The following is a 279,384-nucleotide window of genomic DNA, read 5'->3' as shown; positions in this document are numbered from 1 at the left end:
CAGCCCCCCTTCTTCCTCCCGTGCCCCCCACCCAGCACGCCCTGGTAGCAGCTGGTAGCCCCCAGCAGCATTGCGAGGAGGGAGGTCAGAGATGACCCGGCTCTGGCACAGCCCTGTCTGCGATGCTGTACATAGGAAGCCCCCGAAGCCATGGCTTCCCCAGGCATACCGGGGTAGGAGGGGAAGAGGAAAAAGGGCTGATCTGCTTATTACAAGCCCCGGACTGTGCAGCCCATCCTCCTGCCTTGCCTGTGTTGTTGACACCAGCCCCACGCTACTGCCTGCACAGCTTGGGCCTCCCCAGCAGGCGCCCTGCCAGGGGCCATGCAGCAAACCTCGCCACCCCGCTGCCCACCTGGCCTGTGCAGGGTCCCACAACCACAGCATGCCGGGGGGGAAGGTGTCAGGTGTGGCACAGCCCAGCAAAAAACCTGTGGTGTTGCCACAAGCATCGTGACTGGCTGCGGTAGGGAGGGGAGCAGAGCTGGTCCCTGGCCACACTCCCTGCCTCTGGCGGGTTAGGGATGCCCAGCCCCAGGGAGGATGGGCAGACTGAACCCTCAGCAGAGTTTTCATCCACAAATCTCTCTGCAGAGCAAGCATTTCACACCCACAGGCCCTGTGGGGTGGAGTCCCATAACTGAACTCCATGTTATTACCTCCCTTGGTTAGCCATGACCTATCCCGCAGGTCTCCTGCCAGCCCAGGCTGTGAACTTCAGGCCTGTCCTTGTTTCATAGGCCACTGTATCATCTCAGACAGTCCCAGGTGTATCGTCCCCAGATCCTAGCTGCCCTTCTCCGGCCAGGTTTCAGGGAACTGGGGACAGAGCAGAGGTGGCTGTGATGCTGAAGGGACCCCCTGCAACACCAGGGCCACCCAGTAACCTTGAACCCCAGAATGTGTGGCAGGCAGGGGATCCCTGAGCCCCTTCCTGGCATGGAGCTGGCTTTTCTGGAGATCCCCAGCCAGAGAGGAACCCCAAGGCAGGGCCTCCAGCATCCACCAAAAGAAATCCCAGACCAGTTTGCAGGCAGGAGCGGGCGCTCCGGAGCCACGCTCGGCACTGGCAGCTGCTGCCCTGCGGCGTGCGGGAGGGCCTGGATCACTAATTGGAAGGCAGCTCATTATATAATGAGAGGACAGAGGCTGGGAAGCTGTGAGAGAGCAGTGTGTTGGCACCCTGTGCAACCAAAAGCTGCTTTTCCAGCCCAGACTAACCCACATTCAAGGAAACCCTTGACTCCTTCACCTTCCCCTTTCAAAGGTGCCTGCGCTTTGTGCTCTCCTGCCTGGCCCGACAGGCATGCTCAGGGCGAGCCCCAGCCGCCCCTCGACGCACCTTCCCCACAGCCGGCTGGCTGGACCCAGCAGGGGGGTGCAAAGCCCAGCCAGACACAACCTGGTATGGGTCAGGAGTGGGAAAGGAGCCGAACTCTGCCGGTGTGTGAGCCAGCCGCTCCGCAGGAGGTCAGGCAAGGACGCGCACTGGGACTGCACAGTTTCAGCAGAGCCGGTTATTAATACCCTGCCTGGCCTTTGCGAAGAATCCTGGGCATTTTGAACGAGGGACACTTTGTTAAAATCCTTCCCTTGCTGACATTTCAGAACAATAACAACATGAAAGACAATAAGCTGCCGGCGAGACATGTACCTGTGGCACTGCCACGGCCCTCTGTGCGCCTGGCCTTGGCTGCCAGCCGCCACCTGGCTCGTGCCAACCCTTGGGACAACCTGAGACTGTCCCCTGCCTCCAAACTGCCTGGAGCAGATCTGCTCCATGCCATGGGGGGATCACAGGGATGGTTTCACTTGAGGCCACGGGGGTGTCTTGTCCTGCCCCATGGCATCAGCCACCCCGCTGCCCACCCAGGCAGGGCTGCGATCCCCAGGGGAGTCGCAGGCAGGGCGTGGTGAGGACTGGCTCACACCTAACCCCTGGGCCAGGGGGTCAGCAGGGCAGGGAGTGGCCCAGGGCTTCTGCTCTGCCATTGGAGTCATTCTGCAGCAAAAGCCCCTCAAATCTATCTCTCTCTCTCTAAGCACACAGAGGGGATGATGAACTCCTGTCCTGAAGCCAGTAATGTGCGGCACCTGGATAAATATAACTTGGAGCTCATCAGCGAAGCATGGCTTCAGGACAGGTTGCGGCCTTTAACGTCTCTCCAGCCCTCACCCTGCCCCACCACACAGCCCGGGGTATCCTCTGCCTTCTGCAAATGGGGTCTCCGTCACTTCCCAAGGGCAGGAACCGTCCGGACCCTCTCTCCCCTTGGCAGCCACCTTACAGTGCGTATACACACACCACTGTCACATCCCCTGTGCACACATGCATCTGCCAGTTTCTGCCGATAAGTGCCCTGAACCCCTCTCTCCCACACAGGTCATGGTGCTCCCCCAAAATACAGGGTCAGCTTTAACCCTCTCTGTGCTGGGAGGCACTGGGTCCCAGCACAGAGGAGCACACCAGGGGCACAGCACGCCTGCAAAGACATTGCGCACAGCACCTGTGTCTGCCGTGTGCCCCGGTGGGAGCGGAGATGCCGGCCAGGCTGTAAAAGGCTTCCCCTGCGTGCAGTCCCAGCCCCAACTCACAGATGAGCTCAGCATTAGTGGCCTCAACACCATCCAGAATAGGGCCATGCGGCCCCAGGGAAGGGGGGAGCACAATGCTGGGACCAGGGCAGACCCTTGTAGCCTGCTCCAACTCCAACCTTTTCCACACCTAAAGTTCAAAGCTTGAAACAAAACCTGGCCAGCATTTTCCCCACGGGGCAGCGCTGCCCATCCCTGCCCGCCCTTGGGACACGTACACCCTGCCTGCTCGGAGCAGGGCACATGCCCTGGCACACAGGCAGTGCTGCAGCATCCACAGGAGGCCAAGGTGATGGGTTTCTGCATAGCTGGTGTTATCATCGTTAGACTTCAGCTCAGCTGTGCCAGGCCCCCTTGGCCACAGACATGTGGCCAGGGGCAAATGGTTTAATCCTTCGTGCTGGAGGTGCTGAGCAGGACTCTCCTGTGTTCCAGGGCATGCTGGGACTTCTCCTTGCTGGAGGGAGCTGGGTCTCACAGAATCAGGCAGGGGCAGGTATGGTGCATGGTGCCAAGTGTGGTGTGCCACGGCTGAGCCCAGTGCTGCTGGGCTTCCCCAGCCAGGAGCCCCGGCAAGCCTGGCCTGCAGGGACATCGCCCTGAAGCCTGCTGGGTCACAGGGTGGGGTCCCAGGGTGGCAGGATGCCTGTGATGGAAACCAAGGCGGGCACAGCAGACTGGCTGCCTGGCACCCACCAGGCAGTGGGAGGATTTGGGCACGCCAAGGTCAGCTAGTCCCCGGAGCCAAGGCTCTTGCTACAAAAGCAAAAGCTCCCCAGCATCTTGCCAGTCTGCAAACTACGCTACAAGACACGGGTCAGGCCACGTGCAACGCTGTCCCACGAGAGCATAGCAAACAAATACCCGGTGCACCAGTCCCGGGTGGGAAGGGTGGCTCTCACAGCCACCTCCCCGGGCAGACCTGCCCCGCAGGGCTGGGGAGGGCAGAGCGGCCGGCGGGATGGCTCTCCAGTCTCACACCCACACCTCTCTCACGCTCACACGTGCTCCCGCGCGGCCCCTCTCCCTGTCAATGCCTCCTTGTTGCTCCAGCCCACTCGGTCAGCAGGAATGTGCTCCCCGGCCCCACCGCCCCGGGATGTCCTTTAAGCCCTGGCTCCATCTCCTCCTCCTGCATCGCTGCCACAAAGTGACACCCGATGGATGGGAACAAATGGTGCCATGCCACAAATGCCACCCTGGCACAGCTGCCTGGGCATCTCTTGCTCACTGGCCTGACCTTATGGTGGGAAAGGCAGTGTTGCCCAGCTTCTCCCGCCCTGATTCATCCTTCCCCCAGCCTCTTGGTGCAGCACAGTGCTCCCCCACCTCCTTGCAATTTCCTTGGCTTGTGCAGGACCCGGGGGAAGGTGGTCCCCATTCCCTTTCACAGCTCAGACCCAAGGATGGGTCATTGCTCACCCTGTTCGGTGGAGCAGAAGGTCCTGCAGTGCCCTGAAAGAGTCTGGCTGGGCAGAGATATCCCATTGCTGCCTGGAACGGGACGGGGCACAGGCTGACCAGGCTGCCAAATCTTATCCAGGAGAGCCTGGGCAAGGAGAGCTGGCACGGGCTGGTTGATGTGGGCGAGCGGTTTGACACGTATCTCCTCTCCCCACCTCAGAGCCAGGCGGGGCCCTGCTTGAATCACATGCCAGTATGCAGCTGGGAGGTGCTCTCCCCCTGCAGCACTGACCCCCTCCCATGTCACCAGCTCCCCTTAGCCCCCCCAGCCCCAGGAGAGGTGCCACACAGTCATGGGGCTGCTCTCCCCAGCTCACGCTTGGTCAGGCTCACACCCGAGTCTTGGATGAGCAATCTTGGGGTAACACTGGCATTGTGGAGGGATGGTGGAGACGTTTCTGCCCACAGTGCTGGCATCTGTGTGGAGATGCATCACCCAGCCTGCATGGAGGTAACTGGCCTCCCTCTCCCTGGTGTTTCCGTGCAAGCTTGGCCCCTTGGAGCTGTCCAGGTCTCCTTGGAGAGCAGTTCCTGATGCCCAATGTGAGGGCACAGAGAGGAGAAGCCCTTTTTAAATAGGATCCCGAGCAGGAAGGTTTTCTGCAGGAGTGTCAGCCTGGAGAAAATTGGTCCAGAGCATCCCTACCTTGTGCATCCCTCACAGTATCCCTGCAGTGAGCAAAGAGCACGGAGACCCTGGCAGGGACCACCCAGCCAGGGGAAACCCCCAGAGACAGGCTGGAAATGCTGAATGTAGGTTATCTAAGACCCCCAGCACTAATCTGACCCTGACTTGCAGAGACCAGGGCTTGATCCATCATGGGATGAACTGTCTCCAACAGCCCCAGAGCCAGACCTGGATTCCAGATGCAGCTGCTTGGTCCTCCTGTGCCATGCTGGACTTCAGCCACACACAAGTGTGCGCATCCACACAACCTCTCCCTCTTCCCATGCCAGTATAGGAGCACATCATCTAGAACAAGGGGCACAAACCTGCTCAGGTTCCCTGGTGCCAGCTGCAAGGGTGCCCTTATCAGGCCTGTTATCGGGGTGTACTCTGGCACCCACAATCCCCTGCTTTGTATGCTATCATTTCTTGGGTATCTTGGCTCATTCCCCAGGAGGAGAAAGTTCAGGCTGGAGCAAAACAACAGCAAACACGGGTGTAGGCACACCTGCCTCCAGTGCCCGGGGCTGTGCCCCTCGGCTCCCACGCGCCGTGCCACCCAAGGGCAAAGGGGGATCACCCAAGGAGTCTCCAGAACAGGCTGGCAGCTGGGTGCCTGGAAGCAGGGTGTGATGGAGGGACACCAGGGCTTCGCACCACACTGTGGCACAGCCTGTCATAAACAGGTATGCTCGGAGCCTCTCGGGACACAACTCACACCAGTGCACGGAGGAGAGGCTTGGGCACTGCAGCAAGGGGCACTAAGGGGCACAGAGAGGGAGAAACCGAGGTCCCCCGGCACCTCTGCTCGCTCCCTACCTCAGCAGGGTGGACCGATGCTTGCCAGGAGCACTGTGGCTCCTGCCCCAGCAGGGACGAGTTTGAAAGCAGCAAGCCATGCCCACATTGCCCGCCTCTCGCCCATGGGCACTGTCACCGCCTCCCCGGGCGAGCAGCCTGGATGCTTGGCTCTGACACGCAGCCCCGGCAGCCCGCACTGGGGAAGGTGCCTCGCTTCCCCTCTCCAACCATGATGCCAACTGGCTGCAGCCTCCTGGAGCAAACGGAAATCTCTCACTCCCGTTTTCCTCCCGGTTGGGTGGGTTTGCTGCTCGTCGTGCAGCCAGGAGCCCAGGCCGGGTGCCGGGTGCCTTGGCGGATGTCCCAGCTCCTCCTTTCCCACCTGAGCGGCAGCTCAGAGTTATGTAAGTGCAGGAAGAGCGTCTCCGCTGAGGATGGCTCAGAGGGAGCAGCCTGCTCAGTGTGAGACGCTGGCTGGGGCGAGGAGGCGTGCGTGCATCGCCTGGGTGGCTTGCACGCGTGGGGCAGCCACGTGTGAGTCCACCTGCTTCCCCGCATCAAGAGAAGGCAGTGGAGGGTGGCTTGCACACCCGTGCACAGCCCAGGAGCATGCCCACAGGTGCATGCGCATGCAGGGAGGGGAGGCGATGGTGAGGTGTCTGCAAATGCGTGGGTGCTGCCGCATGCCCCACCTGCACGCTACCCCACTCATGCCAGAGGAGTGAGCCCCAGAGCCGCTGCCTGCTCTGCCAGTCGTGCAGATGGATGCCTGCCACATACATGCCGATGGGCCACATGTCCCCTCAGCCCTGGGAGTGGGGGGGGTGTCTCCCACCTGCTGAAGGCACACACAGCTCTGGGTGCTACCACTCTCCGGCTCCCTGCGGCACCCCCTGGTCCAGCTCGGCTTGCCCAAGGCCGAGCTGGAGAGCCCAGGGCCTGCCAGCCAACAGCACAGGCTGCCTCACCAGCCCTCCAGGGTGGCCGGGCACCAGGGCCAGCCCCACTACAGAGCTGGAGGCACCAGAGCAGGACCTGAGACAGCTCTGTCCCCTCCCCGCCCCTGAGGTCCCCCTCATGAGGGCTGGAGACCCTGTGGGGCGGCAACCCCACGACCCCCCATTCAGTCTCCTCTGCCTGCAATGCCAGAGCAGGGGAGCAGGGAGGGACCCCGTACTCCTGACTTCCCCAGCCTTGACAGGGTAAAGCCCAGCCCTCTGGCAAGTGGATGGGACCAGCCCCAAGCACATCCCGCTGCTTGGGTGCAGATGGCCCCGTCCCAGAGCAGCCTGCTCTGAGCCAAGGGGGAGCAGCTTGGTCAGGGGCAGAGATGCTTTCCAGGGATGGGAAACACCACCCAGGCCAAATCTGTTTCCACTCAGTGTACTCCAGGGAAGGACAGGTAAGCTGCTGAAAGAGCAGGACCTGGCAGAAGGACTCTCGGACTCCCTACCCAGTTGCTCACTAACTTTAAAGGTGGCTTTAGAGGCACCACAGCTGTTTCCCAAGTAATGAGCTGCCCCTCTCCATGCAGGACTAAGAGGACGATGCCTGTTTGAAGCTGGACACTGTCCATGCCCCTGCAGGCAATGTCTGTGGGCAAGATGTAGCCAGGGAGATGAACACAGAGTCCAGGGGCCAAGACACACAGCTGGAGGTGGTTGTCGCTGCCCAGACAGAACAGGGCACCAACAGAGGGGCACCGCTGTCCATCATGGGGCAGAGCCACCCAGACCTGCACCCAGGACTGGGCTGGCACCACCCATGGTGGGCAGACCGGGCTCCCTGCCATGCGCGGCTGAGTGCTTCTCCCCACCTAGAAACCCCCAACACTGCCACCCTACCCAGCCCCAGGGTCACGTGGGTCCCCCTGCCCCTGCCAGCCCGGAGGGTCTGCAGGCCCCACGTCTTGTCCCCACACTGCCAGCGGCCAGCTTCCGAGCACACAGCCAACCCGGGTCCAGCTCCAGGGGCGTCCAGCACACGGGAGCCCCTCGGCATCCATCGGTGACACCCACCTGTGGAAGAGCAGGAGGATGGAGAGCAGGGTCTGGTCGATGTTTCTGTTGCAGATGCCCTGGTTGAAGAGGTAGCAGGGGTCCCGCACGACGGGCTCCAGCGAGTCCTGGCGCATGATGGAGCTCAGCTTGTCGGTGTTGAGGTTCTTGCCGACCAGCTGCTCCTGCAGCTGCCGGAAGCTGCTGACGGTGGGGCTGCCCAGGTTGTTGTTCTCGCCCCCAGCCCCCTCCTCCAGCCCGCTCCGGTTGGCCAAGTCCAGGCAGCAGCTGCAGCAGTCCAGCCCCACGGGCGACCGGCACTCCTCCACGGGCGACGAGGACATCCCGGGATCCCCCCGCGCGTTGCCACGGCGGCGCAACCGGGGCCGCTCCCGGGGCCGCGGAGGGCGAGCGGCGGCAGGACGCGCCCGGCTGCCGAGCGCCGCGTACGGCCGCCCGCCCGCCCCGGCCCCGCCGCCCGCCCCGCCCCGGCTCCGCCGCCCGCCCCCCGGGCACCCGCCCCCTCGCCGGTCCTGCCCCCGGCACACGCCGCGCGTGGGTCCCCGAGGTGCCTTCTGCCCCCCCCCCCCGGCAGCCTTGAGCTGGGGGGGGGTGCGCGGACCCCACCTGGCGACCCTCGAGGTGGCCCTGGAGAGGGTGGCGAGGGGTGGCGAGGGGCTGCCTTCTCCGGCGGGGACCCCCCTGCCCCTCTCTGTGCCTCCGGCGGGGGGGCAGAGGGGCTCAGGGAGGCTGGAGTGTGGCCACGATATCAACCCTTGAGGCTTCACAGCAGGGGCACGCAAAAGCCCGTGTGGCTCCGGAGCAGAGGCAGAAAAGAGGGGAAGGGGGGGAGAAAAGCCCCCATGGTGGCCGAGAGGCCTGAAGTGACCCGCAGCACCGCTGTGGCTGGGAGCTGCTTAACCCAGAGCCAAAAAAAGGCACAGGTGGAACGCGTGTGTATAGAGCCAGGGCGGCCAAGGACGCGGGGCGGTTTCGATTTGCCTGCAGAGTGCTGGGGGCTCTGGGGGTACGCAAAGGGGAAAGGAAATTTCTGCAGAGGGGGAAAAGTGACTTCCCTGCCACTCCTGCACCCCAGTGGGAGCACCTCTGCTGTCAGTGAGCCACGCTGATCTCTGTGGGCTGGTGAAGAGCGGTTGGGGCAAATCGTGCTGGGACACGGGACAAAACTGGCAGAGACATGGGGATGGCTGGGCTGTGATGCCCGGGATGAGGAACAGGAGGGTGCTGAGGTCCCAGCTAAGGATCACATGCAGAAACAGGGTGAGAGAGGGTGGACAATGTGCGGGGTGGAAGCTGGGCTGGGCTGCCATCACCCTCCGAGCCAGCTGGGAGATCCCTCACCCCCTCGGAGAGGAAAACATCTGGACAGAACAACAGGGAGCTGCTGAAGAAGGGTTGGCCAAGGATCTGAAAGAGCTGCTCGAGGTCAGGAGTGGGCATGAGGAGAGGTGAAGGCAGTGGTGGGCTTTTAAAAGCCCACCATGGGCAGGAGGAGAGGTGAAGGCAGCGGGAGGAGGTCTGTACAGAGGAACTGCAAATGGCTTGATAGGCAGGACTTGCAGGAAGCAGCAATCGGAGGACAGCAGCGGGTCTGAAGTGCACAGAATTGATAAGAAGAGATAAACCAGGTCAAAATCCAGCAGGGCAAAACCACCAAAACCACCAGGACAGCAGGGATCCTGGCGGCAGAGCAGCGCTTGCACGAGCTGTTAATAGGGCAGCTAATGCCGCTGAAGAGAAGGCAGAAGTGTTCAATAAACATTTCTGTTCCCTATTTGGCAAGAAGGAGGAAGATGCATTCGCGTCACATGAGGATGAAGTACTTTCCAGTCCATTAGTAACCAAGGAAGGCAGAAGACAACATCTACCATGGATAAACAGCTGTAAAAGCTGCCAAGGAGACGTCCGGGCAGCACTTTTAATTTCGTGTCAATCCAGCAGTCCCAGGGACAGGCCAGGATTTGGCCCCGCCAGCCGAGGTGGCACTAGCAGGGGGCCCAGGCATGGGGTGGGGGTCACTGGCAGCCCTAGGATGGTGCTGGAACCAGGCGAATTCCTGAAGGAGAGGCAACCCACAGGCTGCTACAGGGGTGTCCCCTCTCTCTGTGGCACCGGTGGATGCTGAGGACTGTTTTCGAGGTGCTTCCTCACCCTTTACTGTGGTCGCTGAGGGTCTGAGCCCCACGGGAGGGAAGGGGAGCCGACCCTTGCCGATCTGCCCCGCGCAGGGTGTGCCGGCAGCATCGGCTCAGCCTGGCAGGGGGCTGGCAAGGGGGTCCCTGGGTGACCCCACTGCTGCCAGGGCCCACGGGAGCAGCAGGGCTCTGAGCTTTCTTTTCTTCCGCCCCTCTGGCTGGAAAACGGCCCCGTAAGCTGGGGAGGGGGCCCCTGCCTGGTGCCCCCGGCAGGCTGCGGGCGGTGGCCCCGGGCGGAGCTGTGCCCCACGGCGGGCTCCGTGGGGCGGGCTGTGGGGCGGGTGCCCGGCGGGAGCCGCGGGAGGCTGCTGCCACCTCGTGGGCACAGGGGGTAGGACACGGCCGCCCCTCCCGCCCCCCGGCTCTGCCGTTCCACCGCCCCCAAGGCCCGGGGTCCCGCTCGCCCCCGCGCCGGCGCCCCACCGGGCCGCGCACGGTGCCTCCCGGCGCTTGCGGGAGGCCGCGGCTCCTTGGCGTGGCTGCCGTCCCCGCAGCCTGTCCTGGAGCGTTTCAGGGCTGCCGCTGTTTTCGCATCACCTCCTTCCTGCTGGAAGGAGCCCGGGGTGCAGGTCGGCGGCTCCTGCAGGCTCCTTCCACCCTCCGGCTGCTGGCCCGCAGCCCCACCAGCAACCCCGGGAGCTGCGCCTTGGGGCACCCCCAAAGCTTGCCATGGGGAGGGCTGCCACCCTCCAGCCCTGCTACTCCCCGGCCACCAGCTCCTCGCTCCTTATCTGCAACCAGCACATGTCATGGGCTGCCACATTCTTGCTTGCAAGCCTTGCAAGCCACGACGGGCTCCCTAAAGCCCCAGATCCTGGAGCCACGTGATGGGACAAGGCTATCAGCCGGGAGCAGGCATCCAGCCCCGCTGCTGGCAGCGACAGCTGAAAAGTAGGTTTCCTATGTTTAGCTCTGGCCTTTTTGGGTCCTGCTGTTCTCAGGACTGGGACAGTGCTGATTTCTGCCTGCAGCTCCGCACACCCGCTTTCCTCAAGGGCACCCAGCTGCTCTGTGCCCCAGGCAAGACAGCCTGCACCCCAGACACAGGGAGAGGCACTGCCAGCACTAAGGCACGGCCAGCACAGGCCAGCAAGCCAGAGGGAGTGAGGACTCACTTATGGCTGGTGCAGACTGGGAGAGCAGGGCACGATTCAGCCGGTGCATTGCATGGAGATAGGCTCCACGTCACTCTCTTGGCTCTAAATGGGAGTCCCTTCTCCTGGCTGAAATGTGGGGTGCTCTGCTCCCAGCTCAGTGCAGGGACCCCAGCCCTGCCCCTGCTTCTCCTGCAGCCTCCCCTGGCTGGAGGGGGTGATGGGCTGGGAAGGAGAGCACAGGGGGAAATGTGTGGGGCCGTGGGAGGGACCTGGGCTCAGCTAGCTCCGTGCCTGTCGTGGGCTGAGCGGCTTACTCCTCTCTTTGCAGGGAGACCCACGCCATGTGCTGCCTGTCTGGGAGCTGCAAGCTGCAGGCTCTGTCCAGATTCTGCAGGCACAGCCCATCTTTCCCGTGCACACTTTGGGACAACCCTCCCTGGGGGGGTCTGGGAGAGGAGATTGCACCCTGTCCTGATCTTGGGTTGTCTCTAGAGCCACCCCCTCTTCTTGCAGATGCCTGCTGCAGCTGGGTCAGTGCCAGGCAGGGCCATGCCGCTTTCCCCATCCCTTCCCCGTTGGTGCCTTGGAGGGAGCCGGTTTATGTAGCCAGGCCATCTGCTCCAGGGGAGCCCGCTGGTTCCTGGCCACGCTGCCAGGCAGACCCCCTGCGCCTCCGCGGGGTGCTAAGAATAACCAGAGCCGTCAGCAGCCGTGATATTTGCAGGCGCCCGCCGGTGCCACCCCCACTCCAGCCTGCTGGGCACAGGATGCATCTGCTGCCTGACGTCAGCCGCCAGCCACGCGGGGGGGGACGAGGTGGGCAGTCTGGGGGGGACCACGTGTGGCTGGTGAGAGGGGGCCTCATCCCCCCTCCTGCCTAAGCAGGAGCATGAATGCTATGGTGGGACATGGGGATTGCTGCCTGCATCCTTGTACTCCTCATGGGGACCTGGTGAGCTGCTGGCCCACCTTGTCCTGCTTTTCCTGGTGTCCCACAAACAGATGCCTTATCCTGAGCTCTGCAGGACCCCCAGGAGATGAGAGAGGCCTCCAGGGCTGGGTGACCATAGCTCTGCTTTCCTGCCTGGGCCCTGCTTCACAGCTGCCAACAGAGCCGGAGAATTGCAGGGGGATGGGAACCCAGCTGGGCTCTGTTTCCTGGCAAGGGGTCTCCTCCGTCCAGGGCGATGAGACATCCTGGAGCTGCTCGTTGTGGTTCAGGGTGGTGTGTGGGGCAGCTTCCCTGGATACCTGAGCAGCCCTTTGCATGGACTGATGCAGCTTTCCTCTGGGCTTCATGTCTGCCTGAACCCCAGCTCTGCAGCTGGCAGAGGAGTGGGGCTGTGGGTGTCCCCAGCTGCTGCCACCCTGTTTTGGAGGGTGCCGTCAAGCCCATGCTCTCCTGAAACCCAGCTGCCCTAGGGATGGGGTCAGACAGGGATGGGGCAAGTCAAGAGAGAGGACCCTGCCCCACTGACTGCAAATATGGGCGTGATGCCCCCCTCCCCAGCCTCTTGCTCTGCCTTCCCTTGTGCTGGGGGGGACAGACTACTCCCCAGAGCTCTGCCCAGCTCTGCCCTGCCTACTTGCCAGCTGCTTCTCTCCCAGTTGCACCGAGTGAGAGGGTCTCACCTCGGTGTGGCCGTCCTCATGCCTGCTCTCCTGAAGGCAGCAATCCAGATGGTGAGAAAACAGGACTTTGCAGGGGGAAAAAAAAATCCCCAATCCTTCCCCTTGCCAAGCTTTTCCAGAGCTTTTCCCACACCCAGCCCAGGTCATCTCCTCTGCCCCCACCCTGCAAACTCCTTATCCAGACACCTCCTCCTCTCCTGGGTCCGGCTAGGGGACCACCTGCCCCACACCCAGTTTGGGTGCCCATGGCGTGGCAACCATGGCACAGCCCTGCCGTTCCCAAGGCTGGGCCAGCAGAAAGCAGAACAGCACCCAGACCGTGCCCTAAAATGTGTGGGTTTTGCTGGGACAGAACGCTTCCACCAAGGGCTAACACAGCCCCAGCAGCTGCCAGCACTTGCATAAGCGGCAACGGAGCCCTTCCTCCCCGGGCGATGGTGAGTCATGCAGCCTGCCGCGAGTCTCGGATGTTTTTCTCTTTGTGTAACACTCCAGCAAATCATTTAGGATGCCCTGACAGGCCCCGGCCGAGGAGCTTCTTGGCACGTGGGTTTCCATGTGCTGCCCATCCTCCGGCGTGAGGACTTGGGCAGCCCCGGGGAGCGACTCCTGGGCTGAATGCCGGTCGTGGAAGGGTTCTCCCAGCTGGGCCAGAGGGTGATGCGTTATTTCAATGCAAGACTTTTCAGCTCATTTGGAAGGGGTTAAAGTCAAATTGGCTTTCCCACAGGGTCGGTGCAAGCCTGGGAATGAAGTTTGTCAGTGAAGGGGTAAAACTACAGCACAGCGACTTCGTGCTGCATCTGCTGGGGCGAGCACCCATTGGCATCAATAAACTACCCTCAGGATCTGTGAGGGGCACAGCAAAAGGGTGGTGGGAGCTTCAGGGATGCACTGAGGGGTGGGGTCTTGAAATAATTATGGCCACCCAGGGGTGTGGGTTTGCTGCTGGCCAGTCTGGCAGAGCACGGAGCAAGCCGAGGGCAGGCAGCAGGGCACAGTTCTGTGCTGCTCCTCCAGTTTAGAAATCAGGTTTTGGAGTTGACTGACTACTGCCCATGGCCTGAACCTGGGGAAAGCTTCTGAAAACCCCAGGTGAGTTTTTGCCTAGAGGCTGAGGAGTGATGAAGCCACACTGGTGGTTTTGGCAGTTTTCAGTGGTGGTGTTTTGTGTTTTTTTTTTTTTTTTTAAATGTAAAATAGTCTGCACTTTCCTCTGGTGAGAAAGAATTGGTTTCGCCAGGGGTATAAAGGTAGTGGCTGCAATTAGACACATCATACCACAGTGAAAAACACTTCCCAGGGTGCCTGCTCCTTCTCAGAGTAGATGTGGGTGACAAGTCACCCAGCAGGGCCACACCGCAGGCAGGTGCCCCTCTCTCCTCTGCCCAGAGTTTCTCACTTATTCTCTCCTCTGCCTTAATTTCCAGCTGGTTTCAGCTGGGATAGAGTTAATTTTCTTCACTGTAGCTCGTATAGTGCTGTGTTTTCGATTTGGTATGCGAATAATGTTGATAACTGATGTATTAGTTGTAGCTACGTAGTGCTTACACTAGTCAAGGACTTTTTCAGCTCTGCCAGGTGCACGAGGAGCTGGGAGGGGACACAGCTGGGACGGCTGATCCCAGCTGACCCCAGGGATGTCCCACACCATATGGGGTCATGGTCAGTATATAAAGCTGGTGGGAGAAGGAGGAAGGGAGGGATGTTCAAAGTGATGGCGTTTGCCTTCCCGAGTCACCGTTATGCGTGATGGAGCCCTGCTCTCCTGGAGACGGCTGAGCCTCCTGGGGGAAGGAGGGAATAAGTTCCTTGCTTTGCTTTGCTTGCACATGCGACTTTTGCTTTACCTATTAAACTGTCTCTATCTCAACCCACGAGTTTTCTCACTTTTAATCTTCTGATTCTCTCCCCCATCCCACTGGGGGGGGAGCGAGTGAGCAGCTGCTTGGGGCTGAGTTTCTGACCGGGGCTGAACCACGGCACCTGCAGCTCCTGCCTTGCTCCCATGCGCCTGGGGAGGTTATTCCCTCCCTCTCACCTGCTGGCATTTCCATGCTTTAGGAGTGCCACCCCATTCCCCCTCGGCCGGCTCCAGGTGAAACAGACCCTGGTGCAACATGCAGGAGATGGTGGCTCTTGCCCAGCTGGCAGGTGGAACAAAGAGGACTTGGGGCATCGCTGGGGGCTGGGGAGACGGTGGGCACGGCGGGACACGCAACACAGGTGATGCTAGACCACGCCAGGATTGTCCTAGGTTAGGAGGGGACACGGGGCAGCTGAGGTGTTGCAGGGGACACAGAAGACGGTAGGAGCCGTCCCATCTCCCCACATCAGCGTGGCAGCGGCAGGCAGCGGTTTGGAGGGGAATGCAAACGCTGCGAGCCCCGGGCTTCTCCCAGGCACGTGTGTGCCTGCACACATGCACACGCTTGTGTGCACTTCCCCTCCTCATCCTCTCCTCTCTGTGGGGCTTCTCTATTCTCCAGTCATTTTGGCAGCCACAGCAAGTACCAGGAATGTCTTATTTTTGGTTGCATTTGGAAGAAAGTACAAATATTCAACAAGACATTTATGTCTTTCTCTTGGGACTTGCTAGCTGTTTCCCCATGGCAATAAACTCCAGTTTTGAGCATTTTGAATTATGAGCAATGCTTTTGGCTGTGAATCCATCTTTCCAGCCCTTTTGGAGGAAAACCCTTTTCTAGGTAGAAAGGCCCAAGTAGAAGGTTTGTACACACTGAGAGGCAGCTTTGTAATAACCTATGGGACAGCCCCATCAGTGCTGTTGTTTCTCCTCCTCTCCGCTGGTGGAGGATAAACCAGGCCCGCCGGGACCATCCTGACTTTGTAGTTCAATGCAACATGTTGATGCAAGGGAGGAGACGGCCAAAGGCTCTTCGTTACGTACCCTTGATTCGAAAGCACCTGCTCACTTACAGGGCAGCAAGTCCCAGCACCTGGACTGGGATTGTATGGTCCCTGTGTGGACAATGCAGGTGTGGAGTGTGACTGGACATCCCCTTCAGTCTCTGTGGCTGATGTGAGCTTGCCGTTTGGAAATCCACCCCTTGGGAGCACCAGGAGAGCCAAGGTCTTGCAGGACCCGTCTGAGGGAAGCAGACAAGTGCCCTGACCTTGGCTCCTAAGGACGTGCCAGGTAATGGCCTCCCTTTACAGGGAAATAATCTCAGAAAATTCTCTGGGGCTGGAGGGAGGCCATCACACCGAATACTCCTTGGGAAGAGGGAGCAGGATGTGCGGGTGCTGCCCCAGGGGATGCCCACACGCCCACGCTGCCATCTCCTTCGCCAGCTTGGAGCAGCAGTGGTGGCGTTAGCCTGACATCCTATTGCCTAGCAACTTCTGGTGTTGCAGATAGATCCTGGTGATAAATGACGGGTGTCACTGCAGACCTGATGCTGATGTCCCAGTCCTCTGGCAGGGCCCTCTGGGGTGCTGCTGGAGATACAGGAGATATATTCCCCTCCAGGCTCATCTCTGGGGGCTGAATGTTCATCTGGTAGGAACACAGGGGGTTGCAGATGTATTATGTCTGGAGTGGCCCAAGAGCATATTGGGGGGTCTCCTGCCTCATCCTGTCTGGGTACAAAGCAGGTCCTCATTCTCTGAGCCTTGTCCAGAGAGGTTTTTTTGGGGTACCACCCCATTCAGGCACCTTCCCCAGCACATTTCCTCTGCCTAGCCTCCTACACCTGCCTTTAAATCCCTGCTGTGGGCGTGCAGCAGGCAGGCAGCCTTGAAGACCTCCTTGCTGCAGTATCTCTTGCAGTGTCCCAAGGAGCAGTGTCCTGATTTGGCCCTCACCCATGGGGTCGGGCAGCTGGCAGAGGGTGAGGGACCACTGGGAAAGTCCAGCTGACCCTTCTCAGCCAGCCCAGATGCACACACCAGCTCTGTAGGAAGAGGAGCTGCACGTGTGCCCAGGGTCCCTGTGCAGCAGTACATGCAAAAGGGGAAGACTTGGCACAGAGTACCTGGCGGAAGAGACAAGAGCTGTTTCGGGAGCCTTGGGCACCCTGCCCCCAGCATGTCCTCTCCAGAGTGCCTGATGAGGATTTCTCCCACCCTGGAGCCCAGACTTCAGAAGTAAAAGGTGATCCAGCTTCTCTGTTCCTTTCAGGCATCGCAGCCTTATTTCCCATCCTCTCCAACCCCCAAAGCCCAGCTCAGTGCTTTGCTAGTTCAGCTCAGGCAACAGAGAATGATGCTGGCTCCTGGATATCTCCTTCCTCCATGCTCCTAATGTCCCTTGTCTTCCCTGTCCCTAATCAGAAGGGAGGTGCCAGCGCCGGTGCCAAGGTGAGCAGGGCTGGGTGACTCCCGTCTAACGAAGGCACACAGTGCTGGGGTGATTGCAGCGTGCACAAAAGTAGCTTAAGGGGCTCCCTGCCTTCTGTACAGAGCCAATGCCAGTGTGGGGGGCACAGGCCTTGCCTTCGGGGCCCTGAGGAGTGGGGCAAGGTGCAGGAGGCAACAGTCTCTATTTCCAAAGCTCAATAAGTTTCTGTGAGGTGAATTGTAGGCGACTGCACCCAATGCCAATCTGAGCAGTTGCTGTCTCCTGCAGCAAGGCTAATCCTCCCCAGGGAGGCTCTTGTTTGCACAGCTGTGAAGTGGTAGGAGCTACTCGACCTTGTTGGGATTGCACATGAGAAAAGGGCTCTGCATGCCAGTGCATGCGAGGGAGTTAATCCTCCTGCATAAGGACCTGCCCTGCCCATGGCATGGCCAGTTTTTGCAGGGAGCTGATGAGCAGGCAGCTGGCAATGGCAGCATCCCCTGGTTCTGATGAGATGGGTGACTGTGGCTTGGGGCCATCACCTCTTCGGGGACAGCTGAAAAAGCCACAGCCACCGCACTGAGCCCAGGAACCTGCTGGGATCCCATGGACTCACCCCATCTTCAGCGGTGCCAGTCCCGTACAAAATCACTCAGTTGCCTTAGGGATACTGCGAGAGCCCTGGGCAGCGCCTGGGGAATGCTCCCCCCAACCTGACCAAGGAGGAGGACTTACCCCATCCCTTGTCACCTATCCCAGCCCCATGGGTCGTGTTAGCATTTGTTAACATAGGCTTTCTGGTTCTGTTTCCCTGCAGCCACAAAACAAGAGGAAGGAGGGTGAGTTATGGCCTGTTAAAAGTGTTTGATTTCCCAGGTACGGATGTGGAAGCCCTGTGGAGCGGGAACAGGGATGGGCACAGGGAGGAATGGCTCAGAGGCTGAGGACAGTAAATTCCCTGTGCACAGATCTGAGACCTGGCAGCAGGTCAGCCGCATGCGGGGAAGGTAAGCCAGTCCTTCCTCCCTGCAGCACTGGCCTGTGAGGAGAGGGCTGGGTGGGTGAAGGATGGACAAGCTCACATCACTGAGGCTAACGGGGGCTTTTCAGGGCAGACATGGCAGGACGAAGGCTTTCCTGATGCTGGGCTATCTGGGCCGGGTGCAGACTGCTTGTATTGGGTCCACTTCAGGTCCTGCACACCCAGCTTGGGGCATCCCAGCAGCAGAGCCTTGGGCCAAACCCTGAGTCAGCCACGAATCCCATGGAAGACCCATCCCACTATCCAACGTCCTTTGCCCCTTGGGTGGCAGAGACCCCTGCTCATGGCTTCATGCCCCCAGATGTCATTCCCAAGCGATCCCAGCTCCATGCCATGGCTCTCCAGCTCGCCATTGTGACACAGCCGTGGGGTGTTGGGAGCCAGGTGCCTTGGCCACTCCAGCAGCCAAAGGGGCCTCTCCTCCAGCCACCTGCCTGGCTCTAGCCAGGGACCGGTGTTTGCTCCAGACAAGCTCACCCGCAAGGAATCCTCCACCGCCCTTGTCCTGGGACTGGTGAGTGCCCTGGTCCCTCACTGGTCTCTCCCATGAAGGCAAAAGGGCCACTGTTGTTTACAGTCGCTGGTGGAGGAGGCGTGACGGAGCAGCGGCTCTTCGGAAAACACGTCATTCGAGATATTAAAAAACGATCAGCCCGGCAAAGCAATTCACTTCCCTGGAAAGCCCCTGCAGTTATGGAATCGTTTCTTCCCTACCCTTGTTAATTTATGGGAGGTATTGTAACTTATCAAAAAGACAGAAACAGCACATCTGTGGTTATAATTTATAATTATTCCTTTAATTAACACTGGTGATGGGTTGCCCAGCTGTGGCACTGCCAGGAGCTGCCACATAGTAAATCCCTGCCTAAGACACTCATCTGAGTGACCATGGAAATCAGGTCTTTATTAATATGAATGAAGTTGCATTATGTTCAGTTGAATGTGGAAACTAATTTAACCATGCTCAATGCTTGTCCAATCAGTGCCAAAACTGATGGACAAAGTCTCGTTCTTGCCAAGTTTTCCCATGGTCAGAGGATGAAGATGAAGGTTGTCCAAATTGTGGGCATTCCTGAAATAAGCTATGCCTGTCCCGGGTGCAGAGGATCAAATAGGGACCTGTGGCTCCAGCTGCCCACTCAGATGTCCCCAGGTGATGAGGGTCCATGGGGCCAGTCCTGCTCACAGACTGCCTGGGGAAAGCAGACCTGTCGCCGCTGGGTCCTTCCACACCGGGCTGGGTGCCGTGGGGCCACGCAGCTGGCGGAACGGGGCCATGGGGCCTCGCCTGGCTGCATTAGGGGGTGGTCAGGGGAGGTCACAGCAGCAGCAAGGTTGAACAGCCATTAGAAGTTACGCAGGGAATGGGTAGTACGAATTAATGACTCTGGTGGCAGGGACCTCCATGTACTGCCTTTGGGGAGGAAAGGGGCTGCCGTGTCCCTGATTTGTGCAGGGGGAGACTCCCACCTTGGCGATGCCCACAGTCGTGGCTGGGACCAGGAGCTTGCTGCCACCCCCGTGGCTGTGACACCAGGGTGCATGCCCTGGGAAAGGGAAAGGAAGCGGGGGGCTGGAACATGACACACTGAGTTCTTTTCTGGAGGGTGCCATGGGGATGCTGCACCCCAAAACCCTGCATCCAGCTGCCGTGGGACCAGCTGCAGTCCAGTGACACCCACATGGCTGACCCGTGTTCTGTCCCCCACCTGGCACATGCTTGCGGATCCTCTGGGAGAAGGTGTCCTGCTGCTTTGGCTGACACGTGCCTCTGCATCTCACTTGGGGCTCCCAGCTGCAGGCAGTGGGATGAGCTGGGACCTTTACTGCCCAGCTGGGGTTGGCAGGCAAAGTTAAGGCTCCTTCTGCCTTGTACTCGCTGCTGATGGGGCAGATTGTCCTGGGTGATGGAGGCCACCCAGCGCACTAGCAGCTTGCGGCAGATCAGGGAGAGCTGTTTGGAGTGGGGCACCTCGGAGCTCTTCTGTGCCCAAGGAGGAGTGCTGTGCTGGAGAGACCTCCCTCTTCCCCATCTCACGTGCCTGCAGCTGGGTGGTAGATGCATATTGCCAAATAGAAAAGGCTTTCATTAAATACAGTTCAGCTCTGCCATCAATTACATGAAGCCTTGAGAGTGAGCGAAGATTTATCAGCACCAGCAGAGCCATATGCTCGGGAGCAGGTGCACAGTTCAGCAGCAGCTGGAGCAGAGCTGGCTCTCCCATTTTTCTCGGCGTGATGTGCTGGGCCAGGCAACACACATCCCCACAGTCTGCTGCTTCTGGCTCTGCAGACCTTGCAAGAACCATCCTGAGATGCCCCAGGAAACCGCCAAAACCAAAGGCTACACCAGCCAGGAGAGGATGCTGCTGCACATCCAGCCCAGCGCACTGGGAGTGTGTCCTGGCTGCCCTTTCCTTGCTGCTGGCTCTGCCGCCTGGAGCAGAGGTGCCAGCTCTCTCCAGAGCCTGCCCTGCTGCCTGCTCTCATTTGCTGGGCTGTGTGTGAGCCTGTGAGCTGAGCCACACAGCTAGGGACAGGGACATGCTATGAGTGCGGCTGGGCCAAGCGACCTGCTCACGCTATCAGCTCTCGGAGCTGCAACACATGCACAGCCCGCCCAGTCACGCACATGCCTGTGCACACACGCATCACATGCTCTCTCATGCATGCACACTGGCTGCACTGGCCACTTGCACATCCTCCTGCACTAGACCGTGTCCTTGCTCACACACGTGCCCCGACCACGCGTGCACATGGACAGATGCTTGTGAATGCAGGCGCACACAAACACACGCACTGGCAGACACCTATCTGTGTGCAAACACTGACACACGTGTGAACACACTCATACACGGTTCTGCGTGTCCTTTTCACGCTGGGGCAGGCAGGAGCGGGGCTGGCACCCGGTGCTGGGCGAGAGCGGGTCCCCATCACTCTCTGCAGCAGCCACTGGGTGGCAGCAAGTCCCCAGTGCTGAGCCACCAGTGCCACCAGGAGAGGGGAGCTGGGCTGCCTTGTGCCAAGCAGAGGGGCAGAGGGTCTGGGGAACTTGTGGGGAGCAGACAAGGGGACGTGCTCCCTGGAGTGCCCCGGGGGCAGGCGGATGCACCGGCAGGGAGGAGGGGTTTCCTTGTGGTACGGGGTGGCTGGAGCCAGGGTGCCCTTTGCCGAGCCCAGTCAGATCTTAACATGAAGGATGACTACTTGGGGAGCAAATGAAATGGCAGCGATGGAGGGCAGCCGTGAAGCCAGGTCAGCAGGGGACAGGGCAGATCCTGCTGCAGACAGCCCAGCCGGGCTAAAAGCTCCCCCAGGAGTGGTGGGCACAGCGGCAGCCTGCAGAAATGCAAGTGGTCAATATACCGTAGAGCAAAATGATGCTCCTGTTTGGCCCGTCAAGCATCCTCTCGAGCCTTTGATGATAATTTTTGTAGACTTAATGAAAGCACACTGGCTGCAGTCCCTGTAGTGGCTGCTTGTATAAACATAGTGGGGAGAACAGCCCTTAAAACCGAGTATATTTCAGGCAGCAAATGCTTTCTCATCATAAAGGTACACCTTGCACTGACATGTGTATTTGCACAGGTGTTAGCATGACACCTTTACCTGATCCCAAGCGTTTCACCCCTCTCTGCCACTTTTGGACTTTGCAAGAGAAAAGTAGGTCTCAGCCCACTGGCTGTAGGAACCCAGATGAACTCAGAGCTTCTCTGGAAGCGTTTCCAGTGGATACAGAATGTGCTGTTCCAGTTGCAGAGGAGGCAAAACCCAGAGGACTTTGTCCTGAGAGGATGAAGTCTGCAAATGCCTTTGCATCCAGTGAAATGTCCCAAAGATGTACTGGGTATTAGCTCCACAGTACAACACATGAGGAGAGGGGCAAGGGGAGAACAGGGTACTGAGCACACACAGGCAGGGAGGGATTTAAAGCCTGCAACACTGCTCACTTATCCAGACCCAGTGGAGGAAGAAGGGTTGGGAGACGACGCAGGGCAGTCAGAGCCGAGGACTGCAAGGACTAGGAGGATCTAGGGCAGCATGGTCCTGCCTGAAGCCAGGGCCACTTGTTTCCACGTTTCTAGGGTCAGGAAGCCAGACCCCAGGGAGATGGTGGGGGAGGAAATCCAGGAGGAAGGAGCTGTCTGAGCCACGGGAGCCTGATGCCAGTACAGCTTTGCAAAGAACCTCATGCTCCCAACCCCCTTGAGCTTGGGTAGAGGCTTTGGTGGTATTCCTCTGGGGATATCTCTAAGCTTCAGACACAAATTAATGGGCTCTCATGAACTGAATGCAAGTCTGAGGGGATTAGAGCAAGCTGGGGAGAATGTCACCTTTAACAGCTCACGGGCATCCCAGATGCACGAGTGGCTGAGGGAAGGCGGGAGGGTGGGAGAGCCGGTGCGGTCCCACCTGGCTACAGCTGTGCAGGATTCACAAATCCCCCCGAAATGCTGACGAAGTAACCGGGGCACTGGCAGCATCGGCACATCAGTAGCAGTATGGGGATTACGATTTCCAGTGTGAAATAAACCAGGTAGCAACAGGCTGTGCTGTGAACAGGCCTCTGTTTGAACAGCTGAGAATTGCTCATCAGAAAGTTGGGGCAGAGCAAAAAAATAACCAGCATTAATAGTTTACGAATGAGATAAAATAAAAGTTTGTTCTAAGTTTAATGTAATTAAGGTAAATTAGCCATTACATAATGGTGAGACGCACATTTACCAACGCCCTTTGGGCCTGTCTTATGTGTGTGGCCTTTATGAGTAAGAGCTGCTGGGATCACATCTGCAGCGCAGGCGGGTGTAGGGAGGTGGGCAGCAGCGGGGGTCACTTGCACTGCGACCTGTTGGACTTGTGTTCCTGAGCGTGGTCTCTCTAGCTTGTCTTCTCCACCCTCTGGCAGCCAGGCTGGGTCTGCCTGCTCCTCGGGGGAAGGAATAGTCTTCGGCACAAAGCAGAAAAGCAAGGCAGGATGCTTTCCTGTCAAAGCCTGATAATTCAAATTCAAGCTCCTCTTCCCTCTCCAGAAAACAGTATGTCAAGAAACAGCAAGACTCCAGCATCAGCACTCTCCTGGGAGAAATGTTAAAAGTGGTATCTTAAGCATAAAATTTAGGTAATACAGGAAAGCCTTGTGGTTGTTTGTGCTTTGACTAGCATCACCAGGCAGACTTCAAATGTGCCTCTCCCCTCCCCCAGCCCAAATATCTTCACCCAATGCAGGGTTTCATCTAAGGAGACAAACCCCAGGTGGCAGAAAGAGCCGCTTGGAAGCTGAGGGAGCTGGGAGGCCTCGGAGGGGCAGTTTCAGTGTTAGCAGCACATCACGAAAGCTAGTGATCACCCCTTTCTGTCTGGGATTCAGTGTAACAGTCTCCCTTGCTTCTGTGCTGCTGTTTGCCAGGCTGGCCAGAGTGAGGTGAGGATGCTTGGCTAAGGCGGTGCACCCTCAAGGTGCTGCCAGCACCCAGCTGGGCAGCCTCGGGAAGCCGGGAGAGGCCCTTTCTTACCCCAAAGGGCTGGTTTCCTTGGGCACTGCTTTGGGAGGCAGGCGAGCCAGTGGCGCTCAGCACAACCAGGGAAGGACAGCCCGCCCGGTGCCTGTTTGCTCCCCTGGGTAAAAATAGCCCTGGCTGCCTGCCGCAGCCCTGGTTTTGCTTGACATCTTGCAGGGCTTCAATGCAAACAATGAGGGACCTCTGATGAGGGTATGGCACCAAAGCAAAGACCACAGCTGAGCGGCCGTGCAGCCGTCCAGCAACATGCCTGTCTCCTCTGGAGTGTGGGCTCCAAGGACAGCACGGAACAGGACTGTCTTGTAGGTGGACGGTGCCCTCCACGGGATGATGAAGCCTTCAGTCCCAGGTTGGTAGCATGGCTGTGGTTGCCCTGGGGTTTGGTCTGGACCTAGCACCGCTATTGCCGACAGGAGCAAGCTGAACAAGAAGGCCCCTGTCCCTGGGGACTGCCAGGCTACAGCAAAGGTGGCAGAGCTGGTGAGGTTCAGAGAGGGAGCCTTTGCTCTCATGCTTCAGAGCTGCTGGGTTTTAAGATCTGCCCATTCACCAGTAGAAGGAAATTCTTTGGCACTCCAGTCCTTAGCACCTCTGTGAGTGTTTGGTGGGGGGTACCTGGGTAGAGTACCTGGGGAGAAGTGTGCCTGCCTAGGAAGTGAAGATGTTTTTTTCTGCAGTGTGTTCCTGCTGCCGTGTGCTCCAGTCTCCTGTCCTGGATTCACCAAGGATCTAGAGGCAGGAGTGGTGGAGAAGGGCAGAAGTCAACTCTATAATCAGAAAGGGGTGTTGCTTGGATACACTGCTAAGCAACTGCAGGGCTCTTCATGGATGGAAATAACCTTTTCTTTCTTCAGTTCTTCCTCTTCATTAGCATCAAGCTTAAGCCATGTGCTGGGACCATGAACATTAGTCTGCTGCAGTCTGGGATGCTACTGTGGCCACATGGAGCCCTGCCAAGGCTAAGCTGGAGAGGACCCGCTGGCAGAGCATGAGGAGAGGGACACGGTGTGACAGCACTCGTCTCTCTGGGGTGAGGGCTGCCCTTGGCCAATGTTTGTTCAGCACGGGATGCTTTGCCCATTAATTGCCAGTGCATAACCAAGGCACACCCAGCACGAGCTGTCCCACACAGGGGGACCTCAGGTGATGCCCGATGGCTTGCGCTGGCTGACAGCGTGAGCTGAACCCAACCTGATCCCTCTCAACCTTGGTGATGTTAGTGCATGCTTTGGGTGTACCCTGCCCTGTCTGGGACTCCTCCCCGGCTCCTCCAGGTGCTACATCCTCTGGTGCTGAGGCAGGGTCGCCAGGGCCATGTAAAAGCATGGGGACAGACCCCAAATCCCCTCTGCCTCAGAGAAGTCCCTCCCTATTAGCCTATTAGGTGCCACCCACCTCAGGTCTCCTCCCTGCGTGCCCGTGTGACCCAGCTGTGACCCGCTCTGGGTGCAGATGTCCCGTAAGGACAGGCTTAGGAGGGTGGGGACAGTGACACTGCGAGGGAGGTACCAGCTCATCCACAGCCATCACACCCAGCAGGCACCGCTGTGCATGCTGCCTGTCTGACTGCTTGGCACAGCCGGGGACGTGGTGCCTGTTTCCAGTCCCGTGCCTGCACCCCATCCTCTCCGTTTCAGCTCCAGCCATTGCTCACAGTACAACTTTCAGGCTTTTAATTAAATCTCCATGAAACATCCATTTGAGATGCTTAATTTAAAGTGAGAGCTAATTAATTTTATGGGCGTTTGCCGCGTCTGTTTTATTTCTGAATTGATGCCTGGGATGTGATGGTAGGGAGCGCAGTGAGCAAGGCAGCCACCGACTCTTGGAAAATGCCTAGACAGTCACGGCTCGTAAATGCATCTAGTGGCTGTGTGCGAGGCTGGTAGCTCGCTTAACTTCTCAACAGGCTCGCTGTCACTCCTCCAGCAAGATGCCCAGTTGAGCAAGTGGGAAAAGGGAAGGGTGCTGGGTTGGGCCCCTGTCCTGGCTGGGTTGTGCCCTGGTCCTGCACCAGATGAACCCCAGTCCATGTACCACGTGCCAGGAACGGGGTCTGCTCCACAGTGGTGTCCCTGTTTCTCAGGGACCAGCTCCCTGTGACATTGCCTCATCATGAGTTTGTCTCCTTTGCAAGGACTTTTTCCTCCCACTTTGGAGCAGAGTTAGGGCCGAAACTTTGCTTTCCAGTGCTGGCCTCCACGAGACACCCAGCTCCACTGCAAAGACCCCCACGGCTGTGGAAGCTTGGCGGAGCTCTTTCAGCAGCATTTTCTCAGGCGGGGATGCTCAGACTAGTCTACCCTGACTTTCCCATCCCCGGGGTGTTGCTAATGCTTGCCCCAGTCTGGAGAGCACCAGCGTGGGAGCCAGCCTCCACCCGCTCCCTCAGCCTGCTAAGCCCTGTTGCTGGGGGCTGCCGTGGGAGGGCAGCGGCCCCTGGCACAGCCCCTGGCCACTTGCTGCAGGGATGCTGGCAACTAAAGCGTGGGACGTGGAGAGCAAAGCCCTTGCCTGGAGCAGCCCCAGACTGAAGCATGTTGGTGGGGCTGGGGAAGAGGGCTATTTCCCTGCTGGAGCTGACACCGTCCCTGGGGCGTGGTGGGTCGGGTCTGTCTCTCCTGTGCACCGGATCCGCTGGGAAGGGGTCACAGGCGGCTCCGGTGAGGGTCTGCAGGTGTTGGGGTCCAGCTGAGCTTCTCGGCACTGCGACCCTCTCCCTGCAGTGCATCGTGCCCAACGGTGCCTGCACCGGAGGAACCCAAGATGGGCTTGTTTTCAAAGGCCTGGCAGACCTGCAGGCTCCTGCTTTACTGCTGACTGTAAAAGGCCTGGTATTAAACTGTGATTGAAAACATGAATCATCTCTCTAATTAAACAGAGTTGCTCTGTGCCAGGAAATCTTTCTCTTTGTCAGGATCTTTGTTTTTAAAGGGGCATAAATCTCAGGCAAGGCTAAAGATTGGCTCCTGGACCCTTTATCACAGGGCGGCAATGATTTATACTGTGCACCATGGCACCAGGGAGGGAATAAAATTAATAATAAATATTTATTTATAGGCCTGAAAATGTCTAAACACCCACAAGAGCAGCATTATCATTCTGTAAACTGAGCTTGCTTTGGCTGTCATAAAATCTTGCCAAGGCCAGCCTTGCACAGCAGGAGGTGGGGACCGGGCCGCTTCGGGGGGTGGCTGGCAGCAAAGAGAGTCTTTCAGAGGGGAGCAGGTGCTCCCCCACCATGCCAGCTGGGTGGGAGGGAAAAGGAGCAGACACAGAGGCCACAGAGGGCTGGTTTGTGCTTCAGGCCTTGCAGAGCAAAACATCAATAGACTCAATGCTCCACGCTGTAGTGCACTGGTTCCTGCTGGGACCAGTCTGGGCAAGGCGTAGGTTAATGCTTGTATCCCTTCTGAAGCACGCGGTGCTGGAACGAGGTTGGTTAGGTGTCCTCTGGACAGCACAGGCTTCAGGAGTGGGATGCAGGATCCCTGAGTCCCCATCCTGCCCAGATCTGGGTTTGCTGTGGCCATGAGCCATCTATCTTCTTCCCCATGCCTTGTATGCCAAAGGAAGGTTGGGACTTGTGCTGTCCTTGGGGGGTTGTAGTGGAAACACACCGACTGCAAAGAGCCTGGGCACTTGCACATCACAGTAAATCCCCACAAACGCCGCTTGAAAATTCCTTTCCGGAGCATCGGGAGAGATGGAGGACCACGGCAGGTTGTTAACCTCACCACGGCTGTGGCACCGCTGCTGCTCCTTGTCACATCAGCAACAAGCATTTCCCCTGGGTAAAGCTGCCCAGGGTGTGCTCCTCCTGCCCCAGCAGGTGGGAATCGAGCTCCTGCAGTCCTGCCCCAGCACCAAGGCTTTGCCTTGCTCAGGGCTCTGGATGCCCTGCCCAGATCCTGGGAGCAACCACATCGTGATGTTTGTGCCATTTACTCGTAATGCCTCACTGGTATTTACAGAGAGTTCCCAGAGAGTTACCTTGCATCCACCGACCCTTGGGTCAACATTGACAGAGCCTGCAAAAAAGGAGCGAGAAGTCACTGGCAAATAGTGGAATGTATTGACCTAGAAAGATATTCAGAGCTGCCTTTAGCATCTGAGCAATGCAAGGAAGAAACATGGAGCAGATCAGAGCAGTAGATACCGCAGACTGCAGCTGGAGCCAGATGTTAACGTCCCTACAATGGGGGGGAAGAAAACCCAGCCCTGAACCTCCTGCCCCTCAGTCTCCTCTCAGAGCAGGTTTATTTGCACTCGTATCTCCAAGATAGCTCAGCAGAGCAGCAACCAGCAATGCACTCAGCAATCACACTTGCAAAATGGATGCAGTAACGCGGCAGAAATGATCATTAAGGGTGGTTTGTGCCCCTGCCCCGGGATGCCAGATGAAGCTGCTTACAGCCCGGGCGGTGGAGGAGGCTTGCACTGCTGCACAGCTATTGTGGGACATATGCCCCAGCTCCGCTTTTCCACCTGTAGATGTGGTCCCAAGGCCCCATCCGGGTTTTCAGAGGGTACCAAGGCAGGGGTTTCACTGCCTTACAACCTGTCCATGCCAGCCTGTTTCGGGACAAAGGAGGCCTGTGGAGTCCATCAGGATGCGGGAGGCCCATCTCCGTGCACTGTTGTGATTGTGTCCATCATTGCTTGAAGGTTGTGGAGTGACCAAACTACTCTCAGCTCTGTACAAGTCTCGGGGATCAGTGAAGAAGCTCTAGAGAGGGCTGGCTAAGAGGCTAGGCCCTCAGCTACCTACTTCTCCTGCAGCAAACCAGGCTGTGATCACTTTCCCACAGCCCAGTATCCTGGCACAGCCCCGCTGAGCTGGGCTGGATGCTACCTTTTGCTGGCTTCAGCCCACAGGCACTGGGAGGTATGGACAGTGGGGGCTGTCATCTTCAAAATGCCATGAAATTGGCCTGTCTGGTACCCCCGAGCCACTTCAGTCCTGCTAGTGTTCACAGTGAGAGCTAGGGACTGCCACCCAATCTTCCTTGGGGCCTAGGGTACCTCTCCATCTGTATCCCAGGAGGGAGATGGGGAGAACCCCGCTCTTGTCGCTGCCCTGGGGATGACTGGGCACTTTTGAGGCTACTACTGGGGTTTAGTCTCCAGCCAGAACAGGGAGCAGGGAGGGATTTGTACCCACATACACACACACGCAAGGATTTGTGCTGTGACCTACCATGCCTGGTGCCAGGGACGTTCATGTGCTGCCGGGCACAGGGACGAGTGCGTCCAGCTGCGGGGCACGGCTGCCCTGGGGGCTCTGCAAACCAGCCCGGCCGTTCCCAACACACCGGGTTTGTTATGGGTGGCTTTTACCCTCTAGCAGGCAACACTGATGGGATAATTAGAGCTAAAACGTGAACTGCGGCAAAAACTGGTACCCTCCACTGCTACATCTGGGAGCTGTGACGTGTTTGGAAGTCTTTCTTCCCACAACACCAGGAAGGTCTCCTGTGTAGATGCTGATAGAAAACTTACCAGCTCCCTGGGTGATTTTAAGCTAGTGACAGGAAGGAAACAACTTTATTGCCTTAAAAAAACCATCAACCCTCCACACTTCTGATGCAGACCACATGAGTGTCTGCAGAGACTGAGCCACGGACTGAAAACCTGTGTGGGAGAAGGCAGCAGCAGACGGGAGCCATCGTACGCTCATGGGGGGAGCGGAGCTGGAGCTGTGCCTGAGCTCCCTGCAAAGCATTTCAAAACACCTTGCTCCCTTTCAGCCAAACTTCCTTCAAGCTTCCATACGCAGCCAGTGCTGCAGACCTGACAAATTGCAACCCTGTCAGATATTTCCTCCTACTTTAAACGAGGGGTTTTCAAAGAAGATGGGTTTCAAAACCCACTGGAAAAGTGAAGAATAACAGACAGGGGTATCACTGACAGTACAAAAAGGCTGGGGGAGGGTGACAATGTTGCTGGGAAGGTTTTTTAGGTGAGCAAATTCTCTAGATTGCTTTGACTGCATTTTCTAGGCAGCTCCTGCTTATCTGGGGGGATGCTCTGGGTCAGCTGAATGTCTCAATTTCTGCTCAGACTCCTGAAACAAACCAGGGAAGTTACCAGAGAGAATCTTAACAAACACTCCTGATGGTTTTAACAAATGTTTGTGGTCTGGGACACCCAGCATAGCTGGTATATCAGACCACGTCCTGGCCAGAGCAGAGATTCAAATGACATCACCCACATTTTTTGTCAGCCACTAGTGATAAAACAGCCACAGAGACAATTTGAAGTGTTATATTCACACGGGAGTCACTTGCATCTCTGACTTGTGGCTGTGATGGAGAGGGAGGTGCAGAGCTGTGTGCGTGACACCCCAGTGCGCCGGTGACGAGCGCTCCGCGGTGCTGTGCGTGGCCTGGGGGGGATGCGGGTGGCAGAATCAGCTGGGCTGGGCTCTGTGGTCCTGCTGTGCATTTTGGGGACCTCTGCAGCCCTGTGCTTGCTTTCCCCACCCCACCCCTCCCCGCCGCCCCGTCCCATCTCTGCTCTGATTCTGTCAGTTTTGGTGCTGCCTGAAGCTGGCTTTCCCAGGGTGGGCTGTCAGACTAATGTGGTTTGAAGCAGAAGCTCCTGACACACTAATAGTATGCGTAGATGAGAGGAAGTTTGCAGGAGCCATGGGAGCTGCAGAGTGATGCTGCAAGGAGCCGCTTTCAAGCAGGCAGTGGGGGCGGGAGCACTTGGGAGCAAGGAAAGGGGTCCCTGTGAGCGCTCCAGCCCACCCAATCCTCAGGCACCCCAGAGCAGGAGCCAAGCACTGCGGGTGTATAGAGGCAGGGCTGGGGCAGGCGGAGGAGCCACAGCACCCAGCAAACCCCTAACACTGTCCTCTCTGCAGGGCCCTGGCAGAGCCACGCTGCTGGGGTGGGACCCCTCGCCCCGCGCCCTGCCATGGGCTGGCGGCAGATGGGGGTCAGCTTTGCCCTAAGATCAGCCCTACTTGGAGGCAAAGCTTTTGAACCCTGCAGCGCTGAGAATTTTTGCTGCAGTATTTCTGTGCTCCCGTCATGCACCACAGCCTCCCCCAGACCAGGAAGGCTAGCTCACAATCCTTGTCGTGCTCCCTCTTGCAAAACAGCATGGCTCTGGGAAAAGGGGGTCCGTGAAAGGGTAGGTATGTGGTGGTACCCCTCTTCCTGGGCTGCAGCCCACAGCAGCCAGCAAGTCCAGCATCCCCTGGCAGCCAGCGCTGCCTCGTGACTCTTCTCAGGGTAAGGGGATATAAGAAGTACTGCAAGTTTCAGATTAATTGCAAGTTCAATGACTGTGTGCATGAATATTTAATTAGCCACGTCTTCCATGAATATGCATGGTATGCAAATGCAAGAGGGAGCAAGTAGTGAGACGGGGTGTAGGCACAAACACAGGGGGAAGGCAGAGAGCAGGAGGCAGAGCGGGAATGAGCAGCGCCTGCTCCTTGGGGACCCACTTGCCCCTGCAAAAAACCATGAACAAAAGGAGCTGTGGGACTGCAGGAGGCAACCTGGAGGTGGCAGCACGCACGTTTGGGGTCATGCGTGCGCATGTTGGTGACACCTGCAGGCACATGGCTCTGCGATGTGCAAGTGTGCTTGTGTTGTGCAGGATGGGCTGGTTCCTCGTGGCAAGGAGAAGCGAGGAAACATTTAAGACTTTCCTCTTGTCCCAGAACATATTTCCCGTTACCCCCTCTAGGACATGATCTCTCAAAGAGCTCCAGAGATGCCCCAGATCACCAACAGGCAGTGGAGGCCATAAGTCCTAAGAGCCCAGCCCTGCAACACCTTTCAGCTCAAGGTGCTGCAAGATGCAGTTTCAGACTCAGCAGCATCCCTGACCTGCAGCTCGAGGACCCTGGTGAAATGGAAAAAAGCCCCAGGGCACCAACTGAATTCAAACAACTCACATTGGCAGAGGGGTCACCACCCACTTTGGTCAACCCACCCCCTGCCAGCACCATCCCTCAAGACTCCCCACACACTTTGGGCAGTTCCTGCTTCTTCAGGGCTGCCCAGGCATCCGATGGCAATTCGGGGGTCAGCCATCATAGGGGTTAAAGGAGAAGGGTGGAGGGAGAGCAGTCTGCAGGCACAGGCGCTCTTCGTCCAAACACATCCCCTGAATTGACCTTAAGTCATCAGATCTGGGCTTCTGCAGCTCTTAAGTGCCCTTGTAGGACTATATCTGCCAGGGTTCAGGCCCAGGAGAGTCCATCTCACTCTCAGCAAAGCCACTCCACATTTGAACGGAAAAACTGCTGCTGATGTGCTGCAAACAGAACTAAAACATGAGAGCAGTAACAGTGCAAATACCTGTACTGCGGGGTCAGTGCAAAACCTGCGACCACCGAGCTACTGAGGTGCCTGCTCCAGCAGAGGCTTTGTTCCAAACCTTCAGAGCTGTGAAAGATGCTGGAGCTGGGGGGGACAGCCCGCCTGCCCGGGGTGGCGAGGCTCCCTGCCTCCCCTGCCCCGGCACTGCGTGCCTCCTCCAGCAAACCGGGACCGCGGCAGGGACAGACGCAGAGCGAGGGCTCGCAGGGAGAATCTTATCTCTAATTATTGTTAGGATTGTTATCATGATTAGTGTTAGTGGGGCCTGGCTGCCAGAGGCAGTTACTGGGGTGTTATATATCTGTCAGCACAGCTCTTTTTATGACTTGTAATTACAGCATGAAATAGCTTTTTTTTAAATTATTATTTTATTTTGGCGTTAGGAAAAGCTATTATGATGTGAGGATAAGACTGCTACTCTACTTAATTTTCACATAAAGAACACTCTCAGTGGCAGTTGGTGGCTCCTGGGGCATGGGGGCGATGGGGGGCAAGGGAGCCATCTGTCAGCTGGGCCCCCGCCTCCCACCGAGACCCCATCACAGCCCACGTGGGGCTTTGGTGGGCATGCAGCACCCCTGGTGAGGGTGCTCCCATGTGGGCCAGGTCTCCACCCCGTAGCACGGGTGATGCAGCTTTTCCTAAGCTTTTGTGAGAGTGCCTCAAGATGAACAGCATATCTTGCCTCAAATTTTCTGGAAGGATTATTTTAGTCCAAAACATCATTTCACATCAAAATATATGAAATATGTACTCTGGATTCCTCCCAAGGAAGAAACAAATGTCTGACTTTGGACTCTGCCCTGGTAGAAGATCACCAGCCTAGCCTTTGGGGTAAATGCAGCGGTGAAGCGTCAGTGTCACCCCCAGTTCCTCTGCAGATGAGGGTTTGTGCAAGGCGCACGTCTACCCACTAGCCCTCCTACTGCAGGAGGTGATGAGCAGGTGTTCTCCATCTGCCTTCTCCATCACCCCAGTGTCTTGCAAGCCTTGATCTGGTTGTCCGTCAGTCTTCTCTCCAACTGATGGAGCCACGGCCTCCTCCTCTGGACCTTCACCACCTCCCTCCGGAGACGGGTGTCCAGAACTGTGCACAGCTCTCCAGGTACACAGGCTAAGTGACAGCCTCCGTCTTGCCTCCAGCACCCGCTCAGGTGATATCACAGCCTGAGACAGTTTTTTTCTGACTGCTGCTGAACACTGATTTTAGAGATACTGGAGATGGCTCCAAGGTCCTTCCTGAGCTATAACCACCAGCTCTGAATTCAGCATCATATAGACCTGACTTAGATTGCTTTTTTCTGGGTATATTTAGGGATGCCAGCCAGGGTATTTGGTCTAATATGCCCCACACAGTTAACTCAGCTTGATTCGACCCCTCTGATCGATGTGCTACAGAAAACCACAAGCCTCCTCAGCACTTTTGACAGTAAAGACCAACACAAAGAAATCATTGACCTTTGCTGTGGTCTCTCAGCATCCCCAGGCACCTGTTACCCCTTAGCCATCAAACTGGTTCCACCAATTTCAACACCTCTTGCTTTTGGTGGATTTCTTCTCTTTGACGCTGTTTCTTTCCTTTTTTTTCCCTTTCTTTTTTCTTTTTTTTTCTTTTTTTTTTTTTTTTTGACAACCTGTCTCATTTTTACATAGTTTCCTTTCCTAAAACTGAGTGTATGTATACTGGATTTCTTTGGTCTGCACTCTCCCTCTGCAGCACTGAACCTAACTGTACTGTGGTCCCTGTTACAGAGCGGTTCACCCACTGACACAGCTGGAACCAGGTCCTGTGCTGCACCCCACACTAAGTTCAGAACAGCATCATTTCTTGGGGGTTTTGGAGAATTTTGTTCAGGGATCATCATTTGTATCCAAGAATGTCATCTCTGCATCTGTCCCCACCTGTCTATCCTGACAAGACAGCAGTCAGATCTACGCAGGATAGCTGAAACCTCCTGCTGTCACCTTCCACTTGAAATCTGCAGTTTCTCTAATCCTAGTTAACTTTTCCAACCGGCCCTGTCACTGGTTCACTGGTCCCTGCAGGGAGCCTGATTTGCCTTGCTTATTCATTGTGATGTCACATCTCCCTCCAGGCTTTCCAGAGGCACACCGGGCTCTGGATGCATCCGTCCCTAAATCAGATCAGTCCGGACCACGTGCCCTTCTGGTTGCCTTCCCATGGCCTCCAGTTTAACCCGCCCCCTCCCCTGGACTTCTCTGGTGCCAGCTAAGCTTTCCTGTCTCTCCTACCAAGAGACTCCCCAGAATCTGAGTTGCTAAATCCCTTTTCTCTGCTCCGTCTTCTCTCAAGCAAGGGCGATGTTTCAGGGAATGCCACCAGCTTTGCCACCTGCTTCTCATTCTTGGAAAACCTCCGTGACCCCTCAAAGTCTGCCCCGAGCTCAGCATAAGAGGAAAGACAGAGCAGAACAGCTGGCCGAGAGGGCCCAGCCTGAATCTTTCTTTGCCTGCTCTGCACCCTGTCTGTCCAGCCATGGTCCAGTCAAGGCACCCCCTGCCACAGGGTCCCAGAGCCTGGGGCAAGAAGCAGCACAGAAATGTCATTTTAATGTCTTTCACCTGGGAACAGCTCCCAAAGCCACATGCAGGTACAATCCAGCACCTTCTTCTGATCCGCAGGTGGCTCAGCATCCCTGCCGTGGCAGCATCCCGGCCGTGGCAGCATCCCGGCCGTGCCAGCATCCCGGCCGTGGCAGCATCCCGGCCGTGCCAGCATCCCGGCCGTGGCAGCATCCTTGCTACCTGACCCTCACCCCAGAGCAGGGCTCCCGGGTGCCCAGCATCCTGTGGGACCGAACTGCACACCTGAGCCCAGGCACAGTTAACTACAGTGCAGCACCTGCACGCTCAGCAGATCCATGGCTGTCTAGCGGGTTTGGTTTGACCCAGGGTAAAGAGGTGTCTCTTATTTATTCATGTTACCACCTTAATTTGGCAACTTCCTAGACACAGCTTGCCTGAATGTTGCTAATAAGGAGCTCTGGATTATAAAAGGCTCAGGGACTTTCTTATCCAAGCTGTGATCTGTTCCACACCTTACTTTCTCTAGTGGCTCTAGCCACATCGTGGAGTCGCCTGCTGGGAGCCCAGACGCATGACCCGTTTCCTCTCTGCGATTAACATGCGGTTTTGATTAATATTGGCTGAATCTATTTCCATAAAGCCACATTCCCTCTGTGAGTTCACAGTGCAACAGCACTTCCTCCACTCCAGAGGAGATGTGGCAGAGATGTGAGATCATGTTGGGCTTTCTCCTTGCTTCCTAAGACAAGCAGAAGTCCAGGCTGTCACCAGCCTTCTTTGCAGAGGGTCATGTTTGGGCAGCACTTTGCTTCCTGCAATCTGTCTGAGTTTCCGTGCTCCCTCCTCTGCAGTGTGGGCTGGCTGAAATGGGAGCAGAGGCTGCCCAGTGGATGCAGGGGATGGAGAGTTTAGGGAACTGGGGTGACACCTCAGCCTTAAGGATGGGTGTTTCACCTCTGGAAATGCCAGACATGGTCTACCCCAGAAAAATGTTACCTGCAATCAATTCTGTCCATTCTCTGGCTGTGGACAGCCATCTCCTCCACCATCTCTGACAAAGCTGAGCAGGAAATCTGTCCTCAGATACGTGGAATTTGTGTTCATTGTGCAATGAATGCAACTGGCTTTTCCTATGCTGGTGAGAAGGGCAAGGACTATGCCAAGATGGGACGATTCTCAAGGCCAGTTTTGTCCTTCCAAAGGCCCCACAGCCCCACAGATAGCAGCTGTGATGCTTGCTTTGTTCCTGCCAGAGCTTTTCTTCTGCAGCGGAGAACAAAATGGACTATATTTGTCAACCCTCCCTTGCATTTTCTGTTGAACATGTTGCAGAAGAGGAAGAACAACATGAAGCTCCCTCCATCCATGAAAATGACCCCAAGTTTAGCCTCCTCTTCTCACTGCCTGTAATATCCAGAAAGATCATTTCTCCCTGCCCAGCTGTGTGATATTTTGCTTTGGCCTGCACTTGTGTGCCAAAGCAGAAGGAGGACACACTGAGAAGGACTTGCACTGAAGTATCCAACTCCTACTCTCAGCTTCTTGCAAGAGACGATTGGCAGGAAAAATGAAAGCCACCAATATGCCCAAAGAGTTGGCCCTTCCCAGAATCACTGCCTTGAACCATCTTGGCAGCGGGAGCAGTTTTTGCACTCGCACGTGTCCGCCCTCTCACACGCACCACGACTGGCAGCCTCTTGCCCTCCACAGCAGGGACTGGAGCCGGGTGCAGGACTGTGCTCAGGCAGGGCTGACGACTTGTTAATCGCATATAATTTCCATCCAGGTTGTCATTTAAACGTGGGGCCTTTCCAGCAAAGGCTCCATCTTAGTTTGCCGCAGTACAGCAAAAGCAAGGGCGAGACTGAAGCCAAAGGGCAGCGGGAGAACGGCTGCCTGCTCTTGTGCAAAGCAGGAGGCAAGCCTGGCCCCCGGCGGTGCCTTGTGCAGCACTGGAGGCAGCGAGGGACGTCCTGCAGAGACAGGGACAGCCCTGGGGTGCTGCCGGGAGTACGTCCATGGAGACGTACCGGGAAGGTACAGACTGTTTCCAGCACGGAGAGGACAGAGAGATGGGGAGATGGCAGTGATAAGGAAAAAGCATTTCTAGGCAGGGAAAGCCAGAGACCTGGGCTGGGTGCAGGGAAATGTAAAGTTAGGGAAAGAAAAACCAAGGAGTGTGCTGGGGAGGGGGCATGCTCCTGTGCACAGGGGGGGTGTATGGCAGAAGGGGTCCAGCACGTGGGGGGCTGTGAGGCTCTGCACGACTGCACATGGTGGTGCCTGGAGGTGGGTCCCCTCCCCTGCCTGTACATGCCAGGAGATGGAAACCAGAGCCAGCAATTTTATCTCCTCCTTCCCCTTTTGCTGCCTGTACAGTGCCGGCTGCGGTCCCCACAGCAGCCGTGTGATGTTTTATTGAAGCCTCGTTATAGAGGTGGGCAGATGCCTGCAAACCCTCCAGCCCACTGTTCGCTGGAAATCATGGGCACATCAAGCTGGAGATGCTGCTGGAAAGCCATGTTAAAAAATGCAGGCTCTGGCATGAAGCGGGGCAAAAAGGCGAGCTGGCTCGATGCAATTACTGCTGACAGCTCCTCCGAGCGAGAGCATGAGAGAATCGACAAAGACTTTGAAGTCCTGGACAATTTGTGATGGAAAAATCCCAGGCTCTGAAGCTTCTAGGTATGTTTAGCTTTAGGTATTATAGTGCTGGGCTTACGGACTCAGAAACTCTGAACAGCCAGTCCAAAGGTCTCCATTCTCCAAAGAGGCAGAGTTACCTCCCATTAATCTGTCCAGATGTAGTCAAACTAGATTCAGAAAAGGTCTTGGTTCCCCTGGCAGGGCTTGAGGCAGAGACATGCTTTCTTGTTCCTCCCTGAAAGGGGCTCAGAGAAACACCATTTAATAACCAGGGAGGATTAAAGTACCTTCAGGGGAACACCCCCATCACAAATTAAAAGCAGCCGATCCAGAATGGTTAAAGCCCAGATTTTCCTCCTGCTGCTGATCACTGGGCAAGGTGAGCACTGAGGATGGTGTTTGCAGTATGAGCAATGTTTGTGCTGACTGGATGGCTGCAGCTTTGCAAGCCAAGGTGCCAATTAGGGGACAGGTGGGAACACGGCAGCTGACGGCAGGTTCCTGGCCCCATCCTCTGCCCCAAACTGGCCCGTACCTCCCGGCCGTGAACCCAGCTAGACACTCCAGGGCCCTGCTGCAGCCATCTCTGCGCCTTTCAGCATTCCTCTCCCTGAAAAGGCTTTGTCCTTGTTATTTCTCACCCAGCCAAAGTCTGGAAGTCTTGTGGGAGAGCCCTGTTTTTGTGAAATTTTTTGTTTGAAAGGACTCACGTGGGTTCTTTCCTTCTGTGGGGCATTGGAGAGACCAAGTGTGGGCAGTGGGTCCAGTCTGGGGTTCCTCAGTCCCACAAAGTCTAGTTATTCTCCCCAGTCCTTGCCCACGTGAGAGGGTCGCCCTGCCTCATAGTCGCAGACCAGCGTGTCCACAGCTGGTGGTGCCCCAGCCGCTCTCTGGAAAGGGCATGGCCCTGGGTCCTCTGGTATTTGCTCTCTGCTGAGCTCAGCCGCAGGAGAGTCATGAAGAGTTATAAAATTAACCCAGCTGCTGTATGTTTTAAATTGGGAGTGGGTAGCTGGTTGTTCCTGGAGAAATGAGCAACCTCCTGCAGCAAGAGATAGCACTGACTGTCACCTAATCCCTCCTTGGACAGGGATTTATCATCCACAAGCACTAAGCATGTCTCTGCCTGGTGATGAAGCCCGCATGAAGAGCAAAGAGCACACTGGAAAGTGGGAGCCTGTGACTCAGAGCTATTACTGAGCTGGTGTGCTTGTGGCTGCAGTCAGCCCTGGGAGTGCTGCTGGCTGGCAGGGGCAGCAGCAGGGGCTGCAGCCGTGCTGTCCCAGCCCCATACTGACTTATCACCCCTGTTCTGGTCTCGCGGCCAAGCATGCGGTGAGGACATGGAGAGTAGATGTGCTGATGTGCTCCCAGGATTGAAGGCAATCTTCTGTATCTTGGCACAAGTCTGAATTTCACATCTACCACTGCAATAAAAGGCAGAGAGATGCTAAGAGCTGGTGCTTTTGCCCCAGCACTTTCCAGAGCAAAGCTGTCCTGGGAGCCCAGAGGCCGGTTTGGTGCATGGGTTTTAAAAGCCTCAAAGCAGCTGTGGGGTAGGGATCCAGTCTGGCCCACCACTGTGTGCACGGCACAGCCCTGCACCAGCATGCGCTCACCAAAACAACCCACCACCTGACAGTGACTTACCCCCACCCAGGCAGTTCCCGGCACTTGTGCTCCTTCGTTCTGGTATTGCAAGGGGTGGCTGGGGCCCCAGAAGGCACTCCCTGCCTGCTGACCGCACCTGGACTCATAAAATATTGCTGTCATCTCTGGTGGAATTGCAGGCTGCATCTCTGATATCCCACAACAGGCCAGCGTTAGCATCCCCAGTAACGCGTGCTGCCAGAGCACCTCCTCGGAGCCACGGGAGGGGGCTTTTGGAAGCAAAAATTGCGCACATCAAGCCCTTTCGTGCACACTCTTACAAGCCATGGGTGACAGGCAGCACCTGTGATACGGGTGTGCTCAAAAAGCATGGCTCCAGCAGGAGGGGCATCTGCACTGCTGGTACCTGCAGCTCCCTGACATACGGTGACACACGTGTCACGGGCATTTGGTCAGAGGTTCCTCCTTTGCTCCTCATGCGGCAAGACCTACCCGCAGTTCCGTGCGCTTATACATAGCAATATGTGGACGCAGAAGACACAGACCCTGGGAAGGCATAGCCTCTCTGGGGGCCAAAAGGGTGAAAGCCAGGTTTGCCTGGGCTCCTGCTCTGCCGCTCTGCTGCGAGCGGGGTTGCCGCAGCGCGGGCTGCAGCGGAGACTGAACGAGTATCCCTCAGGGCAGAAGAGCAAGCCCCCTGCTCATTATTAGCTGATTGCACAAGAACCACAGCACGGCTCGAGTTTATAAATTTGCAAAGCACCAATTATATGCTACAGCTGAGCTCCAAGAAATGACCTTGTCAATGTACAGTCAAAATGGATGAAAACTATTGGCAAGATGTGAACAGTATTAACAAGGACAAGCCCTTTTATAGGAAGTGGAAAGTGTGAATTATTAATTTTAAGTCTGTCCTACTTTCTTTGCATGAGATGGGGAGTTTCACCAAGCCAGTGGGAGAACTCATTGCCTCTGAGTATCACCGGTCTTATGGCTCGAAGCGATTCAAGAGTCTCTCCTGGCTCCCTGGGAGGGGTGGCGCAGGCTGTACGTTATCCTTGGCATGGGGCAGTTGGGTGCCATCACCTGGGACTGGCAGCACGATTGCCTGAAGGGTCCCATCCCCCCGCCTCACCTCTGCCTGGCCCCTGTCTGACAGCCCAGGGCTACATGGGGCCGTGCTCTGCAGTGGCCGTACAGGGATCCCATAGAACAAGCGCTGCCGTGGACTCTTGTTAGATGAGACCAGCTCTGCCTGGTGGGATCTGAAGAGCACAGAGGAGTGTGCTCCACTAGCTATGGACTAGCAGGGATCCTGTCCTTGTGCATCCCAGCCCACCCCGGGAGCACAGCGAGTGATGGGAACCTGCCCAGGGCATGAACGTAAGGGGCTGGAGGGGGGAGGACACAGCATTAAGTCCTTTGGGTCCAGCAGCATTACAGGACAGTGCAAGGAAGGCTGCCTCATGCATTTATTTATAAGCCATCAATTTTCAGTTATTTGGCCTCTTGAATATGTTTATCACATTTGAAGTCATTCTCGGGGCGGGGGGGGGAGGTTGGGAAGGGGGCTTGCCTGCAGGCACTCTGATGGCTTGTTGCTTTCCCCTCCCCAGTCCCTGTTTGAAAGGGATTAGTTTAAAACATCAAAAGCACTTGCTTCAAGTTAACGTTTGATGTTCCCTTAGGCCAGCTTTATTTGAGCTTACAAAGGAGGAAACATGCGTATAGCATTAGCCCGTCGCAGTCTGCGCCCTCCTGCCTTGCGGTCCCGCTGGAAAGCATGTTTGCTCAACAGGATCGGTTTCAGCTACATCTATCCCAGGATTGACAGGGCGATGTGATGGCTGCAGTGAATCTCACGGCTTCTTGGCAGGCTGCTAGCCCTGCCGTGGCAAAGGGTCTGGCCATGCAACCAGCCCATGGGTCTGGCATGCTTGCAGTTCCCGTGGGTTTGCTGCAGACCCTACCGTGGCCATTCATGCCACCCCTCAACCCCTACGCCCTGCTCAGGACCCCTGGGGGAGGTCTCTAACGGATCGTTGCCAAATGGGCTTTTGGATTAGGTTTCAATTTCTCTGTTGCTTTTGCTAATACGCAGTAGGCAGTGCTGGTGTCGAATGCATTCCCTGGATTCTTTCAAATGTTTTGTTCCCCTGTGCTACACAGATCTTAACAGTAATCCTCCTTTCTGAAAAATGTGTTTAATATTTCTGAACTCGCTGTTCCCCGAGTATTTGGCCTCTGGGATCCCTTTTCCTCCTGATGCCATGTCATGCACATAATTTCTAGAGAACAACAGGCTTTGAGAAGGAAGTAAATGACATTCTTACAATTCCTCAAATAACAGAAGTTGCTCCATAAATGATGGGATTATATCTACTCCTTCGAGGTTGAAAGCCAAACTTGAGATGCTGTCACCGAGGGACAGGCAAAAAAGGGAAAAGACATTTATCCGTAGAGCAAGTGCCCAGCTTTGGTTTTGAAGTAATAGTTCACAGGGTGGTTGAGGCTGGAAGGGACCTCAGGAGGTCACCTCACCTCGCCCAGCCCCTTGCCCAAGCAGGGTCCCCCCACACTGGCTGTGTCTGGACGATTTGTTTGCATTCCTGGTCAAACTGGGAAGTTTGGCTCAGCGGTAGCTCACCTCGTTCCGCAGAGCCACTTTCTGGGAGGGTTCAGTTTCCAGTCTCTGGACCTTGCTGTGCCTGTAACCCCCAGCCAGCCCCCGTCACCTCGGTCTCACCCAGCTCCAGCTCTCCATCAGGCCTGTGTGAGCATCCCCGTGTGCTAACGTGCTGGCACTGCAGCTGCTTTGCTTTGCTGGGCTGTGCTTTCGGTGGGATTTCTGTGCTGAAAGGGCTCGGGAAAGGCACAGCAAGCCCAGGGACAGGGCGAGGGCAGGGCCATGTGGCAGCTCCATCCAGTCAGCCCCATGCAGCTACACAAGGTCTGAGCCTTGTAAAGCCCCAAATGCTGCAAAGCTTGACCGCCAAAAGGTGTGGTGCTGCCTTCCCCCAATCCCATGGAACTGCTTCTGTGTCCTTGTAAGGAACAAATGCCAGGAGACACCGGCATTAAAACTTGCCTTTCTGCTTAGCCTGGTTAGATTTAACCCAAATCCTCCCTGAGTCTGGTTTGTGACACAGCTGCACATCCATTTTACAACAGTGGGGGGAACAGGGGGAGCTGGGGAAGGGACAAGGCAGAAGGACGTTTTTGTGTCAGTGATGATGCCTTGAAAGGAAACCTCTGGCCAGAACCAAGGTCTTGCTGTTTTCTTCAGCATTTGAGATTCACCACAAGGAAGCTGGGAGGAAGGGCAGGCGTTTGCAGCTTCTCACACTTTTGCAGTATCTGGGTTAATAAATAAATCAGTGTAGCTTTTTTCCTAGCCCAGATCCTTTCTGCACTCTGGTTTGCTGCACGTTCACATCAGCGAGAGGCAGGAGGCAAGCGGCATGGCTCTGTGGACGACCAGACCTCCTGCGTGCACAGTGCAGCAGAGCCCTCGGGCCAGAACAGTGACCAGAGGACGTGCTCGCGATGGCGTGACATTGGTGAACGGCGCGGTGGCACCGGGATGAGCCGTACGGCACGCCTGGGGCAATGCTGCCCTACACGCCCCTGCCTCGGGGACCGGGGTGCCCATGGAGCACTCTGGCACCTTGTGAGTGTGCGACAAGACTGTCTCTGTTGCTAAAGCATTAATAAGAAGACAAACACAGGTCCTTCAGCCTCTGGAAAGGTGGAGAGGAGGGCAGCAAGTGCTCCCCACCAAGCCCCTCAGAGGCAGTTGGTGCAGACCAGCCAGCACCGGCATTGCAAAGGGCCGGCCTGTAACACAGGCACCCAGGGAGCTCACTGCAGGGACTTGGCCTCTCTGGGCAGGGGTGAAGGGGAAAGGGGGTCCCACCGATGCCAGGGGCTCCCATCCACAGCCCCAGAGCTGTGCTTCCAGCCCAGTGCTACCAGCATTCCAGCAGCCTTGGCAGGCCCTGCTTCCAGCTCTGCCCCCTCGGAGCTGGAGACTTGGAGGCTTGTTTGCGAGTTACCATGGTAAATGTAAATTTAATTTAAATGTAAAGTTAACTATGCCTGAGCCTTGTCTAAAGAGCTGAGATCATTTGCGATGGGGTGACAAGCTGGGTTAACAAAAGTCGTCGTGCTCACTACCTCTTGCGAGGGTTTGACTTAGTGTTCATAACTGATTCAAAAGTTACTGCTCTGTAAAATCATAGACCACATAGATGAGATCTTTCCTGGCTGATAGAGCTTGCCTGTGAGTTGGAGAGCATTGCACTGCGGGGATATTGCAAGGGGATGCTGCAGGTCTCCCTCCTCGGCTCGGTGCTACCCAAATGCTCCATCAGTGAGCTGGAGGAAAAAAAAAGAGGCATTTTCTGGGATGGTTTCAGACTGCCAGAGTTTTAAATATTGATAGAAACAAGTCATGTTTACAGCATGGTTGAAAGCCAGAGGTAAGCTGGGCTTGCTGGGTGGTGTGGCTGTGGGCTCTGCTCTCTGCAAGGGGCTTCCAGCTGCTCCTGCCTTCGCTCAGGAGCCTGGGACGTGCGTGCCTGTGCACGGTCAGGAGGCTGAGGTGTGGAAGAGGCTTAAAAGCTGATTTCAGGGAGGGTGGGCCTTGTCAGAAGGACTCACTTCAGGCTGCAAAAGCACAGAAGCACACGGCAAGATTAATGTGACAGGGCAGGGCTGCAGCTTGCCGCTGTGCTGACTGGCTGCACCATCACTTCCATTTTGCATCCATCGGCATTTTTGCCATTGCTTGTACCCACGCTACCAGACTCGCCTCCCTGACTACCTTTCCTCACTGAAGCACGATGGGCAGAGGGCCTGAGGGGGGGCACCTCGGCTGGAGGAACGTGTACCCATGCCCAAGGACTACAGGACTCCGTAGAAACCCATCCCTGGCCTGCACATGGGGCAGAACTGCTCCCTGCTCCAAGAAATCAAGCCCAGGAGGCAGGAGCCCACGCAACCTTAGCGCAGGGAGAAAGGTCCTGCCATGACTGTGAAGCGGCCAACACATGAAAAGAGCACCTCTAGCCCCCAGCAATGCCCCATTCTCCCACAAAGGTCGTTAAGACCTTTTATTTAGAGATGCAGAGCTGGGCAGCTCACCCCGCTGTCCGGGGAGGCAGCCCCGGGTGGCCTTGGCAGGACCGAGCGCCGCGGGTGCCAGGGCAGTGACGTGGGCAGTCGAGCTGCCCAGGGCGAAGGCAGCTGCCCCGACAGAGCAGGCAGGAGAACCTTCCGCAGCGCGGAGGCTGCAGATGTGGGGCTCCAGCTGTCCTTCTGGTTGCAGGCAGCGGTGGGACTGCTGGCTGCACAAACCGTCCTGTGCTCCTGCTGCTCTTCCAGAGCAAGTCCCTATCATCAGAGCCCCTGCCACTGAGAAAATGGAAAGTTTTGGGCAAACTGCTGGGGTGGGAAGGATGGGGTTGCTATGCTACACAGTCTGTGCTGCCAGGCTCCGCTGTCTGCAGCCTCTGGCGTTGTCTGTCCAGCTTCAGTGAGCAATAAGCAACTTCAGTCACCCCGGGAAGGCAAGAGCAGAGAGGACAGAATGAAGGTGAAGCTTCACATTGGCTTCTTGTGGGCTCAGTCATGCCACGAGTCTTCAGCAAAACTCCGCTCTTGCTGAGCATGACAGCTGTGGACCTTGATGGATCAAGTGTTGCCCTAACACCCTGCACCTCCCATCACCTTTTGTTCACAGAGACGAGCAGGCATCTCTTGTGAAGAGCCATTAAGTATCTGTCGATACCAAAATTGTCTCTCCCTGCAGAAGTACACAGCACAATTGTTTGCAGCTGGCACACCAGGATGATCAACTGCCTGGACGACAAGGGGATGTGATGGAAGGAGTGTTACAAACGCCCAGCACAAAGGCAGCCATGAACTGCCCAGACACCTGAGTGTCTTCACGGCTGCCTTCTTCCTAAGGACAGTGACAGATGTAGCCCTTGCTCAGGACCGGTGCTTGCGGATGGCCCCTGGCTCGGCTCCAACCCTCAAGCAGCTCCAAACCCTGGGCTGCCCTGGAGCTCAGGGCTGCAAATGGTCCAGGGCAGGAGGGAGGATGGCATCAGTCCTGGTCACAGTCCTCACCTCCTTCTCCACCTTAGCTCATCCCTGCCCTTGCACTGAGACAGCACGGAATGAACCAGACTGAAGAAATGAGACAGCTGAAAAATAATCCCTCTTTCTTTTCTTTTCTTTTTTTTTTTGGGGTGTGTGTGTGTGTGTGTGTTATTTCTCAGTTGGATTTTTTCCCTGCTCTGGTTCACAACGCTTGCCCCTGCAGCAAGGGACAAATGATGAAGGGTAGAAGCAGCATGAGCTCAAACTGCCCAGCGGCCGCAGGAGGGCCGGGGGCACTGGCTGGCAGCCAGCGCGATCATCCCCAGCATTTCCCAGCCAGACTGACCTCCAGAGCGTCCTTCAGGCAGCGTGGGAACTCAGCGGAGAGCCCAGGAAGGGACAGGAGTGCTCTGTCCTGCAGGCAAAGCCAGCGCCGCCCCCCTGGCCGACGGGCACAGACCATCGAGCACTGGGACCGTGGGGTATTGCTGTCTGGTTTGATTAAGAGCCAGCCTGGAAACGGGGGGAAATTTAAGTGTACATGATTTGTGAATGGCAGCACCTTTCCCCTGATTGCCCTTGGCTCCTGCCAGTCTCTGCTCGCCGGCTCGGCGTCTCAGAGTGACCCTGACGGTGTATTTTGTTCATTTAAATTCTGTTGTATTTTATGGTCCGTGTGAGGTTTAATTCTCCGTCAGCTTTTGCAGCTCCAAAGACTCGGTCAAGGCTGGTGAAGTTCAGGGGAGTGTAATCAGCATTACCCCTTCCCGACTCTGCCCTGGGTTGGTCCAGCGGGTTAGTCCAGCCCGGGGCTGCACAGCCATTGACCTCAAAAAGTCAAATGACAAAAAGCCATTTTGTTGCTTGAATAAAGCATTCTGTTCAACTGGATATAAAGCGGTTGGGTTTGTTACCCAGACAAGGGGGTGTCTCCACCCGAGGAGGTTCCCAACCCGTGGAGCGACACAGCCGGGCTGCCTCGACCTAGAGCTGCCGACAGTCCTGCTCTGGGAGGGTGGCCAGACTGGGGACCCTGGGAACCCCCCTCCCGCCTCTGAAGCTGTGTGATTTCTGGCATGCGTCCAAAGTTGGGGTTTTTTTAGAGAACTTGAGAAGGGGGTTGGGTGTTTTGGAAAAGGGAAGTGTTATGGGAATGGTCATTCAAACAGAGTCGACAGAAACATAATCATAAACAAGACATTAGAATTAAACCCAAATCTTTTTTTTATATTATTTTTAACCCTGAGGGTTGGCACTATGTTGCAGAGCAGCTGCTGTGCCCATGGGAAACAAGAAGTCAGCTCTCCATATCTGAACGGAGGCACCGCCAAGAAACCAGCAACACCAGTGAAGAAGTTCAGTTTTCAGACTCTCCTCCCACTTCACTGGTATCAAGTGTTCCTGCTAAATCAGGGACATGCAAAGAAATATAATTCTGAGATCAGGGCAGCATTCCCAGTGGGTTCTCTGCGTGTGGGAGAGCTGTTCCCTGAGGTCTCCTCCCAGTGAGGGGCTGCTCCAGCTCTGGCTGAATTGCTGGGTGTTTCCATAGTGGAGGAGTGCATGAGGTTTTCAGTCTGACACAGCAGCTTTGTACCTGCTGGCTGCTCTGCATCTCACCATGTTGGTATGCCAGGTGCCAGTTTACAGGGAAACAAAGACAGCACGGGTAAACAACACAGAGACAAAGCCAGGATTCCTGATTTCAGGCTTTGATGTGTGTTTATTTCCAAAGAATCTGGATTCAGATAAAAACCCTGGGCAGATGAGATAATCTCTTTAACTGCAGTGGGCCTGCTCTTTTCTGGTATTTCTGGTGCTGGGATAGATTTGATCTTTTCATGCAGGTTTCCTTTCAGACTTGTAATTCTTTGTGTTTCTTAAGCCCAGTAAATTTGCAGGCTTTGGGGCAGTGTCTTTAGAGATGGGGAGGAGGCACAGCGCACAAAATGCCCCTCAGCCATCCCGTGCTCCATATGCTTCTACAGAGAATGCAGCACCATTATTTTTTAATTCTCAGACAAACTCTGCGAGCCAGACAGCTGCTTTCCATTGCAAATTGGGTGGAACCGGGCCATTTTGACAAACACTGTTGACTTCAGCAGTCAGGTACCTTCAGATAAGCCATGTTTTTCAGTGGTGTTTTCCTGCCCACCCATCCCCACTGCCCGTCAGAAGCACAAGGGCCAGGCCTCTGTCTCTGCTTATCCCTCCCACCGCTTTTCACCATCACAGCGCCGGGCTGTTGGGTGCGACTGCATCCCCCCATGCTGGGCAATGCCCACCCACCGCCGCTGTGGGACCCGCTCGCCATCCAAGGCTGGCTTGCGCTGTGTTTCGTGTTGGTTCTGCGAACTTCCCGTAGCAGAGACTGAGCCGATGTGGAGTGTCTGAGCCCTTCTTTCAGGAAAAAACTGGGACTAAACTGACATGCCAGCTGCAGGGACGTTGTCCTCACTGAAGCTCTCCACAGCTGGTCTGCAAGGGTCACCGCAGCAGAAGGGGCTGCTTTGCACGGGGAGCCATGCCAGCTCCGTCCCTGCTTTGCTGCTAACCGTGGTCAGGATTTCCTCTGTCTCCCTCTGCTGCTTTGTTTCCCTGGATCTCACTAATCCTTGCCAGGTTCAGGACGTCTATTTACTTCCAAAGATAATGATTTGGTTGTTGCTTTCTGCGTTCTTCCGTGGGATCACATGTGTTTGGTCAGGTGCTGTGTATTCGGTGCCGCACATCTGCTCTGCGTTAGCAGCCGGCTGCTCCCACCAACCTTTCTCGTGGATCACATCCATACCTCGGTGCTGTGTTTTCAGCAGCCTGTCCTCGGGACTGCAGAAGCCGTGAGCTATGGAAAATGCAGTCCAGGGCATTAGACCTCCTTTCTGTTCGGGAGGGGTCTGCCTCAAACAAACCAGAAGCTATTTTTGCTCTCAGAAGCTATTGGAAGATGTTGCTGAGAGAGCACTCTTGCATGTGCCATCCGGAGCCCGTGACACCCTGCCCGCAGCAGATAAGAGCATTTTTTCTTTCTTGTCCTCCTTGCTTTTCCCTTTCATCTAGGCTGTTGCAATTCTGCAGTTTGCCTGCTGTGATCAAAGGCAGCCCAGGTGGTGAACACATCTGCCTCCAGCTCCTCCGTGTGGGAACAGGCTCTGCAAAACTGCCATGGACCATGTTTTCTCGCTGCCTCAGCCTGGGCATAGCCATAATCTCCTCTCCTCATTTCCTGCAACCCGCTGGCCTCCCCCATCAAATGCACCATAAAAGCTGAACAATCATCCCAAATCCCAGCCGTAGTCAGACAGCAGCACCCTGTCTTGCAAGCTGAGAAGTGTAGGTCCAAGCACGTCGCCAGCCGAGCTCCTCAGAGCTCCTCTGCACTCTGCCAACGTTGATCTATCAGCTCCTTTCTTGGGCTCCATTTCACATCCTACCACCAGGATAAGCGGTTGCACCAAACTCACATGAACCAGCGGCACAGAGGGAAGTGAACCCAGGAGTTTGGTGCCGGGTGTGCTTTGAAACCAAGCTGCTGTCCCAGTCACACGGCCGTGTGTCTGGCTAAGGGAGCGCGATTCTCTGTGGGGACGCAGGCAGGGACCACCTTTTGCCTGGGACAGGGCAGTTCCCAGCCCTCCCTGTTCTCATGGTTGGAAATGCAGCTGTACTGATCCCCGATGGGGTTAGCCTCGTTTTTGTGCCAACATTGCTTTTAAATAACTGCTTTATCCTCCACCTCCTCCCCTGCTCTGTGTACGGACAGCAGCTTCAGCAAGCCCTGGCTTGGTCCCACCTCATCCTGCAAGTCTCCTTACAAGACCTGCAGTGCACTTTGCAATAAGCATTCTCGCAAGCGCCCCGTTTCTCTTACACCAGCCCCCATAACCCTCCGCTCCCTCCTTCATCTCCCTGACATGGACAGCGCTTCCAAAATTTGGACCATCCTCCTTCTCATTAGCACACCACTGCCTTTCCTGGAAGGGCCGGGAAGAGAAACACAAAATGAGGTGGTCTCCAGGACTGACTTGGTCCCGAGCCAGCACTCTCCTCGCCAGCCTGAGCCCTGCAGCCAGGACCCTAGTGTCCTTGTCCTTGTCCTTGTCCTTGTCCTTGTCCTTGTCCTTGTCCTTGTCCTTGACTGTCCCAGCTCCAACAGCGCATTCCCTGAGTGGTGCCAAACGAGATGCTGTACTGAGCTCTGTGTGGATTAAGCCTGCAACATTTCCTATTTACGGAATCAGGCTAAAACCCTTCTTCCCTGCCTGAACCGACACTCCTCTTTTGTTACCTCCTGTGACGAGGTGGAAATCTTCAGGGACCTATTTGGACCAGAGCATCCTGATGGCCTTGGCGTCCTCTCTAAATGAGCAGGTCAAGGCCGTGGGTGATCTCTGCGGTGCTGTGCCTCCCGCTGACGGTGAGGGCGGCTGGACCAGGCGCAGACGCCCCGGCACAGACCCCCCGCCCTCACGCCTTGTCAGCCCCTGTAGGCAGACGAACCCCGGAGCGCACTGGCGCACCTCACTCTGTTACTGCTCGCTTGGGTCTGGCATTTCTGACAGGGGGGGGTTTTTATGATTTTGTTGCCTTAGTCCCAGAGGACCTCACGTTTTTCCAAGTGTTTGGAGGCCCTGGTAAGAGGCTTTGTGACGCTCATTTTCCGGATCAACGTGCCACAAGCAGAGATCCCATCGCTCCGTTCTGCTCCCCCATGGGATGACAGCAGAAAGCAAACCAAAGGGGAGCGGGAGGAAACGGATCTCCCCTGCGGGGTGCTGGCTGCGCACAGAGATGTGCCAGGAGCTGGTGCCGGGCTCCCCGGGTGCCTCCGGTGGAGGTAAACACCTCCCTGCAGGGCCTCCCCTCGTAGGCAGTGGGGAATGTTCCTCCTTCTCCCGCATCCTTCCTCTGCAGCAAGCACCCCTGCTCGGCTGGATCCTGCTCAGGTTCCCAGAACAACGTGCCGGCCCAGCTCCATGTTTAGTCAAGCCAGGAGGGACTTGGAGCTCTCTGCGGGCCCATATGGCTGAGATCTTTCAGCTCTGGTTGGCATTACCTCCCCCTTCCTCCTCCTTGTAAGTATTCTTATATTTTTTTCCTCCTCTGGGGCTGGCCCCCTGCCTTTCCACGCTCTTGTGAGGGCTTCCAAGGGCTTGACACCTTTGCAACCCACTAATGAGGATTTCTCCCCCAGCGCAATTAAAAATCAGATCTTTTTTCAATTACCAGCAGAGAGAGGCAACGCAGCCTTGGTCTGGCTGAGTCTCCACTGAAGCTGAAGGCAGCTCAAGGCCTTACCCGCTGCTGAGAAAGCAGGGGAGCGGGGGTGTGTTGGGGGACCTCCCCCTTCTCTCCATGCACCCGCTGCTGCCTGAGCGGTGCCCTCTCCATCCGCTTCTGCTGGGAGAGGAGGGCCACGTGCAGTCACGGAGGGGCGTTATATTTATACCTCCCAGCCACTCCTGTTGCAATTCCCCTCCCCAGATGTATAAATCCAGTCCATTTAGCAATGGGCATGAATTCGCATATTACATCAATTAAAAATCCACTTCATTTTATTTTTTAGCTTGCGGAGAAAAACAACAACAGCGCCAGAAAGGTATTTAATTATACCTCATGACTGCAAATTTTATATCCCCAAATTGCAGAGTACTGTATTTATTTCAATTAGACGTTATAAAACTCCTGTTATCCCCTTCAGATGTTAATAAACTCAAGAACTTACAAGTCACTTTATTTGTAGCTCTTGCAACACCAATCTGCTGTTATTTATATGTTTCTAAGCTGTTTCTAAACATAACAGATTTTTATTACTTTCTGGCCAAATGCCCAGAATGGGTAAAGTTTGGGGAAAAAATATTTTAAAATGGGAACTTGGGAACTTCTCTTTCTGTTTTTCTCTCCTCTGCCCCTTTCACTGAGTGACTACAAAAGCCATGGGAAAAAAAGTGGGGGTTAATTGCTGAAGAGGTCGTACCAAACCCGACACGAGGCTCCTCCCAGGTGTCAGAGCGCAGCGTGGTGCAGAGCTGCAACGTCCTGCAGAACGGCAGCGCCCGCCGCTGCCCCTCGCCCCCAGGTCTCCTTGTAGGGTTCGTGCTTTTGGCAGCTCTTTCCGAAAGCGGGTTTTCTCTGCCCTGCCCCGGGGGCTGCGCTGCAGGGTGGGTGCTCGGGTCGTGACGGGGGACAGAGCGAGTGATGCTCACAGAGCCTCCTGTGGTAGAGACGTCGGCAGAGGAAGCACCAAAACTGCCGGGCGAGAGGCAAGGGGCCAGAGGAGGTTTTTTACTGCTGGTGGTGGATGGCGCAGATGGGTGAAGACTGGACTGAAACTTCCATAAACTCGGTGCTTTTCGCATTGTTTTGAAGGAGAGGAGCTTTGGGGTGAAATGGTCATTAGGACCACGCGTCTCTGCAAGCGGACGAGCCCAAGGTGGGTATTTACAGCCATGCCTGGGCGTCACAGACCTGGCAGCGGCGTACGGCTCCATGGTGTAGGACCCTGGCATTGCTGCAACGTGGGAAAGGTTCACCCAGCACAGGCTGATGCGTCCTGGGAAGCACATGCACAGCCAGCACCTTGAACTGGTTAACTGGTGAGGCTCCATCCATCATGCAGAAAGCACAACCTGAAGGTACAGGCTTTTTCCTGCCTCAGACTCCAGCTTCTTGGCCCTGACTTGACATGCCACACCAGGAGAGCTGGAAAGCAGCCTGTTATCCATGGGCCATTTAGTACTGAGCCTCCAGGAGGCTCAGCCGCTGCTGGAGTTAGCATTGAAGGTGTCGCTGCCTCCGGCACATGTCACAGGGATGTGGGTATGCCACTGAACAGCTGCCTGCTGGAAACGACTCTTCTTGTTAGCAGCTCTGCACCGGAGAGCCACGAGCACCGTCGCCTGCAGCCCCACGCCCCAGCCCACCTCCACCACATGTCCCTCCTGCAGGGTCCTTTCTGCCCCGGGTTTCCCTCTCTTCCGACACCGGGCTGAAGGGGAAGATGGTTTTCACAGCTCTGCTCCCTGATCTGGGCATAGATGAGTTAGGGAAGCGGGGGAAATGCATGGCTCTAAAACCTGTTTCTGTGCAATTATCTTGGACATACATAGGAGCAGGTCAAACATAGAGCAAGCTTGCAGCTTGTGCTCGGTGTCCCGGCTGCCTGCATGGTTTATGGGAGCACTGGGACACAGTGCAGGCCGCCGGAGCATCCAGCAGAGGCTCCTCGACCCTGTCCCAGGGGCCAGGTTCCCTCCCGGTGTAGCCTGGAGGGCCAAGAGTCCCTCTGAGCCCCAGTACCGTAAATGCATCAGGGAGAGCAGTGTCTGTGGCGTGGGAGAGCCGTTTCATGCCGAGGAGTGCTGGCGTGATGTGCACCAATTTCAATGTGGTGTCCATAAAGGCATTTGATCATTCTTAATCTCAGATGTTTTCTGGTTATTAACACGCGTGTCTGAGCTGCAGAGGGGCTTTCACTCAGCTCCCTTAATTAACAAGCAGGGAATTGTCTCAGCAAGTTAAATCCTGGCTGTAACAAGCAGCTTCATGCTGGTGTTAATGGTATCTCGCTCTTCCTGTGACGTGACGAGAGGTCCCTGCGAGGCAGGGCTGCCACGTCCCGAAGGGCCCTAGAGGTGCCCCCCAGCTTTCCCATGCTTTCCTCCCCCCTTCCCCTCTTTCCCCACTGCCACGGCTCTGGGTCCCTTGCCTGCCCGGGTGCTTGGGTGCTGTACGGGGCCTCTGCCCCGTGTGAAGCTGCTGCAGAGGGCTGTCCGTGCCATGCACCCACTGCCCTGCCCTCCCTGGGGCCCGGGCACCGCGGAGAGGCGAGGGGGCCGGCACACAAGGCACAGGCAAGGCGGCATGAACAGGGAACTTGGGGGCCTGGGGCTGAACTGAAAAATATAAATTAACTGGGCTGCCAGGACTGGAAAAAACTTTCCTGTTTTCACCATGAAAATCTTGGTTCCAGCTGAACAACAGGTCTCATTTGTCCTGAGGACTATTTCACCTTCAGGTGCCTGAAGTCGAGGAGGCAGGCTCCATGCTCACAGCAGCCAGCCAGGACAGGGTTTCCTTGCAAACCGCTTCAATGTCCCCACGGAATTTTGCTCCACCGTAAAGCGTCTGTGACTCCATCCCCTCCCTCGAAGCCTCGTCCCCTCTGAGGCAGCATCCCTTGCATCCCCAGGCAGTGCCGAAGCCCGGGGCGCACGCTCCGGCGCTCTCCACCGAGGTGAACGCTCTCGCCGCAGGGGTATGGAGGGGAGCCCTGCAAACCCACTGCCTTCAGTTCTCCAGGGCTGTCACAAGTATCTGGAAACAAAATGTTTGGGAAGCATCAAAACAAGACGTTCACCAATTAAAAAGCTTTTGCCAGTGGACTGTAGTGTTTTGTCAGCCTTTTCCCAGCTGAGACTGCTCAGCAACTTGGGTGGCTCATTACAGACCCTCCAGAAGAGCAATTTGCTATAAACACAGACTGCCCCCAGCTCTCCCCGCTGTGCGAAACTGTGGTGCATCACTGGGAGACCCGGTCGATGCCTGTAAATCACACCGAGCCGCTTGCTGACATGTAACTCTCCCTCCCTCAGCCCCAGGGGACAAGGGCTGATGCTTGCACCAGTCACTGGTGAACAGTGAGCATCTCCTGCAAGAGTCTGCGTGGGCAAAAGGGCGATCGGTGCCTTGCAACAGCTGGCAGCAGGGTCAGAGAGACGCAGGTGGGCGTCCCTAAGCATATGGGGATCATCGTAGGCAGGAGGTTCACTGCAGACAGCAAGGGGGGCAGACGTGTGTTTGCTGTATGTGTCAGGGGGAGCTGGACCAAGTCCTGGGGGGTGCGAGGCTGTGTCTTTGAACAGCTGGAGCCAGCAAAGCCAGGCTGAAGACAGCATGGGACCAGCAAAGCCAGGCTGAAGACAGCGTGGGGCCGGGCAGAGATGCGGCACTCTGGGAGGATGTGCTCCTTGCCGGTGTGGCACCCAGCCTGCTGCCAGCATGTGCAACTCCATCGCCAGAGCCCTCTCTGTCGAGAGGCAGCAGTTCAGGGACAATTCCTGCTCTAAATGTCACGGAGCCACAGCAAGATCTCCCCGTGATGAGCCTCCCTCTGATCTTTTCCGCAGGTGACTCTGGGATGCATGAAATCTTGTGCAAAAAGAGTCATTTGAGTCTCTTACTGTTCCCAGTCCCCGCTGCAGGTCCTTGCCACATAGCTCCAGCTGGCCATGCCTCCACACTACCTCTGCTCTGGCCTTACCTCCTCCAGCTCCCCAGGGCCTGTGGAGACACCAGCCGTGATGTGACATGCTGAATGCACCTCCAGCGCTCCCATCATCCCGAAGAGGCTGCAATGCCACCGGTGTTGAGGCTGGCAGGCCTCTTCCCCTCCACTCTGCTCACCCCTTTCGTTGCCCACACAGCAACAGGCTGATGGGGTCTGGGCCTTGGCTGCAATTTATTCCGCTCTGCTGCAGTTTTTGCCACATCTAACTTGCCTGCGGACATGCTTGGTCTGGCTGAATTGAAGCAAAGGGAGATGTGGTGAGCCCACAGTTCAGCTATACTTTCCCAGCCATACTTTCAGCCCAAGTTCAGGTGTGAACTGACCCATTTCTCCCTCTCCCCACTCAGAAACCCCAGGTGGGATTTTGCTCCTCTCAGCTGCCTCAAGGGAAAGGTGATTGCAGCCCTCACCACACACAGCTTCCAGCTGGGTCTGCATTGCCCAAAGTCAGTCTGCCCAGCCCGGGGATCCCGGCACCGGGCGGTAACAGGGAGCCTCACACGAGTCAGTGCACCCAGGCAAAGCTGCAAGGCAAACAGAAATGACCCAGCTCTACCAGTGCTTTAGCTGAAGCGTGACTGCAAAGTTTAGCAAACAGGATTGCCAAAGCGAATGCTTTGTTCACACTGTCTGGAGACGTTGGCTCGGCAGCCAGATCCCACAAGGACTTTTTTTCCCAGAGCGGGGATGAGATCTTAGCTGACCGTAGGGTGATCTCTGGAGTGACTCAGAGCAGGCTTGGCTAAGTCTGGACAACCGTGCCCAGTTAGGCTGTTGTTTTCACAGGATACAGTCCCTGAGGTCTAGTCGGGATATTTTACTTATGGGAAATCAGGGTCAGCAGTGGAATCTAGGCTGGGAACCAACTGGTAAAGCCTTTGGGAAAGGCTCCCTGCCATTTTCCCTCTGACTCAGGACACCTAGCTAAGTCCAGTCCTCTGGCAAGCACACCCAGGCAGAAGCTCTGGGGGCAGGAGAGTGCCAGCACGGTTGGTCCCTTCTGTCACTCCTGAGGGGTGGGGAGTGCTTTGTCCCCTGAAGGTACAGGGAAGGCAAGGACTTCTGGAGATCTCGTGCCCAGCAGAGATTTTTGGTGCCTGGTCCTGCCCAGTCCCCGAGCACACACCCCACGCCTGTCACACACGATCAAGCATCGGTTTGGTCTGTGCTTTGGAGTAGAGTCAAACTGAGGCACGTGCCCTGGGAGTGCGGCGGCTGTGAGCAGGTGTTGGGGCTGGTAATGTGACGGCGTTTTGCTGCGTATCAAAGCGGTGCCCCCACAGGCAGAGGCAGCGGCAAAGTCCAGCTCCTCACATGCACGTCTTAGAGGTTGCATCTGGCAGAGCGGAGCAGGTGACTGGAACAGAAAGTGTTTTGTAACTGAACAACAGAGGAGGAGACAATGAGCTGGACACACATTATTATTATTTCAGACACATTTTAAATGATGCTTTGACTCCAAACTCTTTCAACTTCAGGATGAAAAATGTCAAGCTATTATTTCATAGGGCAGAACAGAGCTGCTGGGAGACTCTGGGGCTAGAGGGAGAAGATGTGAAAGTTAGAGAATGCTTTTTTATGCGCGTTCTCTTTATTTTTTTTTCCCAATTCCCCTGAGGCTTTTCAACTTATAAATCTGTGCCCTTGTGTGGCAGCTACATTGACCAGCTCTGTCATGTCAATAACCCATGTCATGCAACATCCCGAAGAACTCGTTGACACTGGAGAGCACAACAGCTCATTCCAGTCCCAGGCCCGCTTGGCACTGACTTTCAGGGATGTCTACTAAATAAAAGTTGACTTGAGTACACAGGATGGAAGCAGCAGGGACTGCTGAAGGCTGAAAAGAAGGTTCATCGTCAAAGCAAGCTGAAGATCCAGGAGAGGAATAGCAGCGTTTTCTGTAGACTGAAATACTTTGGCAGACCTTAGTGGGAGCACTGGACTGCTGGAGGAGGGCTGATCTGGAGCCAGGACTTGGACAGCCACACCTGGCACTGGCTGAGGTTGAGAGAAGTGAAAATAGGGCCATAGAAGTGGTGGACACCATGCAGCAGGGCAAGTTCAGCACAGCTGTTGACAAGCAAAGGTTGTTCTTCACTTACCTGCGGGAACCCTGTCTGCATTTCAGCGAGCGTATGGAGACAGACAATCCAGGCAGCAATACCTAACTGGCCTCTCCCAAGCTTTCAACACATTCCCTTAGCTGGAAGTGCTCATGGAGCCCAAATAACCCCAAAGTGACTGATGAAAGACCAGCTAAGCACCAAATCAAAGACTGACCTTTCCATCGCTACAGGGTTCAGCAACTGGGAGACTTTCAAACACCCATTCCTGAGCCTCCCAGCTGTGCCTACAGCAGAGCCCGGCGTCCCGGGGGTGAGTGCAAACAGGTTGCTGGCCACGCTCCGACCAGGGTGGAGAAATGACCCCTCCACCTTCTCCCTTGCTTCCCTTTTCTCAGCGCTGGGTGCAGATCCTCTCCCATCTGAAGGTCTGAGTCTGTTACACATGCACATTCCTGATGCCTCTCTGACCTGCTCCCGGGCATGGTGGGCTCTGCCTGGCCTGGACTACCCAGGTGAGACAGAGCACATGGGCTCAGGGGCTCAGCCCAGCATCCCCCCGGTACGGCAGGCAGCAAAACCCCATGCCTTAGAGCAAAACACGCTGGCGTGGGTCTCCACCACACCATCATTAAGCAGGGGAGGTTTCAAAGTGCCGCCACCCCTCTATCCAAGGGTGAAAGAGCCTCCCCTGATAGATTGCACTCTCCCCAGCAACTAGCTGCTGAACCCACTAATGCTTTAATGAATTCTCCTCATTAAAGAGCAAACACCTCAGCGCTGGGGGCCAGCAGAGCAAGAAGGCAACTAGAGCAACCCCAGCCCCTGCCCACCCACTCGCCTGGCTGAGGACACAGCCTCTCAGGCTGCTGGTTGGAAGGGATGTGCCCCTCGAGCCCTCTCCCCACCTGAGCTGCCCCAGGTTTGCCCCACGAATGTGGGCTGCAGCCTCCCACCCAGAAACAGTTTTGAGAGAGGCTGTTTTAATTTGTACTGAGGCAGCACGTCGGTGACCACCATGTGCCACTGGTCCCCAGCACACAAATGCTCATGGATCTCCTCCTCACCCAAGCGTATTCCCAGCTGAGACACTCCAGGGACCTTTCCTATTCATGACACCCTCTGCTAGCAGTCCAGTGATGTCAGACCCCCAGATTAATGTCACCTTGGAAATGCGCAGCCTGGGGTCTCCCCTTGCAGCTCCGCACCCACCATCACCCATCCGCACGGGGATGCAGTGTGACCGGTGAGGCGCAGCTGCCCACTCTACCACTCCTATGATACTCCCCTTTGCATGCCCAGCTGCACATGAGTCTCTTGCACATTTCAGCTCGGTTGGCCAAAGCATCATTTTCAGGGCTTGGGCAACTCCGAAGGCAGAGTAATCCCAGGGACACATTAGAATAGCCTGCCTGTCGTTTCCTAACGAGACGTGTGAGCCCTCAACCTTCTCCCCACGCTGTAATAGCTCTGCTCATCACAGCACGTTGTCACTTCAGCTGAGACATTCCTAGAGGGCAGAACATGTCAGACTTTTAAGAGCAACACGAACATCCGAAGGGTGTAAGAGGAAGGGTCCTCTTGAGATGGAGCTGTATGGCAAAGAGGTCAGTGTTTGTGAGAACCAGCTTCAGGCAGAGGGCTGGGTAACCGCCGGAGTGGAAAGGATGCTTTCAGTCTCAGTAGGAATGAACAGCTGAGACATGCGTATGAGCATGCTGTGGGAAGTTAACCTCCTAAGCAGGGGGCATCTGCAGCATCTTCGTGCTGGTGTTTGGAAGGGGGCAGTTTCTCTAAACTGGTTTTGACTCTGGTTCAATAAGAGGATTAGAGCTGAGCAAGCCTGCCTGGGCCGGTCATTCATTTGATGAATTCAGGCAGCGATTCTGTTCAGAGATTGTCAGCGAAGAGGCTTTGATTTGGAGAAATTTCTTCATTATTCTCAATTATTCCGAGAACATCTTGCTATATCAGCATTTCTGCTGATGGGCAATTTGCAAATCGTTTGCTGCGACGGTAGCCTTTCTGCTGTTCGCGTTGAGGGGTCTCAGGGCATCGCATGACATGGTCTCTGTGCCACTATTTCTGCCTAAACCTTCAGCAGCAGCTAGAGGCAAATCGACAGGATTTCATTCTGGCTACAGAGCTTTCCTTTGGGGTTTTTCTCACACGAAGAAGGTGTGATCAAGGGGGCCATGTGTGTGACAAATGGCCTAGCAGCTGAGTGCCTGCGATTGCCCCAGATGATAAGCCACCATGGTTTTCTGAAGTGGGAAACCCTGCTTTTACAAATATTTTCACACCTTGTGAAGGAGATTAGCTAGCAAGCTGGGAAAGCAGGGCAGGTCTACCTGGGAGCTTTTTTTTCCCAGCTCCGCTAGTTAGTCCAATAAAACTGCTAGCTACTTACTTAGCATGCACGGATTAAGGGATTTGTAAGAAAACAGAAGGAAATATGCAATGTGATCATTGCCATTCCCAAGCCACATGTCAGTAGCGTGAGTCTGAATCACACTGTCTCTGCCATTCTCCGTGGCTAGCTGGACGCAGGGGCATCCTCGGAGGCTGGCACCGTAGCACCCACCTCTGTCTCCCTCCTAGCCATCCATCTCCATGGTGTATGAGGTCCCGGCATCATTTTTACTTTGCTTTGCAGAGATTTCACTAAGAAATACCCTGCAGCCAAGGGCTATTCACAGCGCTGGGGAGGGTGGCTCATGGGCGCTGATTTTAACGTGGCCAGGCCAAGCTATCTGCCCCGTACTGCTCAAGCCTGCCCCACCTGCCCCACCTGCCCCACCAGTCTTTCCTGAGAGTCGAGACCTTCATTTGAAGGCTAATCGTTATTTATCCTTTTTGACACAGACACAAGAGCATTTGGAAATGCTTTTCAATGAAAGTAAACCCCAACATTTGATTTTAATTTCTCTGTGCAAAATGAAAGCCAGCTTACTGCTCTATTTTTAGCCTCCCCATAACAAGCCACATGAGCAGGCGAGAGGAACAGCATGTTGATGAGAAAGGTTATCACATTCTGAACCTCCCATCGTTCCTGCAAACAAGCTGTGCTCAGAGAGGTTTACCAGCAGCCCACGCTGGGGTTTCTGCCACCAGTAGCAAAGGAGCAATGCCATGCCCCAAAGAGGTGGCAGTAAGCAGTGGGGCTTAGGAAAGCTGTCGGGCTCCTCCAAGTTCACGTCTGCCAAAGAGGTTGAGAGTGGGCTGGGACCCGCTGGTTGCTGGATAGCATCGCGCCGTTGGGCCGGAGCAGCCCAGCTGCGGCAGCGAGCCCCCCGTACCGGGGGGTTCCTGCATGTGTTTGGTCTCTCTGCTGACTCGCTTTTGCCTTTGACTCAAGGTTTGAGCTTAGGTGAGCTGGGTGACATTCCCATCGTGAGAGTGAAGAGGAGGGCCTGGTTTGGGAAGGAAATGCTCCACAGGCAGTTTTGGCCCAGTGAATGATCCTGGAAGGAAGATGACGAGCCCTGAAACATGGCTAGATGGCAGGGAAGGGCAGCACTTCAAGCTCCCTGAAATGCACTACAAAAGAAGGAATAGGCTTGACCTAGATAAATGAAATAACACGGTCCCTGGCAAAGCACTGCAGCGCGACCGAGAATTTCACGTTCATTAGAAACCCAACTCACTCGCTGTCCACAGATACCAACAACCTGGAATTAGACATGCACAAGGGTGAAACGGCTTCAGCACAAGCTGAATCCAGGTTACAAAGCGCCGCAGCTGCGCGCGGGGTCTGCGAGGCAGCCTCCGGGAAAGCCGAGTGCTCCACCTGCCCTGCGCCACGCTGGGGCACTCGCCCGTACCGAGAGCTGCCTGCCTTCGCCCACCCTCCAAGGCCCGTCCTCGGCGCAGACAAGTCCGTAGCTTGCTCTCCAGCAGCTGGAGGCACTGCTTTCAGGAGTCCCTCTTGTCCCCGTGGTGGTCCAACGGGGCTGTGTCGCTCCAGGCTGCACCAGCAGTGGTGTTACGATGCTGGCAAGGGTGTGTTGAATCCGGCTGTCAGCCAGGCACAGCGGTAACGCAGGGACCCTCTTCTGGCAGTACCTGGTCACCGTGGCTGGTCCTGCCCTGCAAGCAGGCTGTGCTTGCCCTGCCTGCCGGGATGGATGCACTTCTGCCCTGACACATTGGAAGGGGACACCTTACTCCGCAGTCGGTGTGCCACAGGTCTCTGCAGGGTGGGCCGCAGTGCGTGGGAGGATGGAAGGCACTGGTGGTCACTGGAGGACTCCTTGCCAGGGGTTACCAGTTAGCGACATTGCTTGCACGCTGTTCCCAGCACGGTGTGAGGCTACACCTGCTGCATTCACCGCTTTGGGGCCCATCTTGGGTTTTCCCTCCAGTGCGTTGCAACAACGTGAGGTGAAACAAGTCTGCTCGGGTATTTTCCTCGTGCCCTGGAGCAGGTAGTGAGGACCAGGGAGCATGGAGGTCTCTGATCCTCACGCCACCTGCAAAACATGCCAGGACTGGCAGAGCCCACCTGGCAGGCGCTCATTAGCAGTAACAGCATCTGCTTTGGTACTGCAGGTTCTTATTAAAGCTTGGGCACTGCCTCACATCCCCACCCAGGAGCATGGGGAATGTAATTGCTCTCTGGGCACTAAAGACCGAGTGCACAGGGTGCTAAACGTGGGCAATCTGAGCCACGGGAGTGGGAACCCAGGCCGGCATTCATTTGGGAAGCACAAGGAATTTGTGAAAGACTCCCCACCCCCGCCCGCAGCCCGAGGACGCGTTGCAACAGTGCTGGCCCAGGTTTCCGTCCGCCGCCGGGAATGACGGCGCAGGAGCCTGATACCAACCACACTGGCTCGTCTCAGGGCAAGGGCTGGGGACTGACCCCGCTCTCTCGATGGGCGCTGCAGCCCGGGGGGGCTCTGCATCCCGTCCTCTGGCAGCTCTGCTCTGGAACAGGGAGGTCTGCAGAGCCTTCCCCCGCAACACCCACGAGACCCTCTGCAGGACACTTCCTAACAGCTCTGCACCCGGGTTTCTGGCACGGAGGTTTTCTGCCTGCTGCTCAGCAGGTGATCTCAAAGCTGTCGTGCAAACAGCTGGTTCACCCAGCCTTGGCTCTGTGGGCTGGGGGCTGCTTGTCCCCTGCCCCGCTCAGCAACCAGGAGGGAAGGTGGCAGCTCCTGGCCCAGCAGTCCGTGTCCTAGAGCCAGGAACGGGCACAGGGCAGAGGTAGTAAAAGCCTGTGAATATTTACGAGGAGGCAAAACCCCCAGTCTGGGCTATCAGGGGCTGTTGCTCCAGGCCAGAGCTGGTTGAACCATATGGCTTGAATCCTTCTTGTCTCCGATAACAGGATCCCTCCCAAAACCATCTGTGCAGGGGACTAACTTAAACAAAGTATGCTGCTTGCCAGGGCCACCACTGGCACTGTTAAGTCTGGCACTTCATTCATAAACCCGCCTGTCACTAACCATGGCCCCACGTAACTCGGAGGGGCCGCAGGGACTTTGCGTGTCCAGGAGCGATGCACGCTGAGCCCAGCAGAGCTGCGGCAGAGGGAAGGGCATGCAGACCCCGTGCCCCGAGCCCCTGCTTGCTGGCTGACGAAGCCCCCATGAGCCACGAGCTCTGCCTGGCAGCAGGGCCCCGGGCTGGAGACATTCGGGTGAGGGGCTGAGGGGCCAGAGGGGTGGCAGGGGCGCAGCAGCTCTCTCATCCTGCTGCTCCAGCCATCATGATATTTTCTGCCAGAATGTTTCACCCAGGCAGCTTCAGCTCAGTCCCAGAGTGTGATGGGCACTGGGCAGCCTGCAATGGCATGGGTGCATGCTGTTTTCTCCCGTGAAGGTCAGGGGCAAGGTCTGGCACACGCTTGCTGCCAGGCTCTGGTTGTTTCAGCTAGCAGTGCAGGGGACCGTGTCTGGCAGAGCTGTGCTCTGTGTCACAGGCAGCCCGACCCACACGTCCCCCGGCCCCATGGCCGTCAGCATCTCCAGTAGTAACCCGGGTCACCCACCAGCAAAAGGGGTACTGCTGTCCCCTAGCAGCCAGCGCACCCTAGGAAGGGGATCTGCTAACCGGGGGAGAGGAGGACGCAGAGCCAGCGAGCAGCCCCAAGCTCACGTGCCTCGGGAACTGTCACCCCGCTGTCCCCTAAACTCCCTTCACCTCCATGAGGGGCTGGTCTTTGTCCTATTGCCTGTGTCAGGGGGAAAGGGCTCAAGGAAGCAGGTTTTATCCAGGCTCAGCGTTCCTCAGCGCTGTGCACCGTGGGAAAGCGCCGGAGTGCCGCAGCCCGAGGAAATTACCCTCAGCCGCGGTCCCCCCGGGAGGGCTGGGGGCCGCTGCTTCGGTGGAGCCGTGCAAGGGTGCAGCCAAAGGCCTCGCTGACCGGAGCACGGCCCAACCCGCAGCCAGCGTAGCCGCAGCAAGGTGAGCTCGGGTGGCCACGTCAGCCTTAAGCGAAAAGGTTGAGGGCTCGGTGTGTTTGGCTTTTCCTCTTTGATGGCTCTGTTTTTCATTATGTCCTCTCCTGGCCTTATGGGAACTTTATGAAGAGCGTACTTCTGGACACTGGCTGTGGGACCCGGCAGGGTCGCGCTCCCGCCGCAGAAAGCTGAGAGCTAGCCCTGCACATGCAATAAGAAGCACATCCCCGTCCTGCGTTGCCCAGGCGGTGCTGCTCAAGGGAAAAGCTTCGCTTGAGGTAGAAACGTTGTTTTCCCTCTCCTGTAGAGGGGAGAAGCCCCTGAACTCTGTTCCTGGGAACGGTTTCCCCGAGGTGACAGAGGAACCCGGTTTCCATCACTCAGAGCGGGAGCATGCCATCTCTGCCAAGTTCCCTCTGCCCCTGCCCAGGTCACACAGCAGGAGCTCAGCCATCCGTGGTCGCCCTGAGCAGGAACAGTTCCCACGTACAGGTTTAATTCAGAGCCCACAAAAGGCAGTGAGAGTCTTTCCTCTGGCACCAAAGGGGCTTTAGCTCAGGGCTGTACCGGTGACTCCCCTGCCTCGACTGCCTCCCACCACGGCTCCCCCTGCGCCCCTTCCCTCCAGACAGGAGCCCCACGGGCTCCTGTGCAACAAGGGCAGTCTGTTTAGTGACTTCAGTGACTTTGTGCACTGGGAGCTCTCTCAAGCTCTTCCTCCTCCATCACGTTTGCGACATGGCCCATGGTCCCAGGCAGGGAAGTGGCAGCTGCCAGATGTCTGCCCGCGACAGCGGGAATGGCAGGTAATCTGCAAGAGAGACAAAGGGGTTTTATAGCCTGGTTAGCCAGTTTCAAGCAGAGGTGTTGAAAGCTACTTCTAAACCACGGCTTTCAATGATTATGATCTCCATATATTTAGATTTCGAGCACATGGTGGATGAGCGAGCTGACAAGCTCTGTCTCGGATCCATCACTCATGTTGTGCTAATGCTATTCAGGATGGCAGCGCTGCTCTCGGGGGGCTTTCTGTGCTACCTGCTATTAGCAGAGCGCGGTGGGGGAGCAGGGGCTCGCTGGGCTTCAGCCCGGGACACCAGGAGTGGCGCTGAATGGCGACAGCTTTCCTCCTCTGCAAGAACCTTCTGGGACATATTTTTATCTCCCAAGCAGAGTGAAAAGTTTCATAACCACAGCATAGCTGATGGCCCAGGAAGAACTCAGCCTGAACTATCCGTCTGACAAATTCCATGTTGATTTGGAGCCTTTAAAACTTTTCAGCATTTTTTCCCCCAAAATGAGTTGAAATCAACCGTTTCCCGCAGTTGGGTCTCGTCGTTTTACAAACTGGCACTTCTTCAGCAACATGGAAAACCATTGAACCCCAAAGACCCAGGATCACAGAGGCTGTGCAGAAAGACAGTAGGAGCTTGTCTTGCAGGAGCTCACAGACATGGGTGATGGCTGGGGGCTGCTGGCCGGTGGAGGGGAATGGAGATAGCTGGGGCCAGGGGGGCCAGGACGACAGCAGAGAAGGGGAAAAGGAGAGTGTAGCCCCTTGCTCTCCAGGCCAGATGATATGTGGGTGCCTCCTGTCCAAGGCTGTCTGGTTGTGGAGTGTAGGAAAATGAGGGGGAACCCTAAGCAGAGGCAATAAAAGCAATATAAAGTAAAACTAGTCGATGCTAAACACCCATCTGGTGGGGCAGGCTTGCTGGTTTTTTACGCTTCCCTGTTCTTCTTCAGCATGGTCAGCCTCTTCTGCCTCCCTTTCCCCATCCAGCCCTCTCCCCCGTTTCAGAAAGGATTTGCTCTGCAAGCCCACAGCGAGTTGCAGCTCGAGGGGCTGGTACGAGATTGATAGCAGCCTGCTGGTTGCTTCATGCATCAACTGAGCGAAGGAGACCGTCCTGGGGGCTTCAGTGTCCAGCACTGAAAGGAGCCGGCAAAAGAAGAGAGGAAATCCAGGCGTGTATGGTGGAGGTGGTGGAACAGGGGCAAGCGGGGGGCCCTGCAGAAGCATCTCCCAGGCTCCAGGCAGCTGGCTTCTAAAGAAAAGGTCTGTCTTCTCCTGGGGAACCAGTCTGCAGGGAACGGAAGGAGCTGAGGGTCGAGGCTGGGAGGCAGGTTGGGGCCGACAAACCTGACGGAAGGAGGTGCAGTCTGGTGCCAATAAAAGACCAGAGGCTTTAGGTTTTCAGTCATCTCTCTGGGCTGCCACGTGGAGTCCAGCACAGCGAGAGGGTCGTGGGAGCAGCCTTTGCAGAGCTACAGGCTGACCAACAGTTTTCACACCAGCAGGCCCTGTCCAGGGAGGGAGAGGTGACGGGAATATAAAGATGAATCCAGCTGCATACAGAGCATGTAGGAGAGCAACAAGCAAGAAGGCAGGGGCTGAGGATATGATGCCCTGAAATGTAAGTGAATTTTGCAGAGCACTGGCTTCTGGGCATGGAAATGAGTGAGCAGCATCCCGTGCAGACACATGCCAGCCCTGCTCCCGCAGCTCTGCTGGGGGGTGAGACCACCGCCAAGCCTCTGCTTTTAGCACCAGCTCCCAAAATGAGGAGCAGGTGCTGGTGTCTCCCTTTCGTTCCTGCCCAATTCCCTTCTTACTTCTCTTCCTTCCCCCAGGCCTGGCTCTGCTGCCACAGGCTGAACTTGGCTTGGTGCTGCCTCTGGTCGGCGGAAGAGGCGAGCCCTGATCTCTGTGGGGGTGATCCCCAGGCATCAGCCCAGTGGTCCATTGGAGAGACACGGGGCCAGGCTCCAAGTCTGCAGCAGGCAGGCCTCCCAGATGTCTCCCCTCCTCGCCACGCCCCCAAATAAGGCCTTTTCTATCAACAGCCCAACAAGGCAGCTTTGCTCCGAGACCTCCCAGAAAGGTTCACGCAAGCACCAGCAGCTCCAAGCCAAATTGCGTCTGCCTAGGGATATATTTGGCACAGGGTGACAGGGACCACGCACTGTTGCCCACACTCCAGCCCCAACCCCAGCTGATGCAGAGGGGTGACGTGGAAGAAGGTATCTAGGTGCCTTATGGAAAGGCACGTTGCATTTGGGCACAAGGATGAGCAGCCTCCTCCACCTCTCTGGTGCCAGCGGCAGCGGGCCTGCTGCCCGCGTGCCCCCAGGCCCCCAGGGACAGCCCCGGACAGTATGCCAGGGAGCAGAAAGGGCTGGCTGCTCCCCGAGGGCTGCTGAACTGGAGCCACCCCAGCACAGGCAGAACCTTCACAGCCAGGACACGTTCCTTAACCACTTGCAAACTCACTTTGCCCAGAGCAAGGTCCCTTGGCAGACCCAGATGAAGCAAGGTGATGAATCAGGTCCCAGCTCTATCTAAGAACAGCAAAGCCAGAAGCAGAATTCAAGACACAGCTAAAAGCGTGGGTCCAAAGTCCATCCAGGAGACAGGATGGAGTCAAAGCTACAACACCCATCCAAGAGGCTCACTCTGGAGACAGCATAGATCCAAGGTCCACCTAGGAAATCGAGCCCGAGCCCTGACCTGACCACAGGTAATCCTAGGGCATAGCTCAGGCAAGGACTAAAGGCCCATGGCAGAAGGTGCGAGTGGCGTCTCCAGCCTGGGGGCCCTGACACCCAGCAGGCAGCAGCGCTTCACGGGCGACAGCGATTGCTTGACCCACGTGGAGTGGGCTGCTTCATTCAGCAGTCTGTGTTTATCTGGCCTGCACTGCACCTACGGAGAGTCTGGCCGCAGTGGAGGGCTGAGCTGGGACAGGAGGGGGATGAGCCCCGTCTTGCCTTGGGCACTGCCAGCACGGGCCAGCCCCTGCCCCGACCAAAGCCACTGCAGGTCCGGCGCGGCACTCCCGGCACAAACCTGCACAGGGCTTAGGAGAGGGGCGGGAAGAGGCCTTGCAGGTCTACAAGGCAATGATGTTTAAGGCATGGTTTTACCCCCTGAAGAAGCTGGGGCTGCTGGGAAAGCTCCATCTTCACCGCACAATGTAAGGCTAACCGGGTGGGCACGAACTCTGCGCGACTGTGGCAGAGCTCTTTGTCTTGGGGCTTGATTCACGGCTGCTGGCTGCGATGGCAGGTGGCTTAATGACACTCCTTCCAGAAGGCTCTCCATCCAGCAAACCAAATACTTCTCCGCCTGCAGAGCAGCACGACAGCCACTCGCTCTTTCTGTCTTGCTCTGGGAGGACGAGCCCTGCAAACAGTGCTGGCAGTTTGGTCCCAGGAGTCCTGAACAGGGTTGCCCCTGCTCGAGAGAAGAAACGCTCCAAAACAAAAGCACCACAGTGCTCCGAGACTGTCGTTGGAGCGGGACAAGGCTGCCCAAGGGCTGGGAGTGGGTTTGTGCTGGGCTGGTACCCCTCCTCTGCCAGGGAGACACCGGACGGGCATGCTGGCAGCTCAGGAGAAGTGGAAAAAGCCTCTTTATGGATTGTTTTCCCTCAGATCCATGCTGGTCCTGTGGCTGCAGCACACCTGAAGGCCTCCTGCCTTGTTAGCGTGCTGCCTCAGCCCCCCCAGGACCAGTGCACACATCCTGCATGGAGCAAGTGCCTGGCTGTGCTCTGCAAACCCAGGGGGTACGTGCCTCCGCGTGCCCCTCACTGCCATGCCAGCAGGGCCAGGGCGCTGGGAGTATCACCTCCTTCTGCCTCTCAGAGCAGGGCCTCACCCAGCGCTCTGAGCAGAGCATCCCGAGTAAGCACATCTCCCTGGACTGACCGCAGGGAACAAGCACGTCACTCGACCAAACGTGCCAAATGAGAACTAATAAAAATGTATGTCTGATTCAGCTAATACAAATGCCAGTGTGGTTTTTTGCAAATGGCAGCGCCAATCGCTCTAAATCCTGAAAGTCCTGTTCGCTCCCCATACCTTGCATGGTTGTAAGCATTACGAAATACACTGTATGGCACAACTAGCTCTGTGCAGAGCCTCCTGAAGGTGCAGGGCAGCAAGCTTGCATAGCAAACGTGCCAAGCGACGTTGTGATAGATCATGGTTACTTGGAGTGCTCAGCATCTCATGGATGTGCTTGCTTGCAGCAGATGCTGCAAATTTCTTGCAAACTTCTGCAAGATCTGAGTTGGGAATGCAACAGCCCCATGTAAGGGGGCTGCAGCTTCAGACGGCTATGCCAGCGGTGCAAAGCACAGACCTTTCACATCTAATGGAAAGATATTCTGGGGGAAAAAATTGTCCCCACTGGAAGTGTTCTGGGGCTGGTATGTCTAAAAGAGAAGTAAACAAGGGCTGGAGTTAATGCTTGTAAGGTATTATCTGGGAATCCAAGCAAAGAGAGTACAAGCTAACATGAGTCGCAAAGGAGAAATATCTCCAGCCATTAATAAGGAGCTGGAGAAATGCTGCTGCCACACACTTTCATCTCCATGGATGAGGAGTTTTACAAGGTACGTAAATATTATTATCGTTGTTTTACAGCAGGAAAATTGAAGTGTTTGGAAAAAGATGATTTGCTAAAAGTCACCAAGTAGCATCCAAACCTCCTGCCACCAGGTAAATGAGTTGTCTGCTGAGCGTGCCCTGCCGTGATCAGCCCCTCCCTGCAGCATCGGTCTTGTCTGCGTGGGTGCCCCGTGCAGTTTCCAGCAGGACCAGCATGTCCAGCTCCAATGTGCTTTAACCAGTGGAAGGGCCAGTCTTGGGGCTAAAGCACACGTGGGGGATGTAGCACGCCTGAATCTTGGTGCTGCTTCTGACCCAGGCTCCTCACGCTCCCCTTTTCTGCTGTGGCATGAGACGGGGGAATGCGGCCACTTCCCTGAATGGGGAAGAGCAGCAGGACAGAAAACCAGCGTGAGGGTACCAGACCGAGTCGCTCAGCTCACTTTGCACAGGATTTTGCCTATGATGAAAAACACAGGGGATATAATCTGCTTTCTTGCACCTGCAGCCAGAGGGACTGCAACACTCAGGGTGGGACCCTCGTGTACCATTCTTCATGCGCTCATCTCCTCCTGAGCCCCTGCCCCTGCTGTAACGTTAAGGGTAAAGAGCACATTGGGTTTGGCTAATGCCAACAGACCTGGCACTCCAAGGACATGCTCTTCTCTGGGAAGGAAAGCCCGTACCTTTATACAGCTTGGAGTAGGGTACTGACCACAGAGTGAGCTGGAGGAAAGCAGTGCAGCTATCCCCAGTAACCCTCCAAGGGGACAGATTCATTATTTGAACCTTTTCCACAGGGACAAAGGTTAAACAGAAGGGACCGTTCTTCAGGGAGTGGGGGATGTAACCCTGGTAACACCATCCATGTTGCTCTCCTTTCCAAAGGACAGGACTGAACTACGAGTGCTGGTAGCGCTGAGGGACCTGCCTCCCTCCCAGCGCTGCACAGGTCGCGCCACACGCTTGAGTTACGGCCACCTCCTGGCACTTGCCTCCGTGTGTGCTCCTCCTGAGACCACGCAGCCCCTAGGAGTAGGGCTCCAGCATTTCTGAGAGCTTTAACTGAGCCCTGGGAGCGAGGGAAGACACGGCACAGCTTTACAAAGTCATGCCCCGTGCCAAGAAAACCAAGAATTATTATTATTTAATCTCTCCCATACTGCAAACCTAAAAGAGTTTGCATGAGGGCGAGAAACAAAACTAAACAGTCATTACAGTCGGGCCAGTTAACCTGAGGTGCACAGACAGCATCAAGGGAAGGCAGTTTGTGGAGGAAAAGCATGGAAGCAGTGACTGTGTTAGCAGGGGTCAGATCAGTTCCCAGGCTCCAGGTCTGTTGCTGACTGGAAGTCAGGCAGCATTTTCTTCCAGAAAAAGGGCACTGGAAAGCAGATGACAGTGGCCACTCTGTGTCTACCACTTTGGGGTCACCAAGAGCCTGCTGCACACCGGCCCGGGGCAACGCGGGTGTGGAGGAGTTCAATGACAGTCAGGAGCCTCAGACTGGTGATTTTAGAAATCAAAATCAGCGTGCACAAAACCTGCTTGTCTGGGCTGCTGGGGGCCTGTATCACCCCCATCTCTCAGATCCACCAGGATTCAGCCAGTGACTGTCCCATCGCACCAGGGGCTGGGTCCCTCTTGCAGCCCAGGCAGCCCTCCTGCCCGAGCAAAGCTTCGATGCCTCCCTTCAGAGCCGGGGAATTGTGCTCTGTCCCACATTTTGCAGACTTCACCATAGAAACAAAACCTTCCTGCCTTTGAGTTGTTGCTCCACAGCCGATCCTAAGCCGTGGGCTACCAATCCAACAGACCCCAGACCCAAAATTGGCCTGAGAACACTCACCTGAGAAAATAACAGCACCCTGGGTGGTTTTTTTTCCCCCAGTTTGGCCAGTGGCCACCTCAAACAGAAGAAGATCTGATTGTTCCCTGGAGAGGCGAAGCCAAACGGGCGCTGCGGCCAGCACGCGGATAGGTCTGTGGGCTTCGCAGGGAAGGTGGTGCTGCACAGCCTTCGCGCGCTCCCTTTCAAGCCCCGCGGAGCAGAGGTGGCTTTAGAGACTGTTAGGTCTCCATGCGTCACGGGGATTTAGCAATGTTTTAGCCCCAGTATTGCATCTGTTTTTTTCTTAAAACCCGGTCTGGGCAGGAAGCATGAAAAGCACTTGGCATTTCTCCGCACGCAGGCACCTGATTGCCCAGGATTAGCACTAGCTGGGCTGTTCTGGGGATGCAGACCGCGCGCCAGAGCTGCAGACAAAAAGCTCCTCAAATTAACTTTTCAAACTGAAAATCCTGCAATTTGCAGCGCCAGAACGGTGATGGTAATTTCTTTAAGGATGCGTACCCGGTTCAGAGGGGGCGGACTCCCCTGAGTGCACGGTACAAAGGATTTCTGAGAGCATTCCACTTCAGGCATTCGTGTCTAATGAATTCACCCGCCATGCACACCCCCAGGACACCAACTTTCCCTGATCTGGATCTGTTTTTCCTTCTCCTCTGCAATGACTCTTCCCCTAATTAGGAAGCCATAAATATGATTCTAAAAAAATTAGGTTAGGCTCTATGTGTAATGCAGGGAGGAATTTGTACAGACAGATAAGCTTTAAAGCTGAGGAGCGGGAAGGGGATCTTTGCAGCAGTTTCGACCCAGGAAGGTTTCAGTTCTTTCCAAAAGAGAAAAGAGAAAAATAGACAGGGAAAGAATAAATGACACGTGTCTTTCAAAGCTGCTAATGGAAGATTCCCCAAGGCAACCAATCAAGCTGGCAATCCTCCTGGTTCATTTCTTGACAGGTTCCTATCTTCGACCGAGTTGTCAGCCCAGACATCTCTCTATTTCTGCGCTCGAGGGCTGACAGCCGCCCGCCGGAGGGGACAGCGGGGCACAGCCAGGACCGCGCCGAGACCCAGCGCAGCCCGAGCGCAGAGACCACGCGTACCTCCTAGCTCTTCCACCCTTGCTCCTCCCCAGGCGTTCGCTGAGACGGGTAAACGTTTTCTCTTTTTAACGGGGTTAACCCTGGCTTACATAATTATTTGTGGTTAGCGATGGATTCAACTCGACTGAGGCTTGGCTACCGTAGTGCTCCACGTAAGGCAGCCGGCGCAGGCCAAGGGCAGCTGTGATCCTGTTTCAGTGTGTGATGTTTAAGCTGGTGGGGTCTTTGCCATCCTGGCACGGGTGAGTTAGCATGAAGGCATCGGCCATGCCCCTGCACACGTCTTTCCCTTCCAATGGTTTTTCAGGCACAACCGGCGTGGGGGATGCACGACGAGTGCTGCCAGCTCTCTGAATGCGAGTGGGCTTATTTTATGACCCTTTCACATTCCCTTGGAGGACTACTCTGGCCTAAAAATGTGTTTTGATCAAAAGGCAGCTGAAAACCTTCCTTCAAAACTTGCAGAAAATCAGTCTAGAGCCATTTGTATCTTGAGGCATTGGTATGGGGACAGACCCGACAGTCTCGCATTGCATCTGAGACCCAGCAGGACAGCATACTGCGCACTGAAAACAGGCGTGCAGGTCCTAAAGCACTGGCTGTGCACACCAGCAAATTCATTAGCACTCTTGCTCTGCCGCTTAATAGCCTGCATGATTGCGTTGCCCTCTAGCGTCTGGTCGTACGGCAGGTTCGAATCGCTCCCAGCACTCTCTGCCCCGGGACGGTTTGTTTAAGCACTGGAAGTAAGGAGTAAAAACTTGTGGTTGCTCATTTTGGGTGCCGCCAACCAGACCCAGGCAGCTGGGGAAGATGCATGTGTGCATGCGTGTGGGTGCCATCCTCTGCAGCCTGTGGTTCATGTCTAAAGCCAGAAATCTGGGTGAAAAGCTGAAAGCAAAATGCCCCAACCCCTTGAAACATGTCCAGAAGAGTGTTCCCCCTCCGAGGCAGCAGCCACTTGGAAATGGGAATGAAAAATGGAAGATGTATCAAAAAAAAAAAAAAAAAAAGAGTGGTTGAAGTTTCTTTGCCACACCGAGTCTGCCCTGTCCCCTTGTGAAGCCCAGGACCCCACACTGGATGGCTGATGGTCCTTCCCTGCAGAAAGGCGCACACCCCCTTTGCCTCACCGGGCACAGAGGTGGCCCCTGGTTGGAAGTTGCCCCATGGCTAAGGCTCAGGCTAAGGCTAAGGCTTCCCTGAGGGAGAGGTTCTCCCTGGGAGCCCTCCCATGCTCTGCCGCGAAGGAGCACCCAGGGACGCCCGCTGCTGCAGGGAGTGCATCCAGCAGGCGCCAGCACGCCGGGCTGCAAGCGCCCCGCTGCCGGTGGCTGCCCGAGAGGGAGCTGGGCTGGGCTCCACCGCAGGAGATGCCTGCAGTCTGCCAGGAACCCAAGGGCTGCACATAATTGGCATGAAAAGAGCAGATGATTATTAACGACTGTGGCTCATATTTCGCCCTAGAGGAGCCCAAAGCCTCTTATGGGTGGGGTGTTCAAGTGCCTTTAGTGTCAGTCTAGCTTTGCTCGCTTTTAAGTTGGTAATAAAACTCCCACAGGTGGTACTGGGACAGACCTCGGCCAGCTGTGCTGCTCTGCATGCACAGGAATTTGTGTCCGTTGGGAGGCAGGAGGACATGGCCAGGGAGCCAGCATCCTTGCCTTGCAGCAGAAGAGAACCAGGACAAGTCTCTCCCAGGTATCTACCTGCTCAGGCACCACGGGGGAAGGACACCACCTTCCCTCCCACGCATTTCTGGGCACATGCAGTTACAATGAGCTCTTAGCACCAGTTCTTCTGCCCTTTGTTTCTGAAAAGTACCCAACAAAATAGACACCTTCCACCCTGCACAGAGTCAGTGCCTTAGTGACACACAGATACGATGTGCTCGCAAGAGCGAGAAGTGGCAACGTTCCTGGTTATCCAACCAGGATATTCATCCAGGAGCTGTGGGAAGTGGTCTTCTCGTCTGCCCTCTGTTTCAAGTGGCTAAGCTGGTTGCTCTGAGCTGTCGAGCACGTGGGTTCCTGTTGCCTGCAGCTGGTCTTGCGGCGTCACTCCCAGTTCTGCCACGTGCTGGGTCTCCTCAGGGGATTTCACAGCTGCCCTCCAGGATTTTGAGGTGTTGATGATTTTGGCCAAAGCATTTTAACTGCTTGAGGCAAGTGATCCAAAACAGGCCACAGCTCCTTGCTGGGCACCTACGCAAGCAGGAGGAAACTGTGACATACCAGAGCAATTGATGTGGCCACGTGTGCTGGCTTCTGGAAAAGTGGCTGTAGAGCATCCTCTGCCCGGGGGGAGGAGGAGGATGCTGCCCTGGAGAGCAGGGTGATGAGCCCTGGTGGAGACACAGGCACTGGAGTCAACTCCTACGCTGGGACATGCAGCTTGCTCTTCGTTTCCTTGCATCATTCACAGAGGTTAATGCGCCCTTCAGGAGGCCATATCCAACACCCCACTCAGCTGGAGGCAAAGCAGAGCCACGGTTGTTTACCCTGTGGGGCTGCTCGGGGGCTCTCTGAATGCCACATCCCCCCCCCCGCACCACCAGAGCAAGGTGTTGAGGGGGAAGGTGATGCACAGGGATGCATCAGGGATGCAGCGGGACCAGTCCGTGCTGCCATCGGAGGTGCCTGGGGTGGCTGTGCCCAGCCATGGGGGTGTTTTCCAGGGAGCGAAACTCCATGTGGGCTGCAGGGTGAGGCCAGTTTCAGGGTCTGGGCGGTGCTGGAGCTCAGCCTAACTCACCCCACACAGAACCAGGCTGTCCACCCCCCATCGGCCCCCCTCTTACCCTCTTGGTCCCCCTCAAACAACCTTTGGTCTGTGATCTGTGGAACATCCCACTCCCCAGCTGGGTGCAGAAAAGAAAGATAAGCCAGTGCTTCAAAGCTAGCCCACAATCCCTTTGATTCTGCAGATACAGGGTGTGAGGAAGTCCCTCTTCTGCTCTGGTACCAGGGAAGACCAGGCAGTGAAGCCCAGCTCGCATAGCCAAATCTATGTAGATGGACTTGCAGGAAGCCATCAGCTTCCTCCCTGGCATGCAGAGCAGGTGGCATTGCCCGCCCCCACTTAAAGGAGGGGGGTCCCATATAGCTCTGACATGCAAAGTCCTGCCTAGGGCCGCCTGGGCTTTGTGCCTCCGTTGGCACCCTCAGCAAGCCAGCGCGTGGGGGACACGAAGCGGCGGCAAGGCTCCTGCCACGAGCGCTGGCCGGGACCGGGGACGCTGGGGTTTAATTGCTGTATGCATGTGATCTCCTAAAAGACCTGCTAGTTCTCGGGGCCTTGGTTTACCCCAGGTGAGCTGGAGAGGCTGCTCCCACCACGCCTCTGCTGCGCCGTGCGTCACCGCAGCAAAATATGGTCCTCCTGGCAACCGCGGTGTCAAAACAGAGCCGTAAAGGACAACCGTTCCTCTTTGACTGTTGCCAAAAGGATCTGCTCCCTGTGTCCTGGACAGTACCAGGATCACGGCATCCTTCTCCCCCTAAAAACGGGGAGCATCGCCTGCGTGCCCCAGTGGCGCAAACCCTGCCAGCGCCTCTCCAGCCTCGGGGCCGGGAGCTCCAGCCACGGGATGGGAAACGGAAACACGGCTGAAGGTGTTGCCGCAGGGTCCGCTGTGACTTCGCGGGAGAAAAGCTTTTGCTAAGCGCTTTTGCGCTGCCATTTACATCCTGGATCTGGCCAGTAAAAAGCAAAACGCCCTGGAAAAGGCACCAGCGGGAGACAGAATTGTCATATTGATGCACAGGGGCTCTGTCACATCACACACCTGGAAACACAGAACAAAGTCCTTGCACCTGCATTGCTGTAGCTGGCGCTGGGCAAAACATGAGCATATCTACAAAAGCTTGTCCACATTTATGTCCAAATTCACCTGCTGTGCCTCTACTTTCCCAATAACGCGCTGTTGACAACACAGCAGAGTTTAAGGATGCGTTGCAGACTTTCTCGAGAAAACACACTTTAAAATCCTAATTGTGAGCCTTGTACTCATCTGACCTACTCAACACCACATGATTCACGTAGCAAATCATCTGGATACTGAATAATTATAGCCTAGTGCTAATAAATAAGCAACAAACCCATAATTATCTGCAGAAGTTATTTGATGAATGATTTAAAAAAAAAAAACCACCATGAATCTAGCTAAATTTGGAAGGACTCAAAAGCTGTCCACAGCCAGGGGAATGAGTCAGTGGGAAAGACGAGCCCTGGCCCTTTCATCACTACATGACAGCAGCGTGAAGTTATTGCCGACTTCCACGCCGTGGATTTTTTTGCACCCCATTAGGCCTCCACAAAGTTTCAGTTCCTGGTTCCTGCAGAGCAGTGCCCGCCGCTGCGTCCTGGGTGTGAACGCTGACAGCAGATCTGGTTCGCCCAGAGGAAACTGCTTTCCGTTTTACAGACAGGAGAAAAGAAAAAAAAATCCTGGGCTATGTTGCTGCTCCTCTTTAGGTTCCCAGGTCGTCTGGGGTTTGGACAGGTCTTTGCGGATGACTTAGTGTCTGGGGACCCACTTCAGAGGCCCTTACAGCGCTGTGCAGCAGTGCCGCTCGTGTCGGTGACTGCCTGAGACCTGGAAGCGCCGCTGCTCTCCCTTCTGGCGCGGCCACGGGTGCCATCTCCATGACTTTGACCTTCAATGCGTGCAGGGAGAGAGCCTCTGCTCCAAATGCAGGGTAAGCAAGAGCCTGCGAAGATAAAGCCCGTGGATGGGCTGGCCTTGGACGGTCTTGCTTGCGGTGATTCAGGCAGGAGCCACGCGATCCAGTTGGAGCAGGTTCAGCGTGCGCAGCTGCCGAAATACGTGGTACGGGGCTGGCAGCGAGCCGCGCCGCTGCACTGCACCTCTGCCCTCCAGCCGGGAGCAGCAAGGGCCCCGGCCGGTTCCCAGCCCCGGCTCCTGCCATGGGGCAGGGCCAGGAAAGTTGCCTCTCTCCCAAGGAAGGGCTTGGCACGGCCTGATCCCACCCTGAGATAGCAGGAGCACAGGGTAGGAGCCGAACCGGAGCTGATGCTGGGGCTGGGAGCAGCCAGGGCTGCAGGAGAGCTTCTCCGCGGGTGCCCACGCACATCCCCTCTGCAGCACCGCTGCTTTCAGAGGGGGGTTGCTGGTGATGCAAATCCCACCCGCGACCTGGAGGGAGGTGGCGGAGGCCAACGTGGGCCAGTCCTTCCCCGCGTACTGCAACACATACACACCTTGCAAAAGCCCGTCATGCAGGAGGTGGCCTGAGTGGTCCCTCTGCCCCGTCGCTGCTGTCCTCAGCATGGGGCTGGGGTCCCTGCTCAGGCACGGCTCCTCCAGGGGTCACCCCTGTGCTCTGCCCCCACCTCAGTCCCGCGCCTTTGCACACACGGCTGGGGATGAAAGCTGAGGGTGGAGCACATGTGCTCCTCAGCTCTAGCTACTTTCACCTTGGCGTCACTCTGTCCTGCTGTCTCCTGGCCTGTGGCCTGTGCTCCGGCTCCGCACACACTCAGGCCCTCAGGACCTCTCTGGATCGTGCTGCTGCTCCCGTCAGGACAGGCAAGACCTGGGAGCACGTGGCAGAGCTCGGCAAAGGCTACCGACAGCCCCAGCGTTGCCTTGCCTGCTGCAGCCCACCAAGCAGCACCCCGAGGACCCAGGCAGGTCCCAGCCTCCTGCCTCCCTGCAGAACGCCCTGGGCAGGCGCTGAGCTCTGCCCGCTGCCAAGCCCACCGAGAGCTGATGCCTTCCTGGTAGCAGGATCCTGCCTGCGGAAACATCATCCCGCGCTGTGAGCAAGCTCTCCCTTTCTCCTGAGTTGGTGGAAATAATTTTTTCAATGCTGTAAAACTTTGTGGGTAGATGTAAAGTGGGAACAACCCGCCTGAGCTACCGCATCATCTGCAAGGGCCAGATCCCGGTACTTCCATGGTAGCTGCCTGCTGTGGGAAGCTGTTATGCAGTGCAGTTAGGGAGCGTTCTTCCCAGTAAGAAAACAAATTGAAAATAAAGATTTTTTTTTTTTCCCTCCCTCTGTTAAGCCACATGCTACCCAAATGGTAAATCTTGGCTGGCTGATAGGTATTTAGAAGTGCTCTTTCACTGACAAAGTGAAAAAAATACCTGAACCAGAAGGGCTCTCTAAAGGTCCTTGTAGACCATGATTTGTGATTGCTTATTCTCGGCAGTGAAGCAGAATCCATTAAAATGGATGTGCCTGTTAAGGAGTACGTTTCCCTTCTCCCTGTGAGGTGCAATTAAAATAATAAGCTGCACGAGAGTGAGACCGACTTTTCAAAGGGCAGGTCTTGTGAGCAGCAAAGCACCTCCGCGAATCCCGGGGTGCGACCAGCACGGGGCATGCCTCGGAAACGTCGCCGCGTCGTCACATCAGCAGCACCACCTTCCTCCCTCCGCCCGGCAGTCAGCAGGTCCCCCGCGGGCATCCTCGCCGTCACGCGTGCTCGGCAATGCCACGCTGGACCATGCCTGGAAGAGCTGGAGGCTGCCAGGGCCGGCCGCGCTCCTCCACCCAGAGAGATGCTGCTGCCGCCGGCGAGCACCGCGGCAGCGCTGCCTCTGCCTGCGACGCTCACAGTGCTGCCGGCGGCTGCCTGGATTCGCGTCATTTTTCTCTTTAAAAACATATATCCACGTACTCTTTGCGTTCATTTCTGAGCTGCTGGGAATGCTAGAAACTTGCCTGACTTTGTAAGTAGAAGGTGAGGTACGAAAATACTCCCATGGCTCCAGGAACCGGAGCTTTAAAAAAAAAGAAGTGAGACGGTCCCCAGCTCTGCAGGAATTTGGTGCTGGCTGGAGTCTAATCTAAGATCCTTGGGTAGCTGCATGTTGGTTTGGTTTAGCAGGAGCCTCTCAGGAAAACAATGAGATAAACCACCTCAGTAGTAATACTTCAGAGCTCTTAGATGTGAAGTTTTTACCTTTTATCTCCATCCAAGTTGAAAGTAGTTTTGTTTTGCTGTGTCAGCTGAATGGACCATCGGTCCTTCCCAGGGTCTGAGGGCAGCCGGATGACCTGGGTGCTCCATCGCACAGATCAGCTCTGCTTTGGGTCCCATTTAACCGGGAAAGGAGAGCGATCTGGCTGGCTTTCAAATTTCTGATAATGGAGATTCCACCACATCCCTCAGTAAATTGTTTGAATAGCTAATCACCCTCGTAATGAGCACTGCGTGTTGTATTTCTCATCTGAGTTTCTGGGTGCAACTTCCAGCTCTGCTCTCCTGCTAGACCTGTATTAGATGAAAGAATCTTTCCATCCAGTGTCAGCTCCCTCCCGCAGGTTTCCATGGGCTGGACTGAACTCACTCATAACCTCTGCTTTGGCGAGCGACTGGGATTTTGGGGTCTCATGACTGCTTTTAAGCCTCTCTGCATAGCTTCAGCTCTTGTCCCGGGTGCTCCTCTGCTTTACCACCTCCCTTTGGAGCAGCAGCAAGGTCCCCCACCAGAACACCAGCGCCAGAGCAAGGTCCTGGCACTGCCCCCCAGTTCCTCTCCCCAGGCCCAGGGTGGCAGTCACCCTTTCAGCTTGGCATGACGCAAGAGCTCGGGTTCAGCACGTCAATACCAAACTCCGCTGTGGTATTGATGTGTCCTCTGAGGTTTCTGCAAAAGGGTATGCTAAAGCTCATTCCTAAAATGTCTGTGGAATGAGCATTTCTTACGGCATGTGATCCAGAGGAGGATGCACATGGTCCTACAGTGTCACAACAACCCAGGAGGGATTTCAGCAGCACAGGCATCCTCCATGCTCTCTGCTCCTCCTGGTATACTCCTCCTCCTCCGTGACCCCCGCCTCTGGTCCTACAGCCCAACCACAAAGGCAATGGAGAAACGGTGTGTATGGGAGTGGCACTGCACCCGGCAGTTGGGTGAAAAGCCAAAACTCACTAACAAAGCGTGGATTATCAAAGCTATCTGGCTACGAGATACATGCAATGAGAACAGGTATGGAACAAAAGCAAGGGAAAGGAGACAGAAATGGAAGGGAAACAAGACCCATCTTTGGCGAGGGGAGGAGGGACTCTGACTCAGAGCCTCATGGGGTTTGCTGAGTGGGTCCCTCTCTATTCTGGTATGGAGCTTGGAGAGAAGGGGCTTCCTCACCACCAGGCTGATGCTCGGCATTACTTGAGAAGATGCTTCTCCCTAGAAGACAGACCCCAGGGAACCTAGAAGGAACCCTGGTCTTGGCCGGAGCTGGTTTTAATCCCCCCACAGCACCGCGCTGACTGCACCTGGAATATGACTGGCCAGGCTTGAAGTAGTGCTTATAAAGAAAGGTGGCCAAAATCCATTTTATAAGCGTGGTAGTTGTCATTAATTATTTCACTTCTCTTTATCAACTTACTCATTACCTTATATTACCTGATTTACCTTTAAATATGACTTCCCTGGAGTATCCTGGTAGAGCCTTGTCCCTATCACCTGAAAAGTCTCTGCTATTGCAAGGTGTCTGGAAAAACAGCCACCAGTGACTAGCGAGTTCCTCCAAAACCCCCTGCATTCAATTAACTCAAACTTGCTATTTAAAAATGAGCTTCTGAAAAGACTCATTCGACGCAGGGCAAGGCAGCGGATGACTGTGCACTGTCACGCTGCCGCTGGTGCTCGCTTCAGTGCCCGCTGAAGGCGAGGGACTAGGCAGTCAGTACATGTGCATACCTGAGCAGAACCTCATATCCCTCCTCCTGCTCCTCCAGACTTTAATTCTCCGTTAAGATTGAGCGTTGGTTTAATTCAAAAAGTCAGCATGTAGCTGCTCCACTCACGGAGCACCACGTGGCTCCCAGTGGGACCTGCTGGGTAAGGGTGCACGTTAGACGGCATTCCTGTCCTACGGCGGGGGGAGTCATGCAGCTCGCTGGGGAGAGGGTCAGGAAGAGGCTGGAGCTCATGCCTTGGATGGGGACACGGGGGCTGACGCCCTGCAATAAGGTGGCAGCAGTAGTGGCTGGGAGGGTCGTCTGCTTCCAGGCTCTGTCGACTTTGACCAGGTTTTCACTCCCCTGTCTGTGACCTGATCCGACGCATCCCCAAGTGCAAGGGGAGCACGCAGAGAAGGATGCAGAGGAAAGGGTGAGGAGTTCATCGCAGGATGGTCGCACCGCTCCACCAGTACCAAATCATTTTGGTGCTGCAAGATTTTGGAGACAAGTGCTCCAGCACCATTTAGTGAAACTGCATAGAAATAACTCCCCGGTTAAAGCGTTCTCTCTGGAGCGACACCTGCTTCTCCTGTGCTCTTGCTTTGCTCGTCCTTCACCTCTTTCCAGCCTCATTATCTTCCCTGTTATAGTTTTGTGCAGGCACGGTCACCCTACAGCCATCGGCGGCGGGACCATCACCTCCCCACATCTCACCCGCTGCTGGGTGAGCACAGCCCCAGCTGCATCCATCATTTTCCTTGTCACCTTATACTGCAGACTCCACTATTGTGCTTCGATTTCTTTCAGCATCACTGCCTCTCCCATTCGCCTCTTGCTGAATAGCAGCGTATCACATTATTTTTGAGATGAGCTTTTCTCGCTCTGATTTGCATTTTGTTATTTTCTGCCACGCGTCTGCCCAAATCTCATCTGACTAGCTTGCCGCGGCAGGAGCAGAGTGCCAGTTTCGCTCTCTCTGGGCTCTCCATGAGCTGCTGACCTGTCTCCCTGCTGGAGAAGGACCAGCCTCCCGTTTCAAGTCTGTGTCCAGCTTTCCTCCGGGTTTCAGCCACATGAGACATACACGGTGTCTTTTGCTAAGGCTCGCTGCCTGCCGGGGAGGCCTGCCTGTTCACAGCACCTTCCCACTCCCCCAGATAAACATCTGAGCTTCACCCGCCACAGACTGCTCATCCCCACGCCTGCACCTCAGCAGAGGCCCTGCCTGCCTTGTACAACCTCTTGGGAAGAAACCATGGGAAGTCAGCCCATGGCAATCCCCCAGTGATTTTCTGAGTCCGCACTGCCTCTTGCAACAGCCTCTAATTTCACATCCTAATTTAGTAAATGACCTCAACATGCCTTTTGCTCCCTCCTCTGCCTCGTTAACAAAGTGCTGTTTAGGAACAGGGCTTACTTTCTGCTGGTGGGCGGCGGGGTCGGGACGGCCCTGTGTGCACCGCACACAGATACGGGCAGCTGCTCAGCTGAAACGGGGATTTCGCCCTGCCCTGGCAAACCTCAGCGCCGACTCCCCGGTTCCTCACCTAGCACTTGCTTGCTCCTGCCCAAAGGTGTTACTTTGAACTCCAGGAGATCTGCTGTGATTTGTTTCTCCTCAAATTACCTTGAGCTTAGCATGCATTTCCTCCACTCGCCTTCCAGCTGATCAGGTGCAAACAAGGAGAAATCATTGCTGAATGCTCTGGACGGACCCAGATGGACCCTCCAGGAGGATTTAAACCAGTGTTGTGGGGGGGGGGCGGAGGGGAATGGGGGGAATGGGGTGATGGGATATAAGCTAGGGAAGCAGTTCCTTGCTTTTTGGAAGGGTGGGAGGTCTTCAAGGTCCTTGGAGTGCAGATGATGGACATTGAGGAAATTTTGAGTGCTCTGGAATGAGTCTATTATCTTTATTGTGCCTATAAGCCTGACCTAGGTCTTAGTAAACATGTATTTGCTTTGTTTAATTCCTAAGTTAGCCTAATGCTAGGGTGAAAAAGCTAGCAGCAGGATTTGTGTCACCTGTCGCTCTGTGAGGCTAAGAGTGAGAGATGGAAGTTAATTCTGGAGGGCGGCTCCCAGCCTGCGTGACCAGCGAACTGGGGAGTGTGGGAGTGTTTCCTGCACTACGGCAGGGTCAGGGTAGGTCTTGTGATGCCAGGGGCTGACTGGAGGGGGGGAGGCTGTTTCGGCTGCTGAAAGCAAGGTTCTCTTTTGCAAAGCATAGAGGTCACCCTGAAGCATCCTAGAAGACGGCATGATGTGCTACAGGAGCCTCATGATGGTTGCCTAAGCTGTGCTTTGCATGGAGCCGGGGAATATATGTGTGTGTATATATATAGCTGTTTGTATACACTATATATGTGTATACACATGTGTATACATGTACGACAGCGAGAGGGCTGCACTCGCCCCCAGCTCACCTGCCTCCTTGGTGCCAATGTTAGACTGGGGGTTGTTTTACCGCTGTCTTTAAAAGCATGTTCTCAAGCCTGCAAGGATCAGCTTGTACTTACCGGGAAGCGAAGCTTTCCACCTTACACAGCTTCCCCTCATGCATATGTATGGTGAGGTACTCTTTAACTACATGACTCTTGGCAGTTTTTTCCCCAGGACCCTGTACCCTTTGGTCAGGGTTTTCACACAACAATTCTATGTTTGCTCTCCAAAATGAAGCTCTAGCCGGGTTTTTCTTGAGCTCCAGTGAAATGCTGTGCTGAATGCAAAATTACAGGTGCCCTCATGTGTTCTTCCCCTGGAGCTTATAACTTATCCATGTGCTCCACAAGCATAGCGGATGTTTTTCTGACATGAATACCTGGAAGCTGGGACCCATGGCCCAAAGATACTAGGGAAAAGCACAGAGAGCATGTGATCCCTCTGCATGCCTGGCCTGAGGTACTCGGGGTCCCTTTTCTACCCTCTAAGTGCTTGGCAAGACAGAACTTTGTGTGTGTAGATCTGCTGATGGCCCCAGTCACGCTCTGCTCACCAGGCTCATACCGACACGGGAACTCGGAGAACGAGCAGTACAGGAGTGGCCAGTTCCAAATAGGAGCTCTGCAGTGGCGGCAGAGATAAACCCCCACGTCTCCAGGGTGGCACTGGACTGTCCGTACCCTATCGCATTGGTTTTCTCCGCCTGCAGCCACCAGGCATCTTTCCATTTCCCCAAAAAGCAAAGGGGGTCCTTGCAGAGCATGGCCCCGGTCACTAAACCACCCAGACCCGCACCCTCGGCAGCATCCATCTTCTGCAGTGAGTGATGAGGGAGCTCTGCTGAGTCTGAAAAGTATAATAAAAGGTGGTTGCAATGCACAGGCAGAAGGGGCTGAGCACAGGCTGTCCTTTTGGGCGCCTAACTTCATGGTCTGAGGGCTCCGTGTGGTGTTCCTGTGCCATTTTCTAGGCTTAAAAGCCAGCCTGAACAGCGAAAACCAAATTGTCACGTGAAGCAATGCTGTGCCCCATGTGGATGATCGGCATGTTCATCCTGTGGATGCACAGCACCGACGCCTCTGTGGCAGCAGAGGCTCTTCCAGCCCTGGATGTGGCTGGGGTGGCTGTTACCCTCTCTTTGCCCACCCCCCAGCAAAGCCAGGGGTGCTGTTGGCTTTGACGGTCAGGCTGGGAGCTCTGGGTCCATAAGCTGGAAGGGAAAATAGCGGGCACTGGTGCTGCTTTGTCTGTTCTCCACGCCCCAGCAAAGCTCGCCTTAGCAGAAAGTCTGTGAAGCTGAACCTATTTAGCTAACTGAGGAGTTGTTTCATCTCAGAGTCACTGTGGGGGAAGCAGTTATTGTACAGCAGGACTCTCTGAGTTAGCAAGGGATTGATGAAACAAGAAATACAGACCGGAGAACTTGTGCTTTACTTTGGTGGTGAGGGCCCTGGATGCTGGAGCCATTATCCTGGGATCTGTGGGAGTCCACCCCTGTGCCTCTAAAATCCAGCCCAAGTTTTTGCCCCAGGAATGTGTTGCTTCGGGTCCCTCTGCAAGCACAGAGAGGGCAGCATTTTGGCTCCGTGTCGTGACCCTGGCGAGGCAGAGGAGACTCAGCTGGAGCACGTTGTGCAATGCACCTGCCCAGCCCAGTCTGGGAAACGGGGGAGGACTGGGGCTTGTCAGGGCAAGGTGGGGTTTGGAGGCACCTGCCACCCCCTGCCCAGGAGCTTCAAAAACAAGGAGCAGCTCTTGCAGATGCTGTTGTGGGGAGTTTCTTGCCTCCCCCCAGCTCCAGTGCTAGCTCCAGGTAATGTGTGCCTTATCTCAGCGTCTCATCCCATCCCACTGCTGGTCCCCAGCAGCACAGAAGCAAAACTGGGGACTGCTCCGGCTCTCTTGCTGTGGGAAAGGTCTGGGCTTTCCCCTGCAGTGCCTCACCTTCCTCCTGGAGGCCTTGTCTTCCTCTGGAGGAGGGAGAGAAAGGCTCTCCCTAGAGAAAGCTCCTCATAGGTAAGGGTTGGAATTGCTAATGCTTGTGTTTGCCTTGAGCAAACCCACTTCACCTGCAACTAACTGGGACGGCTGAACTCTGGTGTAAGGGGAATGCGAACAAACAGCTGAAATGTGGAGATGTTTATATTATGGCTTGAAACCTGGCTAGATAGGGCTTGATAGGCGAGGACCGACTCCTCACCCAAGTGGGAATTTCCCTTCCAGGGGTCCCAGGGGAGGCAGAAGGACGGGATCACTCACAAACAAGGTGGTGCAAATTCCTGCCCCTCTGACCCTCCTTCCAGAGCTGGGCTGGACTGAGAAAGCATTGGGGGCTGGTTTGTGTGCAAAGAGATGCACCATGCACTTGAGAGAACCATTTTTCCGTGCTGCAAATCAGCCCTCACAGCCTGCGGGGGCGGCTCAGCCCTGCTGCTGGTGCTTCTGCAGGAGGGTGTTGAACAATGGAGCCTCACGAAGGTGCACGACACCGGGACCGATTCCTCGCGAGACAAAGAGGCGTTGGGCAAGTGGATGTTAAGCCAGAAGAGCTTGTTTTGGGGCAGGTGAGGTCTCTGGTTTATTCATCCTGGGAGAGAGCTGGAGTTCGGATCAGGCTCTGAAATTCCAGGCCTCAACATGAGGTGGTGCAAAGCATCCACTTCCCATCTGTGAACTGGCAGCTGCTGCTCCCTGTGCAGCAGCGAGGAGGAAGAAGGGAATGCCTTTGGGGAAGAACTGGAGATAAAGGAGGTGCTAATGAAAGCTAGAAGAATGAAGTCATCAAAATATAAAAAGAAAACGAGAAGAGATTCTTCTCAGGGAAATCATCCATCCCTGCTCATCTCTACAGCTGCCTGCCGGCTCCTCGGAAGAACCGGGAAGAGGGATTCAGAAGTTAAGAGGATTTTTTCCCCTCCCCTATGATTTCCACTGTAAGAACAAATTTTCGAGGGGGAATCCTGCTTTATAACCTTGTGTTATTTATCCAGTAGGCATCCCAGGCACGCGGTACAACTCGAGTGTCTCCATTCCCCATTTGTGAAACGCGGATGCTAACGCATACCAGCCTTGGGCAGGATAATCGTGATTCCCTGAGTCCCAGCAACATGCTCACAGCTGCACGTTACGAAGATCGTGACAGTCCCTGTTCAAAATGCCCAGGTCCTCCTGGAAGGGCTGTTGAGCATTTGCCACTCCAAAATGACTTTGTGGGCAGATGGAGACGATCTCCCCGCCCCTAATGAACGTGACTCACTCCGTAGTGGTTAGGACATTAGCATAAAGAGCTCTACCCTCCTGCTGCCCTGCTTGCTCAATTAAAGTGCCATTTGAACCTGACCCCTTCTGTGTTTTGAACACACGCACGTACACAACACCGCTGTAATTGTAAATATTTGCCCAAGGTCACTTCTGCCACCTCCAGCTTTTAATGCAGAGCCCAAACTAACCTCAGCGCTCATCAAGCCGTGAGTGGGGCAGTCATCTGCTGGTGATCTCTTAGGAAAACTGTTTGGGGGACTTAAAAAACCAGAAATACTTCTGTCGCTGAGCTGCGGTCTGGTGGGTCGTGGCCCACCTGGGCCCCACCATTGCATCTGTTCTGCAGATGGAGCCACAGCTGCATGCACCCATCGCTGCTCCTCGGCTTGTGAGCCTGAGCACCCGCAGCAGCCGGCTCCACGCCGCTGAGGCTGATCTCCGCCGTGTCACCCCAGCAGCTACCCCAGCCCACCGCTCCCCAGCCCTGCCAGCTTGCTCTCCCTCTGCGGTGAGGCTGCCGCCAGAGCTGGGAGCTGACATCGTGACGCTGCGCAGCGGCCACCCCTGCACAACGCCTGCTGTACGGGTTTTATTTCTCCCTGGTGTGCTGAGGGAGGAAGCCTGAGAGTCTCTGAGCTCGGCTCGGAGCTGAGCTGCCAGCCTCCGACGGTAGCTGCCCCGTGGCAGTCCCGGTCACTGCACAGAGCCCGGTGCAGCCAGGCTGCTACCACGAGTCCTCGGTAGTGGTGCTTTGCTGTGATCTCCAGCCATCTGGTAGTTGTTAGCGGCCTTATTTCTCTCGCAGCCTGATGTGCCTTATCTCAGGGCTGCACATCTGTGCTATTATCCTCGCTGCTTCGCCGCAGCCACCAGCGCAGGGTGCGCTGAGCAGCCTAAATCCGACCCTGACTACCTGCTGTGGCCTGCCAGCAGCGCTGAATTCGGAAAAGTGGCTTTAATTTCCTGCCCGTTGAACCGGAGGAGGATCGGGCCCCATCAGGCTCTGATTTGGCTGTTTGTTCTCTTCTCACTTGGTCTGCACAGATGCAAACGACAAGGACCGGTCCCAGCACAGCCATGGATTACGTGACTTGGCTGCAGCTGTGCAGGCTGAGTTTTTGCTGCCGGAAAAGCAGAGAATGGATTTAATGCAAAATAAATGGCGCATATTAACTATCCCCCTGTCAGATCCTCCCAGGGAAATGGATTTGTAATTCCTCCGCACGGTGAACTAGGTGAGAACAAGGCTGGCCGCGGTCGTGGTGTTGACCTCCGCTGCTTGGTGGAGTATGGTTGTCTTGTTCCACCGGAAAGTCACAGCGTGACAGCTACCATGTGCTCCTCGTCCGACTGCAGAAATACAGCGCATCCGTGCGCGTGTGCAGCGACGACGGCATCGCAGCGGGTTCAGGGCGGAAAACAAAACAGCTGCAGGTCCCTGCACACCAAAAGCCTCCTCCCGCATCTGCAGAACTCCCTCCTGAGCTCACCGTAAGGAGCAGCAGGAGCCTGGATGTGTTTTCCCTCGTGTTTATTTTAAAGAGACGGCTCATTTAACACTCTGGCCAGTCTTCAAATATAAATAACCTGTACGGCACGTATCCGTGTTCCCAGGGAATAAATTACGCTCTGGGTTCCCCTCCCTTGCTTCCCTTTGCTGTCACTGCCGTGGGTACCTGTGTCCGTGTCCCAGCGGCACCGGGCCGGGCAGCGCTTCCGCCGCGGGGGAGGGCCCGGCCATCCCCGCCTTGCTGAGCCGGGCCTAGGAGCGCTCCCCCGGCCCGCCCTGCAGCCGCGCCTGGTTCCCTGCGGGGCACCAAACCTGACCACCCCCTCCCCGCACCGTGACCCCGCACCGTGCTGGAGCGCCAACAAGCAGGCGCCCGAGGGGTCCGGCGTGCGTGGGACCCCGGGGGGCGGCGGGGGGATGCGGGAGCGAGTGGGGGGATGCTGAGGGGGGGCGGGGGGATGCCGGGGGGGGGTCGACGTTGGGGCGCTCACCACCTGCGGCGGGGAGGGGCGGGTGCCGGGGAAGTCGGGGGGATGGCGGGGGGATGCGGGGGGGGGGGCGTTGGGGCCCTCACCTGCGGCGGGGAGGGGCGGGTGCCGGGGGGGCGGGAGCGAGCGCGGCGCCGCCCCCCCCCGCCCCGCGCGCCGCCGCCGCCGCCGCCTCCCTCCCGCCGCCTCCCTCCCGCCGTCCCCCCGCGCCGCCGCCGCCGCCGCCGCGCCTCCAAGATGCCCGGGCAGCGGCGGGGAGGCTGCCGCAGCCCGCTGGTAGGTGGCGGCCCCGGGGGAGCGGGGCGGGCCCCGGGCGGCGCGGGAGGGGGGTACCGGGCCCGGCGGCGGCGGCGGGGCCCCGGCGCGGCCCTTCCCGGCGTTTGCAGCAAGTGGGGGGGGGGGGGGGCTCCTGCCCTTCCCGGAGCCGCTGCCCGGTGGCGGCCCCCCCGCCCTCCCCTCGGGTCTCCCGGCTGCGAAGCGCGTTTGCGAAGCCGCCCCGGCACCTTCCGCCGCTCGGTGGGGAGAGCGGGGGCCCCGACCCCTTCACACCACCCCCCCCCCCACCCCCCCCCCCCGCCCCGGGGGTACCGGGCCTCCCGCGCCCCTCCCGGCCCTCGCCGCTTGCCGGGAGCCGTCCCGCCGGGAGCAGCGGCGCATCGCCCGGCCGGCGGGAGCGGGGTCCGGGGCCGCCTGCCCGCGCCGTGGCAGCTCTCCCGCCCGCTGCTCCGAGGGCCCCGCACCCCCCCGCCCCCCGGTTTGCCCAGGTACAGCGTGTCGCAGCCCTCCTGCCCCTGAGCCCGGTCATCCCGCGTGAAATCCCCGCGTTTCTCGGTGCCAGGCTCCCGCTGGTGCCGGCACGGAGCTCGGCGCGGAGCCGCTGCCCCCCGGCTGCGCCCGGCTCCCTTCCCAGCAGCGTGGCACGGCTTTAGCCGGGATAAAGTTTAGTTAAATGGAAGTTAAAAGGTAACGGGCTCTCCCGAGGCTGGCGTCTTCGGGAGTCACGCAGGCTTCTTGGAGAGCGGGAGGGAGGAGATGGGCATGTATAATATCTCCGCTAACGCAGCCCCCCTGGTTGCACCGCGGGGCTGGGCGGCATTTCTTGGGATATCGCTCTGGTGTTTTATTGCCTGTGTTCTTACAGACATTATTGCTAGTCTTGAAGCGGAGCATGTTTTGCTCGCGCTGAAAATCTGTTGAGCTGTTAGAAAATGTGCCTGAGTGACACGCGAGAGCTGAATTTCCTCGTCCTCGCGCTTTATTTATGTGTCTTGCCTCCAAAAACATATCAACCGCATATTTTATTGCTCTAATGTGCACAGCTGAAGATGGTTGTAACGTAGCTTGGGCGGCAAAGCGCTGCTCTGCTGAACGGGTTGTGGAGTTTCTGGAGAGGGCAAATGGCTCTTGTTGCTCCATAATTTCCTCAAGTCTTGACATGCCGGGTGTTAATGGCTCCGGCTCTGCCTGCCCTGCCTGGCTTTCGCCCAGGCCTCCTCGCGCTCTCGAGCGAGCCCTGAAACCTCGGCCGAGCCTTTGTTGTTGGAAGGCGGCTTCAAGGAGACCGGCTCTGCTCGAGGAGCTGCTGCAGCCGGACCGAAGCTGGCAGCCGGTGCCTGCCGGCGCGCTGCGCGTCGCGCTGGGGCATTGCTGGCTCCCGGGGGGCACGGCTCCGCGGCCAGCTCACCGCCGGGCAGCGGCCGGCAAAGCCAGGAAGCGCCGCCAACCCGCCGCCCTGCAGGCGCGGGGTCGAGCGGGGGCTTCAGCTGCTCCTTGACCCTTACGATAAGGTCGGCAGTGCCCTTCCTTCCTTATCTTCCCCAGCCCCGGCGAGGCGGTGGCGTGCAGCCCGGCTCGGTTTGTGCTGGAGCGGGGCCGTGGCTGGGCGGCAGGCTGCGGGCAGAGCCCTCCGGCCTCTGCAGGTGCCGTGGGCTCTGTGCTGTGCTTGTAGCTGCTGCGTTTCGCCTGCTAGGAGCACGCTCGAAACTCCTCACTTGGCTCTTACCCTTGTTGAAGGGGTAATAAAAACTAGCCACAAAATGGGAGGAAGGGAGGCTGGTTGTGGTGGTCTCCTTGCCCTGGGCAGCAGTGTCGGAATGCTTGTGCACCCAAGAGGGTATTCCTTGAGGACCCTCCTGGGAAAAGACAGCAAGTGGGATAGAAATACGGGAGGAAGAATGAATGTCGGCGACAGAAGCAGTTGCATCAATTCAGGCAGGTGGTGTTATTGCTACAGAGCCCTGGGTGTGCCGGCTGCTTCACAAGCAATTAGAGACAGGTCTGTGCCCTGCGGAGCCTTCTGCGGCATCGGGTGAAAGTAGTGCGTGCGTACAGCCAGGGTCCTGAGAGTTGCACTGCCTGTTTTGTAAACGTTGCTTTAGAAAAAGAAATTAAGCTGCAGTGGGTGATAAATTCCCTCCCTCGAAAAGAGTGCTTGCAGGCGGGCTGCGCTCCAGTGGCCTCGCTGGCACAGCCGCAGCCTGGGGGGGACGATGTGCTAGCAGTTTGTATGTCGTTGCATATATATACATGTTTGTAAGCAGGGTGGGATCGCCCTTGATGCCATGTGAGATTGATAAATGACTCATTTTTAAAATCAGGATTGTCTTGTCTCTTGATCGTCTCCTCTAGGGGATGGGGAGACATGTTTCCAAACCTGCACGTGGTTTTTTTCATCCTGGATCCCCTGGACTACGGCTCTGAGGGGGTTTCTGTGCTCTCGGTGGCTGGGGCCACTGGACTGCCTGAAGTAGAAGGTGGGGGGTTGAGTCTGTTATCTTGGGGTGAGCTCCTCACTCCTGGGAGTCATCACACCTTGGAGGCTGGTTGCTGGAGAGGCCGTGGCTCTTGGCTGTCCCATTGGAGACGCTGGAACTGGAGCTTTCTCTGCAGGCTGTACAGCAGGTTCTTCAAATGAAGCTAATAAGCAGTGTGATTGCTTTGTACCTCTGGAGGCAGTGACTGCTTCCCATAATATACCCACCTTCGCTCAGTTGAAATCTCTGTTAGGCTGGTGCTCTGCTCTTCGGGGCGAGCTAGCAGAGTATTCCAGGAGGGTCTGTGGCTGCAGGCCATGCTCCCCTGAGCATCCTCCTTGGAAGCGACAGACTTGGGGAGGTTCGGGGTCAGGCACTGGTCTCCTCACCGAGGCTTGAACCTGCGCTGCTGCTTTTGCTTCTCTTTAATGTTCTTGCCCTAGAAAACGAGTGCATGTTGCAGCTTAATGAGTGCCTGGCTTTACTGTCATCTTTGCAAATGAGCAACTCTGTCAGCCTCTCTGATTAACAAGAGGACGCGGCGGGGAAGCCGATGACTGGCCTCCCTTGGCCACCTCTTCCCGCGCGATCGCTTGATGGTGCGAAGCCTGGGGTCCCGAAAATGCCAGGGCAGGGAGGTCAGTGGTGGGGGAGAATGGGGCGTCTGTGTGCTCTGAAAGCTGCCTTGTGCCGTGTGAGGGCGGCGCGGCCAGGCTGGCGGCAGGGCTCCGGCAGCCCCAGCGGCGTGGGGAGGCAGCCTCTCACCCCTCGGATCCTCGGCTGCCTTCCCGTTTTCTTGCGTGTGGCTGCTAGAAAACATCGCAGCAGCAGCTCTTTTTTCCAGTGGCCCAGGACCTGCCTCTCGTCTGCTTGTGCTGTCCTTGGGGGTGACATGGGGGCCAGAGCTGGGGGTGACATGGGGGGAAGAGCTGGGCACGCTGTAGCCCTGGCTTTGCGGGGTGGAGGCAGCAGGGCTCTGCCAGCATCGGTGAGATGTGCAGTGCTTAGTGGCTTCGGCATCTGCCCTCCCCCCCCGGCTCCTCATCCTGGCCCTGAGCAGGCTGGGGAGCACGGCTGGCGGCAGAATGGTTCCTTTTGTGCTTCTGGACACGCTGGCCTTTCTCAGGAAATAGCTTATTGTACTCGCTGGCAGCGCCGGGCTCCGTCATTGCCTCTGCTCCGTCCCTGCGTGGGCTGCCCTCGCCCTGCCCGCTGCGGGCAGCGCCAGGCTGGGCTTCAGGAGGGTCCTGTGCCTCGGACAGGGACATGCGTGCCTGTGCTCAGCTGGGGCTCCCGACTTGCTGCTGGGGGGCAGAAGGCAGCCCCCCCACCGTGGCAATGCCCACCAGCGCAGCGAGGAGAGCAGGGGGGTGCTGCCCCTGGGGAGCACCCTGGTGCGAGGACCGGGCTTGGTGATGGGAAGCTTGGCGTGCCCGGATGCTCGTCGCCTGCTGGGTTGAAGCTCTTTGCCTGGCACAGCCTGGCCGTGCTGTGCCCCTTTGCTCTGAGCTGGGTAACAGCCTGTCCCGTGGGGCTGGGGTGCCCCCGACTGGGCCCGGGGTCTCGGGGTGGGGGCTCAGGCGTGCCTGCCTGTGAGTTCAGACCTCTTTTTGTCTTCTCTCTGTGCCCCTTTCAGCTCCGTGGCGCTGGCCTGCCTTCGTGCAGCTCGCCTGTCCCCACGTCACCGGCTGGGCTTGGCTTCCTCCCCTCCCGAGCAAACAAACCTGACGCGCCTCCGGGCGCCGAAGGGCAGGGGGCATCCCTCTGCCGCCCCTCCCCCCTGCTCCTCTCTGCCTTTGGGGTCTCCCTCGCAGCCAGGCTCAAGCTGTCATCCCTCTCACGTCGTGCCCCCCAGCAGCCTTGCCCTTCCCCTCTGCGCCGCGCTGTCCCCTCCTGCATGGGGCTGTTCGTGGGGGGCGCGGGCTGTCCCAAATGTCACCCCGTGTTCCACCGCGGCCACTGCGAGGGTGCAGGACCGGGGAGGGGATGCTGCACTGTCACCGATGCCATCGCTTCCCCCCATCACCCAGGTGCCTGGGGAGAGCCTGGCATGCTCTGCGGCTCCAAGGCCATTCCCCGCCTCGGCCCGGGCTGCCCTGGGATGGTCCGGGCACGTTTTGGGCTGCGCTGAACCAGGGGAGTCTTTTAAATTGAAGTGGAAATCGCTTGTGGGATTCAGAGGGTGTTTCCCGATGAAAACCGTGTTTATTATTTAAATCTGTGCTGGCTGGGATGTGTCCAAGCGGAGGAGTGTGCTCGGTAGCCTGCTGCAAGCAACCTGGCCTGATATGTGGACGCCTGCTCTTCCCCAGCTGGGTATTGGCAGCTGGTTTTGTTTCCTTTTGGGCATTTCCCGTGGGATTTCCGCACTTCAAAAGGAAGAGGATGCGGATGGGATCTGGTTCGGATGCGATCTTCAGCCAGAGTGCCCTGTGGATGAGCGGGGACACTCGCTCTCACCCGTGCGGATTAAAAGAGATGCCAGATTTTTTTTTTTGCTCTCAGAATTTAAGAGTAGAGAGGCTAAATAGAAAGGGGGGCGGTTGTGTGTGTTTTTTTTTTTTTTGTTTGGGTTTTGTTTTGTTGTTGTTGTGGTTTGTTTTTTTTTAAACAGCTGTGCAGAGTTGGATCCTGCAAGCTCTCAGGTCTTAAAACTGTGTATTTTATATATATCTCCCTATCTAGACTCTACTTGAGGGGGAAAAGGAACCCCAGGAGCTTGAGAAGAGCTAGCATGAGAAATAATGGGAAACCTGCTACGTCAGTGAGAAACTGAGGGCAAATCCTAGAGTGCTTTTTGCAGGCCATGCAAGAAAAGATTTAGAAGGTCTGTGTGCCAGGGCTGCACGAGTGACTTGGCATATGCCAGGAGTCACAAGGCTTTGCCTGCTTTCCGTGGCGTGGCTGGAGATCCTGAAATGAAAGGGGCTCTGTGCCGCTGCAGAATATTATTACTATTGTTTATAACTGGAATTCACGTCTAAGAGGGAAATGAATTGCTAGGTCTGTTTGTTTATTCCTCATTTTGCAGACACAGGAGCTAGACCACAGTGGGGTAATGGCCTAGAAATTAAATTTCATCTTAATACGCAAACCCAATTTTGAGTTGCTTGACCGAAGGGGAAAAAATTAACTTCAGACAGCAGGCAGAGCCCTTCCTGAAGTAGGATTCAAGTACGGCGTAATAAATGTAAGCTGGCTGAAGATCTGTACGGGAGTAAAGAGAGGATGCGTACAGGCACACCCCTCTGAAATGCAGCCGTGCAGCATCCTTTGGCAGCAAGTCAGAGATGACGCGGAATAAATTAGCTTTTGCTTTTTCAGAGGCACAGAGTGAATTAAATGTATTTCATGGACAGTCGTCAGAAGAACCCCCACTAAATCTGGTTGTGTAAGTGGGCTGATTGAAATTAGGCAGGGTAAGGCCATCTAATTACGCTCAAGTACCTGAAGCAAGGGTGGGCTGGGGCGGCCGTGCAGCCCCGCAGAGCGCAGCGCTGGAGTCTGAGCACACTGGTGTGAGCAGCCGCTCTGGTACGCTGCCCCAGCGGGGTGTCCTGGGAGGGAGGAATTTGGAGGGGATGCTTTGAGCTGCAGAGCGACCTGGCTTAACGCTTAGGTAAGGTGCAGACTGGGCTTTTTGCTGGATGTTGTGCTGGCTCGGGCTGCTGCCCGCGGCACCCGCTGCCAGGTGCTGATGCTGAGCACCCTCGTGAAGCCCCACTGTGGCACTGGGTGATGGTGGCACTGGTGGCTGCTGTGCTTGTGGTCGTGCTGCTGAGATGCTGCACCTCCCCTGGCTTTGCTTTGCCCAGGCAGGGTGTCCGGGGCTCTGGCGTGCCTGTGGGACCTGCTGTCTGCCCGTCTTACTCAGCAGCTTCTCTCCAGCAGTGGCTGTCAGCAGGCGCTTTGGGGGCGAGGGAGTGGGCTTGTGAGGGTGGCAAGGGTCTGCACCCCGTGCAGGGGGGAAAGGACAGGCGCGGGAGCTTGGCATCCCTCCCGTAAGTGCTCCAAAGCCCCGGAGCTGGACCTGCTGCCTGTGCAAGGAAGCAGATGTGGATCCAGGCTTCAGGAGGCCTGCACAAGGGGGTTTATCCTGGCTAGACCTGCCCTTAAGCCAGTACCCGCTGGGTGATCGCTGCCCTGGTACTGTGGCTTTGGAGGAGGTGTCCGCACCTCTTCTTACTTGTATTCAGCTGAAACCTCATGCAAGAAAACACTTTTTTTTTTTTTTACTGTGATATTGGTCAAGTGCTGGCACAGGCTGCCCTTAGAGGCTGTGGAGTCTCCATCCATGGAGATACTCAAAACCCAGTGGGCTGCGGTCCTGGGCAGCCTGCTCCAGGTGACCCCACGTGAGCAGGGGTTGGTCTCCGTCCCCAGAGGTCCCTGCAGACCTCAGTGTGTCTGTGACTTACCTGGTTTCTCACCTGAGAGTCTGAGAGTAGGATTGAGTGGCAGGTGACCTACATCAGCCTGTCAGTTGGTGTGGTTGTTACTAGAGGGGGTGTCTCTCCCTGGAGCGATTTGCTCGGACCAAATAGAGCCCAGACATGAAGGGAAGGGCCAATTGCCAAGCTGTTAAAAGGGACCTTAACGTGGGGGACTGCAGTCTGGAAGGGATGTGCACCACAGGGGGAGCAAGCTGCTGGTGGGTGTGCTCCCAGGGAAGGAGGGACAGTGGATTACCTTCCGTTTTAGGGACAGCATTGCTGGAAGCTACCTCCTCTGGGGAGGAAGGAGGGGACGAGCTGTCCCGGCGAGCCCAGCATGTGCGAGCGTGGGGCTGTTTGTCAGCAATGTAGTTGGAAGAACAATTGTTGAAATACAGAGAGGAAAGTCGAGGTGATGCCCCACGTCCAGAGGTCACCCAAACAGCCGGGTTTATGGCTGGGGAGGGAAGAGACTGAAGGAAATAGCAAACCAATGCTGAGAGAAGGGGCCCTGGGGGGCATGGGTGGCCCTATGGATGATGTGCTGGGCGGACATGGGACGTTCTTGCTTTGCAGCCTGCCCTTAGGCCAGAGGAGAGAAAATCTTCCAGGCAGTTATGGTCAAGTTGAGCAAGGAAAGCATCCTGCATTTAGGAACTATTTTAATCTTATAGCCCGGTGCCTGTAAGGGTAGTGGTCGTGTCTAGAGGAGTGGTTCTACATGGTCTGCCTAGCTCTGCTGCCTGCTCAGCTCCCCCAGCATAGCTGGGCAATTCAGATGAGAAGCAAGGCATGGATTTTCAATAGTGTACGTGACAAATTGCTGGAAAAAAGGGAGGTGGTGATGCTCCAGAGGTGTGCTTTGCTGGGGTCCAAAGGCATGCGGGCAATGGGGGAAGTGCCAGGCAAACCCGAGCTGGGGGCAAAATGCGGTGGCCTCTGTTATGCGTGTGATCAGGCCGTTCCAGGGGCCTTTTGGGCTTGAGACTGCTCTCGGGGCCCCCTAGGGGTTTCTGCCACCTGGGAAGAAGCCTTCTGCTGGCTGCGATGATGTGGTGCCCCTGTCGCGCCCACAGGGACGGTGGTGTGGGTGTCCCTGGGGCACAGGACGTGCCAGCAGTGGCGTCTCTGCCTCCAGCTGTGGAGCTGCAGCTTGTGCAAAGCCCAGCACGGCTGCCCAGTCCTGCCGAGGGTCGCCTGTGGGTTATGCCGAAAGCTGGGCAGAGGGTCCATGCTGCCTTTTCCCAGTTCTTCCTCTCTCTGTTGGATGGGGGGATGCACCAGCTGCAGAATAAATCCAAAAACTCTGAATTGGTGCAGGGATATATTGGCTCAGGCCACATAAAGGCATTTTGTTGTTGTTAATGTATCTATGTTCTTAAAGCTGGTGCTCGGGAGCTGCTGGAGCTCCTCCGGCAGCACGTCCCAGGAGCAGCCTGCACGCACGTTGGCTGTCTCCTGAACCCTGTCTGTAAACACGGCAGGCTCGCTTAGGCAGCGCTTGTGTTGCCAAGGTCTTCTCTGTTGATCACTTTGCTTTAGTGCTCACATTGTCTTCTCATCGCTGCAAGCAGCCCCCCCCCCCCGAGCTGAACAGTTTGTACAGGGGCTGGAGCACAGAGCAGGGGTCCCGGCCGGCTCGGGAACTCAGCACGGCCCTGAGCCGCAGCAGAGCGAGCCAAACTCAATTGCGTTTGTTTAGCAAGTTTGCCCTGATTTCTTCTGGCTTGCGCTTTGCATCACGGTAAATTTGTGGCATGCTGGGACCTGGCCTGGTCTCTCTCCGCCGATGCCTCTGTCTGCCTGTGTTGCTTTTTGCCTCTCCCAGAAATGTGCTCTGATTTTTATTTTTTCTTCCTTGGAGGTTTTCTCTGGCTGCGGGTGGCTCCGTCTCTTGCTCTGTGGTGCTGGAAGGGTTTGTGTGCCTGTAGGAAGGAGGAACAGTCTGGGCTTTGTCTTGCAGGAGGGTGGTAGGTGCCGAGCTCCACGACTCGGGGCCTTTTCTGTGATGGGCAATCCTGGCCATAATCATCTTGCTTCCATGGCTGGTGGGTGAGAGATGTCCTCTGGGATCTCTGCAGGGCCCTCCATCATGCCCGAGGTTCTCCTGAGCCCCTGCTTTTCTGTGCTTTGCCTCCCAGCCTTGCTTTCCGCCCAGGAAATCTCCTGTTTCCTCATCGACGAGGGCTGGCCTCTCCAAGGGCCAGGCTCCTCTTTATCCTCTCTGGGATTTTTCTTCCCAGGCCCTGAATCCAGACCTGATGCTTCCTGGCTTCCCTGTTTTCCCTCGAAATCGCCGTCATTCCCTCCAATTCCTGAAGCATCCACCTGCTGTGCCGGTTCTATGCTGCTCCATCCCATCTCCCTGCCCTCTGTTGCTCCTCTTCCCTGGCACCCACAGCTGCCTCGGATAAAGGCTCTGCAGCCATTTTGTGGTTGGACCGGGAGGATTTCTTCCTCAAGCTCTGCTAGAGATGCTCTCTCCTGTTTATTGCTTGCAGCACAGGCTTATTTCAGCTCTTCTTGTGTCTTCCCTTCTCTCCTGGCACCTCTGCTCCCGTTTCCCCAGCCACCACGTCCTTCCTCTCCCTTATCTCTTTTCAAGCCCATTGCAGTTGCTCTCCCCGTTGCTGGTGGCTCCGAGGCTGGGTTTCCCCATCCTTCCTCCTTCCAAGCCCCCGCTGCCCTCCCGACACGAGGGCCTCCCGACGGCTCCTGCCACGCCCGGGCTGCGTCCTGCACCGTGCCCCCCGTACGCCTCCTGCTCTGCCGTTCCCTCTCTCCCACCCCCGGCCGGGGCATGACCCCTGTGCTCGCCCCCCGCCCTGCCCCTGCCCATGGGCAGAGCGCGCCGGCACTGGGTCTGCAGGGGGGGCAGCAGGTCCCCGCGCGTTCGCACGGGGGGCGTGATACGCAAAGCCGGGGTGCCAAGCTCTGCCGCTAAGGAGGAGGTTGCTAAATCTTCCGGCGTGCCCTTGCTGGCTTGCTCCCGGGCACTGATGCCACCCGGGCGAAGCGCGGGGATGCTGTGGCTTCTGCCTCTGGTATCGCGGGCGCCTGCCCAGGCTCTGTTGGGGCTGCCGGCGTGCCAGCTGCGAGAGCCTGCGCGTAGGGCGAAAATGTCTGGGAAGAATCGTGCGCTGGTCTTTGACTTCGCTGTGCTTTGAGAGGAGGGAGCCTGGCTTCTGCTTGTCATCAGAGGATGCTTTCTTGGGTGCTGGCTGCTGTTGCCTTCCTGGACCCCTGCCTCCACGTGTGACACCTTCACATTTTTCTGGCAGGAAATATTTCGGCCTTTTTTCATCTGATTCCTAAAGTCCTTCGGCAGCGCTTCATCTCATGAATAACCATCAAGCAGCGTTATCGCCCTGCTCGTCAGGAGGTGGTTTGGGCTGGTCTGCAGGGGTCACTGGTGGCAGGGTGATGTGCATCCCCGATCGAGATGCCCCAGGGCTGGGGTCTCAGAGCGCGGCGGGGTGATGCCCTCTGCCTTGCCGGGGCTGCCCTGGGAGAGGAGCCGGCTCCCCCACTGGCCCCAGTGTCCTGGTTGCGTATGGAGATGACAGCGGGCAGGAGAGGGGGCTTGGGCTCCTCGCCACTGCCTGAAAAGCTGCTCAACGCTCCAGCCCTGGCTGAGAAAGACCGTGGTCTAGGCATGCCAGGCTGAATTGATTTTTTAATATATTTATATGTAAAAAATATATTTATTATATTTACTTATTATATAAATATTTATTATATATATATTTTTTTAAAACTCTCTCACTCCTGCCAATACTTTAAGCCTCTGGCCACTGTGTGGCCCCTGCGTGACCTGGGAAGTACTGTGCTCCCTTTAGCATCGTTGGGATTTGTGTGCGTTTGTTGTTCTTCGCCAGCCATGAGCTTTGCCCTCCGTCTGTGGAGATGCAGCGGGCTTCCTGCAGAGAATCAAGGCAGTCGGGTGCTCTCGGAGGCGAAGGCTCCTCGGCACGTGAAACCCTGTCTCCAGCGAGCCTCTTGCAGGGTCTGTGATTATTACAAATGCGAAATATGGAGCATTTTCTTTTTCTTTCAGATCATTAAAAGAACACTTCAGTGTTATAGAGGTACTGTCTGTGCTGTGCCTCTTGTCGCTAACAGTCATCCCCTGCCTCCCCTCGGCAGCCCGCAGGCAGGGAGGGAGCGGGGATGGCAGGAGGAAATTACCTTTGTAGTTACCTGCTTCATCTCGTGAATGGCATCTAAGGAGAGCTGAAAGGGATGCCGGGGAGATCCGTAGCCACCACACGCTGGCAAAATTACCTCGGATGCCCCTCGGCACAGGGAGGAGCGCTCTGGGTGAGGCAGCGTGGCAGAGCTGTGCCGGCTGGGGAGCGTGGGCTGCTGGTCGGGGATGGGGGCGGCGGAGGCAACCACCTGCGGCTGTAATCCTCGGGGAAATAGGGTGGGATTCTGTAATTATTCTGTGTGCCCCGGGATGCAGCCTGCGCTGGGCTTCGGAGCAGCGGGGCCAAGGGTTGTGCCCTGGCCTTTCGCCACACCCTGATCCGTTGGATGCTTGTTTCTAAGCCGGCTGTGTGCGCTCAGGACCTGCCTTGCTTGCTCGGTGTTTAATCCCCATACTGGCACGAGCCGTGGGGCATGGAGGATGGTGCCCTGCAGCGGCGTAGCCTTACTAGTGTCCTGCTGATAGCCTGGCTTTGATCAGAAAACTCCTTTGGTGGCAGGGGACCGGTCCCAGGGCTGCGCCCGGAGTGTTGTGTTGCTGGGGGAGCACTCTGCGATGTGCCACACAGCGTGAGGGGCCGCCGCTGGGGGTGTTGGGTGGCATCCAGAGCAGAGGCTGGGACATGGGGGCAGGTGATGGCTGGAGCCTCCTCGCTCTCGAGCGTGAGCTCCTTTGCACAGCGCTATCGCCTTGTAGCATGCCGCCTTGATAAATATGCCCAGGGTGTTCAGGGCAGCACCGAGGGGTTCATGCAAGTGGCTGGAAGCACCTTGCTGCTGCCTGATCTGGTCAGGCCGTGCCCACGGACCCCCCGAGCTGTGACACTGAGCTGTCCCTGCTGCCTGGGCCAGATCCCGCCTGGGTCTGGGGTGCAAATCTTCCCAAGCCAGTGCTCTAGGCTGGGTGATAAAACCCAGCTGAGCTGGAGCTGCAGAAAGCAGAGCTTAGTGCTTGCAGGTGGGTGGGCTTCACACAGCGGCAGCAACAGCAACAAGCTGAAAACATCCAGCTCCTACAAAGCCAGCACCACTTGCTCACTGGGGGTCAGCGGTTTGGAAGGCGAGGGAGCTACGAAGGTGTCGGCAGCCCTGTGCTGCCGCGGCAGCCGCCGTGCCTCGGGAGATCGGGTATCGGGGTGCTTAGGGCAGGGGCTGGCCGCTGGGCTCCCTGAGCACGTTACTGTGAGCCCCGGGCCGAGGGCTCCGAGCGTGGCAGCAAAGCAAATAGAATTCCAAAATAATCAGTGTGAGGTGGAAGGCAGCTGGGGGAAAGCTGAGCAAGTTGAATTGGTGCTGCTGCTGCGCGTGCTCGCTCTTTCTTTTTTTTTTTTTTGAGATGAAGGGTAAAAGTGCTTATGTGCAGAAGTGATTGAGGGCTGGAGAGCTCTCTCCAAAGGGATGCTAATGGTTGTGAGTCACCTCAGAGTGCAGGAGCATTTTGTCATGAAAGTCTTCAAATGACCTGTTTAATGCTCTGGCAAAACGTCCAGGCAGCGCTGACGTCCCTCTGTCATTCTGCAGCGCTGGGAGAGAGACGGGGCAATCTGGCTCACGTACAGAGCACTCCCAAGGGGCCGGTGTAGGAAAACGGTTTAAAAAAAAAATTGCTGTGATTTGAAAACAGGCGTTGGTTTGTCCCTCTCTGAAATGAAGAGGTGGTACCTGTAACAGCAGAGTATCTCTAGCACCCTCCGGCCTGGCTGTCGAGGGAGGAGCGGGGTCCGCAGCTGTTGCACCCTCCTTGCTGGAGCCCTGCAGCAACACGGGAGCGTTCCTCCGAGTTTGCCTGTGGCAGGTCCCGTGCGGCATCGCTGCCTGTGCTGGAAGCAGAGCGCATCCGGGGCACAGGCGCAAGCTCCGTCCCCAAACCTGCGCCGGGACCCTCGGCCTGTGGGTGCCCACGACCCTCGCCTGAGCCTGGTGGTGCGCGGAGCCGTTTATGCTGGGAAAAACATGTCTGCAGAACACGTGCCTGATGTGCCAGCCTCCGTTTGCAAGGGAAGGCCTGAAACCGTGGAGCCCCGGGCTGGTCCCTCGGCTCTGGCGGTGCGTTGCTCCTCTCCTCGTGAGTAGCCGTGTCTTTTAGCTGAGGCCCGTGGGCCAAGTTACACCAATCTGGGCGCCTCTTCCTGAATGTGGCGGGGGGGGGAGGGTGTGAAAGTCCAAAATATCTGCTACCTGCATTGTTTCTGCATTGGGGATTAACGCTAATTATTCCGCCATTGTCTTCAGTTCCTGCAGGAAGCCTTGTTTATCTTACCCGCTTCACCAGGAATGCAACCCCAAGGAGCCCGTGCAGATATATTTAAACTTGCACGAAGCAGCACAATAGCCTTTGAATTTCCCGATTCCGTGGCATCCGTCGTGTTTAGAGGCTCGGGGTTTGGAGGCCGGAGTGGGCGCTTGGCTGGGGAGCGCGGCGAGGCTCTGCGGTGGCGGCTGGCTCTGGGCTAACTTGCACAGCCTCCAGTTAGCAGCGCGTGAGGTTGGGGTCTCTGCGGGGAGGATGGAATAGCCCTTTTCTTGAACAACAAAAAGAGGCTGGAGCGACATCACCTGCAGCTTGCTTTTCCGTGAGCTCGCGGGGCTGAGGCAGCGCTGTAGCACGTGTGCTCTTTAGAGCACTGTCTGGGGACATGCCGTAGCCCTCAGCAGGCTGAGAAGTTGGTGGAAACCTTGGTCCAGCCAGCAAGGCCTCCTGGAGCCGTGCCTGGCTTGCACGGCCCCGTTCCAGTTTTCTCCCTTCCCCTGCAGGGCTGCCCGGCGCCGCTCTGCAGCGCAGGCTGGGGCTCGCAGCAGGGGGATGCCAAGCACCGCGCTGGCACGCTTGGGCTCTGCCTTTGCTGGGATGGGGCCGAGCTGCGCAGGAGGAACCCCTTTGGCGGAGGATCTGTCTTCGTTCTGTCCCCCAGTAAAACCCCTTCAGTAGCAGCCTTGACGTTTGCACAGCACAAGGGTCGCTGGGAGCACTGGTGACGGGCCGGCTCCTTGCTGTGCCGTGCTCGCGTTGCAGTAACACTGGCTCTCCTGGCTCTGTCCTGCAGTGAGCTTCGCCGTGGGCCCAGCCTCGCCTTTGCTGCGGTCATTTCTCAGCACCTCTTTATACCCTGTTCCCCCGTGGTTGAGCAGCGCTGTAGTCTGGTGTTGAAACTTGGTGGCCCAGGAGGAAGCGCTGGAGCGGGGATAACCCTTGCTCATGGGGCGCAGTCCCCAAGGGATGTTCATCCCCTGGTACGGTGCTGGGGCTGTGAATGCTGCGGCTTCTCCAGCCGCCGGAGACACCGAGGGGCTCACCCTCGAAATACGAGCCTGCTCGGCCACCCTGCTGCTCCGAGGTCCGTGGGGGATTCATGTGCAGCTGCCTGCACTGCCTCGCTTTGCTTCTGGTTTAGTGAAGGAGCTGAGCTTTCATGGTTGGTGCACGTAGATATTGGGGTGCTGGGTGGTGGTGTGGGGGGCTCTGCTCACCCTGTAGCTAATGGCTGTGGGGCCTGGCAGTGCCTGGCATGGTGCTACATCTGTCGGCTCCTCGCAGGGCTGGATGTCTCCGTGCAGCATCCGTCTGGGGGATAAAAGCCATGACGTGCTCTTGAGCCCAAAAGGTTATTGTAAAGCACCAGCTGCTGCTGCACTGCATTTGCAGCTGTGCCCTCCCCTTGTCCTTGTAGGGCCAGGGGCCTCTGGCTGCTTGCAGGGACGTTGCTGGGCTGGAGCTGCATTGCAGGCGGCGGATGAGGAAGAGGGGAAGGACGCAGAGCTGCGGGGTGCGCTTGGAGGAAGGCTTGGATCAAAAAGCTGCTGCGATGCGTGGTCTGGCAGGAGCCAGCCGGGCGCAGGTCTCTCTTCGGGAGCTGCCAGCGCTGACACGAGTGCCGCGTTTCACTCGCGTGCCGTACCACAGCGGCTGACTGCGCTGGGCAGCGGAGCTGAAGCCGTTAGACCAGGGTGGCAGGAGAGCAAATAACGGCAGGAGAGGTGAAGGGAGGAGGGAGGTGGGGAGACCTGGAGCAGAGGAGGGGTTTGGAGGGCAGGGGAAGGAGGATTTGCAGGGGGACGGCAGGGCTGCCGGCACCAGGGCCGTGGGAGCGGTGGATGTGCCGCTTTGGTGGCGCGCCAAGTCCCCAGCTGCTTCGCTCAGTGACTGGGCTGGAAGTGGCTCGCTTGCATCTGTGCCGGCCTTGGGAAGGTGGGGCTGCTCCCGCTGCTGCTGCAGCCCTTGGAACCGGGAGCCTGCGGCTGTCCCTGGCTCTGGCATCGCGGGCTGAGGCTGCCCGGCATCGCCGTGATCCCTGGCCGTGGGGCATCGGCCCCCGAGCCGCGGTGGCAGCTGCTGGCGGGGGCTACTGGGTTTTGGCCGTGCCAGGCAGAGATGCACAGCTGGGGAGGCTGGGACAGACGGATGGACGCGGCACGGTGCGTGGAGAGGTCTGCGGTGGGCTGTGGCCTGCAGGAGGGTGAGCCTCGCTGCCGCAGTCCGTGGTTTCACTAGTTGCCGGAGCGCAGAGGGCCCCGGGGAGCCGTGGCGTTCAGGAGGAATCCAAAGCAACGCTCCAGGGACCTGCTGAGTCGGAGGGGTCTGGAAATATGCCGTGCACCTTTCTGTGTCCTGTCAACCCCCAGGCTGCCAAGGGAGGTGGCAGGGGCGGGTTTCCATGCCACGTCTGTGGGAGTCGCCCCGTAAGGCTCCTCGAGGGGGATGTGCACCGTTGCTGCGTGAGGCTTCTTTGAACCGCTCCAGCTGCTGAGAAATCCGTACGGTGCGGTTCTCGTGCGCCTGGCTGCAAGAGCCGGTGAGCAACTTGCAGGAAGTCCCTCCCTGATCTGCTTTGCACCCTGTAAACTCCAAACGCTGGATCCCCTGGGAGCCTTCGGGGGGCAGGCGCTGTGCTGAGGTCCCGTGGGAGTGCTCGGGGAGCTGTCGCCTCACCGAGCAGGGCAGAGCTCAGTGCCTCGTGCGCGCTGCCGAGCCGGGCACTGTTTGTGGGAAAGAGGTAAAATCTTCCCTTCGACTGGTAAGTAACTGGAGAAAAACCAGACAGGCTTTGTTTGGTGCTTGCCTCTCTGATGTCTTGGAGGTGAATGAGGTTTCTCCCTGGTGGAGACCTCGTGGGCTTTGGCCCGAGCATCCTTGCCCCATGTGGGTACCCGAAGACGGGCTCCTTGGAGCTGCTTCTGCTCCCTGGTGAGCTCATCCGAAACGTGAGTGGTGCTGGGCTCGCACTGAAGGCTTTGCCTTTACAGTAAAGCTTTCGGCTCCGTGTGCGAGGGCTGTCGTGGACGCTGGTGGGCTTGGGGTGCTTTCAAGATCTCCACAAAATCCAAATGAAGTGCTGCAAGGCTGGCACCTGGTAACCGGTGGATGAGGAGCGCAGCTTGGTGATGGCTTGTGTTCTTGTGCAGCCATGACTGACTTAAAACAGCACAACCTTTGTGCTTCATCCTACGCTGCAGTCCTATCAGGCTAGACAAATACGTTAGCAGCTGATGGTTTAACCAACGCTAGGCCAAAAAACCCCTCCTATTGTCATGAGCCCTTCCCACATCATATTTTCCAGCCCGCAGGAGTGTGGCTCTGCGTTTCACACCAGGCAAATCGGAGGTGGCTGCGGATGGGAAGGGTTCATGGCATTGCTAGAACAAATAGCGTAATCAATTGATTTCTGCACAGCTGTAAAGTATTATGAGCCATTTAAAAACGATGGGAAATGTTCAGCTCCGGTGCCGGCGGGAGGGAAGGACGGCAGGGCATGCTGGGCATGGAAGGTGCTGAGCTGGGGGCAGCGTGTTTGGGGGAGTATTGGGAAGAGCCCGCCAGGGCGAGGGCTTCTTGTGTCTATACAAACTACAGAGATCCCTGGGGGGCAGTGGAGGCTTGTGGAGCTGCGTGACAAATGGAGAGGTGTTATTGGGGGGGATGTGTGGAAAATACAGCACCCCAAAGCAGAGCAGCTCGAGGGGCGGCCCGGGAGCTGCCGCAGCGGGGAAGGGGAGCGGTGGCTGGCGGGGCGTGCTGTGCCGGTGATGCTGACGGCAGGGCAGTGCCTGCGTGCTGGTTACGAAGGCTTGTACAGAGTTCAGACGTGGGGAACGATCCCCTCTTTAGGGTTGGGGGGAGCCCAGCCGAAACTAGCTGTGCAAGCTGCAAGGGCAGAGGTGTTTAAGGGGCACCCTGCCAGCTGTGCACGGGCACGGAGCTGGGGGCAGAAGCTCCGTCACCAGAGCCTGATGGGAGAAGTTCAGGAGAAAGAGGATGTTGTGATGAAGTGAAACCGTTTCATCCCATCAGTCAAGACAATGTAGGCAGCGATGAAGATGAAATTCCCCTGGGGAATAAGGTACTGTGCAAACGGAGAAATTAAAGAGCAACAAATCACCGGCGCCCGGTGGGCTCCAGCCAGCTCTTCTGAAGGAATTTAACAATGAAGCAGCTGAACTGCCAGAAAAAAAGTAATCTCTCATTAAAAGCAACTGCTGCACGGAAGCGCAGCCTCTTCTGCTCTGTCCTTATATTTAAAGAGGTACGAGAAGAACTGTGGGAATTACAGAGCAGCCAGCTTTATTTTAGCACCAAGCAAATTGGCTGAGAAAATAATTAAAGCTTGTGTGGAACTGCCTGCACTTCGGTGTGATAGATTAAGGGCAACAACACATGGCTTTTATACAGGAAATCCAGTTTACTCAGGATTTTTTTTTTAATCTTTTTTTCAATGTTGTGATAAGGTGACTGGGGAGAGCCGCTGGGAGATGAATTATTTGGATTTTCAGAAAGCCTTGGGCAAATTCACTAAGTTATTAAGGAAACTGTTAAGGCAGGAGCTGTGGGAGGAAAGGTCAAATTCGGTTCGATGTTTTCAGATTTACTGGTAGGAAGGAGCAAGCGAAGGGGCGCGTGCTGCGACGGCCTGGCCGAAGGATGCTCCTCACCGTCTGGGGCCTAAAGCTTGAATTTTAGTGTTAAATATGCAGAGCAGCTCTACGCGCACCAGCCTATCAAGGTTGCAAGTCAAGCACAGAAAAATTAGGTACTGCTAGGTCTAAATTGGCTGGATGAGCCCAATTGCCTCCCGTCTCTGTCCCTCGAGTGTCTTCATTGGGTAAGAAGCTGTTGCAAACTACACCGTCGGGGGCTATTTTTCCTCGTAGGACCCCATTTCTCGTGGGCCAGACCTGTCTCAAGGGCAAATTTAGGGCAGTTCCTCGGGAAGGCTGATGTTTGCAGGCGTGCGGTGTCGGCAGCAGGGCTGGGGGGGGTGGAGGGGGAGCCCCTCTGCCCCGTCGGGCCCGGGGAGTGGGTCCCTGCCGCTGCGGGAGGGTCCCGCTCAGCCGGAGCGGGGGGCTGCGCTGGGCACCCGGGGCTCTTCGGGGACAGGACGTGGCTGCTGGATGGGTTCTTTTTTCCCTGAACAGTGATCCAATTTCGAGCTAATTTTCCTGAGGACAACAAAAGCACACAGACAACTGCTGCCCAGATTTTATATCCTGCTGTCGTGGAGCCAATTAAGGAAAGGGTTGCCATAATTTTTCTCTTTTTTTTTTTTTTTTTTTTAAATGTACGGGTGGAGCAATGTTGCTTTTTTAAGCCTCATTCTTGGAAGTGGCTGAACAATTTGGGCTGAAGTTTTTCTGGGGTGGGGACAAAAAAAGGGATGGGGGGAGGGAAGAAGAGTTAGCGTCTGCCTGAGCAGGTCCAGAGAGGAGACATGGTTTGCAATGTGGGGCTCGAAGAGGCTGGCAAAGTCCTGCCCAGTTTTGGTGCTGGGAGAGACCAGGAGGAATTTCAGGTGACCTTAGCAAACACTGATAAAAGTGAAGGCTGGCAGAGGTCAGGAGGGTGTGCTGGAGAGGAAAATGTGACCTGCACACGTATGTTGTTGGGTTTTAAATTCTCTCTAACCGGTTAGGGAAGCGGGTGCTGCTGCGTCCAGCTTGTCAAAGGCTGGTGCTCGCCGTGCACGAGGTGCATTGACCTGTTGCCGCCAAATGGGAGTGAAGCCAAACGCTGGGAGGGACTGGGTTTTTTAGCCTGATAAACCCTCCGCAGTTATACAGTAATTACACGCTGCTGCCTGGAGAGCACCGAGAACTGCATCCTAAATAAGTCAAACCCGTAACTCGCAGGGCTTGAAGAGCTGCGGCACTCCGTGTGCCGTGTCTGCCCGTGGGCAGGGGCGAGAGGACCGGCTTCAAGATGTAGTTGTGGCCAAGCCCAAGAAATGAAAAGAAGCTGCAGCTCTTGCACTGTGTCTGCGTTTAAATCTGTCATACTGACTTTTGGTATCCGAGCTCTGCGGCACGGGGCACTCATGGTGTGGCTGTCTGAGCAAGAGCTTTCTTGCGCCAGGGGCCAAGGGGAAACCACAAACGGAAGGAGCAGGGGAATTTTGGGCTGCCTGAAGGTGCTCAGAGGGGTCAAGGGGAATCTGGGGCTGGCCGACCATGGACCTTAGGTAATATACACCAGGATGTCCCCTCCCAGTATAGAAGGGGTGATGTGAGCAGCATCTCCTCCTGCTGCTTCTCTCTCTCCTCCCTCCCTTCCCTGGTGGCAAGGCTTTGCGTTGCTCACGATGAACCTTTGAGCTTGAGGTAGGAATGAAGCGTGTTTGGCTTTGATCTTGTGAAAATAATGATTTGCAAGAGGCAGCAGGGGAACCTTTGTACCAAATGATCTTGATATAATTTGCTAGGATGTCGCGTGCACCGCTGGGGCTCGCCATGCTCGTGCTGCTCCAAGTCAGCGCGTGAGTTTCGGAGCCTGTCAAAAAGCCAGGCTCAAAGTAAAAGCACTGGTTGCTCGGTGCCCAGTGGAGCTGGCGGCTGGCTTTGCCACCACCTCCACAGCCTCGCTTTGCTTGCCCCGGAGCTTGCTGCCTTCCCCCTTCCCTTCTCGCTCTGCCCTTCTTTCTTTAGCAGTCACTGATTATTTTTTTTTATTAAATTTTTTATTTTTCCTCTCTTTCCCTTGGGTTTTGAACAGAGCTCAAATTAACACAGCCGGTTCTGTTCCTCAGAGTGAGCAACAACATGTCCTCGGGGTCGTTGTTGTCCAGCGAGCGGGGGGTGCTCGGCCTCGACCGACGCGCGGGCACGGTGCGGTGTGCGCGTGCCCGGCAGAGCGGCGTCCGCCGATGGTGTTGGAGGGTTGCAGAGCCGGGGGGTGTCTACTGCAAGCGCTGCTGCTGAGGTTTGTCCCTTTGGGAGGAGGAGGCCTGGGGTGCAAGCGCCGCTCCCGGCTGCTGGGCTGGGACGGGAGCTCTGGTGGCACCCAGGGGGTTCCCGCCACCCTGAGCGGTGACCCCGGCGAGGGCGGCAGCGGCCGCGACATGCGCGTCTCCTGTGCTTGTCCTTTCCCCGAGCTGCGTCTCTCGCCCTGCCTACCGTCAGGGAAGCAAAAGCGGGGAGACCCGGAGCAGCACACGGGGATGTGCGACGCCCGTGGGTCTGCGCCCACCCGCAGCACGGGGGGAGGCAGGTCCCGGTGATGCAGGAGGGTGCTTTGCCCACACCTCACCGGCTGCACGGGCTGACCTTCGGCGGCACGGGGGCCCGCTGGCCAACTGGCCCCGCTTGAAGCCGCTCGTCATCGCTGTCGTGCCGAGCAAAGGCACCCTGTGCGCGTGCTGGAAGGACGCTGTGTGGCTCTGTTACGCAATGGGAGAAATCCCACCCAGCCGCTTCCACGAGAAAAATGTTTGGTTTTGTGTTAGTGCTCTGTTAAGCCGCTGCTTCAGCCGCTGGCTGCCAGGAGTTTCCCCAGGGGCCGGCGCGGGCACGGCCGGGACCGGCTGACCCTTAGGCGCGAGTGACACGGGGCTGTTTGCAAACCGTGTTAATATTTTATATTTAGGGAGCTAATGACTCTAAACAAGGCAGACTTTAATCTAATCAGCTATTCCTCGTGCCACGTCAATCCCGGACATCAAAGCGAACATCAAAGTGAGAGGCATGAAAGGCTCAGAAGGCAGCGCCAACTGCTTCGCCCAGGTGCATCTCTGAGCGAGCTTCCTCGTCCCTGCTTCTGCTCCAGCCTGGGTTTTGAGGCTCCTCTCGGTTATCTCAGATCTAAAGGATGTTGTCCCAGCAAGGAAAACAACATTAACATAAGAACAGCCCTCAGGAGCAGAGCAAAAGGCTGTTTAAACTTTTTGCATCTTTTTTGCCTCAGATGGCAGCAAGGGCACTTCAAAGGTAGGCGGGAGCTGGTGGCAGCGTGGCGGGGGTGTGTTGCAGCTTCGTCTGCTCCGCCGGAGGTTGGCCTGGCCACGAGCAGCTCTCGCACTGCCCTGCGGAGGCTGTTGGGGAGCTGCTTCCACCAATCCTTATTTTTAAATTCTTTTCTCAGTGTTGGTCAGACTCTGAAATAAATCCTGTTCTTGTCCTTAATTTTTTTTGTGTGCGTGTTGCTGGCCGGAGAGAATCCGTGGATGAATCTGGGAGGTGAGAGGTGCTCTGCTCCCGTGCTGGGGTTGTATGTGCCGCCGGGAGCGTTGGCCTCTTACGGCGAGGCAGCCGCTCTACCTGGAGCATCCTGGCAAAGCAAGGACCAGCCCTGACCCAGAGGCACTTTGTACAGCTCTACGGCACGAGTGCCCGAAGGGAAGGGCCGGGGAGCTGCTCGTGGGTGCAGTGATGGTGATGGGGGTGTTACGGCTGTGCACCTGGAGCCCCCTCACCCTCTCAGGCTTGGCTGGTGGAGGGGAGCGCGGCAGATGCAGCCGGCGGCAGGGGACGGCTGCTGCAGAGTGTGCAAGAGCTCCTGGGCGGGCGGCCAGGAGCGTTTCCTCCCCGCCGCTTTCCCATGGCTGAGATGGGCTCCAAGGCTTGAGAAAAGCGCTGGGGGCCGCAGAGAGGAAGCTGTTGGGAGCCTTTGCGCTCCTCAGCTCTTTTGGACGCAGCTGCTTTTCCACTGCCTCTCTTGAGGAGGGGAAAAAAAAAAGAGAAAAATGCGTGTGTATCTGCATCTATGCAAGGCTGCATTTGTGCAGGCCTTGGTAAGGTTGCTGCAGAATTAGCATATCTAAATATCCAATTGCTTAATTTCATAAGCTCCTTGAGCTGGTGCAGGGAAGAGCTCAAGATCTCCTCCAAGCACTTGCAAATCCTATTTCAGGCAATTAGGAAGCGACAGTGCGATAGGCAGGGGCCGGTGCCGGCACGTTGCAGCGGGGCGCCTGCGTGATTTGCCATTTGCAGGCACTGGAAGCAGCTGTCCGCTGGGGTGGGCAGGCAGAGCCCCCCCGCCACGGCTGGGGACGGCTGCCAGCACCGCTTGCAGGTGAGGCTGGAGCCGGCCCCGCAGCACGCCGCAAGCGCTGGGATCGCTCGAGGCTCTGAGGCGCTTGGCAGGAGGAGGTGGATTGGAAAATACCTGCAGAAGGTGGGACCGCTCCTGCCCCGGCGGCTCCCAGGCTGCTGAGCCACAGGCGCTGGCTTGCCCCGCTGCCACCTCCCCTGCCTGCCCAGGGGGACTGCTCGGGGCTTTCTGCAGCCAGACCCTCTCCTGCTTCTGCTGGTTCATCCCATCACACCTGCATTACAGCCCCTTTTGACAGAGTTTTTCCTCTCCTCCCGAAACGGGAGCCCATGCGCCCTGCCAAGGTGTTTCGGGAGTGGGAGCTGAGTGTGGAAACCTGGCTGGGCACTGTGTTGCTTTTCATCGGGTCCGCTCCTGCAGCAGTGCCTAGGTGAGGGGATTCCTGCCAGGCTGTGGCAGATCAGGGCTTTCCCTGCGACCGTGATGGGGGAGCGTGTGTCGTGGTGGGCATCCCTCGGAGCCTGACTTGCTGGGGCTGAAGGAGACCTGCAGGCACCATCTGTGCACTGGGTGTTGGCCATGAGCCGGAGCACGGGCGGGGAAGGAGAGGCTGAACCTGATCCCGTGCCATCAGCTGCCTCCCTTTGCTTTGGGAAGGCAGTGGGATGCCAGGGAGAGGCTCTGGGAGGTCTCTGGTGGGAGAAACCAGCGTGCAGGTGCAGAAGGGCTGTGCTGCCAGCACAGCAAGCAGTGGGACGGGCAGTCATCCTCAAACAGGGCCCGCTCATGTCTCCTGATGCTCTTAATGGGGTGCACTGGCAGGGCATGGTTATGGACTTGAGGCTCTGCTATCCAGACCTTGACTTTGGGTGGCTGATTGGTGTCTGTAGGCAGTAGAGCAATGCTCAGCTCTCAAACCGGCCCAACGTCCATCACACAAAGCCTGAACTTATCGGTCAGTGGGAGTGGAATGCAATAACACCCAGTGCAGCGCTGCTTGCGAGCCAACAAGGTGAAAAACGCTCTGTAGGTTGGCGAGGGATTGCTGGACCCGTGGCTGGATTTGGGGTCCAGGAGCTGTCACTGATGATGGCTGCTGGTCTGTGGTGGGACAGAGGCGGTGATGTGCGACGGGGATGAGGCAACCGAAGGAGCCAGGGCAGTTGGATCTGAGGAATGATGGCGTGTGGTTTCCCCTGGGTGATTGCTGCTGCTGTTTGTCTCTCCCTAACTTCGATTTAATTAGAAAGCAAAGACTCGTTCCTGGTGAAGGCTGCTGGGATGTTGGCTGGAGAAAGGACCGAGCTTTTGGCTGGGTCTTTGGTCTTGGAAAAAAGGTAACTGCTTGGGGCTGGGCACCCTTGCCCCAGGATGGTGTCTAGCAGGCTGTAACACCCAGCTGTGGCTCTCCTGCCTCCAGGGTACCAGCACCAAAGTCCCAAGCCATTTTCCCCATAGGCAACCCCCATGCTAGAGGCCATCTTGTCATGAATTTGGGGAGGAATCCCCAGCCTGCCCCTTCCGTGCTTCCTTGGCTGGCAGCTCTTGCTGCCCAGCCCGTGCTGTCCCCTCCAACGTGCCCTCCCGTGCGGAGCATCCCCCCGGAGGGTGCAGCTCCCACCAGCACCTCCTGGGTCCGAGCACCGTGCGGCCGGACCCTGCCCTGCTCCCCCTTCCCAGGTAATTACACACCCCCTCTCCCCTACAGGAGACGTTCCCAGCCGGTGTCAGCCCCGAGCAGCGGCACGCTAATTCGGAGCAGAGAGCAGCTCTGCGAGCGCTTCCCTCCACGGGGTCCCCGCGGGGAAGCAGCGGGGCCGGTTAATTGATTGCTGGTTTGCCTCTAATGCAGAGCAGAGCTGGAGGCAGCGGGGCTGCCGCGAAGCCTGCCCCGGCCCCCTCCTCGCTAATTAGTCCCCGCGCGTGGCTGTGGTGGAGCTGGCGAGGGAAGCGTGCGGTTTCTCCCCTTGGCACCTGCCGGGTTGTTATTGCCTTCCCCCTTAGACCTGCCAGAAGCTGGCACGAGGTCTGCAGGTGGGTTTGCAGCCTGTGCCCGCAGTGGCTTCCATGGGGTTTTTATGAGGATGGGGCTGTCGGTGTGCTGCCCCCGGGCCTGCTGCTTGCTTGCCCTGCAGCCCCAGCGGGGAGGGAGCCCAGTGGCTGCCGGCCACGCGGAGGGGACAGCATTTGGGCCAGCGCTCATGGTGCAACCTGGTGCTCTGCAAAACTGGAGCCTGGAAACCATGCGACAGCAGGTTTGGTCACTCACAGAGAGCCCACTTCCAGCCTCGTGCCAGGGAGGCGATCTAAAAATACAAGCTTGTTTGCCTTCAGCTGGAGTTGATTTGGGCATCCCTGGCTGTTGCTGGAGTGCAGCGGAGGACAGCCGAGAGAGGGAAGCTGCAGGCTGTAATTTTGCTGCTCTTCCCGCCCCGCTCCTGAAAGGGGGTGGCTGGGAGAAACACAGAGCAGGAGGATGGTACGGTAGAGCTCCTGACGCATTTGCTCAGAGTTTCCAGGACATGATTCACCGTTTCCCCTTCACCTAAAGGAGACAGGGCTGTGTAGCTGCTAGCAGGGTTATTTAGAGGTTTATCTTTGCTATGCAGCAGAGCCTTTATGCAGGGAAACCAGCATGGCCCCTGCTCCTGTCTTGGGCAGCGCTCACTAAAAGAAACATGAAATCATGTGGTTTTTCCTGTTTCTGTCTCGAGCCTTGTTGTCCAAGTCCTCTTCCCTGGCTGGGCTGGAAGGTGATGGAGAGGAGCTTGCTGCTGCCCTTTCCCCTTCCCCTCCGAACGGCGCTGGTCCGAGCCAGTGGCTCGGCTCAGGCGGGCGGCGTGGTGAGAGGCTTCGGCCACGTGAAGCGCTTCCACGAGCCTGGCCGGGCTGCAGTAACAGCGTCGCGGTGCTGCAGGGGTGATGTGTCCCACTCCCCATGGCGCCTGCTTCATGCCTGCCTCTCCTCTCTCCCAGGTACCAGACCACCTTCCCTGGTTTTTGATGCTGAATCAGGATCGTTTTAACTAAAGATGGAAACACTGGAGTCAGAATTGACCTGCCCAATCTGCCTGGAGTTATTCGAAGACCCTCTCTTGCTGCCGTGCGCCCACAGCCTCTGCTTCAGCTGTGCCCACCGCATCCTGGTGTCCAGCTGCTCCTCCAGCGAGTCCATTGAGCCCATCACCGCCTTCCAGTGCCCCACGTGCCGCTATGTCATCTCCCTCAACCACCGGGGCCTGGAGGGCCTCAAGAGGAATGTGACCCTGCAAAACATCATCGACCGCTTCCAGAAGGCATCCCTGAGCGGCCCCAACTCCCCCAGCGAGAGCCGCCGCGAGAGGACGTACCGCAACAGCCCTACCATGTCCGTGGCCGGCGAGAGGATCGCCTGCCAGTTCTGCGAGCAGGATCCCCCGCGGGACGCGGTGAAGACGTGCATCACCTGCGAGGTGTCCTACTGCGACCGCTGCCTGCGGGCCACCCACCCCAACAAGAAGCCCTTCACCAGCCACCGTCTGGTGGAGCCCGTGCCCGACGCGCACTTCCGAGGACTCACGTGCCTGGAGCACGAGAACGAGAAGGTGAACATGTACTGTGTTGCTGACGACCAGCTCATCTGTGCCTTATGTAAACTGGTGGGCCGCCACCGGGACCACCAAGTGGCATCCCTCAGCGACCGCTTCGAAAAGCTGAAGGTAAGCACCCAGCGCCGCTGCAGCGAGCCCGCGGACGAGGTCGTCCGTAGGGGCTGGTGTTTGCCGAGGGGTGGTTCTCAGGGCAGATCCCAGGTGCCCCAGGAGGCACCTCTTATTTAAATCAAACATCTGAAAGCTATGTGGGCTGCGGGATGCAGCCTGCGGGCTCCTCCAGGACCCCGGGATCAGGAGGCTGAGCTGGGTCTCGCTTGCACAATTAGAGCAAAGTCTTTGCTGTTTTATTTTTCTCCTGATGGTGCGCGTGTGCCAGGCCCAGGCATCGGTCCTTCTCCCTAAATGGCCGGAGAGCAAAGCATCACTGGGCACCGAGGTGCCCTGCAGCTGCTGCCCCAGGAGCGTGGCTTTCCCTGGGGTTTGCCCTGTCCTGCGAGGGAGCTGCCGTGGCAAAGAGTGGCCGGAGTGACCTGTGAGCACGATGCCTTGAGGCTGTTGTGCTCCGGCTGTGGCTGTTCAGCCCTTTTGGAGGATGGGAGCAGGATGGGTTGGGCTGCGGGCATTTCCTTTTGGAAAGCTGCAGAGCATAAGAACCCTTCTGCTGTCCATGAAACCTCCTCTGCAGGCTTTACCCGTGCCTGAGGACCACCATGCCCTGAGGAGTGCTCCGGAGAGTGCTTTCATGTCTTCCTTGAGCCGGCTTGCTCAAAGCTTCTCCTCTGTGAGAGAGAGGCCTGGGCTCTGGGAAGTCATGGGGGATGAATGGGTTGGGAGCAGCCCTGCGGAGAAGAGCGTGGGATGCTGGTGGATGAAAAGCTGGACATGAGCCGACAGTGTGTACTCACAGCCCAGGCCAGCCGTGTCCTGGGTGCATCACCTGCAGCGCGGCCAGCAGGTGGAGGGAGGGGATTCTGCCCTTCCACTCTGCTCTGGTGAGACCCCCTGGAGCCCTGCGTCCAGCTCTGGGGTCCCCAGCACAAAGAGGACACGGACCTTTTGGAGCGGGTCCAGAGGAGGCCACAGAAATGGTCCAAGGGCTGGAACCCCTCTGCTTATAAAGAAAGGCTGAGAGAGTTGGGGTTGTTCAGCCTGGAGAAGAGAAGGCTCCATGGGGAGACCTTATTGTGGCCTTTCACTGAATAAGGGGTGTTACTAAGAAAGATGGAGAAAGACTTTTTACCAGCATCTGTAGCGACAGGACAAGGGGCAACAACGGTTGTAAACTGAATGAGGGCAGGTTTAGGTTGGGCATCAGGAAGAAATGCTCTTCCGTGAGGGTGGTGAGACGCTGGAGCAGGCTGCCCAGAGAAGCTGTGGGCACCCCAACCCTGGAAGTGTCCAAGGTCAGGGTGGACGGGGCTTTGAGCAACCTCACCCAGTGAAAGCTGTCCCTGCCCACGGCACAGGGGTTGGACCGGGTGGCCTTCCAAGGTCCCTCCCAACCCAAACCGTTCTGTGAGGCAGTGATGGAGCTCCCGTCTGCTTCCCAAGCACCCCAAACTCCTCCCCTGTCCTTCACCCTCCCGCAGGATCTCAGCACTCGGGCTCTTTGCAGATGCCGTTGCCGGAGGGGCTGGCCCGAGCGGCCCTCTGCGTCTCCCAGAGGGACCGTGCCAAGGGAGGTTGCCGTCTTGCAGGGAAGGTGGCTGGGGGCTGACCAGGATTTGGAAGCTTCTGAAGATCCCCTCCGTGGTCCTGTTGCCTGGGGTCTCCCTTCCACCTGCTTCCAGCTGAGACCAGTGTTTCCACCAGCGGGGAGCTCCTGTGGTGGGGAACCTCTTTTCTATGACAGCCCACATTTTCCATCCTAATTTCCCCGGAGCTGAAGCAGCAGAAACGGGCAGTCATCCTCCAGCCCCCTTCGCTTGTAGCACGTATCGATCCGAGCTGAATTACTGTTCTGCTGCTCTTCAGGTAGGAGAGCGCAAACTTCCCAGGGATCCCTCTGGAGTACTTTGAAGCTTAATTTTTATGCAGTGGCTGTGGTTGTACTGCATATTATGTGAACCCGTGTGGATGATGTTTGACCTATATAAAGTTAGAAATCCCTCTCTGTCCCCCGTGCATTCCGCATGAGTCTGCAGAACGCTTTTAATTCCTTTTTTTAATACTAAAAAAAAACGCCAAACCATAGCTGGTCCCATTAGAGGTCACGCTGGTGAGGCTCTAACTGTGGCAGAATATTCCCATTATAACCCTTCTCATGTGTTTCCAGCTGCTTCTTCCTTGGTCCTTTCTCCCTTAATGTTCTGGGATTGTTCTGACCCAAAAATGCTTCTCTTGGCTCTTTGTCTTGTTAATGTTTTGAACAAAATCGATCTGTCCGCTCCTGTGTTTTATGAGGGCAGGAGAAACACTTCTATCACTCTAGCAAAAATACAGAAGACTTGGGTCATTCATATGTAGGCCGGATTTTTTTTTCTCCCCCCTCCCCACCCCCCCCCCCCTTTTTCTTTTATTTTGTTAAACATAGTGGTGCCTGGAAAGAAATCTCCCAAGGTGTCCAGTTTCCTGGGCTGGTTTCCTACCTCCCCTTCTCCAGAATCTCCCAAACCCGATGTGACGTGCCCAGTGATGTGACTTAAACATCTGCAGCCGGAGGAAGAACATGCTCTAGGATGTCCTGTGGCTTATTTCTGCCTCCCCCACGTTCCAGCCACGAGGTCTGATTTTCGGTGGGTGCTGCCAAATGGCATCGGTGCCGGTGCGTGCCCGCGAAGCATCCGGGCTCCGAGGCGGCTGAGATTTGCCGTCGGACCTCGACGTGCCTGTCTCGTCTTCGCATCACGCCTCACCTAAGCTTCCCCCGGTGTGCGGAGCAGTGCCAGCAGCCCGGTCCTTAGTCCAGGACATTCTTTTTCCATGAAGAAATGTCTCAATTAGCAAATTGGAAACCTCAGAAAGAAACGGCCGTGTATGTTTGCATGCAATAAAAGCTGGGGATAGAAATTAAAACCCTTTTAACATTTTTTCCCCCTACCCCGTCCCGTGTCAGCTAGCCAGGCAAAGTCATCTGAAGACAAAAACCCCTGACAACCTAAATTGCTTCTTCAAGCAGCCAAATTTTGCAAGTTGCCAGAACACTTTTCTTACTTTTTTTTTTTTTGTTTTAAATAACAGCCTTAAGTGATTTTGGACAAGGAGGGAAGCTCTCCCCTGCTAGATGCATTCTTTCTCTGCGATTCATCCTGCCCAGCTCCCCATTCAACGGCAGGAGCTGTAGCTGAACTGGGGAGCAGGGGAGAGGGGGGCTGCAATGCCTCCGTCCGAGCCCGCCCGCCCGCCGGTGGCAGACGTGTCCTTCCTCCCAGGCACGGCTCCTACGTGGGGGGACCTCGGTTACGTGTCTGCAACCCCTGCCTCCGGCTGTGCGTTGGTTGGGCTTTTTTTGGATGGCTTTTTTCCTAACGCTCTGCCTCCACTGCAAGAATTGCACGGGATCGATGCCGAGCGTTACCAGCAGAGTCAATATTTGCGTTAGCGTTTTGTGTCGTCTTCCTCGTACAGCCTCAGTCTATAGTTCCGACCACAATGCTCTCTCTGGCAATACTTGAAATCCTTGCAAGTATCTGAAATACATGAAATCATTAAAAATGCGTGGGGATGGGAGCGCTGGTGGGATGCTGCCGCCGGGGAGCCTGCGGCTGATGGAGCTGGCTGCTCCCTCCCATGGCCGCCTTGCCCCCCGGGCCTGCCCGAAGTCCCCCCGTGCCCCACGGCAGGGCTCTGCCCCCTCCTTTCTGCCTTTAAATCATTAATCAGTGCGTTACGTTGCAGCCAGCCTGCCCTTGAAGATCGCCGTACGCTTGGGCGTCGAGCAGCGAGCAGTTGCTCTTAATCTCCAGCTTTGATCCCGTAGCTAGAGCGAGCTGGAAACGCCTTTCAAGTCAGGTTTTTTTTGATGGAAAACTGCGTTTTGAACCAAGTAACTTCATTTTGTCAAAAGGGCTGTGCTTTCCGCAAAAATCTTTGGCGGGGAATTATTTTATTCTTCTTTAGAATAGCTGAATGCCTGAAAACCGTATGGTTGTGTCTAAACCCGAAACCACCTCCCAGTGCTCCCCTTCCCCTCCGGGCGTGTTTTACATCAGAAATCTCTAGTGCATGCCTGCAGCGTGGCTCCCCGTGGAGGCTCTGCAACCATCTAGCCATGCCATATTGTACACTCCAAGGTGTTTTAGGAACTATCTTTAACCCCTTTAATGCATATTAAGGCTTCTTATTTTATGCATTTTCAACTCCACCTGTTTATATTATAAAGGAGCTGGGCAGTGTGAGCAGTTTTCCTGAACTGCAGTAAATCCAAGTCGTGAAGATCGCCGGGCTGAGGTTTTGGACCCGCCCCACGGTTGCTCACATAATGCCCATTGCTTTGCGATAGAGGAGTTCTTGCCCTGGTTATGCTCCTGTTTGCCGGTGTGTAATTCTGCACCTGGTTCTTTGAAGCCCACGAGTCGGCTCGTCCGTAAAAGCAGCTCCGTTGGCCGCCCACTGTGCCTCGGACATCGGCCGTCGCCTGCCAGCTCGAACGGCTGCTGGCAGGAGTGCTGCAAACTCCAGGGGTGCTGACGGCGCAGGGTGAACTGCAGTTATTCTCAACCCTGGCCATCCGATGCCACTAGATTTTCTGCAGCAAAAGCATCCACCTGTTTTTAAGATGGACAGAGAGGGTTTTCCCAGCTCCCCTCCCCTTGGCTGGGACTCGCAGCCCGGCCCCTGTTGTCAGATGGAGCGTGGGTCAGGGGGTGTCTGTTTTCGAGGGGACCGCGGGAGATGCCAGGCAAGGGGTCAGAGCGCTGGGGTCACCCGTGTGGTGCGGGAGCGTGCCTGGGAGCTTTCCAAAGCTGGGGTGCCTGGGACGGATGCAGTGGCATCCTGCTTCCCTGGGAAGGCTCCACATCAAGGGTTGTCGGCTACAGAGACCACGAGGGAAGGGAAAAACAGCTCTTTTGGTAGGGAAGTGCCTTGTAATAGAGTGGCTGTTTCCCAGCGCTGTGCTTAAGTGCTCGGAGAGCTGCGGATGTGGGAGATGAAATACTTAGCAGTGGCATCTCGCCCTGCGAGCAGTGTGGGCGAGGGCAGGCAAGCGGGTGATGGGAGAGGGACCTGGAGGGAGGGCAAGCAGGAGGCGCGATGCTTTTAAGGGGTTGGATTTCTGCCTGTGTTTTCTACTTGCTTCGAGGCTTCGCGTTTGCTAGTGGCGACGTAGTGGCTCCAACACCCGCTCGGCTTTGAGGCGGTGCCCGTTCAGCTGGGAGAAGAATCGGGTGGTGCCTTCAGAAAGCGGGCCTCAGTTAACGTTGCATCTTTGAAGGCATCTTCGTGTCTCTTGTCCTCTTGCGGCTCGCCCTACAGGTCGCTGGCTGCCCAAACCCCCCGGCAAGAGCTCTCGGAGTTGCTGGGGTGCCGCCTGAGTGTGTCTTTTGGGGTGCGCGCTGCTTGGCGTGTCCCTGCTCGGCCTCGGACTCCCAGCGCTGCCGTGCTGTGCAGCCCGTCCTGCGGTGGCGAAGCGCCGGCACTCCTGATGCGGGAGCTTGGCTGCGAGTAGCCAAAGCACATCGGGATGTCGGTGCTTGTTTTCCCTCTCTGCGTGTTCGGGAAGGGTCGAGATGTTGGACGCAATCAGCGGTAAAGGAGCCCGTCAGCTCGTCTTGCTGGCCGAAAATCAACATTAAAGATCAAATTAAAAATGTATATAGATTAAGAGCAAAACTAATGGCTTGACCTAGATAAAGCGAGCGCCTAGGACAGCAGTGCATTATCTGCTGAGTAAAATCTCAGCCAATTATAAATTCAGATTTCTTGAAACTCATAATCAGGATCCTCTCTGCGGAGCGCTGCCCTGCCCCGAGCCCTGCCTGCGCCGGCGGTGGCTGCCACTGCGCTGGGGCCGGGCGCGAGGTTATGCTGCGTGGTGACTCCCTCCAAGGGAGGGATTACAGCAAGAAAGGCTTTGACTGAAGAGCTCTGGCTGGCTCCTCCCATCCGTGATTTGTGGTGGAATGAGTTTTCAGAGAAAGGAGGATTTTGCCTTAATTATTCGCTGCTGTCCTTTGCTTCTCCATCTGCTCTGTCCCCTTTGCAGGAGCCAGATAAGGGCCAGCTCAGAGGAGGCTTTTCCTTTGCCGTTGCTGGGGCTTCTGTGGATTGATGGGCTGGAAATACCAAAAAGAAAAAAATATGTGTTTTTGTAACGCTTTTATATCTGCTCTTTGCTAAAGGAAGAGCAATAAGCCAGGTGGGAAGCATCTGAGACACTTCAGAGGTGCGCTGCCTGCAGTGGGTTTGTGTGAGTGGGACTCAGGATCAGGAGAAAAAAAACCCCAAACAGTTCCTGTGCTAGACAAATTGTGTGCAGGAAGTTGATGGTTATTCCAAGGCTCTTAAGAGACTGGTGGGGTAGAAAAATGAGTGGGGAAAAAAACTTTCTCCATGCTGCAATATAGGGCTTCTTCGCCTTGGCACTTGCGAACATGTTCTCACTTGCGCTGTGTGAGTCACTGAGATTGCTGCTTAGTTTATAATTTACTGTACTGCCATCAGGCCAAGCTGAATGTTATAGATATATATATATATTTCCCCCCCACAAAGAAGAGTTAGCTGATAACGAGGGTTACAGTTGTGACTGCTGTGACTCCTACACAGACCGTGGGGGGGGCTGTTACCAGCAAAAATATAGAAAGCTGTGCTTGTGCTGTAGCGATCGGCTCCGTTACTCTTACCCAGCAGCAGATATGCTTTTGCTGCTTGAGACCCACTTAGAGGAGGAAATGCAAACCCAGCTGAGGCAGGCTTCAGACCAGGTTTGCCGGGGTGGGAGCTGCAACCGCCCCGCAGCTCTGGGGACCCTGGTGGGTGACGGGCGGTCACCTGCGGGTGCCGCAGCCCCGGCCGTGCTGGCGGAGGGGGTTTGACCCCACCTTTGGTGGCAGCCCTGGCTAAACCACCATTCAAGCTCTCCTGCAACGGTTGCAGTACCGGTGCAGGCGAGTCCGTCCCTTCCTGCGTGCCCACCCCGTCGCTGCGCCGTGGGGAGACCAGGCGCCTGCACCGCAGCCTGCCGCAGCGCGGGACCGCCAGCTGGGGCCGCAGCTCTGGGGTTATCGACGGGCGTTTCGGGGCAAGCAGAGCCCCTGCCTCCACCTGCCAGCCTGCTCCTCAGCCTTACCTGCTGTTCCTTTGGCTTTCTATGCATGAGTCCAGGCGTCTCCACTCCCCACCAAGCTCCTGAGGCTTTTTAGCGTTGGTTTCTTTCTCCTAAGGCAGGTGGACAGTGGGGAAAAAACCAATAAAAGCACACTGTGGGTTTATCCCTGGTTGAGTTGTAATCCAGTGACTGGTTACAAGAGATCTCTCTGAGCAGGGGAGGCCTGTGGTCCGAAACGGTGTTGCCATCAGAGGGTTATTGTTCCCATCGCTTTGTGGTGGCAACCGAACCCCTTGCAAAGCAGCAAACACTCAACTGATGAACGTGTGCAGAAGAGCATCTTATCCCTGATGCAGATAAAGGCCTTTGATCCTCTGCCAGGTTCCCCTACCAAGGGGTTGCCCTGGCCTCCGTCTAGCAGCTCAGCGTGCCCTTCGGGTGCCGCGCAGCGGGAGTCAGTCGTTGCTGCGGCTTCGATACCAAAATCACAACCAGCTGAGGACCCCTCAATGGGAAATTGTGAAAGGGCCCCGCGGGTGCCTCACGTCGGCACGAGCCAAGGGCGCCTGCAGCCACGCTCAGCCCTGTGGAGGGGACAGTCCCCGGGACCTGGCGTGTTCTCCCCGTGGAGGTGGAGGCTGCTCGGACACAGGGAAGCTCTATGCACTGGAAGTTGTAGCCGTGGAAATAAGGCTGGCAATAAATAAGGCTGCAAACGAAGCTTGGAGCTGGGGCTCTGCATTTTTGGTTTTTTTGGGTTTTTTTTTTGGCATGCCAGCGGGAAGCATCAGCAACGCAGGCTGGTCTGCCTGTCGGTCTGTCCGCCTTGGAGCCGCTGCCCTGGTGCCGCAGAAGCCCCAGGAGGCCGGAGGAGGCTCGTGAGCACATGTGGGGCCGGCGTCAGCTCCCCGCTGCGGCCGGGGCTGCCCTTGCCATGTGGCTCGGGAGCGCGTCGCCCCGCCGGCCGCGCGGGGACGCGTGCGTGGGTAGCGCGCTGGGCGGGCGCGAGCAGGGCACGGCTTCAGCTGTAGCGCTTACCCGCGGTGCGTGAGTCATGGGGAAATACAGCACCCTCCTGGCTCTTCTGCTCCACGACAGGAGAGGGATCAGAAAGTGCTCCGGTGTCTGGTGGAGCTCCCAGCTGAAGTTTTCCATCAGCACGGAGGATGCAAGTGTTGGTGACTGTTTAATTACAGATCATTTGTAGGTCACGGGGACCAGGAATCAGCACTGAGTGCTGGGATCCTTGATTTCCCCCCTCCCCACCCCCCTGAAAAATCTACTTTTGGGGGAGGGTTTGCATTATTTAATTTTTTTTTTTTTTTAAATTAGGCTATTATGGGTCTTGAGATAGCAGACCTAAAAAACTGCATTGGTTGGATTAATCTCTTGCTTTTTCCAAAACTGCATTCGTATCCAAGCTGATTTTAATGTTGCTATCTCAAGAGCAGCTTGAGCTGGAAAAACAAAGTGCAAAGCTGTGCGAAAGTCACTTGATGAGGCTAAAGGGTTAATTCTCCAGCCTTCGAGTCCTGTGAGACAGCAGGTCAGAACTCAAGTCTATGGGAGAAGCAAGATGGTAAGCAGATGAAGTTATTTTTAAATAACAGGTGTCACCTTCTTTTCCTAAAGTCCCATCCCTGTCCTTCCCCCCCCTCAAATGCCTTAATTTCAGAACGTGGCTGGTGGTCAGTCTGCTCACCTGCTGCGTCAGCCTCAAGCACTAGGAAGTGATGAAGGTGATGGTTAAGGATATGAATGAATTTGACCTTTGGGCTTTGTAAACCAACATTCATGGTTCCTACCAGCTGTACGAGCATGGAGGCGGTGTGGTGTGAAAGCTGAGGAGCGCCTGAGGCTGCGGGCGCAGGGCGCTCCGGGGAAGATGCTCGTGGGGGCTGGTGTGCTTGGAGAGTTGACTTGTTTTGAGAGGACGAAGGCAACAGGGGACGTGCCATTGACCCGCTGCCTGGTGGTGCTCGGTACAAATCCATCAGTTAGGGGACATGGTGCAGGTGAGCAGCTGTGCCCAGAGGAGCAAGGAGAGGGCAGATGGGGGATGTCCAGATGCCCAGGCAGCAGCCCTGTCCCTTCAGCTCCTTGCTTTGGGAGATGTCTTGCTTGGGAAGGCACTGACCCTTGGTGGGGCTGCCGAAAGCATTGAACAGTGCCTTCCACGTGCTGGCTTTTGGGATGGTTTTCAAAGGATGCAGCTGATTTGAACACCAGCTGGTGCCTGTGCCTGCCGCAGCCTCGCCCACGGCCCCACAGCTTCTCCCAGCTTGCGGGCTCCTTCAGGCCTTCAGTGCTGCAGCAGCAAACCATCAGATATGCTTTCAAAAGCACAAGACGGAGGAATAAAAGTCCCTGAACCTTTTGCCATCAACATTGGCAACGTGCTCACGATGAGTCCGTGTGGGCCACGTTCCTACTCGTGCCTAAGGATGAGGCCAGAGGATGCTCAGACCCCATCACCCCCGGCGGGGAGACTGCAGACGTCCCCGTGCCATCCCTTGCGCTCCACGTGAGTAGTCTTTGCAATGGTGGTTTGCTTTCGTTTTAATTAGCTGCTGCCCTGTGGGCTGCTGGCAAGATGCCAGCCCAGGCAGTGGTCAGACGAGGCTTGGAAAGCGTCGACGTGCAATGCCAAGGGCCGTTCAGCCGGTCCAGGGGCTGCCGTGGCCCTGTGCCGCGCTCCCGGCATGCAACGGTGTGTTTTGCGCCGGTGGGGTCCGTGCTTTCTCGTGATGCAGCCAGGTACCCGGCTCAAGGATGCTCTTCTGAAGACATAAATTTTTCATTACTCTGTAAATAAACCGGGCTCAAAAGGCAGTGTTTCCAGGCCGAGCAGCCCTGCAGCACTTTCATGAGGGGCTAACCAGAAATGAAAACGTGTCCAAGGTACCGAAGGGGGACGGGGAATTTTTTTGGCAGAAGTTGTTGCACTGGTAAATTAGAAATGAAAAATTTATGAGCGTGTCAAATTGTACAAGTGCAGCAGCTCCAGATCATTAGGTATTAAACTCTTGTTTAACTTTATATCTTATGATGATTGACTCTTACACGGTGATTAGTTAGGTGGGAATAATGTGTACGGAGGTGCTGCTCGTGCCTCCTGCCGGCGCTGGGCAGGGCGGGGAGGGAAATGCAGGTGCTGGAGGGGCACAATTTCCTGCTCAAAAGGGCTGGTGGAGGAGCTGGGGTGCGTTGCAAGGGAAGGAGCTTGCTCCCTGCAGCAGGACCTGGGGTTTGTGGCCCTTTGTTTTCTTGCTCATGTTGTAGACCTCGGGGCTTGAAGACTGCCAAGAAAATTAACGACGAGCAGAAAAAAGTCTCCGGTTCTCCCTTCCTTAGAGAGGGATGAACCCCTGGGCTCTGGGAAGAGGGAGATGTGAAAACGAGCGGGGAAATGTTGGGGGGCAGCACGTGCCCTGCTCAGCTTTTTGTGGTGGCCCAGGTCTGCGCTGGGACCTCGTGGTGGCCTCTGCCCTGGCTGTGGCTGCCTCGGTCGCCTGGACCTGCCGCAGGAGGCAAGCGGGCGCTAGCGGAGCCTCGTGCGGAGGCTGGAGGCAGGCTGGTCCAGGGGTCCCGTCAGGCAACGGCCTGGCAGCCTCGGCTCAGCGTTGGGTTTGGGAGATGCTGCCCCGTTGGTTGTGCCAATGGGTTTTACCCCTAATGCTGCTTTGCGCAGCTCCATCAGGCGGTGGTTGCTCCGGACCTGAAATCATGGGTTCGAACGCTGCAAAAAATGGGGTCTTAAACACCTGGGAAGTCCAACTGTGGCTTTTACTGGGCTCTTCTGCAGCTGGTGAGGTGTCCGTCAAACAGGCTTATGCGCGAGGTGACAGGGTGAGCAGTAGAGTTTTCAGTGCTGTTTCTGGAGAAGGGGAAGAATCTCTGAGATCTAATAGTTAATACAACATTCCATCATAAACAAATCTATGCCAGTCCTTAAGCCTTGGCCCTGTAGTTTTTCAAGCCACTTTATGTTCCCATCAAAGCTGAGCTTTGTTCTAGCCATCCCTTGTCGTGGGATTTAACCGATCATTTTTTTTCCCTCTGTGTCAACAGATTTCTTAAAAATACAGGTACTTTTATGTTATAGTTTTCTTTATAGCATCTCTCTGGATGCCTGAAATCTGTGCTGTCTTTTGCAGTTTCTAAATTTCCATTTAATTCTGATTTTTTTTTTCCATGTACTCCTGCTGTTTCTCTGCAATATAAACTCTTTTAGGGAAAACTTACCCTCTTGTGCATGGTTTCCTTCCCAGAACAGGTACTTTTGTTTCCTGAAACAACTGCAAGCCATTATCTTTTCAAGGCTTCTGTTTTGTGATGGTTTTAAGGGTCTGAGCTGAACTTCAGCTCTTCCAGTTGTGCACGAATAGGTGTTTTAAAGTTAAAAAAAAAAAAAAACAAACCACAAAAAACCCACAAAAACTAAAAAAAATCAGTGCAGCTCCAGATCCCATGTAGAGTCTCCAGCAGTGGAGGATTCCCTGCATGGGAGGTGATGCTCCACCTGCTGCACCACGTTGCCTTGAGTCCTGTCTCCGGTAGCTCTTCTTTGGGGTGCTCAGGTACATTTTTCTGCTTCTTGCTCCCTTTCCTTGGGTTCCTGTAAGATGTTTTTGCTCCTTGCAGATCTGAACCTTGCCCAAGGGCAGGATGCTGTTTAAGACTGTTTATTCTCAGCCCTTCTGCAGTGCTCGGTGCTCCTGCTTGGCTCATGCTACCTGTTCTTTTTTTTTTGGGGGGGGGTGGGGTGGGGGGCGGGGTGATTTCTGAGCTTTTACTCTGAATTTTCCTCTTTGCTTCGGGGCTTTGGTAGCCCAGTCCCTTGGAGCTTGCACTTGGTATGTCCTGCGGTCGCTGTGTTCCCGAGGCTTCTCCTGGGCGCTCAGCAGCGCGCTCTGGCAGCCCCACGCCCCGTGCCCCCGATTCCTGCGCCGCAGCCCCGCGAGGGTCCCCGCGTCGCTCCCTGCTGCCCCCACGGCCTCGGGTCTGTCACGGGGGCTCCGCATGGGGGAAGCTCTTCTTTTTGGACTTGCAGGTGCGTTTCCCTTGCGACATTCGTATTCCAAAATGTTTTCTGGCTGGCTGGTAGGTGCCCCACCTCGTGTCCTCATGTTTCTTCAGCAGGGTCTGATTTTCCGTCCTGCTTTTCCCCCCCCTTAGCTGGTTTTTAAGCAGTTCAGTGCTCTGGCCTGGCGCTACTCAGCAACACCTTCCCGTGCGGGTGGCCCTCGCGCGTTCGCGGGCTGAGCAGGGTGCGCGTCTCGATGCTCCTCCGTCCGACGGCTGCGTTTCTGGAGAGCTCGTGGCTGCTGCATTTTCTCCTGTATTAGGACTTTTCCCTCTTTCTGTTCCCGGCACTGCGCAGTGACTCCAGCGTGTCGGTGCCAAGCCCTGCCTGCAGTCAGACTGCGGTGGGCAGACCTCGTTGGGAAGGGGACGGGGGTCTCGGGCTGCTTGCATTGGAAGGCGGCGCCTTGCGAACACGCTCTGTTTGAGGAAGAGAAAGTCCATTTTCTCTTTTTTTCTTTTTTTTTTTTTTTTAAAAGTGCTTAGCCAGCAGTTTGGAGAGCATAGCCCTGCTTTTGTCTCCTGCGGCCTGGCCGGATGGCGCCGCTGCCCCACGAGCATCCCCGCCGAGCGCAGCAGGTCGCGCTGCCCCGCTCCCGCTGCGCCCCTGCCTGTGCGGGCCGGGGGGTCTGCGGGTGGGGAGCTGGACCTCCCCCTCCCGCCTGGCACCCGCAGCTCGCCGCTCACCGAAACAACCAGCAGCTTCGCCAAAAGATTAATATTCCTGCCCTGAGTAGCTGTTGTTTAATATTCAGGATATATTGCATTATGGGCGTAATGAATATTCAAGAGTGCGAATTAGCATAGCTCAGTTAATTATGCTCTGTGTGCAATCGGGAAGGCACTGGCTCTCGCTAGGCCTGTGCTCAGCTATTCGTGGCGCGTTCTCTCGCTTGGAAAATGTGTCCCAGCAACGTTCAGTGTCTTTAAGTGATTTGGAGAACCGGTTGCGTGTGCTGGGGCGAGCGTCATATGAATATCTTAGCAGCCTCAAAGTCATGCTCTGAGATGTTGAATATTGCTATTATTGTCACATTAGACCCTTAAATAGGCTTACAGGTGTCATTAAGTGATTTTACCATGATGGCTGACATGCTTTTTTAAAAAACCTGATTTGAATATCCTATCAGTGTAGTTCAGTGTGCCCTTTTATAGAAATTCATGTACAATAGCAGCATGTCTGCTGATAAAAATCCTCCTGCACTGGGCGTGGGAACGCATCCTGGGACGTTGAGATGAGGGGAGTGTGGGGTGACCTGCTCTATTCTTCCAGCAGGCTGTGGGCTGGCCCCTGGAGCGTCCCCGCTCCTGCTTTGGGCTTGCTCCTCCGCTGGCTCCAGGGAGATCCCCCCGCTGCTGGAAGGTGCGCGTTACCCGCCGCGGAGCTGAGCATGTCCCGCGGAGCTGGCAGGCTCCGGCTCGCGATGGGGGCTGTGACCATTAACGTGACCTTAAAGGTCTTTTCCAACCGAAATGATTCCGTGATTCTATGAATGGCTGGTAGATCAGCCCAGCTCGTTTTGATCTTTGCCTATAAACAGGCATGTCTGTGACGAGGAAAGCAGAGGTGTGTCCCCAAAATCTCTTGAGCTGGCTTCCAGATGAACAAGTTCTTGCACCTCTAACATTTTTTCAGGGCTCCTGGCTGGCTGGTCCCTAGGAGGCCACATCTGTAGCAGCCGGAGAGCCCTGTCCTCGCAGGATGTCGTGACTGTATAATGCTGTATAACGTACAATGTAAGCGTGAAGCTTCTCTGCTGCCGGTGTGTAACGTGTAGCGTCTCTGTCAGAAGATGGAAGTGCCACCACGGGCCGTGCGGCCGGGCTGGATGGCAGCACTGGGCTGGCACTGGGAGCGAATTCTTGCTTACTAATTAAGCTAAAGAGGCAGCGAGCGACCTGCCTTTCTCTCATGATGGTGCTCTGGCTGTACGCAGCAGGATTAGGGCTGCCTTCAGATGTCTGAAGTGTCCGTTTGAGCCGATGTGCTGGTTTTGGGGCGTCGATTGACGTCCTTGTCTTTGATGCTTGGACCAAAAGGAGTCTCGGACATGAAGAGCAGAGATGGCTCTGATCGTTTCTCTCTCTAAAGTGCGGGTGAGGCGTCTCTCTGGCTCCTGCCTGTTGCCTTCCGTTTGTTTGGCTGGTTTGGGAGTGTATTTCGCTTTGATGGCACCCTGCCCAGAGAGCGTTCTCGGGAGGGATATCCAGCGCCGTCACCCGCGTGCTGCCCCGGGCAGCTCCGGTCGGGGGGTCGCGCTGCCCGGTCCCGCCGGCCTCGGGCAAGCAGCGCTTCGTTCATCGTGCCCCGGGGACAGAGCCCGGCTCCCGCAGGGAGGGACGGAGCGGCTGAGGGCAGGACGTGCCGCTGCCGGCGGCCGGAGGCGCGCGTGGCCACGGTGGCGGGGAGCGGGCTGGGATGCTCCTAGCGTGAGATGCCCGTCTCACCCGCGAAAGCTGTTGGGTTAACCGGCTGGGTGCTGCCAGCTCCTCCAAGCACGGCCCGTTCGGAGCCCCATCGGAGCGCAGCTGGCCGAGCGGGAGCAAGGAGCCGCGTGTGGAGCAGCTTGGCAGGCTGCGCTCCGTGCGGGGAGGCTCCGAAGCGCGGGCCCGGCTTCCCGCTCGCCCTCCGCGTGCCGACAGCCGTCCCTCGGGGGGCAGCGAGCGCGCGGCCCGGGGGAACCACGCGGCTCGTGACGCGGCCCCTTTGCGTGCGTGGCCAGCGGGTCGCAAGGCAAGGAGCGAGGCTCGCGGCTGAGCACCCGGCGCTACGGCTTCCAAGGCACATCTGGTTGCGACGGGGCGGGATTTGGGTGTTTTGTTTTACAAAATCAGCGTGATATGCGGCCGAATCCTTGGGAGCCTGCTGAACCCCTTTCCACTCTTACGGGTATCTCTGATTTATGGGATAAGCTCAGAAAATAATGTGCAAAAAGGCGTGTGCAGTGCGGGATGTGCCAAAGCAATAAATCTAGATTCCTTCCTTGTTTCTCTAAAGGGCTTTTGGGAACCAAACATCCGGCATCCAAGAGAAAATGTGCATGGGTTGTCCTTCAGTGTGCGCTGTTTGGCTTTATTTATTTGTTTTTATGATGACGATTGGAAAATAAAGGACATGAGGCAAAAAAGCCTGCTGGATACGCCCACTGCAGCTCCGCGTCCTGGCAATCGTCTGACGTTTGTGGTGGAGTGAAACCCATAAAAATCCAGCCTATAATGTAGAACATCAAAAAAAAAACAAAAAAAGCCCCCTCGTTGGCCTCCCAAGGAAGGAATTGCATTCTGCCTGAAGCTCTCCCAGTACTAAGGAGAAGATGACGTTTCCAAGAGCTGTGGTTCAAGGGTAACGCGGGCTGCAGTGTGGCGTCTGACAAAACGGAAAGCTCTTTTTACAGTGTATTTGTAAAGGTTTATCTCAAAATAACTCACCCCGAGTACTTCCATGCTGCTTAAAATGCTATTCTTCCGGGATGACGGGTGCGGGGAACCTTTTTTCATCAACGCTGGGTGGAGGTTTGTGGGTTTATTGGGTGCAAAAGTTTAAAGCTGGATATTTTCTGATGGTATCTGCAGGCGTAAAACTGGGCAAGGGTCTCGGGGAAGCCATAAGCACCGTAGCAGTGTCCGGGGAGCGCTAACATTTTATGGGACTAATCACTGGGTTAAAGCCATGAGAGTTTAAGTCCGGATTTCTTTTCAGCCACACCTAGCTTCTGACAGCACTGCCTTTCTTACCAGAAACTCCTGACTCTTGGATCCTCGGCAGGAAGCCGAGGGCCTTACGTAGGGATGGTGTCGTGGGGAAAGGACCTATTTTAGGAGCGCTGTTTGCAACAGGAACGTGCTGACTTTGTTTCGAATGTGCGAGGCGAGGACAAACGCAGAAGGTTGTTTGTGCATCTGCGGGGTGGGGGCGGGAGGTGGGACGCGATGGCGGGGCGCAGGCGCTGGCACGCAGGCTGCGGGGGGCCTTCTCCTCCAGCGGGGGGGCCCCTTGAGGAGACGCGGCTGCCGGTAATTCCTGGGCCGAGGGCTGAGACCTGCACCAGCTCTGTTTCCAGAGAGATGCTTTATCTTTCCCGGCTCCTTAAGCGCTGCTAGAACTTGCACCTTGGGTAATGGCCCCTTCCCGTGCTTTGCTGACACTCCTGGCACATCTGTCAGTGAGATCAAGATCTGCTGCAAAAGTTGCAAGAAATTACATCTTTCCTGGGTCGCCTGACTCTGCCAGCTCTGGAGGCCATTAGATCATCCCAGCGCCATCCAACCCTTTTCCATAGGAAGCTCGCGGGTCTCAGCTGAAGTTCCATCATGGAAAAAATCATAAACTCCACCTGTCCGATTTGCCAAGCCTATGACTTGCGCTGGCAGAGGACTTGCAAGGAGGCAGTGCTGGTTTTGCAGGTGTGTTAGTGCTGGCCGGCGCCTGGCCGTCTCTGCAGCACACCTGAAAAGCAGCCACGCAGAGATGTCAGCAAGAGCCTTTCAAGCAGCTTAAGTTGGTTCTCACAAAGCAGCGGCTGGCTCAGCTTTTTACTCTTGCTGCACCTTGATCTGACGAGCGTTCACTAAGAACATGAGCTGGAGGGTCTTTGCTTTCCTGAAAGCCAGGTGGTTTGGAGCATGAAGCGTAAGCTGTGGGGACCTGCTCCCCCCAGGCCTGCTGCGAAGAGGGGTGCTGCACCACCTCCCGGTGTGGCTTCTGGCCTCATCGGCTTCTTGCCTGGGCCTTCGATTCCCCTCTTAGCGAGCGGAGCTTCTGCTGGGAGCAGGGACGGGTGCTGGGGGTCCCTCCAGAGCAAGGATGGGGGGACCGGGCTCCTGGGGATGACTGTCGTCTGGGACTGCAGCTTGGAGAAGTTCTCTACTCCCCTGAAGCCTCCTGTTGCCTTGAAGAGCCTTTTGAGTTGGAGGAAGAACTTAATCGTTGCCAAGATTGATTAAATTAATTTAAGATCGTAGGCGCAGATGCTGTCCTAGTCCCTCGTCCCTGGCCGTGAGCCCGCTCTGGCGGCTGCGTGGTCCTTCTCAGGCTGGCTGGACGGGCTGTCCTCTGCCAGCTGTACTTCGGGCTGCACCCCCTCCAGAACAGCTTATGGTGATTCAGCCTCCTACTCCCTGCTTGCCCCTGGCAAGTTCTTAATTGCTGTGCCTCAGTTCGCTCTGTAAAGCAGTGCTACGTGAGACTGGCGTTTGGAAGACGGGAGGGCTGAGAGGGGCTCCTAGCGAAGGGTGCTGCCGCCTCCCGAGCTCCGAGCTCAGCCGGTGAAGGGAAGAGGTATTGATTTTTCTTTCCCTTGTTTTCAAATGGACCTGTCAGTTTTCCCGACTAAACGCTATGTGCCGTTAATGATTTGCTGTCTCAACTTTTGTTTTAAAGTCTTGCTGCTGGCCTTTCTAGAGGTAGGAGTCGGCACCCAGGAGGCACGCTGCAGGGCAGGATACTTTCCGCCTCCTTGGGTCACTGGTTGACAGCTCAAAAAGAAAAGAGCAATATTATGCAGGGAAAGAGGGGCTTCGTTTGCTCATCGGGTGTGGAGACCTTTGGGGTAGCTTTTCGTCCTGTCTCCGAGAGCACCAGCCGTACCGGGCGGGGGGGGGGTGTGTCAACGTGCAGGTGTCTCCCCACCCTTGGCGATGCTCCATCTGCTTTTCCTGAGTTCAGAAAAGTTCAGTTAATTCATCATTCATTAGAGGGAGAATCTTGCCTTCTCCTTCTCTCGACTGCGTATCAAGTCCGACCAACAACTCGAGGCGGTCCCAGAGCTGTCTGGGAGCAGCGAGGGGGCAGTTCGGGTCCGGTGGGGAGGTACGGCGCCGCGTCCCGGCAGCCTGGTCTGGGGGAGTCTCGCTCTTCGCTCTTGGGCAGCTCCCGCCAGCCCTTAGCATGGCTTTGGGAGAGCAAGCAGGAGGAACTCGGAGGAGCCCAGCACGTGCTTGGCAGGGGTTCGAAGTGCCTCTTTGGGCCTTCTGTGGATTTTTGCACGCCTGACGCAGCAATGACTTTTCCTCCACTGCCTCCAGAGGAGCTGATGCTCTTGCCGGGAGCAGGAGAGGAGAGCACCACGTCCCCTCCCGCGTGGGCAAGGCTGCTGCCAGCATCGGCTTGAGCTTTGCTTCTGCTGGGATTTGCCCTCCTGCATGGCCGGGCTCTTTCCCCAGCCCCTGTGTTCGCCCTGGGCTCGGGAAGCGCTGATCTGCCAAAAAAAGCCAAGGGGTCACGACGTCTGCTGTCCTCAGCTACCCCCTCTGTGTTTGGAGGCTCTGGAAGCTGTGGGATGCTGGCGAGCCGGGAAGCCCGGGGACTCGGCCGCCTCTCCAGGGACCCCGGAGCAGCACATCGCGTCCTCCGACCCAAGACCGCGAGGCTCTACCTGCTCCGGCTGCCGGAGCACGTGTTTATCCGCAGCGGCTGCTCCTGCGTGGGCTTCACGCTGGTGCGATGCTTGGCAAGTCGCTGCTTTGATGTGGTCCCAGTGACAAATTACTCCTCAGATGCTCGCAGGCTTCCCGCGCTGTCTAAATGTCAGCTCTTTACAGTGGATCAGCAGCAAAGAAGATTTGCAGCCGTTACGATTATCTTTGCAATGCCACTAGGTTTGAGGGGCCCAGTGCTGTTCCCTCAGTGCTGGAGCTCTGGAAGGGTGGTGGGTTTTTCGCTTTAATCTTAAAAGTCATAAGAAGAAAGGGTGAGTTTTAGGATTCTGGCAGCAGAGCCCGCGTACAGGTGATGTACGCGAGGCTGAAGGGAGCGGGTGCACAGGAGTTTTCCCAGCCCCAGCCCCAGGTGTGAGCTGCAACGCGCCAGCTTGTCCACCAAAGGGGTTGGAGCTTCTCCCATAGGAAATATCCTCATCGTTCCCGTCGGGGCTCGCACGCGGGCGTTGCTGGGGAGCCGTGTGGGAGCTGTGCTCGTGCGAACGACCATCGGTTGCTTGGGACCGGAGCGGTGCTCAGAGAGGAATCCCATTGTCTGTTCGTTGGCCTGACGCTTCTCTCGGAGATGAAGGGCTGGTTATTTATCTCCTGGTCTTCACCTCTTGCTTTGGCTTTTCTTAGACACGTCTCCCATGCTGTGCTCGGGGGTCTGCTCCCCTTGGCAGGGAGCCTAGCCCCACGGGCGGCCGTCCCCCAGCAGCACCCATCTTCGCGGCTCGGCTGGGCTGTGCTGGCTGGTTGGCGGGTGGGGAGCGCTCCCAGGACCCGCCGTTTGGGTGTCCTGGTTCCTCTCTCACCACCAGCCCTCCGAGCCCTAACTGCGTTGTAGCGTAGCTGTTACCCTCCTGGGAGAAGAGAAGCAAATTATTTTCGTGAGCTCAGTTGTTTGTGTGTTTTTCTCAATGAAACGTGAGATGGGGCGAGTGCATCGAGTTTCCCTCGCCGCTAGCTTGTAGTGGTGAAGATGCTCGTGCACTCAAAGGGGAGTAAATCGGGATCTTGATTTTCCATTGTCTCCCGGATGCCGGCGGCGGCAGGGGTGGCACTGGCGTTGCGGGGAGCGCCTGCACCTTTGGTTGCACCTTCCTGCGGCGGCGGGTCGGCACGGCGGTGCCCCTTCACGCCCCGTGCTCCGTGAGCCGGCCCGGCAGGGATGTGGCGCGGCTGCCGGCGAGCCGCTGCCCCCGCGGTGCCGCTCCGTGCAGAGCTTGGGCAGGACGCGGTCCCCGTGGTCCCGAGGTCACGGCGTCTGGCTGACACCCCCGGCCAGGCACAGCGGCAGGGGATGCTCGGAGGTTGCGTGGCAACATGGGAAAAATTCATATTAAAGTTTAGGATTGGGAGGAAGGTGAAGGAGGGCGGCACGGCCCAGGGGCAGGTCCCCAGGGAGGCTGGGGACTCCGTCCGTGGCGGGGGCCCCCTCTGCACCCCTGCTTCTGCAGTGCCCCTGCGTTGGGAAGCCCGTGCATCCGGCCAGGGCAGGATCTGCTCAAAACCTTCCGCGTCGTCCCTTGCTTAAAAACTAGCCTTTCCCTTTCATCTAGTGCCACTTGATTCGTAAAGCTGTGATTTTTAATTTGACAGTGTTCCTTGTCAGTCCCAGCGGGAAATATGTTTGGGACCAGTTGGGAAATGGAGGAAAAAAAAATTACCAGAAGGTTTTCACTTCTTTGATCTATCTTTTTTATTATTTCTTTTTTTTAACGGAAAGCACAGCGAAAGAATGAGTAGTCTCCTGCAATCTGTTTGCTGCTCTCTGGGTGTTAGAGGATGACACCAGCTGGGCTGGTAAAAAAATCTTAAAAAAGAATAATCCCAAACCCACATTAGAAATTAAACACGTCACTCACCAAACTCTGGAGTTTAATCAATTTTTCTGCCCTTTTCTCTGGTTTTTTTTTTGTTTCTTTTTCTTTTTTTTTTGTTTCTCTTTCATTTTGTTTCTGAATTCTGGTCTGAGGCTGTGCTAGCCAGGGGTTGTGCATCAGACAGATGCTGAGTTGTTTTATATTCCACTCAGGCTTAATTAACACAATGCATAAGCGTGCTGGTGCCGCTGTGGCCGCGGGAGCGTGCTATAACAGGAGGGCCGAAAGGAAGGGAGGAGGCCAAAAAGAGCAGATCAAACCCCTCCATTGGGGAAGTGGAGGGGTGAGGCTCTGGCCGCGCGTGCTGCCGGTTGCAGAGCCGGCGGGCGTCATCCCCCGGCCCCGCTCCCGCCGTGCCCAGCGGATGGAGGGAGGCGATGTGCGGCGGAGCAGCGCTCCGGAGAGGCTCGCGCTCCTGGCGTCGAGCCGCCTGCTGGGACGGGCTCCGATGTGCGTCCCTCTGCGTGGCTCCCCGCGGCTGGATCCCCGCGGCTCCCAGGGCTGCAGACCCTCCCTCCGGCTGCGAGCATCCCCGGTATGTGTGGGGATCCTTCAGCTGCAGCCGCCTCCCAGCCCGTGGGTGACTTCTCCAGCATCTCCTCCTGCACTGCCGGGGAACCTCCCAGCCTCGAAGCCTTTACCCTGAGAACTGCAGGGGTGGTAAATCCCCGTGAGCCATGCTGGGCTGTTACAGGGGCGCCTGCTCCCTCGTGAGCTGGACCAGGTGGCCTTGGAGGGACGACGACAACCGGTGACAGCCCTGGTAATCCAAGGGCATGTGGCATCACCTCTCCCTGTGCCTGGAGAAGCGAAACCCTCCCCTCACCCCGCTGACCTGATGTGTTGCAGTTCAGCGTCTCTTCAGAGCCGTCGCTTGCAAAGGGGGCATAAAAACGGTGCTGTGCCAGAAAGTAACCGGGCAAGCGTTTTGGGAGGCTGTGAGAGCTCGGGCTGGTGCACGGCGACTGCTGCCGTCCCTGGAAGGCCTTGCGGAGGGCGGGGAAGGACGAGGAGCCCCGTTCCGCACTGAAGCCCGAGTGTGTTTCTGTGTGTGCCCCCGTGCGTCCCCTTTCCCAGGGCCACAGGAGTGAAAGCACAGAGAGTTTCTTTGCTTCTTTTAATACTAAGCGCTCTCCTGCGTGGCTGGCAGGCGTGACGGGGGGCTGCGGCTCTCGGGGCGGAGGGAAGAGCGGATGAGAAGGCGCAGCAGCGCGTCGGTGGGGCGGCTCTCGCCGCCAGCCAGGGCACTGTTGGCGCTGCCTGGGAGGTGGTTTCAGGGTGGATTTTCATCTGGGGTATCGCCAGGCGCCTGGCTCTGCCTCTCCTTCACCGCGGCACATGCCAGACTGCCCCGGAGCCGCTTTGGGTGCGTTGCTTGGTTGAGTCATAGCCGAAAGTGAGGAGGGGCACGTGCGCTGCTGTGTGAGTCACTTTGGGCCCAGGCTCTCCCTCTGGGCTTTTTCTGGGGCTTCAGAGAGGAGCATCCTTAGGCAGAAGCTGTCCCTTGACAGATAGAAATAAAAATGGTTGTTTCTGCTCGCAGAGGTGCTGGATCAGCTCTCCCTTGGCTCACGACTTCGGGGCGGTGGCACCACTCTGATGGAGCACAAGGTGGATGATGCCTTTGGGTCAAAACTCTGAGCGCTGGGGTTTGATACGCTGAATTTGTATCGCTTGCTAAGAGGGGTTTCAGTTAGACCATCTCTGTGCCTCCCAGGAGGGGTTTGCTGGAGGACACACGTGCTTGGGGATCGGTGGGCTCCTCACATGGGAACCCACACCTTCCCCCTGACAGTCAGTGTGGGCCAGTCTTTCCAATAAGCGGCTGAAATGTCCCGTTTTGGCACGCAGAAGCCTGCCCATGCTGCCTTCCTCTCATCTCCTGCTGCTTTGCAGCTCTTATTTCCATGTTTTATCCTTTGCTGCAAGGTTTGAATGAGTCCTGGAGCTTCTTCAGCTGCTGGTAACAGGCAGCCCCCAGTGAGGTGTTGCGCTCAAGCGCATCATTGAAATAAATTGTCTCATAAATTATCAATGAAACCAGCTCCTCTGCTCTAGCCTTGCTCGGTGGTGTCCCGACAAAGGAAGCCATGCAGTTTTAATGCAGCGGCATAGACAAAGCCACTTTTATATTGGACCAGGGCCTTGGGAAAGGAAGATGGGAAGCTGATTGGGAACCCCCCCATTCCCACCCACCTTCCCCCCACCCCCTTTGGAAGGGGCTTGGCAGCACGGAGGTAGGAGTGAGCTTTCCCCAGCCTCTCCTGACCCCAGCTCGGATGGTGTGGCCCAGGCTGGGTTCCCCCCCTTCATCAAAGCTCAGGTTTGAGCAGAGCTGCCTCACTGCGGGGTGGCCGGGGCTTGGCGAGCCTGAGCAGCTGGACAACGTGGGGTTTTCACATGAATATGCAGTTATTTTTTGAAATGTAGCAGAATATTCCACCCAAAGCAGTGCAGTTACGATCCAGGTCTAGAAGCGCCTGCTTTTTGTCTTTTTTTTCCTCTTTTACCAACGGGCTTTGCCAAGAAGCTTGTTGGAGCGGCATGTGCTCTTGCTGGGAGAAGCAGAACATCTCTCTTGGGTGGAGGACGCGTCCCGTGGAGGGTTGCTGCGCTGACGTGCAACAGTTTCTGGGTGTTCATGAATGAAATGGTGTCCTTAGCCTGAGTTCATCTGCATTTGCAATGGACCCTTTGAAAACAACCTAGGGGTCCTCTCCCTACCTGAGTTTGCCTCGGTCACGATGTGATGCAGAGTCTTCCCTTCATGTAAAATCAAGGATGAAGGTGTTTGCTGGGAGCGGCGAGGATGGGGGGGACGCGGGGTGCAGCCTGGGGCTGGGGAAGGGTTATTACGGGGGGGGGGTGGCTGTGAAAGCTGTAACGATTCAATTGCCTGTTGCCGAGGAGGAAAAGGGAAGATGTGTTGGGATATAGCTGTTTCTCCTCCCCCAGGGATACTGCGACTCTGGCTTAATTTCTCTTCTGCATAGAAAAACCTGGCTTTTTCAGTGCCGAAGTGAGGAGACCGAGCCCGCTGCTCAGCCGCGGCGCGCGGCACGATTTGGCGGTGGGTTGGAAATGGGGGGGGGGATGGCTATAGCCTGAGCTGTCACGGCGGTGGCAGACCCAAGCTCTCCCTCCCTGGGGAAAGGAACTTTCCCATGGGATGCAAGGCTTAGACCTGTTTTGAAGCTTTACTTACTGAAGCACAAGAAACCTCTCCCTTACCTCCTCCTGCGGGTGGCTGGAGCAGAGGGCAGGGCGAGCACGCAGGCAGCGCCCCCGACCCCTTTCAAAATTGTGTTTCTGTAACAGGTGGACTGTGTGTGATATTTGGAGGAGGGGGATGTTATTCGGCGATCTTACTCCCCGCGCAAAACTTGTGCTTTTTTTTTCTCCTGTCTGAAATGGGACGGGGGAGGGATGAATGAAGACCTTCCTCAGGCAGCTCCAGCAAGGGGCTGCGCCTGGCAGCACCCAGCCGCTGCAAGCAATCCTTGCAGGCTCGCTGGGAGTTCGCTGCTGAGGAAAGTGAAGCAAAGAGAATTAAATATTAGTTTGCATCAGGATCTGGGCATGGCTTGGTGCTTGAATATGTGCTGCACCAGAGCCTGTGGGAATGTCCCCTGGGACCGCTGCTGATCGCGGAGAGCAGCGCAGGGAAGGCAGACGCCAAAGCCAGGCACTGACCTGACCCCTCTGCATCCATTAAATCCTTATTATGCCCAAAACCCCACCCTGGAACCTGTGCATTTTTTTTTTTCTTTTCTTTTTTTTTTTTTTTTAAATGGGGTGTTTGTTTTAAAGCGCGATGCCTCCGTGGCTGGGAAGCTTGCAGCGGAGCTGCAAGGGGAAGGCAGTGCTGGCTGTGCCACCGGGGCTGCTCAGCGCGGTGCCGGAGCTGGAGGTTAACGCAGCAAAGCTGCAGGCGCCTGTCGGCGTCTGGGTTTATGGAGCTGGTGGGAAATTCGCTGAAGATGGGTGCTGCCGTACCCCTGGGCATGGCTTATCGCAGAGGGGAGGGCATGGGGGGCAGGCAGCAGGGCCTGGATGCCTGCAGGAGGGAAGAGCTCTTCCACAGCTCTACGTGGGCTCTGTGCACGGAGCCAAAATCCTGATAAACTGAGCAGCTTCCCCAGCAGGTCTTTCGAAATCCCCCGGGGTGCTGGGAAGAGCCTCCTGTGGCCAGCGGCGGCCGCGGGGCTCGGCTGGGGCAGGACGGGCTGCAGCAGCAGCAGCTCGGCTCAGCAAAGCTTTGGGCAAGGCTTTGCTGGTTTTAGCGTGGTTGAAGGGCAGCTCCTTCCGAGCATCGCTGTGGTAGTGGCACATCCGCTGCTGGGGTTGTGTGGAGAGGCTGTTAAGTCTAAAATCACTGTAATTACTATCTGTAGAGCTTACGGATTGTTTTCGGGGTGACGTGGCAATGGCAGATGGGTTCGTATGATCCAGGGTCTTTCCCCAGCGATGAGCATTTGCTGGCGGTCCTGTCCTGCCGGGGAGGCCGGCCTGGGCTCCCAGCATCATTCGCTGCTGGGCTGAGGCACAAGGAAAGCGGGGAAAAGTAAGGAGAATAGAGAGTAATAAAAGTGACAGCCTTTGAAATAATTTAAACCCGAGTCATGCCCAACCAGGGAGTTTATTTTTCAAGTTATCCACAGCTGAGCTTTGTTTAACCTTGGATAATTCTTCTTGGGTAAGCAAAAAGATCCTCACACCTATAATAATATCTGATTTTGAGAGTTATTTAGTGCTGAATAACTGCTTTTTAAACGGTTGTAGGACATTGCAATCAAAAAATAAAAATAAAATGCTAATTGCTCTGGTTTCAAAGCCCGTGACGAGGTCTCTTACAGAAGATGTATGCTCGCAGACATGCTTGCCAACACATATATTAGCAGTGTCAGAGGGAACAAAAAGTTCCCGTTAGCAAAGATTAGCTTTTAAAGAAAGATGAGGGGACGGGGAAAAAAAAATAAAGGCAAGAAAAGAAAACTAGATAAAGGTTTTCTGAGTAGCCTTCTTTGTGGAGGGCTCTGCCAGGAAGATCAATGTGGTGGTTTTATTTTTGTGCCTTGACACTGCTAAATTTTGAAAGAGTCTTTTGACCCGTCGGTGAATGCGCAGGAAAGAAGCTGCTGGGGAGAGAGGGGGCCGGGGGAGCGGGCAGGGAGCGTCTTTGCCGTGCCAGCGTTTCGTTAGAACAGCGCCCGGATCCGCTGCAGGAAACGGCGCGGGTGCCCGGGCTGATGGCAGAGGGGCTCCTGTTACCGCGGCAAAGGGTGCGGACGGAGACAAGGCTGCGGTTTTGCTGGCTGTGGGAACTCCCCTTACTCCTTCCACGTGCAGCGTCCTCCCAGGTCATTGCTCTGCTGCTGACCTTCCTCCGGGAGCTGCTGCAGGAGCTTTCGGGCTCGCCCGGCCCCGCTCTCCGTGCCCGTCGTGGTTCGGGAGCAAGCCGGGGACCCAAGGGGCTGGGATGCTCTGGGGCAGCTCCCCGCGTTGCTCCCTGTGCCGTTCATGCCCCGCTGCTGCCTGCTGAAGCCAGGCAAAGCTCCAGCCTTCGTGGTCCCCAGTGGGACTGCAGCTGGGGCAAGGGGCAACTGGTGCTATCCCAGTTACCGGGGGGGGGGGTTTCGGAAAGCCCGCCCCTGGGGAGGAGGCGGGATGCAAGAGCCTCAGCTTTCATGTCACATAAAGCATCACAGGGTTGGTTTGTGTGTTATTCTGAGACTTTGGAGAGAAGTTCAAAAGCTAACTTAAATCCACTCCAAAGGCTTGCGAAAAGAACGAGGAGGCAAATAAAGAGTACCCACGAGGTGTTTATTTATTTTCTGAAACTCTTGGGATTTTCCAGCTGGTCTCGTGACTCACTCGGGCTCTGACTCACGCAGACTGAATGCCTGGGCTTGGCAGCCCATGACTTTCTGCTGCCGGGGCAGGGAGCTGCCTGCGGGGGTGCCGCACGCCCCTCCAAAAGCTTTTTGTCTTGCTGCCGCACCCAAGGGATGCTCGCTGCGGCTCGGCGAGGTACCAGCTTCCCGGCCCCTGGGGTGTCTGAGCATCAGCTCTCACCAGGCAAAAATGCTGGCTGCCCAAGGCTCGGAGCGCCGCTCGGTCCGCGCTGGAAAGCCTAATGCGCGGGGAGAGGGTTTGAGTGTGCGTGGGGGGGTGATACGGGCGCTGTGCCCCTCGGCAGCCCACGCCAAGGGCGAGCGGGGGGCCCTGGGGCCGCTGCCTGCGATCCTTCGGTCTCCCCTTCACCAGCTGTGCCAGAGAGCAGATCTGTTTCCTTTCTGCTTCGAAGTATCGCTGAGAAATAATCAGCTTGACTTTGGGATTCAAGTTGCAGTAGGAAACGATAAGCTTTCCGACCCCAGCGTTGCGGGGGCTTCGGCGCTGCCCGCCCCAGCCTTTCGTGGCTGCGTGATGGGTTTGCAAGTAAACGCTTTTCCCATGGCAGCTCTCTGTGTTTTGCTAGAGCACTCGGAAGACCGTTTTTAAAAGCATTGCTTTGGCAAGGTAAGCCTGGGCTGAAGGGAAGCCTTCACGAGTGAGTGCTGGAGGGCGGCCTGCCTGCCTCGGAGATGAAGCATGGCAAAGTTTGCAGCGAGGGGTGATGCTGCTATTGCATCAGGGATGTAGGTGAGAGGGGTAGCAGGGGTGTTGGCCGCGTCAGCCTTGTCTGGAGGCTTTTCCCGTCGATTAAAATGCACAGAGGCTGCTCGCTGGGGGCACTCTCCCCCGGAGGTGGGCAGAGCCCCATCACTGGGGGCAGCTGGGGGCCACGACCGGGGCTCGAGAACGCGGTAGGAGATGCCGGCAGCCTGGATCTGCAGTACCCAGGGCAGAGCCTGCGGCTGGGCCCTTGCCTTGGCCACAGAAGCCTAAAAGCAAAAAATAATGAACCCTTTTTTGTGCTCGCGGGGGCCAGCTGGGCTTCCCTTGCCAGCGGGCTGCTGGCTGACGCCGCGAGCGCTCCACGTGGCCCCTCGCTCACGGACCCCCCCTTTGGAAGCGCCGGCTTTCCGCGGGGCTGCCTCCAGCCGCTGCCAGGCTGCTGATAAACACCCGAACATAAACGCAGCGGGGAGATAAGTGCGCGCTCCCCCTCCGCCCCCTCCACGCTTGCGGAGCCGTGATTTAAATGCCGCCACGTGCAGCTACGTGTCGGTTCGGCGAAACCAAAGGAAGGTGCTGTTGCTTTCTTTCCCTTTCTATTAGTTTCCACCGAGGCCTGTTTCTCATTTAAATGATAGGAGGCAGCCCGTGCTGGAAAAACATTGTTCTCGAAGCCACCAACTCGTTGGGCAATAAAAATAGTGTATTGTGGAGTTGCTGTGTCCTGCAGAATGAGCCCGATTTACTTGTTTGCTGTGCTCCTTGCAGCCGCGGAGCGTTGCAGCTGGTGGGAGGGTGCTGCAGCGGCTGGGACCGGGGTGCGGGGGTCCCGCTGTGGCGGTGCTTAGGTCAGAAACCCTCCCGTGGGTTTCTGCTGCCCACCAGCTGCGAGCTGCACCTGGGCACATTCAAGGTGCGACGGGTTGCCCGCCCTGGGCGCCCTGGGTACTGCGGGGGGAAGCTGTGCCGGAACCGCGGCTGCTCGCTGCAGCCAGTGAGGGGCTTTCAGCACGGAGCCGGGCAGGTCTCCAGCGGCTCTCCGGGCTCAGCTCTGCTTTTTGGTGGGCACGTTGCCCATAGTGCCCAGAAACAGGGTTGCAAGGCATCGTGACACCTAGCTGTGACACCCGAAACAGCGCGGCTGGGAATAACCTGGTCGGTGATGGGGGGCTCTCCCCCCCGCAGGATGTCTGCTGGATCATGCTCCGCTCCCCGCGTTTCCGAGCATCTGTATTATCCTGAAGCCTGCAGCCGTGGGAATTCTGGGGCTGTAGGAGAAGCTCAGCTTGCTTTTTAAATACACAGATTTGTGACCTTTAAAGACTCAAAAGACAGGCATCAGATAAGAACAACACCGGGTTTCTGTAAACCTTCTGGTCTGGGGGACGCTTGGCTGATGGTTATCGAGCGCATGGGCTGGCGGCGGGAGGGGGGCGAGTAAGAGAGTGCAACGCTTAATCCCATTGCAGTGCAGAGGCTGCGAGAGGCTGGCGCTCGCTCGGAGGAAGCACAGTGGATGGCTTTGTATAGGGCACGGATGCTGCTGCTGGGTTTACATCAGCCGCTTATTCTTTCAGAGCCGCCTCGGCCGCACGTGAAATCCAGCAGGTTTTTCCATTCTGAACTCGGTGAGGTTTTGTGCTTCCCAAAGCTGGTGCTGCACGTAGCAGCGAGGTGCTTCCCACGGGGCTTTCATTACGCGGTTTAAGATCTATTTGCTGCGTTAATGTGTTATGTCAGCCCGGCTGCAGGTCCAAGCCCAGGGGTTCAGTTTGTGTTTATTCTGGACGCTCACCTGCTTCTCAGTTAATGCTCCTCGGTGTTGCTCAGCTTCAGCAGCTTTACTGGAGCCTCGGCGCTGTGCGCTGTCGCAGCCGTGCCTCAGACAGGCGGCATTTGCCTTTCCAGGGTGCGCCCAGTCTGCTAACGCTGCTTCTTTCTTTGATTAGATGGTGTTTTCAGTTACTTCGCCAAATCACCACTCTTGAGGGTGAAATTTTCCAGCGTAAAAGGCTGAAGTTGAGTGTGGGCTTTTTGATTTCTGTTGTTTGGGTTTGGGTTTGGTTTTTTTTTTTTGTTACCGTGTTTTTGCAGAATGATTCGGTTGTATCGGAGAACAGGCCTGGAGGCGGTCAGAGGTTATCACAGGCAGTTATGACTACAAGCAAAATAAATTCTACAGACAAGCCCCCTGCTTTGCAAAGACCAGTTCCACTTGGTCCTGCGCCTTGCAGGCCTTCTGCTGCTGCCCTGCTCCATCGCCGAGGCTTTGCGAGGTCTGAAGCGACGCGGAGGTTGCATCGGTCCCAGCAGCCGGTGCCTCCCCAGGTGCCTGTCCGTGGGCAGCCCTGGAGCAGCGCGGGTGGGTGTCTGCACCTGCCTGCTCGCTGCTGCCTGGTTCGGGCACAGGCAGGCGGGAGCCGAGCCGGGAAGGGGGGAGAGGGAGAGCTGAGAGCGGCTGGGGCGAGGGCGAAGCCTGGGCTGCTGGATTTGGGAGAGGAGGACTCTGGGTCACCTTGCCAAAAATCCCTGGGGGGATGCACCAAAACCTGACAGCAGCTCATCGCTTTGGTATGTTTGGGTTTTTTCTAGAATAGCAGCGAATCCTGCCCTCCGAACTTCAACCTTGACTGAGAGCACTGATCCCTTGAGTTTTCTGGGGAAATAACTGAAATCATAGGGTTTCCCTCCTAGCGTGGAGGAGGAAAGAGAATTTTTACTTTTCTCATTATCAGAAATGGGTATTTTTTTTCTTGAGGAGGGAACAAGGACTGGTGGGAGCTTTACACTTCACTGGGAGACGTTTTAGCCAAGTTTAAAGCAGCTGAAACAGGTTTTGGCGTGAGCAGTTACCCTTGCGCTCGGCTTGAAGGCTCCAGCGGTCCCTCCCCTCTGCGTTTTCCAGATGTTGTAACGTTTTTGAAAAGTCTGCATGTTTTTTGGCCGTTCCCGTCGAGGTGGCCTTCGGAGAGGCTTTAGCAGAGTCCGCTGGGCAGCGCGGGCGCGGGGGGACGCTCCCGGGCGCTGGGGGCTGGGGCGGGCTCTTGGCTTTGGAGAGACGAGCAGGGCTGCGGGGCTGGCTGAAGGCAGGGCCGGGGCACACGGTCGCTTCGCCTGGGCTGCCCAACGTGCTGTCGTCAGGCGCCTTGGGTCTGCCAGCGCCGCGCCGTGTGCCGGCCTCGAGCGGTGGGCAGCGCAGGCTGGGGAGGGCAGCTCGCAGCGGGCAGGGCTGCTTTATCCAGGAAGGGAGACTTGTTCAGACGTCTTCTCTCGTGCCTGTTGCTGTAAGACATCGGAGCTTGTGCAATCCGTGGGGCTGGTGCCCGAGATCTGCTGGATAAGGTGAGAAAACAGGCTCTCTGCGGCCGGGGCGGGCGCTTGCCTTTGGCCGGGGCAGCCCAGGGGAGCGTGCAGAGGCGCGCGGGAGGAGGCTGCAGCTCGGCCCCACCGCGCCGGCCCGGGGCTCGGCCGTCGGAGGCATCCCCACGGTGCCCGGGCTCTGCAGCAGCCGCGGCGCTGGCTGGTCTTACGGGACAGTCGGAGGCACCAGCTCTGCAAGCGCCGTCTCCCCTACGCACCTCTGAAAGTCCACTGTAGCATCCCGCGCCTTGCAGGGGAAAAGGGGGTCCCCAAGCAGTGCTAAGGCTCTGGCTGCAGAAGAAACTGCAAAAGTGCTGTCTGTCCCGTTGCTTAATGGTGTTTCGGTCGTCTTTTTGGCTGGTTTAGGCATTTTGTTTGCTATTCCAGCAGCAAAACAGCAGCGAAGGGAAAAAGCAGGCAGAAGGAATGGGACTTTGTGGTGCTCGTGTCTGCACAAGGAGTTAAAGTCTTCTCAAAGCATAACCCTGCTGAAGTCAATGCATTTACCCTGAGGCTCAGTTTGTACTGGTGTGCGTCTATCTCAACATCTCCAACTCTGGTTTTAACAGTCTCACCCTGGCTTAACATAAGCAACAAATCAGCCAAAATAAGCCCCATCCCGGGCTGTTGGTTGGGGCATTGTATCTGCTTCCAAGAGAAACCTGGGGGTTTGCAACCTTCACACTTGGGCAACGCTCGCGATGCCTGCCAGCAAAAGCTTTGCTGGGCTGGCTGGCGGGGGTGGGAGCGGGGGAGCAAGCCCAGCGCCGGCGCTCGGCTTTCCCATGGCTTTGGCTTCTGCCCCCGCAGGCAGGTGCTGGGAAGGGGGAAGCCTGGAGCATCCTCAAAGCCAGCACAGCTGAACGGCTCCTTCTCCCCACGGCGTGGCTTGGAGCGAGAGCGGGAGAAAATTCAGGGCAAGTTTGCCGTGAAATGTGGCACAGCCCGTCTAAACGTGGCCGTCTTGAACGTGTCCCTGGAGGCCTTCAAGTGCTGGTGCCAGAAAGGTGGAAGAGTTTGGCGCAGGCAAGTCCCGCACGAAGCAAGGGTTTGGAAGTTGTTTAGACAGTAGCCTCCATGGGCCTTAGGTTTGTGCCCCTTCTGCCCAGCTCTTCCTCGTTTTTCTGTCCAAATTTATTCTTCCACGCAGAGAGGTGAGGAGGGGAGACCTTACGGTCGCCCTCCAGCCCATCCTTTGCCGGTAGCGGTGCTGCGCTCCCTGCCAGCCCTTCCGCTTAACGAAGCAGCCTAATGGCAGGAGGCAGCGGCAGATGAGCGAGGTTATGTCTCCCAAAGGGCAGGTTGTGCTTAATCGTTGCCATTTGTCACCGTCCTACCTTTGCACAGCGCTGGGATCTGGGTTTCTAAATCAGCCTCGGGGTCTCTCTTTGCTCCCATGAACAGGGGCGTGGACAGGGACGTAGCAAATGCCCCAACGCAAAAACGTTTTCCTGCGATGGCTTACGACGCCTCTCTCCGTTTGACTTCGGGCTATTGGAGGGGAAAGTAGCTGGGTTTATTTCCTTCAGACAAGCCGTTCAGTGGAGCGATGTAAATCTAACGCAAACAAGACCGCAGGGGCTGAACAGGGACAGGGGCTCCAAGGACATCCCGGCTGTCCTCGGGGGTGTTGAAGCATGTCCTCGCTCAGGGGGACTTTGCGTCGCTCAGCGCCGGGCTTTGCCCTGCCGCCGCTGGCGCCTGCTCCGAGGGGTGCCCGGGGCGCTGCCGCCACCCTGGGCGGGAAGGAGCCGCGGCGAGGGGCGAGCCGAGCCCTCGGGAACGCGTGGCTGCTGTCTCTCGCGGTCCCGGCGCCCGGGTGCTGACAAACAGTGGCAAGGTTTGGGGATGCCTTTCAAAGCCTGATACTGATGTTTTGTGACAATTAATCTTGCTATTTATATCAGTATAATTAGCTATGTTATTAATATTATCAAGGCGCCACAGTGCTAATTATATGTCTGCTTAACATGTGCTATCAGTGCTGTTTAAAATCCAATGTAATTCTGCTTGACATTATCCCTACCATTAGTGTTATTTGTTGTGTGCTGCGGAAGATAATTTGATGCTGCTAATCGCTGCAACACCCATTAGGCAAACTGTCCCCACTCGGCCAAGCTTTTGAGAATGATGCCACCAAGTGGTGCAGCTTTCCTAGCGATGTTTCCCTGTGAAATCTTCCCCATTTTTGGGGTCCCCTGTCTGTCAGGCTCTCCCTCAGGAGGAAGGGAGCCCTTGGAAAATGCTGCCCCCAAAAGTAAAGTAAGTAGGTCTTTGCTCTGTGGTCTTCAGGAGCTTCTCTGGTCTTTCGTCTCCCCTGCTCCCTCTGCCAAGAGCTGAATATTTCAAATTTGAGGAGAAATATAGCTGAAGTGTAAAGCAGAGACCATCCTCCCAGCGCTGGTGGTTTCCTTAGGGGGACAGGCAAGGCCAGCACAGGCGTTTGAACCCGGTGAGGGTTCCTGCTCGCTCCCGGTATGCCTTCCATCAGAGGGGCTTATCACCACCTGCCATTTCTGGAGATCCTCTCCCATTGCGGAAAATAGGGTGTTGCAAATCTAAATGTGGAGCGAGGTGCCTATACATCTATTTTTGCGACTAAAATAATGGTCTAAATATCAAGGTAGGTTTCCAGCCTCCCCCCCCGTGGCTGCTCTGGCGCTGACGTGCCATGGGAGCGATGCCCGGCTGCGGCGGGCGCAGAGCACAGGTCCCTACAGCCTCATTGCAGGACCCTACGCACTTTCTAATCCTTTTCCTTGCCCTGCGCACGTCTCCTGTGGCTTTACCTCTTGGGAAGCCACGTGCCAGGAGGGCCCTGGGCAAACCTTGGGCTTTCTCTGCCCTGCAAGCGGGCATCCTCATCTGGATGATGAGGGCCTGAGCGCCAGGTCCCACAAGCATCTCCATCCACTGCCTGGGGCCAGCCCATCCACGCTGCCCACCCGCCCGACTCCCAGGGAAGGTTTTAAACTGAGATAAATCCTTCAGTACAGGGGCAGGTAAAGAGGCGCATTTGATTTCTGACTTTCTCACGCCTGCCGTTCATGCCTCAGCCTGCTCTGCTCCTGTGGCTGCAAACTGCTGTTACTTCTGCTGCAGAGACGGCGGGGAAGGAAGGGAAAAAAGGCTCTTGGGCGTGCGCAGGAGTTGGAGCAATAGGGAATTAAAAACCAGCTGCTGGAGCGTTTGATCGTCTTGTTTGATCCTCAGAGCTGGGAGCTGAGTTTTTTAGGGCACGCTGGGAGAGGGAAGGCACCAAATAGGAGGCTCTGTATTTCATTATCATTCATTTGCAGCTGTCTCGGTGTCCCCTCTCCAGCACGAGACCCCGAAAGAGGGAGGGGGTGTGAGAAAGGGAGGGGGCAAGAGCAGCTCGGGGCTGGAGGAGTAAATATTTAAACAGCTTTGGCGATGTCTCTCCTGCCCCGTGGTGGGACGGGCTCTGAGCGGTCCTGAGCCGGTGCCGGGAGGGTGCTCCCTTGGGCAGGTTGTTCTGGTGCCTCTGAGTGCCGAGGTCGGAGATGCTGAGCCCCGGTCCCCGTCGGTGGGATGCGCCACAGAGGTGGGACGGGTGTTGCAGCCCCAGGGATGGGTGTTGCAGCCCCGGAGCCGGCAGCTCCTGCCTCACCGCAGCTGTATGGCAGCCCTTCTCTACCTAACAGTGCCTGCGGGGGGGCTGTGTTGCGGGCAGAGGTTCTCGGGGGCTTGGTGGGGGTTAGATCGGTCCTCAGGGCTCCCGCCTGGAGGGAGCTGTTGCACGGCGCTGCAGGCGGGGGATTGAAGCGGGGCTCCGAGCCTGCTGGGCTTTCCTCATCGCTCAGCCCCTTTCCACCGCCGGGCTGGGGCTGGGGGTGAGATGCGATGGGGGACCCCAGCCAAGCCACCGGCAGCGCCTTTGATCTGCCTGGAAATAGGCGTCTGTGGCAGAAGGGGGCAGCTGGCCACGCGTGCGGTGCCAGAGCCGCCTCTGCTTCGTGGTCGGGCGAGGGGACAAAATCTGGGCGCTTCACTGGGATCCTCCCCTTCCCTCGCGCAGGGAGGTTCCCTTCCTTTTGGGTTTCTCACTGAGCTCCCCCGGGTGTGAGCGTGCCGCTCTCCCCGCCCTCGGTCGTGGGCACCCAGTGCTCACGACCCTCCCCTGCGTCTGAACCCTCATCCCGCTGTCATCCAGCATTCGCTCTAACAGGCGATCCAGAGGATGAGCCATTTGCAGGCACAATTTATGCATTTTATCGCCAATTAATATTTTAGATTAAAACCGTGTTCTGCGGTGTTTTGGCTTAGTAAAGCTAAACTCTGTGTCGTGGTCATAACACAAGTCAAGCTCCCCTTGAATTGATTCTCCCCCGTCATTTGTCATCAACCTCTGATGCTGTAACTTTCTGATCTCTGCAGAATTCAGTACATTTTCCACAATAATTTGAAATGCAGGAGCTTTAGTTTCACTTTCAAGCTAATTTTGTATTTGTAATTCAAAACATATCTCCCCGGTGTTTAGGCGTGAATTCTACTTCTAATTCATTTTATGCATTTTATATTCAGTTTTGGAACAGCTGAATCTAAATATTGATATGCAGACCAGGCAGCAAGGAGAAGTGGGTATAGCAGGTAGTTCCTTGCAGTTTTTCATTATTTTTTCGCTTGAGTTTTGCTAATTTGGTTTGGGAGGTGTGATAGAAATTGAATGTAGTAATTAGTGAATCTTCGATAAAGCCGTTATCTCTCTGGTTAAAATCACAAAGCGTCTTTTTCATTGTTGAATGGAAACCAGATGTTCCTCGGAAATGTATGAATCGTCCGTGAACTTCTCTAGCACTTTCCTAAACTTTCTGAGTACTCATTGAACTCCGTCTCTTCATTTCTGCAGCAGAAGCTTGATCGTTTATTAACTGCAAATATGAATTTGCATAAATTACGTGCCATATGCCAAATTCCCTTTTTGCAGCCTCGGATTGGGTGTTTAAGCGCTTCAGATGATACCGCTGATGTGGAAAGGCCATCAGACCTTTCCGGACTGAGGCCACGCGCTGAGCCTTGTGTTGCACGTGGCCCGCTGGATGATTTTGTAGCTCCTCAGGACGCTTCGCAGGGCCCCTTCAGCTGTCAGACCGTGCTTAAAATGCCGACAAGAGCTGATACAGTCTGCTGCGATTTTATATACTTGCTTATTGCAAGTTTTAGTGAGGAAGGAGTCGCAGGCGCTGTGCTGCTTATCATTCAGTCATGAAAATGAAAGGGGTGAACTAACAGCTCTTCTTCCCAGATAACTCTATTCTCCAGTTTTGAGAGAGTAAATGCAGGCGAGCTTTTGACTAACGAAGCTTTCTTGGTTGTGAATCGCATCGAGAGCTTCAAAGGTGAGGAGCGAAGGGCGTCTGCAACCAGAGCGGCTCAGGAGGTGACCCGCAAAGCCTCCCGAGGGGCCCCCGGTGGCTCCGTGGCACCGAACGGCTGCCGGTGGAGCTCCAGGTCCCGCGGGGGGGCTGACCCGGGCAGGGCAGCGAGGGTGGGCAGGGGGACGGAGCCCCCCCCCAGAGCTGCAGCTGGGTCTCTGATGTGGGGCTTCAGCTCTCCAAGTGGCCTTGATTTGCCACAGTATTGCTGTCGTTTGTTTGTTCCTCAGGGGCACATCTTCCCTATCGCTCATAATTCCCACCAGGACTTCCTACCTCTCCTTCGGCCGAAGCCCCCCGTGGCGGTTCTGCCTCTCGCGGTGGATCCGTTTCCCCTCTGCAGGAGCAGAGTCCCAAGGGGTGCCCAGCCCTGGCCTTCCGCGTTGTCCCACTGAAGCCGCTGGGATCCCGCTTCGCCCACTGCGTTTGTCCTTTCGCAGATTTCCCCGGTTCCTCCCTAAATCTTCTCCACGTTGTTCTTCTTCAGAGTCCAAACTCCTTTTAGTGTTTCATGTTCAAGGATGTTTGTGATGTTATTTTTTTTTTCTTAGGGAACCTTAACGGCAGCAATGTTCGCTGGTGCTCTTTTAGTTAGCTTGTCCTCTTTTATCTTTAATAATCGATCCCAAACATTATCGGTTAGCCTCCCGCTGGTCCGACGCTCCCTGTGTGCCCCTCAGATCGGTATTTGTCAGGATTTTTTTCCCAGAAACCCCATCTGCACATGAGATTGTCTCATACCCTTAGGAATATTCTTAAGGGCTCTTCATAGCCACGCCATTATCTCGATGCATGAGCAGTTAACGTAATTGCACTGTCGTTAGTGAACCCAGGAAGGCTCATGCTCGCGGGCGTTGGTCTCCACACACCTCCCCTTCCCTTCCTTTTCAGGGCATCTTCTAAGGGCAACTTTTATGTTGTTCTTTGTCTTTGTCTACCATGGATTCATAGAAATCCTTCAGAGGATGCATCTTCTGTTGCACCACTCGTTCATTCCACGAGGATATACATATTTATAGGAATGAAGCTGTGTTGTCTACCTTTTATACTTTGAAAGGAGTTTTGTTCACTTTTGGCTTCAAAGCCAATGGTAGCAGGGTACTGCTAGCTGCAATCCCACTCCTATTTCATGTCTGACAGTCCTTCCTCAGCTGTAAAGCAAAGTGGCTTTGCAGGAGCTGTTTTCTCATGGTCTGATCTATCGTCGAGCTGCATTGTTGTTAGCTTTGTCCTCTAGTTATTCCTCTGCATTCAGGAGTCCTCCACATGCTCGGTGTGGCCCGGTTTCTAATCCTTTCCCCACGTCTGGGGTTGTTAATGCACATGGCAGGCTGTGATTTGTTGCAAACCCTTTGAAGTCTCTGCCTTCCAAGGGCTGTGTGTGTAACTTCTGCCTAACCTCGACGCGGGTGTCGGGTGGGTTTCTCCCCGCTCTGGCTCGTGAGATGCTGCTGCCGTAGCTCTCTGGGCGCGGGACCGTGTAAGCCTTCCGCCCCACCGGGGTCTCGCAGACCCTGGGAGATCCAGCACGCCCTGCGAAGCGGGGTTTGGTCCCCTCAGGTGTCCGCAGAGCGCTGGGTGTCTCGGGAGGGGACCTGCGTTGCTGCCAGCACGCGAAGCCTCCGCCTCCGATGGGGGCACCGCCAGCAGGAGCTCTGAGGGGTGAGAGGAGCAACCTCCAGAGACCGATCAGGAAAAATCATCAGGCTGTTGCTTTTCTGGTTAAATGAAGCCAGTTTTCTAGCAGGCTGTCAGGTTTGTCATCTTGTCACATGCATGAGAGACAAGGAAGGGGACAGACGCTTGCTGGGGTGCCGTGGCCGCATGCTCCAGCGCCCAGAGGTCAGGGAGAGCTGGAACGGAGAAGGCACGTGGTAAATCACTTGATTTTGAAGGTTACCCCCTTGCTCCTAGTGAAGCACTTTGCAGGGGTATTTTCCTAACTGTGCCTTTTTAAGAAGGAGGAAGACTCTGAAATTACCTTAAATTTTGCTGATTTTGATTGGGTTTGGATGGGTTTGCTCTTCCCAACCTGGAGTCACACGTGCTGGAGATGCTTACCTCCAAGCCAGTCCATCGGGTGCCCATTCTCATCGGTGGAGAGAGGGGTGCTTCTGAAGCACGGTTTGCTCGGTTCCTTTTTGATATCTTGCATCGGGAGGTCGGTCTTTTATTAATGACTTCTGCTTCTCACCATTAAAAATTTGGGAAGCCCTAACGCTTTGTGCAGCTGTAGAGGTTATGTTGTAACTGCCCAAGTCCAGCTGGCTCATTCCTGCCCTTCCCACCTGTTAGAGGGGGTCAAAATTGAAACAAAACTTTAATTTCTGTCTATGGAAAACGTTTGGTTTGGCCAAGCCTTCTGTTACACTCTCGTCTCAAGCACGCTGTCCCTGTACCCCATGCAGGGAGGGCTTTCGGCATCGGTGCCGAGGCTGCCTGCGCCTTCTGCCACGATGGCCCGAAAGGATGATAAACTTACCCAGCCCCAATGAAAACAACGAGCTGCAGGAAGCTTCAGGGAGGTTTCGAAGTCCCTAGTGCTCGTCCAGGTCTGATAACACCTCCCTGAGCTCTAACCGGGCGCCTGGCCGGAGCCCGGGGCCGCTCCTCTGAAGGCGGTCGCTCTGCCGGGGTGCTCAGGCCCGGGGTCCCTCCTGCGGCGTGGGAGAGGCGGAAACCCGAAAGGACTGAAAGGGCTGGGGGAACAGGGGGACGTCTGTGGTGTCTTCTTCCTTTCTTTGTCCCCTCTCCTCAATTTTCCTGGTTTTGTAACTGTGGCGGCATAAAACAGAGTAGTTATTAATGGCTTGTTTTTCCAGGAGACGGGGTTTCTCGGTGAAGCGGGGGTGCAGGCGATGCTCGGTTCCCGTGGGGACAGGCTTTCTCCCAAGATGAGCCCTGGGGATTTCTGGGGCTGGCGTGGGTGGACTGTGGCTGGGGAGGGACTGCCGGGGCTGCTGCCGGCTCCGGCTCCTTTAGCACACCCAAATCCATCCCCACGTGGGGCTCAGAGATGGGGGAGGTGGGGAGGCTTCTTCCCCAGCAGCCCTTCCACGCCTTGGGACGCGCAGCTGCCGGTGGTACCTACAACAGCGCATCACAAAACGACCTCCTGGCACTGGTTTGGAAGAAAGTAGAAATTGCTCACTAGAGGAAAATTCCTGGAAAAAGACATTGCTTGAAGCAGTGGAAACCTTTTTCTTTGGCCCTCTCTTTTTAAAGGAATAATAAATGTAGTGGAAGATAAACAAATAAGCCCAGGACTCACCGTAGCTTGGGAATTTTTACATCAAATGTAGCAAATTTAATAAGATGTCTGAAAATCACATTCTTTCAAGCTGGAGGGACACAGCCTGAACTGGGGAATAAAGTCTTGGAGTGTTTAAATAGGACAGCTCAAACAAGCAGATAACAGTTAGATGGCTTCAGGAATAAAAACTGGCTTGTCACAGTCAGGATGAATTTAATAAAATATTTAAACAATTTTCAGCACTGCTGCCATGATACAGAAAGCCGTGGTAATATCCAATAGTAGAAGAATTGCTTTGAAAAGATTAAAAGATGTAAACAGTGAAGGACCTAAGTAAGCCATATGCATTTCTGCTGTATTTTTGAAGATGTGTTCATTAAGCGAGCTCTGTAGTGCCTCGTTACCTCCGTTTTGTAGCTGAGTGGTTCTAGGCTGGAAGGTCAAGGGACGTGTCCAGCCCTTGATGTAACCCCGTCCTCTCAGACCTCGCTGGGGACAGGGATGAAGCCGCTGGGGACACCTTGTCCTCCAGGCTCGTCTCTGTGCCTCAGGGTCTGCCCGAAAGCGGATCCAAGAGGCTGCCGTGGGTGCTGGGACCGGTCTGGCTGCCCCAGGGCCAAAGGTCTCGATGTGTCTCTGGTGCAACGCGTGGGCTTTGCAGCCAGCGTCGGCTCCGCCTTCGTGCTGGGGGGATGCTCCTGGGAGCCCCCCTTCGTCCTGCGGGGCTGCGCCGGCGGCGTGGCTCCTCCCGAGCTGCCCCAGGCCTTGTGTCCCGCCTGGTGCCCGGGCGCTCCTCTTTGTAGCTGGCCCGCAAATCAAAGCTTTTTGGTACCACCAGTGCTCTTATTCTTCTGATTCCTTGATTTATTTTTAAGTTGTTAATGTTTTGGGGCTCTGTCACGCTGCTGAGTTGGAGGGGCCTGAAAGGAGCCCCGTCTCGGCTGAGGCCAGCCCTCCGCCACGGCAGCATCCCGTCAGGACCACCTTGACATCCAGAGAGAGGAACAAACGCTCCAGGGTGGCTCCGCTGCTCTCCTCCAGCTGTAAACCTCAGGGACAAACCACTTCTGAGCACCGCTTCTGGTGAGTCCGGGGGGAACTGGATGCAAACAGCTACCTCTGGGTGAGCGAATGCTGCTGCGCATCCTCTGCCCATCTCACCCACCAAGGGAGCGTGTAGCGGAGGGCTGACCGTGGAAGCTGGTTACCATTAAAATGAGCTCCTCGTGCTCTCCGACCTCGTGCAAGGCCTGCTGTCACTCTGGCTGGCAGGCAGCAGTTACCCCACCCATGGCGTCAGCCTCGGGCAGACGGATGCCGGGGAGAGACGCTGCGGTGCTCCCGCATCCAGTGGGCGGCCACGTGCCGCGTTTGGGCTCCTGGAGGTGAGCTGCCAGGCGTCCGTGCCCCTCCGTAGCCTGGAAGCAGATGTCGTAACAAGATCTGCCCCAAGATGTCTCAGGGATGAAGGATGTGGAGGAGAGACCGCCCAAAAAGCTGCCATGCCGTGCCCTGCACTGACTTGTCGCTGGGATGAAGGGAACTGCCTCGGCTGGAAGGTTGGTGGAAGCGTGAAAACTGGGCTCTCCTTTGGGCAGCTCCTGGTTTTCTCCCCCAGGACGAGGCACGTGCAAGGCCAGGAGCTGCAGGCTGCCCACGGCACCGCAGGAGCGTGCCGTGCTTCGGCGGGCTGAAGTTGGGTGGGCTTGCTGCTGGGGCCCGCACGCCTTGCGATGGCTTAGGAGAAGGTCTGGTCACTCCACAGCAGCTGGCTTGTTCTCGTCCTTTTTCTGGTTTTACCCAGGAAAAGGGATCGATGTGGCTTGCCAGGGAACAGCTCGTTCCTTGGGAGACAGGCTTGTGTGGATGAGCTCCAGCAGCAAGAGGTTATCCATCACCAGCGAGGCATTCCTCTTCTCTCTGCGGTGAGGAGGACGACTCGTGCCAAGGACTTGCAGGTGTTAGGGCTCTTACAGGATCTTTGCCTGAAGGAGTATTTTCAGAAGCAAAGCCCCTGTCTCGGTTAAGTAGCACAGGGACAGAAAGAGCAAACAGGGGAAATGTAACTCCTCGAGATGCACGCTCAGCAGCCAGACAACAAAACTTGCCAAAAAGATGCTTCAGATCGAGTCTGCAGCTGATCAGCAGCTTTGGAGAAATGACAATATTAAACTCTTGCACGTGATTTTTTTCCCCCCTTGGAACTGTGCGGGGCAGCTTTGATTTACAGGAGAACTAGCACGCTCTGCCCACCCCGCTCCTCCGGCCGCCTTCCTGTAGGAGCAGGAACGTTTTGTCGTGTTCCTGGGGAAACGAGGCCAAAGAGCGAGTGGGAGGAGGCAAGCCTGACCCTGGGTTGCTCCCATTGACAGGCAGCGGGTTTCACCCACAGCCATTTTTTTCCATCTCGCTTCTTTAGTTGATAAACCAGATGTACCTTAAGAAGACAGAAGCTCTGCGTGCGTACCTGTGTGCTGTTAGAAGCCAAAGTCTCTGCTGAAGGAGGGCGCATCCCTCAGCCGTGTCCCCGCGGTACGCGCGATGCTCGGGAGCGGTCCCCACCCCACAGCATGCAGAGGTCTGGCCGTTTGCCGCGTTCAGAGGGCTGAGCTCCAAGAGAGGAGGGTGGTGGGCTTCAGAAAGACGTGTAGGTGCAATTATGCAGCTGGATGTTCGTGAGAGGTTCTGTCCTCCTTGGCAGACAAGGACTGTCGCCGGCAGAGGGAGGAGAGGGGTCCTGACAAAGCTGCTGTACCTTGGGGGGAAGGTCCAGGAGGTGCTTTGGAGCCTGCAGACCTTTGTAGCGCAATATTCTGGGTCATGTTGGTGTTAAGGTCTCCTTTCTGGGAGCTTCCAGCCCCAAAAGCTGCGAAAGGCAGCTGTGACCCTGCCAGTGGACGTCCCCCCACCCGTTGCGGGGAGGCCGGTGGGGAGGGGGTGTGTCGGTGCCTCGCCGGTGCGAGGGGCACCCGGGGGAGGGAGGGAGGAGGTCAGCGGAGCCAGATGAGGGAAGTTCGCTCGTGCGTTTGCATGCCTGGCCCTGGTCCCACGCATGTCTCCTCTGCACCTCGTTACGGTCTCTCGGGGCCAGGTCCTGAGGGGAAGACCCCGGAGCCAGGGTGGTGCTCGCTGCGTGACACGCAGGGGCCGCAGCCCTGGCTCGCCTCGCTTGCGTGGCAAACGTGGGTGCTGTAGCCCTGCCGGGCTGCAGGGCTCGATTTAACAGTGGGCGAGGAAAGCGCACCTTTAATTCATGAGGGGTCTTTCACCATGAACAGGCACCCCTTGGCAGCGCCGGCTGGCGTCTGGGGCAAGCGCTGGCTGTTGCTAGCATCCCCCTGGGAAACCAGAGGTGCCTTTTGTGGCCCCGGCCCCGCGGCCAGCCCGGGGCCTCTCTCTAGCGCAGCGCAGGTTTGCCGGGAGGATGAGGTGCCCTTGCAGAAGCGGGTGTTGCTATAAATCTTGGACGAGGCGAGGTTTCCTGGTGGCTTCGCAGGGCAGCGGCTGCAGGACGTGGCTTTCCCTGCGAGGTGTAAAGCTGTCGTGGCACCGGGGCTGCTTTGGTGGCACCAAGGAACATCCTCACACAAAGCTGACAGTGCTAAATGTGGGTGAGTGAAAATATGACGTGTCCTTCCGAGTGCCTCTTCACGCCGGCTGCGGGATTGCCCAGCTGCCTCGGTGGTCGTGACCCGCGTCCCTGCAGATCGAAGAGGCTTGCTCTAACTCTCCTTGCGAGCGATGCTGGTACGGTTTCCATCCTGCCTCCTCCCATCCTGCCAAAACCCGGAGCTCATCTGAAGCCGCGGGAGGAGAGGAATTTCCTGGGAAGGATAAACAAGCCATTCTCGTTACCTCGCCTTTGCTGCTGCAAAGGGGGCCGCCCCACTCCCCTGCCTAGGAGCCCCTAACGACTGCTGTGCCGTTAGTGGCCATGGGCTAGTGACAGGGCAGCAGGAACACCTGGGAGAAGCCCTGGCCACTCCTCTTGCTTCCCGCCAGCCCCTTGGCATATCCAAGAGGAGGAACGGCTGCTGCTGGCACGTCTTCGTTATTAACTGCGTTGCTTTTCGGCTTCAGACCTCAATCTCTCGCCCTAAGGAAGCAACCCGCTGCCCGTGCTTCGCTCTGTGACTCGGGCAGCTGCACGCACACGAACGGCCCCTTCATTTCACGTCCTGTCAGTGGCTCAGGCCGACGAGACACCCGCGGGGGCAGATGACGTGCGGTGAAGACGCCGCGTGGGACCCTGGGGCTCGCGGGCCGTGCCAGGGTCTGCCCTTGACTCCTGCCCCGCTGCAGGGCAGGGATGGGGCGGCAGCGGGCTGGGAAGCATCGGCAGCTGTTGCAGCTGCGGTGCCTTGGGGTCACCGGCCTGAGGTTTCGGCAGCCTTGCACCCGCCTCAGGGAGACACCGGCTCTTGTACAGGCCAGGTGAGTCTTGGAGATTGCTCGTCTCCTGTAAGCTGAGGGCTCCTTGCAGCCGTGCACCGGGTGCCGAGTGGAAGAGTTTTGTCGGTCATGGCAGATATTTTTCCCGTATCCTTTCTACTAGGGAAGGATGACATGTCAGAAACGTGTTGCTTCTTGGGTAAGGACATCTGCGGGCAGAAAACTCTCCTCCCTGCCCAGGAGCACCCGCTTGCTCTGCTCGGCACCTTCCTCGGTCTGCAGACCCTTCCCACCCCTGGGGCTGCTGGCGTGTGGCTCGGGGGGCTGCGGGTCGCCGAGCCAGCCGACCCTTTGATGTTGCTGCTCTTAAGCTCCGTCAGGCGTGCGACCACGCGCCTGCGTGCGGGGAGCGCTTCCCTCCCTACCAGCGGGGTAAGGGAGTTTGGGCTCTGATGAAGACTTCCACCTTGATGTGCAGCCAGGCCCTGCGGGAGCTGCTGAGAAAATCACCTGCAGCACCGACGTCCAGAGCAGTGAAAGCCACTGCAATTATGTGAAGGGTAAAAAAAAACATTACCCTCTCCTTAGGTGATGGGTTTGGAGAAGCCTGGCTGCCTCCCCTTGGAGGAAATCCATTTCTCATTTAGAGGGAGCCTGGCAAGAGAAGCCCCTGGCAGCCTTTCTTAAGGAAAGGAGGCTTGAGATGGGGCAGGAGCATCCCGGGGAGGTCCCGCCAGCGCAGGCTCCTGCCCCCGCGTGCCCCAGGCGATCCCCCGTGGCGTGGCCTGGGCAGCACCTGTGTGCACAGGCGGAGGGTCATCTCCTAGTTGCACGCTCTAACTGGTTGTGTTCAGCTTGCAGCTAACTGGGGCGCCTCCGCTTTCGGAGACATCAGGACATTTGATTGCCCACTGGGTTTCCCCAGCAAGCATCTGCGTGGCAATTCCCTGTCCCTCCTTGGGCGATGGACTTGCATCCTCTGTGGCGAGAAGCTCTAGATGCTACAAGCCAGTGGCCACAGCAGCGCTTGTTAGATGCTGCTAGAAATAAAAAGAAACCAACGCACGGTGCAGCTGCCTGCAGGAGCCAGGCGCTGCCTTCTGCCCGCCGTGCTGCTGGAGGAGAGCGGTGCCGCGTCAGGAGCTTTGGAAACCTGGTGGGGAAACAAGTCAAGCTCAAACCCTCGTGGCCGCCCGGGTCAGCACATCCTTTCCTCGTCCTTTGCAGCGATGGTGGGATCAGGAGCCCTGCAGATGCGCCAAAGGGCGAAGGGAAGAAGCCACGCGCAAGCTCTTCGGCAGAGCTGCCGTGGGAAGGAGGAGTAAATATCGCACTGCTGCTTTGGTGGTTCAGCAGATTTCTGCACAGGTTTGTCTGCCCTCATTAGGCTGGTTTTGGGACCATCCGGTAATTAAGCACCAGAGGTGCTGGGAACCTGCTGCGCCTGTAAAGGCGTCCTGCGGGGGTGGGCGTGGGGGTACGTGCAAAGCGCGGCCGGCGCGGGGAGGGATTGCGTTACAAACCCGGGGTGTTGCGTTACCTCTCATGAGGTGAGACAGAAGAAGGCTTCGCTCCCCGTAATCGGACGAGTTCAAGCAATGCTGGCTGCTCAGTCCAAAAGAAGATGCTCAAGAAGAGCTGATAAGACGCAAATCCAATATGTGCTAATTAGGTAGAGGCACAACAAACAGCTGCAAATTTTACATTCAGTTAGCCCTCCTCACTTGGGTGTTTTCTTTTATTTTTCTCTCCTAAATTTAAATTCTCAAGGAGACTCTAGATACAGCATGGGGTAATGCAGTCCGTGTTGAAGTGCTGCATGGAGGAGCACTCATTTCTGATCCTGCCTGCCCTCCCTCTGTACCCGTGTCCCTGCTCAGCCCAGCAAAGCTCCCCCTCCGGGCTCCGGGCTGATTCCTTCCTCGCTTTTATCTTGCTGAAAATTGGAGCACAGCCCCTGAAATGGTGGCTTTGCCCCACCGAGAGCAGGGTCCAGCAGAGCCCCAGCTCTGGCTGGGCTGAGAACGCTGTGCTTGCTGTGCGGGGGGTGGAGAGGATGGGCCGGGGACCCCCGGGACTGCAGGCTGGGACCGGGGACTTTGCGTGGGCACCGCGTGCCGGGGCAGCACAGGTGACTCCCACCGCGGGACTTGCGATGCCGCTCAGGTGGACGTGGCAGGGAGCCCTGTGCGGCGGGACACCCGCCACCGTGTCCCCTGCACCCCCAGCCACCAGCCCTGCTCCCCACAGGGGCGCTTTCCTCCAGAGACGCTGCCCAACCCAGCACGAAGGTGAGCGTAGAAGGGGCCGGTCAGGGTTTAAACCTGGTAAGCAGACTCAGAGCCGCTCCTAATTGCTCCGACGGGGCAGGGAACGTGGAGGGGGATGTTTCAGGTTGTCTTTGCAAGTCCACCGAACTGCATTTTCACGTGCGTCCTCGTCTGTTGGCCAGGCGCTCCCCCTCGGTCCCCGTCCCCCTCCGTGCGAGTGCCTGACCGGTGGGATAGCTACCGGAGCCTCGATGCCTGGCTCAGCCGCCTGCTCCAGACTCTGTTCAGCACAATTAGAAGCACCGCCAGAACCTCGCCGTAACAAATCGCTTGGTTTTCTAGGTCAGCTCTGCCGGTTAGGGTGATACCAGGCACTGAAAGCTGGCAGTTTATTTCAGCTTTTGCTCAGTATGTTTTGCTCCAAAGCGACTTAAAATGCATTAGTGTCACAAGGCAGGAGCTGCGCGGGAGCCGCTCGGCAGCTCAGTCATGTCTTTCTGTCACTTGTCCTATTGTCTGGGGAAATGCTTTTAGCAGAGGCAGGCAGCTGACTTGCTTATCATATTTTCTCTCCTTTTTTTATATTTTTTTTTTGCTGAGGGCTGGGAATTGATTATAAGCGCCATCTGAGGGGGATGTGTTGCTACCAGGGTTGACAGTGGTAAATAGCGGGTGGGCCCTGCGCTCTCCCTGCCTGGCGGGGAAGGAGCTGGGAGCGGGAGCATCCGCCGGCACAGGAGCGGTGCCAGGGCTCCGACCTGCCGTGGCACGGGGGAGAGCCCGGTCTGTGCCGTGCTCACCGGCGCCCAGGCCTTTGGTTTGGCAGCGGGGAGGTGGCTGGCGTCAGCGGAGCTGGCAGGATGCTGCACAGCCGCCCCGTCGCTCCCCCTCCCCACGAGGGAGGGAGGCAGGTGGGGTCGGGGCTGGCCCTGGTGGGAGCTGGCTGCAGCTAACCCAGGCCGGCTGCCGCTTCCGAGGAGAGGCTGCGCTGGCGTTCCCGAGGTGGGCTGCCTCGGTGCCCTTCATCCCCGTGAAGCCAGCGGGTGCCCGGGGCAGAAGTTCAGTGCAAAGCAGCATTTTGGCCGGGAGCAGGGACACGGGTGTGGGTTTTCTGCGGCTCCAGCAGCGTTGCAGCTGCAGGATGCCATCAAGAGCTTTGATTTCTGGTGTTAAAATCTGAGCAGCTCCTGCAGGAGTGGTCGTGGCAGACTCCGCGTGCCCTGGGCGAGGTACTGGTGGCATCTGGCTTTCCTGTGCTGCTGCAAAGCGGGCAGAGGACACCCAGCAGCAATCCTTCCCCTTGCCAGGAGACCTGACAGCACATCCTCGGCCACCGAGGGCTTGGCCTGCATCCCGAGTCTGGCAGAAATCCCACCCAGATGCCGCAGGTGTCCTTCCCTGCGTCTTTCTGGTGAAGCTGGTGAATGGTGGTGGGCACCCAGGGACCCATTTTCCTGCCACTTTGCAGCCGCGGAGGCTGGGGCTGGGCAGTGGGCGTGCAGAGAAGCATTTCACAGCTGGTTTGGCTTTCGTGCATGTGCGTGCGCATGTGTGTTTATGGACACGCATGTGGTTTGTGTTTGTGGTACGTGCAGGGAGCAGGGCAGGGACCCGCGTCCTTTATTGAAAGCAATTATAGATGAACAAGGGCAACGAAAAAACCCTAAATAAATCACTGAAAGTAAACACTCTCCAGTTTTGGCTGCCTTGGCATGAAGATAAACGTGGAAAGCTGGTCCTGTAATAAGGCAGAGCCAAATGACACCCTCCTGTGCCGCCTCGCCAGGCCCGCTGGGCTGAGCCCTCTCACGCATCGGAGCAGCACTGGGGCTGGCTGCAAGTTAATGTCAGCACAGACCAGCAGCAGCAAAAGCCCCTGTGTCTAAGGCTACCGGGTGCTCCGGAGTCTCCTGTCCTGCGCCCAGGGTTCCCACCGGTGGAGAAGAGCTGAGGCTCGCGTGACTCAAAGCCCGTGGGAATCGGACCCCCATCACGCGGCGGCTCCAGCAAGACCCGGTCTGTGTGACGCTCCCGAGCGGTGCAGCAGGGACCCCTTCCCCTGCCAGCCTGCTGGGGGCTCAGAGGCTGCTCTGGGTAAAGCCACCAGGCCGACTGCATTTCCCAGTGCAGATCAGTTTCCAGACTGGTTTGGGGGGGGGAGCTGCAGGGGAGCGCGGCTCCCAGCAGCGCAGGAGGTGCAGGATGCCCTTCTGCGGGCGCAGGCAGGTTTGTGTTTGACAAAGCACAGTGCACCAGGAGGAAGCCTAATATTGATAGTTCCTAAAGTTGTCCTGAACCCCCAACCTTGACACTGTCTTCAAACAGGAATAGAGAAGTCCATATTTAGTTCAAATGCTTGCTTGATATTTAGAGAAAAAGGAAAATCGTGACGTTTTTGTTGCTCATCATGTGCTTAACTAAATGAAAAGTGAACATCAGTGCGTGCACATCAGTGCCGTGTTATTCAGCTCCTTCGGTTGGGTGCCGGAGGTATTTATTTTGCATCTGGTCACCTGCAGGTAAATGGGGTGCAGCCGCTGAGCTGCTTTGCCAAAGCTGCCGGAGCAGGTTTGACCCTGGCGGGGTGCTTTGCGAGCGGCAGGGCCGCAGCCAGCTCGGCTGGGAAAGGCTCGGCTGCTCCGCCGCGGTGCCGGTGCCTGTGCACTGCTCCTCTCCGGTGCTGCCGTCCCCTCCGGGCGGAGGGGTCGCCAGCCCCTGCGTCCCACTGAGCGCCGGTGACTTCTGCTCAAGGACATGGGGGTGATTCCTTTTAATCTCTTTTTCTCACTTCTCTTCCCAATTGTAGAGAAATCAACTATTCTGCATTTCAGGCCAGAAGGTGAATGTTTGGGGAAATTATGAGCATGTTATAATGCAATTAAAAAACAACCCCTGTAATTGCTGTAATTTATATATACCTACAAAATAACCAGCTGGTGTAATCAAAGCTTCTAGTGTATTTTATTTGTTTCAGCAAATCAAACAGACGGAAATGGTTCCATCTGCACCTTCTTGTGCCGTGCAAGAGTTTGCAGCAGTCAGAGGTGCCTCCTAAGGAAGCCCTGCAAAGACAGGGAGCGGCAAGGGAGGGTGCTTGCTGTTTGAGCCGTCGTTAGCACGAGTCAAACACCGCTGGCTGCTTCAGCGCCGCTGCGCTCTCAGCGTACGCTGAGGAAGGGCTGAGCGCTCAGGGGCAGGTTTTGTGCGTGTTTGTGGGTGGGGGAGGAGTGATGCTGTCCCCTGGAAAACTGGGGACGCTGCACGTGTGCTTCAAAGAGTGTCTCGCGCTCGCCTCCCTTCCCTCCCCTCCATCAACAGCCCGGGAACATTAAAGCAGATCGGCTGCAATTTCAAAGCTGCGACTTCAGTGCAGCCGAGTTGGTGATGAGGAAGATAATTAGCAAGTTAAATGTTCAATGCTTTAGTCAAATTATGTTTAATAATATTGAGCTATAAGGAAAGAGGGTGGCAGGAACTGTTAGCAGCTGGCTTTTTCATTATCGATACAGCGTTGTTGTGCAAAGCACTTTCCGCTTAATGAAGGCACCCTGGGTTTTATTTCATTTTTCAAGCCTGTTCCTGTGCTCTGCCTCACCCGCCGTCGGCTAGCAATTTGCAGGATTGCAAACAAGCTCGGAGTATTTTAGGAGCCAGTAGTTTCTCAGGAATGAATGCTTTGCCTGTGCTTCATGACTATGATTCAAGTTCTCTTGGCTAACTAGCCCCCAAATTATCTGTGCATGCAGAGAAAGGCCATGTTTATGCGTCTGCTGGAGTCTTGATGAAAGCCTCGGACTGCAGTTTCTAGCCGAGGATGAATAAAACACTGCAGGGATCATCTTCCAGCCCTGAAGTTTAAAATATTAATAGGATATCATTTTCCTGACAAACGTTGCAACAGGTAGCAAGCACTTTGTCATAAAACATTTCCTTTTAGTGGTCTGCGTATTTTAATGGAAATGCAGTGTCACTTAAATTATTGATATCCAAAAAAATATGGGTCCACTGCGTGTCCACAGATATTGAAATCTTTCCAAACGGGCTCTTTCTCTGCGCTCCGCTGGGCTGCGTTCTGCTCCATGAGTACTGCCGCCCGCGGGCCGAACCGGACCACGTTCCCTGGGCATCCCCGCGCCGCCCGGGTCGCCATCCGCCGGCGGCAATCCGCTCCCACGAGAGAAAGGCGGCTGGTGGCGGGGACCACAGCCTTCTCCAGGCGGCCTTTTCTCCCTGGTACCCACAGAGGATGAGGAGGGGAGAGCAGGGGTGGGAAATAGCAGCGATTCATTCAGAGCGGGCAGGCTTCCTGGCTGGCCATTGAAGCAGAGCAGCTCTTTATACTCTTACGAAAAGCTGGGACGTGGTGGGAGGGAGCGGCCGAACTTGGCCAGGTTTTGGCAGCGGTGGGCAGCCTGGCAGGGGCTGGGGAGGGTTTCGCCCCCGCTGCTTGGCAGAGGCTGTCAATCACTGGCTGCCTGTGTGCGGCGAGCTGCCCCGTGGCTTGAGATGCTCCTGTGGCTTGAGGTGCCCCGTGGCTTGAGCTGCCTCCATGGATTGAGATGCCCCCGTGGCTTGAGGTGCCCCGTGGCTTGAGCTGCCTCCATGGATTGAGGTGCCCCCGTGGCTTGAGGTGCCCCGTGGCTTGAGCTGCCTCCATGGATTGAGGTGTCCCCGTGGCTTGAGCTGCCTCCATGGATTGAGGTGCCCCCGTGGCTTGAGGTGTCCCCATGGCTTGAGCTGCCTCCATGGATTGAGGTGCCCCCGTGGCTTGAGGTGTCCCCGTGGCTTGAGGTGCCCCCATGGATTGAGCTGGCTCCATGGCTTGAGGTGCCCCCATGGACTGAGCTGGCTCCATGGCTTGAGGTGCCCCCATGGATTGAGCTGGCTCCATGGCTTGAGGTGCCCCCATGGATTGAGCTGTCCCCATGGCTTGAGGTGCTCCCGTGGGTTGAGCTGCCCCCGTGGCTCCATCTGGAGCTGTCATGTTGCTCTCCCTGCCTGTACCTGTGTTGCTTCAGCCGAGGTGCTTTGCGAAGGAGAGAAATCCCTCTCTGATGCTTCAGCAGGATCTTGTTTGGCCTCCTTACAATGTGCGAAACAAAACTGATTATGAAAATAGCTGTGTTGGCTTCTTTCCTAGTAGAAACGTGGAGAGCAGCATGTTTAGTCTCTCCCACCTTGTCAGAGGGTTCAGCAGCAGCAAGCGGTTTGAGAACATTTTTGAGAAACTTAGATACTCCTGATGTCTTTCTGGCTGCCTGTAAAGTTTTCCAGGCAACGCAGGAGAAACCCAGCTTTGCTGCAGGAACACAGCCCACCCCAGCTTCTCAAACCATCTCCGAAAGGAGCCGCAGAGAGCAGACACCCACGCTGTCCCCTCCGGCTGGTGACCTCCCCGGGGCCACCGCAGTGCCAAGCCTGGTGGCTCCCGTGTCTGGGGCCAAGCACTTGCACAACCCACCAGCACGGGCAGGAGCTGCCCAGAAGCCCAAGAGCCTTTGCCCAAAGTTACTCGGGTTGTTCCTCCCTCGGGCAGCGTGTTGGGTGGCAAATGGCCTCGGTTGCTAATGGGGGACTGAGGACAGCTTTACTGATCTTTCCGTTTTTTTTTTCTCTTTCTCCTCTCCCATTCCTGGGCTCGCAGCAAACCCTGGAGACGAATCTCACCAACCTGGTTAAACGCAACAGTGAACTGGAAAACCAGATGGCGAAGCTGATACAGATCTGCCAGCAAGTGGAGGTCGGTGAGAGCAATCGGGAGACCGGGGCGGGGATGGGAAGGGTGCGCTGGGAAGCTCCCAGCTCGAGCGACGGGGTGCATGGGGTTGCTCCTGTGTCCTTTGCCCGGGGGCTGCCCTGGGAGCAGGGGTGAGCGTGTGGTGGGAAGCATCACGGACACCACGGGGCTAGTGGGAGGCTTTGCTGAGGCTGGGTAGTTCGGGGAGTTTAGTGCCAAATGATGGAGGACGTGGGGATGGTTCCCAGGGCCGTGTAGGGTCTGAAGGAGAGAGTGGCGTGACTGGGAGCCACCGGGAAGAGACGCAGGCTGCTGGGCTGGCTCAGGAGGGGAGGACCGGCTGGCTGCTCTGTGCACGGGAGCGGAGGGTGCTTTGGGCTGAAACCCAGGTGACACCGAGCGCGCAAACGCAGCTGAGCTCTCAGAGAGGGGGGAAGCGGGGTCACCCCTCTCGTAGCTGCCTTCTGCGATCAGGGGCAGTTTTGCCAGCAGCTCCTATTTCCTTTGGTGCCCAGGTGGGATCTGCTGGGGCTGAGTACTGAAAAACCTCATCTGAGAGTTTGCTGTGGATGCTCAGCGTGCTACAGCCTGCACCCTGCCTTCAAAAGCTGGGGCATCTCCAGCTGCGCTCCCGGAAACAACAAATCCTTTTGACCATGCTTCAAATTCCCTGTGAAACTCTGGGCGAGTTACACCTCCTCTTTCTTGTCTGGGGGTGCTGTTAAAGTAGTTAATATTTGCAGAGCACGTGAATATCGAAGTGACGAGCACTCGGGGAAGGCCTGGAAGGACGCGGCTGGTCGCGCCTGCAGGGCGGCGGCGGAGCAGCCACGGCCGGGGCAGCCTCACGTAGCAGGGGCCGCCCCGGAGCAGGACCAGCCGTCCTCACGGCCAGCCTGGGAAGGGAGTCGTGGTCACGTAACTGCAGCGTGCGTTCAATCGGCAGCACCAAAACTGCAGCTCCCCAGGCAGGTTGGAAGCTGTCGCAGGGGCCCTTCTCAGCTCCAGGGTGCTTGTGCTGCGTTAATTATATTTTAACCATTTCCTCGTGGGAAGGAGAGGGTGGAACCCCACCATGCTGGGGTGGGTTGAGCAAAAGTCATTCCCACAGCCTTACGGAGAGGAGGGAAGCGACGGGTGTCTGCAGGTGCTGGCAAAGCAGCAATATAAAATCCCTACAGCTGCTTCCAAGTGTTTAATGGGTGGGCCGTGCTCTCACCTGGGACGTGTTTGGCTGTAGCAGATCCCTGCCCCAGGAGTGAAGCCGAGCAGCTCAAGTCAGCCTGGAGGTCAGAGGGGGCCGGAGGCACAGGCAGCGGTACTGGGAATGCCTGGGTGCGCTGTGGGTGAGGCGGTCCTCCCCTCTGCAGGGCTGGGGCGGGTGCTTCCCAGCGCAGCCTGGGGCGCAGGAGCTGTCGTTCCCTGCACTGATGCTCCCCGGGGCTGGTGCATCCACCACCGGGGAGCTGGGGCTGCGCCGCGTTTGCAGGCAAGTCTTTCGTGCTGGAGAAGGACGTGCCTACATCTTCCGCAGGGCTGCTAATGAGGACTGCTCTTCCCACGGGAATAAAGTGGGGTCAGGTGTGATTTGGGGAAGCGCTTTGGGGTAGGGTCCTTTGTGTGGTGCGGCACCCAGAGCAACGAGGCTGAGCCTGCTGGTGAAATCAAGGCTCATTTGTGTCTCTTTCCTCCTAAGCACTTTGGCAAGCCTTGCTTCCCTTTAGCACAAGAGTGCTTTTTCTGACCTTTACTCTAAAAAGAGGGCTTCCAGGCATTGCCTCCAGCCGCTGTATTCCCATTTTGCTGTGTAATTTGCTGCTAGCCGGGGCAAAAAACCCTGGGAAAGCCTCTCATCCTGCTCTTTCCTGAGCCACTCAAACGCCCTGTGCCGTGAACGTGGAAGCGCAGGGTCCCAGACCAGGACTGGAAGGGATCATCCCCCGTGGGCGCCTGTCCTGAGGCGCATCGTGGCGACGCCTGTCCCGCCCGGTCCTGATGGAGATGCTGCCTCTTCCCGTGGCATCTGCTGCCTTGTGCTCCGCCGTGCCACCAAGTTTCACTGTTGGGTTTTTTTTTTCACAGCACAGTTCCCAGCTGCTCTACAGTCCAGGCTGTCCCCTCGCTGCCCGTGCTTTCTTGGAGATGCAGTGCTCTGAACCGGCGCGGTTCCCCAGCCGGAGCAACGCTCTGCTCTTCCTCCAGTGCTCTGAGGAGAGAGGAAAGGGTTATTTTGGCTGTCTCTGGGCTATTATCCCATTTCTGTGTCCCAGGGCGGTGGCGGCAGTTTCCACGTCCGTGTCCCCCATGTAGCGTGCGAGCCGACCCGCCTCCGACCCGCTCCGCAGGCTGCTGCCTGGCTGCCGTTCCTCGGGACGGTGCAGTGCCCCGTGCTGGTCCCCGCTGAACCTCACCCTGCTCGTTAAAGCTGTTTTCCTCATCTCTCTAATTGATTCCCGGTTCAGGGCTGGCCTCGCCCTGTGGCAGCGTAGGTGGAGTGGCTTGTCCCCAGCCCCTCGGTTCAGGCGGGGACGGTGCCTCCGTCCTTGCTCCGACAGCAGCTTCCCCTTGCAGGGCGAGGCTGATTCCGGCCTTTCTGCCCGTTTGCAGCGGCTGCTCTTCTTCCCGGCTTTACTTCCTCCTCCCAAACACGTGCACTCTGCCTCCCTGCATCCTTCCCGCCATCGGCGGCGGCGATTGCAATCTCTCCTGCCTGAGCCCTGCTGTCTGCAGCAGAATGGCAACGGTCAGGCTTAAGCCAGTAGCAAGTGGGAAAGGCTTTGTAGAGGGGATTACAGAAAGCAGCGGCGGAAGAGAGGATACCGCCTTTAATCCCGCTGAAGAAAGGGACTCAGCTGACCTTGCTGCTTTGACCACTTCATCTATAAAACTCTTTGTGTTCCTGGTGTGCGATGAGGCGTCTTTTGTTTGCGTCGCCAAGGGAAGCGCTTGTGCGAGCTGTGCGCGGGAGAGCCTGCGCCAGCAGACTGACGCTGCCTCTTGGCTGCGGCGCCGGAGTCAGGGGTTCGTAAGCGATGCACTCCCGTGCAAAACATTTGAGAGGAAAAAGGCGGTTGATCCCTTACTGTTGTTTCAAAGCGCACCTACCAATTAATAGCAAATTAATTTGCAGGTTTGTTTACTGAAGTGATACCTGAAGAGAGGCTGTTGCAATTAGTTTCTTAATAGGCTATTGATTTGTTGTTGTTGTTGTTGTTCCTAAATTAAGCAGTGGTTCCTTGAACCAACACCTTTCCAGAGAATAAAACCACTAGGCTGCTGCAGGGGTCGCTGGTGTGGACTCGTGCCTGAGCAAACACGGCGGCTATTTGGTTCACCCTCGGCCGCCCCAGCCCTTGCTGGGGCAGTGCAAGCCCTGCGGCTTCTCGCGCAACTTCCCCGAGCTGCCTCGTGGGCCAGGCAGCTGCCGGGGATGCTGCGTGTGCCGCCTGGAGCCGTTTGCCCCGAGCGAAGCACGCGGGGATGTGTTTGCGCAGGGAGCTGCGGCTTGTTCTTCACTGCCTGCAGCTCAGAGCGCAACGGGTGCTCTCGGGAAGGAGCTCCCTAACCCCCGCGTTTCCTGCGGGCAGCAACAGCGGTTTGTTCTTTGCTCAATAAATAAGGTCCTTGTTGCTGTCCTGCCGATGTGGAGAGAGGAGAGGGGTGCCAGCATTGCTGCGTGCGCCACCAGCAGCCGCAGCCCCCCGTCAGGTGCGGCTCAGTGTGCCAGGAGGAAGGAGCCGAGACCCGCTCTGAGTTTCCACGCTGAAATACGAAGAATCAGACCTGGGTTTTGCAGCGCTGCTGGCCTTCCCGAGCGTGGCGGTGCCCATGCTCCCCGTCACTCGCTTTGTCCTGCTTCTCCCTCTGCCAGCGCGTCGTGGTGGAGAGAGGGATTTTTGGCCGTGCAGTAGGGATGTCGGAGGTGTCTCCTGGGCTGCTTCTTCCCCCAGGGCTAGGTGGGTTTGGAGCGAGTATGGTACAGTAGATGGCAAATGGGTGTCTTGCAGGCAGAGAAGGAGCTAGAAAGTCCTTGCAGAGCTGTGGTGACAGTCATCAGCACTCGCTGCTCTTATGGGTCATGCTTTGACTCCAGGAACCCACCAGGGATCGAGGTGGGATGCATCCGGATGTGCCAGCATGATGGGAAGTCTTTCCAAACCTCCTCCTCCTCTGAATCCAGCTCCAGCATCTTAATGAACTGACCTATGAGGAATCGCAAGCTATTTGGTATTTTGTTCTGATTCTGGAAGTTTCAGACCTCTAGGCTGTCATTTTCTACATAGTTTAGGAGTTTTCAGCTTTGTCAGTCCTTCTGCTTAAAATAACAGTTGAAATAAATTTCTCAGCCTTACTAACTATGCAGTCCTGCCCTTTAGAGGCACCTTTTCAGAGAGCCCATTGAAGTGTGAAGTAGAAAATATCTCTGCCCCTCTGCGCTCCCCTGCGAGTCTGACTGCAGGGGATCTTGGCTTTCGAGCTGTTTGTGGACGTTGCCTATAGAAGGACACATGCAATCCCAACGTACTCTGCCCATGGAGTCATGCTCAGCTGCAGTCCCACACGTCCCGCAAGCTGTGCCACCAGCACCCTGAGGGTGCAGGGCAAGGCACTCCGGAGAAGAGTGTTGCGAGTGTCCCCAAGCCACCGAGCCTGTGCTGCCCGTTGGCATCGCAAGGGCTGACGCCGTCCCGTACAGTGCGTGGGAGGCTGCTGCAGGGAGAGGGCGAAGGGACCGAATCCTGCAACAGCGGTCGAAATGTGGACCAAAGAGAGCAGGTGACGACCCTACGGAGAGGCTGAGTTTGTAAAATACCAGGGCGGGCAGCAGAGGAGGCAGCCGGCCCGATGTCCCCGTTGGGGAGGACGGTAGGAGGTGCTGCCCGCGTAGCCGCTCTTGCACGGTGGGCTGGTGGCCCTCTGTGCCACGGCAGCCGCGGGGCTGGCCTTGCTGCAAGCTGCTGCACGTCCCCTGGGGCATGGCTGCCTCGCTACAGCGTCAGAAACCTGTGGGTGGTTTTGGGGGTGACAGGGCTGTGGGGGTGGGATAGGGTCCTCTGCTCCGTCTCAGAGCTGGGTTCCTGCCTGGGTGTGGAGGAGGAGGTTTGTCAGTGCGTGAATCACGCCTCAGGCTGAGATGATGTTCCTCTTCCCTCCACGAGCTGCAGCGTGAGCTTTTTCCAGGTTCGAGTTTTACCATTTGCTTTTTATTGTAGGGCTGTATTGTCCCTCGCACATTTCCCCACACACATTGAGAAGTGTGAAGTATTTTTTCCCCCTTCTTATGTCTGTAAGCTCTCCCCCATGCCCAGCTCTCCTACAATTGTAGCACCCGCTGAGTCTTCACCCCTAAATGCAGCATTTACCCGGGAACTGGTTCATCCTAATAAAAAGTGGTTTGGCCGGTATCTAGCTGTGCCTGAGCCAGGGCTTTTGCCAGCAGAGCTGTGTTGGTCTGAAATCTCACCTCCGTGCTTTGCTGGCGCTTTGTGGGTGGGACCCTGGCCTGGAAGTGCTCCTTTCTGGACAGAAGGCAGCTGGGGAAAGGGACTGTGGTGGCCTCCGCGGCTTCATCTGCCTTCGGTCTCCCAGAGCATGAATGCTGGCTGAGCTGCAGATTTCTTGCCCTGGGTAGGTTTTCATATTTAGGATTAATTTAACCAGGAGCCCAGGATTTTTGGGGTGCCAGGCTGGAGGGGGAGCGTGGTACTTGCTAAAGGACCCCCCCGCCCCTTCTCCTCCTGCTGTTGTTTTTGCAGTCCTGGCACCCAGGGCTCCCTCCTGCCAGCCACAGCAAACACCGGGGCTGCAAACACTTGCAAACAGCCCTGATTTTGTGCTCCGGGGAAATTTGAGGGATGGCGACCTCCGTCTGCACTCGTGCCTCGAGGGGCGAGTGGGCTGCCAGCATCCTCTGCGACAGCCTGGGCTGCAAGGCAGCGCTGGCACCTCTGCTGCTGCCAGCACAGGTTGCTGCAGGCTCCAAACCCTGGGTCTGATTTCCCCCTCTGCTGCCTTGCAGCAGATTTGGAAGATTACCCACTGTTTTTTCTCGGTGGAGTTATCTTTGCAGACCATCGGCTGTCTCCCACTTCAGTGTTGCATAATCTGCTGGCCAGGTTTAAAAAAAGATCTTGTATCAAATGTGTTTAACTCTGGGCTGCCTTCAGACTTCTCCACTGTTTCACATAGCTTTGAGAATACAAAATGAAGAAACCCTAGTTATGTCCTCTAGTACATAATTTAATTTAATTGATAGGGCTCAATTCCCCTTCTGTAAAGTGTATCCTCAATTCTTGTCCATCCCCCTCAAGGATGCTGGTCTTTCCTGAGGACAGAGGACTGAACGATCTCCCCGTGCTTTCACTACACTCTTTGCATGCCTTCCTTTCGGCTTGAAACAAAAAAAAAAAAAAAAAAGAAAGAAAAAAGAAAAAAACCCTTTGTATTTGAAGCCTGAAAAGGGGGTCCAGCAGGGATTAATTGGCTTAAATTAAGCAGGACACATGCAGCTTCTTTTGCAGAAATAAGCCACTGTTTCCTTCTGCCTCCTGGGGCTGACACCAAGCTCACCTCCACTTGCTCGAGGGGCAGGGCGGGAGCCCCCCGTGTCCCCGGCTCGCTGACCCCCTGGCTTCCTGCACCCTACTGCCCCGTCTGTCCGAAGGGCTCATGCTCGGGTTTAGATGGAGGAGCTGCAGTTCGGACAAATCCTCCAGCATCTCGGCTGCTGAGCGCCGCGGGGAGGGCTCCCGCTCTCTGAGGTCTCCAGTCTCCTACGCGGTGCTCCTGGGAGGCCCCCGGCACCCGCGTGGCAGAGCCCCTGCACCCGCAGCAGTGATCTCTGTGCAGAGGGAGCGACGGCCTTGGGAGATCTGAGAAGGAGGAAATCGTCCGTGCATTGCCTGCTTGGGCTTCTCTTCTCTGGAGCCTTACGGGGCAAGTCTGCCATTGCGTCCTGCTGCCTTCTCTCTCTGCCCCCCACCCTTGTCTCAGCCAGGGGACGTGGCTCTGTAGCCTGGGGTGGTGAGGGTCTGGTCCCTTCTCCAGGCACGACAAGGCCACCCTGAGTAGCGCCTTCCAGAGCAGAGCTTCAGAATCAGTCGCCCCAGAGTCCAAACCTAGCGGAGGAGCCACGCGCGCCGGTCCCCCGCCTGCAGCACCCGTCCCTTCCTGACGCAGGAGCCGGAGCGTCTCCTTGCTGCTCTCCCCAAAAGCACGGTGGGAGCCGTGCGCTGCTGGCAGCGCCCTGCCCGGTTGGTGGGTGTCTTGCTGGTCAGCAGGGGAGGGAGAGCGTATGTGATCTCCCCGTAGATGCTAAGCAGCAGAATTATCGTCTGCACGGCAGAGGCCGCAGGAGAGCAGACCTGGTCTAGAAGGGGCCGGATCATGCCCAAGGTGGTCTGCAGTAGCTGATCAGACCTGGAGGTGACTTCTGGGAAGCTCTGGCCTATCTGATTGTCATCTCCAGTCCCCCGCAGGGACTGGCTCGGATGCCCAGCGCTACGTGAAGCCTCCTCATCCCCTGGCCCAAGTCACTCGGTGCAGCGACCCTGGAGGGCAGGGTGGCAGGAGGAACTGGTTGTGCCGTGTCGTGGCTTGTGTTTCTTTGCCGCTGAACCATAAATACCAGGAATGAGGTTGGGGAGGGAGGAATATCAGCAGCAGTCGGGAATGGCCGTGATCGTGAGCGCGCTGTTTGATGTTTGCTCTGTTACTCCGCTGGGCGCCGGTCCAGCCGAAGCTGCGTGCCTTGCACTGGGAGCTGTGGTTAGGAGGGGATGGTGTAGGGAGGAGATTATGGGTTTGAGCATCACCAGGCTCCCCTCGTAGTGAGCCCAGAGCAAAACCCATTAGGGGACAGTGCCCCAGTTTAGGAAGTGAACTGCAAGCGCAGTAAGAAATTTGCCTTGAGCTGGAGAAAGCGTGAAGATTTATTGTGGTCTGGGCGTGCATCCTGCCAAACCTTTGCACTATGAAGAAATGGGGCTTTTTAGAGCAGCACGTGCTGCCAGCAGCATCTGATACTTTTTTTAGGGGGAAGATGGCTATTTCTAAAAGGCTTTGCACGAAGAGGGGCTCTCAAGGAGTGCTTTGTGATGACCAGGCGCTGCAAGCGCTGTGCTGTGGCTGAAAATAAGGGTAGTGGAGGCATCCGTGGAGCCTGGGGCTGCCTGCCGGGTTGGCAGCGCTGTCGTGGCATGCCCAGCAGCCGCCCAGCTTCCCCGCTCTGTGGGCTGAAAGCCGCCTCCGAGGAGGTGCTGGAGCCCCTGGAGCCCCGCCGAGAGCATCCTGCAGCACTGGGATGGGGAAGATTTTCCCTCCCAGGGGCCCTGCACCATGCTGCAGGGCTCGGGGCCGCGGCCCAGCACAGCGAGTGGCCGGAGCAGAGGTGGGGTGGCTACGCCAGCCCAGCTTGCCCGTGGTTGTCTCTGCCTTGAGCTGTTCAGCCCTTTCATCAAGACCCCACACGGCGTTTCCTGACGTGCCCTTTGCAGCCCCCCGCGGGCCCTGCCTGGGCTCCCTCCCTCTGCCCGCACCAAGCGGTTGCTCTTGGTCTCGCTTTTGCAGATGCTTTGAAGCCGCGGCCACCCTTGCTCTTCCAAGCAGGGTGTTCTCATTCATTTTTAAACCTCTTCTTGCTTTAACTAGCACTTGGGCACTGCCTCAGTGCAGGTGCATGAGAGCGCTGCGAGTCCTGCTCGGGAGGAGGGGTCAGCGAAGCTGGCTGCTTCTGCAGGGAGCCACGCTGCTCACCTCAGAGCAGGACGGCTCGGGCAGGATAACCTTCAGCTGCCCCGCAGCCGAGGGCAGGATGGGGGCTCGCTTGGGAGGGCCGAGAGCAGCCCAAGCAGTGCAGCCGTGGCTGTGCAGAGCACCCCAAAACATACCGCCTGCCCAGGGAGTGGAGGTGGAGCGATCCCTGAGCATCCTTGTGCAGGGCTGCCGCAGGCCAGCGCTGGGTGTCGGCGCCGGGCAGTGGTACCCAAGCTTTGCTGGAAGGCGATGCAACCGTGGCCGGCTGCTCCCGGGCTGCCACCTCCCCGCAGCCCGTGCCGCGGGTCCTGGGGAGCGGGCAGTACCGATGGAGGAGCGTGTGCCCAACAAGCCACCCGGCACAGCCTCGTCACCCAGCGCTGACCTTGGGCGTGCCGCAAGGAGGGCTTCACACCCTTCTTCAGCCTTTTTCTTTCCTCCAGCTGGAGCGGCAGTGGATGCGGGCGAGCCAGCCCGCTTCTGCCTGTCTTGCAGGGCTGTTACCCCCTGCCCGGCTCAGCCCCTGGCTGGCGGCAGAGCCGGGACCCAGCATGGAGAATATGTATTGTGTCTCTCCAGGTCTGCGCTGGAAGAGCCGTGGGGCTGCCAGGCTGCGGGACGAGTGCGTCCCTCCTAACGGTGTGTCCTTTTGCCGTTCCTGGCAGGTGAACACAGCAATGCATGAGGCCAAGCTGATGGAGGAGTGTGATGAGCTCATGGATATCATCCGCCAGCGCAAGCAGGTCATTGCTGTCAAGATCAAGGAGACGAAGGTAAGGAGGGCCAGCTCGTGCGTCCGCGTTTCGAGGGTCTCCTCCTGTGCTCGTGGGGCGGCCGCTGCAGGGTCTGTCCTTCCTCTCCAGGACAGCCCAGCAGTTCGGTAGCCCGTGATGCTGGCACGTCCCAGCCACGTGCGGAGGGGCTGCTAGGGTCCTGCGTTGCCTTGCCCGTGAAGGAACGGCTTTGCGCAGCCACCCGTGCACACAGCTTCGCCTCCCTGCCGCCGCAAGTGGTGCGCGAGTCCCGGTGTCCCTTGCTGCTGCTGCCCCCAGGGCTTTCTGCCGAGGACACGGGGCGTGCTTGACATGGCCGGAGGAGGGAAGGCGTGCCAGTTAGCATGACAAATTGGTGCAGTTGCTTGGCTCAGTCCGGACAGCTTCCTCAGGGCTTTTCTAACTCTGCAGTGCTAATATCATAACGTAGAATTAATATGGAAGGGCGATCGGAGCCCTGCACTGCAGATAAAGGAGAGGCTACACGCTCTGCAATACGGCGTAGTTGGTTTCTCACCCTTTTCTTTGAGGGGGTGTTTGGACCCTTCCTCCAGCGTTGCAGGTGTCCTGGCTTTTCCCGGTGGCTTCCATGGGACAGGGAGAGGCTGGAGGGATCAGCTCTAGCCCTGAGCGGCGTCCATGGGAGCTTACAGCGTGTGTGCACTAGCCCTTTGCCTTTCTTACTGAGCAGGAACGTGCACTAGGGTCCAGCTCTGCATCCATGGCAGTGCCGATAGCTGAGCCAGGGAGCAGCATCGCCCCAGATACAGATTTTTCTGCAGGCAATGGTTTGGGAGCGGCTTGCGCTGCGTGCAGACGGGAAAGCCAGCCAGCACGACTCTCGGACACCCTCGGCAGGAGTGGAAGCTTTAAAATGCATGCTTTTATCCCAGCCACTTCGGGGAACATATTTTATGTAACGGTGCCTTCTGCTGGTCCATCTGTCTGTCTGCCTCTCGCTTCCCACCCTCTCCCCCTAACGTCTTTTGACCACGTTGTCCAGTTTCAGCCATGGTTGGCAGAGAGCTGGAAGGCTCAAAGATGTTATTTTCCTTCAAATTGGCAGCTGGGTAGAGGAGAGAGGCCCCGATTAGGGCCCAGAACCATCAGCAGAAGAAACGCGCAGCTGCTTATAAATTGCCAGGGTAGGAGCAGCTTGTGCCCACGTAGCTGCAAACCCAGCGCTGCACCAGTGGGAGATGGATGTGGGGATGGTGGTGCTGGCAGTGGTGGGGAGAGGTCTGGGTCTGGTTACCAAAGTTACCTGGAAACTGGAATAAGCTTCTTTTCTGGTGAAATTGGGCTGGAGATGGAACCATGTGGGTTTGCAGCACTGCAGTGCCCCTCTGTAGCCCCCTGTGCTGCCGGCGCTGGCCTGCGGGGAGGCTGGGCCGGTCTCCTCCATTGCTTTCGACACCTCCGAGCAACGATTTCCAAGTGTGAGTGGGAAGCAGCCTTTCCGAGGAGCCCCAGACGCAAACACTGGCAAGTTTAAAAAGCTCCAAACACAAAAGAAAGGAGGAAGCGCCGGAGACTGCGGCTGGATTGAAGTGCTCCAACTGCGGAGCAAGAAATACTGCTTTCCTGCTGAATTGCCATTTGGTTTTCCATTTGTTCTGGGCTGCTTTTCCTGACAAATGGCCCAACGGATGCATGGAGCAGCCTGATTGCACAGCGTTGGAAAGAACGGTAGGCCTGGGCCCGAGAAGGAAAGTCTATGGAGGCAAAAATGCTGAAGCAGCGGTTTGTCTCCCACTGGAGTGCGGTCCTGGGAGGAATTGGCTGCTCCGTCCCAGAGCTGCCTTGGTAGCTGTAAGGTGAAGCGTCTCCGCCTTCGCAAGGCAGCGAGAGAGACGTGAGGACCAGCGAAGCAGCCTAAAGTTTGTGCTTGGCCGTGGGTGGGAGCCAGGGATGCCAGGTGAGGATGCCTGGAGGGTGACACCTGTCGTGCTCCGGGACCATGTACCTTAGACTTAAGGAAACCATGCCCAGCCTTTAGGTATCTCTTATTCCAGTAGTGCTAAAAAAGAGCTCTTCCCGGATGCATCACACACACGTCTTTGGAAACCGACCGGATTAGGTACTGAGGAGCCCACGTGCAGCTCCAAGCTGGGCTCGCACCTCGCAGGGCTCGGGTGCCACCGTCCCTGAGGCTGGGCAGCACCCCGCGGCGAGCGTGGCGCCGAGGCGGCGGGGATACGTGGGAAGGACCCAGGAGGCAGAGAAAATGGTCGGGGGGGTGCGAGAGGAGGAGCGGGAGGGAAGCAGGCAGCGTCGCCTGCGCGGGCACCGCAGTGCTCGTGTCGCGGCACCTGGCACAGGGGAGGCGTTGCCTGGGATTAATGTGGCTGTGGTCGGCCGCAGGGACGCGGCCGAGGAGCCTGGGTCTGGGTGTGCCGGCAGCTCCGGGGAGCGGTCGTGGCAGGGGCAGGGGCTCTGCTGCCTCCCCCTGCCTCAGGCTGACAGCTACTCCAGAGCTCGCTGAGTCCCCCCTTGACACAAAAGTAGTTTTATTTCTCTTCCTTATCCTCCTTTTGGTAATTTTTTTCTGACAAGTCTGGTCATAAAATGAACTATGCATCAGCCCATTAAGCCCCAGCAGGAGAATTGCTTCCTTGTGCAAATAGCCATTTGGAGCTGCGCCCGCCTGCTGCTATCGAAGATGAGCCCGTGCTCCTCCCCGCTACGTGCCGCCGGGGCACAGCTTGCTGAGGCGTGCTGCTCCCCGCCCTTCTCCCCCCGCCACCGTCCCCCGGGATGCTCCATGGGGTGGGAGCCCTCCCCGTCCCCAGGTCTTGGTGCTGGGGCGTTGTGGGGTTGCAGAGCTCCTGACCAGCCCGAGAGGATCCCCCCAGACCCCGGGGCTCCGGGCAGATGTGTCCCTCGCTGAGCTTTCTGTCACGGGTCCGTGCCGTTTGTCTTGTTTGGATGCTGGCTTGGGTGAATCACACCTTGCGCACTAATAGTCTTGCCAGCGCGCCGGGGAGCGAGAAGGACGCGAGAAGCAAATGGCAGTGGCTACGGAGTGACCCTCAGCATCGTGTAGATGCTGTATCTCTGGCTTTGTTCATCCACGTCTGGTTCCGTAAACCAGCCAACCGCCCTGCTCTTTGCACGACTCCCCCCAGCCCTGGCCAGGCACCGGCGCTGCGCTGGGTCTCCGTGGGGTGCCCTCCTCGGAGGAGGGAGGTGTGGTGGGGTGGCTTGGTGAGGGGCAGGATCCCAAGGCAGCTGTGCCTTCAGCCCTGCCTTGCCGGGAAGAGGCCAGGAGAGTTTGGGTTTGGGGGTGATTGCTGCTTATTGCATATCAGGAGGGGAAAGCACCACCCAGCTCCCTTGGCTGGTTGAAGGGTGCAGCCCTTGGGCACAGCCAGGTGCCAGCGCCGCTGCCCTGACGGAGAGGTTGGATATTTGATCACACCAGGTCTCGTAGGACAACCCCAGGAGCGTGTTGGGTGCGTGGCAGCTTGCGGGGCCCTGGCAGGAGTGTTCCTGAACTGACAGTGTTATTTGCTATCACTGTAATTCAAACTACCTGCGAGCATTAAGTCAACAGCAAGTCGGAGCCCGTGGCTTCTTGCTGCGGTGGAAGCAGGCTGCACGTCTGGTCCTGATAACAGCGGTGGCAGCAAACGCAAGTGTCGTGCGGCGTAACAAGCACTACCTGCTTCGTCCGGTCCTGCTCCCGGCCACCAGCACGCCAACCCTGCACGTGCACGTGGCTGCACACCTGGGAGCTGGCAAGCCCCCGTGGGGGGAGCAGAGTGGTTAAACTGTGGTGATGTGCTCTGCTGCTGCCGTCCCTCTCTGCCTCTTCTCTGCCTGCTCCCATCCTCCAGCCGCTTCTGGCCTCGCAGCTCTGCGCTGGGACCTGCAGCTGTGGCGTGGTCAGACCCACCCGCGACCTTCGCGGGTGCCAGAGGGGGTGCAGGGGGCTGCCGCAGCCCAGCATCATGCCGTGGGGACACGGGGCTGGGAGCCGATGTCCTCCAAAGGCCTGAGAGAAGGAAGAGGGAGAACGTGCAGGGCTCCCTCATACCTTGGTCACCGAGCAGCTCTGCCACCTCTGCCAACAAGTGGCGGCTGCCTGGCCACACCGTCACCTGCCAGGTTGAACCTGAGCTTCCTCGCTGCTTGCACGGAGCAGCGCGGGGTGCCTCGGGGCAGTAAATCTCACAGGGTGGGTGCCAGGGTCTGGCAGGTGTTTCTGCCGGATGGCTGGAGCAGGCAGGAACCAGGGGCATCCTCAGCTCTCATGGGTGGTGTCCTCACCTGTGCTGGCCATGCAGCGGGCTGTTCCCCAGGGATGCCTCACGCTGGGCACCTTCGCAGAGCTCACAGAGCGCGCTAGAGGATATCCAAGAGCCCTCACCTCGCTGGCGATTCACCCCAAGGTCCCCTCCTGCTGCATCTCGGCACGCTGCTCCGTGGCCGGTGCTGGAGCGGTGCTGCTCCCGCAGGGCTCCATCCGCTGGCACCCAGCCGCGTTGCTGCAATGGAAACCTCCCATGTTCAGGAGGGGTGCAAAGTTGCGGCTTTTCCTTGCCTTGGGGTGCTCGGAGCTCATCTGTTGGGTTTTTTCACCCTTGGTCTTGTCTGTTTTGAGCCCCTGTAGAGGTGCCGTGAGCTGTGGAAGGATGCCCGCAGCCGTGCAAGGGGAGCAGGGCCCTGCTGCCAGCCGGGGGATTAGCGTGCTCCTTGATAGTGAACGCACTGACAGCACTGACACCTCGGAAGAGCAGCTCGAGCAGCCTCTCGTCACCTCCGGGAGCTCCTGCTCTTGCTTCCTGACGGATTTTCAGACCGCAGATGGGGGGGGGTGCCGGATCGACGCCGTGCAGCAGGGCAGCGAGCGAGGAGCTGCCACGCGAGGAGCTCCGGGAGCTGCTGTCACGGCGGCTTCGCGACGCTTGCAAAAGGGGAAACAAGGAAATAATGTGAAGGCGCGCAGACGAGCAGCACAATGTACCGGCTGCTCCCTTCGGAGGCGGGCTGGGCTGGGAGAGCTGTTGGTGGTCGTAAGGAGCAGAGAGGACGCAGGTAACAAGCGTCTGCTAAACAAGCGAGAGGAAATGGTGCTTGTCTGGCTGGTGCCGCAGGCGTGATCCTGGAGGACCACTCGTTTCATTTGAAGGTATATTTTGCAATGCGTTCAGGAGAGCTCTGTGGGGGGTGCAGCTGCAGAGCACAGGGCAGAGGTCTGAGGTGGGATTTATTATCTCAGAATCTGCTGTTTCGGGTACTCCCAGCTGCTGAAATTTGCTTTCGCCTCCCCTGGGTGTCTGCAGGGTCCTTTGCTGCAGATGCATGCAGGAACAGGGCAGCGGGAATTTATGTTTCATTAGCAAGTGCCTCATTGCCCCTCTCGGGATGCTTTTCCAGAAACAGAATTACTTCCAGCTTGGCTGTCAATGTAATTCCCAGTGTGCTGATTCGCCTCCTTTCTTCTGTCTGTGCTGGTGCCAATGTAGGACACAGGATGGCTCCTCCCGAATCAAAACATTGTCTCTGGCACCAGTGAAGCATCAGACGGCCAGAGCAATGGTACAGCGGGTTTGAAACACACGGTATTGGCCTCCAGGCTTTCCTGAGCTCCCAGCTTAAACAGGAGAACTACCCCAAAATCTGTGTCAGCTCCTCTGTAACCTCCCTTTTCCCTCCGCCCTGCTCTGCTCCTGGCTCACATTTGAGTTTCCCATTTCCAGGGTGAAGCTCTCCGGTCTCTGACGAGCCCCCGTCACTTGTGGGTTTCCAGCCCTCTCCCTCTTGCTCGGAGCCGTCCGTGCCCTTCGGGGGACAAAGGGATGCTGCGGGGCCTGAGCCCTGGGCGACTGGTACCCGGGTGCAGTCTGATGGGGAGTCAGCACCGGGGTGACTCCGCACGTGTGTGTGCGCCTGTAGAGGCAGGAGGGAAAGAAGGGGGGTTACATCTCATTACTGTTTTGCTGCTGGAGCTGTAGGCCCTAATTCAGTAGACCCTACAGAAACGTGACCATCACAATCCAGGAGCAGCTTTGGGAATGACCTGGGGCATGTGCCTGCCTTCCCTTTGGCCTGCCCTGGCTGCATGGAGGAGGTGGGAGTTTCAGAGGGGCTTTCCCTAGCGCTGCAGCACAACATTCCCCTGAGACATGGAGATTTTGCCTAAGAAATAACTTCTCTTCTGGTTTCTTTGCTCCCCTCACTGCTGCTGAGCACCGGTGCTTTGCAGAAGAGAGAAGAGGTGCCATCAAACCTGTTCTCTTTGTTTATTCCTTGATGGCTTGGTCAGGGCTGTCTTAAGTCGTCAGTAAACACCTTCCACAGAGCTTTTCCACAGAGCTTTTCTGGGAGAGGACCAAAGTGCCCGAGGTGCTTTTCCCTGGAGTCCCTTCATGTCCCCTTTGGAACGGCGGCTGGGCCAGGTCTGCCTTTCCACGGGACACGGCAGAGCGCTGAGCCCCGGCCCCGAGCCCGGGCTGTGCAGGACCCGCAGGACCCTTGTGTGGATGGAGCAGAGCCTGCCCCAGCCACGCGCCTGGTTTTGGGTGCAGGCTGGTGCCTGGGCTGGTTTTTCAGCTCCCGCTTCCCTGTGTTGCGGGTAATGCTCCTGTCCCGTCGTACTCCAGCTCCTCACCTTTAATTGCAAAATGATTTGCGGCTGCAGATGTGATGTTTTGCAGCAGCTCTGCTGGGGCTGAGCCAGTGTGAGGTTTCCTTGCCCTGTGCTGAATTGCTTCGCAGGCGCGCTCCTCTCCCAGCCAAAGCTGCTGAGAGCGGCGCAGGGAGGGTGACGCTGCATTTGCACGGGAGGGGCGGGGAGAGGATGCATCGCCCTCCTGCTTTGATCACGCGTGGGACCCTCCGAGCAGCGCGGAGGCTTTTCCCTGGGGCTTTCCCACCCACGAGCAAAATTTAACACAGAAAGGGCATTGCTGCTCTCCCTCCCCAGAGCCTCTGGGGACGTTTCCGTGCCATCGCACCGCTCCTTGCTTCCCCCGCGCAGCCCCTGGTTCAGGACGGGGTCTCCTCTGTGCTTTTCAAGCTGCGTGCTGGCTTCCGAGCCCCTTTGCTTCCCTCTGCTCCTCTCGCAGGTGATGAAGCTGCGGAAGCTGGCCCAGCAGGTCGCTAACTGCCGGCAGTGTCTCGAGCGCTCGACGGTCCTCATCAACCAGGCCGAGCACATCCTGAAGGAGAACGACCACGCGCGGTTCCTGCAGACAGCCAGGAACGTGGCCGAGAGGTGGGCTGAGGACACCGACGGGATGCCCCTGGGGTTGTCCCCTGGTCACAGGTCCCTGCCCGGGGCCACCCTGCCTCCCCCCTGCAGACTTCCAGCGTGCTGCCCGCGAGTGATTGCTGGTCAGGGGCGTTGCTGGTTCCTGTCCCTTGCAGGGCAGGACTTGCGTGGCGGGTCCTAACAAAGCTGAACACCTGCTGTGGGAGCAAACATCATTCCCTGGGGGGAGAAGGTGGTGGGAATGCCAATCCAAAGGGAGCTCGGGGCGGGGGGTGATCAGGGCTGGGACCCCCAAGAATCGAGCCTCCCCCACCTCTCTGGGGACCTGTCCCCAGGCTGGGCCACCCTCCTGGGGCAGGAGCAGTGGTTAGTAGGTGCAGGCTGGTTTCCCGATGGTAAGTAATGTCACCGCTGCTTGCACCCTTTTAATCCCCCGTCTCTACAGCTGCAGGTTGTCTGGAGCACCCTGATGTGTACTGATGGTCTCTTCTTTTCTTTCAGGGTCGCCATGGCAACTGCATCCTCTCAAGTTCTGATACCAGATATCAATTTTAATGATGCCTTTGAAAACTTTGCTTTAGATTTTTCCAGAGAGAAGAAGCTGCTGGAGGGGCTGGATTACCTAACTGGTGAGTGCAGAGGCGCGCTCCCCACTGCCTGCACCCCGCCTCTTCCCGCAGCCCTCCTCCCCCGCACCCCGCCGAGGGCTGGCGGCCGTATTTTAAAGCAAGCTAGGTTGCTACTTATTCTCACCAGTAAAAAGTGCCTGGTCAGCTGCGGCAGAGCAGAGGCCGTGCCGTCCCCACGATGGTGACGTGTCCCCGTCCTCCTGTTTGCACTCGGCCTTGGCCAGAGGGCAGGTGGAAAAGTTCAGAAAGCAGGTGAAAAAAGCCAGTCTCCAGGGCCCGGGGCGGAGGCTGATGCCCGTAAGGGTCCGGGAGGGTGGGTTACGGAGAGGGAACAGTGAATTAACCAATTACTGTACTTCTAATGCACTGCATGCTTTAGCATTTCCCTTTTGCTGCCCTTTTTGTGGGCCTCTTGGTGCTGCCGTGGTGCCCCTAGCACAGGCTACACGTTGCTCGCACCCTCGTCCTCGGCCGGGAGCAGCCCTGCCGCAGCGGGCTGCTGCTGGGCCGAGCCGTGGGAGGGGTGAAAGCTCCGGGGAAGCGGGGGCATCATTACTCGCCCACATCCAATTTCCTTCATCATGAAGCAGATCAGCTTGCCTTGAAAAATTAACAACAAACCTGTGTCCAGAACAGTTACGGGACAAAATACTTATTCCACAACCAGTGCTGAGAAATAGCTGGATTTTGAAGTGGCTTCTCAGCCCGTTTCGGGGTGGGGGTGTCAGACCTGACGGAGGCAGCAGTGACAGCCCCTCACTCCGGCACGCCTGAGAACACACTGGCCCCTGGGTGTTTTGTTATCGCTCTAAAAAGTGTAACTAATTAAGAAACGCGATGACAGATCAAATGAGACAGTTATTGATCTTGAAAGACTCTGCTCCCCGCACAAGCCCATCTCTATCCTTAAGGGAGCAAAAAAGCCCTAGGTATATTGAGAAAAGAAAGGACAAACTTACCGAAGTACGTTATCCGTGATGTCCCACAGCACCGAACCCGCCGTCCATCCGAGAGGAGCTTTGCACGGCCTCCCACGACACCATCACCGTCCACTGGATCTCGGAGGACGAGTTCAGCGTCAGCTCCTACGAGCTGCAGTACACCATCTTCACCGGCCAAGCCAACTTCATCAGTAAGTCGCTGCACGCCAGCTCACTTTGGGGGACCGTGGTCTGGTTAGGGAAGAAAAAGGTTCTCGGGGAGAATGAGCAGGTTTAAAGGCTGGGAATTAGGGGAGGCGACTGCAATGAAGGATCCTCCGAGGGCAGGGCTCAGGGCCGTAATGAAAACGATGGAGGACCTGCCCCGTGCCGGGGGTCCGTAGCGGGGTTGTTTTGCCCTGCACTCGGTGTCTGCAGGCTCTGGCTCGATGAGGTGTTTGGTCCATCTCACGCCGCGCCCCGGGCGTACGGCCAGGGCAGCGCCGGCTGCTCGCGGGGCTGAGAATTAAGCGTGATTTATATACCCTCCATAACAATATTGAGGCATGTCTCCAGGTAATTTTTCCTGAACACGACTGTCGTACCTAATTATTTTTCCACACTACCACAAATGTCCGTGGCAGGAATGGGGTCCGAGGGCCGAGGAGGGCTCGCGCTGATGGGTCTCTGGTGGTACCTAAGCACTTAGGAAGCTCCATGGTCAGACAGCAGGGAACCTGCCGCTCAGCTTGCGGCACCCAGCTGCCCTGGGAGAGCCTGGCCTCTATGGACTGTGGTGCTCAGCATATCTTCCATGCATTCATATCTTTGAGTGCAATGGGACAGCTTCAAAACAGTTCTATAGGGCTGAACCTGCCCCCAGGCTTGCCACGAGGTCAGGACAGCAGCCTCTTAGGTGCAAAGCTTCTTCCTGAATATTTGTTATTTGATGAAGACTATGGTAGTTATGGGGGTTTTAATATTATGAATATTTTGACAGTGCATTTATCAGTGGCTCCACTCTTTGGGGGGGGAGGTGATGGGATCCAGAGACGCCTGCGCAATGGATGGTTGGGCGTTTGCAAGGCACCCTTGGAGGGATGGTGTATCTTCAACGAGAGCGAGCAGAAGGCGAGGTTGCGGTGACTTCGAAGGGATGCGCTCAGCCCCTGGTCCTGCTGCCTGAGTGTGATGGAAAACAGAAGCAGCGAAGGCAGTAAAAGAATCAGAAGGAACGAAGGGAAAAGGAGGTGGTGGGAGAGACCTGCTGCAAACTGGCGGGAGGCAGGGCGCCTCTGGCAAAGCATCGCTTTGTCCCGGCAGCCTTCTGCCACTCTTCCGAAGATCAGGACCTGAACAACCAGAGTTGCCCTGCAGGGGCATCCCAGCCCCGTGCGGGGGTGGCGGTGCCCAACCGCCGTCAGCGTGTGCCCGGAGGGTCCCAGCAGCGCCGCGCCGTGCCGGCCGGGGCCGGACGTGCTCTCGGGGCGCGAAACAACGCCGGGCTCGGTAGAGCTGAGCTGAGGCTTCGGGTGGTTGTACTTACCCGTGCAAAGCTCCCCGTCTGACATCGGGGCTGGAGTTCTGCTCTAATATTAGCCGGGCAGAGTTCATCAGACATCCTGAATCAGCTGAAGGCTTGGAGGTAAAACGAGCCAGAAATTGCCTGAGGAATGTGCCAAATTCCATTTAATTTCCTCCCCACTCACCTGAATTTATCGAAAGAGGCTCACACTCTGATCTTTTTAGCACCATGGCTTATTATTAGGGAGAGCTGGTAAACCGCAGGTTGAAAAAGCCGGGGCTGGAAACCGTGCCCCCCACCCCCGAGGACAGACGTGTCACTAAAAGCAGGAGCCATTTAGTCTTCCTCCTTGTTTGTTATCAGGAAGGTTTATCTGAAAAGAAAAAGCTGGCTTGTCTGTCCTTAACATAAAGCCAAGGCCGACCTCCAGCCTCAGCAGCAGTGGTTTACTCCTTTGGGTGCCTGGTGAGTCCTCGAGGCATCAGAAATAGGTACCTGTTACAATTTCTTGTAACGCTGCCTTTTTCCTAAAATCGGAGGGGGTTTGCATGCTGGAGGAAAGTTAATTTGTGGGCTGGGTTATAGGAGAGAGTCCAGGGAAACTGATTGTTTCATATGGGGAAAAAAATATGGATGTTGTAAAGGGAGGCTAAAAATACAGCTTCCAGTTTGCCCATCCTGAAGCGCTTCGGAGGAGCGCAGCACCCCCACAGCATGGCTCTTGCAAGGAAGCTTTATTCCTGGTTTTCCTTAGTAGCACTCGTAGGAAGCGCTGACAAAATGCTTCAGGGTGGACTTTTTGGGCCGCTGTCAGTTTGTCTCACGTGTCAGACACCAGTGCTGGAAGCGCAGTGTCGCGGCACAGGAAGGCTGCTAAGTGCACTTTAAAATATGCAGGAAGCTGCCAGAGAAAGTTACAGCTTGTGACTTTCAAAGCTGGATAATACTTGCATCCCCGGCCTTGGCCAGCAGCCTTTGCCCTCGTTTTGGAAAACAAGATGATTTATTTCCTCTTGGTCAGAGGTACCCGGTGCTACGGCAGCTACCTTCCCCTGCTCAGCGCTCCCCTCCTCCCCCAGCCACAACATGCATTCTGTTGCTCTCTGAAAGCCTGGGAGAGCCCAGCACCCTCTTTGGCTCCGTTCCTGGGTGGCCACCAGCCCCCACCTCCCCTGCCCCTGCCAGCTGAGGAGGAAACGTGGACCACGCCGGTATCGCCGAGTTGTTTAAGTGGGGAGGGACACCCGAAGGTCCTTGCGCCAGCTCTGCATAAGCCAGGCTGACCGAGAGCTCCGCCAGGCTGCTCAGGGCCCTGCTCCCATGCTTCCCCACCCTCAGCTGGAAGAATTTTTTCCTTATCTAAGGAGAAGTTGCCCTGCTGCAACTTGTGCCCTCGCCCTGGGGCCGTGCCAGGGCCCCTCGGGGAAGGTCTGGCTCCCACCTCCCCCCATACACCGCTGTGGGCGCGTGGCTTGGACGCCAGCCCATCGAGGGGCTTGGGAATTAGTCACCTGCCTGCCTCTGGGGGCTGTGTGGGTTTGGCGCGGGCGCTGGGGACGTGGGGCTGTGGATGAATGGTGATGAACAGCAAGGGCAGCTCTGGAAGAAAGCCCAGAGGGGCACACGTCACGAGCAGCTTCCTTGGCTGTCTTTGGTAGCTCTTCATCGAAGGAGTAAAGAAACCATCACTTAACATCTCAGAGGTGAAAATGAATAATATATTGTCACTTGAAATAACACAGTCAGGTCTGGGTGAAGAGAACCGTTTGAGTCCTGGCTGAAGTCATGCATGAAGAGACGCTGGAAATAGTGCGCTAGGGCTCACCTAGCAGGAACATGAGGAGGCTTCCCGTGAAAGGAAATACCTTTTCAAAGAGCACACAGTTGGCCTGTGGAACCATCACCTTCATGCTCTCTTTAAAGCCAAGAGCTCGGCAGGAGTTGGGATATTTTTATGGATGACGAAAGCTGCAATAAAAAGGATTTTTTTAAGCTTTGGCAAGGGTGGAAGTCCTCGGTCTTCAAGGCCAACCCCTTCTTGCTTGTTTTGGGAAAGAAACCTGCTTGGGAGGCCAAATCATTCCCAGACCATCGTCTTTCGGCCACGTCCTTTCTGATGAAGAATCCAAGGCTGGTCCTTGTCTGCAGGGAGATAACACCTACCAGTGCCTGGCTGAAAGCTGAGTGCTCCAGTGAGCGCAGCTCCGCGTGTAGGCTGCAATCGGTCTCTCATCTCTTCTATTTTCTACTTCAAATAACATTTGGACATGGATTATGTTTCCCCCCGCAGAGCACTGAGCATCATGCAGGAGGAGGATTAGGGTGCAAACCTGTCCCTTCCTGCTGCTGGCGTTGCGTAGCGCAGCCTCCAGAGCAGCAGGCGGGTTGTCCTGCAGGAGCGAAGAAATGAGAGGGGATGAAGGCGGGCATCACCTTCCTCCGGGCACCGGCAGCTGCCCGTGCCGTCTGCCCCGGCGGAAGGTGCCGCCGCCTGAATTCCTCTTTCCCCATCACTTCCCTCGGCGGCATCTTGAGATGCCAGCGCCCCGCCCCTGGCTTCGCCTTACCAAGAGTTGCCTTTGTGATAATAAAAAAGGCTCTTTGAGTTGCTGGGGTTTATCATCTATGGAAATTTTCCTGCAGGTGCCCTTAACTCTTGGGCAGGCGGCAAATCAGCCTGAGGGACGCGTGGTCGGTGAGCTCTGCTTTAGCAGCACGTGGTCTTCATATTCTCTCTTTTCCTGTGAATAAATCTTTTCCCCTGTCCCATTCTGCAGGTCTGTACAACTCCATGGACAGCTGGATGATCGTCCCCAACATCAAGCAGAACCACTACACCGTCCACGGGCTGCAGAGCGGCACCCGCTACATCTTCCTCGTCAAGGCCATAAACCAGGCAGGCAGCCGAAACAGCGAACCCGCCAGGCTCAAGACAAACAGTACGTGCCCGGGCGCTCGCCTCGCGTTGGTGGGTGCTGGGAGAGCAGCTTCGTCGGCGCTCGAGTCCAGCGGGTTCGCCTGAGCCGCTCCCTGTGAGCCCGCAGCTGCTGGCAGCGTGTTGGGGACCCCCAGCTTATTTAAATCATTCAACAAGCCCGTCTTATTCAGTGTCTCAGCTCCTTCCTTGCCTCGAGGGATGGTCCCCTGCTACCCCACGCTGCCTGGGGCTCCGATCAGCTCTTTGCTCCTGTCGGCATCCTTCCCTACGGGTCCCTGGGACAGCTGGCATTTTAGGAGGTCACGAAAAGTCCATCTTCTTGGTCGTTTCACCTCAGTGGGCTTTTTGGGGCTGATGTATGGAGTCCCAGGGCAATTGTGCGCTTGTGCATGGCTTTGCTCACAGGGGGTTGCAACTCTGGGGAGCCATGGGGAGATGGAAACGTGTCCGTGCGGTGGTGGATGGGGCTTTGTAGCACACGCAAAGCAGAAAAGAAGTTGCACTTGACATCGCCCCGAGGATGCCCAGGGAGGGTTAAATATGTTTAGGGAAATCAGAGTGAGATCCGATTAAAACTCAGAGGGCAGCAGAACCAGACCGGTCGCAGCAAGGAGGGAGATCCCAGGTTTGCAGTGGGAGGGGGGAGGCCCTTTCCCACTGAAGCGCAGCAGACACGGGGGCCGTACGCACCCGCTGCCCCGGGGACGCCACAGGAGAGACAGCGAGAGATGTCGAGGCAGAAAAGAAGTCAGCTCTCCAGGCTCCTGCACGCAGCTGCCTGCTCCGTGCTTGCTTGTGCTCCCCTTCCCAGTGTCGCGGTCGCTCCTGCCCTGACCCAGGCATCCAAGATGATTTATCGCCTCCGCCTCCTCGTTTTCTGTGCGCGACTTTAAACCAAATGAAACGAAGGAAAGGCGGTGTAGCAGTGGGACTGGAGGGAAGCTGCCGAGGAGCAAACGCCAACCCAATTCTGCCTTGTTTATTAAAAATGTATCCCTCCTGTGGCCGCGGTTTCTAAGTCAGCCACCCGAGATGCCAGCGCGCTGCTGAGGGCTCCTCTTCGGAGGTGAACGCGATTTAGGCGATCAGATAAGAGCCCCATCAGGTTTTGAGCTCCCCTTGCCGCAGGGACGTGCCTGCAGCGGCTTCCCCCGCGTTGAAAACCTCAAGCAAGCCTCACCTGAAGCGCTGTGCAGGCGGCTGTGTGTGACCCCCGTTTTGGGGGGGCCACGAGCTCCTTCCAACGGCCGAGGAAGCGATCGGGCGCCTCCTGCTCGGGCGATGGGAAGGGGGAGGCGCACGGCGGTCGTGGGCACGCGTTCCTCTCTGCCACTGTCTTAGCATTTATCTGCAGCCAGGAAGAGAGTTGAGGGAAACCTCTGGGTGTTTGGTTTAACAAAAATATATATTTATTATTTCCTTCTGCGGCCAGCCTCGGTGTACAAGGGCTCCTTTGGGGGGTCAGCTGCCCGTGATCGGGGTGGTGCCGGCTGAAGGCGCCACCGCTTCGTGCCGCACCCCCAGCACATCCTCGCTGGCCGTTGCTCCTGCCTGCGCTTGTCGTGATGTGGCAGCAGGGTTTTCCCCTTCTCACGCGGGCGGTGAGAAGGTAGCACACGCTTTTCAGCTGCCGTAACCTTGGCGGAAATGTCAGCAGCTCAACGAGGAGACGGGCCAATTAGCATATTTCACAGCCCTCTTTCTGCTCCTGAAGTGATGTTTGGGGAGTTTCCTTCATCGCCAGAAGGTCAGTGTCAGGACACGTATTGATTTCCACAGCATTAGTGCTGTCAGTGCTGGCGCTAAATCTGCATTCCCAAACTGCCCGAACAGAAAAGCTGGGGAGAATTGTTCTGGTTTAGTGACAGAGAGAAACCTTCCTTTGCTGAGTCTGGGTCTGAATAGGTCTTATTTATTAGCAAGTGTCCAAAAGTGGATGGGAGTGCCAGAATACAGGGACAGACCTAGCTCTGGCAGTAAATAAAGCGCAGGGAAGGTGGTTTTCACAGTCCTTGCCTTGACCATTGCAGACTGGTCTTATTCTCACTCACATTTTCGTCTCTTCCTGACATGCGCATCTCTTGCCGAGACCCCCGGTGTTGTACGGGGTGGCTCACGTCCCCCTCCCCTCTGAAACGTCGGGCTGATCCGGAGGGGTGGGTTTGCTGCCTGGGGACAGTCTCCGAGGCCCCTGTTAACAACAGGGTCGTGTTAGTGCAGACGCTTTCCAAGGAGGAGGGTGGTCCTAAGCGAGCTGCCCAGCAGGGCAATGGTTGGAAGATTCATAGATTTGGATGCGTTTATAGTTTTCCTGCGACTTGACAGCTCAGCGTTACAGGCCTGGAGCTTTGCCTGCTCGAGGTGATGTCTGATGGGAGGACGGTGATCGCTGCCGCCAAGCTCACTCTGCAAGGTGCCGCCTTCAGCCTGTTTGCTTGTGACGGCAGGGCAGCTGGCGGAGGGCTTGCGCACTGTGACAGTCCAGCAGCAGGGTCACAGCTCCGTCAGGTTTTGTACGTGGGTACTTCTGAACACGAGGCGCGGGTGGCATCTGAGATGGCTGGTCAGAGCAGGGACACTGCTGCTGCGGGCACAGGGGAAGAACAGAAGAGCTGGCGGTGCGTTGCTGTGGCTCCGTGGGCATCTGCATCGGGGTCGGAGGTCCTTTCTTGAGAGCGGCAGCACATATCCACCCTGCCTTTCTCGCCGCAGCGTGCTTTCCGCCCAGCGCGGTCACCTGCCGCCGGCCCTCTCTGCTCTGCCCCGCGCCCGTGCCCTCGCAGCGGGAGGAGGGGGTGCGGGGGGAGCTGCCGTTCCGCGGGGCGCCGGTGCTGCGCCGCTGCTCCGACCCACCCAGCGGCACAGGCTTGCTGCTCCTCATCCGTGAGCCGAAGGCCAGAGCTTGTCTCTGGCTCCTGGGGGATCTCGGTCCAGTTGTTTCCGTAGCTGTTACGTAAACCAACACGCAGCCCTGCCTCGGCTGTCCCTCCGGATGGCTTTTTCGACATGCCGGAGCTGCCATGGTCAGCAAGACCTGTTGAGCTTCACCATAATTGATTCCTTCCATGAAATGTCAAGAAAAGAAAATCTGGCAATGTAGCTTCCCCAGTAACAGCCCTTGTCTTGCAGACAAATTACTGCTGGGGTAGACAGAAAACTAAATATTCTTGTTTAGAATAAGAAACTTAGAAAACTAAATATTAGTGTCCCCTGCTGAAGACGGCAGTGTGCAGGAGGGCACGGCTCGCTGTGCAGCGCAGCACCGTCCCCTGAGCCAGGCCAGGGGCCGCGCCGAGTACCAAATAAGAATATTAGATTAGATCACCCAGGATGAGCGAGCCTCACGTGCTCCTGCCTCCACGCCCCCCTCCCCTGTGCACCTCTTCCAGGGAGCAAGGGCCAGCGGGAGCACGTGGAGCCAGTGCGTCTGCTCCTTGTCTCGATGGGTGGCAGGAGCCCTCTGAGGTCCAGGGACACTGGGCAGGTGCCGGAGTCGTGCAGGCTCCTGCCCGCCAGCACGTCCCCTCCGCCCATCCCCGTGCCCGGCACACCGCTGACTTGCCTGATTAACCCTGGCGGTTTTGCCAGCGGCAGCGTCGGCTGCGCCCTCTTTGCCCCGCACGCCCAAGGCCAGCCAGGTGTCCTCCTCGCCGCTCACACGCTGCACCGCCTGAGGCTTCGCGGGGAAGGGAAGCGCCGTTAGAAGCTGGTGAACACCCCGGGGGCGCAGCTTGCTGTGTCCAGCCCTGGAGCTGGCCGGTTTCCCACGGCTCTCAAGCCCCATGGAGGCACCGTGGATGGATAAACGAGCAAAGGGGTATGGGGAATGTTCCGGCAAGCTGAATTTCTGAGATAACTTTTATCTGAGTGACTGGCCCAGGATATATATACATTAATGTAAACTTGACGGGAGGCACCGCCATAACTCCCAGCTCTGCCAGGCAGCGCTGGGGCGGCCTGAGAGGTGCAGTAACCCGGGAGCACAGGGAAGGATGATGGAGGCTTTGGGCAGGGAGCGGGTACGCGGAGGCTGCTCTGCCCATCTCTGTCTTGTGCAGTCGAAGCCCCGCCAGAAAACAGTGCAGAGCCGTGTCTGTCTCGTGGCGGGAGCCCGGCCGGCACCCTGGCATCTCCCCCAGCCCAGCAGCACCAAGCAATTCTGTTCTCTTGCTTTGTCTTCCCTTGACTGTGGAAAAACACAACGCTCTCCTCTCCCTGCACCTCTGGGCTGTGCTGCCCGCAGGACGGAGGTGCAGCTGGGCGCTGGCGAGCACCCCGCAGCTGTGGGCAGCCCCCTCGCCTGGCTGGGCTCTCCCGTGGCGGCTCAGCCCCGCTGCCGCTACCCGCCCCGCGTCAGGGGCCCTCTGCTTCTCCCAGCCATGCTCTCCTCCAGTCATGAATCCTCCAGCATCTTCCCGTAACCCGCCTTGTGCAGCCCAGCATCGTTTGGGGTGCATGGTGCAGGCAGCCACAAACGCAGAGGGCCCAGCTGGGTTCGCACGCCGGGCATTTGAGGCAGCTGGGGTTGGGACCACTGAGGGTCTGTGAGATCTGTGTTGTTTCCCGGCGCCAGGGTGGTATTTTGGGAAGGGGGGGTCAGAGCAGGCACCCGGCTGTGTCCTCTGAAATGCCCTCTGTCCCGAGCAAGGTTTTGCAACCCAGCCTGTGTGCTTTTCAGCTCCCATCTTGCCCATCGCAGCACACTGTCCGCAGCTACTGCTCGAGCCCTTGGGCCAGGATGTGCCCGCACAAACCAGCGACAAGGGTCGGGTTCCAGTTGTTCACACCGACCTTAAACAGCGGTCGTCTTCATGAAAGGGCTGTGACTGTCGCTCAGCCGAGTATTTTTATACCTCCCTTCCTCTGAGCTTGTCTCTTTACATTACTGCCAGAAAAAAGATATCTACGGAAATATTAAAATAGCCAGAGGAAAGGAGGGGGCGGGTCACTCCCAATTTGCAGCTTTACTTCCAGGCCTCTCGACTGAATTATCCAGCAAATTGGGCTCCCAGGAAAACCTACCCGAGCTACCATCAGGCGTCAGAGCGCAGCGCGGATGAGCTGCATTACGGGGTGGCAGCTGGAAGCCCCCCGGCCTTGCCGTAGCCAGCGCCGCCGGCCGTTGGCAAGGGCTCCTGGCCCCGGCTTGCAGCCGCCCTCGCTGCGTGGCGTCGGCACGGGCATTGCTCCTCGCCGGGACTGGGTGTCCCCTGCCGAAGACGGGAGCCTGCAGGAGGGCACGGCTCGTTGTGCAGCGCAGCACCGTCCCCTGAGCCAGGCCAGGGGCCGCGCCGGGCACCAAAGCCTGGTTTTTAAGTTGTTTGCAGTTATTTAAGGTGTTTTGTTGCAGCTGCCGTATTCAGTTTGCTTTGTGCTAAGCTCGATGACTCCCTGTAGAAATCCTACCCGGTATCTATGTGCTCTTTACTGTAGCTTGCATGAAAACGCATAGCAACAAAAAACACTAGAATTCAGTTTGCTTCTTTGCAGAAACTTAGTGTTTTGTTTGCAAAAACGGGGATAGTCTGGGGGCTTCTAGGGGGAAATAACTGAAAAATAAGGTGGTCAGATGAAGTCTGTGCCTTGGAAGCGGGCGATGAGGGGGTGCCGGGGCGATCGCCCGGGTTTGGCCGAGCTGCTGCACAGCCTGCGTCGCGGTGCTGTCACGTCCCTGCCAGCCCCGAGCAGGAGCGCGGGCAGGGCTGTCCCAGCCGCGCACAGAGCGTGGGAGCGGAGCCCCCGCTGCAGGAGGGCACGGTTTGGCAGCAGATCTATCACCAGAGCTGCGTCAAGGGCCCTGGTGCGGCGGGCCCTGCACCGCCCGGGGTCACCTGGAGAGCCAGAGCTGGATGCAGCCCCATCGTTTCACACGTCTCTCCTGCAGCGATGTGAGCTGGGGCAGAGCACGGAGGATTTTTTCCTGTCTCGTGGAGAGGAGATCGCTGTCGCTGCTGCTCAGCAGCTGCTCTAGCTCGACTGCGCTGTTGATGTGGGTTCACATGCAGCTGATCATATATCAGGACTCCACTTGGCAGTTCCCGTTAGGGAAAAAATAGGGAATTGCAGATGGCGAAACCTCTTGGGGAAAAAAAAAACACAACCACCCACCGTTAAATTTGCAGAGCTGAGAGCACAGGGTTTAAAAAGCACCAGAATTAAATTGCATGTGCAACTTAATTTTACGCCTGCTATTCCTGCATTATGCAGCAGTCCTTAACGCGTGGCCCCACGCCCCGGTGGGCTCCCCACTGGCGCCAGCAGCGAGGGGCCGTGAGCTCCCCCGCGTCCCTGGCCAGGCTCCGTGCCCTCATCAGTCGCGCTTTGCCAGCAGCGCTCCTAAACCAGAGTATTGCAGAAATGTTTGGTGCACAACTTCCACCCCTGCTTTACCGTCCGTAGGGAAACCCGCCGCTCTCGCGGGACCCCACACGCAGCCCCTCCCCGGCAGCGCAGTGCCCGCGGGCTCCGCAGGCTCCTGCCGCCGCCCCCCTGGGGACGGGTGCCCTACGCCCCGCAGAGGGGTGAGGGGCCGGAGCAGCGGTTTCCCACAGTAGGTTTTCTTTTGCAGCAGCAGCCAGAAAGGGTGGGTCACCGGCCCTCAGCACCCCCGGGGATGCTCCTGCGCTTGTCAACAGAGGCACGGCCCGTGCCTGAAGCCTGAGACCACGTGGGGATGGACCAGGAGATCCTCACGGCTGGGCAAACTCGTTTAGCCACACAAAATAAATGGTGCTGTATAGAGTAGCCGAAGTCTGTCCTGAACCGAGAGCAGAGAAAGTGACTGGAAAATGCTGGAGCAGGGAGCAAAGAGGCTCCCCAGCACACTGGCTCCCTCCCCTCACCACCCCGAAACGGAGGGCTTTGTTTCCACCTTCTCAAAACGCAGCCTTCTGGCTTCTCCTTTCCACACCTGGTCTTAAAATGACCCTAAGTTATTACAGGAGAAAAAAAAGCATTGAGGTAAAAGGGATTGTGAATTCCTCCCACCCCACAAAAAGCTGAGCCTGGCTCAGAAGAGCCGCTCTGGCAGGACGGTGGGGGGTTCAGGGGCTGGGCATCAGCCTGGGCATGGCTGGCAGGGCCGCCCACCAGCAGCCCAAGCAGGGGAGGCACCAAATCCCCCAACCCTCCATACCAAAGAAGTCTGCAAGTATTTGTCTGCCCCCCCCCATCCACGCCTGCGTCCCTGCACGCACAAGACCTGGACTCAGCCAGCGAGGGCTGGTTTGCGTGGCACCAAAAACAGGAGCCTTCCAGAAGCATCCTTAGCACTCTCTGTTGCTTATGTTGCAGAGCTGGTGCCCCCCAAAGAGGCGGTGTTTATTGACACGAGGGAGGGCAGATGTTGCCCTGGCCTCGCGGGCCTTCAGGAGGGTTTTATCAAAGCCAGCAGGACAGGCAGTGCGTGTCAGTTAGGAAACAGTTTGGCTTTCTGCGTGCTGGTGATATTACAAAGGATTTGCAGTTGGGTTTCAAGCCAGCATTAGAGATCTGCAAAAGCCATCAAACGCCACTCTGTTAATTGCGGAGGAAGCCCCGGGGCGGGCGGGCGCCGGCTGGCCCGTGTGCTCACACCTCCCCTCCAGCCTCCGTGAGACACGGGCTGGACCCGGCGCCTTCGGTTCGCCTCCACCACCACGTGCACAGCCCAGACTGTCTTCTCTGAGAGGTGAGACCTTGTCTGGCAGTGGAGAAGCGCTGGAAAACCTCGGGCGTGCTTCCTCCAACACGTACTAGCAGCCTGCGTGCTACGGGGAGCAGTCTGTGTCGGCTGCTGACGGGGATTCGGGGGTGTGCTCGGTGCTGCAATGCCACTTCTGTGATTTGGTATCGTTATAGCAGCACTTAAGGGTCTGTTCTCCCTCCCCTGTGCTCGTATAACTCTCATTACTGCTGATAGAGTATGGATCTGTTCAGGAATTCAGGCTGCAAGCCCTGCGTAGGTTTGGTTTGCAGTGCATCTCGATGGCATCTTCAGTGCCATTTCCATTACCTGGAAACACTCCCCTGCTCCTGCCGCAGCATTTTACACCATAAACAGAGAGCAAAAGGGAGTCGCTCTGGTGGAGAATGAGGCATTTGAAGAGGGTAATGTGCAATAAGGAGACCCTCGACATTCCCCAGCCCTTCACTTCAGGATCCCTGCCAGGGTGACACAGCCCTGCCCGGCATGCCGTGCTGCCCGGCCTGGCTGCTCTCAGGTCGGCACCCTCCGGGAGCGGGGAGCTCTCCCTCCGGAGGTCCATCTCCTGTCCCTCTGCTTGGCCCGGGAAGGTGAGTGGTTCCCGGGCTGGGGAATGAGGCCACAGTGCAGGTGCCGCTCTCGTCCCTGCTCCATCTCGCTGGTGGTGCCCGGGGTGGTGGTCTCCTTGCAGGCATGGGCAGCAGTGACTTGCCTTCTCCTTCCAGCAGGGCTGGGGCGGCCGCTGCAGGCACCGGGGGCGCGGGAGCAGCCCAGGGACCGACGGCTGACGGATCAGCCCGTGGCAATAGGCGCACAAGGCACGTGGATGTGCCTCAGAGTCTTGCTGGGCATCTACAGTCTAGTGTCCTTGGCTGGTGGGGAACCTTTGGCTCGTGGAGGATGTCCAAACAGCCTGGGGCAGACATTTCCTGCCAGTTCTGCCTTCACGATGACAGTAACAAACAAATCCTAATCCTTGTGTCTTCTCCTAACAGGTCAGCCTTTTAAGCTGGACCCCAAGATGGCTCACAAGAAGTTGAAGATCTCCAATGATGGGCTGCAGATGGAGAAGGACGAGAGCTCCTTGAAGAAGAGCCACACACCGGAGAGGTTCAGCGGGACAGGGTGCTACGGCGCAGCAGGCAACGTCTTCATTGACAGCGGCTGCCACTACTGGGAGGTGGTGGTGGGATCCTCAACCTGGTAGGCAGCACTGCGGTCTTCCCTCCCTCTCCTAGAGGCCCTCATACTTCCCCAGAGATGTTGTGAGACCCACTAAGGTTGAAGGCCAGGGTTTTGGCAGAGCTGCTCATGGGCAGGTGGTCGAGACCCTAAATCTGGGTGGCTGTGGCTTTCGAGAGGTTTATGAGTTTCTCCGCTCTGCCAGAAGCTTTTGGGTCTGATCCAGGCAGGCTGCAAGGTGGAGCTTGTCTCTCCATTTCCCTCACCTGCTGAACTGTTAATGCCTGCCAGGGCTCAAATCTCACCCTGGAGCTTTAAATCTGCTCTTTTTCCCATGTGCAGTGCCCTCCCTTGGGCTGTCTCATGCAAGGTCCCACTTAGCTAGGCCAGACATGGTTATGAAGTCTGAGCTGGAAGGCTAAGCAGAGCGGGGCCACGGCCAAGCAGAGGAGGCAGGGATGTCTCCAGAGGAGGTTTGTAAAGGCCTGGCGAGACACTGAGGTGTCCTGTGAGGGCAGGCAGCTCAGGGGGAGCCTGCCCCATGCCTGCTTCACTCTATTTCACCCTGTATTCGTACCCCCATGTTGCAGGCTGGCAGGAGAAACCATCCCAAGCAGCAGGTCCCCCTACTCGTATCGACGTACGCCTCTGCCCTGTGATGGCAAAGGGGCTACTGGGGCAAAGCAGGGGCTGATGCTTCACTCACTGTTTGTTCTCCATCGCCTGGCGCTGCTGCCACGCGCCTCTGCCTCGGGAGAGGCCACCTTCGCTGCCACGAGCTGCTTCTCTCGAGGGAGGGCGAGTCTGTGTCTCCCTCCCATCGGCAGGAACGCTGAGCTTTGTCCCGGCCTCGGGCCACCCTGGCATCTGCTGAAGGCCACCAGGCGTGGTGGAGCACGGCGGCCCGGGATGCAGCGCCTCCTCCGCAGTGATTGCTCTCAGCTGAGGGTCTCTGGTCCAGGCTCCACAGGCGGATGCGGCGGGGGTGGGAGGGTGAGAGCGAAGCCTCCCTGTGCTCCGGGGCAGATGAAGGCAGCATTGCCCGGGACAGCAAGGATGAGGATTGCTTTAGTCCCGCTCCTCCCCAGCGCCCTTGTTAGAGCTGCTTGCACAGAAGCACTGCCCCCAGTACAGCTTCTCGCTCTCAGTTGCGGCAAGGAGCATCCTTGACCCCGTAGCACCTCCTCACTGCACCTCAGCAGGTGCCCCCAGCCCAGACTTGCCCTCAAGCTCAAGCCCCTGCCTGCAAAATGCACACAGGCAGCAGCAGAGGGGACGAATCAGGGATGCAACGTAGTGCACCCTTCGTTAAAAAGCCATTTCTGACTTCAGCAGCTTGGTTTGTCAGTTGTTTCTCAAGCAATGATTATATCTGGAGCTGTTTCTTAGAAAGGGATCTGTTCCAGGTGTTGTTTTGCTGATGACTGAATACTGCAAGACCTTCAGAGGAGGAAATAGCTTTCAAATATACAGCAGCTCCTTGGGCTCTGCAGAGGGGTGCGTTCGGGGCACGGCCGTGTGCTCGAAGGCAGCTAATTGAGTTGGCTGTGGCTGTGACTCAGAGCGAGCCCCAGGGCCCTGTGTCCTGGTGAGGCGCATAGCAAGGATGCTTTGGTTGCAGGCGGAGTGGGACCTGCAGCTCTCCGCAGCCTTCAGTGCCACCTCCCGGTCCCCCACGCCTCAGCCGCACCGACACCAGCGGCCCTTCCCCGCTTCACCCCACCCCGGCGTCGTTGCTGCCGGCAGGGCGATACTTTCCCAGGGGTTAATGGTGCCAGTGCTGTTCGTGTTCTGCCTCCTTCGTGGGGTGTAGCGAGGGATTCGGCTCGTCCTAGAAACCCACGTGCGTCTCCGGGAGCTCCAGCCGAGGAGGAGCTGGTGTTGGGGTGCTGCTGTAAAACACAGCTCCTCCGAGAGACCCGCAAGGGCCACGGAGCACACCAGCCCGGGCTGGGGAACGGATCACCGCCTGTTTTTGCCCTCCTCCCCCACCCTGCTCTCCCCAGCCGGTCGCTCTTGACCAAAGCTTGCTGGTTCTTCCAAGTGACCGCAGGGCTTTTGAGAACAGAGAGTGGCAGCAGTCAAACCCAAAGAGACGTGGTCCACACTCTCTTCATGCCCCCTAACTCATGGCCACCGGCTTCAGAGATGTGATGCTCTTCTCCCAGGGGCGTAGCCAGGAGGGAGGGTCTCGCAGTGGGCTGGCAGCTCCGCTCCGCAGTGGCGGGGGGAGAGGATCCAGAGCTCTTTGTCCTGGGGGTTTGGAGGAGAGGGGTGTCACTTCATGCCTTTCCCTGAACCCCGTGCTTGTGGCTGCTGCCGGAGGCAGAACACCGGAGCTGATGCTCGGGTGTTGTTAATGGAGAAAACTACTCTCCCTTGACCCAGAGAGCCGGCTCTGGTTTCTGGCTGTGCCCATCTCCAGTCTCTGCTGGGGAAGGGGGGCTCAAGAAGCAAGCACAGCAGCAGCCCCAGCTCAGAAACCGCTCCCAGTGTTCGCTCCCATCGGGCTCAGCCTCCCATCCACCCCCGGGATGAAAAATGCCCTCGCACAAAGCACGCTCAGAAGTGAAACAATTGGGGTTTATGATGAGAAAGCCCCTACCAGGCGGATCCCCAGAAAGCCTCTGCTGCTGGGCCGAGCCAGGAGGCATGACAGCAGCGTTATCAAGCTGCTGCGTTGTTAAAGCTGCTTGTGCAGCACAGTGGGGCTAAAATGGACGGTTCCTGCTGAACTGCTTCCTCTGCCTCTCGCCCCGCCTGGCAGCAGGAGGCTGTATGGGGAGGGAGCGATGCTTTTCCCCAGCCCAGCCTCTGCAAGCGGCTTTTCAGTTGCATAAAGCTGTTGCCGTGCTGCTTCCACAGTCAGGCAGACTTTTAAAGCACGGGGTGCCGGCAGCCGTCGGGGCTGGACTTTGTCCTGTGCCAAGGCTGAAGGTCGCTAAGCAAAGCTTCTCCGCTCTTGCAGGTACGCCATCGGCGTGGCTTACAAGTCAGCCCCCAAGAACGAGTGGATCGGGAAGAACTCCTCGTCTTGGGTCTTCTCCCGCTGCAACAACAACTTCGTGGTGAGGCACAACAACAAGGAGATGCTGGTGGAGGTCCACCCGCAGATGAAGCGCCTCGGCATCCTCCTGGATTACGACAACAATGCGCTCTCCTTCTATGACCCAGCCAACTCCCTCCACCTGCACACGTTCGAAGTCTCCTTCGTCCTACCGGTGTGTCCAACCTTCACCATCTGGAACAAATCCTTGATGATCCTCTCGGGTCTGCCCGCCCCAGACTTCATAGATTACCCAGAGCAGCAGGAGTGTAACTGCAGGCCCCAGGAGTCCCCGTACGTATCAGGGATGAAAGCCTGTCACTAGGCTGCCCCAGCCCTGCCCGTGCCCCGCGGTGGCACCAGCGATGCTGGCGGGTGCTGGCGCTCCGAGCCGGCCGCCGGGAGCCTGCCGGCAGCTGTGCCGGAGAGCCGCGAGCCGCCGTGACGCTCCAGCAGGCGAGCACCTTCCCACACGCAGCGCCGTGGTTTTTTAAGGGGAAGGAGGAAGAACCTCTAACCGTGGCTGAAAATAAACTCCTGTTGGCGAGCTCCGCTTGTGTGCGAGTGCGGCTTGTGCAACTCCTTGGTGGCGTGCTCCGATCTCTCCCGAAGCGGATTGTCACCTGGATGGCTTTGTCTTCTTTTGGGGGCTGGAAAGGCTGGGGCGGGTTTTCGGGTGCCCTTCTGAGACGCTGCCGCGGCCAGGGGGACGTCTCGCGCGTCCCCGCAAGGTGCAGGTTGGAACAGGAGGGATTGGCTTTCCAGAGCCCACTGGTAGCTTGTCCTGAGAGCCAGGTGGCACCTGAGCATCATTTTCTGGGGAGGACTTTCTGTTTGGCTGAAGTTTGGCAGCTTCTCTGGCGGGGTAGATAACTGCATGCACCCCTCGCGCTTGGTGAGCGCCGACGCTGGTTGTGTGGCGGATGGGCTGCCAGAGCGAGGGCAGCGCTCCCTGCGCCCCGCTGGCTTTGCAGTCCCACGGCGGAGGGCAGCCGGCCGCGGACCCCCAGCCCACCGTGTCTCCTCCTCCGGGAGCGCACCAGGAGTCAGGGAGGCCCCCACCCCTAAGCAGCAAGCCGAGGAGCTCTCGCCCCCGGCACAGGGGTTTGGCAGATGCTCCTTCCCGACGCAGGGTCCGGCCGGCTGTGCCCTGCCACGTGCGTCTCCGCGTAGACCTCTGTTAGTTTCATGTCTGGTGTCCCTGCAGAAAAAAACACGTCTCCCCATGCTGAGCAGATGGTCAAACCCTGCCCAAAGACCATCTCTGTGCTTTGTGACCCAAAATTTCAATTTACAGCCCCAAATCTTGGTTCTCGGTTTGCTCTCCACCATGGTGGTGTGAGCGTGGAGCCGTCCTGTTTGCTCTGTGGCAAAGGACTGAATCCGTCCCAGGGCCTCCGGCCCCGGGTTACTGGGAGCTCTTCAGCTGCCACCAGTGCTCCCAGTAGCCACAAACACCAAGTCCCCTGGCCAAGCTTCAGTTCCCACATTTGCTCAAAAGCCAGGAGGGGCTGGGCCGGTCCCTGCGTCGCAGGGAGCGAACACGCAACGCGGGCGCCTGCAGCAGGGTCCTGGCACCGTCCGGGCAGGCGGCGCGGCGCGGCGGGGATGCCCGGGGTGGGGGGCTCCGGCAGCACGCTGGCCCGAGGCGAGCTGGTGCTTGAGCTTCGGTCCGTGGTGTTTGAAAACTCCTTTTTCTCCTCTGGATGTGGTGCTGTCAGATGCCTTGGTGGCATCGCACAGGGACCGTCAGGCCGAGACCTCCTAGCCGGCCTTTTCCTGTCTTATTTTGGACCTTGCTGATAGGGAACTACCTCAGAGCCCAGCCTTGGAGGGGTAGGTGGCCGGTTCAGACAGGGTGACAGCACTTCGGCGCTTGTCTCACAGGGCTGCAGGAGAGGCTGGCTGATCCCGCTGGAGCCAGTTGGCCCCGTCCAAAGGTGGGTGCTCCCCGCCAGTGACCCAGCCTGGGGGACCCTTGTTAAGTCCGGCGGGGGCAGCTGCCAGGCGATAGCTTTGTCCAGGCAGAGTGTGTATAAAAAGAGCCTGTTTCTCAGCACAGCACCCCTCCGCTTTACCTGGCTGACATTGTTGGTGGCTGGCTGGCTGCCGCTGCGGGAAGGGAGCACACGTCGCCTGCAGGGAAGGGTTCTGCCGCCTGCGCTGCCAAGCCGAGGGCGATTTTGCCTCTGATCCAGGCTGCTTTCCCCCGGTGCTTGGCAGGGGCTCGTGGCGGGCGCTGCGTCCCTCCCGAGCAGACAGAGCGGTTTTATTTGCTTCTTCTGGCCCCAGCATGCAAGAGCATCGGGTGGGGATGCAGTACGGTCACATCTGCCATTCCCCACAGCTAAGCACACGAACACAATTAATTTTAAGAGGATACGTTGCCATTTTCAGTGGGATTTTTTTTTTTTTTGAAAGCCACATGGGGCTGTCATTAAAGTCTTTTCCCTGTGTGCCGGTCCCGTCTGGGGCTGCTCATAATGTGTCAACCTCAAACAGAGGCCAAGCACTGGAGGTGGATTTTAGCATTCGCAACGCAGGTGCCAAGCTTTCCGCCGGCACCGGCACCGCTTTGACTGGCTTATTGCTAGAGGACTCAGAGCACACGAGCCATTAATGTGACATTTGCACCTGATGAAATTGCACTAATCGCGGTGGGATCCCCCTACCCCGCCGCACACGTCTCGTACCCCGGGCCAGGCAGGCGGACGAAGCGGGGAGCTCACGTGGCTGGTGCCCAGGGCACCCCGCACCCCGAGCGGGCGGTTCTGGGGATGGGAGCCCTTTCCGAGTCACCCGCGTTCCCCTCTCCTGGTTTTGGAAACGCAAAACCCACCTGAGTGTTACTGGGAGGATGGGAGAATCTGCCCCATCCCTGGTCCCTGCTCTGTGAGTGATGCCCCCAGCCCATGAGCGAGAGACCCCATTGGTTAAAACTGCCTGGTGTATGACGATGACACAGCAGTAGTTTCATCCAACCCGAGCCCCTGCAGGCTCCGCAACCCTGGGTTATGAATGAACACGTTTCCCACGGCCCCTGGCGGGGGGGCAGGACACGGGTGGAGGGGCCATGGTGGGGCCGGGGCTCCCCACGGGGCTGGGTGCTGCCGCTGGCCCCCGCTCCTGGTGACTCCGCTGTATAGACTTGCGACGTGGTGAACTGGTTGCCGTGCGGCCCGTCAGGCTCTCCTCTTCCATATGTAACATAATTGTCTTGGTTTTGTTTTGGGGGAGGGTTGTTCTTCCTGTTATGTTTTTTCCCTTTTTTTGTTGGTTTCTTTTTTTGCAAATTCTTTGTTAATGTGTATATATATATATATATATAAAAATATAATATAATATATATACGTTACTGGATATGTCTGTGTGTGGCGGAGCTTGTGCAGTCTGTGACGTCCCTGGTCCTGGGATGATCTCTTTGGCCATCACAGTTGGTGTTCTCCAACCCTCTGACAAAATGCAGACCACAAACCTCAGGGTTACCGAGTCACAGGTGTAGCAATAAATCGGCAGCACGGAAGAGGCGGCCTTTACATACCAGACCCCAGGCTGGCGCTGAGAAGCCAGCCCAGCTGAGCCGTGGCTGGCAAGGCCCCTGAGAGCGCAGCAGGCTCCGTGGGGCAGCTCAGCAGGAGATGGGAGGGTTTGCTCGCCGGGGGGACGCTACGTGTCATGTTCATGCAGGGGGGCTTGCCAAACGTGGCTGTGCATCCACAGAAGCGGGGCCATATGTGATACCATCCAACAACAGCATTTCTTGACCTGGACTGCAACTCAGACTTAAGAGCTGGGGTGGGGTGGCAGGTCATACGAGATGCTGCAGCCCCATCCACATAAATATTCTGCACCCTGCTGCCAGCCCCAGAGGATGTCACGCAAAGGCACATTGTGGAGGTCGTCAGGACATCAAGTGCTCCAGCCTTCCCTTTCCCAAGGCTTTAATGGCCACAGGGACTGCTGGAAAGCTCTGAGTCCCAGCCAGATACTCCTGGAGCCTTGTTTCTGCTGCCCTTGAGCCCAGGTCCCGCACACCCCCCCCCGCCCACAAATGCCTCAAGAGCTGTGGGAGGGCAGGGATGGAGGCTGACCTCATCCTTCACTGTGGTGCTGCACTGGGCTCATGGTGGGGCTGCACGCTGGCCGTGGCGTCTCCCCTCCGCGGAGGAGCCCCTGCCCCAGCACAGCGGGACTGACAGCCAGCTCATCGCCCGCGGCGCATACCGGTTTCCCGTGCCTCTGTCGCAGGAGGGCCGCGCCAGCCTTCCCCGTGTCCCCCTGCCCCAGCACAGCCCCTCAAGCCGCCTGCCAAAGCCCCAGAGCTCGGCCCCGGCTGTAAACGCACCCTCCCCATCCCGGTCGCTGGAGGTGAGGCTCTGCCAGCGTGCAGGGCGGTATTTGGGTAAAACGAGCTGTGGCCGTGGGCCAAGGGAGCCGATCCTGCTGCCCCTGCCCCAGAGAGCTGCTTCGAGAGGCAGGAGTTCAGCCAGCCCCAGCAAGGCGAAGCGTGAGCGGGACCCTCTGCTCAGCGCCCAGCTCTGGGCTCCGAGCGGCACTGAGCCCCTGCCCCGACCCCCTGTGGGTCCCTGGGAGAAGGCAGGGCTGGGCTGGCCAACCAGGAGCACGACCCGTGCTGCCCCATCCTCCCCCCGCTGAGACAAAGCCGGACTTTGTGCAGGGGCTGTGCAGGCTGAGATGGGCCCACAGGGCACAAATCTCCCCCCGACTGCCTGAGAAGGGGCACTGGCCGAGGGGGGGGAGCCCAGGACCTGCCTCACCCAGGGGAAGCAGAGACACACAAGCCCATCGAAGACAGAGCCCATCTTTGTTGAGCATAAGTGCCTAAAATATTTATTAAGTGGAAAACATATGGTGCAAACCAACACTGTAGATTAAATATTTCTTAGCTTATTCCTTTGCTCTAGGCTTTTTCCCAATAAACATTAACCACCAACACATGGAAACTGGCCTCAACACTGAGTAGCTGCTTTCATTATGGGACAAGCCTGTGGCATTTTCATTATCTCAGACCTCTGCTCTCCCGGCGTGGTGTTGCTGACAAACACAACTCTAACGAGCCACTCGCTGGGGCCTGACATTACTGCTCCTGCTTCTTCCGTGCAGCATCATCAGCCTGAAGACCCCGCTAATCCAGAGCCCCACAGCAAGCTCTCGCTGCAGCCCCAAGGGGTCACAGCCGACATTTCCAGACCTGACATTCCCTGACCCAGAGCTGGCAGGTGAGACAGCCCCAGGCCATCTGCAGCTTGCCAGGTGGTTGTCCCAACCCCATCCCCTTCATCCATCCTCTTGCCGCTCTGCGCCAGCCAGCCTGTGCTGCTGCGTGTCCCATGACAGAAGGTGGTGGTGGGATCTCGGTAGGGATATGCAGGTGCTCCTGAGCGCCAGCTACTTGTCAAAGCAAAGTCACACTCTGAAAATAACACTTGGCCCTTGGTGGACACCCTGACACCTGGACTTGAATTCAGGTACCTCCAACTAGTGCCTTCCTGCAGAGCTGCAGCAGGGTCTGAGGGCTTCACGGCAGAGCAGGTATAAAGGTTCACACCCCAGATCTCATTGCTGCAATCCAGCTCTCGGTTTTGGAGCAAATACCCCAAAGCCTGCCCATGTGATGCTAAGTCAGTCAACGAGGCTGCTAATTGCATGCCCCTTCTCTGTTCAGGGCAGAAGCTGAGGGCTAGAGTTCCTCTCTGCATGGCAGCGTGTGTCTGAAACACCAAGAGAAGGGCTCAGCTGACGTCAAGGACAGACAGCATAGCATGAGGATGGTGCCACCCCTGCCTGGGGACCACCTGCAGAACCCGCTCTCCAGCCCACCTAATGGTCGCCTCCACCTGCTCGGCCTCCGGCCCTGGAAGCTGTTGTCTGTGACTTCGTGGGGGATGAGAGGCAAGTCCTGCAGGAGCTGCTGTGTCCTAACTTGGTCACTAGAGCAAAGCAGTTCTGCAGCAGTGGCTCAGCCCTTGCTGTCACCTTGGGCCCTGCACTGGGAGACGGGTCCCATCACTGGCCGTGGCTGGAGGGAATGGTTAGGCTTGCCTAAAGCTGCCGCGGCTCTCCTGGCTCCCTTTCAGAGGGGTCCCAAGGGCGCTGGGACTCACCCTGGGTGATGGGAGCAGCGCCAGCCCCTTTTGCAACCTCAGCCCATCCTTTGCAGACTCTGAGGTCAGGTCCTGGCCTCGCAGACTTCCAGCCTCCCGGTGAAGGGTGAGGATGCTGCTGTGCTGCCGAGGATGCTGTGAAGCGGGGACGGTTGGAGATGCGGTGCCAAAAGCACAGGCAGGGAGGTCTCAGGTTGCCGTCTGCGCTCCTCTAACCGTGTGCTGCCGCCACCACTGCAGCTCCAGGTACACTTTCCAAACTCAGCCTGAACACCACCACCGGGAGCGGTGCCGCTGACATCGGCAAGGCTGGGAATAGGCCTCAGCTTCTGAAAAAATACCCCGTCTTCACATTCACTGTATGCTCGGCCTTTCAAGTTCAAGCAAATGCTTCTCAAGGATCTGGGAGGTGTCAGCAAGCGAAATCTCATGTTCTGGTGCATCTTCAGTCTTCCTTCTCACGCGGGTAGTTCAGATGGAGTGTGGACATGGGTTAGCAAAGCCTGGGCCAGCGGCCGGGGCAGGGGAGGAGCAGGCAGTGACCAGACCCCCGGCAGACACTGCTCCAGGCTTGGGGAGACTCGGCTCGGCTTTTTTGGTGGCCGGAGGACGCACATCAAGGAGGAAGACCGGGAATCAGCCACTGGAGCCCAACAAAACTCCAACCTGGAAACCTGATCCCACTGAAAAAGTTGGACTTTTGGAGCCCTCGGGAACACATCAAGACTTCAGCAGAAGCCACATTCATTGAACCCTTCCAGCAATCCTCCTCCCAAAAATGTTTTTAAAGGGCAAGCCCAACATATGAGTAAAAACCGTGAGTGGGTTCTCCTTTTATCTCAAGATTTCCCAGGTTTTCTTCCAATGCTACCAAATCAGGGGGGCGGCCACTCTCCGGCGTGGCTCCAGCGCAGCTCCTGTCACACACGCAAAAAGCTGGAGGTGACGCTGGCACCGGTGGCCAGACCCCGCGGTAGGCGAGATGCCAAGCCGTGGCGCCCGGCCCTGCACCAGCCCCAGGTGAACACCCAAGGAGCAGCGAGGGCACGAGAAGAGGAAGAGCTGATTATTCATGAAGCTCCTGCCCACAAATCGAGGACAAATCACACACACTCACCAGAAATACCCGTCTGCACTCGGCTGCCTCCTAAAGCAGCACCAGAGACTGCTCCCGGAGCGTGAGTCACGCTCACTTCCATTTATGCCTTTCCAATTCCCCAGAGCTCTGTCTCCGCTGACTGGTGTGGAGGGAGAGAGGAGAAAAGGCTTTGAAAAGGATGGTAGCATTGCAATGACAGAATTAAGGGCTGCCCAAGAGGCCCGGATGTCTCCTCCTGTGCATAAGCTGATGTTACCCAGACTACATGATCACCAGCGCTTTCTTTTTCAGCAGAGGATGCTCTTCCTTGGGAGAGAAGCTGCTCGCTGAAACGAAGCCGCTGTTAAACCTTTCTACCCCCAGCGCTCCACGCTCTGCGGAAAGCAGAGATTGTCCTTTCCACATGAATGTTTCTGTGGTGTCGGGCAGCGTGATAGCAGAGCGATTCACAAATACTCATTTATTTCCAGAGCCCCCACGAGATGCAGCAGTATTATCTCCGCTCTGCAGAGGGCTGGCACCTAAGCGCGGGGCGGGGAATACAACTGTTGTCAGGAGCAGGAGGCGCAGGGTGCTGCACTTAGAGCTGCTAACACACCTTCAGAGGCCGGTGTTTAATGCTCACCCCAGTGACTGCTGGGACTGACCGAGCATGTGGAACTTTTTTGTTTTGGTTTGGTTTTTTTTAATTGAAAAATATAACCTTCCAAAGCAGAAAAGTTACCCAAATGTCTACAAATCTGCGATAATCCAGCAGAAAGCGGAGCCTTAGCACGGGAAACGCCAGGCGCCGCTCTCAGCTCTGCCTGTTTTCCCACCCAGTGAAAACTCCAAAACTGCAGTGAAAAGCCACTCTGTACAGCCCCGCCTGCACGGCAGCTGAGCCCCTGGACCCTCCAGAAGGTTATTCTGCTGGGGCTCACACCCAGCTTTCGCGACAACCTACAGCACGGACTAGCCACCCATTGCAACGAGAGCGTGACCGTGCGCGCCCGTACCAGCAGTGGGGAGAGGGAGGGGACAAGCCGCCGCTGGCCATGGGTACCTGCCAGTGCTCGCTCCTCCGAGAGCTCTAGAGGCCTCGCCACGCTGACCTTGGCAGCGATCTCGGCAGAAAGCAGCTCCCTGGATGGACAATTCAACCAATGCACGAGCAGACCATCTCCCACACACCTCTGGAAAACACCGGGATGCCCACGCGCCCCCGGGGCGGGGATTTAACTACGTCCCCCTTAGCAGTCACGCTGCCTCCTTGTGTCAGCTGTTTCTAGCACGCACGTGCCAGCTCTGTGCGCTGCAGAGGGTCTGCAGGGAGATGACCTGGTGGTGTCTAAGCAGCCCCACTGCCACCGCGCACACACAAACCGCACGAGAGAGAGGGTTGCTTGTAGCTGGCCCGTTCCCATTTCTTCTGACCATCGGGCAGGTTTTCTTCATACGACAGAGAGCATCACTAGTCACAGGGAAGGCAGGGGTTCACCCAGACCTAGCAGCCTCAAGCAAGGCACCCCGTTTCGTGCATGGAGTAAGTCAGAGGCACCAGCCAGCCCTTGTCCATGGGTCCTCATGACAGCGGAGCACAAGCCACAGGCAGCGGCTGATGACCCGCCACCAATGAGCCACTGAAGGCCAGATGACATGAAATAAGCGCCGAAGCCCACGGAGATGTAGCAGGCTCACAGCGTGTCAGGAGAGCCTGTGACGTCCACTTTCCCCTGTGACAACCACGTTCGGCTCCCATCCCAGCTGCCATGGGCAACCTCGATCCCTTCCTGATCTGGGGAGAGGATTGGCGTGTCCCCCCTGGAGCGGGGGTCTCTGAGGCGTGGTGGAGAGCAGCACCCGTGGGCCCATTCTCCCCTACCCAGAGGAGGAAGACAAAAGCTGCGAAGCACAGCCTGTGCTCAGCAAGCGGCTGAGCCGCACTGTGTCCGCCTGCAGCTCCTGCCTGCCATCCCCACCCGAAGCGTGCCGGGGAGAGGCGCAGCCGTCTGCCCGCAGCTCCAGCACCCTACCAGCCTTCTCCAGGACGGATTCTGCAGCAGCACCCTGGGACTCGTCCACATGTGTGTCCTCCCAGGCTCCGGCAGCTCAGAGACATTTTTGAGATGGAAGCCGTGTCTGCATTGCTTTAGCCTAACTCTGCGTGGCAACTTCCACCCTCAGGTAACCCCTCTTCCCGCGTTCCTCCCGCAGCAGTGGGGCCCATGACTTGTGAAGTAGCATCAGAAAAAAATGATTTAAATAATTTTTCGTACTTGTTTCAACGCCTGCCTCCCAATAATTTCAGGGTTTGGGCAATGACCGCCTGGTTTGCCTCCTTTCTCAGGCACAACAACACCTTGAAAATGTTGGAAAGGAGTTCACCAAAAGGGCTGTCAGGCCCTGGCCCAGGCTGCCCAGGGAGGTGGGGGAGTCTCCATCCCTGGGGGTATTTAAAAGAAGGGTAGACGTGGTGCTTGAGGCTATGGTTTAGTGGTGGGCTTGGCAGTGCTGGGTTAGCGGTTGGACTCGATGATCTCAAGGGTCTTTTCCAACCCTAACGATTCTATGATTCTATGGTTCTTCAAGCCGTGACCAATCTGTGGACTTCAGCACAGGAGGCAACGCAGAGGCCAAGAGCTTCCAGAGGGAACCTGCGCTGGAGGAAAGCCAGGGAGCCTTTTGCGCACGGATGTGGTCTAAGACGTGCTGCTCCTCCCGTGCTGCGGAGCGGGTTGGCTGCAGATAGGGGCCCCAGCTTCGGTGGGTCAGACCGGGACCGCGTGCTGGCTGCATAAACAGGGCACGCGTGCTTTCGCTGAATGAGCCTCAGCGCCGCAAAGGGTGAGTGTTAATCCAGATGGCTAAAGAGCTGGCAGGGCTGGGAAATGCAGGCCTCCGGGAAGCAGGGGTCTCGGGGGTGCTGTGAATCACACCCTTCCACACTAAGGGAATGAAGGGAAACTCCACACCATCACTCCAGAGATTGCTTTATTGTCTGTGTAATGGCTGCGTTAATCAGGGAAAGGAGACGCCTCTGAGAGGCGGGAGGGAGGTACACGTTATCCTCCGAGGCTTTTCATAGCTGAGCTTCATCAGCCTGACCCTGAGCCTGCATCTCCAGAATAAACCACAGGCCAACGCGTGGTCCCGGCGGGATGCGGAGCCCTGGGGCAGCGGAGCAGGAGGCGCGGTCTTGCTGCGGTTGTGTGGGGTGGCTCGGCACAATGGCAACGGCTGGGCCGGGGGGGGATACGGGGCAAAGGGAGAGAACATGGTAAGGGGTCAGCCTATATGGAGGTGGCCGCCCTGGACAGAAACACGGCGGAGTCTCCTCTCGTGTCCTCTGGCTGTGCCCAGAGCCTCTGGCGAGCGATCGTCGTTGTGGGACCCTCCTTTCTCCTGCTTTACCCTTCAGCCAGCGTCCCCGGGCAAGCACTGGACGAGTGCAGCCTCCCCCAGCACAGCGATGCTCCCGCCAGCCTCCTTGGCGAGCTGGGTATGGCCAGGGCTCTCTACCCACATTTCCTGGAAGCCAAAGGAAGCTTTGCCCTCCAAAAAGGACGTAATTGCTGGTCATCTTCACCTGAACGAAGCAGCTGGTGCTAGCCAGAGAGCAGCAGGGAGCTGCTTCCTCTTTCTGCTAGCTTTATTTGGTGCCTTTGTCCATTAACCTCTGGCTTCTAGGAACCAATATCTCTTGTGGAGGGGCACCTGTGAAAGTCAATTTAAAACCGTTACTGACATGGCAGGTTGCTTCATAGAAAGAAAAAGACTTCACTGAGAAGCTGAAATGAGCTTTGCCACTGCTTTCCAGGAATGCGCTGCTAAACACATGAGGCTTCAATGTCACAAGCACCACAAATCAAACTAGAAATTGCTCCCTGGAGTCAGCCGGGTGGGGAAGAAATAAACCTGCAAACTGTTAGTGTAATGAAGGTAGCGACGGCCGTGTCTTTGCGGTGTGTGCACACAGCACAGAGGGGTCGGAGGCGCCAGAAGCCTGGGTCTGCAACCCTGCAGCCCTCCCGGAGAGCTGCTCCTCCGGCAGGGACGGGGCAGGAGGCCAGAGCCCTGGGGCAGGAGGCCAGAGCCCTGGGGCAGGAGGCCAGAGCCCTGGGGCAGGGCTCTCTCACGGCACGGCTGCTCTGGGCTCTCATTCTGAGACCCCCAAGCTCTGAGACTTGGGGGGGGGGGGGGGGGGAGGATGGTTTCTAAGGTGTTGCATGGGTTTGGGAGGGCTAGGGGCACATTTTGGGGTGGGTTGAGGGGAAGGCTGATGTTGGCTTTCTATTTTTTTATTTCCTCTGGGGTTCATAAAACAGGAAAGTAAAAAAGAGCTCCCTTGCCAAAGCTCAAAAATACCACTGGCTTGGGAGCCCTGGGTCTTCACCCCTTCTCTGGGAAGCTGCAAAGCAAAAAGACAGGACAGATTACTATTTTCATACAGCAAGTGACATCAAGAGACTACCTCATCTGTTCCTGTCTACTAATGACAATGGCTTGCGCTGAGATGTGATAATTCTAGCCAGGAATACAAAGCTGCAGTCCCTCCATCCATGAATGAAAATTCCTTTAACTGGTGAATTCACTCCAGGTTGCAAAAAACCCCCAAGAGTTTAATAAATGGACAGAACAGAAAATTACATCCCTGAGCTGTTCATAGACTGCATGGGGTAAATGATTTATAGTCTCTGCTACATTGTCTGAACTGGGCCAAATTAGTCCCCCTTAATAGAACTCTAATTGAGATTTTAAATACTCATCTGGAGCACCAGCCCCTAAAACTGACTGTTTTTTATCATTAGGCATGTCAAAGTATCGCTTAACCTGTTGCAGAAATATTCTCTTGGTCTGGCTACGGAGCGGTGGGCAATACCTGAAAGGGGACCGGGAAGGCTTTACCGAAGTGTTTCTGAATTTTAAAGGGTGTGTTGAAACGGGGACTTGCCGAGATCGTCACCTAAACCCTGTTGGCGTTTGGGCCCGCGCGGGGAGAGGCGAGCAGGGGCGGCGGGGGGTGCCGGGCGCGGAGCGGGGCGCCGGCGGCGGGCGGGCGTCTCTGGGCAGCGCCTCTGGGCCGCTCCGTCCCGTGGGGCCGCGGCCAGCGCTGGGGTGCGGGCGGTGCCGCCGCCGCCAGCGCTTCGCGTCCTGGGCTGAAAGTGGCAGGGGTCTGCCGAGGGGAGGGGTGGCGGAGGAGCCTTTGGGCGATGGCGCTCCGGTTTCTACACACCAGCATATCTCGGCCACCACCAGCGGGTACCGGTGTCCGGCGGGGAGGCTGGCACAGGACTGGTGGTGATGCCTCTGTGCAGGCAACGCGGCGGGACCTAGCCTCTGCTTGGGACCAAGACCACAAGCCGCAGCTGAGCCACGAAGCAGAGCAGCGGCCGACCTGGTGTCAGGAGCCGCTAGGTGTTTATTTTTCCCGTGGGGTCCCCGGGGAGTGCAAACAAAATGTTAAGTGTCGCCCAGAAGCAGCAGCGTAAAAGCCATCCGACGTCAGCTGGGCAGGTCCGGCAGCGACCGCGCCGCAGGACGCGCAGGTGGCAGAGGCTGCGTTAGGAGAGCGCTGGAAGCAGCTGCCGACGTGACAGTCGGCTGCAGGAATGTGTGCTGACCCACCCGGAGAAAGGCAGCCAGGAGCTGTCCCCCCAGCCCTTCGGTGGTATTTGCAAAGCTAACCTGGCCCCTTCTCCCGGGAATACCACGTCAGGGCTCGTGGCAGCATCCTCCCTGCTCCGGCGCTGGTCTGCGCGGTCAAGGCGGGAGCAGCACAAAGGCTGTTAAATGGAAAGGAGTCCAGTTCTCCATGGCAACGGGCAAGAAGTGGGTCAGCTGCGGGATGCGGGGAGCCAAGTGATCCCAGGAGTTTTAAAAGTAAACACCCAGACAGAAAGGGACACAGAGCCAGGGGGGACAGGGTGGGGAGCAAGGGCACCCCGAGCCCTGGGTACCCAGGACCGCCAGAGCTGAATCAGGGCTCCCACCAAGTGTCCCAGAGCGCAGTGGGGTCCCCCAGCCCTGCCCAGGCTCTGGGGGATGGCAGTGCCCCAGGACACAGGGAGACGAGTCATGGGAGCGCGGGGAGGCGCTTCAGTGCCGGCTGCTGCGGGTGCTTCGGCGTGCAGCGGCACGGCCGCGGCCGCACGGAGTCCCCAAGGCGCCGCCTGTGCGCACGGGCATCCCTCCATGGCCACGCTCCTTTGCCTGACTTCTCAGCAGCTGCGCCCCAGGAGCGCAACTTCCCCTCTGTTCCTCAGCCACGCTGAGCCAAGAGCCTTCTCTTCGCACGGCCCCTGCTTTCCCATCTCCCCTGGATTGAGCGTGGCCCTTTCTATTTACAAAGACAAGCAGGCTGAAGCCGTCCATGTGAAAATCCTCATTACGGCTTGCTCGTTGGCGGGGCCTGTGCCGCCTCAGCTCGCTGCTTTGATCAGCTGGATGCAGTGCCTGGATCCAAGCGACGCAGCCCCACCTTTGCCTGTGTACCTGGGAACCTCATGGCAGAGGCTTCATCATTATCCTGCTTGTAACATACAGGTGCCTTTGCCATGGCAATCCTTCATTAATTACCTGCAGCTACAGGGCCGGTACTGAGCTGTCGGTGAGTGGTGAGGGGATTTGAAGGGAAAGAGCCCTTGGACGGCGGGGCTGGCAGAGCATCAGGTCGCCCCACGTTGCCCACGGCCACGCTGTGGGCTGGGAGCACTGCGTGTGCCTGCGCCGCTGACCCAGCGTGCTGTGCGGCTTTGGCACGTTTTTAGCGCGTATGCAGCCAAATTAAACATCAGCTGCAAGTTTTAAGAACAGGGAAAAAAATTACCTGCAGACATTCGACAAGGCCCATCCGAGCTGTGAATTCAGCCGCTGTTTTTACGAGGAAGCATCACCACGCTTGGCCGATTCAACGTTTTAGATGACGCTTGGGCTCTGATATTTTAGGCACCAAAAACGTGGCAGTCATTTGTCAGATCTTTGCCCTTCGCTTGTCATTAAGAGCCCTCCATTCTCCTCCCAGCTGCCTCAGTATGTGACCTTGACGTGAGTAACTTCTCTTGAGTCGTTGTCTTCATTTGTAAAATGGGCTTCTTAATCCCGCTCTACCTGATAATGAATTAAACACACTCTTAACATTTATACAGCACCTTGAGAACGGAGGGGAAGTGCTGCTGATGACAAAATTACGGTGTTATTTCAGCTCTGCGGTGCGTGGTGACTGCACAAATACACAGCAGCATCCTCTGAGATGACTGAGACACCTCATGCCACGGTGGAGCCTGAGCCCCCTTCCCATCCACACCCACGCACGTGCTGGAAACACAACTGCCCTCGCAGCAACAAATCCCCAGAGGAAAGCCTCTGTTTCTGCAAACCTGCCCCTCTCCAGACTTTGTCATATTTTTTAACCCTAACCAGCTCTGCCCGCAGCTCTGCCCCCCCGGCCGCGCTCCGCAGCCCCGGCCCCTGCTCCTCACCCTCCGCCGGGCCGGCCCCACGGCACAGCTGAGCCCCAACACCCCCGTCCACGCCCGCGCGTGCTTCCCAGTGAGGCCACCGCCACAAAGGGCCAAGGGAGCGGGCGTGGGAATGGCCACAGGCACCGCTTGGCCTGGGGAGGTGGGCAAGGGTGGGCTGCTGCCTCCTCTTCTCCCGCACCCCTGTGCCTGCCCAGGAGAGGCAGCACTGGAGCAATTTGGGGTGGGGGAATGGGAGGGGAGCCTTTCTGCCTGATGACAGGGGCACATCAGATGCCTCATATCATCGTGGGGAATACCTGTATCCTCAAGGGCTCCGGAGCCAGGTTGGACTCTCCCCCCGCGCTGTGGGTGGGTGAAGACAAGGTGAGCGAATCCTTCATGCCCGCAGTCCCATGGGAGATGGGGTCTGCTCCCCCACATGCCCTCTGCACTCCCCTCCCGGCACATCTGCAGCTCCCCAGAAGAGCCCCCAACGCATTCAGTACAGGCTGCAGCGCTGTGTTTAACCTGGGTTTCACCTTAATCCCCTTAAAATGGGAGCCCCTTCTGTCCACTGTCCTCGCCTTCTCATTCATGACCACTCGCTGTTTCTTCAAGAAAGGCTCTAAGGAGCAAAAGTTGCTTGCGTTTTCTGGAGACAATGCCGAGATACCACTGGGGCAGGGTCAGCTTTTCGGTTGAATAGCTGTGGCCCCAGGGCTGAGCACAACTCGGAGCAGACCCGGCTGTTGGCAGCTGAGGCTGCGCCTTCCCCGCGCCCCTTGCACAGGGCGGTCACGCCGTGCACGGAGCACAAAGCGGTTGAGAGCCGCGGCCGCACAGTTTGGGAGTACCGTGTGCTGGCTCAGGAGCTTTGTGACTTCCAAACACCATCTCAGCTCAGCCAGGGGTTTGTCTGGGAAGAAAAAGACTGTCCTGTGGCTGTGCCAGCTCACAGCAAGCAGGGGTTGCGCTTCAGAGTAAAGCCCAGGAGAGTAAAGGGCGCTCAGGAGCTAAAAATGGGGTCATAAGAAAAGAGGCACGTTTGATCTGCAGGCGTGAATCCCTGGAGGCTGGCAGGAGGGAGGGCTCGACCGGCCCTGCCTGGGACCTGAGCACAGTGTGAGGGACTCACGAGTCGAGGGTCAGGATTCGGTACTGCACAAAAGAGACCGGGCAACTCTTTGAAGCGAAGAAGGAACGAAAAGAGCCTTTGCCAAAATAAACAGCTTTTAGAGCTGGATCTCACGCCTGTTTGTGACGTCCCCACAAGTAAGTCTTTCACTGCTTCTCTGAAAGGCCTCCAGCATGATGTTTCTCAGCATCACAGAATCACAGAATCATAGAATCGTTAAGGTTGGAAAAGGCCCTTGAGATCATCGAGTCCAACCGCTCACCCAGCACTGCCAAGCCCACCACTAAACCATAGCCTCAAGCACCACGTCTGCCCTTCTTTTAAGTACCCCCAGGGATGGCGACTCCCCCACCTCCCTGGGCAGCCTGGGCCAGGGCCTGACAGCCCTTTTGGTGAAGAAGTTTTTTCTAATGTCCAGCCTACACTTCCCCTGGCGTTTTTACCTGGGGTAAATCAGCATCGTTTTGGGTGGCAGGGGGGGTTGCCCTGTGCTCCAGCCCTGCCCTCCCTTTGCTCGCTGCCATACCAGCCAGGACCTCCTCCAAAAGGGGTTCCTGTGGGGTTTCTTATAGCTCAGCCCATCGAAAAACATTATTTTGACAAGCGTCTGCCCCTCTGGACAGGCTCTTTCCTGGCTCAGAGGCAGCCAGGTGGGAGAAATGGCTTCTTGGACCTCCTTTCCTGAAACCCCTCCTCTTAATCTGGGCTCCTCCATCCACAGCTCTACACCGACGCTGTCGGGCAACGTTGCGCTTGGACCCAAGAGCCGCCCAGTCAAGCCATGGGCTTGAGCAATCGCAACAAAGGTAGTGAAGGGATTTGTAATTAAATTGCCATTAGATGGGTAACAGATTGTCTGGCAGCTGACAGTGAGTGAAAACGCTCTATTCTGTCATGTTTTATCAGCATGAAAACCATTTGCAAGTGCTCTAATTACGTTCCTAATTGCCAATGTGATTAGGGACCTGCAGCTGTTCATTAAACGTGTGTCACCCTCAGCCAGCAATCTGCAGGAGAGAATATTTAATTAATTGAATAGCGCACTGGATGAGAAGAGGAGATGGACAAACCTGGAAGCTGAGTGAGGAGCGGAGGAGCCTTGCACCGACAGGAGCTAGTGGGTGGCAGTCATCTTCTTCCAGCTCTGGGCACTGTGTCATACAACCTATTTCAGAAACTTAATAAGTACCGTCATTAAAAAAGTCAGGTTTCTGTCCGTATTGCTCCCACAGGAGCTCTCCTGCCCTGATGGGCAAGAACTAACTTCTAATTTCCAGCCAGATCTTTATCTTCTAGCAGGGTGTGCTCTTTGCCAATACGACAACGCTCTCTGTCGCGCTGCTGTTTCCAGGACAGCCTTTGCTCCACGCTGGCTCTTCCCGCAGTGCGTCGGCAGGCAGTGACCGGAGCTCACCCAGCTCGCACGTGGAGAAGGGGGGAGGCGTCAAGGCTACTCGGCTCCTTTCCCGTGACAGCGCATCCCCCTTGGCAACTCTTCCATCCTCTCTTCCTTCTCAGGCATGCTGACAGATCAGCCGGGGTCCGACCGCCGCTGGGATGGGCGGAGGGGCTGGTGGTCCTTCAAAGCCTTCCCGCGCTGCGTGTGCGTCTGCGGTCAGCGGCGGGTACGGCTCGGCACTGCCGGCTCGGACCGACCCAGCTCCTAGGGGAACCGCAGGGCAGAAAATCTCGCGCGTCTGCCTGGGAGGACCCGCGCTGCTGCTTCTGCTGAGCCTGGCTGATCGGCAGCGCTTTGCCGGTGGGGAGCAGGGTGTGAGCACGTGGGAGGTGTCGGTTTGCAGGGCAAGCTGGGTTCTGTGGTACCATATAGAAACAGCTAGCTGGAGGATTATGGTAGCGAGGGTAGCTTCCAGAGGAGTTTGCCAGGGAGTTGTTTTCCAAGAGGTAAAAGAAGGAACCACATCTTTCATTCCAGAAGGTAGAAGGGTTTGGAAAAGACCGCCCAATGGCCCCGACTCACAATGCACTGCAGAGACCAGGCTGACTACAAACCCCTAAAAGTCCACCTGGAGCCGTCAATCCTGCAGGATCGGCTGGGCGCTGCGTGCTCTTGCAAACCTGGGAGGTTCTCGCCATGGCCTCAAGAGGAAACTCTGGCTGAGGTGTGAAACCCTCCAAAGCGGCCCGGCCCGCGTGGACAGGGTCCTTCCTGCAGACCACCTCCAAGCAGGGAGCAGAAGGCTTCTGGAGAAGATTCAGCTGCCTATCACTTTGCTGGTGGCTGAAATGCTTGTGATAGAAATACCCAGACAGGAGCTGGTTGGCCCTGTCACTGCTGCCAGCAGGAACTGCCCTGGGGAAGAGGCGATGGGGGATGAGTAGGTCTGCGTGCTGCCACGAGGATTCGGCGGCAGGTGCCGCGTGTGCGAACAGAGCCCCCAGCCTGCCACAGGGACGCCTTTACCTGCATTGCTCAGCTGCCGCTACTACACCAAAACCAGCAGTGGGGAACCCTCCAGACCGTTGCTCCTATCTGCAGGCTTGGTGGTGGGGCTCCGCTTACCGACAGCGCCCACCCCCCCGCGTAGCCGCGTGGCTCCTGGGGCCGATCGCTGCTAAACCAGCGGCTCACGGGCGGGGTCAGCGCCTTCGGCCAGATGCCCATACGAGCCAACAGAGCTTCTGCTCTGCAAACGTGCCCCAGGGAAGCGGAAGGTGCTACTACAGGTCTGAAATGAAGGTTTCACTTCCAATTTACCTTCTGCTTTCGGACGCCTGCGTCTCACTCCGTGGGTGCCTTTCTGCCCTGGCGCGGCAGGTGCGAGGGGTTGAACAGCCCCATCTCCACCACCACCCGCTCCGGATCTGTGATGAACACTTCGTGCTGGCTTCCCAGAGGGCGGTCAGGGAGCGAGGGCTCCTGAGTGCGGGCAGCCACAGGGGAAAAAGGCCCTTCTCGTTTTATCTAGGCTTTCCGTTACAAGATATTTCTGTTTCCCTCCCATTTCAGGCAGTGCTTGCAAAGACGGGTGGGACACCAGGGCTTGGAGGAGCCACACAATTTAAGAGCATCTCTGTTTAGCACCCCAGTACTTCCAGCTCCATCTGCTTGCCTAAGCAGCGAGACAGAGAGGGAAAAACATAACGGTGCATCCAGATCAGCTCATTTCTTCAAATTTAACATAGTCAGTTGCCTTAAAATATTCTTGGTCAGAACAGGGAGAGTCTTAGGAGGCTTCACCTTAATCCCTGATTAATTTCCACTTAAGAAAATGTCACTGTGGCTGTTTAATAAGAATTAATTCTGGGTTTTGTACAGTTACTTTCAATTAAATAGTCCCAGTGTTTCCTGACTCTTCAAACAGACACAAAAGCACATTGAATCCTGCTTCCCATTCATTAACTCCAGCCTCCGCTTAGCGTCAGAGCTTGCATTTCTGCAGCCGAGATTTACCAGCGTTGCACAGTCGCTCCTCTGTGTGACGGCGGGGGAGGCGCTGCGGCTCCTGTCTGGGCTCTGCTGTGCGAGTGGTTTATTTGGGCTGACACCCGGCTCCGTCTCAGCCTGGAGATAATTTTAGCCACAGCAACCAAGCTGGGTAGGGAGGGCACGGGGCTGCCCGTAGTCATCTACGAAGATGATACGTCTGTCTGAGAAACTGCTCCTGCGCCATTAGCTGTCGGCTTACAGGGACGCAGTCTGGGACGTGGCTAGTTCTCCTTACTGGGAAAAGAAGAAAAGTGTCCACGCTCTCTACACACAAAGGACAGAATAAACTCCTTTCGTTTTCCAGTTTCACTTCCAAAGCTGCCGAGTCAGCGCTCAAGAAAGCTCCGAGCCAGGGCTGGCTGAATGAAAACGTGGTTTGCTGGAACGACAGCTCAAGACGTCTCGATACCACCCTCCGAGGACAGGAGCCCAGACCAGATGGGCAAGGGAGATCTGCAAAGCCTTCACTGGGTCAAGCCTCCCTTTCCTGGTCATACTGGTCACATTGTCCTCCAGCTTTAAAGTCAGCTCCCAAAAAGTGGTCCCTCCAGCGCCAGCTCCCAAAGAAGGGTCCGCAGGACCTGCTGAGCAACCGCAGCGGGGGCAGAGGGACACGGATCCTGATGCCTGACATGCACAGCAGGAGGCTGGGCAGGGTGAGACGTGCTGACGGCAAGGAGGGGGGACACACGGGGGACACCCCAGCCCCTCTGCATCCGCCCTGGCCTGCTGTGGGTCCCCACGTGTGTTCAAGCCTACTCTGGCACTGCTGCCCCATTCCTGAACGCTGGTTTAGTAAAAAATGGGCAGTAAATAAATAAACAGGGAAGAGGAGGGGTGCAGCTTCTACAGAAGTGTTGATGAAGTGATAGGGCTTGTTTTTGTGCATCCTGCCTTCACATGGTGACCAGACCTTCAGTCCCCGGCTCTTCCAGGCGGGATGTGCCACAGCCCTCCCTGGAGACAGCTCTGACCATCGCTGGTATCCAGAGCCCTCTGCCCCGGGTAGCTCTGACCCAGCCGATGGCAGAAGAGAGATTTCCCCTGCCACTGCTAGTCAAAGCAGTCTCTGATGAGAAAGATGCCCGTTACCCTTGTCTGGCTCCCATCGAGCAGAAGGAACTAATTCATCGCTGTCATAGCAATCAGTGGCAGGGTAGAACTTTGTTACTGTGGGTGTCCCCAGCCGCCCTCCCAGACTGAACCAGCTTTGCTCCCCCAGCCTTCCTGCTCCCTCCGTTCCTCCAGGGCTGCCCCACACGGCCCCAGGCACCAGCAGTGTGAGGGCGCGTAGCCTTGCCCAGGCTGCCTCTGCCCAGCTGGACACCACAGCCACCGGTGTCTCATTAATGAGCTGGTGCCATACAGGACCACTCAGGCCATGGTAAGACAAGCCTCGGGTGAAGCTCGCTGCTCCCAGTCCCCCTCTAAGGCAGGCCAGGCTCTCTCTGGCTAGCCCTGCGTTCGACTGCAGAGCCAATTATTCCTCCTTTCATCTTGTTGCACTGGGTTTTTTTCCCCCGCCTAAGCGCAGCGCTTTGCACTTGTTATTATTGAATTTTCTGTCATTGATTTTGGAGTATTTTTTCAGCACGTGGAGATTATTCTGAACGCCAAACCTGCCTCTCCCACTGCAGGTCTGCAGCACATCCTTGGCACTGTCCTCCCACCACCACCAGCAAAGGACCATTTGGCCAAACCCTGTTTCACTCTAAGCCACTTTCTGGGGTGAAAGCGCTGACGGTGATTGCTGGGCCCTACCCAAACCATTCCCTTTGGCAGCGACGGCCCCAAATGCCAGGAAATTGTCGTCATGCATCAGCCCTCACCCATCTCTACCAAAGGTACTGCTGGAAATTTGGGGTCCCCAAGAAAGCACTTCTCCAGGCTATTGCTGACCCAGAGTTGTCTTCCCGAGGGCAGTCCTACATCTGCCTGCTTTCCAGGACTTTCATTAGCAACACAGTCCGACCCCACAGCTGGTCTGCCCTGAGCAGGAGGCAGAACTGGAGACCTCCAGAAGTTCCTGCCCACCTGGATTATCCTCTGACCCCACGATCCCATCGACATCGGCGGCGGCTGCACCCCTGCAGGCAGCTCCCGGCCGTAGCTCTGAGCCGAGGCAGCCCCTCGCAGCCCTGCGTAGCCTGGGCATTTCGGAGGGCTGGTGGGGCCATGCGGCCGCCGGAGATGAAAGGGCTGCAAGAGCCATTCCCGGGCTAATAAGCATCGGGGTGATTAGCAGGGCGAGTGGCAGCAATAGCATGTGTTAGTGGCGGGAGAGGAAGACAAGACAGCAGCCTGATCATGATGAAATACATTTTTATAACCGCTGGTGAAAATTGATTCAATAAGCGCCTCCCCCACCTCAACTGGCAAAGTCGTTTCCCATAACAAAGACCTCCTTCGTCTCCCCGCTGCCCGGGTGCTGCATATGCTCCCCGTGAATGAATCATCAGCCTGCCAGAGAAGTCTGACTGTTCTCGTCTCCCAGAGCGATGCGCGCGGCAGAGCTCTGCACGCTCAGCACCCTTCCCCTCCATTCCCCGGCGCCGGCGGGACGGGGGTGCCGAAATCCACGGCTCTGCTGCCGCATGAATTTGAAACCTTGGCTGCTGAAGGAAAACACTTAAAGTTACCTCTTCTGACTGCCTTTTAGAGCTCCCTCCTGCTTTCCCCCCAAAGCCATCAAGTCCCTCCAGAGCCCGTCTGGTAGCCAGGAGCCTTCCCAGAGGTTTTCGGCTGAGCGCCTCTCCCTTGGCACTTGGCACACCGCCGCGTCCCAGCACGGGACAGGAGACACCAGAATCACAGGAAAAAACATAAGGGGAACTTGTGGTGTGGGGTTTGTCTGCCTCCCCTTGGATGGCTTCTTTGGGAGAAGCCCAGCTGGGCTTGGACACTGGACTTCGGGCGCTGTCCTTTTGCTCCTCTCGTTTATTGCTGACCTCGACAGAGAGCACGGGGAGCCCTTGCTCTGCCAAACCTCCGCCAGGACACTGGGCAAGAAAAGGCAAACGGCGCTTCGGGTGCTCAGACCCTCCTTGGCCTTGTTGCTCTATGGGATCGGCTTCTCCCCGTCGCCTCTCGCATCCCCACTCCGCTCCCTGGCTCCTCGTACCTCTCCCTCCTCCACGCAGCACAGCTGCCCGTTCCCAGGAGCTGCCAGTGCCTCCCCCCGCTGCGTGTCCCTTGAAATACGCCTTCCCCCTGCAGTTTCTGCACTAAGCCGGGCAGACCTTTGTCGTGCTCCAAACGGAGGGTGAAGCATAAAAGTACGTTGTGCGTTATTTATGCCTCTCCGAATCGTGTGCGAACAGGCGCGCTGCAATTTTAAAGGCTTTTAAAGTCAGTTAAAGATTTAGGTTTCTCTGCTGGTGACATTTGCAACTTTGATGTTGCTAAAACACTCGAGTACAGCTCATTTGCAGGCATTAACAAACGCATCAGAGGAGTCCGAAGCGTTAACAGAGTGTCGCTAATCTCCTATTATTTATAATACTTGCTCTCTGGATATCACCAAGCCGAGAGCTGCTAGCCTGCAGCTGGAGCATACATCTTCCTTAAAGAGGGCGTCAGATCCGCAGCCAGCCTCGTTTGCTGCGCACATACTGCGGGAAGCAGCATCCACCCCTTGTCTCTCCAGGCACCAACAGTAAAGGGTGTAAATCCTCTCGGTGAGAGGGATGCTTTCGTTCCTCTTCAGCGGGAAGGTGTTGCAGTAGCATCCAGGTGGCTTTCAGGGACACGAGAATTAAAAGCAGACAGTGCAAGACCTCGCAGAAAGCGGGGCCTGACCCCAAAGCAGACTGTGGCTGCTCAGAGAGCCGCTGCCTCCTCTGTGCTTTGGCGAGAGCAGGGTGGGAGCCCCCCGGCTCAGGGGCTGAGCGCTGCCACGAATCCCCTGCAAGGGCAGGCGGAGGAGGAGGAGGCTCTGCCGTCTGGGGCAAGCGGCTCCCGCTGGCGGCAGCTCCGGCCACGCTGCTTCTCCGGGGTGGAAACCTGCAGCCTGTGCCGCAGGAGGGGAGTTGGTAACGGGGACCTCGCGGTGTGGGGAGGGCAGCGGGCAGGGACCCCCGGACCCCGAGGGGACAGTGACACAGTCTCCTGTGAAGATGAAGAAGAATTTTGCTTGTGTGTTACGGTCCTTTGCAGGCAGAGACCACACGCCGCTTCCACCAGCACATTCCCTGGTGGCACCGAGGGATCCATTAAACCACCGGAGACGGCGGCAGCGTGTCAGACACCTCCCTGGCGCGTGCTCGCAGGTTTCTCAGTTCACCCCGGGGCGGGGGGTGGTTCTTCAGGGCCGACTCGGGGGTGGCAGCGGCAGGGCATCGCCGCCCGGCCCACCCCTCCTGCTCCGCAGCGGTGCTAATTTACACCAGCCAAAAAAGCCCGGCTTCCATTAGCATGGATTGCGTCACCCGCAGCCCGTGGGGTGCGCGAGGCTCGCGGGGGCTGCTTAGGCAAGGACCTCATCACAGCTCGGCGGGCGTGCGCGGCAGCCTGAAAGCCTCCGCTTCTGTTCAGTGCCGTCTTCTCCAGGGTTGGGACTCAATTAGAGCTAAGCGCCGTGGGCATCTGCCCGCCACCAGCCAAACCACAGTGACTGTTTCCTTTCACATTAGAGTGACTGAAGAGCCATGGAGCGGCAATTATTTCCTCTAATTAATGGCCAGATTTAAACGGGGCTAGATTTTACCCAGTAATTTGAAGATGAGAGACTCCATAACCATCCCTAACACATGAGAGAGTCATTCCCCCATAAAGAGCTTTAAATGAAGATCTTTGAGCTACTGGTTACACGGGAGGCAATGAATTACTTGCTGTGTTTAAGACAGACACATTATTTATTGAACTCAGAGAATTAAATCTTTCTAGTCTATTGGAGATGAACCCAAGCAGACATGATTTAGGAGCCCGGCGTTACTCTTTGCGTGGCACACAGCAAGCTGGCGGCTGTGCCACTGTCTGGGTGATTTACAGCTCTTTCTTGCCAGAGCGTAATACATTATTAACCAGTCAGATTTTAGGAGACCCAAATTTATATTGGCTTTAATTAGGGTGGTCTCTTTTTAACCTCCAGGTGTGCGCAGGGCTAACGGCAGGTGGGAACGGAGCAGTGAGGGGTGTATTCCGGGACACCGTTACCTCCTGCCTCACCTGAAGGTTTGCAGGTTGCCATTAGGATTCATGTCCACGACGACACCACCCCTCGTACCTCCCAAGTCATCAGCAAGATCTCTCTGGAACTGTTTTGAAAAAGTGAAACTGAGGCTATTAGAGAAAAGACCTTGACGTGAATACGTTGGAGGCAGAAGCAGTGTGTTTGGTATGCAGCAGAGATGCAGAAGAGTGAATGTTCCTGTGCAGGAAAATGAGTACTGAAGGGGAACGAGGCATTTGGAATATGTGATCAGCCATCACCTCCGCTGCACGGGGCAGGGGGAGTGCTGGGCTGCACGTTGTCCCCTCGAGCCCCCCCGGGGCCGGCAAGGACGGGTCCTGCAGAGACCCGCCTTTGGAGGAGAGCGGGAGACCCCCTTGCAGCTGAGCCGAGAGCCCTCCCCGGGGCCTGTGCCTCCTCCCAAAGCCGCGACCCCGTCAGACAGCTGCGCAGCGCCGGGCTGCTCTTGCAGCTCTCCGGTGCCTTCGCGCCCCAGCTCTGCCTTCGGCACCACCGAGCCGTGTCCCTGCTTGGACCCGGGGGCAGGGGCAGCGAGAGGGGCTTGCTGGAGCGAGGGAGATGAGCTCTCAAAGGCAGAGAGAGTCTGAAGCACGTTTAACACACCTACAGCACCCAGTGACTGAGAATTTAAGTGAAATTATGCAGAAGAAAACAGATGGTGGTCGGACAGCGGAGTAGGGCCGCACAAACGGAGGTGGCCAGGGAAACGTCCGCATTACATTATTACCTCCTTCCCCATTTAAAAAAACCCAGTAGGAGGTTTTAACAGCGTGCTGTGCTGGCTTCCTAGGAAGAAATGTGCTTTAAAGAGATACAAACCATCAGAGTGGTGTTTGTTAGAGAATAAAGCACATCCCCACTTTCAGCTCAGCATAAAACGTGGGACTTAAATCCCCCCCTTCCCCCAGGGTTGCTCAGCCTACGTGAGCGCGGGTGCGATTTGGGAGCGATGGGAGCATGGGGAGGCACAAGCCAGGCACGGGGAGGGAAACTGTCGTGTGGGTGCCGCAGGGAGGACGGCTCCGAGGGGCTGCCTATTTCCTCACACAAGACCCCAGGCTTAGCGCCCCTAGTTCTAGGTCTAGGTCTGCGATCGCTACGAGGAAGCTGCCTGGTATTCCAGAAGATGGTTGCAGAGAGCCAAAGTCTTAAAAATGAAGCAGAAACTGCTATCTGGCCAAAAAATTAATTCCCCGCTCCAGTCCCCAAAACGCAGCCTTGGTTAATGATTTTCTGCCCTGCGAGGCTCAGTCAGACAGCACAAATCGGGACCAGCAGATGCTGGCAGGGACCAGCACGAAGCACCAGCGCTGAGCCCTGGGAATCGAAGCTGTTCAGTAAATAACAACATAACTAAACCACACTTTGCCCATCAATGATTTATCATCCTGCCTCACACAGGAGGTCAGAGCAGGTGATGGTAAAAGTCTGTTAAGATTAATGACTTGAAGCATTAGCCAGGAAGGAAATAACATCGCGGCTAGAATTCCTCAGCCCTGTGCCGTAAAACACCTCCGTGACGGTGGTAATTGCGTGAGCCACACATTCACACCACTGCTGGGTAACCCTTTATTTTGGCTACACTCATGTTGCACAAAGGCTTTCTTTTCTTCCGTAAACCTAAACATTAGCGCAGGTCCCTTCTGTCATTGCCAACTTTAGGGCACTTCCAGATTTTGAGGCAGTCTCCTTCCCCACTCCCCAGGCTGCTGAAAAGTGGACAAAGCTCTATCCTGATCCCAGAAACCTCTTCAAAAAAATATTTAAAAAGTAAAAGCCTTATTACAAAACCAGATGAAAAGCTGAAAAAAATGAATGTACCTAAGGCAAAAAGAAAAAATTCAAATCAGAATTCTTTCTCCTTTTTTTTCCCCTCTCTCTCCGTGTGTGTGTGTATTATATACACATATTTAGAGAACTTCAAACAATTTTCCTTCAGTTTCAGCTGATCTTTTAACTCATTTTCAAGCACTTTTTAAAATGAAAAGACATTGGAACTCCTCCTCCTGAAAATGCCAAGACCCAGTTTTTGTGTCAACCATTTCAAACCATTTATCCACTCAGCAGCTTTTCAGATGGAGGATTCACTGGAGCTGCACGTGCATTTTCAGGCATCTGTATTTTTAAATTAAAAAAAGGGGGAAAGCTTAATCCAGGGCCTCCCGGGGTGCTGCCTTGCACGGGGGCAGGGGCCAGGCTGGGCTGACGGGCTCTGACGGGGCAGCTCCCTCTTCCTCTGCATCCTTCCCAGGTCCCTAATTTCCCCGGGAATCTACCCTGGACTCCAGGTCGTCTGCTCCGTGGCTCTGATGCTCCCGTCCTGTCATCCTGACTTAACCCCTTTGGATAGAGAGAGGAATTGCCCCGTCAGCGCCAGCTTTACAGACCCTCTGCACAGCGCCGCACCACGAACCCCCAGCGACTTGCTTGCTCAGCTTGGCTCTGAAACCTTCCCACAGTCACTGGTTTCCAGCAAGCCCCGGCCGCGCGATGGCTCTGTGCTGCCTTTTGAATAACCCAGCTTACTGGGGAGTCCCAAGCGTCCCACCACGCCTGCCCTCAGTTACCCTGTACCCATTGCCAAGGCGATGAGTGCCAGGCGCTTGCTTTAGCGACGCTGCGCCACCTCCCAGACCTCCGCTGGAGACGGCGACGAGCCTGGTACAGACCCCTCCGGGATCCTGATTCCTGCTGAGTCCCTGCCGAGCGCCCACTGGACTCGCCGAGAAACCTCCCCCCGAGACCAGCGACCTCTCCTGCAGCAACGCCAGCACCACGTTCCCGCCAGCCCAGCCCGGCGCCCCTTCCCCCGCTGCAGCCCCCCGCGGCGCCAAGCCTTTCAGCTCAACTAACATTTGTTTTAATAGAAGGCTATTACTTGGATGTTTATTTCATCCTTACCAAAATAGGAATAAAAAAGAAAAATAGTGGGTTTTATTTACTCGTAGGAGAGTGTGTGCCGGCCTGTCTCGGCAACAGCTGTCCCCTCTGCCGTAAACTCCCCATAAACACGATGAATAAAAATGGCACAGACAGAGAAAGGAAATCAGGGAGCTATTATTGGGTGATTTCATTGAGCTGGCAAGCACGACTTGGATGTGTTTTAACCACTCTGGCTTCTGCTGATGACATCGCACTGGGGCATCATATTTAAACCAAAAAAGCACAGATCAGGAAGTACCGTTTCTGCCCAGAAATAATTAGGAGACATTTTTTCCATATGAGCCGTAGCTGTAATTTTCCTCATTAAAATATGCAGATATTCACAGAGTTCTGGGAACATTCGGTTAATATTTTAATCTTTTATGGCAAGGGTTTGTGTTTAAGAAAATTTTTCTTCCTTTCATTCCCAGGCTTGTGACAGCCGTGGCATAGACACAGCCGTGGATTTGCAGACCCGAGCCGCACTCAGGCTCCCTCCTTCTGCCCGAGGCTGGCTGTGCCCACAGGCTTAAATCTGGTCTGAAATGGGGACAGTGCTCCGACGCTCCCAGCCCAGAGCAAAGGTTTGACTCTGGTCGAAGGGGGGCCAGGGATGGAGTGGAAGGGAATGCACTGGGGGTGGGCAGGGGACCCTCAGCAGGGGGCCGGCGGTGCCCCAAGGCTACGCAAGAAGGGTCAGCATCCCATCGCCGCTCACGCACAGCTGCATTTCAGCCACCCACAGCTGACCGGGTGGCATTTAATAAGGTCCCACATCCATCCTTGCTTTGGCCGGGGAGCAGAGTCCTTCCTCCCTTCAGAGAGGCACTTTACATCCCCTGCGCGCCCCTTCGCAGCAGGTCGCACGTGCCACAGCTCAGGCGGGTCATCCTCTGCCGGGTGTCTGCTCATCGCGCGGATCCCACGATCGCTCGGGTTCACAGACCCCCGCGAGGCCCCGCGAAGGGAGGCTGCCCTCCGCGAAGGGCGCTTTGCCGGAGCAGCGGCGGAGCATCGCCATCACCTGCCGAGGAGCGGGAGAGCTCAGCCGGAGAGAGCCCAGCCCGGCGGCGCGGCAATTAGATGGCAGCTGTGTTGAGTAATGGCTCCATTACTGATCTATTATTGAAAATAATGGAATAATAATACACCACGGGAAAATCAGCTACCGTGACACTGAAGGGTGCAGCAGCTAAAAATTATCAGATATAAATACTCCAGAGGCCCTAACAGGTTATTTCTGAGAGCATATAAGCAGGTAAGAGCCTTTCTGTGATGTTTCACAGCAGACAGAAACCTCGAGAAGGCAGAAGCCGTTACCCCAGCCAAGGAGGCAGCCGTGGAAAAAATGCTGCGTGTGGGGAAGGGGCCACCAGCCCAGGAGGGATGTCTCTGGGTGAAAAGTGGCTCTGAGCAAAAAACCAATGAAGACGAATGTCCAGAAAGATTCTGCCATGAAGAGAGCCTGAAAGGACTGATTGTTTCCTTCCGAGGGGAAACAGATGAGAACAGGCTGGAGAAGAGCCTATGAACCCATGCGTCATCCGGCAAAGAAAGATTAGGACTTTATATTCTCTGATCCAAGGACAAAAAGCTGCTTGCTGCAAGAAACCCCAAAGTGCTAAGAAACAGCCCCCTCCTGCCTGGCTCAGAAACGGTGGCAGCGCACACAGGAGAGGAGGCTGGCGTCCAGAGGCCGAGGGCCCGGCTCGCAGCCTCTCGCAGACCCGTACCCGTTAGACACGACTTGAGACACCGCCAAAACGAGGGTGGTCCCACTCCTGCGTTACGCCGACGGCCGCCCGGCGCCACCCCGAGAGTCCTGCTGGGCGCCACGGAGCGTGCGGTAGGGCTTCTCCTGGGGAAGCAGCCCACCTGCGCAAGCTGGGGCCGCGGTTTTCTTGCTGCTTTAGGCAAGAGGGTTAAGGAGGAGCAGAGAAGGAGCATTCTCACCAGGAGGGTTTTCCAGCTGCTGCCTGAGCCCGGTTCTGCTCAGCCTTCCCTGACCAGTCCTTCCCCAGGCAAGGCTCCCAGCTAAACCAGTTCAGCCTCAGCTGTCACACGCTTGGGCTGTGTGATCTTCCCCAGCTCGCAGACTCAGACTAGTCTGTGATGTGGGTGGGCTTTCATGCATGAAAGGATCTTGGGACCAAGCTTTAAACAGGCATCGGGATCTCACTTCAAAGCTGAAGGTGACTTCAAAATTGGCCTTGCTCTGAGCACGGGGATGGATCAGAGACTTCCCCACATCCCTTCCCTCCGTGACTATTGTGCGCCCAGGGGAGAGGGATCAAGCCTGAGGACTCATCCACGGAGCATGTCCTGCTCTTGGCACAGGTCACTTGGCCGTAGCGTTTATGCATCCAAAAGGGCATGTCTTCAAAGTGGCTTGGCTTGTTTGTTTATCAGCAGCACAGCAGCAGTATTCTTTAATGAAACACATAGTTTGCCTTCAGCCCCTCAGGCCAAGTGAGCTGCGTTTGCCCTTATTTAGTATTTATTCTTTTTATTCTTTTCTTCCCCCCTCCCCCCGTCCCGGGGCGCGCGTATGAACGCGGCAGAGGGCACGGGCTGCCCGCTGGGACACGCTCACTGGAGGGCAGGAAGAAAACTACCACCAGCACACAGGAAAGCTTAGAGACGAGCAGGGTGTGACTACACGGGGAAGGAGGCAAAGTTCTACAAGTGCGAAGGGAAAACCTGGCTGCGCAGAGACGGGCTGGGTGAGAGCAAGTCAGGAGCCACCCTGCAGAAAAAGGTCTGCCCATCGCCGCTCTCCCTAGAGACGTGCTCGTGTTCATTCAGAGATAAACAGGCAAGAGACCACTGGAAACTCTGACAGATAACTGATGTGGAGCTGGCTATTGAAAAAAAAAAAAAAAAAAGAAAAAAAAAAAGGCTGCATTATCCCATCTGAGCTGTATCCAGGAAAGAAAACAGAGAAAATGCACATAACTGCAAAAAGGGAGAGCTGGTACCAGCACTGCCTCTGTATTTAGGGCACTATATTTCGGACAGCCTGGCGAAGGGCCTTGCACTGGCGGGACCGCAGTAAGTCTCAGTTGCCGGCTGGTAGAGCATCCCCCCGCCCCCGGGCCCGGAGCTGGCGCGGGAGCCAGCCCAGGTCCGTACGCACATCTCCCCGGACGGCTCGTGCCCGAGCCCCACCGACGTGGGGGGACAGAGACCACCACCAAGACTAGACCCAAGAGGGGGTTCACAGCTGAGCGCTGGGCTGTTCCGATCTGCCCGGATCATGACCAGTTGTTCATTAGGCACAAACATCTCTTTGGCCTGTGTACGCTCAGCTTAGACAAATATATTCCAAGGACGTTTTCCGAAGAGAAGCAGCTGCCACCAGCAAGGGAGCCGGGAGCCAGCAGCAGGGCTGGGCAGTGCAGTAGCTCTCGGGGGTAGCCTGGCTGCGCTCACCTGCACGCGGTCCCAGGGGCCCACAGCAAGGGGAGAGCCCGGGTTTCACGTGCAAGAACACAAACACTGTCGTTTAGCAGGAACACGTCGCAGCTGTCGATGCTGCCGTTGTGTTCGAGGCGCCCGTGGCATGGCCTCACGGGCTGCTAAGCACAGCGCAGTGGCAGCTCAGGAGGAACCCAGCAGCAGAGTCCCCTCGCCTCCACGAATCACCGCCCAACTTCTCTTTTGGGCCACTCGCTGGACGCAGACGGGCTTGAGGAAAGCGAACAGAGCCCACATTTGTTGAGAGCAGGGCCCTGCCTTGCCAACAGTGCTTCGGGACGCAGCGGTGCAGCCCAGGTCTGTATCGCTGGAACAGCGGCGCGCATCGCGGGGGAGGTGGGAGGGAGCCAGAGAGGTGTTGGGGTGTCTGGGGAGCACAGGCAGCGTGAGAGAAGGAGGCAGCTCTCGCACAGTCACAGCAGACCTCAAATCCGAGGAGATGAGCGCTGGGGGAAAGTCCTGCCATGGTCTATCTGCCCGGTGAAGCACCCTGTGAACCTGCCAGCCCTCCAGAGCTAAGCAGCAGGATGGGGGCCCATGGCCCCCCAAGATCCTTCATGTAGCTGCTGGGGAGAGGAGCACTTGTGAGGCCATGGTGCCGTTGAAATATAGCACAAATATAAATAAGACATATTAAAAACACAAAGGAAGGAAAAGTTGCTAATTACCCACAAATAACAAGCTATAACCACGTAACTCGCTTAATTAGAAAATAAATTAATCACAACATGGAAGGCATGCTTTAATTATCGCAAGACGCTGCACTGTGCGGTAATGAGCATCACCGGCACTGGTAAGCACTGGCTGGTGTTTGCAATCTCATTAAGGCCAGTCTCTCACTGCACTCCTTCAAGCACGTTCCTGCCTACCCTGCACAACTGATAGGTCTGCTTAAAACAATCACTGCTCTGCAGGGAGGAGGAAATTCCTCATTTCTGGAAGCGAGGCTTTGATGCACACAGACCCGCAGAGGCGCTCTGGGGATCTCTCTGCTCCTGGCAGGGAATATCACTTTCTGAGAAACAGCTTTTCACACAGTCTTTCGTGCTTAGACAGGCTAGGCCAACAAAAAGGGCTTCCTCGCTGGGTATTGCACGGATACGAGCCCTTCTGCTGCTACAGGGGTGTGAAGGTGCTTTATGCTGATGCGCCGCGTCCCCTTCGCGCGGGGTCTGAAAGCCCCTGCGGCCGCGTACCGCTGCGTATCGGCATCGCTGCTGCACGACTACGAGCAGATGAGACCTCAGGCTCTAGACACACGTTTTGGAGGCCTAAATGCTGGGTTCTGAGCCGATTTCCCCCTACCCCGCCTCACTTGCACATGTGCAAAACGAACACAAACTTTGCGGATGATACTCCCAAACTGGCCAAACCAAAGCGAGGTCTGGTCGCAGATCACTTGCCTTTATGGTGAAGCAGGGCTGGGCAGAGGGGTCCTCAGGTCCATCATGTCACTGGCTGCTCAAGCACAAATCTGGGCTCTGCACATCAAGTGCTTCGCCCTGGTATGGGGTGAAAAAGGTTCCTACCACACGTTGCAGGTTTACGTTACCCCCAGCAGATCCTAACTTGTCACAGAGGAACTGAAAAGCAATGGAGAACCCCAAGTCTAGGGGAGAAGGGGGTTAACTGCAGCCACTAGCCAGAAAACTTGGTGCACAGGCAAAACACAAGGTTATTAAGTCATCACTGTGCAATGTCCAACACCACATTCATCTACAAATATATTTTCAAAGCTTATCTGGACAAATCCCTGAACAATCCGCCTTGGCTCCAAGATTTGCCTTGCTTTGAACAAGGGGTTGGACTTCGAACCCCCAGAGACCTCTTCCACCCAGAGCTTCCTATGCTTCTACAAACATGGTCTGCTTCAACCTCATTTTTTCCATGATTCCATTAAAATGACACTGTCTGGTTTCATCTTCATGCCTAAAAATCTCCTGGGTATCCTTTTTCCTTCTGCTTTCCATGTCTAACATTTCTCTCCAGGGGTAAAAAATGGAAGGGAAAAAAAAAAACCTTTTTCGCTTCAGAGAGAAAACAAAGGCAAAGGAAACTCCCAAAGCCTTCTATATAAGCACTTTTAAGTTTGCCTGTGCATGTGTAAACTAAAGACTTCTTAAGACATCAAAATGAAAAATTTCATTCAGTATATTGTTCCTAAACCAGCTCTTAGTTCTCTCACCCTGACCTGAATGCGAAGCAGGGCCACCTCCTACACCATGGCTCATCCTTGGCCTCCCAGACCCCAGCTCCCAGCTCCTTCCCTGCTTGTTGCCGCCTTTGCTTCTCCCCACTCGTGCCAGGATCACCTTTAGCTTCACCAGCCTTCAAAGCCCCCACGAGCCCAGCTGCCTTCGTTTCGCTGAGCCTCCTGAGCACACATCCACCTCGCTGCCCGCAGTCCCCTCTTCCAGCCCCTCTCCTGCCTTTGGCTCCACTGAAACCCTCACCCATGCCGCCCTTCTTTCATCTCGTCCTCTTCTGGCTGCTGTCGCTGCCCCGCCGGGTGTCCCCACTGACCTCTGTCCTCTCCCCAGTGTGTCCCTGTCCAGCCACCAGCTTTGCAGCAGGTCCCACAGCTTCGCGTTCTCGCCTCTGCCTGTGCCTGGCAGCCCCAGCAGAACACACATCTCTGCTGATGGCTCTGCAGCCTCCCCCAGGTCCCGACTGTTGTCTCCTCGTCTCAGCTGAAGCCTTGGCCTTTTCTCCGATGTCTCCCCATCTCTCTCCTCCAGTGACGCTTCACTGCAGCAGCAGTCTCAGTCTCCCCTGACCCTACACCATCCAGAACCCGCTCAGCCTCCGTGAGCCCTCGTGTCCTCCCAGTCACCCCTCTCACATCAGCGTCACCTACCCTGTAGTCCCCACACCCAGCACCCCTCTGAATCTGGCGGATTCTCTTTGCCTCGTGTGCCTGAGATAGAGCTTGTCCTATTCTTCCACGTGCCCGGGACTCACCTCCTCACAGTGCCCTGGCTTTGGCGAGCCCAAGGTTGGCTGCTACCAGCCACGCCAGATCGTTCTCCTAACCATCGCCCTCAGGTCACCATTAGCACCTGCCCCGTCAGAGCCGTTTTCACGTCCAGGGGCTGGCGCTCCCTTACCTTCCAGGGACACCCCGCTACCGCCTGCGTTGCCTGGCTGGGAAGTCTTCAGAGAAGCCCCCGGGCGGCTCCTGCTTGCGAGGGGAGGCAGCCCCTGCCAAGACGTGCAAATCTGGACCACAGCACTGCTTCAGGGGCTCTTTTTCTGTGCCGTCCCTGGTAAGAGCTGTCGGTGCCCAGCCAGGCAGCGCTCTGGCTGCAGCGCCATTCACACCCTCCGTACGGTGCCGTTATTATCCCCTCAGGTTGCAAAGTCTCTTGAGCCCTTGCACCAGCCACTTTCCACAGGATGGGTAGGGTATCGCAATCAAAATGCCTGGCTCTCAGCGTGGATTCTGGCTTGGTCCTGGAAGAGGGCTGGGAGCGTGTCGGCGAGCATCCAGCATCAGGCAGCACCAGCTGTCACCACCACATTTAGTGGGAGGGTGTTTCTCCTCTTCTCATTTGCCAAAATCCACCGGGAAACAGAGCGAATCTTAATAAAGCGGGAGGGACGTGTCACTTCCCCTGCGTCGCCTCTGCCGGGTTGAGGTTAATTAGATAATTACTTACACGTTGCCAGTTTGTCAGGCACAAACAACACAGCGGCTTCCAACTGGGAAAGCTTCGGTTCCCTGATAACTCCATCTCAGCCGTGTCGCTGGGAACGTGTCAATGACAGTCACGCAGGCGCCTCCAGGTCTGCAAACAGAAAATGCCCTTCCGCAGGCCAGAGTTACTGCAACCTTAATTTTTATGTTGTTGTTGCTGCTGTTACTCTTTGCGACACGCCAGCTTAGTTGTACGATTCAGACGGGGCCATACCCGTGCCCTCGCAACGACGCGTGTTCTTTATGGTGTGCAGAAAGGATCATCGCGTTGGTGAAATCTATGAAGTCTTTCTGTGAGCACATAGCCATCCCTCACCAGCGCAGCAGCGCCTTAGGTCTCCGAGCGTGCCGTGTGCTGCATTTGCCAGCAGGTAAAGCATTACCATCATCTTCTAGGTCAATAGCAATGTCTTATCACACATTTTCTAGCATAAATGCAATATCTTTTTCAAACCATCAGATCTTGAGGAATTACACTGCGACCGATGACACTGCACATCCATAATATGTAGCAAGGCAGCACCTTATAAAGTCACCCAGAATAACATGTTTAGCAGATTATGCCATGATGGATGGACTAATAGGGCAAGACATGAAAATGACATTGTTAAGCCAGCGCTTGCGTTGGGGTTGCCAAGTAGAAACACTGCATAGGAAATCTAAGAGACGGTGCCGGCCAGTGCCCAGCACGCTCCCTCTGCGGCTCAGCAGCACTGGGGAACTCCAATACTGGAGAATGCAGTGCTGCTCTTGCCCCTCCTGGTCCTCCATCCCCCCTCCAGTGAGATCCAGGAATTACTGGTCACTTGGCATAGTTGATTCTCTTCTGCTACATCCTTCGCAGCCAGTGGTGACGCGCAGAATTAGAAATGCTAAAAATACCTGCATTGTGTAACACTTTGCTGCAGAAATGGCCTCGTTCCCAGCAGCAAGCTCAGATCCAGCGAAGCCACTCAGAGCCAAACCAGCCCTGGGAAATTTGTCTGTCTGTTACTGCCCATTATTGAAAAGTTTAGATGTTTATTTCTCCGGTGTGTAACCACCAGCAGTGAAAAGCCAGGGCTCGCACCGTCCCCTAAAGGATGGAGGCTGCGCAACCAGACACGTATCCTCACCGAGTGAGGCCACGCCTTTTTTTTAAATCACAGCCAGCCCTATAGATGCCCCCCCGTAAGGCAGGGAACGGAGCATTTTCCGACCTCTGTGCCTTCGACAGGACTGTAGGTCCAGCTCAGGGTGTAAAGCCTCCAGCTCCCGCTGGAATTGGATAAACCACATAGAGATTAAAGGCCTCTGGCAAAGGCACCAGCCCAACCTCATCGCTTTCCCCAACTAGACATGCACACACAGCCAAACTCGCACAAGTCTCTGAATACAGAGCCAGAGGAGAGCCTGGGGCTTTTCCCAGGTCCCCGGAAAAAGGTCCTGTAGCAGCAGCTACACGAATCATCCTCTCACCTGCAAACTCAGACGTGACACCTAAACCAGTGAGAAAGAGGAACAGTGCCCTGCAACAGCCTCGGGGCGGGGGGAACGTGGCAAGGGCTGGAAGTCAAAATATTTTATGCAAAGAGTTTGTGAGAATCGTGACGCTTCGCCCTCAAATATGCGGAATTTCAAAGTGTCCAAGTACAGTAGGAGACAGTCAAGTGTCTTCTCCAAAGCCTCTCCCCTCCCGCGCGGTGACCCTGCTACAGAGGGCAGCAGGAGGAGGTCGGGACCGCGTCTGCACGGTCCATCCCCAAGGCAGAGCACGTGGCTGCAGCAAGAGCGCTGCAGTGCTGACCCAGCGTTACACGGCGCCGGCCCCACAACTCACCCCCGAGAGCCTCCCTGGGGACCGCAACAGTCCTGAGGCACCTTTGCCACGTCCTGAGCTCTCAGTCCAGTATTTTCAACCCAGCTTATTACCTTTTGCCTCCATAAATTAAACCTGGAAGCGCTGATCTGCACTAGCTCGCCACTCTCTACCAGCGCAGGATTAATACGGAACATGCCGATGCTCCGCACTGGAGCCGCTTGGCATGAGCTGGTCACGTCTAGCTGCTCTCCTTCGCGCGTGCTGACCCACTGGCCACCAGACTGGACAGACACCTCGCTCGCAGGGTGGGCTTCCTTGCAGCTGGGCACAGGTGGACTTTCTACTCAGCTCCCAGCACTCACAGAAAACTGCAGGAAATCCGACGAGCCCAGCTGGCATTGGTTAAAAAATTACCAGGGCAAGGGACAGATGGTGCGACCGGCTGAGCTCAGCTGGGTAACAGCATATACTGCTGCCTTTGACATTTATATGGCAATATCAGAAGTCAGCACAAGGAACCCACCGGGCACGTGCTGCGCACCGAGAGAGTTCTGTCCCTGGGGCCTGCGGGCATCAGGGTTCAAAGACACTCGAGAGCATCGCTGAGGAACCTCATGGCCTGTTTCACAAGTGGTGTTTATCCTGTCATCAGGCCGTCAGACTAACTCCATGGAGTGCGGCACGTGTCCTGCGATATCCTGTTCTTTTTTGTTGCTGCTGCTGCTTAGATTTCTCCCCTGGCCTCCATCAGAGCTTCCCGGCACAGGCACGGTCTCTTGCTGGGACTGCCGATCTCCGGAGACCGCAGCGCACGGCAGAAAAGCGGCCTCGTGCCAGGCCGTGACCGTGCACGCACGTGGGCGTGCGCGAGACACAGGCTCCAGGAGCTGGCATTTAACCCCAAGCCCCAGGCCTGAGTAGCAAAGGCAGAAGGCTTCGCACGTTCGTGGCCCGTTAGCGCGTTGTCCGCGTGCATTCGGCTAACGAAAAAGCAGCACGTGCAGAGCGGCTCCAGCCGCGGGAGGGAGCGCGTGCTGAGAAGGGTGGGTGAGAAAGAGCAAATCCGGGACCAGGATTTGTTCTCAGCTCAGAGGAGGCTCTCGGAGCCCTTGGATCGGGCACAGCAGCGGCTGGGCGCGTCCTACTCCACCAGCGCCACGAGCTGCGGGTCCTCTGCAGCCCCCGTGCCACCGGCAGCGGTGTCCAGGAGCGCGCCGGAGCCCAGGCGGGTCTCTCACAGCTCAGCGCTCGCCCTTGCCTTGTGTATTTCTTGGGGGTTTTGCTGAGAAGGAGCAGCTTAGGGGTGAATGGCATTTATTTTTCTTCTGAACAAGAGAAACGACTTTCATTAAAGACCAACTCCAGCTCACTTATACCAGTGCGTACTGGGTGGCTTGCCCGAGAGCCTGGACATACAGGGCAATCCACTGCCTCATTTCAGGACCTTATTCCTCTGTAGGCTGGCAGGACAAGCTGTACTAAGGAAGCAGACGCTACCTGACCTGAAAGCACAACCAGCCTGCAGGGCAGAATATTCATGCTTGAACTGCATCCCCTGATAAAGCAAGGAGCAACTATAGGTATTAAACCTGACTTCACAGAGCAATGTCTAAGCTGAACCTGAACACGTCTGTCACCTCCAGGATAAAAAACAAAGCGGCTGCAAAATACCGTTCAGCAGCATGTGTTAGACCCACTCTCGAAACGCGTCCGCCTGACGCCAATACCAAGTTGTGCGGCAAGTCTTCAATGAACCGGCACCCCGAAATAAATCCTGTGGGTCTCCAGAGGGCATCTTACTTCCAAAAAAAACCACTGGGGACCAAAATACAGGTGTCTGTGCCATTGCAGAAGTCTTCGGGTATCCTATGCGTTTCGTGGGCTCTACGGGAGACCCGAAGGCTCCTGGAAAGGCAGCGGATGCCGGCTGGGACACTCCAGATCATGACAAATAATATCAGATCCGTCTGTTCTGCTACCCAGCTCTCAAGCTGGACGTCTGCAGAGGGCGATGGGCTCAGGAAGGATCACCTCTCCAAGACACCCATTTGCAGGCATCATTGCATGGTCAAGGCAAACCCCAATACATTGAAAAATGACCGAGAGCCAGCCAGCCATACGGCATCTTCTGTGAAGGTTTGCAGGCTCCCCGACTCCCCTGCCATGATTTAAGCTGCGTGTTTTGCTAATCTTTTTTTTTTTTAAAAAAAAAGATATCATCCAGGTAGGCACGTAAAAACCAATGCACTGCTGCACAGAATGGCTCGCTCTCACCGCACACCGGCAACAGCGCTTAAAAGTCACGCCTGAGGCATCTGTGAAGCTGTGAGTGGGTGCACAAAGATCAAAATTAAACAGAAAGGCCCTCCCTGGGGACCAGCTAACCATCTGTATGATTTTTTTAATTATTATTTTATTTTAAGAAGGAGGGATAAGCGTGGAAACGCACAATAATTTGAAATTAAATGCAAGGAAAATTGTACCCGTTGCCATGCAGATACAGACAATAGCAAAGCCAACAACAATAAAAGTCAGTAGCTGTCAAGAAGTACTGCTCATTTTGATGTCAACGCAGGTTTGAGGCAAAACATGGAAAAAGAACAGGAACAGAGGTCCGAAAAGCAAAGCGAATCAGCGGGACCGACTCCAGAGCCGTGCCCCCGCAAACCCCTTCTACCCCAGGGAGTTGCCACACGCCTTCTGCGAAGCAGCAGAGGTTTTGCCTTCCTGCCGCCCACGTGCTTCGACGGCTGGAGCCCTCCCCACCGGCTCCGTCGCACGAGCACGTCGCTGGATGCCGCTTCCTCCCCGTGAGCTTCGAGCCCGCCGAGCCCGACCTTTCTAGGACGCGGCTGCGCGGCCGAGGACAGACAGACGCTCGCTCCGTCCACCCCGTGTCGGCGCAAGCTGCCGGCAGACGGACAGACCTCCCCGGCACACCTCGCTTCACAGGCTGATCAGGCCAAAGAGGGTCCGGAGAAACAAACTCACGCGTCCGCAGCAGGCTCCCAGCCCGAGCACGGCGCGCGCAGCACAGCTCTCTGGGAAAAGCTTTGCCGAAATAACCGCGTTTTAAAGTGGTTTGTGTTGGTTTTAAATGAGTTTTTCCCTTCTCTCCAAACCTTCCAAGTGTTTAAATCAGGACGACTTAAGGAGACCAACTCATCTCCGCCGGCCTGCAAGACACCGACTGGCTGCAGCTAATGTGTAGGGGACACAATTATTATTGATTTTCCAGCAAAAAGCTTGACAGTACGGCCAGCACCTACAACAGCCACTGACAAATCACCTCTCATAAATTTCTCGACGCATCTGCCTTCAACATTTTCCCCCCCTCCAGCACAAGAAGGCCTCGGGTACTCCGCAGTAAGCCCCAACTCACCCGCTCCCCCCGCACGCTCCGACAGCACACGCACGCCGGAGCATCGCGAGTATTTATTTTGCAGTCTGGCATTAAACCAAGAAAATAAATAAAGCCTATTCTGGATTTCTCCAAAGCGAAAATGTTACAATTTTCTTATTGAACTAAAAACGTTTTTTAATTTCTTTTGGAGGGGTCTTGTTTCATTTTAGTCTGGAAAAAACCCACACGCCGCATTTCATAACACTAAATTGGAAAGAAAAATGGGATTATTTTCTTCAAAAATCTCAAAATCAAACACTTCAGCTTTCCCCTAAACAGTTACACTTTTCAATTTAGTTTGGGTATTTGAATAACTTTACTCAAGCTCCATTTTCCAAGGAGCGAGTCGTTTTCCAGCAGCATGCCACCCAGCTCTTCTTACCAGCACGAGAACTCAGCGTTTGCTAGGCCCTGCTCCAACAGTTCCTGCCCTTACGAAATTGCAGTCAAAATCAATTACCATTGCAACCAGTCTAGTCTTTCCCTTAGCTTTATTTTCTGTCTGACAGGGTAAAATCCTATTCACACAGTATGTTGTAATAATTTTCTCTCTGAAAATGATTTCCCCCTGACACTGAGATACCTGATTTCCAGATCCATTTTCCTCCCACCACCTTTTCTCCTTTCATTTCTTCCTTTCTTTCTTCTCTTTTTTTTTTTTTTTTTTGTTACCATGTAATTTTTACTGCTTGAGGGGGGGAAAAAAAATCTCTTTAACCGCCTTGCCTTTTCCCAAATATTATCCGATTTGTAAGCATTGTTGACACCCGCCTCTTCCCCTCCGCGCACGCTCCTGCTGCCAGCCCAGGGCTGCAGCCCAAACCACGCGCCGCGGAGGGAGGCTGCAAAGTGGGGTTATTTAAGAAGGCGGGACAGACCAGCACCCCCTGAAGGGGCTCCGACGGCGCAACCTTATGTCGGGACACGGCATAAGAGCATCACAGCTGCCCCGTCCCCGCCTGCAGACTGACTCCCCGAGACCGTAGAGACGCCACGGCTCGTTCGAGCCGTTTAAGCTGCACTCAGCCAAGCACAGCTTTTAACGCTAAGCCTTGACAATATTTATGCACACCACGAAGAGCAAGTCTGGTCCCTTTATTTGCTCCATAAAGAGTTCCCGTCTGCACTTGAGACTTTCACCCTTTCCATAAAAGCCTGCCCGCCTTCTTCCCGGCCTGCTTGGCCCCTCGCGGCAGGGCACCGCAAGAGGAAAGCATTTCCCGGCAGCAAGTCCCCATCCTCTGCACGCTCCCCTTGGTGGAACGAGCATGCTTAGGTCCTTGCTCAGGCAGGCTGGAGACAGACTTTTGCTCTCCCAGCAGGAGACAGAAAAGCCAGGGAGGCTTTTCCCCAGGAAAGGCTTTCCCTGGGGCTCCGCTCCTTGCCCCCAGCGAGGCAGCTGCCGTGCTAGGGCTGGACGGGGTCTGCACCCCTGCACAAGCCCCCTCCTCCTGTGGTCTCCTGCCTTTGCAGAAGCCCCTGCGCCACGCTCACTGCCCCCGCAGCTCTGGGAAGGAAACAAGAGGGCAACCCCAGCGCAAGGACATTCACCAAGGAAATCCTCCCAGGAGGACTGGCCCGTCCCTCTGCCATGCACATCGTCCTTCCCCAACTCCAGCCGGCTTCCCCATGTTCCACGAGTCCTATGCACTGTTCTCTCCATGCAGAAACAAGCTCTTACACCTGAATAGCAGTTTTGCATCAAACCCAGCCTTAAAACATAGCAGGAGCCTTAACAAAACCACCCCAGACATGCCCAGGGACCCCCTCCATGCTCTCCATCCCGTTGCACGTGCACAGTGTTTCCCCCTGTGGTCAGGCAGCAAGCCTCTTACCCTACCACAGTTCAAGCTCTTGAGCCTAAAGCTCCCCGATACCTTTGCACTTTCCGTCTGGATGCCCCTTGATCCCAAGAAACTTGTGCCAAAAACGTGCATTGGCCTCGTGGCAACACACTGGGAAGGGCAGGGCTTTGAGGGACCTCTGTCCTTACCTTCAAAAGGACCCAGAAAAGATCAAACAGAACTGAAAACTCAGAAGCAGGGTTTTTTTATAGCAGCTCCTCAGACCAGAAACTCTTTCAGAAGAGGACACAAAGCAATTCTGGAAGCAGACTGGAAAAAAGGGGATTTATAGCCACTCTATACCGCTACCCACAGCATCCTTAGACAAGTCTTGTAAGCTCGGCTTCTGCCAGCAACTCCAGGGGTTTCAGGGTTGCTCTAAAACTGGTCTCCCCAGGTGTGTGGGAAGCCTGTGCCTGCCCCTCTCCAGCCTCCTTCACATGGTCAGCCCCGCGCCCTCCCGCTGGGACTGACCCACCGACGCAGGGCACCCACCGGCAGCTGCTTTAGGCTCTTTCATACCCTTTGCTGCTCAGGCTTCCTCCTTCTGTGCCTGCTTTGCAAGGCAGACCCAGGGTGGTCTCTCCTATTTCTACTCACCTTCATTTTCTCTTCCTGTCCCCACAGACACCCCATGGGGTAGGGCCTGAAGGTCAGCCCAGCCGCTCCCCACCAGCTCCCCAGTCTCGTCAGCACTGAGCAGCAGCCAGCAGCAGTGACACGGCAAGTCCCCAGCTCCTAGGCTGGGCACGGCCCTCACTCCCCCTGCGAGCAGGGCATCCGAGAGCCTGGCATCCCTTCCAGCCGCGCCTCGGGGCTGCAGCATCCCTCCATGCTTTTCGCAGCGGAGGCAGCTTGAAATACTCCCAGCCGCCTGTGGGCAGTGGGGGCTGGCTCCCCGCCGGTGTTCAAGGCACTCCAGGCACCAGCATTAGGTTGACCTGAAAATCCAGACTTGTGGGGCGTCCTGGCTCAGCCTCACGTCTCAGGGCAGAGAGCAAAGGGGCTGGCATGGCATCTCCCAGATGTATACACCACCGGCGAGGCTCAGGGGGTCCTCCTCCTGCCCAGGTCAGGGTGGAGAAAACTCAGGGCCAGCTGCAATTCTTCCAAGCAGAGTAAATGCAGACACATTTGCAGCACCAGATCCACCCCAGAGGTGCTAACTCACCTCCAGGCTGTTACAGCTTCCTCTCCCCATTGCTGGGCAAGGCTCCGCCAACATAACTTCACCTGTGCCAGGTAACCAGCGGGACATCCCTCTCCCTCACCAGCGGGATTGAAATTCCCGACGTTTCAGACCTTCAGCGCTGCTTTGCCCTGGGCCTTCCTGTAAGTACCATTGCTAGAGACTTCTAATTCTTCTGCCCCCCTCCTCCTGCTTTAAAAGGCTCTTTAGGCAGCATGATCATGCTTCCAGTGGCCAAATAATGAATCACAGCAGGGTCTCTTCAGTTACATCTCTGGTCCCACATCTTCAGCTTTGCTGCTCCAGCCTCGAATGCCCACGTAGCTCTGCGGAGCATCATCGCCCGCCGCTCCCGGTCTGCGGCTCTCGTGGACATCCTCACTGCTGTGCCGTGGCTCCTGCGGCCCCTCAGGAATGCTCTGCTCCCTGGGGCCAGGGCAGTCGCTTCTTGCCGGAGCAGCTGCCCTGGAGCGCCTGCTCGCTCAGATTTCAGTTCACCCTGCCGTTTAGCACAGCTTTCCATCCCTCACCAGGCCCCCAGCTCCTTCGCTTCGTTCTGCATCAGCTCTTCTTGCTCTGAGTGAATTCTAGATCCTTTTTGGGTTTTGTTTTTGGGTTGGTATTTCCCCACCACCACCCCCATCAAAGGATGCTGTCACGTCTCCACGCAGCTGCAACCTCTGAAATAATAGTAATTTACCTTCCTGGTTTTATATAGTTTTCACAGTTACTAACTGCAGTTTCAGGGACCCTTACCAAACCTCTGTTTAAAAGAAGCAAAGGAGCAGCCAGACCCTCCACTGCCACGCCTGGGGAGGACAAGGGTTGCTATCTGCTAGGAAAGTCTCAGCTGGGGCTGTAAGCAACAGCCCCCCTTCCTCTATCGGACATCATGTCGGCCGAACGCACCCCCTCCTCCCCCACAGGGACTGGGGACACCCAGACTGGGGAGTCACGGCTGATACGGGCCACAGAACAATAAACGGGAAATAAAAATTGGTAGCCTTGCACAGGTTTGTGAAAGCTTGCCCAGCTGTAACGGGAGAGGTGGCAACCCCCAGGCGCGGGGGTACGGTGCGGTGGTGGCTGCCGCCTCCCCGCTGGGCCCTGTGGGGGTCCCTGGGGACTCCCGCGTGGTCGGCCACGTGCGTCTCCACCCTGGGAGACCAGCAGACCGAGGCAGGGCCAGGGCAGCCGCGCACCGTCGCACCGCGCCTTTACTGCGAAACCCGCCGGCCGGGGGGAAAGCCACGAGAGGACCCGCCGAACCCACCGACCGGGACCGGAGAGTCACCCCGGGCAGAGACGCTGCTCTCCGCGCTCCCGCAGGAACGTTGTCCTGGGATGCCGCCGTCCCCGGGAGGCGGGGAGGGGGCTGCCCGCGTCCCGCTCAGCGCGCTGACACCCCCTGCCCTCCCCAGAGCAGGAGCCAGGTGCAGCGTCGCACCCGTTTGCCGCCCCGCGCCGCATTGCTGCGCCCACCACAGACAGAGCGAGCACCCCCGCCCCCACCAGCGCAGGCCTCCCTGCAGCCAGCCTGCTTCTCCACCGAAGGAGGGACCCCAGCAGAGACCCCAGGCGCGTTACCATCCCTTCGGCGAGCCACGACCGCTGGCCTAAGCGCTGCCTTTGTCAGCGGGAGCTCAGGGTGGTCCCGTGCCAAATCCTTTCCCGGGTCAGTGACGTTCATGACAGCACTCTTGTTTCCGAGCCTTTTTGCTAAGCACAGGCACTTTCCCTCTTCTCTCCAGCCATTTTTAAGGTAGTTAATGAGCAGCAGAAGCCCTTGCTGTTTGGTTTTGTTTTGTTTTCCACTATCATGTATAATAAATGCAGTTTTGATTAAATTTTTACATGTTGCTTAATGCATCAAACAGGAATATGATATTCCACCGGCAACATAACACAAACCCCTCCTCGGCAAAACGTTCATTTCCCAAACTGTTTCTGAAGCAAGTGTCACTTCCACATTAAGAAAAGACGATTGTGACAGTTTCCTGGGGGATGCTAAGACAACATCTGCTGTAAGGTTTTCAATCAACAAGCCTTAATTTTCACAGCTCCAGTGCAAACATATTTATGGTAAATAACCCATCTCAGATGGAACGAAACCAGGTAACCTTTTCAATCTGTGCAAACATACACTTGTTTCTGGCAGAAATTTGGAATCTTATTCATTCTTAGCACCGTATAACGAAGTAAAAGCAGCGATCTGCTTAAATCAGCCGTATTCAGGCTCGAGTCTCATTAAAGTACATCTCAGCCTTGGCCAGGAGGGAATGTTTTAGACAATGCGGGTGTTTCTCCAAAAGGCCAGGCAAGTTCAGCAACGCCCCCAGGTACGTACAGCTACTTACCTTCAGGACGAGGAGGGAGGGACCTCTCTCTGCCCGCGCCACGTTGTGCTGCTCAGCCGCCGGAGCTCCGGGGCTGGGCGCCCTGGCCGAGCCCAACAGGCATCCCGGACCTGGAGCTGCTCCAGAGGCAAGGAGAGGTCCTGCGCCGCTGCCCAGGCTCCGGGCTCGCCCGCTCCCGCGCGGCCTCGCCACCCTCCTGTTCAGGCGCCGGGCTCCCCTTTGCCACGACCCCCTCAAGGGAGGGAGGACACCGGGAAGGGGATGAGCCCCAGCAAGGTCCTGCTGCCTGCTGGTGCTGAGCGGCAGCCGAGGAGTCCCTCGAGCCCGCAGGTGACGCGATGCTTTTGCCCGAGTCCGCAGCAGCTCAGCCTAACGTGGCGGGCCAAAGCCCTGCGCTAACTCTCGCTTGTCTCTAACCTCCCCAGAAGCCAGCCAAACACGACAGCAGTCTGAGCAAGCGGCCTCACCACCAGGCCGGTGCTTGCAACTCTTCCCAAATCCCCATCAGACAAGTTACCAGGAGCACATGGGCGCTGCTGCTCCGATGAGCTCATCAGTGCCTGAGCACGGCAGTTGCAAGGGAGCGAGGAAAGGATCAGGTGACGGGCATCAGGAAGAAATGCAATCTTTTTTAGACGGGTATCAGCTGGTTTTCCAGGTACCTAGACCACTTTCTCAGGGTTTTCTCTGGTTTTCAAGGTACCTAGACCACTTTCTCAGGGTTTTCTCTGGTTTTCCAGGTACCTAGACCACTTTCTCAGGGTTTTCTCTGGTTTTCCAGGTACCTAGACCACTTTCTCAGGGTTTTCTCTGGTTTTCAAGGTACCTAGACCACTTTCTCAGGGTTTTCTCTGGTTTTCAAGGTACCTAGACCACTTTCTCAGGGTTTTCTCTGGTTTTCAAGGTACCTAGACCACTTTCTCAGGGTTTTCTCTTCCTCTATGCAGCACAGAAGTCCTCCAGTTTTGACTGGCAGAGGGGTCTTCTTAGCTGCTGGCAAACAGCTTGAGAGGGCAGGAGCCAAACACAGGGTCCTCCAGGAGCCGCTCGGAGGTCCCCGGCAGGCTGACCGAGCGGGTCAGGCTCCTGCGGTCCACCAAGCATGTGGAATTTCCCAACAGACAGCTTGAATTTTCTCCTCATCTCAGGCAACAAGTAAAACCCGCATCAGACAGACGCTTCCCGAGGGAAGCCTGGCTAGCTGCAGGCTGCTTCCAGCTGCCGACAGCTTGCGTGGGTCCAGCCTTCTGCTCAGCCACCCCTCTGCAGCCCCCAGGACGCAGCTCTTGCCCTACATGTTAGAGTTGCAGGGTCCAGGTCAGGCTCCCCTTTCCTGGTGCTGGCACAGGGCAAAGGCGCGGGACGGGGTCCTGCTCCCAGCACCGTTGATGTGGTGGACTGAGGGAGGAGACGCTGTATTGCCTGCTGTGGCCATCGGTGGTGGTGGTGGCATCAGGCAAGGCTCCTTTGGAGTGGTTTGGACCACAGCAGCAAACCTGGCAGGCATGCTGCCTGGAAGAAGGCACTGTTTACTGCCCCTTACAGACACATGCGAGCTTTCCAACCTGCCACAACCACCTGGAAAGGATTTAACAGCCTCCGGTTGTCACTGAGGAAGCACCTGGAAGCTGAGAAAAAAATGTTTAAAGTGCCCCAACAAAAACCACATCTTTTTGATGAAGAGCGCCCACCTTTTTATGCTACAAATGAGATCAACAAGAACTAGAAGAAAAAAGTCGATACGTGGTTTTAGTCTTACTGCAAAGCTTAGCTTGTGTGATTGGCACGGGGTGGGACAGCCGGGGCCCTGCAGAGGCCAGGAGCAGGGTGAAGTAGCGCTGGGGTCCCCTGGGCGCCGCCGGAGGCGAGCCGGCCGCTTTGCCGCTCCCGTGGCTATGTCTGCAGGAGGCTGCAGGAGGGTCGGCCGCCGAGAGCAGCCCCCGGACTCCCGTCTCCCCTCCGGAGGTTGCGCAGCCCTGAGCGCGACCGAGCGCTGCCTGCGGGGCACAGTCGCCTCCAGGCAGCCTCGGGGCCAGCGCCCCGGCAAGACCCACGGCTGGGGAAGTTCACGGGTCCAACAGCACGGGAAGGCCCACGGTGACGGCTCTGACGTGCCCCATGCTGCACGGACAGACCAGCCCCCGTCCAGCTTTGCCTGAGCTTTGCTGGCCCTGAGGGGCTCGTTGTCATTTTCCTGGCAGGAATTATCCCTCTTCCAGCTCTCCCGACCTGCAAGATATCTCCCAGCCGTAACAGTGTTTTATGGATTAAAGTCAGGGAACGGAAAGAAACAACGCCACGGAGATTACAGCAAACGCTCATCGGGACCAGGGGAGGGATTTCCATCAATGAATCACTTGGCCGTCTTTTATTTCATTTAGGTTTTTATTATAGAACTTCGTAGTAGCAGTTGTGATTAATCTGGATAATTCCCCCCGGCAATAAACACTAGGGCAGTAAATTACACGTCATTAACTAGCGATTGCCTACTAGTGCCGTGCAGGGCGAGGGTCTGCTGCCGGCGGGGAGGGTGGGAGCTGGGGCATCGGTGCCCTTTGGTGGCTTGCAGCCCACCCCGCACAGCAGAAGCAGTGCTGAGCTACGGAGGGGTGGGTTTTTGGAGCAGGGGGGTGTTGGGCAGTAAAACGTGTCCTGATAACCACCCTTGGCCTGGTTATCAGTGCAGGCGGGTGCCCGGGTTGGAAGCTGTTGTGCAGGATTTCTAGGAGCCCTGTAAAGTAGAGCCCTGGGCCCCCCCTGCCCCAGGTAAAGCCCAGTATGTAACTGGGGGTGAATGAGAGCACGACGGGCCGGGTTAGCTTGGTCCATTGTGCAGTGGGAAAAGGGACACACAGCGGGAAAGGGGGGACACAGCATCCAAAATCAGGGAGTGGTGCTCCTGGGCCACAGGGTCTCTGTGATACGAGCAGCCCGTATCAAGCTAAGCTGGCCCTGGTGAATTCATCACCGTCTTACAGGCAGACGAGTGCTATTTCACTGATGCCAAAGCAGCCACAGGCAGCTCTCGGGTTTCATTAACTAACCTGGAATGTACCCATCGAACCTGCATGTGAGGGCAGGCCCTTTGGAGAGGGCAGCTTGGGAAAAGGGTGGGAAGGGAAAAAAAGCCCACAGAGGGACTCTGGCGTGTGTATCCAAAGGCTCCGTCCTACCCAGCCTGACCTCGCTGTCTGGAGCCATTCCCTGGCTCTCAGCCTTCGCCAAGTTTTACCCCACTATTCCTGCTGGTGCCGTTTCGTACAGTATCAAACTTCTCGCCTTGTCTCACAGTAGCCCCTGAGGTCCTAGGAAGAAGTTCCCTGCCACCTTTTGCCCCTCGCGGCTTGAGCTGTGCCTAGGAAACCTCCCAAAGCTCTTGGGCTTGGCCGGGCAGGCTCGGTTCCTCCAGGAGAGACAGGAGGCTGCAGCAGCCCCAGCCCAGGTGCCTTCAAAGCGGGGAGGACACGTTCCTCGCTGCTCCATCTGCACATCCCATGACGCACCATCCGGCTGCCTTTGAAGCTCGGTGCGTTTGCACTCAGCCTTGGCCTGAATCATTGGCACATGGAAAGCTTTGCATGGGTCTGATTTAGCAGATGCTTCTTCTCCTGTCTGCCAATGCTGGTTTTCTGCCAAAAGACAGATTCTTCTTAATCTGGAAGAAACGACTGATCTGAAGGCAGCCTGACAGCGAGCAGCTCCTGCTCGCGGCTCTTGCTCCGCAGCTCCGATTTGAGAAGCACTTTGGACTCCTGTGGGGCAGGAGTGCCCAGCGGGCACCTCTGTCCCGTGGGGCACAGAGGGACGGGGTGCCCAGGCGTGAGGTTGGCGCAGGGCGCGGGGAGCCCCAGGGTGCTCCCGCTGCCAGGCAGCGCGGGCAGGACGCGGGCGTGGGAAAGCTGAGCTGTCGGCAGCGCGCTGAGCGCGGAGGGAGGCGCGAGGGCAGGTCAGAGCCACGCCAGGTTTCACTGGGGCAGGAGAGTCTCTGGAGCGCGCCTTGCTCCAGCAGCCCAGAAGCTTTCTGTGGGCCCCTGCAGCAGCTGTGAGCGCCGGGCTGTAAGACCACGAAGGGCATCGATCCACCACCCTGAGCTGCCTACCTGCGCACCCTTTAGGTGGCTGCTGAGGACCACTTCAGCAACGTGTGTCGGAGGGCGAGCCGGGGCGGCGCCGCCGGAGCCCCGAGGGAGGACTCCCTCTCCAGAGGCTGTAGGACAGCCCGGGACGTCAGCCCAGACTGCGCCGCCGCCTGCACAGCTAATGATGTGAAGGCAAAACGCTGTCCCACGTCCCAGCCCTGCCCGTGCCGCCCGCACCCCAGGCCCCCACCCATCACCTCACACGGGCGGCAGGGACGAGGGCGGCTCGGGGCCAGACCGGTGGTGCTGGGGACGCTGCGCCTCCCCCCTGGAACAGGCAGATCATGGCCGAACGAGAATCTGAGTCGTGCTCGGCCTTTCGTCTCTGAGTTATACTTACTTCTGAAGGCCTGAAACAGCAGTCCGTGGTTTGGCATGAAGAGGCATCCCGGGGGTGCAGGGAGCTGGCAGCGGGTGCTGCAGCAGAGCTCTGTGGCGGGGAGCAACACGCAGGTTGGGAGGGCAGGCTGGAGGCTCCAACGCCCTCGCCTGCCCTTGTTTGTCCTCACGCCTCCCCAAAGCCCCGCTCTTTGCCAGGAGCTTTCTCCCAGCCACTCATCCCCGGAAAGCCCAGAGGTTTCCAGCACTGGAGGGGAAGCAATTTGATCCAAGTCACATTTTGAAACAGTTTTTATTTCCCTGGAGAGGCTGCAGCAGTAGTTCTGAAGGGAGAACAGTTAATGCTCAATTTAGCTCCACATGACCTAATTTGCCACCGCTTATTCAACAAGGAGACGCAAGCGAAGAGAAATCCTTGTACGCGGACCTTGAGCGGTGTGAAATTCCTGGGGGCACTAAGGGAAGGGGTATTTCTGCAGCGGTGTTTGTGCAGGAGGATAGGACAGGTTGCTCGGTGGTGATGGGCTGGAGACGCGACTCGGTGGCCCCTCAGGCAGCTGCAGCGGATCCCTGGTCCAAGCCTCTCTGAAGCCGGGCTCCGGCGCACTGAGCCTTCCAGCGGGACCATGGCTAATGTGCATCTTCCCCCGGGCCTTCTTCTGTGGCTGCTTCCTGTGGGGAGCTGGGGGGGCTTACCTGCTCTCTCCATTACTGTGCCTGTTCTTGTGCTGACCTGGTCTGACAGGGCACTGCCTGCTTTTTCTGACCCAAAAGCACAGTACCTCTGAACCTAGTATTTCTGTGCAGCCTGTGCTTCTGCCTGCCCCCGGTGCCTCTTCTCCCTACGCGCGTGTCCCACCTCCAGCATGGGACTCCTCTCAGAGGCGCACGCAGGTCTTTCCCGTCCCTCAGACCTCTGTCCCTGCACGCCCTGTCTCCTGCCTCCCTGCCTGCGTGACCTACCTGTGCTCATCCTTTTGAAGGGATGAAAGGTTTGACGGGTAAAAGCCATTGCACCGATAGAGATACATGCAGTCTTTGGGGGAATTTGACTCAATGCTACGCAGATATTTGGGTACAAATCTTTGTACCATGTGAAATGAGTCAGGCAGTCATCAGATATCTCTAAAACCAGCTTGCTGGTAGCTCTCCTGCAGAAAGGGTCCCCCAGGCGTAGTCCTTGGGCGAGCACACTTTCAGAATCGCAGAATCACAGAACCCCAGGCTGGAAGGGACCTCAGGGATCGTCTAGTCCAACCTTTCTAGGAAGAGTGCACTCTAGACAAGACAGCCCAGCACCCTGTCGGGGCACCAAATGTAATGCCTCCCCCCGTGCCTCGATGGGTGTCTCCTGGGTACATTTGGTGCACGCGGGTGCTGATGCATGGAGAGCAGTCCTGGCAGCTCAGAGCTTTGCAGAGCTGCTTTTGGAGGTCTGACCACCTTCTGTCCCGGGAAACTAAATGCAGACATGCTTCACCTTGAGAGAAGACGTCATTCCGGGCATTGGTGCTGCCTGACCCTGGATCAGATCATTGACAGGGAAGATGGACAGGCCGTTGCATAGAGCTCATAAAGACAAGATATCTCCCTGAGCACATGACTTAACGCGTTTCTGGGAGAGATTTGAACGTCCTCGCTTGTTGACTAGGGTGCTGGTGGTTCTTCCAGCTGGTGGGATCTGTTGTCCTGTAAGTCTTGCTGTTTGTTGTTGCTCCCTCCACTTCACAAGCCATATGGTATCTGAGCTTGCCTGTGCCACCCTGAACATCCTCGCAGCAGCATGCCAGTGCTTTAAAGCCACCCTTGTAATTTGGGAAGGGACCAAAAATAGGTTTTCTTTGATGAACCCCAAACCAGCGAGGAGGCTGTGAGGAGACAGGGCTCAGGTAAGTTGGCCCTGCATTCAGGTTGCACAGAAAGACTTCTTCCTTCAGCAGCCGGAGCAAGGACCTGCAGAGCGGGGTCACAAAAGGAGATGGCAGCTGGAAAAACACGGGAACTGCAGGAGGACCTCGGGGCGGGCGAACCCAGGGCCCCCACCCAGGGTGAGTTTGTGCTCTGTTGTCCCACAGCCTCTGCAGCCCAGGACACCGGCCTCTTACACATTTCAGGAGTCAAACGTTTATTGTGGGGGGATGTTCTGACTTGGGACCAGGCTTGCTAAAGCTCAGGTGCTCAGATGACGGTGCTGCCCGTTGCGCTTTGCTCTCTGGTTATGGGCATCTTCGCGCACCGTCTGCCCCCCTGTTGAGACCTTGGCAAGAGAAATGCACAGATGATGAGTTGTCCCTTAGCGCCGTCTTCCTGTTACTGGGACGACGCTCTCCACTAATAACTGGTATGTGATGTGGTCCTGATACAAGCCACACGCTTTGCAGTGCCTCTTGGTTCAGCTGTCAGCCTTGTCCTTAGCTGTCGGTATGGCTCGCTGCCCTAATCCCATTCTAGGGCCGCTCCTGGTGCTTTCAGACACCTGCATTTCCATTTCCACTGCATAATGCTCTTAATGGCTCTGCTACAAATCTCTTCCCTACTTCCTTTCCTCTTCCGAGCTTAATTTTCCTCCTAACAACTTGTGTATTTTCATTTAAAGTTAAAGTGCATTTCTGCAGCAGGAGATCGCTGTCCCGTTTCCCTTCCAAAGGGCCCGTTTCCAGCGTGTTATTACTCTAACATGTAACATGCAATCTTTTTATTTAAGAAAACAAGCATAAGTGTTTACTGGTAAACATTTCAGGGAAGTGTGCCAATGAGCATATCCTCCTATTCCTTACAGAAATGTAAAACATCAGCAGGCTGCCAACCACAAGGATTGTAATGTTTTTCCTTCCATACATAAAAATGTCTTACTAATTAATCATCCTCTCGCAGTAGCCAAAACTGAGGCAACTCTGCCATATGCTAATGCACGCCGGGACCTCATGAGTTGTGAAATATTTAATACTAATCAGACGTAGAGAATATTGTCCCCTCTCTGCATAAGCAACGGTGCGCCATCGCCTCAAAATGAGAGGTCATAAGCGACCCTCCAGGGCTTGTCTCCCGCTTCCCCGTCCATCTGTTCAGATCGCACGCGGTTCGTGGCAGGGGTACTCACCAGCCCCCCTGCCCGGGTCTTGCCTAGGCCTCCCAGGCACTACTTGATATAAATTAGGAACAACCGCAATTGCGAACAGCAGAAAAACGCGGGTGAACTGACATGAGTGACGAAATACGTGCCACGAAAGCGGTGCCTGACAACTGCTGCTGCTGCTTCCGAGTTTTCACAGCATAGAGGGGTCATGAGGGGGGGGCTGCGTCTTCTAGGGGAATTAGAGATAGGTGAGACTTTCCAACAGGTTTTAACCTCACAGACGAAAGCTTGTCTCCAAAATAAAACAGATTCCTGCTGATCTCACAAACAGCTTGTGTCAGAGCCCCTCCCAATGTAAGTCCCCAGAGTAAGTTCAAAAAAATGCCTTAAAATATATTTAGAACATTAAGAAGTGATTAAAACGGAGCCAAAAACTTTGGTTCTATGAGCAACCATTTCATTTTTCAGTCTCAATATGCTGAGAAGCAGTTTTTCTGAAGCCTGTTCCGATCTTTTGTTTCCTTCAAGACAGAGAAAACAGTGCTCGTACTCCTGCGGATGGCACATCCTCTGTTCCCTAAGAGGCGTGACAAGGAGGAGCTCCAGGGATGCCCCTGTGAGAGCAGCAGCAGAACCTCGGTGCTTCTTGCCTCACCTGGAGTCTGGTTAAGCTCAGCTCGGTGACTTGCATCCCCAGCAGGCTTGTGGTGGACTAGTTCCAAACCTGGGTTTTCCAGAGACCCTAAACAAGCAAAGCCAGGATGCAGCCCCGCATACTCCCACGTCTCAGTAGCCAACCTCAAATGGAAACAGCCTTGTTAAAGGCTGCCATCACCCCTGTCCTACAAGAAACCTCTCCTTCCTGCAAAAACATCAGTCTTATAAACAGTCCTTTTGGACAAAAGAAACCAAGAAATTATGAGGGGGGAACAAAAAATGCACAGGTTTATCAGAAAGCACCATGGGTCGTGTGCCTCGAGAGCCAAAGAGTAAGGGGTGGATGGAGACGGACCCCCTGGATTCACAGCCCGTGGAAGCGCTGCCTTTGCAGATTCCATCATGGGGTACTGTCTGCCCACCTCCACAGGTGGCATGACAGGGCAAAATGTGGCCCAGCTGGGATGGGCAAAGAACAACATGGGATGTGCTGCCAGCGAGCCAGAACTGGCCGGAGGGGTGCTGAGCAGTGCCCTCCTCGTCGCTGGGAGCACGGGGGGCTTCCTGTGCAGCAGGAACCAGCCCCAACGGGGAATTAGCCGTCCATAAAGAGAGAGTATTAAAATCATGAGGAGAAGAAGAAGAGGAGAAGGAGGTCAGACGGCTGGAGGAGAAGCCGGAGGAAGAGGCTTAGCTGTACTGATGCACTACCCGTCAGACACTGCGCTGGCAGAGCCCTCCACTCTCACCTGGAGGAATGAAACCCACAAGCGACGCATCTACCCCACAGAGCCTCCTGAGAGCTCAGCCCCAAATGCCCGGTGACCTCAGCAAGCTGGAGGTGACCCTCCCGTGCAGAGCTGGGGAAGTTCTCCCAAACAGAGCCACTGAATTTAAATGTCCTGCTTGGATCTGGAGTTGGGGAAATGTCTTAAACACCAATGTGGGCTGCTGGATGCCGGGGGCACGGGGGGCTGCTGGGGAAGGGAGCGCACCAGCAGAAGTCCAGCTTGGCATTTTTTTGCTCTGAGGCTGCAGTTTCTGAATCTAAGAGTTCAAGACATCTTGCAGCCACAGGATTTAAAGAATGTATATCTCAGTGGCCTCAAGAAATAGCCGGGGGGTGAGGCCCTTGTCACCTTTAACAGAGCCACTCTTCCTGTGCTAAAACCTCCGAGGGCATTTAAAAGTCGAACAAGCTCCAAGCCTAGGACTGGGAGAGGGTTGCCCTGCGGCATCTGAAGCAGGCTTGCAGGTGTAAGAAGCTGGGGGTCAGCACACAGGCCCCGTAGCATCACTGTTGCCCGCAGCAGCCTGTGCCGCCCCAAAATCGCAGACACACCGGCTGTGGTTTTCCCTCCGCGGCCGATGCTCGAAGCGCTGCCGTGCAACGGGGACCTGGCACAACCGAGTGCAGCTCTTGGTCGAAGAACACTCGCATCCAGGAGCTTTCTGAGCCTCTGCCTGACCAAGATGCCCAGAGGGAGGTGAGGCAAGATGCCGCGCTCCTCGCCCACGGTGCGCTCGGCTCCCCGTCGCTGTGCGTCTCCCACTGCAGCTCCCACTTGTTGCTCCCCCAGAAACGTGCCGAGAGATCACATCCCACTCTAGCAACCTGATGTAAATCATGTGGGAGCCCGTAATTGTGAACATGACGTTTAATAAACAGCGCGGATCATAGATACTGCCTGAGGTTCAGATCCTGGTGGGTGTTATTTGTGAATAAATGCCTTAAAGTGTTTCCTTTTTAATTACATTCATAAAGAACAGAGGTATATCAGTCACCGGCCTTCCATTACAGCTATAAAGAGCATCACAATCAAATCATTAGTACACATAAAAACGGCAGGTAATTAATTTTAATATTAGCATAAATACTGTCGTATGACTTTATTGCCAGCCCGACCTTCAGGAGGGGACATCAGTGGTATTAATTCAATAACATCTTCTAAATTAGTTATTACCAGTATGCAGGAGGTGTTTTTTAAGAGCTCAAGGCTAAGCTGAGAGACCATTAGTGCTGTCAAAACGGCTCGTAGGGAGAGGTGCAAGGGTTTGCATGGCCTTGGTTTGCGGAGCCGTGGCTGCTCTGAGGTTACGCTGACTGGGCTTCCCTGCAGGGGGTGGATTTGGGGATTTGGCATGGGCTGAGCAGCCCCTGGCCATGTCTGCACCCTTCAAACCCCTGCAGCGCAGCACAGAGCAAAGCCAGGTGGGACTCGGGTCCCCTGGGAGGCACCAGGACTCAGTCCTGCCTCCAGCAAACTCCATCTGGCTCCAGCAGGGCAGGACCGGGCTTTAATCGCCGAGCCCTCGCCCGAGCCCTGCCCGCGGTGCCTGTCCCCGAGACGCGGCACGGCGGCACCCCGTGCCCCTTCGCCGAGCACCGGGAGCTGGGCACGCAATTTACCGCCTAGCCTGAAACCGGGCACCGCCAGAGCAGCTCCTGCATCAGCCACCATGAGGTGCTGCTGCAGGAAATCACCTCCTGCTCTTTGGACCGAGGGATTCAGACTCCCCTGGGTGAAGTGCTAAAAGCCACGGCTGGTGGGAGAGAACCGAGATTTCATTTTCATAACCTCGAATCTCCTTTTACCGGAGAGGACGTGGCCCGCAGGCGGTGTGGTGTTTGCTCGGAGCCTGGGGGCAGAGAGGCATCTCGGTGCCCCGAGCTGTGGGGCCGGGCAGCCAGAGGCGTGCGTCCCCAGAAGCGGGTCCCACTCTGCGCTGGTGGCCAGCCCTGGGACGCATGAGCCGCCTGCCCGGGGCCCCGCACGGCCGGGAAAGGGGGTTGCTTCTGCCGGCGTGCCTGAGCGCTGCTCGCCGCCTGGGGAACAACCCCTGCCCTGAAGGCAAAACTGCCCCCGTTTGGTTAATTGAGTGGGCACCAAAAAAAAAAAAAAAAAAAGAAGACAAAAACCCACAACTCGGAGCCCTTTCAGAGAATGCGGATAACAAGAAGAAATCCACTGTGAGCATCAATTAGCTCTGCAGACAAGGTGCTGGGGCACACACCGAGGGAAGGACACTCGCCACATCAGCACGAAGAAATGGATAATTACTTCCCCTGCGCTGGGGAGACACACAGGCTCACGTGGAGAAGGACAAAGGGACTTTTATTTGCTTTTTGCCTTTGTGCTGACAATGGAAAACGCTTCCTCTGTGCCTCTTTGCTGCCTGCCGAGCCGCGCCGGACTCCTTGCAGGGCAGTGTCTGTCTCCGTGTGCCCTGGCGGGACCTGGAGATGGGACACGCTGCAGCCCGTGAGTGCCCAGGCTCGGGCAGGCTCAGCGGCTTCGAGCACAGGGGCACGAGCCTTCCCTCGCGGGGAGCAGCGTGCTCCCGCAGCCCATCCCTCAGGGCAGCGCTGAGCACGTCGAGGCAATGGCTTACGCCACCCCACCCTACCCAGCAGACAGCACCTCATCACAGCCCAAAACAAGCCAGCGAAAGAGCTTTTCTGCCAGCACCACAGGCTACCCTGCAGGTATTGCCAGAAACTCCGGGCTGGCTGGTATAAAGTGGTGCAGTCACATCAGCCAAGCCTCATACCACAGCTCCAGTCCTCTAGGGTGGATGGGGCAGAGCCTCTGGGCTGAGATGCTCGCCAGCACCCAGCCTACTAGACCACGTACCACCTAAGCGAGGACGTCTGGGGCAGGACGCTCTCCTCCTGCGCCAACCTGCAGGCTGGACGCCTGCCTGGCGGTCCCTGCTGCTCTCCAAGATGCTGGCCGACCACCTGTGGGGTTTGCTGGTGCCCCAGCCCCACGGCTGACACACCACACAACTGTCCGCGGCAGGTTTGCTGCTGGAAGGCAAAGCGTGCCAGGTATACCATGGGGGAAGGACAAGCCGGGGTAAGGAGCTCCACAGGTTAACTACGGGCTGCGTGAAGAGCGTGGCGTCTCATGGTTGCTTTAACCTGTGTTAGCGCCAGGTGATGTCCTCTTCAGAGAAGCGCAGCCACGCGGGCCGTGCCGCTCACAGAGAGGCTGCTCTGCTCCCAGTCATTCCACCCTACAGACGGGGGCTCTCCTGTCGCCGGCGGGGCTGGCCACGTTCCCACCATCCCGGGGGTGTGCAGGCTGTGGACTGGTGCTGCGGAACGATGGTGGTTTTGGTTTTGCTCTTTACCCTCTTCGTAACACACCATTTGCGCCCCCCGGCCGCTCTGGGGCCCTGAGCTGGAAGGTTGTGGCTACGGAGACCTCGCTCGGAGCGGTGGAAGCCACTCCGTGCAGCGGCTGACCCGTGTGCAGGCACGCAGCAGCTTTCTCAGCAAGGCAGACCTGCAAAGCTAAACCTCATTGCTCCTGATGGCTCCGGCTGTGAGACACCCACGTGCCTGAGGTGGCTTCTCCTGCCCCAGAGGCGGCGTCGGTTTTGGTCTCCTCCGGTCACTGCAGCAGCAGCCCTGGGGAAAGACACTTGTCCCCCACCAGTGGCCCTCTGCTCCTCCTCTAGCAGCCCGGCAGACCCCTGCATTTCACCATCCTGGCAGCTCGTTCGCCGGCCCGCACACCAGCCCCGCTACCTCCAGCCTGCCTCGGCCGGGGTCCGGCCCCTTGGCGGCTGCGTGCTGCGCGCAGGAGGGCAAATCCAGGCGCTTTCCGTGCCCGCCCAGCCAGCCCGGGCTTCTGCCTCATCTGTGAGGCGGAAGGGAGAACCGATGAAAGGGTTACGAGTCTCCTGGCGTGCGCGCGAGCCGCGGGACGTGGACTCTGCCTTCTGCCACAGCTCCAGGTGTGTGTGCGCCCACGCCTCGCGTTCGCCTCCTCAACGAACGTTGGGTTCGCTCAGTCCTAAGCTAATACAAATAAATGACAGCAGATGAGCATCAATTTGTGAGTTAGGGTAAGAGGGAAAGAGAAAAAAATAAAAGCAGTTCATAGGCAGGGAAACAGAAAATTATACTTGTGAAGCCCTGAGCCTGCATAAATCATCTTGTGACTGAATGAACTGTCATGAAGGCTGACAGAAGCTCAATCCAGAAGCAGTTATCCCATGCTCAGGTATCAATTACAATTGCTAATTTTGAAACTGAAACCGGCTAATGCTAACTGGGGACCAAGAATTAAACCATCAAGAGTTAAACCACCAAGAGTTAAACCACCAAATGCATTTTCTGCTTGTTTTCTCCAGGATTTTTGAGTTTGAAATGGCCAAAAATGCTGGTCCATAAAAGACGTACAGCTGGCTGGGAGATAAAAGAAGAAATCACAAACGTCAGCTTTCATCTCAAGGGGATCCGCTTGGAAAAGGAAATGGAAGGCATTTCCACCATACCTTCCACCTCACCCTCCACCATACCTTTGCCACCAGTGACTGAATTACACTGGTGGGCTGGCGTGGACAATGCCTGACTCCATGGAGAAAGACCTGCTGCTTTACACCGTCCCTGGGCAAGAGAGGTGACACATGAGATGCCGCTGGGGTCTCCAGCCCACGAGATCCTGCACATGATGAAGCGCCGTGGCCCTGACTTGGGCTCATAAGCTCGCATTCCCAAGCCAGGCTCCAGAGCGGGTCTCCCAGGGGTCAGGGGCTGGTGCCGCAGGGTGAGCCCGCTCGCAAGGAGAGCCGAGCCCCAGGCCCGTCTCTGCCAGGACCCCTGTCCCAATGCACAGTGCCTGCTCCCCCGCTCCTTACTAATGCGCCCACTGGGTAAGAGCAGACCTTCTGCTGGAATCCAGGCTGGTCTCGTCTGCGCTCTGGGGAGAAAGATGACTAATGGCTGAGGGACGGCCAGCCAACTGCTATTTTTAAGTGTTTTCTGGCTTCCGTCTTTAGCAAGTGTTGGTGTCTCGCTGCAGAACCACCAGTTCCCTGCGCTGCCCACCTCCCGGCTGGATTTCTAAGTGGGATGAGATGCCAAAAGGAGTGTGAGACCCACTGATTCATCGATTTCCCAACAAAAGGAACCACAGCTCCATCCGTTCCCTGCCATTGCTTTCTTTCCTCGCTACCCTCTGCTGCTCCGTTCCCGACGTCCCTGGGCTCAGCGTGACCATCTCCTGCCTGTCCTCACCCCGCTGCAGAGCGGGGGTTGGAGGGGCTGCCACCCCTCCTGAGCAGCTGCACAGAAGTGCCTGCGCAACGCGACTCGTTCCTTCCCTGCGGGATCTGTCACTGCGGAAACCGAGGGCTGACGCTGGTGATGCCCAGATTCGCCGGCCCTGGCACACACTAGACCCCGTCAGAGGGTCTCAGGGCTCTTCTGCGAGTGTTGGCCCACAGTTGAAGGTGGAAGCATTGCACTTGCTGCCTGTCTGCTGTCAGTAGGAAAAGCGCCCCAGCACAGCACCACGGTCGGGAAGCTGCCCGCGGGCTGTAAGCGCACTCCTCTGGCCCAGATGGCCAGATGGGGGGCAGGGCTGGGACCCAGCGCAGCAGTGACAGGCAGAAATAATCCCCAAGGTCCCCCCCCATTTCCCTCCCGCTATCCTATGCAGGCTTTTGTCACCTCCCTGGGGAGTCCAAAGATGCTGCGATCTTCCTTTATGGCACTGCAGGTGCCATCCGTTCCCACCAAGATTGGGCCCACCTACGCAGGAGAAGCGGGATGGCTCCTCACCCCAAACCCAGACAGACAGCGTGGGGCTGAAAGGCAGGGGTGAGCTGCCTGGAGTGTGGGACAGAGCCCAGTCCCAGGTCCCCGATTGCCCCTTCGTAGCTCTTCCACTTCTTACGGATACTAACGCCACGCTGACCGCGCCGTACGGCGCTCGCCCCTCCAGGGCACGGTCCTTCCTCCGCTCACGCTGCTCCCTGCCCCAAGAGGAGTCCCACCTACTGGCTTCTGAAGCCCTGCGAGGCGGGGGGATGCCCGCGCCGGGGTGGCATCGGCTGCGGTTGCGGTGGGTCACCCTGCCCTTCTCACTGTCCTCCACAGCTGTGTATCACCAGGGTTTGCTGCTCCTCGTGGGGCAGCCGCGTGGGGGGTAACCTGCCCCACATTACTCTGGGAGCTGCAGCACTGGCTGCAGCAGGGCCAGGCTCGTTTCACCACAGTCCAGACATGCTCTTTCTTCAACACACCAACTATAGTGTCTTTCTGTGATCGCTGATGGTGCCAGGTAGAAACCAGAGCTTTAGACCACTGTGTTGCCAGCTGGTGATGAGATCTGGCGCCAGCCCAAACTCCAGAAGAGGAGATCTTTGGAAACTGTGGTGGGGACACTGGGAATTTGCAGAGAGGATGCGTGCTGCCAAGCTCAGGTTTCTACATGGGCGATGGCTGCATTTCCTCTTCCTCTTCACACCAAAAACAAAGATGGAGAAGCCTGCAGACATCTTATTTAGCATTTTATGGAGCCCCAAGCACCTTGCAAACACCACCGGAGGTGCCCTCGCCTTCCTTGCAGGCGTCGAGACGAGCGAGACGCACCGTCAGGGAGGACACCAGCCGTTCCAGCAGCACGTGAGAGCCAGCCATGAGGCCAGCACCGCTGCACGCAGAGCGTGCTGGTGCCAGCGCGGGGGCAGGAGACGTCCCCAGCAGAGTCGGGAGGCCAGGTGGGTGCCAAGCTGCCTTCGCCTGCTCAATATTTCACAGGGCCAGGCTGGGCTAAGCACGTCCCTCTCAGAGCTCTGTCCTGCCATCGGCGGCCATCCCTGACAAATTTCCCATGGAAGATCATTAACTTGGATGAGCCCATTTGATTGCAGGGCGGCAGAAAGAGTAACGCCAAGCCGCCCTGCAACCCTGCTAATTAAATATCTGTGCTCTCCATGAAATACTGCGCTGACCCCGTGGCTCAGCTGTTCAGGCCAGCTTCTTGGCAGTTTTCTACCGCCACAGCACATCTTGGCCCTTCCCCTCCCCAGCATCCAACAAGGCCCGAGAGAGCCACGAGAAAAACCCCAGAAAACCCTCATCAGGGCAATTTAGAGAAAGGAAGCATGGGAACCTGCCCGTCTTGGCACCCTGCAAGGCAGGAAAGCAGCGAAGCACAGCGGGCATTGCCTCTGCTCTGCGAGGCACCACGGGCGCCACGCAGCTCTCCCAGCCCCTCGTCCCCGCTCTCCAGAGGCAAACACGGCCACCTTCCAAAAGTCCCTAATGCCTCTGAGCAAGCGTAGCCCCTTCCCCAGGCAGTGCCATGCGGGGTATGTCAGGGTCTTTGTTGGAAAAGGGTGCTGTGGGTACCCGTCCCCACCGACGCGAGGGGCACCCCCGGGCTCATGCTCAGCGCTCCTGCCCGTCTCACAGCGACTCTCCCAGGATGTCTGCAGGCTCAGGCCGCTGCCTTTGGCTTGCTTGCACGGAGCAGGGCATCCAGTTCCAGGGAACACCCCCTTCTCCCCGATTTCTCAAATTCTAGCAAATATTTTCAGGGTAACTTAACCCACGTTACATTTAAAGCCGTCCCTTTATGACCATGAGGGTGAGAGACACTATGGAAGGGCTGACTCCACTGCAAAAAACGTGCCACCAGGAGCTGGAGCCCGCGGTGCCCACCGTCCTCGTCACTGCTAGGGTGCTGCACAAACACAGCCTGAGAAAATGACTCCTTCCCCAACGAGCTGCTGATTTCAGACAAAAAAATGAACTTGAGTAGAGAGAGGGGAGTGGGAAGGTGCCAGGATGGGGTTCGGGGTACGTGGCCCGGAGGGTGGGCAGAGGCTGCCGGTGCCAGCAGTGGGAAGAAGGGTCCTGAGCAGCGAGAGGCTTGAGGTGGATTTGCCTGGAGGTTTTCTGTACAATGAGCTCCTCCAAAAAGAGCTTTTAAACTCAAAAGTGAAGTTTTACCCGAAGAGAAACTGGAACAAGTTGCTTTTGAAAGTACGGGAACCTCAGCAGCAGCTGAGTGTGCCGGAACAAAAATGAAAGGTGATCATAAATAAACCTGCCCCTGCCCCGCGTCCTCCCAGCAGGTCCTTTCCTCTAGGCTTGCTTTCTACCCCAGCTCTGCGACTGTCAGGAGTAACGGCAGGTCCTCAAAGCCCCTCCAAGGCCCGTCCTCGGCGCGCTCTCTCCGGCTCTTTGCGGCCGTCCCCAGCTGCGCTGTGCTGCCAGGCCCCCCTCGCCCCACGCTCCCCTCTGCCCGTCCCACCCCACGCGCCCCCTCCCCTCCTCGCAGGCTCAGCGGTCACAGGGACGGTGCAAGGCGAGAAACTGTGTCTCTCCGGGAGGGAGGCGTGGGGCGTCACCGGTGGGGTGATGCTGTGAGCGCAGGACAGCCCCGGGCTGGCTTCTCTCCTCCGGCTCCATCCACGCCGATATCGCGGCAAAGCTTTGGGTGGGGCGTGGGTGAGGCAAGGACCGGGCTGGGAACTTGGCTGTGCTGCCCCTAACATGGTTCCCACCCTGCCTGGAGGAACAGGGACTTTCTGTCCTGGAGCAAAAGGCAAATCCTTAACCCCACAGATGGCTCTACACCGGGTTGTGATTTTCCCAGCTGCTCCTTTTCTTCAGAGGAAAACACGTGCGTAAGGGGAGCGGGACATAAAGGTGGAGGAACAGAACCAGTGCTCCCCTCCAAGCTTATGGCAAGCATCGCACACAGCAGCAGGCACTGCCCAGAGGGGCTGGACCAACCGCTCCTGCCTCACAGCTAGCCTTGGCCGTGCCGAGGATGAGGAGGCACCCGCAGCCCTGTGCACCAGGACCCCTTCAACCAGCAAACCACCAGCTCCCACTTCCCAGCCAAGAGCCCAGCGCGGGCTCCTTCCCTGGGCAGGGAAGTCCCAAGCTCCTGCACTGGCCTTATTTACCCCTCTGCTAAAAGAAAACTCCCCTGGGGCCAAGAGATGTTCGTCAGGGTCTGTCACCCTGCTGTCCCCTCCCCGCCCACCGAGTCACGGGGCCCTCGGCGTGCCCTGGCGCGGCACGGCTGCGCTCTCCTGCGGGACGTGCCGAGGTGAAGAGGTGCAGTCCCGAGCGCGGGGACGTGCTCAGAGCAAGCCGGGGCCGGCACGGCAGGGCACAGCGCTGCTGAGCTCGGGCCGGCAGCCCGGGGCCGGCGCACGCTGCGGCAGAGCTGAGCTGCCCAGAAGAGGCTGGTGGGCACCAGCCTCTCTCCTCCTGGACAGCTGGAGACGTCGCTGCTAGGCCATGGGCATCACCAGCGGCAGCGGACCCGGCAGCACGTCACGGAAGAGTCAGAGAAAGCAAAGGTCCTCTCGCCAGGCTGAGGCGACCGCTGGGTTCCCAGGAGAGGGATTGCATGATTTGAGGGAAACTCCGGCAAATACGTTTGCTGTGGTTTTGCTCTCCAAAGCCCGTCTGTTTGACCACCCGTCTCCCAACTCTTGTCTACAGGCAGGGTAAGTGTTTGCAGCAGAGTACAAAGAGCGTGCTCAGCTGAGCTGATGGTGTTTGTTCTTTGCACCTGGCAGAAGCCCACCGAGGACTGAGGGATCCAGTGCCTTCAGGTGCACCTGTGTTATTAAAGTCTAATTCCCTTTCCCCCTCCACCTGCAGTGCCATTGGTGAGTCCTAACAGCATCACCAACACAAGGTCAAACATTTCAAGACGAAACCCAGTACAGCCAAATCACAGAGCAGCAAAACACAGCAAACATTGCCAAAAAAACCAAACAGTGCCACTTTCATGACAATGAGACAAAAGGTTTGGCTCTCCACAGCCCAGGATCAGCATGTCCATGTCCCAGGTGGAAACCCCAGTGCTCCTCGCCCCTGGCACTGGCACACAGACCCCAGCAACAGCAATCAGGATGGGCCGGGGCACACTGGGGCAGGGCAATTCCCCGCACAGATGATGCCAGGAGAGGCCCCCCCATAGCCACAGAACTGCTTGCTCCAGAGCCCCGGGGCCCTTCTCTGGGTTGGAAACGGGATCTCCTCCTCCCTGCGCTCCTCCGCATTTTGCAGCTGTGCTCCTTGTGCGCCTGCCCCGGGCTGCCCAGCATCCCCCGCCTCTCGCCCCATCGCTGCAGGGTTCAGCAGCCCTGATGCCCATCGTCCCCAGAGCCAAGGATTCTCCACCCGGATTTTGCTGCTAACATACAGCCAGCGTTAACAGGCGCAATATAAACAGGCACCGCCACCTGCCAAGATTGTCATCTGCTGCAGGGGCTTTTCCGTTCAGCGAGTCTCCTCCTCCCCTCCCCAGGGGACCCTAATTAGGCGGTGGTAAGGAGCCGTGCGGTGGAGGGAAGGGCTGGGTGGCTGTGGCAGGACTCCGAGCTGGAGAGAGAGGACACCTCAGGGACTGGAGGCAGGAGGGCTGCCAGCCCTCCTGCTTGTCTCGCTGACACCGTAATTGGGTCTGCGGAGCCAACAACAGAGCGGCAATTGAAACCCCCGTTCCCTGCAGAAAGCAGCTCTCCTCAGCTGCCCACACACAAGTCCTAAGGCTGCTGGGCTGCCCAGGGAGCGCAGGCAGGCTGTAATTATCGCAGTGCGTGGAACAGAAAGGGGGGCCAGCCAGAGATGGAGAGGGCCATTATATCCGCAGAGCCCCTGCGGGTCTGTAAGGGAGGAGGTGCTCCAGCACTTGCCCTGGCAGCTGCGTCAGCGATGGAGCTGCTGCGGGGCTGCCAGCGCTCAGGTATCCGTGAGACAGGGCAGGGACAGCCACTGAAACCCCGCGAGGGAGGTGCTGTGCCTCCAGAGCTCCCTCCCCAGCCACCCCAGGCCGGGCGGAGGGTGTAGAGGTCTCCGTCCTTAGGATGCAGCCTGTCCTCGGCACTGTCCGCTGCCAGGGCTGAAAGCTGCAGGTGTCCCGGCCATGAGACACCAAAGGCCTGAGCTTTTGTTGCTCGTTTCAAATGAAAGTATGGAAGAAGGCTTCTCTTCCTGGCCTGAGGCCTCCACCTGTGCCAGGGAGTTACATAGGGCTGGTGCGCCCCCCAAGAGCCTACTGGAGAACGGCTTTCCCCACCATAGCTCCGAACTCCTGATCCCACCTGTGATGACCGAAAACCAGAGGCTGCCAAACGCCACCCAGGAGTCATTCAAATCAGTTCATTAGGACAGGTTTGGGTTGCGCTCCTTCAGCTCCAAGAAAGCCTCAAGGAATACAGATGCGCTGCTGGGCAGGCGCAGGTTTGGCCCCAGCCCCAGAGGGCTCTGTGCACGGCCGGCCCGGCCTCCCCAGCTGGGCATTTCCCTCCCCGTGCGCCGTTTGGGAGGCTGAGCCCTGCCTTGTGAGAACGTTTCTGGCAGCATCTGTGCAGGCCTCCTCGGCGATCTCTGCGAGCAGGATACCTGCCGACTCTGCTCGTGGCACGGCCAGGATGAGATACCGATACGGCCTTTCCCCGCTCCGAACGACCAGGGTGGGAGCTGCCAAATCGTTAGGGATGTGGTTCCCGGAGCCTTTGAGCTCACACTGAGCCTCGCTGAGCAGACGGACAGGGCAGGTTGCGGGACTCGGGGCAGGGGAAGCCCCGGCTGGTGCTCCGTACCCGTCTCTCCATCTCCCAGTTCTCCCTCCCGTTCCCAGGGGTGTTTTGCCCACAGCACATGCTCCAGCAGCCACAGAAGGACGAGTCAAGCAACTAGAGCGTGCAGCCACAGCCCGGCTTGGCGTGCCCAGCACCCAGGCATGGGTCTCCTTAGCCTTGCGCCTGACCCAGCGAAACGCAGACTCCTTGCTGGATGGATCCTCTTGCAGAGGCCCATGCTGATGAAAAGCTACGCCTAATGCCCGTTAAGTTGTTGATACAGAGCCCTCCACTGGTGGGGGGTGGATCAGGCTGACCGGCTGGCGCTGTGTAGTTTCTCAGACAGGGCTCCCATCCCCTGAGACACGAGTTACGGGGACTCATCAGTCCTCAGGAGGCTCTCAGATAGATTACCTCCCGTTGGTAAAATGTGAATGGCTGGGGTGGGAGGTTCCTCTAACTTTGCGCTAGCCTCAGCCTGCTGTATTGCCCCAATTCAAAATTCTCATGGGTCTTAAACCGAGCTCAGACTCCCCCAAGCCACCAGTACGCCAGGCTGCTGGCGAGGGGCATCTCTGGGGTGAGCCAGCCGGAGCCTGAGCTTCCCAGCTCGGGGCCCTCCACCCGCAAAGCCATGGCCGTGGGGCACCAGCTGCCCCGGCAGCCGCCCCCCCGTCACCGGCAGGGACCCCAGGCCAGGCTTCCCGTGGGGCGAGCATCCTGGGGAAGCACGCTGGCTGGCCTCCCAGGAGGAGAGGGAGCCTGAGCCAGCGGGAGGAGGGGGGAGCCTGAAGGGGCTCCACGATCTTGGCAGGAGGGAGGCGAGCGCTGCAGCTGGAGGAGAACAAGCAGGAGCGAGCGGGCCAAGGGGGAAGAGAGCCCAAAGAGCTTGGCCAGCAGCAGGGCTGGGGTCGTTGCAGACAATGAGAAATATTTTCCTTTCCTCTTTTGGGCCAAATCCCTTCCCAAGCAGTGATGCTCAGCATTTCTAGAGTGATTGCACAGTGACACCCAGAGGACAGGCCCCGAAAGTTGTCGCCATCACACCCGGCCACCGGGCCGGGACAGAGGAGATGGGGATGCCCGTCCAGAGGAGCTCTGCAGAGCAACCGGGGATCGAGATCAGAGGCAAACACTCCCCTTCTGTAGTCCGCTTTGATGCTGGACACATCTCACATGAGGAGAATAAATAATTCATCTGTGTTCTAGAAATATGTATTTCAATATCGAAAAGTAACACTATTTATTTCCAGGAGAGGAAGTCACCCCCTGGGCCCTATAAATATTTATATAAAGCCAGGCAAAAAATATGCTGGTAATTTAATATGTCTTTAAAATATATGTTGCATATGCACTAGTGCGTATTTAATTAAATATATTGCTGTATTGTATATGGCTGCTGCTCGGCCATTTGCAGTCACATCAATACATTAAAAGTTTAGATTAGAAGAGGACTAAAGCCGCTGAACATAAATTTAAGTCCTGCTTTGGCAGAGAGGGACTTTGCTCTGACCCCTCACCAGCTCTGTAAGATGCCCTTTTCTCTCCGCTGGCCTGAGCCCAGCTGGGGCAGAGCTGCCCAGGAGCTGGTGGACACAGACCCCGCCTGGCTTGGGATGAGCCACAGGTCCGCCCCACCGCTTGCGCTCCTCCTGCTCCACAGGGCTTGGCGGGACGTTTTCCCACGTGGAGGAGAGGCAGCTCAGCACGGTCCCCACCCCACCTTGCAGATGGTGCTCACGCCGATGCCACAGCCCGACCTGCCCAGCCCGGAGCAGCACTCCCGCGGCCATGGGAGAGCCGTGACTTCACGTTGACTAGCCAAACCCAGGGTCCTGAGGCGCAGGACTCGCCGTGCCCTCACGTGCAGGCACCCTCAGCTCCATCCTACAAATGGCCTTTCGGGTCAGTGGCACCTGGTGCTTCTTCTCCCATTTGAAGGAGGCCAAGCAGATCAGGTCCTGGAGGTGCCTACACCTCCCCAGGGAGCGCAGGGCGCCTGGCACGAGGACAGGCATCGCCACGGCAGGGAAGGCTGGTCATCGTCCCATGTTTCTCTTTAATGAGCTGCATTGGAGTGAGGTCCAGCCCCACGGGCCCTGATCCCTGGTCCCACGCCGATTCCCAGCATGTCCCACATCACAGCCACCCCTGGGCTGATGTCTTTGGGCTGCTGCACACATGCCCTGGACATGAGGGGTGTGTGGAGGCTGGTGGTACAGCCGGGCTGGAGCCCAGGGCTCCTGCCTCCCAGAACGATTTCCCTCTGCCTACAAATTAAAAGGACATCACAGGGGAAAGTGTCCCCACTTGTGTTGCAGGACTGTAAGGGGAAAATGTGGGTCACGGGCGGTGTCTTGAGTCCTTTTGGGATGGGAGGTTCAGCAAAACTCACAACTTTGCAAACCAGGAACTGGCCATGCTTAAATCTCTGAAAATCAGGGCAAAAGCGATCTCAACGCCCCCTGCCTGGAAGAGGCAAGGTCGCGCGTGCAAACACTGCGTTAGGGGCCAGCTGGGGTGCAGTGGGACTTGCAGGAACTATGGGAAAGCTAGTCCTGTTGTAGGTGGACATTTGAGGCATCCTGTGTCTCCCCGACATCACCGAGACATGCCCGTGCACCAGCTGGGACAGCAGCAGCGCACAGCACCCCCTCTCCTGGAGGGCTGCCCGCAGGGGGTGGGTGCGGGGCAGCACGGCCACGTCGGGGAGAGCAGCTGGCCCGAGCAGCGCCCACCCCGGCCACCACCATTAGGCTCTGGTCTGCAAACCTGCCACGGTGCACGCAGGATGCCCTGGGTGGCGTGGGCATGCGGGATTACTGCTCACAGCAGCTGGGGTTATGGTCTTAGTTGCCTCGAGCTGTGTTTTCTTGTTTTCTGTTGAGGTTTGAATGGCTTGAGCTCTGCCAAACGGGACCCTAGCTGGCCCTAGATTTGAAGGAAAGCTGCCTGCAGGTTGCTGGCCACAGCTCAGTAGTTTTGGATCAAACTCACAGGCCTCTCTGAATCCCTTTCTCTTTCTGACCCCTCTGAGGGGAAAAATGAAATGTGACATATGCCTTAATGAAACACTGAGTTGCCTGTTCCAGCCAGTGAGGTGTACCCATAAAAAAGCTCATTTTCAAACCCACCATGCAGCATGGAATGATCAGCAGATCATTTTTGGAACAGTCATCTTCCCAAACGAGGCATTAGTTGAACTGCAGCCGCGTCTCATCCCCTCCTCCCTGGCCGCAGGGGGGGACGTGTTTGCAGCACGGAAACCATGCGTGGTGCATGCTGCACCGCGACGCAGCAGCTGCCTGGTCCTGGCGTGTGTCGCTGGCTTTCTGCTGATGCATCAAGTGTCTCTTTATTAATAAAAGGCTTGGCACCCAGTGTGCCTCAGCTTCCCACTTGTGCATCCCTCCTGGGTGGATGCACCGGGACAACCACCACCAGCACTGGTCCCTCAGGAGAGAGGGCCCCAGGTCTGGTGCTTCTCAGCTTGCACCCAGGTCCCTCGAGTGCCAGCTGTTTGCTTTGGCCACTGTTTCCTTTTTGCTTCATTTTTAAATGTATTCTCTGACCTCGCTGCCTCCGCCACTGTTTCAGAGACCCCTCTGCCCTGGTTCCCTGGCAAGCCCAGAGGGGCTGTGGGGTCCCTTCCCTGGAGACATTCGCCCCCCGCCTGGACGCGGCCCTGTGCCCCTGCTCTGGGGGTGCCTGCTCCAGCAGGGGGTGGGAGGGGACGAGCTCCAGAGGGCCCTGCCAACCCCCACCGTGCTGAGATTCTGTGATTCTGTGTTCAGGCTGATTCTGGACGAGTCCAGCTTCCAGCTTGGCTGACGATAGCATTCACTCGCATCTCGCGCTTTCCAGATCCCCCAACAACTCTCATCCACTGCAACGTATAAATTATTGGTGGACACCACGCACTGCCACACGTTTCCTCTGTAACCTTCCCCACCTCGCAGCTTGCTGTGGCACAGCTCGGGGAAACCACAGCTGCTGCTGCAGCTCTGACGCAGCTGAACTCCTAAGCCTCGCCGCGCGGCCGACGTAACCCCCGTGGTGCCGGGGCTCCCGCGGCCAGCGGGCAGGGCAGGGGGGCTGCCAGGCTTCCTTCGCCTTGCAGAGGCGCTTCCCACGGGGAGCCTCGCCGGCGTCGAGCCAGGCGTGGGGTACCCCAGCGCAAAAGCGCTCCATATCTTTGTTTTCTGCCTGATTCTGCTGCTGCTTCAGAAGACGCAGGCCAACGACAGCTTATACATGCTCTCACCGGCTTGGCTCTCGCTCGTGGCCTGGGGCCCGGAGCTCATGGATAAAACAGCTGATGCGTAAGCAGCCATATGTGACCTTATCAACACCCGTGTTAGCGACAGAGCAGCTTGTCTGATGCGCTGCTGGGCTCTGCTGCTTGGGAGGAGGGTAAAGGGAGGTCTTGGAACCAGATAGTGAAGGGGCCTGGGAGACGAAGCAGAGAGATGAGCTTTCGCCTCTGTGACGGGTCTGAAGTCTGGGGCGGGTTTTCTGGGCAAGGCTCAGACAGGACTCGGCCGCTGGAGGAGACTCGAGAGCCCTGTGCCACTGCACTCCCAGTGCGGCACCGCTCTGGGGAGCAGGGCAACAAGTGTGCACGCTGCGTGCGGACACCCGCCGCCGGCTCCGGGCCTCTTGGCAGGCAGCAGGGCTCCAGGAGCGGAGCCGGGCAGCACAGGGAGGAGGAGAGCGCGTTTCCCGAGCACGCAGCGGTGCATCCTTACGGGGAGAAGCTCTAACCAGCGTTTATTTAACTCGCTGAGAGTCACTTAGCGAATGACACGGACAGTAACGACAATGTTCGTCACGCATTTAGTATGTGTGGGGAGCGCAGCCGCGGCTGGCAGAACCAGGAGAGCAAATTAGGAAGTGGGAGACATCCATTATTGTAATGGGAAGCGGCAGTGATTGCTCACTCTGAGTGACACTCCTCTCGCCACCGCACGCTGATGGAAGAGAATGAGCTGTTGAGGCAGGCTGGGGTGCAAGGAGCCCTGCCAAACCCTGGGTAAGGATTTTAGCTCCTGTACCCCCGATTCTGACTGGCATTGCTTAAAGGCATCGGCATGATCGGGTCCCACATGCCAAGGGACTGCCGTAATCCTGCAGGTGAGGACACATCCTCATGACGTGCTCCCTGCAAGGAGGATGGGTCAGACGCTGCCTCTGGAAGACATGAGGGGTTCCTCCGCGGGGGACACAGCCCCATGAAAAACCGTGGCCGTTGCCCCCCCTGCTTTGCAGCCATGTATGATTTTGCAGAGTGGCAAAATCCTGGAGCCCTTAGAGCAGGAGCTTCCATGCACACTGTCTCCAAAGCCTGCACCAGGAAATTACCAACAGCACTATGGGACAAGAGCAGAGCAGATTAGAAATTGGGTCGGGACGTAGGGCTAAGCTCCAGGAACAGGCTGCAGGCAGGCGCTGGCTGCTCAGTTAGAAGATGAATACTGGGAACGGGATGAAGGCTCGTGTCAGGCCAGCGGCTGATGGGTCACGGTTTGTGTTCAGGTTACTTTGGGGGTTAGGAAAATGGAACTGAATTTAGTTTCAAGTGTGGTTAGCTCTTGAGTTGGAATTGAGAACAAAGGTAAGTCACTGTAACACTGGTTAGGTTTACGGGGCTGAGGCTGAGGCAGGGCATGTGGGGCTGCGATGCTCAGATGTTCTCCAGTGTCGCCCATGGGTCAGTCAGGAAAACATCCCAGGTTTCGCTGGCAGTGCCATTCCAGTGGAGCGCCAAAGCCAGGCAGCCAGGAGACATCCCCTGCGCTGTCCTCAGCCAGCCACGTCCCCCTGCCAGGCCCTGCGACGGACCTGGCTGCCGCATGGGCAGGGCCGGCTCGGAGGGACCGACACGGACCGCCCTGTCCCACAGCGCTGCCGAACCCCAGCGGGCTCCTCATGCCGCAGACTCCAGGCAGCTACCGGGACCTGGCACACGTGCAGAGGGCTAAATACCCTCTATAACCTTGTTATACGAACTCACAGAAACCTTATAACTTTTATTCCGGGGAAAATACACCCTATAACTAAAGCAGGCGGCTGTGGGCAAGGGAATGGCTCAAACCTTTGACCAGTTGGATACTGAGGTGCGTGCAAAGTGTCCCCACACAAATAAACCTGAGTCCCTGGGAGTGTCCCCTGACCGATCTGGCGATACCTCCACGGGGATGCTTGCGGACGGCCAACACCCTTCAGGCAGTGACTGACCATCCCGCCCAGGAGCTTTTTGGTTGAGACATACCCCATTTGAGACCCCAGTTGAGAAGCTTGTTTAGCGACACATCACTGCAGTCGCAGATGTCACGGGGAACATCTCCAGCCGGTGGACCACAGAGGGCCTGCGCCAGAGTCCAACCACTTTCACCTCCCGTCCTGAAGGTGATGGGCAGGCGTGGAGTCACCAGAAATGGTGAGACTCCCACAGCAGACGATGTCGAATAGCCTGTTCCCAGCTGTGTCCTCATGAGCTTTAACAGCACCCGGTTTAAACACTAAAGCATCCCCAGGGCGCTGGTTACCGTTTAACCTGGGGATCTAATCCTCTCTCTAACTGCCCGTGTGCCGGCCCTTGTTTCGGTTCTCGGGCAGCGAGTGGCACGCCTGGGCTCAGCATTGTTTTCAGGTGCCAAGTGACACGCACAGGACACCGACGTGCTCTCCCCTGGCCCCTGCTCAGGTTCTCCTGGCACCTGTGGGCGCGCCCCCTCCCACGCCGCTGCCGAGCCGCCACCCGACGCGGGGCTACATTAGCCCCGGCTTTTAAACTGGCAGAAATCATACAATGCCTATTGGCTCGGAAAAATATCTCATTCATTTGTGAGAGTAAATTACCTTAAAGATTAAATAGAAAGCAAACAAAAATGTCACTGTGGAGAATGCCGCGCTCTGTCAGCGTGTCTGGAGCCCTCTGTTTCAGCAAAAGAAAAGGATAAGTCATTCCAAGTGTGCAGCAAGAGACATCCACAAAGACACTGCCCAGGTGACCCATGTATTAAGGCTCATTCAAAAATCACAGGTATTCACACAGTATCAAAGTGCCATTTCCATCCAGACACGAATACCTACGGAGTATCTATTAGAAGAACCATGTTTCTTTGCCCTGTAGATTGAATCTTGCCTGTGGGTTTTGTCAGATAATTATTATTTTGCGCTAGTTTATTTAAGCACTTACTCATCATTGCCAGCACATCAAATAATGTCTTCTGTGTCCCCAAAGATTAAATAGCAACATGCTGCAAAATACAGGGGAGGAAATATGGTTGAGCTTCGCAAAGTTTTTAATTAACATCTTGATACTGAGAGAGATCGCCTGAATAACGGGATGTTTCCCAGGTGCAGCTGAATGTTGCACAGGCCAATTTTCATTCTTAAGGGCAGCCTTACGCCTCCTTGTTAAGACAGGCAGGAGTCCCTCGCATCCCTGCTGGAGCTACACAGCCATCCGATTCTGTCAGGAGCAGGGCAAGGCGGGTGCCACAGGGGCTGACCATAGAACAGGTACAAAATAGTCCAACACAGGGGGTCTGAGCTGTTAAAAGCCCGGGAAAGAGGGAGATTGCTTCCTCTGCTGCAAAAGAGTGGCCACAGCACAGAAAAGAGATTGAAGCGCTGCCCTTGCCTTGCACGCCGGGGTGCAGCCTGGTGCTCTGCTGTCCCTTTGCACGGAGGCTGGGGGCACTGACACACCAGCCATGCAGAGCCCCCTCCCACCCCGCGCCCCGGGGTCCCGCAGGCCTGGCCGCGGGCAGCGCTGCTCCCCCAGCCCCGGGGCACTTCACACACAAGTACGGCAGAGGCGCCTCCTCCATGGGAGGAAACCCCCAGAAGACCCCCCCCGCGGGCCGCCCCCTTGCACCCCTGCCTTGTGGGGTGGCTCAGGGAGCTCGCTGCAAACCACGCGTCAGCACGCGCTGCTCTCAGGGTCGAAGGGAATCTGGAGGGAGTACAACAAGCTGCACTCAACAGCCCATGAAATCCGCATTACTCCTTCGGTTAGGCACAACCCTTCATCCCAATGTCCCCTTCCAAGCTGGAAGGACACGACGCCAAGAGTGTGCACGCACGCTCACCTGGGGCACCTGCAGGATTCAGCATGCAGGCTGTCAGGAGCTGAAGTTAGCAGGGGAGTATTACCAGCCTCTAGCTCAGGAAAACCAATTAGGTGCACAACGGTGACTCAACAAGGTGCAATAATGTGATTAAAAAGGGGGAGACTTTAATTGTTGAGCTGCCTTCAAAAATATGCAACCTTTAATGCAGCCCCTGCTCTACCTGGCAGCAAATTATGTACCTGGACCTAAAACGCCGCTAGGGGCTGGAGGAATTACAGGCCAGTAAGCTTTGTATTTGTTCCTGGAAAATGTTTTTAAATTGTGATTAAAAATAGACTAACGGAGCACAGATGGGATGACATGGATCCCGTGAAGGAAAATGTATCAGTCTCTCCAAAACATCCCCACACTGCTCCTGCTTCCAACAGGCGGTACGGCTTATTTGGGCTAGCCAGAGGTCTGAGCAAGGTGCAGCACTAAAGACAGGCAAGAGGGCAGGAGAGGAAAACTGATACAGCCAAAAAAATGGCTCAGAGAGAAAACTGAGGGGACATAATCTGCAATTTTTTGTGAACACTACCAGCATGGATCTCATCGCTGCGAGTGTTAATGTTTTCTGCAGAGATCTGGGAAGGAGAAAGAGCTGGAAAGCAGCGCCCCGTTCGCAGATGACACAGAAGATGTTAATGGAATCCAGAAAAACCCATAAGCACCTCAGAGAAACCTAAGCCAGGGAACTGGGTGATGAGTTTGTAGCTGAATATCCACTTCAACAAACAAACTTGTGCAGCGCACAAGTTTCAGCGGGTGCAAAGCCCAGCTCCAAAGCGTGCAGCAGTCCCTACCAGGGTAGAAGTGAGCTAATTTAAAGAGAAAAAGATATACTATAACCGTTAGGACCATGAATGAGCTAAGAAAGGGGATGTTGTATCCAATTTTGGTAGCAAATGGCATCAGTGAGAGGACCCGGTTGTAGGAGACGCTCTTGGAGTACCTGGCCTGCTGATTAATTTTTAGTGGGAGGATAGGGACAGGGAGGAGGCGGTAGCTGTGGTCCTTTTGCCTGGGCAGGGATATTTCATGCCACTCAGATGAAGTTCTGGAGACCTTGCATGTAACTCAGGTAATAAAGGGGGCTGCACGGAAGAAAAGCGTGACCCCAGGCGCCGTTCCCTGTGCTGCCCTCGGTGTCCTGGGCTCTGGGACCCACAGCCCGTGTGCCCGTGCTGGGAGCTGCTCGATGGAATCGCATGGGACGGTCGGAGAGTCCTGGGAGGAGGCGCAGCGTGAGCAGGGAGGCTGCAGAAACTGCTGGGTTATGGAGCAGGAGCGGGAAAGGGACTTCCCAGAGGGACCTAAGAGATGATGGCCTGGGGGCCGCAGCCCTGCAGGCAGCGTGCCCCGAGGCCACGGTGAGCGGCGCAGCCGTGCAGCGCGGGCTGGAGGTGCTTACCCGCAGCTCGGGCACATGGAGCAGCCCACGAAACCATGGCCCCGCAGCAAAGGCCTGGCAGGGCAAACCACCACGGGGCGTGGAGGGGCAAAGGCGAGGCAGGAGCAGGCTCTGGGGAGCGCGAGGTGGGGGGTCCCACACTGTGCCCGCTGGGGAGGGGGTTTGACCTGCAGATTCCAGCAAAACCCCTCCAACCTCCGCCTTATTTTTTCCCACCGGCTGCTGCACCAAGGGCTGCTCAGAAGAATCTACAGCACAAACCTGGGCAGAGAGCACCCTCCAGTGGGCACTGGGAGGCCAGTGGGAGCCCCATGCCTGCTGCTGGCTGGACACTGGGCGCAGGAGGGACCCAGGCACCCGGGCGGCGTGGCAGGGACCCAGGGCGAGGGGTCCTGGGAGCAGCTGGGGCAGAGCAGCTCCGTCCCAGAGCCTGCACCCATCGTGTCTTGCTCCAGTCGGATGCTGCCCGTGGGGAGCATAAGCTTGATTCACCTCCACAGCTGTGGAGTCCAGCCGAGCATTGCCCTTGGGCCTGAGGTCTTGGTCTGCAAGAAGCAGTTCCGCAAAAAACGCAAGTTTGGCTGTTGGACACTGAACCCTGCAGGCATCGGTCCCAGGCAGGGTCACCGCTCTGGCTTTATAGGCTTCCAAGAGTGCATCTGGAGTGGCCAATTTTGTAAAGAGAGGATGATCTGTACTCGTATCACCAGATGTTAAATGAGAAGACATGAGGCAAAGGCCTTCACTCTCTTGCCCTCGCGGTGTGTGCACCGGGCAGTCAGGCTCATGAGCTCCTGGCAGCGTTTGCAAGGCAAGGGCAGGACTGGGCACCCCAATTGCTCAGCTGGGCACCTTTCAGAGACCGCAGCAAAACCCAAGGCTGGGTGGTTGCGCAGCAGCTTGCAGGAGTCCCCAGCAAGTGAGGGAGCAGGGGAAATCCCAACTGTACAAGACGCCTGGCAGTCCTTGCTGCAAAACCTGTCCCCCCCCTCCAGCTCGGCGTTTCGTCAGCTGCAGGGCGGGGGTGGCCGGGCAAGGCTGCGCCTCCACCACGCTCGGGGCTCTGCGCTCCTCGACCTGCCTCCCGCGCCCTCCCCGCTGCTCCTCTCAGCTGGAAGCAAAGTGGAGGCCAAGCCAGCAGCTGTCCGAGCTGGTGAGCTTTGGCAAGTATTTCATAGCTTAAAAGCTGCTGCCTGTTGCTTGCTGCAGTGGGAGGCCCCAGGACAAGCAGGGGAGAAGGAGAAGGGTCAGGTTCCCCTGGTAACCCCTCCAGGATCCCGGCATCCCCACCCCCTGCCCCCTCACCAGTAAGTGAGACCCATTCAAAGCCCTGCCACCCAAAAAAGCCCAGCGGGGACATCACCTCCAGGGCAGGCCATGTCCCCTCGTCCTGAGGAGACGCTCCGCGGCAGGGCGGCGCAGAGCCAGAGCAGGAAAAGCATCCCCTGCAGCATCTGGTTGCAATCAGTGTTTGCAGAACTGGCTAAGCTCCTTCCAGGCCAGTAGCCAAGTGAGCTGTTTCCCACAGGATCCTGAGCCCATCGCTCCGTGCGCCAGCGTTTCGCACGTCCGTTACAGCAAGCTGCATCCCTGGAGCAGCGCCTGGCTCCCGGCTCTGCCCATGCCGAGGGGTCCAGCCCCGGCAGAGGATTGAGACCCTGCACCTGAGGGGAAGTAAGCCGGTGCAGGCATGAGGCTATGCTGGTCCTGCACAGCTTCCCCACGGGATTTCTCCCCTGGGGCTTGATCAGCAGCTCTAGAGCTATTGCAGGGCTGTGGCTGCTCATTTCCAGTCCTCCTGCCCTGGCCAGCCCCACTTTTAATGTAATGATCATCATAATAATGTGGTGACTTCATTATTCAGCTAACTTCGAATTTAAAGGGTCATTTTAGTTTTCTCATGTTAAATATTTGACAGAAGACCTAAGGAAAACACACTGCATTTAGAAAAAAAAGCCAGCTTAAGTTGCTAAGCAACCAGATCTTATGATTTATTAAGGCTCTTGTAATGTGATAGTTTTATGAATCCCCTGGCTCCTGGAGTCAGGTGATTACCTGAGGATCTCTGCTTGCACTTGATGGCGAGGTGTTCAGACCTCTCTGGTTGCAGAGAAAGGCTTGAAAATGAGGCCAAAGGCACACAGAGAGCAAAAGAAAAAGCCCTCATGCTTACCATGCTTAGAATCCTCCTGCTTGCTAAGCCAGCCTCGAGACCTGGGGAGGAGCCGAAGCAAACGCTGAGCACCTCAATGCTACTGCTGTGACAAACCTGCATCAGGAGGCAGAGCAAGAGGGAACGGCCTCAAAACCAGAAGAAAGTGGAATAAACTCGTGTTTTGGTAGGGCTCCCTGCCTTCACCCCGACCGCCGGCAGGATCGCGGCCGGGTGTGCACTGCAGCTGTTAGGAAAGACAGTTTAAACCTGGCTTTTGAACTGTGCGCTAGAAGGAAATCTTGACATAAGCAGATCTCTGCTGGAAAAGCCACAAAAATAGGCACGTTGTCCGTGTGTGTTCTTTCTCATTTGGCACTAGGAGAGGTCAGTGCCGGGAAGGGCGGGTGGGTTGGGGACGGGAGGTGAGCGGAGCGAGATCCCCACTCTCGGCACAGCCTGTTTTTCCCCACTAGACCTATACCAGTGATCCTGATGGGCTCCAGATGCTCTCCTTACCCCGGAGATGATTCATGATGGGGGACTGACCAGGCCAAGACAACTGAGCTGACTTCACCCTCTGTACCTCCTGGCGCGAGGTGACCTCCTGCCTCAGTTTCCCCATCTGCAACATGCAGAGACCTGCACGGTGCTGGCCCGGGAGGTGCTCAGCAAAGCCGCTGTGTGGTTTCACAGGCAGTTTGCAGAAGCTGGCTGCTCCCGTGGAGGGGTGTACAGGGAGACACGCATCTGTCTGGGGTAAATAGGTTCAAACCTGTGATTGCAATGACACGGTCAATTTGCCCTCTCCAGCTTAACGCCTCGCGCTGGAAGAGCTCCCGTTCAAGGCGTCGGCCCACATCTGTGCGTGGGGTCTCCTGCATGCAGGGGAAAGCCAGCCCTCTCCCCTCCACCCGCTTCACGCCGCCTCTGGCAGCTGCTCCGCTCATCTCTTCATCGGGGCTCTCCCACTCCACCCTCTGTCCTGCTCAGCCTGGGACAGCCCTCACCTCCCAGGCTCTGCCTTCCCCGGCTCCCTGCCATGGGCCAGGCCAACTGGGCGGTTGTAGGCTGTCCCAGCTGTCCCCCAGCTGCTCTGATACCAACCAGATGCTAAACGCAAGCCACCCCGAAGGCTTTCTGCTACCCTTACAACCTGCCTCACGACTATGCCACACATGCGTGCATGAGAGAGAAAAGCCAGGCCAGGCTCTTGCCTCCCAGGATTTGGGCCCCATCCCTGGCCTTGCAAGGATCTCACTCCTGCGCTGGGCTCGAGGTGGGTTCACCCTGGTGACACCCTGCAAGCTGTAGGAACACACCTACAGGGAGGTGCTGATCTCTTCACCCCAGCATCCTGGGGCAGGACATGTGGGGATGGTTCAAAGCTGCACTGGGGGAGGTTTAGGCAGGACACGAGGAAGCATCTCTTTACTGAGAGGGCGGTCAAGCACGGGAACAGGCTTCCTAGAGAGGTGGTTGATGCCCCAAGACTGTCAGGTGCCCTTAACAGCATGCTCTAACTTTTCGTCAGCCCTGCAGTGGTCAGGCAGTTGAACTAGATGATTGTTGTAGGTCCCTTCCAGCTGAATTATTTTGTTCTGTTCTGTCCTGTTCTATTCACCCAGGTGTCTGGCTGCGTGGAAATCCAGGTAGCAGAGTATGAACATGCAGCTACAACATAAAGTCCTGGAGCATCACCTGCTGGGGAGAGAGCCAGGCCCGGCAGTGCTTCTCAGCTCCCACCTGCTGCCTGAACTTCACCTGGGAAGGTGCTGACCACCTCGGTCAGCCCAGGGAAGAGACAGCATAGGAGAGCTCTGGTAGTGTCCTGGAGAAGACTGTTGAGCTCTCGTTGCAGAGAGCTAAGGGGCATCTTGTGAAGCTAAAGGTGGGAAGGGAAGGCAAGGCAAGGCAAGGCAAGGGAAGCAGAGCATGAATAGCTCAGGAGTCCAGCAAGGTTCACCATGCAGGGAGAAATGGCATCCAGCTTGGGAAATTCCCAGCACGAATTCCATTCCTACTCTGCCCCAGGCAACTGGGGCTAGCTGGGTCTGGGGGTGCACCCACCACAGCCGCGCTTCTCTCAGCTTTTGCTGCTGCACACTGCCCAGGACACAGGCCAACACAGGGGCAGATGCCATGACGAACTAGTAAATGCATTTTCAGATTAAACCTGGCCTTCCTAGAGGCTCCTATGAGCCACAGAAGGGTTCCCCCATCCCTCCTGCCCTGGCAGTGTGCTTCAGGCCTGTGCCCCCTCCAGGGGACACCCATACAGCCACAAGAATATGCTGCCAAAGCACATTTTTCTTACTGAAGAGGAAAAAATATTGGCATGAAGAACAGACCAAATAAGAACATGTTAAATTTAGCTTGGTTAGGGAAGGGCA

The 279,384-nt window shown here is 56.9% G+C and overlaps 2 protein-coding genes across 2 annotated transcripts in view; one reads left to right on the top strand and one right to left on the bottom strand.

Moving 5' to 3' along the window:
• Positions 1-8,014, bottom strand: part of TSC22D3 (TSC22 domain family member 3) — a 16,626-nt gene extending 8,612 nt beyond the window's left edge. Inside the window, exon 1 of the mRNA XM_064463538.1 lies at positions 7,546-8,014. Coding sequence (XP_064319608.1) covers positions 7,546-7,868 — 323 coding nt within the window. The 5' untranslated portion in view covers positions 7,869-8,014. The remainder of the gene's footprint in view (positions 1-7,545) is intronic.
• Positions 8,015-87,234: 79,220 nt separating this feature from the next.
• Positions 87,235-202,964, top strand: MID2 (midline 2). Its single transcript, XM_064463537.1, has 10 exons — positions 87,235-87,341; positions 112,691-113,412; positions 164,842-164,937; positions 174,354-174,461; positions 181,535-181,683; positions 182,182-182,309; positions 183,298-183,441; positions 187,532-187,693; positions 196,372-196,579; positions 199,527-202,964. Exons 2-10 carry the CDS (start codon positions 112,747-112,749, stop codon positions 199,927-199,929), a joined length of 2,064 nt encoding a protein of 687 aa, XP_064319607.1. The 5' UTR covers positions 87,235-87,341; positions 112,691-112,746; the 3' UTR covers positions 199,930-202,964.
• The last annotated feature ends 76,420 nt before the right edge of the window (positions 202,965-279,384 follow it).

The sequence above is a fragment of the Phalacrocorax carbo genome, chromosome 11 (genome assembly GCF_963921805.1).
Source record: "Phalacrocorax carbo chromosome 11, bPhaCar2.1, whole genome shotgun sequence".
Lineage (NCBI taxonomy): Eukaryota > Metazoa > Chordata > Aves > Suliformes > Phalacrocoracidae > Phalacrocorax > Phalacrocorax carbo.
The sequence above is the reverse complement of the archived record's forward strand: the minus strand, read 5'-3'. Positions and strand labels throughout refer to the sequence as shown.

Coding starts and splice junctions, on each gene's coding strand:
- MID2 (XM_064463537.1), top strand. CDS start 112,747: ATGGAAACACTGGAGTCAGAATTGACCTGCCCAATCTGCCTGGAGTTA. Junction 181,684..182,181: donor GCCAGGAACGTGGCCGAGAG/GTGGGCTGAGGA, acceptor CTTTTCTTTCAG/GGTCGCCATGGCAACTGCAT. Junction 183,442..187,531: donor CGGCCAAGCCAACTTCATCA/GTAAGTCGCTGC, acceptor CCCATTCTGCAG/GTCTGTACAACTCCATGGAC.